This window comes from Myxine glutinosa, chromosome 3, assembly GCF_964187855.1.
Source record: "Myxine glutinosa chromosome 3, kmMyxGlut1.1, whole genome shotgun sequence".
Classification (NCBI taxonomy): Eukaryota; Metazoa; Chordata; class Myxini; order Myxiniformes; family Myxinidae; genus Myxine; species Myxine glutinosa.
In genome coordinates, this window is record NC_136263.1 from 70,212,137 (window position 1) to 70,500,494 (window position 288,358).

Consider the following 288,358-nt stretch of genomic DNA (forward strand, 5'->3'; position numbering starts at 1 on the left):
AAGGCAGTTGCACTTCTCCTGCAACTGCCTCACAATGAAAAGTGTGTCTGTCGTTCCTCTTCCTGGCATGAATCCAAACTGCATTTCGTCGATCTTCACTTTCTTCCTTATCCTCCTCTCCAACACCCTTTCCAATACCTTCATTCCATGCTCCAATAACTTTATCGCTCGGTACGAGCCACACTCCAGAGGGTCACCTTTCCCCTTGTATAGAGGGATGAGGGTACTCAGTTCCCAATCCACTGGAATGCGGCCTTCTTTCACCACCAGATTACAGATCTCTGTCATTCTCTTCACACCCCAACTTCCTGCTGCCTTCAACATATCTCCCACAACTCCAGTCGGCCCTCCCGCTTTTCTACCCTTCATTGCTTTTATTGCTTCCTCAACTTCCTTCTCAGTTATCTTCTCTGCTGGTCCTAAAACTGGGTTACTCTCTATGTTGCTATCCCATTCATTCTCTGTATTCAACAGCATTTCCATATACATTTTCCATCTTCCTTTAATTCCATTTGGGTCGACAACGATTTGTCCCACTTCATCCTTCAAGCAACTCACCCCCATCACATCACACCTCTCTTTCGCTATCTGCTTTGCAATCCTGAATACTGCTTTCTGACCCTCTTCCGAATCCAAGCGTTCTCCGAACATTTTCCTACATGCCTCCTGCGCCTTTGCTATCTCTTTCTTTGCAGCCTTCCTGGCTGCCTTATAACTTTCATGCTCTGCTGTTTCTGCTCCCGTACCCTTCGCCTTCTGCCACTCCTTGAACTTCTTCCTCTTCTCGTCAATCCTCTTTCCAACTTCATCATCCCACCACCATGTTTCCGAGTGCCTCGGTGGTCCTTTTGTCCATCCACATACCTCACCAACGGCTCCCAACAGACGAGCTTTCATTGACATCCAACCACTTTCAAGCTCAACCACATCATCCTCGACCCTACTCAGCCTCTCTTTTAATGCCTCCCCTTACTGTCACCTCTTTCAACCTCCACACCTTCATTCTCGGTTGGTACTTCACCCGCCGAGCTCTCCTCGCACCTTTCACCCTTACGTCGCAGACAACCAAGTGGTGCTGTGAAACAGCCTCCTCCCCCGGGATCACCTTTGTGTCCCGGAGGTGCCCCCTATCTCGCCTACGCACCATCAGGTAGTCAACGGTTGTCGTCAACCCACCTGACGTGTATGTAACAAGCTTATTATCCTCTTTCTGGAACTGAGTATCACAAATCAACAAATCACCTCCATCAGCAAACTCCAAAATCCTTTCACCTTCTCCATTTCTCACACCATATCCGTAACCCCCATGAACTCCGTCAAAACCATCCATACTCCTTCCCACATGTCCATTTAGGTCTCCTCCTACCACAACAACTTCCTCATCTTTCACGTTTTCCATCAGCTTCTCTATCGCACACCAGAACTTGTCCTTCTCTTCATCGCTTCGACCAACCTGCGGAGCATATCCCGAGATGACGTTCACCAAGAGCTTTCCAATCATCATTTTCACCATCATCAACCTATCACTCACTCTAGTCACACTCACCACACTGTCTACAAACTCCTCAGAAAATAGGACACCAACACCATTCACGCCCTCCAGGCCCCCTTGCCACATAAACTTGTATTTCTGTCCCTGCCTACCCTTCACCATTCTCACACCACTTCCCTTCCATCTCTTCTCTTGCACACAACATATGTCAACTCTTCTTCTGACCAATACTTCCACCACTTCTCCTGATCTCCCTGTCATTGTCCCTACATTCCATGTCCCAAACCTCAGAAACCGATCTCCACTTCGGGCTGTACCCTTCCAATATGTAGTTGTAATTGTCATGGTTCTCTTTTTGAGGCAATGTTTTTATGGCCGGATGCCCTTCCTGACGCCAACCTTCTTAGTCGTCTCTTACGACACGCAGGGATATGGTGTACCTATTCTTATCCAGGGTACACACTGGGAAACGTTTAAAACATGGAAATTCGGGGGGGGGGGGGGGGGCGTCAGCATCACGGCTGCTGTTTAAACATATTTAAATAATATTTAAACAAAACCATGAAAAACAATCTGGGAAAAGTCTCTAAGTGAGAATGTGGATTTGAGAAAGCAGGAGCAGAGGTGCAAGAAAAACGAGATATAGGGGGCGGGGCACAAGTTGAGACGAGGAGGAGAGCGAACAAGCACGTGTCCGGGAGGAGAGAAAGAATTAATATAGAATTTTTTTTGTTTGTTTGTTTATTTGTTTGTTCTGTTTTCAAAACGCTGGGCAAAGGGTAAGATGTTCGTGAGAGGTCGGGGGGAGAAAAGAAAATCAAAGAAACAAGCAAATGCTATGAAGGAAAGAACCCACATTCACAAAACACTGACGGGGGGGAGGGAGCCTGGAGAGACCAGGCCGCACGAGGCGCGAACAACAAAAACGACTAATTACACACAAATTTGCAACAACTACAAAACCAAAACCAAATAGAAACACACAATAACACATACACAACAAAATACCCAGCGGAAATTTGACAAAGAAACGAACGGGAAAACACTCAAACTTTGATGCCGTGGAGAGATCGAAGCAAGCCTCGGTCGCTCGAGGGACCGGAAGTCCGGACCGATGTAGCTTCACAATGAATCATAATTTGTCAAAATATGTTCAGTAGAACTGAAGTTATAAGCAAAAATGCTGCCCCTTTCGCCTAAAATTCAACTTCCAGATTACATGGGGGTGGGTTTGTTTACAGAGTGAAAACTATCATTAAGCTACTAGATAGGCAGGGTTATCATACCAAAATATAAACTAGAGACATGTAGGAAGACAAAAATACCAAAATTGTTTGCTGACCTTGGATGGTACCAAAATCTGTATTGGCCCCTGGACTATTAGCCCAATTTGGGCTGAGGGGTCAAAAGGGAAAAACTATTAAGATGGAAGATGGAAAAATACATAAGATAAATAGATGGAAAAAGGGAAAAACTATAGAGATGGAAGATGGAAAAAGATGTAAGATAGAAAAATGGAAAAATTATTGAGATGGAAGATGGAAAAAGACGTAAGATTGAAAAATAGATGGAAAAATGAAAAATAGAACATGCCTAAATATTTCCACCTTCTTGTAGGGTTGGTTGGAGGAAGTATTTGGCCCAAATGTTTCACAACGAGCTGTTTGACTGAAGATGATTTAGACAGGAATTGAGAATTTGTTCATGGTCTTTATTTAAACGCCCACAAACAATTCGTGTTGGAAACTGGTGCTCCGGCCCTGCATCTTCCTGCATACTTCCTATGGACGGCATCTCCATGTTTGTAGCTCTGCCACCATCGGTGGGTGCAGGTTATGTTGTTTCACTCCTGTCTGTCTATTTGTTTGTCTGTGAACAGGATATCTCAGAGAGTTGTGGATGGATTCGGAGAAATTTGGTGGAGAGGTTTGAGTGTGTGACAAGGATGAAATGATGAAATTTTGGTTAAGATTCGGATCTGAGATTTTTAAAAAGTGATTTCTCACCATTGAGTGATAAGTTCCACGCACCTATTGAGTGATAAGTATCTGCTTAAACCAATATGTTGCAGAATTGATTCAAATTTGGTGAATATCCGAATCCCAATACGGGAATTTTTTCAGTTTAGTTATTTTTTAGCCGCGTCGCAGACGCTGCTCATAGACTGCCCTCTGTTGTTGTTCTTGTCCTTCTTCTTCTTCTTGTTCTTGTTGTTCTTGCAGAGAAGACAAAACCTCAAAGCTCCACCCATTCTGGGAACCATAGCTCCACCCATTCTGGGAGAGGCTTCATATAAACAAATATCCACCATTTTATTAACTCGCATAGCTTTGAGGCCTGTTTTGTAGGCCCGTGGTGTCTTGCTCTCTCACACAGTTTTCTTTCAAATCAAATTCGATATATCATTTCATTTTTCACAGTCGCTAACATAGTTTTAGACTCGGTTGAAAAAAAACGGGAAGAAAATCCGATGAAAGTTGCCATTTTTTGAAGGAAATGAATTCTCAAAGGCCTGTAACTTCAAGTCCATTGAGATTTTTTTTTTTTATCGCGGCATGGTCAGTCATACACCGCCCGAAATAACAGATGCGAAAATGCCGAGATATATATATATTTTTTAAATCGCGGCATGGTCAGTCATACACCGCCTGAAATAACAGACGGGAAAATGCCGAGATATATTAAAAATTCGTCCATTTGATGACAATCGTCACGATGAAATATTTCGACGTGGCTTTTGTTTTAATCAAAACTTGTTTAACCATTGAATGATAACAGCCAAAACCGATATACAGCATGATATTTTGGACGAGTTACAACAAAACTAGGTGCATGATTTGCATACGTGACAACAACAATCCAATTCGATTTTGATTCACGTCCGGAATCGGATCCGGCCTATTGGTGGGATACAAAACATAAATTGCTGAACCTTTTAGAGATGTTGGCTCTTCCGAATGCCCATTCTATTCTTTATAATATTGTCGTGCAATTCCCTCAATTAACACTAAAAGAACCACGGAGGCAAAACAAGCTTTAACTCCGAGGCGACTATCAAATGCGGATTTTCTACACGCGTGGAGAAAGAAAGGGAAGGGCAAGCTGAATAGCGCTTACCTGTACGATCCCGCCGGGCAGTCTTCCAACCTGCAAAAAGTAACTCAAACGGGAACGGGTTTAAAATGTCCAGAAAACAACGAAAGGGTTTATTAAAGAAAATATCGGTAACAAGAAAACGCGACGGTGAAACTAAAACTAAATTCCTATGGTGTAGCGCTCCCGCACCAGACTTAAACACAGACAAAGGGATAGATAAAAAGAAGTGGAAAATAATTGTGTTGGCTTTAATTGTGAGGACTTAGATCCGATCACTGGTGGGATCTCGTCAGGGTCTGCGAACGGATCCGGAGATCCATGCGCGCGAACACGCCTTGGCGCGAAGTCCATGCACAGAACCAGGCCTCAAGCACGCAGGCCCGAGAGTTATTTAGCTTTGTGAGGCCTCAAAGCACGGAACTTTTAAACATGAATAAAATCAAAACCTGAGACCCCACAAACACACCACTTTGTATGGCGTATCCCGTAGGGCAAAGCCGTATAGATCAGTGTTTGTCTGTCCGTACGTATGTATGTCCCTCACAAACGTACACCAATCAAGCTGAGGATCTGGTCACATGACAGGGATGGTGTGATGTGATTATGTCTGTGATGTCATTGCAATGTACGATGGCTGACTCCACACACCGCCATTTTGATTGAAATGCCATTCAGGACGTACATACCTGTCATATATCACAATCACCATGCTCTACCTTTACGTTTTTCATTTCGTGGGAAACACAAACAACCCGATTGTTAAAATGACCATCAAAAATCGAACCATCAGCTTTACGGGTCTTCAAATACATACGGAACGGCATATAAATCAAAATGGCGGTGTGTGGAGCATCAGCTGCTGTATGACGTAATGACATCAGACGTAATCACATCACCCTGTCATGTGACCAGATTCTCAGCTCTGATTGGTATACGTTTGAGGGGACATGCATACAAACATGCATACATACATACATACGGACGGACAAACACTGTTCTAGATGGCTTTGCCGGATGGGCTACGCCGTAAAAATTTAATACTTACATTATTTGCTAACTGGTATCCCTACCCAGGTCATACTATCCTTTTCAACTGAAGTATCAAACAAGTCCGGCTACACCGCTGGTAAACTTTTTATCTTGTTTTCTTCTTCTCAGGAAACCACATCAACCACAAACCCTTAAACATATCGCCGGAAAGCCAAGGTCCCGGCCCCAGGAAGAAACGTTTGGGGTCCCGGGAACTCATCGTGGATCAGCGAGCAGGTGCCATCCCGATATTGATCTCGTCTCATAGCCCTGCGTCAACTCGTACAGGAGTTCGATTATCGAGTTGACAGGAAATGTTTTAGTTGAAAATACTTGTACAGGAGTTGGATTCCCGAGAAAAGCTCCTGAGTTGACAGGAAATGTTTTGGTTGAAAATACTACAATGGGAGTTAGGTTGTCGTGAAAACCTCCGGAGTTGACAGGAAAGGTTTTGGTTGAAAGAAAGTTTGACTGGCCTATACAAGTAGTTATTAAGTTGAGAAAGTTCCATCTGGAAATCGTTCTGGTCTACAGCGATGGAACTCGACCACAAACAACAGGTCATGATGATTGGAGTGCAATTATCCGGTACGTTTAGGCACCTAATCCAAACCTGAACCCAAACCCTAACCCAGTTCTTCTCCTAATGGCCCCATACCTGTTTCCTTAATGGAAAACTCCACACAGCGTGTGAGGTTCTCTCTTCAGGTGGAGAAATCTCACAATCTTTCCTTAATTTCAAGGTAGTTCCAATAATTGACTTCATATTGCTGCTACGATAATGAAAACGCCTTACTTTCCTGTCTGTTCTTTTCCAGATAGCTATTTGAGAGTCGCCATGATGCAGGCTGGTGGCCCTCAGATAAATATCTCCTCAATGTCACCTCCTCTTTCCCCTCCCAAATGTCTGGCAATCTTGCCATACTTTCCAGGTCACTCCAATAAAGAACTCAATGGCTGGTGACACAAAACTCCAATCAACGAAACTTCCTACTTTCCGATATGCTCCTCTTTTTCTGCTCTTTTCGAGATATTAATTTGATGGCCGCTTTGATGCAGGCTGGCGGCCTTCAGAGAAATATCTCCTCAGCGTGACCTCCTCTTTCCCCTCCCAAACATCTGACAATAATGCCATACTTTCCATGTGAGGAATAATTTACTCCATATGGCTGACGTTAAACGAAAATTAACAAAACTTCTTACTTTCCTGTCTGTTCTTTTCCAGATAGCTATTTGAGAGTCTCCGTGATGCAGGCTGGTGGCCCTCAGAGAAATATCTCCTCAATGTCACCTATACTTTTCCCTCCTCCTCCAACTTCACCATCCCATATAAAAGCTTAAGGATAAACTTCGATCTTCCTCCCATTTTTATAACAGTTTGTGATAAGAAGGCACAGGAGGACGAAAACGGAGAATCCCGGGACAAAAGATACGGACATAAAAACGGACAGATAAAAAATAAAGTACACTAGCGATTCGATAACTTGAGTCCAGTATCCAACAAGTAAATAAATGAGCAGAAAACATAATCGGGCATTGAATGCTCTGGTTTACATTGAAGCAAGGGAAAACCCTCCATTACATGATGCATGACATGATGATGATGCACAGGTGTGGGTGTGTGTGTGTGTGTGTGTGTGTGTGTGTGTGTGTGTGTGTGTTTCTCTGTGTACCTGTGTCTGTCTGTGTCTGTTTCTCGGTGTGTGTGTTGTGTGTGTGTGTGTGTGTGTGTGTGTGTGTGTGTGTGTGTGTGTGTGTGTGTTATCTCTGTGTGTGTTATCTCTGTGTGTGTTATCTCTGTGTGTGTTATCTCTGTGTGTGTTATCTCTGTGTGTGTTATCTATGTGTGTGTTTTCTCTGTGTGTGTGTTTTCTCTGTGTGTGTGCATGTTTGTGTGTGTGTGTGTTGATCTGTGTTTGTGTTTGTGTTTGTGTGTGTGTGTGTTTCTCTGTGTGTATTGTGTTTGTGTGTGTGTGTGTGTGTGTGTTTGTGTGTGTGTGTGTGTGTGTGTGTTTGTGTGTGTGTGTGTGTGTGTGTGTGTTTTCCTGTGTGTGTTTTTCTGTGTGTGTGTGTGTGTGTGTGTGTGTGTGTGTGTGTGTGTGTGTGTGTGTGTTTTCTCTGTGTGTGTTTTCTCTGTGTGTGTTTTCTCTGTGTGTGTTTTCTCTGTGTGTGTTTTCTCTCTGTGTGTGCATGTTTCTGTGTGTGTGGTTCTGTGTGTGTGTGTGTGTGTGTTTCTTTGTGTAGTGTGTGTGTGTGTGTGTGTGTGTGTGTGTGTGTGTGTGTGTGTGAGAACGTGTTTCTCTGTGTGCCTGTTTGTGTCTGTGTTCGTGTTTCTCTGTGTGCATTTTTAAAATTCGGGATCTTAAGTGGTCTATGGGGAGTTTGCCCCACAAAATAGGTATTTGCTTTATTCTTCGCAACTACGCATGCAATTCTGATGAAACTTGACCACAACTTTCATCACCCGCGTTGTACCAAAGTTTGTTGAAGGCATTAGAAACATTGGGGTCTGAGGAGGATTTCCCCCCCAAAATAGGTATTTTTTTGTTTGCTTGTTTCGTCTTATGATTTCATTGGTCTGATTTTTACATGCTGCCCTGTCTTCTCGCAACCATTGAAATTGGTTTAAAATACCGTGATACTGTTTAAAATACCTTTAGTCAGTGCAGTGTACTGCTTTATTCTTCCAGTTGAGCACCCAGGGGTATTGCCCCTATTTTTTCAAACCTTCTGCAGTTTCACACATGGAAATATCTCCTCAATGTAACCTACACTTTCCCCTACACCACCAACGTCACTGTCCCAAATGAAAGCTTGAGGTTCAACTTCGATTTTCCTCCCATTTTTCTCTTCAAGGTAGAATCGTCTTCTGGAGTCTGTTTTACCGTGCTCTTTCCGCCAGATCTTCAAGTTTGCTGTCAAACACCACCCTCAAATTTAGTTTGGTAAATCTTTTGGGTTCAGTCTTTCAGATTTTTCCGCCCTCTCGTACCTGAGATTTCCCTCCCAGTCATTGTGTTGTAGTTCAGTCGGCCGTCCTCACATTCCTGTCCAGGAGGTCTTCAAGCCAATGAAGCCTTTGTCGCTCCTGTGTGAAGCGGGGCCATCGCCGTGAAATATAAAACACACAGGAAATGGCGCTTTGTGCTGAGGCGCGGCGGTGATGGTCATGGTTAACTTAACCCCCGACCAGACAAAGATCCCCGGGGGGTTAAACAACACTTGGGGACGATCAAAAGAATCTAGAGGAATTGGGAGAAAATGTTTAATGAGTTTTGGTTCTGTGACGGTGTGGAAAGCACGGTGTACCATGGTGCGTTGCACCAGCCACATGTGGCGACGGCATATTCAGCTGAGGGATATCTGCGAAGGGTCCTGTGTCCTGTTTGCTGCGGCACGGCACGAGCAGTGGGCGTAGCAACCGCGGCTGGGTTCTCCATACAGGAACCCCTGCAATCAATTGAGCAAAATAAATTAACATCAAGATTAAATAATCTGGAAGGATTAAATTAACAAAGTAAATTAACTAAAAGCGTATAACAGATGTGAGTAAAACAAGAAGCAAAAGACATAAAATGTCATAGCTCCTGTATTTTTAGTAATTTTTCTGTGCAGAGTTAAAGGCCATCAGTCGGCCGTCTTTGATCAGATTACAAAAGAAAATGTTCTGCCTATGTATACTCTCATGTATTGTCTTTGTGCCAAGTTTGAACAAAATTGGTCCATGCATGTCTGAGAACTGGTTGGGGACACATCTAAGTAACAAAATGGCCACCACTTGGTCATCTTGGATTTGATCTCGAAAGAAAATGACGTGCATATGTAACCCATTATTCATTATCTGTGTGCCAATTTGAACAAGGTTGGTAAATGCATGTCCGAACTAGAACGACACTCTTCGATGTCACGACGTTGACTGATATGCCTCCGCCCACATTATTACATCATTATAATACTTGTACCAAGTTTGCTTTAAATCTATTCAGCTGTTCTAAAGTTATCACATTTTTACCTGACATGACCTCTGACCTTTGACGTCTTGACCCCAAAAATTAATCAGTTTATGTTTACATCATTATACATACCTGTACCATGTTTTAATTTAAATCCCTTCAGCTATTCACAAGTTATCACATTTTTACCTGACATGACCTCTGACCTTTGAACTCAGGACCCCCAAAATCTAATCAGTTAATCTTTATATCATTATACATATCTGTACCGGGTTCTAATTAGATCCATTTACCCGTTCTTAAGTTACAGACCTATTACAGACTTTGACCTTTGACCTCTTCACCCCAAAATGTAATCAGTTAGTTTTTACATCATTATACATACCTGCACCAAGTTTGAATTGGATCACTTCAGCCTTTCTCAAGTTATAGACCTATTACAGACTTTGACTTTAACCTTGACATTTGACCCAAAGTCTGAGGAGTTAACCTTTCATCATTATACATACCTGTACGAAGTTGGAATTAGATCACTTCAGCCATTATCAAGTTATAGACCTATTACGGACTTTGACCTTTGACCTTTGCCCCCAAAATCGAATCAGTTAATCTTTACATCATTATGCCTACCTGTACCAAGTTTGAAATAGATCTCAGGCCGAGGAGAAAGGGGGTGGGACACAGGAACAAGGTGTGGCACGTCAACTCACCATCAGAGGTGGAGCCAGCGAGCCCTTACCAGCCAACCAGGGCTGATGAAATACCATCACGGGCGTGGCTCTATGAAGCGCGCATTGATCTTGAAGCGCGTAATATAAGCGCCAGGGTGAGCCTTTTTAGAGTCGACTTGGGTTGGAGACAGCGCTTGGTGGGGTCTGGCTGAGAGACGAAGCTGCACGGAGCTCTTTGACGAACTGCTTCGGAAAGCCCCTACAGCGTGAAAATATACGTGCAGCTGCTGCCGGGTTTCGCCTAAAGCCCGGAGCGTGGACCGGAGCATGGACTGGAGCCAACCTTGACGCTGTGCATTTGCCCGGACCTTCCTGCCCTGCCAGTCTGCATGGACCTTCTCCTCCTTCCAGCCATTCCTTCCTGCCATTCCCTATTCGTGTGAGTCTGTTTGTTTTGTCTGGGTTTTCTGGGTTTCGAAATCACCAGTCACCAGTCACCAAATCACCAAATCACCAGGAAATCACCAGTGAAGGAGCAGTGCTCCTGCTTGAGACGGACGAAGTGACGGACAAGACACAAACTCGTCCGAGAAGATGTTTAATGTATAATCAACTCGGGAACTCTGAAAACCCGTTTATCCAGAAACGAAAACCCAGAAAACCCGTTACATATAAGACTGTTTAAGGCTGCCCTGTGTCCTGCTTCTTCTTCCTCTTCTGTATATTCTTTGCCTTTAGTTTCCTCTTCATTTCGTGTAAATAATTAATAAATACCTGTTATTCCTTTACTTTGGTTTCTTCTTCCCCCGATCGCTTTTGTCCTGTCTCCAATTGAGCACCTGTGGCACGATTTGGCCAACCGCAATAATCGGGTTAGTCTATTTGCAAACGGCTCGGATCGTGGATTGCTAAACCACTCGGCAACTACCATCACATCCGCGGTTCGAGTAGGGACTCATTTCCCTGCTTTGCGGAGAGATTGGTGAAGGTATTTGGGAAATCCTTGACCAATCACCCAGGCTCATCTCATCCCGCAAAGGAGCGAGATACAATATATGTATATATATATATATATATATATATATATATATATATATATATATATATATATATATATATGTATATACATACATACATACATACATACATAGTTACATACATACATACATACATACATACATACATACATAGTTACATACATACATACATACATACATACATACAGTGAAACCTTGACTTACGAGTGCACCAACTTACGAGTTTTCCGAGATACGAGCCGTCGCTTGGTCGATTTTTTGCTTTGTGATGTGAGCCGAGATCTGAGTTACGAGCGAGCGAGCTTGGATATAAAACACGTAATCGTCGAAAAACATGAGCGAGGTGTGCGTGTTGTCGACTTGGCGAGGCAGTACGATCGTAGTACTTCTTCGATATGTACGATTTTGAAGCAGAAGGAGTCGATAAAGGCTATAACGCCAGCCAAGGGCGTTAAGATTATTTCAAAGCTCCGGACCTCTGTCCATGAAGAGATGGAGAAGTTGTTGTTTGTGTGGTTGACGGAGAAGCAGCTCGCAGGAGATACCGTGACCGAGAGCACCATCTGTGAGAAGGCACGAGACATTTATGGGGATTTGGTGCAGCAGACGGCGGGAACATCAACGGACGAGGCATCGGAAGAGTCATTCAAATTTTAAGAAGAGGACCGGCATTCACTCCGTCGTCAGGCATGGTGAGGCAGCAAGCTTGGATGTGAAGGCAGCTGAAGATTTTATTATAACTTTTGCCAAACTGATAGAAGCCGAAGGATACATCCCCCAGCAAATCTTCAACTCTGACGAGACAGGGCTCTTCTGGAAAAAGATGCCGAGGAGGACGTATATAACGGCAGAGGAGAAGAGCATGCCAGGCCACAACTTGTTCAGAGTGCCGGCGATAGCTCGCCTTCTCTTTGTGGAAGACACGGTGAGATCCTTAACATCCAACAACTAATGGGACGCAAACGGGGCGCCCAGTTTAGCGGTACACACATTGATGAATCACCCTGCCTGTGAAACACCGACATGACAGGTTATAGCTGGGTCGGGATTCAAACCCAGGCTGGACCGTTTAGAGTCAAGTGTGCGTACCTCCAGTCCAGGCCATCCTGCCAACTTGTATGCTGCATACAACATGCATTTTAAGGCAATTTTCCCTGCTAGAGCGGGGGTTAGCCTTGCGGTCCCCATGACAATCTTCTCCATTTTGCCCTATTTTCTGCATCTCCCCTTGTTAACCCCCTTGCCGGCATTTCTTCTTCCACCATCTTTAGCCAAGTCTTTCTCGGTCTTCCCCGTCCTCTACTTCCTTCTACATTAACTTCCATCACTCTTCTCAACCAGTCACTTTCATCCTTCCTCAATACATGACCAAACCATCTCAACCTGTTCCTCTTCACAGCATCAATCACAGGCAATATTCCCATCATCTTTCGCAATTCATCATTTGTCCTCCTCTCTCTCAACGATACTCCGCACATCCATCGAACCATTCGCATTTCCACCCTTTCCAGCCTTCGTTGCTGCTCTACGTTCATTACCCATGTCTCGCTCCCATAAATCATAACACTTCTCACACATGCAGCATACACCTTTCCCTTCAGCTTCAGCGACACTCTCCTCCTCATCAGCACGCCACTCAGTTCCCGAAACTTCTTCCATGCACATCTCACTCGAGCAACCGTTGCCGAGTCTGATCCACCTTCTCCATTCAGCATGTCTCCGAGCTAGCAAAATGTTTTCACACCTTCCAGCTTCACGCCATCTCCAAGATCCAACTCAACATTTCCTCCATCTGCAGCTCCCTCTGCGCACACCTTACATTTGAATGTAGCTGCCACACTGGTTAATGACCCTCTCAGACCACTACATTTTTGATGAACCCACTCAGCGCACATTGTACACTGAATGGAGTTCACTCCGACACCCTTCCTGCACACAGCACACGGCCACTTCCCAGTTCTTTCCACCTCACCACATGCTTTACCACTTGCCATCACCTTTGTCTTTCCGATATTCACCTTCAGACCTTTTGTCTCCATACATTCCTTCCACTTGTTCATCTTTTCCTTCAGTCCATCCATACTTTCCGCAATCAACACCAGATCATCTGCATATAACAACTCCCACGGTAAACCCTCCTTTACGTTCTGAGCCAGCACCTCCATCACAGCTACAAATAGTAGTGGACTTAGTACCGACCCCTGATGCACTCCCACCTTCACCTCAAACTCACCACTGTTCCCGTCCTTTGTCCTTACAGCTGTGCGTGCTCTTTTGTACATTGCCATCACTACTCTGATCAACCATTCCTCCACTCCTAACTTCCTCAATGCCCATGTCAATACTTTGCATGGAACCCTATCGAATGCTTTCTCCAGATCAACAAACCCAAAAAACAACTTCTTCCTCTTATCCATGTACTTCTCCTGCAACTGCCTCACAATGAAAAGTGCATCTGTCGTTCCTCTTCCTGGCATAAATCCAAACTGCATTTCGTCGATGTTCACTTTCTTCCTTATCCTCCTTTCCAACGCCCTTTACAATACCTTCATTCCATGCTCCAATAACTTTATCGCTCGGTACGAGCCACACTCCAGAGGGTCACCTTTCCCCTTGTATAGAGGGACTCAGTTCCCAAACCAGTGGAATGCGGCCTTCTTTCACCACCAGATTACAGATCTCTGTCATTCTCTTCACACCCCAACTTCCTGCTGCCTTCAACATATCTCCCACAACTCCCGTCGGCCCTCCCGCTTTTCCACTCTTCATTGCTTTTATCGCTTGCAACCCTGGTGTTGGGCTAGTGGCTAGGGTGTCAGCTTAGGGTCCTAGGATCCTGGGTTGGGTCCTAGGATCCTGGGTTCGAATCCAGGTCGATCGCTGAATTAACGCCAGGGGGGTTGACTCAGCCTGTCATCCTTCCGAGGTCGGCTAATTGAGGACCAGTTCACTGGTAATTCCCTGTTTGTCGTTAAAGGCGGCAAAAAGGGTTGGCGTCAGGAAGGGCATCCGGCCGTAAAACATTGCTTCAAAAAGGGGACCGAAAAACAACAACAACCACGGTTCCCAAAAAAGGCCAACCCCCGCTTGCGGGGAAAAATGGCCTCTAAAGGTGGTTTTTATTGCTTTTATCGCTTCCTCAACTTCCTTCTCAGTTATCTTCTCTGCCGGTCCTAAAACTGGGTTACTCTCTATGTTGTCATCCCATTCATTCTCTGTATTCAACAGCATTTCCATATATCTTTTCCATCTTCCTTTAATTCCATCTGGGTCGACAACGATTTGTCCCACTTCATCCTTCAAGCAACTCACCCCCATCACATCACACCTCTCTTTCGCTATGTGCTTTGCAATCCTGAATACTGCTTTCTGACCCTCTTCCGAATCCAAGCGTTCTCCGAACATTTTCCTACATGCCTCCTGCGCCTTTGCTACCTCTTTCTTTGCAGCCTTCCTGGCTGCCTTATAACTTTCATGCTCTGCTGTTTCTGCTCCCATACCCTTCGCCTTCTGCCACTCTTTGAACTTCTTCCTCTTCTCGTCAATCCTCTTTCCAACTTCAACATCCCACCACCATGTTTCGGAGTGCCTCGGTGGTCCTTTTGTCCATCCACATACCTCACCAACGGCTCCCAACAGACTAGCTTTCATTGACATCCAACCACTTTCAAGCTCAACCACATTATCCTCTACCCTACTCAGCCTCTCTTTAATGCCTCCCTTACTGTCACCTCTTTCAACCTCCACACCTTCATTCTCGGTTGGTACTTCACCCGCCGAGCTCTCCTCGCACCTTTCACCCTTATGTTGCAGACAACAAGTGGTTCTGTGAAACAGCCTCCTCCCCGGGATCACCTTTGTGTCCCGGAGGTGCCCCCTATCTCGCCTACGCACCATCAGGTAGTCAACGGTTGTCGTCGACCCACCTGACGTGTATGTAACAAGCTTATTGTCCTCTTTCTGGAACTGAGTATTACAAATCAACAAATCAGCTCCATCAGCAAACTCCAAAATCCTTTCACCTTCTCCATTTCTCACACCATATCCGTAAACCCCATGAACTCCTCAAAACCGTCCATACTCCTTCCCACATGTCCATTTAAGTCTCCTCCCACCACAACAACTTCCTCATCTTTCACGTTTTCCATCAGCTTCTCTATCGCACACCAGAACTTGTCCTTCTCTTCATCGGTTCGACCAACCTGCGGAGCATATCCCGAGATGACGTTCACCAAGAGCTTTCCAATCATCATTTTCACCATCATCAACCTATCACTCACTCTAGTCACACTCACCACACTGTCTGCAAACTCCTCAGAAAACAGGACACCAACACCATTCACGCCCTCCGGGCACCCTTGCCACACAAACTTGTATTTCTGTGCCTGCCTACCCTTCACCATTCTCACACCACTTCCCTTCCATCTCGTCTCTTGCACACAACATATGTCCACTTCTCTCTGACCAATACTTCCACCACTTCTCCTGATCTCCCTGTCATTGTCCCTACATTCCATGTCCCAAACCTCAGAAACCGATCTCCACTTCGGGCTGTACCCTGCCCATATGTACTTGTGATTGTCATGGTTCTCTTTTTGAGGCAATGTTTTTATGGCCGGATGCCCTTCCTGACGCCAACCCTCTTAGTCGTCTCTTACGACACGCAGGGATACGGTGTACCTATTCTGACCAGGGTACACACTGGGAAACGTTTAAAACATGTAAATTCTGGGGGGGGGGGGGGGGGCGTCAGCATCACGGCTGCGGTTTAAACATATTCCAACAATATCCAAACAGAACCATGAAAAAAAAAAAAAAAAATCCGGGAAAAGTCTCCAAGCAAGAACGTGGATTTGAGAAGGAAGAAGCAGAGGCGGAAGAAAACGAGATACAGGGGGCGGGCACAAGCCGAGATGAGGAGGAGAGCGAACAAGCACGTGTCCGGGAGGAGAGAAAGAATCAATATATAATTCTTTGTCTCGGGAGGTGAGGTGAGAGGGAGAAAACAAAATAAAAGAAACAAGCAATACAGCGAAGGAAATAACCCAAACCGACAAAACACCGACGGGGGGGAGGGAAGCCCCAAGTTACCAGGCCACGCACGAGGTACGACTCAGAAAACGATTAACTACACACAAGTTTGCACGAACCACAAACCAACACCAACTAGAAACACACAATAACACGTACACAGCAAAATAACCAGTTGAAATTTGACAAAGACAAGAATGGGAAAACACTCAAACTTCGATGCCGTGGAGAGCTCGAAGTACGCCTCACTCGCCCGAGGAACCGGAAGTCTGCTGCATGCTGCATACAGGTGAAATATAAAGCGCGAGATATTTATATATATATATATTTCAAAAAAATTGGTGTGGGTTTTTTGGGGGCTGGAACGGATTAATAGCATTTCAATTCATTTTAATGGGGAAATTTAATTTGAGAAACGAGCAAATTGAGTTACGAGCTCGGTCACAGAACGAATTAAACTCGTAAGTCAAGGTTTCACTGTATATATATATATATATATATATATATATATATATATATATATATATATATATATATATATATATATATATATAGTTGTGGATATGAGAATTGTTTTTTATTATTGTTGTAAAATATCACCCTCCTTCCTCCAGTTGTTGTATAAAGGTCAAAGGTCGTGCTCGTAGTTATTTCATAAACACCCACGTAGCGAATAATAGATTTCCTCCTTGTTGGTAGTTATTTCCTTATTCTGTGTAGTAGGGTAAGGCTGTGTCTTCCATTAATTTAATACTCCATTGCACCAAGTGAAATAAGAGTAGATTCCTTTCACACCCCCCTTTCGTCAATTGCCAACTGCATTGGGAGGTTTGCTGCATTCTGCCACTGGTGTGGGGTTGTGTTTGTTTCACCCCAAACTCCATTAGCCACGAGGTAATCTCGGAGCCAAAGGTGGGAGGAGTCGGCCCAGCACCGGGAACAAGGCGTGGCCTTGCCAACGCCTTCTCTGAGGGCGGGATCGGTGAGCCCTCGCGACCAATCCAGGGCCGAGGCGAGCTCACCGATGGGCGTGTCATGAAGGCCGGCGGCCTGATCACCCCAGGGGCAATATAAGCATGCGCGGAAGCCTTTGTGGGAGAATGCGTAAGAGAGGTGCGGATGCGTCAGAACAGGGGGTTGGTTGAGTTGCGTCAGAGAGTTGCGTGTGTGCGAAGAAGAGAGTCCTGCGAGTTGCGAGAAAGAGAGAGAGAGCCCGTCACGCCAGACCCCCCCCCCCCCCCCTCCACCAGCAGCTTGCCTCCACCAGCAGCTTGGCTCCACCAGGCAGCGTCGACCCGTTACCCCACGCACACCACAGGATCGGTGGCATCGGCGGCCGTCGAGGTCCAGCCCGACGTCCCGTGCGGGATTAAGCTCCAGCCAGCTCCGTGCCTTCCTTTCCCTCCAGCCATCCACCTCCTGCCATTCCTGTCATCAGTCCCCGTGTGAGTCTGTCTTTGTTTGTTCTGTCCCTGGGTTAATTAAGACTGTATAGGTAAGCTAAGGTTCACTGTGTCCGCTTCTTCTTCTTCTGTTTTTTATTTTATTATCTTTCCTACTCCTTGGTTTCTTTCATTGTGTAAATAGTAAATAAATTATATTCGTATTTCCACCCTTTTGTTTTCCTTTTCTTCACATCCGTCGCTGTTGTGATTTCCCCATTGACTACCTGTGGCACGATTTGGCCAACGTTCAGAGAGTCGGGTTAGTCTTGGTAACAGTTCGGGCCGCGGCTGCCATCCGCTCGGCAAATTAACATCCCATCCGCGGTCCTCAACAATATATATTATATATATATATATATATATATATATATATATATATATATATATATATAATATATATATATATATATAATATATATATATATATATATATATATATATATATTAGGGTGGTCCTCAAATGTACACCAAAAAATAAAATTGGACTTTTTTCAGCTGCTTGTTGCTAAAATTGTTCCTTATTGTGAAAAAATGAAATGTGCCAAAGATGGTTTATATACGACTTTATTTACTACTGTCACACATGGGTTGAAAATTACAATGTTTCAGTATCGACACACAAAATTGTTTTTAATAGACTAACACTCAGATGTAATCCCAAATCAGTAAGAATGTATGACAATCATCATAAACACACAGAGTAAGAGTCCTCCAGACCATTGATTCCTCATTAATAAGTTCTGTGGTAAATTATTTCCTCCTTATCTTCTTTGCGTCGGGGAACTGATGGCGATGCCACTCAACAACTTGCAGCAGGTTCTGGCGCTGCTGTTCATCCTTTGTCAAGACTTTATTGTAGTCCTGTATTAATGCTACACCACGTTCTGCAAAGTCGTTGACAGTGGCAATGCCGCGCAAGACTTGCTGTGATGACTGAAATGATGGGTCATCGGCCCACTCACCAGGGTCCTTTTCTAGGAAGTCAGTATTGACTTTGAATGCAGTAAAAATTCGCAGAGGCAGAAGTAACAAAATCTGCAACAGTCTTGGCAGCGATGGCTTCTTTTGCTGTAAGATCCACATGTACCCGTGGTTGAGGATTCTCTTGGCATTCTTCTTTAAGAGCAGCTACTATCATTCGCTTGACATCAAGCTCAACACTATCGTCAAACAGAGCAAGTCCTGCCAGTTCTTCGTTGAGGTACCACAAGTGATTGGAAAGCTTTTTGCTGGTGGCTTTGGCAATCACTGAATCAGGATAGAAAATGAGTGCTTTTAAGAGAGCTAGGTCTCCAGCGGGAGCCCCAATGGCAGATGGAGCACTGAACCAGGCTTTGGTATACACTGCTCCAACAAATGCTGTAAAACGCTTTATGCCAGTGAGTTCCTTTGGGGTCAGTCGAAACTGATCACGGAACAAGTAGATCTTGATTCCATAAATCACACGGGCCATCCATCTTGCCCGATGCATGGCTCCTGGCTGCATGAACCTGAATCCTCTCAGAGGACGCTCACCAAACAGAATACCAGAATACCTGAACCAGAAATACATATACTACTGTGTTCAAAAAGTATCCGACCTTTGTTCATAAAAAATACTCGTATCCAGATACAACAAACTTACACTAATCTCCTTCAAAGTAGTCCCCTTGGGCTGCCACACACTTCTCCCAACGGTTCTGCCACTGTCCGAAGCAGCACTGGAACACCTCTTTTCGGATGGCGCGCAGGTGGTCCGTCGCATTCCGCATGATGTCTTCTCTGGACTGAAATCTGGTCCCTTTCAGGGGCATTTTCAGCTTGGAGAAAAGCCAGAAGTCACACGGAGCCATGTCGGGAGAGTAGGGTGCCTGACGAAGCACAGGTGTGTTGTGTTTGGCCAAGAAACTCTGTATCAAATGTGAAGAATGGGCGCAAACGGCGACGCAAACGGCTGGCAGCCGTTTGCTCCATCACGCAGCTCCATCTTCGTTTCATGCGTTTGCATGACATGCGTTTTGCGTGCATGCGTGTCATGCATGTCATGCATGCATCTTGCGTGCATTTTGCATTTGCACTTGCGCGCATGCATTTTGCGTGTCATGCATGCGTGACATGCGTGACATGCATTCATGCATGCGTTTGCATTCGCGCAGCATATTGGCAGCTCCATCACGATAACGCACCCGCCCATTCTTCAGAATCAATCGATTGCGCTGCAATTACTTTCGGTCTCTGTTTTTCCTGGTCTTTTCACCCCATACTTCCTTGTTTAAAATCTCAACTCAAAAAAAAAACAACCAAAAAAATATTTCCTTCTCTGTTCTTATCCGTTTGTTCGTTCTTATTTGTTCGTTCGTTCTTTAACCACGTTGTTCGTGATCACGTGATCTCGTTGTTAAAAATGTTTAAACTGTCCCCTGAAGAACTGTATTCTGTTGTATATTATAACACCTTTTTCTTCTTCTTCTATAAAAGGATGATTTTGACTTCTCACCAAATCTATTCATTCCAAAAAAAAATTCCATCTCTTACAGTGCCTCTTTCATACATTCCCTAAACTCTCCAGCACTCCACCCATCCTTCAGCGTCCTCAAACGTATTTTTGACTCGGTCTCAAGAAACTCATTTTGCAATAAATGTTCGTTTCCCATTAATCGTACACTTTTCAAAATCCAATCTCACCCCTCCCCTCCAAATCTTCCCCATCACCCCTTCCCTCCAAATGTACCCCCTTGCCCCTCCCCTCCAAATCATCCCCATCACCCATCTCTTTCAAATCTTCCCCCTTGCCCTTCCCTCCAAATCTTCCCCATCACCCATCCCTTTCAAATCTACCCCCCTTGCCCCTTCCCTCCTAAACTCCCCCTACATCCCTCCCCTCCGAGACTCTCCCTCGCTCCTCCCCTCCTCGACTCCCCTCTCATCCCTTCTCCTCAAAGCGTCCTCCCCGCTTCTTCCCCCTCCCAACTTTCACCTTCATCTCCCCCAACCTTCTGCTTCACTCTTCCCCCGCCTCAAATAACACCTCACTGCGCCTCACCCAATCACCATCAAACCTTTTGTCCGCCCCATACTTCCCTTTCTCCAAGCTATTCTGAAATATCTGACACACCTTCAACAGCTCTCCCTACCTCTTCCTCCTCGTCCACAACTTACCCTACCGCTCCCCCCCCCCCCCCTGTTCTGTATCCGATGCTCCCCCTTCCTCTTCTTTAACAGTATGGACCTCAAACATCCGGGGCCTTCGCTCAAACCTGACTGATCTCTCCATACAGGTTGCTTCTGACAAACCAGACGTGATCTGCTTAACAGAAACTTTCCTCCTTCATGATGTCGCTGATTCCTTGGTATCTCTCCCAGGTTACTCCCTCCTCCGGTATGATAGACCTGAGCCTCGTCCTGGAGGTGGGGTTGCTATCTTTATTTAAAAAAACTCTCTTCCTCACTCGCCCTGCACTGCCCTCTCTCCACCTCACCCCCAGGAATACCTTTGGCTACGGCTTCCCCTTCGCTCCCACCTTTTGTTCATATGTGTGTTGTACCGTCCACCAAACAGTGATGACGCCATCTACATCTCGCTGTCTGATAATATGGACCAACTTCTATTTACCCATCCCAACTCTCTCTTCCTCATATGTGGTGATTTCAATTGTCACCATGCCAGTTGGCTGCGTGTGGGTACCTCTCTCACCAGCCATGGCTCTTAAGCAAAGGACTTCTGTGACTCACTGGGACTGACACAATCTGTCAATTTCCCGACCCGGATCTCAGTCAACGGAGCATCTTCTCTTCTGGACTTGGTTCTGACTAACTTCCCTGAAAATGTCTGCTGCTCTTCTTCTGCTCCAATCGGCTCATCTGATCATGTGCTTGTTAAAGTGGACATCTCTCTGACCATTCTCAGAAAGCCTCCTCAGCGTCGACGAGTCTGGCATTTCACTCAGGCCAACTGGCATGGTCTTCAAGCAGCCATCAATCATCTGGACTGGTCTCCCATCTCTAACCCCTCTGACATCAACTCATCCTGGGAATTCTTCCAAAGTAAATTGCTCTCATGCACAGATTTATCCCATCTCGTCTTCAGTTGTCATACCCTTCCTCCCGTCCATGGTACATGGAATCTTGTGGTGAGGCTATTGCCCAGAAACAACTTGCTTTCGTCTCCTGGAAAGCAAATCCAACGGAAGGAAATCTCATTTTCTTTCACAAAGCCCGAAACAAGTGTGTGTCCACCCTCAGGAGAGCCAGGAAACAATATCTCTCCATTCTCAGGACCGAACACTCTTATCTGTCTCCCTCTTCCAAATCCTGGTGGCGTCTGTTCAAATCTGTTTCTGGTGTTTGTTCCCCCTCCATACCCTCCCTCACCTCAAATGGCCACACGGCTTAATCCGCACGTGAACAAGCTGAATGCCTCAACTCTGTGTTTGCCTCTAAATCTTGTGTCCCAAACCCATCCCTCTCTGTACCCACTATACCCAGTTGCACCTAGACTCTGTGTCCTTTCCTCCTGACAAGGTGGAAAAGTTTCTGTCAACCCTCGACTCTGATTCTGCAACTGGACCTGACGGCATCAGCCCATGGGTCCTAAAATCCTGCTCTTCCGCTCTTTCACTTCCTCTCTCTGTTCTCTTCACCCTCTCTTTTGCTCAAGGTCATCTGCCATCTGCTTGGAAATCTGCCAACATCACCGCTTTGCACAAAAAAGGTGCAAAAACAGATCCCAGCAACTACAGACCAATCAGCCTTCTCCCAATTATCAGCAAAGTCATGGAATCCATCATTGCTTCAGATATGAAATCTTTCCTCTTCTCCAATGGCTTGATCTCTGATCATCAATTTGGTTTCAGACCTGGTCACTCTACTCTGGACATGCTGCTTCTGCTTTCTCAACAATGGATGGAGGTCCTCAATGCCAAACAGGAAATTAGAGCTGTCTCCCTTGACATATCACGTGCCTTCGATACGGTCTGGCACCCCGCTCTGCTCACAAACTCTCCTCTTTTGGTATCCATGGAAATCTCCACGCATGGCTGGCGGATTTCCTCTCTCGTCGTAGTCAACGTGTGGCCCTGAATGGGTTTCTCTCATCTCTTCCTGTTCAGCCTGGAGTTCCCCAAGGCAGTGTTCTGGGCCCTGTGCTTTTTCTGGTCTTCATCAATGATCTCTCTGACTCTCTTGAAAATCCTCCCTATCTCTTTGCCGATGACTCTACTCTCTGTCGCTCCATTCTTCATCCCTCAGATCGGCAGTCTGCAGCCTCCTCGCTCTCTGCAGACCTGGACAAAATCGCAGACTGGGCAAACAAGTGGAACATGTCTTTCAATCCTGACAAATCTCACACTCTTACGATGTCTCTCCGAAAAGACCGACTGGACAACCCTCCCATCCACTTTCTGAATAATCCTCTCCAAGAAGTTCTGTCACTCAAGCTTTTGGGTCTCACTATCTGTCATGATCTTTCCTGGGAAAACTACATTTCAAATCTGGCCTCCAAAGCCAGTCGCCGACTGGGCATCGTCCGTCGTGCGAAGTCCTTCTTTGGCACACCTGAGCTCCTCACCACATACAAGGCTTTCATCTGCAGCTCAATGGAATACTGCTCTCCCCTCTGGGCTGGTGCTCCTGCCCCACACCTAGCTCGTCTTCACGCTGTTGAAACCAAAGCCTTCAGAATCATTGGAATCTCCCGCGATGAAGCTAACTCCAGCTGGTTGGATGGCAGCCTTTGGCCTAGCCAATAGTGCTATGTGCATTTGGCCAAGCCAATAGTGCTATGTATGTTTATCATTGGTTTTCATTCAGAATCTGTTTCTTAATTAGACTAATTAGTTCACTTTAACTTTTTTTTCTCAACTAAATCAAATTGTCACTTTCTTAGACCATTATTGGACCTTTATTAGTAAATAAACCTTCACTGTCAACCTGCATTCCTCTCCAGTAAAGCAGATATGTATCATAACAGTAACCGCTGGCGGCCATTTTGAGAAATGGCTGCCATAGCCATCAGGGGCTGAATCTGAGATGGCCCAATATCCAGATATTTTCATAATATGATAGTCTACTAGTGTGCCAAATTTGGTGCTTTCCTCACAAAATGCACAATTGTTATGCTATATTTAGCTTAGCTGCCGGACTATTAGAGTTGCAGTCTGTTCGGGCTGGCTGTGTCAGGCGGGCTGTAGAGTATTATTTTGGGGGGTGACAGCGGTGTTGTGGAGTAGGTAGGAGGTTTTTGTAAGCTTTTAAATAGAATATTTATCCTATGGTCTGTGGTCTGACTGACAAGTTCAAGGGTCTGACACAATTATGGTGTCTGGGAGATGTTTAGGGATCACATGGCTCGGAGATGTGGAGCTTCTTCTTCCTCAAAGAAGGGTATCCAGATTAATAAAGTATAATGATTAAATAATAATGATACCACCCTCTGTCCAGACAAGTATTAATGTGAATCCTCTGTCCAGTGTAAATGTGATGTCATGTGTAATGACGTGTCTGTCTGTCTGTCATGTATAAAAATAATGATTAAACAAAGATGTATTGGAACTGCTGTTTGTAATAATTCACTTAACATTAAGTTTGTATGGAATTATGTTTGTCCTTCTTTTTTTTTTTTCTTTTTTCAATTGGATGTTAAAGCGACCAAGAGGTCATGTGGTTATGACGTCATATTGTGATGTCATCGCAAATCTAATGATAATTGTTCGATGATAAAGGCAACGGAGCAGGTTGAGGTCACCGTGCTGCTCAGTGATTTAACAGCGCTCGTGATTGGTGAAATTTGGAGGGAACATGAGATACAGGCGTGCGAGACAAGTGTGTTTTAACCAGGTGATAAATGCTCACTTGAGGTGGAGATGCAAATTAACCAAGACACAGGTGAGTGTGGTGGAGTGGCTGGACAAAGGTGAGTGGAAAAGGTGGAAATGATTGGTTGGAGGGAATTCTCATATATTGTCATGTTTGTATTTGCATCTGGAGATGTTGCATTGAATTGTTGCATTAAATTAAAATTAAATTAGATTAAAATTAAATTTAAAGCTTGCAGTAAATTAAATATTGGTTTCAGTGTTAAGTGTTGTACTGTTTGAATTCTGCAATAGGGTGCCAGAATTTGACCTCTAGTGACAAATGATTTTGTTGGCAAACTATTTGTTTGCAGTTTGGTTTGTAAGTGAGCTGGCAAAGAGATTGTGCCAGTCTGATGAAGTAGTGTCCTTTGGATGGGAGTTGGAGCCTGGTTGGGTTCGGGGCTTGTGGCTTTTCTCGATTGTCTGTCTGTCTGTGAATGGAAACTCACAGGGTTGGGGCCGGACTTGAGCAGAACGCAGATGGAAATGTGAGTGGCACCTTGTGTCATTGTCAGAATGACAATGTTTATGAATTTGTGAAATAAGGAGGGGTAAGGATGAGTCTGGAAGAAGATCCGTTGGTGTGAGTAGTGGATGGAATTTGACCTTAAAGGGTGGTGGTGGTGCTGATTGCGCCGGGCAGTTGTGTTATGGTGTTGTGGTGTGCAATGTCATTGTGGAGAACACCGAGTGGCGAGTGTGGAAATGTTAATCGGCCAGGATATGGCGGATCTCTGTTTTATGTTGTGGCCTGGTTGTTGGCAATGACGTCATTAGGGCTGTAATTGTGGCATCGCCATTCAATCGGGGAAGGCACTTGGTCTGGTTCCTTTTTTTGGAGGTTTGGAGGCATCGTGGCTCCTGGGTAAATATTCACCACCTGAATGATAACGTGTTGTCTTTATGTGCAAAACTAATGAGGGCTGTCAAGGGTGTCCATTTGCAGATAACTTGGTTCTGATCAGGAGTTTCGGGAGGAGGCACCACCTACAACCAAGGTGGGCTGGTCTACCAGGTGGTCACCAAACAGGTGCTGTCAACCGCACACTGCAGTGAGATATGGAGATAAAACCACCTGATACATGCATCACCTCCACCCACACTGAGTCTTGACGACAGTAATACATATTAGAACTATTTTTGTTTTTTATATTTACCTTCGCAAAAGCGGAAGGTTATGTTTTGATCGCTGTGTATTTATTTGTATGTCTGTGTGTGTGTGTGTATGTTAATCGCATAACTCAAAAAGTATTCAACCGAATTGCATGAAATTTGGTGGGATGATTGGTTATTATACGGGACACATTTGATTAGATTTTGGGAGCAATCGGGTCAAAGGTCAAGGTCAAGGTCACGAAAAGGTCAAAATCGTATTTTTGTTGTTCTGTTCCCTACACTCCCATGCCAAGTACAGAACAGTAGCTGCGGCGAAGGTATGCGCTCTACCGAGTGCCCGTTCTAGTTTTATTTGTTTTATTTGCAATGAAATAAATAAATTTTAAAAAGGGAGGTGATTGGACACAGGATAGGGTTTTTTGGGATAGGGTTTTTTGGACGGGCTTTTTGCTGGGAATGTGGCAAGTGTGTCACAGGGACAGACGATTTGAGTTGGATGTGAGAATTATTTAATTGATTCTTCACCATTGAGTGATGTGGCCAAAATTTCACCAAGTGCCAATCTAGGTCATAGTAGACATTGGGATATTGATATTTCATGATAAAAATAGATTGGGAAAAATATATTGGGATTCATAGTAGATATTGGGCAACTCTGGAAGATGGAAGTGGAGAGACCCAGGATTGGACTTAATTACAATTTTTGGAACAACTCATTTTCCGATTGATGAGAAACGCCATGGATCCCTACACAATGTGAGACAATGTGGGACAGCCAGAGGCTGAAACAGGTGCAGGGAACAGGTGCATGATATGCTAAAAGCAGGACCCGGGAAGAGGCCAGGTGGATTGGAGTGATGTGTGTGGTGGCGATCACCGACTGGTGCCTGCTTAATCGGGCTAGACATTTTGAAATATACAAGATATTTTGCTTTGTGAAATTGTAATTTTGGGGTCCAGATGTAATTTTTATTTTTTTGGTAGTTTTGGTGGTGGGAGCTCGTGTAAAATTGGGGTGTGCTGTGTTGTGCTCAAGGTTTGCAGAATTTACCCTTGATGACAAACTATTTGGCATGTTGGATTATTAGTGTCGAGCTGTGATCAAAACGCTTGGCCTGTGATTGAAATCTCAAACTGTTCAAATGAGATTTTGAACATTGGGGTTAGACATGATCGATGGAGAACTTACATTGATTTAAAAAGTGAATTTCCATAAAATACTTCCATAAAAGGAAGAGAATAAAAGGAAGAAAATAAAATTGAATGCAGACATTGGCAAATTCTGGAAAATTGATGGACACATTTTATCAAAATGACCATATAAGGCTACAATGCTATCTATGGGTAGAAGGTTTACCAGGTAGAGGGTGGTGGTATGCCTTTGGGAGTAAAGTTGGCCAAATTTGTAAGGGATCTTACATGAACTTAGCAGAGCACTCTCTGCTCACGGATTTCTGATACATATAGATTTGGATTTTGTCAGAATGTAATATTATGCTGTAGGTATCGACGGTTCGGCCGGATTTAAGGGATACACCATTGGATATTAAAGGAAGGCGTGTTCCTATCAAATGTAAGACAGTATAAATTACGACCAAAGGCTGACAAGAGCATTGAAGCGGTCATCAAAGCATTGTGTAAGCCAGGGATAATTGGTGAAACAGGGTCAAAGGGATGACCCATTAAAAGCAAACTTTGAAATATACTCAAACCACACCCCCGGCAAGAGGCTTGAGTGAGAAACGAGGAGAACACATATTGGAAGGTAGCAAGAGAGGTGGCAACAATGCAGAACAGGATTCAGTGCTGGTCATGCATGAAATTTAGGTTTAGATTTGGATTCAAGATTCAAGGCCTCTAAATTCAATTTAGATTCAAGGCCTCTAAATTTGGATTTGGGATTGGGAGCGATTTGGGATGGATCGCAGATTGGTTCAAAGGATTGAAGGGGCATGACTGTTAAATGGTTGTTGACTGCACTTGCAGTGGTAATTGGGGTAGTAATTTGGGCAAAATGAGCAGAAATCGGGAGGCTCTTCTGAGGAAAAGAAGATAAAGGCAAGAACACTTGTGGAGCTCTTTACTCATGTGGAAAACTGTGTGGAAGATGGACCTTCCACTTTTTCGGTCTTGCATCAGCTGTATGAAAACCACGTAAGATTGTTGATAAAGGAGACTAACAGAACCTGATTCACGGATAAAGTTCTAGCATACTTCCCACAAGCACAAGAGCAAAGTGATGGCAAAAATAAGCTTCTGGTATTTGAACATGGTGTGCAGCAAATGCTAAAGCAAGCCATGGCATGCGATTATGAAGGTGATGCACGACTGCTGGCTAAGGATGCCAAGATAGTGTGCAAAGATATTGTCAGCTGCAAAGGTTTCCACCTTGATGGCAAATTTCCTTCTGGTTGTCAACAAGGATCATTGCCATCTACCCTCAAGACCCTTGTGTCTCTGCTGTTGAATGGTGCTGACTTGAAAGACCAATATTCCACAGACTCGCAGGCAAACCTCACAGTCTCTCAGGCCATTCTCTCCAACTTCAAGAAATATGTGTCGACTTCTGCCAAGTGTCGGCATTCCCTGGATAGGGAACCACCATTGCCGCTTTACATCGGAATGAAGATTCACACAGAGACTTGGTCTAAAAAGATCATCACACAGCTATATGACTTGGGTCTCAGTGATAGCTATGACAGAGTTCTTCAGCTTGAGAGCCAGCTTACAACTGCTGTCTGTGAGAACTTTGAGGACAAAGGAGCTGTGGTTCCTGCTCAGCTGCGACGTGGACTGTTTACTGTTGGTACACTTGACAAGTTCGATCACAATCCTTCAATTGCAGCTGCTAAGGGGTCATTTAATGGCACAGGCTTCAGTCTGTTTCAGTTTCCCACTTCGCCTAATGTGGGAGAGAAGCAGAATGACATCAGACTGCCTTTGGCTGATACCAAGAAGAATCACAAGTTGCCAGACAGCTTCATCACAGTGCCAGCTGTGGCTTTGAAGACAGCAAAAGTGTCAGTCCCACAACTGTCAAATGCATCAACACCAAAAGACGGACAACGGGTAGGTGCACAATTGAAGGAGAAGGGCTGGCTGGAACATGCTAGACAACAGATGGAGAAAGATGAAGTTGAAAAAGGTGACAATATTACCTGGTCAGCATTCCATGCCTCCATGCAAAATGAATCAGCAGATCAGCACACCACCCTTACACAGCTATTGCCCCTTTTCTATGAGAAGGCAGCTACTGCAGCTATGATCAAGCATGGCATTAATGTGCTGCATTGGGCGACAGAATTTCTCAATCCTGGACATATACCAGTTATAGCCTTTGATGCACCACTCTATGCTCTTGTCAAGTTCACTCAGTGGAACTGGCATGACACACACGGAGAGGATAAGTTCATGGCAATGTTTGGTGGCCTGCACAAAGAGATGGTGATGTGGAAAACGTATGGTGACTACTTGGAGGGATCCGGATGGACCAATGCGCTGACACAAGCTGCCATTGCATCATCAGGTACTGCCGACTCGTTTCTGAAGGCCTCACATCTGAACAGAACAAGGCACACTCACCAGGTGACTGTTTGGCACTGGCAAAACTCCAGGAGGATGCTTTTTTGCACACTGAGGGAACACACAGTGATGAAGCCAAGGAGGCATGGAGGCAGGAAATGGTACAGAAGAGTCCAACATTCCAGTACTGGGATACAGTTCTCAACATTGAACTCCTGGGACTCCTCTTCATCAGATCACATCGAGAGGAGAATTTTCCTCTGTATGTTGAAAGCCTCAAGGCCTTGGTTCCATGGTTCTGCGCTCTACACCACCACAATTATGCACGGTTGATTCAAATACACATCCGAGACTTGGAGAGTCTGCCAGCACCCATTCTCAAAGAGTTTGAAGAGCAGTCACTGGGTCATTCATAAAACCACCAACAGATTATCGACCTTCCCAATCGACCAAGCCCATGAACAAAATAACAAGAAGACGTCATGCGGAGCACGATACTTGCAAAATATGCCCCCCCCCCCCCAAGAAAAAAATTCCATTGATACAGCAAATTTTCCATTTCATCAAGATTTGAATTGTCAATCTTGATCAAAGCTCGGGTCATTAGGAAGAAAATTGACGATTTTTCTGATGAAAATGATGATTTTGGAAGGTTGACCTTGAGTTGACCTTTGACCTTTTGACCTCAAAAATAGTTGGTTTCCCTATTTAGTGACAATGTGCAAATGCTGTTCAATTTCCAAGTCAATCGGATGAAAATTGACGGTTTTTTTCAGATAAAAAGTGATGATTTTGGAAGTTTGACCTTAAGTTGACCTTTGACATTTTGACCTAAAAAATAGTATGTTTCCCAATTTAGTGACTCGATATGCAAATGCTGTTCAATTTTCAAGTCAATCGGTTGAGAATTAACGCCTTTTTAGATGAAAATTGATGATTTTAAAATTTGACCTTAAGTTGACCTTTGACCTTTTGACCTCAAAAATAGTTCATTTCCCAATTTAGTGAATTGATATACAAATGCTATTCAATTTTCAAGTCAATCGGATTTAAAATGGCGATTTTAGAAATTTGACCTCCAGATGACCTTTGACCTCAATCAATAGGCTTCTCAATTGGGACGACTTATACAACTTGGTGAAGTTTCGTGACCGGTTTAGAATTGTGACCTGTAGGCCGGTGACAGACAGACAAACAAACAGACAGACAGACAAACAGACAGACAGACAAACAAGAAGACGTCATGCAGAGCGCGATACTTGCGAAATCCGCCCCCCCCCCCCCAATAATTTTTTCCCCATTGATACAGCAAATTGTCCATTTCATCCAGATTAAAATTGACAATCTTGGTCAAAGCTCGGGTCAATAGGAAGAAAAGTGACGATTTTTCAGATGAAAAATGATGATTTTGGAAGGTTGACCACGAGTTGACCTTTGACCTCAAAAATTGTTGGTTTCCCTATTTAGTGACTCATTGTGCAAATGTTCAATTTTCAGGTCAATCGGTTGAGAATTGACGGCTTTTTGGATGAAAATTGATGGTTTTTAAAATTTGACCTTGAGTTGACCTTTGACCTTTTGACCTCAAAAAGTATGTTTCCCAATTTAGTGACTTGATATACAAATGCTGTTCAATGTTCAAGTCAATCGGTTGAGAATTGACGGCTTTATAGATGAAAATTGATTTTAAAAATGTGACCTTGAGTTGACCTTTGACCTTTTGACCTCAAAAATAGTATGTTTCCGAATTTAGTGACTCGATATGCAAATGCTGTTCAATTTTCAAGTCAATCGGTTGAGAATTGATGGCTTTTTAGATGAAAATTGATGATTTTTAAAATTTGACCGTTGACCTTTTGACCTCAAAAATAGTTAATTTCCCAATTTAGTGACTTGATATACAAATGCTAATCAATTTTCAAGTCAATCGGATTTAAAATGACGATTTTAGAAATTTGACCTCCAGATGACCTTTGACCTCAAAATCAATAAGCTTCTCAATTGGGACGACTTATACAACTTGGTGAAGTTTTGTGACGATCGGTTTGGAATTGTGATCTGTAGGCCGGTGACAAACAGACAAACAAAGACAAACAGACAAACAGACAGAACCACAAACGGAACCGACCAATATACTTGATAAATCTTCGATTTTGCAAGTAATGAAGTGGTCAAGGGTTCTGGGGTGTAGTCGGTCTGACTGAAAATCCTTCCGCCTTCAGGAAATGGATGGTCTCAGGGCCTGAACAAGCAAGGTTTCTGAAGGAGTTTGAAGAGGACTACCCAAAAGATAGACTCAGATTGTGATTATCATCAGGAAGAGGGATTTTCCACACAGAGAAGTTTCAAGGAGCAGGCTGTGAGTCTGGTTCAGGTCATAAATGAGCTGTGAAACCCTTTGCTTGATGACAGTGATGAGTTACTGTCACTAGACACACGGAATGTTTTGGATGAATCTGTGGTGAACATGGTGTGAAAAGTACATAGTCTAGGAAAGGATCAGTATGCCAAATATCGCAAATAAGTTATTATTGATCGCACATCCTCCATTCATGATCCGATTAAGAAGAATGCCCTTCCTCTCTTCAGTTGTCCATGGCCAAAAGCCAAGACCAAACAAGTGGGAAAGATCTCCCTACTCAAGGATGATGTTGTTCTGTTCTCTCACCTGTACATCGTGATGCAGCACAGAGTTAGTGACAAGAGTACATTCTTCAGCCATGAGAACCATCCTTTCCCCCCTTCACTATCTGATGATGGAAAATTGCGCTGAGGAAAGAAATCTGATGAACATTCTGGCCAGACACCCACAATGTTCCTCCTGATTCCATTGACATGAAGCTTCTTGATGGAGCTGCTGTGGTGCACTTGCCCCCCACGACCAACATTGTGACAATTGATGAGTATGCTGATCGGATCATTGTTCTGTACATCATTAAAAAAAACAAGAAAACTCCAAAAGAGTTCATATAGTATGGGACATATAAATCCCGAGCAGCATCAAATAATCCACCAGAGAAAAGCGTGGAAAGGGTGTTCAGAGAAAGGTTGCGGGCAAGAACAAGCTCCCAGGAAACTGGCCCGACTTATTACGTGACCCAGCCAACAAACAGGAACTGTTTGCATTCCTTTCCAAAAAGATTGTCACTGCGCATTGCCCCGAAGAGAAGGAAATCATCATCACATCTGGTGTCACAGCTATTCTTCAAGGAACCGATCGATCCATGGCACCATGTGAGCATGAGGTGCGGACACCAGGCTGCTGATCCACTTAGAGGATGCTCTTCAGAATAGCTGTACCAACTGTCGGGTGTGCACTGTTGACACGGATGTACTGGTGATTCTCATTGGCAAGTTCCATCACCTGATCACCCTGTGCCAAGATGTGAGCATTTGGGTTGCCTTTGGTACGGGCAAGAACTTTACATATCATCACATTGTAGCGACCCATGGGTCCCCCAAGCAAGACCGGCATCAGAATCTCCTTGCTCCAGCCGGTGACGTCACCGGCGGGGATCCCCGGCGCCAGAGTGGCTGGTCACGTGACCGCCAAAGCACGCCGCGCGTGTGGGTATAATGAGCTACACCTGTGGATCACGTGACCACCAAAGCACGCCTCGCTTGAGAGGCGTGGCTTTCGGTTTCGGTTCGGTTTTTGGTTTTGCTTTATAAGGCAGCCCGATAAACGGGCTTTTTAGTGTTCCCGAGTTGGTTTTACGAATAAACATCTTCTCGGACGAGTTTGTGCCTTGCCATCCTTTTATCCGTATTCTGCTGGAGTCCGGACTCCTTTAACATCAATGATATCTACGAAGACCTGGGTAGGGAGAGATCCCTGGCTCTCCCTATCCTTCACAGTTTCACGGGATGCGATACTACATCTGCATTCTTTGGAAGAGACAAGAAGTCAGCATGGGAGGCTTGGAACTGCTATCACGATGTGACAAGTGCCTTTACCTGCATGGCACTTCATCCTTACACAGACGTAGAGGTTGGTGGTCAACATTTCCAGTTGCTGGAACGCTTCACTGTTATCCTGTATGATAAGACCCGTAACCTGCAACATGTGGATGAAGCTAGAAAGGAGCTGTTTTGCCAGAAGGGGAAGACAATGGAGAGACTTCCCCCAACACAGGATGCACAAATGCAGCACACAAAGCGAGCTGCATCGCAGGCAGGAATATGGTGCACCAGTGAGCAGAATGAACAAAATACGCACCTACTCCAGAAGGTTGGGGCTGGACTCTTGATGAGGACAACAATTCATGGGTTCTTGTGTGGAACATGTTACCTGTGGTCTCCAAGGCCGGCAGTGAACTTGTCAAATGTAGCTGCAAGATTCAAAGTGGATGTGGCGCGAGGAGGTGCGCATGCAGAAAGGCACGTTGGAAGTGCAATGAACTCTGCAGTTGTCACTGTGAGAAGTAGGCTGGGAATAAAATGCATGTGCAGTGGTGTGTGATGACAATATATCGTCACATTTTCAGTTGATATAGTTTCAGTCCTTGCAGTATTTTCAGTGACTATGGTACATTAACAGTATTCCGTTTTATTTTTTTTTTCAAGTTTTATGTTCAGTTTCTTTTTGGTGTGAATACAAATATTATTGTCTGTTGCTTTTCTAAACGGTATATTTGTATTCCTTGACACAGGAAATGTATGTTTAGACACCAAGATTGTGATCCTAGGTGGCTTAGAAGCTGAGATATTGGTAGATATAGGTTTTTACATGGTGGTCATCTTGAAAATCAAGATGGCCGCCATAATATATTCGGAGGAAGCGGTTCCTATCAAAAATGGAAAGCTAAGGTAACAGGTAACATGTGGGAAAAAATTGGCACTTTTGACCGGAACGTCCATATCTATCTCAAATCCGGTCCTCAGCTGTCTGACCAGGACAGGTTATATGTATTTTAAGGATTTTGGCCTTCTCCACTGTCCAGTGACTAGATTCCCAAAGACTACCGTAAACTAGTTTTCCCTGCAAGCAGACAGATATCAATGGATAGTTTGGTGCTATGCACTTGTTGAGAATGGAGTCCAGTTATAAAACACACAACAAACTCGTACATTTACAATATCGCATATAATCAACTTAATATTGGTTGTGGAGTTAATGCAAATCTTACCAAGGAGAAAAATTGCTTCTGGATCTTTAATCTGAGGAAGAACTTCATGGAATGCAATGCAAACGCCATTTTGTTCTGCTCCCTCCACAAACTGAGCAACAGCAGGACGTCCATAATCATCAACTGCTATTACACCAACATAGAGCCAAGTGAAATGTTGCACGAGAAATGCCAGTGCTATGGCTTCATTTTTAGCACTTGGGAGAGTGCGTAAAAAGGATGGGAACTGTGATTTATCACTTAAGCATTTGCAAGATGATGCATAGCTTACCTGTATCCATCAAACACAACCAAAGAATGAACTCACGAGCAAAAGGCAGAATCATAACTGTTGACAAAATTGTTGTTTTTACTTCTGAAGCACACTGGTCACCTTTGCACAATGTTTTCTAATTTGTCACCAACCATTGCAGGATAACCTATTCCCCAGAAAGGTTTTTTTTGTGAATAAGAGGATTAAATCTCACTTGGGCTGATCAGCAAATAAACAAAAGTTCTGTCTCTTTGTCTTCTCTCATGTGCAGAACTTGGCTGCTGGTTTGAATCATTGCGATGGAGCATGCCTGTGCAGTGCCTACAGTGTGTCCTGTAGGTTAGGTTATAGCAGCAATTTCTGGATATTGGCCAGTCTAGGTTGAAAGTTACTGTGGGATATTTAGTGTCCACCACATAATGCTAGTGGAAAGGTGCTAAGTTTAATGTCCCCTGTAGGTTGGCACACTTTGTGGTTCAAGGTCCTGTTTGTAAACCACAAATCTGACTACAGTAATCTGGGCAAGGCTCAAAACCCTGACCAAACAGCTCTAAGGTAAGACTGTGAACAAATAGCTCAAAGGTAAAGAAAGACCATTGATTTAGATGAGGAACAAGACTGGGTCAAAAACACTGCCTTGAGGCACTCCTGTCTTGACGGGGAGAGGACATGAGATTACCCCGTTAAGAGTGACACCTCGAATACAAAGGTTGAGGAAGTCAGTGAACCATGAGAGGTGGTAGCCTCAGATGCCACAAGCAGAGAGTTTGGAGATCAAGACATGGTGTCAGACTGGATCAAATGCTAGAGATATGTCCAGAGAGACAAGCCTCATTTCATGTCTGAGATTGAGGGCTTTCATCCATTGTTGGGAGAGTAGAAGCAGCTTGTCTAAGGTATAATGACCGGCTCTGAAACTTAACTGATGATCTGAGATCAGTCCATTGGAGAAATCAAGGATTTGCTGCCAACTGCAATGATGATTTCCATGACTTTTTTTTTTTTTTTTTTTTTTGTATACATAATCGAGGCTCGTGAAAGAGCTAACATTTATCACACAAACAAATCAAACAGACAAACAAACATAGTATATAAAAAGGGGAGCGGTAGCCAAGATGGGGAGAGAAGGGGAAGCACATAAACACAACATTTGAGAGCAGGTACATCGGGAATGTGTTGGAGGGAGAGGGCTTGGGGGGAGGTGGCGTGGGAAGGTTGAAGTATAAACACAAGGACACCAAAGACTTCCAGGAAAGAAGTTGGTATTTCAAAAAAGTGGATTTGGGGTGAAATTATCGGGGGTAGAAAAGATCACGGTTTTGGATGGGGGAAGATAAGAGATGGTGGTGAACAGCTGTTTTAAAGACCTGGAGGGAGGAGTGGGATTGAAGAGAGTGAGGGAGTTTGTTCCAGAGGCGGGAGAAAAGAGGAATGAAGGAGTGAAGGTGAGCAGAGAGTTTTGATTTTGGCAGTTTAACCATAAGAGGGTTGCAGGCAGATCTTGTGCGACCTGTAGGATTATTTGGGGGACAGAACCCAGAGAGAGCTGGAGGAGCAAGGCCGGAGAGGAGTCGGTAGAAGACAGAAAGACCACCAACCTGCCTGTGGTGAGTAAGTGAAAGGCCCTCGGAGGTAGCTTCATCACGGAAGATTCCAATGATTCTGAACGCTTTTGTTTCAACAGCGTGAAGACGAGCGAGGTGTGAGGCAGGAGCACCAGCCCAGAGGGGAGAGCAGTATTCCATTGAGCTGCGGATGAAAGCCTTGTATGTGGTGAGCGGCTCAGGTGTGCCAAGGAAGGACTTCACACGACGGAGGATGCCCAGTCCGCGACTGGCTTTGGAGGCCAGATTTGAAATGTGGTTTTCCCAGGAAAGATCATGGCAGATAGTGAGACCCAAAAGCTTGAGTGACAGAACTTCTTGGAGAGGATTATTCAGAAAGTGGATGGGAGGTTTGTCCAGTCGGTCTTTTCGGAGAGACATCGTAAGAGAGTGAGATTTGTCAGGATTGAAAGACATGTTCCACTTGTTTGACCAGTCTGTGATTTTGTCCAGGTATTCAGAGAGTGAGGAGGCTGCAGACTGCCGATCTGAGGGATGAGGAATGGAGCGGCAGAGAGTGGAGTCATCAGCAAAGAGATAGAGAGGAATTTCAAGAGAGTCGGAGAGATCATTGATGAAGACCAGAAAAAGCACCGGGCCCAGAACACTGCCTTGGGGAACTCCAGCCTGAACAGGAAGAGGAGATGAGAGAAACCCATTCAGGGCCACACGTTGACTACGACTAGAGAGGAAGTCCGCCAGCCATGCGTGGAGATTTCCATGGATACCAAAGGAGGAGAGTTTGGTGAGCAGAGCGGGGTGCCAGACCGTATCGAAGGCACGTGATATGTCAAGGGAGACAGCTCTAATTTCCTGTTTGGCATTGAGGACCTCCATCCATTGTTGAGACAGCAGAAGCAGCATGTCCAGAGTAGAGGTACCTGGTCTGAAACCAAATTGATGCTCAGAGATCAAGCCATTGGAGAAGAGGAAAGATTTCATATCCGAAGCAATGATGGAACTCCATGACTTTGCTGATAATTGGGAGAAGGCTGATTGGTCTGTAGTTGCTAGGATCTCTTCACATTTTTTGTGTAAAGCGGTGATGTTGGCTGATTTCAAAGCAGATGGCAGATGACCTTGAGCAAAAGAGAGGGTGAAGAGAACAGAGAGAGGGAGCGAAAGAGCGGAAGAACAGGATTTTAGGACCCGTGGGCTGATGCCGTCAGGTCCAGTTGCAGAATCAGAGTCGAGGGTTGACAGAAACTTTTCCACCTTGTGAGGAGGAAAGGACAAGGAGTCCAGGAGCAGCTGGGTACGACTGGGTATGGTGGGTACAGAGAGGGATGGGTTTGGGGCACAAGATTTAGAGGCAAACACAGAGTTGAGGCAATCAGCTTTTTCACGTGCAGAGTCGGCTGTGTAGCCGTTTAAGGTAAGGCAGGGGATGGAGGGGGAACAAACACCAGAAACAGATTTGACCAGATGCCACCAGGATTTGGAAGAGGGAGACAGATAAGAGAGTTCGGTCTTGAGAATGGAGAGATATTGTTTCCTGGCTCTCCTGAGGGTGGACACACACTTGTTTCGGGCTTTGTGAAAGGAAATGAGATTTCCTTCCATTGGATTTGCTTTCCAGGAGATGAATGCAAGTTGTTTCTGGGCAACAGCCTCACCACAGGATTTAGTGGGGCAGATATGTGAAAAAGATGTTCATTTCCGGCAGAAAGTGTGAAATTTCGCATACAGGGGTATTTTGGGACGCTGATTTCAAAAATTGGCGGATCCAAGAGATCTAACCAATGGACCGGCCGCCATCTTGAATTCCAATATGGCCGCCAAGACGAAATGTTGAAATTCCCTATCTTGGGTTCTAAATGACCTGTGGCGCTGAAATTTGGTACACAAGGGTATGTTGACATGCTGAGTTCAATAATGCAATAATTTGAAATGTCTGACAAACGGTATGGCCGCCATTTTAAATTCCAATATGGCCACCAAGACAAACATCGATGTTTTCATTGCTTTAATAGCACAGTGTACGGTAATGTCATAATGTTAAATCATTTGAGCATTATTATGATAACTGGAAAATTGTTGCATCTCAAATCTACTGATGGGTTTGTAATTTTGTCGAAGGCAGTAGAAATTTGGGAAATTCAGCGCCCCAAAATACCCCTGTATGTGAAATTTAACACTTTCTGCCGGAACTGAACATTCACATGACATTCCAATAATTTATTTTTTTTATGTTTTTTCTCTTTCAGATCCAATGTCGAAATCAAAGAAAACATCGTCAACAATTCCAATGCCAACAGACTGGAACATTTGCGCTCTTTGCCAGAAACGTTCTGAAAATGAACCACTAAGAGATGCACGTAAGGGCAGCAATCAGTCGTGTCTCGACGTCTACGAGAATCTTGCTCAAAATCTCAAGGCATTGAATGATTTAGGTGCTTTGCCTTGCGGGATAAACATTTCCCGACTAGATGATGGTTGCGGTATTGCAGAAACCCTAGCTGCGCATGCTGCCAAATGGCACAAAAACTGTTATGTGCAGTGCAGCAGCTCTCGTGTGGCCAGGGCTGAATCAAGGGAAAGAAAGCAAAGTTCAGACCTTAAACTTGGTGAAGAAACTTACTCGCCTGTTAAGAAAAGACTCAGAACAAGTTTCAAATCTCCATCCGTTGAACAGAGTACTGCTAGCACATGTTTCTTTTGTGATAGCATTATCAGTAATGAAGAAATAGTCCACAGAGCGGCAACAAAAAATGTAGATTCCAATGTTCGATTGATGGCAACAGAATTGAGGGATACAAAACTCCTGGCTAGATTGTCTGTAGGTGATATGACGGCATCAGATGCTGTTTATCACAAGAAGTGCATGACTGTTCTCCACACTCGATACAGATCATTTGTAAGAAAGAATGAGGAAGCCAGTTCAAGTGAAAATATGCCACCAGAATCAGTAGCTTTGGCCGAATTGATAGCCTATTTGGAAGAAATGAAGTGTACAGATGACAGTTACACTTTCAAGTTAGCCGATCTCACAAAGCTTTATACAGAACGTCTGGCACAACTGGGAGGTGATATCCCAAAGAGGATTAATTCAACTCACCTTAAGGACAAGCTTCTCAGACACCTTCCGCAACTTGAGGCACATAAGAGCAACCATGAAGTGGCACTGTCATTCAAAGAGGACATTGGTGAAGCTTTATTGCATGCTTGTAGACAAAGCTCTGACAACGACGCGGTCATTCTCATGAGAGCTGCCCAGATTGTGCGCAAAGATATTTTGCAAAAGCAATACCAATTCAATGGATCCCTAGTTAACGAATCATATAACAACTCACCACCATCATTGGCAGCGTTGATGGAAATGATTCTTGCTGGTACAAACATACAAAAACAAAACGCAAACAACAAGGGAGGCGTCTCTGTGCAATCCTTAACTCAACTTGTAACATTCAACACTATGAAACGAGGAAGGTTGGAAACTACAGCAGTACGTCACAATTTGAAACGTGAAACATCACTGCCACTTTACCTGGGTCTTCTCATTCATAGCAAAACAAGCAAACGGGATCTCGTTGACGTTCTTTTTCAACATGGTTTGTGTGTTTCCTATGATCGCATACTGGAGGTATCCACAGATGAGGCCAACAGAGTCATAGAAATATACAAACATGACGGCGTTGTGTGTCCAACAAAATTGCGAAGTGGAATATTCACAACAGGCAACCTAGACAACATAGATCACAGCCCATCATCAGCATCAGCACAAAGTTCATTTCATGGAACCGCGTTATCACTGACACAACATGTTTCACATGACAAAAGTGGCAGCATTCGAAATCATGAGAATGTCACTGAGAATGAGAACAAACAGCGCTCCAAAACCATAGCCGCCCTTCCTGCATCTTACAGTGATGTGCCTCCTGAAACATTTCCAACTAATAATCCCATTCCAAGAAAACCAAAAGGTCCATCCACTCCAAGTGTGTCCTCCGGAATACAGGACAAAGAAAGTCAGTGGCTTTCGTTTGTACAAAGTCTGCAGGAGAAGGAAGGTCTTGAGAGTGAAGATAATATCTCCTGGTCAGCATACATGGCAAATCTGCAGGTTGAAGTTCCTCGGCCTCCTGTAATTACAGGACTGCTACCTCTGTTCCGCGAGAGTGCTCACACATTGGCAATGGTGAAGCATGGAATGAATTTAATCAAGCAGGCGACAGAACTAGTAAACCCCGGACAAGTTCCAGTTCTGACCGTTGATCAACCACTCTATGCAATTGCAAAGAAGATTCAATGGACTTGGCCAGGTATATATGGTGAAGACAAGTTTGTTGTGATGATGGGAGGACTTCATGTAGAGATGGCCTTGTTGAAAGCGATCGGCAGCTTCCTGGAGGGGAGTGGCTGGGCAAGTGTAATGACCAGTGCTGGTGTAACAACAGAGGGAAGAGCAGATAGTCTTCACAAAGGTTCGCAAATATCGAGGTCACAATGGGCACACCAAGTCACAGTAGCGGCGTTGTACGCTCTGCAGCGAAAGGCATACGATGACTACCGGAAAACATGTGAAACTGAAGATTTACAATCATTTGATCTTTGGAGCAAGAAGATGGCTACAAAGTACCCCCAGTTTTGCTACTGGAATAAAGTCCTGCAGTTGGAGTGTCTTCTCTTGGCATTCATAAGATCACAACGGGAAGCCAACTACACGCTCTATGTGGAGACTCTCACGGCGATCATTCCGTGGATGTTTGCCATGGACCATTACCATTACGCCAGATGGTTGACAGTGCATGTAACAGACCTTCAGGAACTTTCAAACGATTCCATGGATATCCATCGTGAATTTGTCAAGGGGAACTTTGTCACTCAGAAGTCATCACACAAGTTCTCTGCTATGGCACACGATCAGATACACGAACAGCAGAACACTTATGTGAAAGGTGATGGTGGAGTCATTGGAATTACTGAGAATGAAGGGGCTCTTCGCCGGTGGATGGTAGCTGGTGCAGAAATAGCCAGAATCCTGAATGAGATTGAGGACCAGTTTCAAAGACAGAGGCAAACTGATGTCCGCCACCACGAACAATTGCCTAGTGTCCAGAAATGCTTTGCATCAGATCTCAATAATGCAATCAGTTCCTTTGAAAAACTTGGAAACCCGTTTGCGGAAGACAGTAATGACTTGTATGTGCTTGACACAAAGGTCATCATGCCTGATGAAGTGATAGCCGCAGTGCGATCCATGGAGGACACTGGCAAAACACAATTTGACGGATTTGTGGGGCAGCGAATCAAGGATCCTTCTGACAATTTCTATGATAGCATTTCAAAGAACAATCTGCCACTGTTGAAATCGAAGCCCAAGAAAACACCTGGAAAGTCTGAGGCGAAGATTACACGTATGAAAAGTAATGTGGAGCTCTTCTCACAAATGTACATTTCTTGCCAAACTAGAGATGGTGATCTTAACACATTTTATGAATATGAGTGTCATGGGTGGCCACCTGCATTAGCTGAAGGTATCAATACAATGCGGCCACCAACCGGCAAGGCAGATCTTTTGCCCGGTTTGGAAGCTTTAGCACAACGTCCTCGTGATGCGCCCAAAGGAGAAGTTCGTATTTTCGATGGGGCTGCCTTAGTCCATCATTTGGAGCCTAAGAAGTGCAACAGTGTGATCAGGACATTTGGTGACTATGCACAGAAACAGGTCCTTCTGTACATTGCCCGAAAGTTAAATGAGGGGACTGTGATGCGTGTTGATGTGGTGTGGGACACCTACAGAACGGACAGTCTCAAAGAAGGCACCAGGCTTGGTCGTGGCACTGGCATACCACTCCATGTGACTGAACAGACATCCGTGCCACGAAACTGGAGCAGCTTCCTTCGTGTAGATTCCAACAAAAAGACATTATTCAGTTTCCTTGCTGATTCCCTGCAAACGATGCCTATTCCAGAGGGAAAAACACTTCTTACAACCTTAGAAGAAGAGGTTAAATCAAAGCCCCCTTCTGATGTTTCTCAAATTCAACCATGTACGCATGAAGAGGCTGATTCACGAATGATGCTACATGCTTGGCATGCATATCAGCAGGGGTACAGAAGTATCGTCATTCATGCAACAGACACGGATGTGGTTGTGTTGGCTATCGCAATGGCAAGCATTATGGACGGTTGTGCAATGTGGTTGGCATTTGGACATGGAAACTATTTCAGGCACATTGCTGCTCACACTATTGCGACTCACATTGGCCCTGAACGCTCATGGGGGCTTCTATTCCTGCATACTGTTTCCGGATGCGATACTGTTTCTGCCATATGTGGGATTGGCAAAAAGACTGTGTGGAGCATATGGAATTCCATGCCAAACTTGGGGGAGGTCTTCAATCATCTCTCACATGCACCAGCGGAAGTAACAGATGATGACATGGACAACATAGAGAGGTTCTTCGTTGTTCTGTACAGTAGAACTTCCCCTCTGAAGAAAGTGAACGAAGCACGCAAGCAGCTGTTTGCTCAGGGAAATCGGCAATCGGAAAATATTCCACCGACAAAAGAGGCACTGCGTCAACATGTGAAGAGGGCAGTCTTTCAGGCCGGTCACATCTGGGGACAGTCCCAAATTGCTAACCCAGAGCTGCCTTCACCTGCAGATTGGGGATGGGCTAAAAATGCAGATGATGTCTGGCATCCATTTTGGACAGTAATGCCAGAGGCGTCAAAAGGGTGCCGAGAGCTGATCAAGTGCAAGTGTAAAAAACGGTGTGCTGGAAATTGCAAATGTGCTGCTGCTAATCTACCATGCACAGAACTATGTTTCTGCTCTGGACAATGCTTCCGAGATGAGCAGTAGGAGAAGTAAAACGGATGGAAAAAAGCTTGCAGCATGTTACGGCTGCCAACTGGTACGAAATATACTTTGAAATGAGCTCTTTGACTTGTTATATGATTTGTCAACTAGGGATCCATTGAATTGGTATTGCTTTTGCAAAGAACCCGGGATTTTCAACATTTCGTCTTGGCGGCCATATTGGAATTCAAAATGGCGGCCATACCATTTGTCAGACATTTCAAATTATTGCCTTATTGAACTCAGTATGTCAACATACCCTTGTGTACAAAATTTGAGCACCACAGGTCATTTAGAACCCAAGATAGGGATTATCAACATTTCGTCTTGGCAGCCATATTGGAATTCAAGATGGCGGCCTGTCCATTGGTCAGACCTCTTGGATCCGCCAATTTTTGAACTCCCCATGTCAAAATACCCCTGTATGCAAAATTTCAAACTTTCTGCCGGATGTGAACATCTCGTGCAATTTTTGTTACATATCTGCCCCACTAATTCCGTGTACCATGGACGGGAAGAAGGGTATGACAACTGAAGACGAGATGGGATAAATCTGTGCATGAGAGAGAGCAATTTACTTTGGAATAATTCCCAGGATGAGTTGATGTCAGAGGTGGTCGAGATGGGAGACCAGTCCAGATGATTGATGGCTGCTTGAAGACCGAGCCAGTTGGCCTGAGTGAAATGCCAGACTCGTCGACGCTGAGGAGGCTCCCTGAGAATGGTCAGAGAGATGTCCACTTTAACAAGCACATGATCAGATGAGCCGATTGGAGCAGAAGAAGAGCAGCAGACATTTTCAGGGAAGTTAGTCATAACCAAGTCCAGAAGAGAAGATGCTCTGTTGACTGAGATCCGGGTCGGGAAATTGACAGATTGTGTCAGTCTCAGTGAGTCACAGAAATCCTTTGCTGAGATGCCATGACTGGTGAGAGAGCTATCCACATCCAGCCAACTGGCATTGTGACAATTGAAATCACCACATATGAGGAAGAGGTGGCGAGAGGGCAATGCAGGGCGAGTGAGAAAGAGAGTTTTTGATAAAGATAGCAACCCCACCTCCAGGACGAGGCTCAGGTCTATCATACCAGAGGAGGGAGTAACCCGGGAGAGATACTAAGGAATCAGGTACATCATGAAGGAGGAAAGTTTCTGTAAAGCAGATCACATCTGATTTGTCAGAAGCAACCTGTATGGAGAGATCAGTTAAGTTTGAACGAAGGCCCCGGATGTTTGAGGTCCATACCGTTAATGAAGAGGAAGGGGGAGCATCGGATACAGAACAGGGGGGAGCAGGGGTAGGGTAAGATGTGGAAGAGGAGGAAGAGGTAGGGAGAGCTGTTGAAGGTATGTCAGAGATTTCAGAATAGCTCGGAGAAAGGGAAGGATGGTGCGGACAAAAGGTTTGATGGTGATTGGGTGAGGCACAATGAGGTGTTATTTGAGGAGGTGGAAGAGTGAGGCAGAAGGTTGGGGGAGATGGAGTTGAGAGTTGGAAGGGGGAAGAAGTGGGGAGGATGCTTTGAGGAGGAGGGGTGAGAGGGGGGAAATGGAGAAGAAATTAGGGTGGGGAGATTTGAAGGGGAGGGGCGACGGGGGAGTTTATGAGGGGAGGGGTTAGGGGGGAGTTTAGGAGGGAAGGGACAAGGGGAGGGATTTGAAAGGGATGGGGGACATTTGGAGGGGAGGGGTGAGGGGGAAGTCTAGGAGGGGAGGGGCGAGGGGAGTCTAGGGGGGGGGAGGGGTGTGGGGGGAGTTTAGGAGGGAAGGGGCAAGGGCGGAGATTTGAAAGGGATGGGTGATGGGGAGGATTTGGAAGGGGAGGGGCAAGGGGGAAGATTTGAAAGGGATGGGTGATGGGGACGATTTGGAGGGGAGGGGTGTTGGTGAAGTTTTGGAGGGGAGGGGTGATGGGGAAGATTTGGAGGGGAGGGGTGAGATTGGATTTTGGAAAGTGTACGATTCATGGGAAACGAACATTTATTGCAAAATGAGTTTCTTGTGACCTTCGAGTTAAAAATACGTTTAAGGATGCTGGAGGGGGGGTGGAGTGCAGGTGAGTTTAGGGAATGTATGAAAGTGGCTCTGTAAGAGATGGAATTTTTTGGGGGGATGAATAGATTTGGTGAGCAAGTCGAAAGCAACCTTTTAAAGAAGAGGAAGAAAAAGGTGTTTAAATATACGACAGAATACAGTACTTCAGGGGAAAGTTTAAACATTTTAAAGTTTAATAGTGAAAACTATCTGGGGAAATGGGGGTGAAACACGTGGTCGAAGAACGAACGAACGAATAAGAACAACGAATAAACGAATAAGACCAACGAATAAGAACAGAGAAGGAAATGTTTTTTTGGTTGTTTTTTTTTTTTTTTGAGTTGATATTTTAAACGACCAAGTAGGCTATGGGGTGATAAGACTGGGAAAAACAGAGAATGAAAGTTATTGGAGCACAATCGACAGACCGCCGAGAGAAAAACAAAGCCTCATAGCCTAGTCAAAAAATCTGAAAATGTGCCTTTATAGAATGATTGAGGCATTTTTGAGTAAAAGCAAACAAACCACTTTTTCTGGGGTAGTTTTTCATGCTGAATATGAATCTGTTGTTTGCCAAGCCCAAAAATGCGTAATTAGGTCACTAATCAAGGTCAAAGGTCAATGAGTGCAAAATTCAATTTTTTTGAAAAAATGCTTTATTTTACATCCCCTATCTGTACATTTCAATTATTTTACAATATTTTGTCTAGTAAGGTTGCTAAAGCTTTTCAAAATCTTATTTTTAAAGGAAAACGTGAGGACACATCTATGCTCATTTGCCTTTATCTCTGTAAGGGGCGACAATTAGTTTTTGCGTAATTTGCTTGCAGTTTAACCTCTAAATGCACAATGGGGCAGAGTTTTTATGCTCCTATTGATGGTCTAGAGATAGATTTTATAAAGACAGAATCTAAATGTCACCGGTAAACAACATAGGTCAAAGGTCAATGAGTGCGAAAGTCTTGCAATGACGTAACAGTTACTTGCACTTGAAACCATCCCTTTCACTCAACAGTGAAAGTGGCTTCATCTTTCTGACCCCAATGCATTTGCCATGTTTGTCAAATCATTTCCATTCAGACAGAGCAGGGTGTTCTTCAATAGACCCTTAATGATGAAGAATGAATCTAATAGCCTAGCATAAGCCATCTAGTTCGTACCCTAGGCATCAGGCATTAAACATTTCAGGAGTACAGGTAAGGGTCTTTTTAAGATTGTTAAAAAATGAAATATAAAATCAAATGAAAGTAAAGGAATGCATTCTTCTTTGGTGAGATACATGTACATACAAATGTGTAATGTATGCTTGACATCTCACATCATAGGCAGGCCTACATACATGTACATTTACCTAACAGTAGCAAAAAGACAGGCAGGGCATGGGCATTGACGATGAGTGCCTAATGCATCTACCACTAATGAATTAGTGATATCGGTTAGATGTTTTGTCTTGAAGAAGCTTTACTTTGTGTCTTTGAGAATAAGATTAAAACCCGGGCCAACACTGCCTGCGCTTATTCGATCATTTAAGGGCTGTTGCAGTATATCATACAACGTTGTAGTTTTCATGGTCAGAACATGCGTGCCTGGTGCTTAGTTTGGTTTCTGTTTCTCCCCTCAGGCCAACCATGGAACCTATTGCCAGCCTCAAGCGACAGCGTGAGGATGTGTCGTTTGAACTTTGTATCATTTGTCAGGGAACTAGCCAGGTCAAAGATACGATTTTCAACCAGACAAACCAGGGTATTGCTGCCATCAGAGAGGCGACCGAGCTCCGATGCAAACTTAGACACTATGAATTTCGATCAGCCGTGGACAGGCTTTCGACTCTCTTTGCAGAGCCTCCAGAAAGTCTCCCCAAACTTAAATGGCATAAGCTATGTTACTCTGCATACACACACAAGGGGAAAATAAATGCTAAGCTAGCCAAGGAACAATCGAAAAACGAAAAAGATCCTGAAAGAAAGAGTGTTTTGGCTGAAGCATGTCCGTTTTTACGCAGTAGTACTACTAAGATGAACTGGACATTGTGTATGTTCTGCCAGAACTTTGACAAGAAGCAGAAGACAAGTCGTGTCACAACCTTCAAAATGAGTAATGAAATTACGGAAAAAGCTAAATTTGTACATAACATCTTAGTCCGTACTGCAAATGAGAATGATTTAATCTCAGCTGAGGCATGTTACCATGTTAACTGTCTTAGTAAATTATTTAGGGATGTCAAAAGGGCGGAAACTGAAAGCAAATCAGCAGACATGGCGATATCATGGTTGTGTCAAGAGCTGCGTCACTCTGCTGAGAAAGGGCACGTATTTGAACTATCTGCAGTGTTCGAGAGGTACAAAGAGTTAGCCAGTGAGTGCGACGGCACAATTCCTACATCGTATCTTAGTAGACTGGGGACTTTTAAAGAAACTTTGTCGAATTGCATTGGGGACATTTATGAATTTCTTGTGCTAAGAAATTTGGCGCCTTCAGAGAAACAAACTTTGCTTCTTCCACGACATTTCAGTCACATACCTCTTTCAGAAATGGTGTGCGGTCAGAACAGTGCAGACTATATTCCCATATTTAGACAACAGGATGATCATTTTCTGTCTTTAGTGCACGTTGCTCTGCAACTCCGCAGTGATATCATGTCACATCCTGCATTCGAAGGTTGCGATGTAAGCGAAAAAGCAGAGTTGGCAAGTGTACCACCATCTGTACTCATGTTTGTGAATATCTTGCTTGGAGGCCAAAGTAGTGTCGATGCTGAGTTTGACGAAAGTGAGATGTCTGAAACTGGTTGGGTGAAGAAGACAAGGGTCCTTAGCATTGGACAAGACATGGTCTATGGTGTATGTGGAGACAAGAAGGCACCGCCTAAACACGTTGGAATGGGTATGACGCTGCACCAGTCAACTCGATCAAAGAAATTAGTTGAGCTATTCCATAATGCTGGGCACATAATCAGCTATAACCGGGTTCTTAGGTATGACACTGCCATGGCTGAAAACACTCTGAAAGCGCTTGATCAAGAAACTGGGGCAGTTGTTACCAGCAACCTGGTTTCGGGACGATTTGTGCATTTTTCTGGCGACAATATTGACATCAATGACTCTACCCTAGATGGCAAAAATACATTTCACGCTACTCAGTTAGCTGCCTGGCAGAGGGGGCCATCTGCTGAAAGCGGTCTTGGAGACATCAAACCATCCAATACGTCAACGTTGGATATACCAACAGCAGTTGAAAAGATCCAACAACAGCAGTTTCCGACACCATCAAAGAAGGTCACAGAAGATGCTGAAAAGTTCATTTGCCATATCTACAAGGAACCATCTGAGAACTGTAATCAAGCCCGCATTAAACTGTTCAACAAATGCCATGCAACGGAGACCCTACCTCCATCTAGTGATGCAGCAAAGTTCCACATAGAGCGTGCAAACTACCAAAGTTTCATTTGGAGAGAGGCCAGTAATCCAATGACAGATCTGCCACCGCCGACTGATTGTGGATGGAAACTCGTTGATGACAAGTTGTCACCGGTTCTTACAACTTTACCGTCAATTCCAAAGGGATGCCGAGAACTTACTCAGTGTGGTTGCAAGAAAGGTTGCAGTTCTGATAGTTGCTCTTGTCGGAAGTGGGGGAAACAGTTCTGCACTGAGGCCTGCAAGTGCAATGCCAGTGAAACACCATGTCGAAACAGGCCAAAGTCGGGGGGGGGGGGGGGGGGGCAGAGCTTACACAGTTAAGCTAATTGGCATTCCCCTGGATGGCTCCTCCTTCCAGCCAATCAGTCTGACAGACTGCAATTGATTCAGGATTAATTAAGAATACATGTGATAATGATCAACTGCCTGCACTCCAAACATGTTTGCCATGAAGTTCATTTTGCGCCTTGTGCCATGTAAGTGCAGTTTGCGCCTTGTGACCGTTAGCCTTAATTAAGTGGCTAATTAGTCAAATATTGACATTTAGTGTAGAAAACAATCTTGCTATTATATAGGACTCAGGTAAACCACTTCACTGATGGTATTTAAGGCAACAATTCAAGTGAATTAAAACAGTATGTCAAAAAACGAAAAGTTGCTTCATTACGGACATATTCACAAAAATCTGATTTTTTCCCTTCACAATTCCCTTTACTTTCATAATTGTGAAAAGCTGTAGTAACCTTACCAGACAAAATACTGTAAAATAATTGAAATGTACAGATAGGTGATGTAAAATAAAACATTTTTTCAAAAATTTTGAATTTTGCACTCATTGAACTTTGACCTTGATTAGTGACCTAATTACGCATTTTTGGGCTTGGCAAACAACAGATTCGTATTCAGCACGAAAAACTACCCCAGAAAAAGTGGTTTGCTTGCTTTTACTCAAAAATGCCTCATGAATTCACGTTTCCCAGAAATTTGACTAGACTATCAAGGTAGGACACGGTACAAGGCCTCAAAAGATACTGCACAAATTAACACGATTTTCTATACAGGTATGAAAGATTTACACCGATAATTTTCCTAGGGACCCACTGTCGGTACACACACCATAAAATAAATAGTTTTGACGAAAATACAAATGGGAACAATTACTTAACTTCGATGGCGTGGAGAGCATGGATAGTTTTGTACTTGTACTCGTACTCGTCAAATACTTTTGACGTCGTACTTTTGTACGATTGTCCTCGTCGAATAGTTTTGTACTTGCTTATAATAATTGGAAGCAAGCTAACAGGCTTGTCGTTGAGAGGATCCGTTTTTTCACCATTTGTGCATTTTAGTAATGTTGGCTAAATTTCATGAAGACAGAAACTGCCCCACATATAATGGTCAAGTGAACAGAGCAGAGACAGGATGAGCAAGACTAGCAGAGAAATTTTTTTTAAGAGACATGCACTGAGGCTGTCTGTGACTGTCGCTGAAATTGAGCTGAGTTTTGGCAAAACCCTGTCCACCTTCTCAAGTGGGAAAAGCACAGTATCCAGGGGCAGTTGAGTTTGAGATAGTAGTGTCGGTTTTTGGGAGTAAAGAGTTGGCTACACAGAATTTTGAAGGAAACACATAATTGAGGCATTTGGCTTTCTCACGAGCAGAGTCAGCTGTGGTGCCTTTTTAATTTTGAAGTGTGGGAAGGGATGAAGGGAAAGCATACTCCTGAGACAGATTGCAGACCCTCGCCAGGATGTTTTTAGTAGTTTTTAAGGCTTTTGTGTTAAAACAAATATGGCGGCCGAACCACGTGACTGATGACGCTATCATTTTTTTTTTTCTCCAATTTATCCCGAGATGATGCTCAAGAGATTTCATTTTGATAGGCTGAAGTTTTGTACTTGTCGAATTATGACATCATCATTAACATATGTTGTTCCCCATGTAGTTAGGCAGTTAAGAGGAAGCATCGTTCATTTTTTCAGGAAAGCACCAAATTTGGCACAGATGTAGTATGGACCTATACAATTGTTTTCCTGGGGGGCGCCCAAAAAATCAGAAAATTCAAAAAATCCAAAAAAATGTCCTGGATGCCGTGAAAAAGGGGAGAAAACGGGTATTGATTCGAACTGTAGATTCTGATATTGTGGTCTTGGCAATAGCACACTACTTTACCTACCAGTCACACGGTGTGGAGGAACTCTGGATTGCCATTGGCACTGGTAAAAGCTATCGCCACCTTGCCATCCATAAAATTGCCACCGGCCTTGGCCGCAGGAAGTCCCAGTCTTTGCCATTATTTCATGCTTTCACTGGCTGTGACAGTGTCATTTTTTGCCCAAATTGGGAAAAAGACAGCCTGGAAGGCTTGGGAGGCATACGCATACCCCAGCATCACGCAGACATTTCATGCTCTCGCTTATAGGCCATCTGTGGACGCTATTACTATGGAACTACAGAGCATAGAAAGATATGTTGCCATCCTCTATGACCGGACTACCGAAATAAAGACAGTGAATGACATGCATAGTATAGTATAGAATGCATAGTTCATAGACATGCATAGTTCTATACATGGCATAGTATAGAACACTTGTTCACGAAGAAGGCAAGAACAATTGATCACATTCCCCCAACAGCAGACGCCTTCGAACAACACCTAAAACGTGCATGTTTTCAGGCTGGACACGTATGGAGTCAGGCACTTGTGCCCTACCCAGAACTTCCATCACCAGCTGGTTGGGGCTGGATGAAAACATGGACTTCTTGGACACCAATTTGGACCACAATATCACTGATACAGGAGGCATGTTCAGAGCTTACAAGCTGCCATTGTAAGTCGGCCTGTAAAGGCAACTGTAAATGCTCCAGGGCAAATCTGCCCTGCACATCACTGTGTGACTGCGATGGACAGTGCTTGTCGTACTACGTGTCTGTGCGAGAGCCTCCACCTTTCAAGTGCCCACAATATTTAAAGTTAAAACTGCAACTGTGTGTAACTTTGATTAATTAATACCATTCCATTGTTATCAGAGACCACTAAAACAATGTGTATCACTTGGAATTGAAATTTTACCTAAAATAGTATGAGAGATTCAAGGAAAATGGAAACACCATGGCGGCCATCTTGAAATTAAAGATGATGGATGCCAATCTTTATGCAATTGATCCCATTGGATTCAGAGACCATGAAAACATGGGGTAAGACACTGGAACTGTGGTGTTAACGCTCATAGTATAGAAGTTATTGAGGGAAATAGGTCACAGAGGGCGGTCATGTTGAAATTAAATATGGCGGCCACCAGGGGTTCTGAATTTTTGGGCGCCCCTCAGGAAAACAATTGTATAGGTCCATACTACATCTGTGCCAAATTTGGTGCTTTCCTGAAAAAATGAACGATACGCCCTATTTTTCGGTCTTAACTGCCTAAGTAATGGAGTGTTCTTTATAATGAGCCATGTCTCAATTTTTTTATGCAGAGCTTTCGGAGATATAGAGTTGCAACGTTTTTCGGTTTTTCCAAGATGGTGCCCACACCACGTGCCCTATGACGTCATAATTATCATTTAAAAATTATACAGGAGGAGGTGCACCTCTGGTCAAAATTTACTGTCAATCGGATCAACGGTTCCAGAGAAAATCATATTTATTGTGTGCAGACAAACAGACAGACAAACAAAAAAGAAATATGTCGTGCATAGCATGATACTTGCGAAATCCCTAAATCAAGTTTTTAGCCTATGATGACCTCAAAAATAATTTGTGGTTGAATTACTTGACCAGATATGAAAACTCTCTTCAAATTTCAAGTTAATTGGATGAAAAGTGAGGATTTTAGTCATTCGGCCTATGTTAACCTTTGGCCTATATTGACCTATTTACCTTTTGACCCCAAAAACAGGCTTTTTACTTATGACCAATTGTACTATTTGGTGAGGTTTCGTGAAGACCGGTTGAAAATTGTGACCTGCAGGCGACTGACATACAGAGAATCAGACATAATAATGCACATGACCAACCAATATACTTGAAAAATCTTCGATATTCGCAAGTAACAAGTGGACTCAAATGCAATACCCTCTCCTCTGGCGAGGGTAAGAAGGTGCCACCAGATCTTTGAAGGAGAAAGGTTTGAGAGTTCATCCTTGAGGTTGGCCTTGCGATAATTTGTGAGGCATTTATTATCGGATTTTTCATCAGCTGAGTGTGTGTAAATTGGGTTTAGCAACCCTCAAGTTGTCATTTTAGATACAAAATTTTAAGTTAATTATAATATGTGCTTGTGAATGCATAATTGATAAAAAAAAAGAAGCCACATTTAACCTCTTTCGACCTTTTTTACATTGAAAAATGACCTTCAAAGTCAAAATCAGAGATGGCACCCCATGTCCCATCCAAGTCGAATGGATGCCTGCCTCTATTAACACGAAAAAGGTGTCCTCACGTTTTGTCATGCACTTTTTGAATGTTGGCAGGTCTGCTGTGGACATTGGACAAAACAACACAGAAAATTCAACTTGAACATGGAAGGCAGGCCTCATGCAAATGTTGCAATGGATTTCATCAACTGAAAGTTAATAAGAGTATGTTAACTGTCTTGTTGTGCAATTTGCAGCTGAAGTTTTGAAGGGTCAGCCCAACATTAGAGAAAAGGTGGTGCAAATGCTCTGATCTGACTCTTGAAACATCAGCTGCCCTCTGCTCTCGATGGCCCAGTCATTAACTTCATCTTGTTGGATTGCACATGATAAAATATATTGTCTGACTTGCTTTTAACTCAAACAAAGACAAGTTTGTAAGAAGGCTTGTATCGTATTGTCATACAATTCTTACTTGAGGAATGGAATACAGTCCAAAAAGACGAGCCATCATCACAGCAAGGGGAGAACCAAATGTGCCAACAATAACGTGATGTGTACAATATTTGTTGGGAAGTGAGTCTATTTTCGTGAACTTCAAAGAGGCTTCCACGGTTTTGGGTATATTAAAGCAAGTGTCATATATGGCATAGCCAAGTGTTGTCGTGGGAAGCAAGGAGCTATTTTCATTGATCTCATTCACAGCAAACACCATTCCCATAGCCCATTGAAGGCCACCTGCGTAGAAACTGAAAAATATATTCGTTATTTCAGATAAAGCAAAAATATGTGCATCATAGATCGTCATTCAAATCCCGTGTACTGCAAGCCCTCAACCTTACCCTTTTATCAACAACAACAACAACAACAACAATAACGACAACAGCAGCGTCACGGGATATATATTTCCGGGTTCCCCCATTACACATTATCATTACGATTTTCAAGATGGCTACTGGAGACCTGTGTGATAATTACGGTCGGCCTATTAATTATTATTATGCGTGTTGTATTGTTATGCTTGTTGCATTATTATGCTTGTCAAATGTGATGCGCCAATCTTTGCATCTGTTGTTCAGTTGTTGCTGAGTAAAGCCCAATTGAATGATTTCAACAGTCAGCCCTCTTCGGTGCTCCCTACGGCTTATGACAACATGTAAATATGACATGAAAGACAATCAAAAATATTTGATTGCAAATATATGCAAAAAATTGCAAATATATGCTCGGGGAACAATTAAAAAAGTATGACATTTATAAAATGTGACATGGAGTTACAAAAATTGAGTGCTGGGATGAGACGGTTAGACTCTTAATTACGGTTAGACTGCTGATACCCCTCAGACCTTTGATGACCCTTTAACTCCCCCAAGAACCTTAAGACCACCAACACCCCTGAAGACCCAAAACACCATGAAGACCCAAAATACCCTGAAGAACCAAAACAACCCAAAGACCCAAAATACCCATTAAGGCCCTGAGACTCCAAAAGATCCTGAAGACCCAAATGGCCCCAAAGACCCAAAACACCCAGAGGACCCAAAGCACCCCGAAGATCCAAAACATCCCGAAGACCCAAAATACCCTGAAGACCCCAAAGACCCTGAAGACCCAAAACGACCCTGAAGACCCAAAAAGACCCTGAAGACCCAAAATACCCCAAATACCCAAAACACCCCAAAGACCCAAAAAGACCCTGAAGACCCAAAATACCCCAAATGCCCAAAATACCCTGAAGACCCAAAACACACTGTAGACCCCAAAGACCCATAAATACCGCAAATAACCAAAATACCCCCAAAGACCCTTAAAGACCCAGAGGAACCAAAAGACCTTTATGACCCAAAAGACCCCGAAGTCCCAAAAACACCATGAAGACCCTGAAGACCTAAAACACCCCAAAGACCGAAAAGATTCTTAAAGACTCAGAGGAACCAAAAGACCATTAAGACAAAAAAAAACCCTGAAGACCCAAAAGACTCTGAAGACCCCAAAGACCCAAAACACCCAAAATACCATTAAAGTCCCAGATGACCCAAAAGATCCAGGAGACTCAAATGGCCCCGAAGACCCAAAAGACCATGAAGACCCAAAACACTCCAAAGACCCACAATGCCCATAGACCCAAAAGTCCCGTAGACCCAAAACACCCCGAAGACCCAAAACACCCTGAAGACCAAAAACACCCAAAGACTCAAAACACCACACAGACCCGAATACCTCTGAAGACCCAAAAGCCCCTGAAGACCCCAAAGACCCAAAACACCCCAAATACCTAAAATACCCTTAAAGGCGCAGAGGATCCAAAAGACCCTGAAGAACCAAATGGCCATTAAGACCCAAAACACCATGAAGACCCAAAATACCCTAAAGACCCAAAAGACACCGAAATGGTCAAAGATGTCTATCCCTCTGAAAAGACATGTGGTGAGGCGTGCGGAGCGCGCTGAGTCACGCTTGTGTGCATAAGGTGTCATCTGATCTTGGATTAAATGTCATGAAGATAAACATGACCATTTGCTGACAAGTTTCCATGCTGTTCCAACTGGCCTCACCCCTCATTTATTTCAAGCATGAACCTGGGGTGGCAATCTGACTCTTTAAGAAAGTCTCAATCACACTAAAATACGCAAATTAGTGTCTGTCTTTGTCTGTCTTATCACGATACATTCGGTGTTACTTATCTATCCCATCTCAACCAAATTTGACGAGAGGACTAAGGGTCACACGATGGAGATTGTAGCAACTTCATTTCCCTCACTAAAAAGGGAGCTCACTTACCGCCTTGCGAAAGCCTGTGTTATGGTGTATATCCGTGTTAAGATATAAATTAATGGCGTTTTTCCAAGGCCGCATCTAATAACAAAAGTGACAACAACACCAATGATGATAACATAATATTGTTTTAAAAAACAATATTAACACAAATTATATCCCCTCCAAGGGGTTTTTCCTCATTGGGCAAATGCCGTGTTAACGTGAATAAATAGCTTATTGTGGCGTATCATGGGGAAAGCCAACCAGAAGTACATTTTTTTATAAAAGATAAACACATATGATTACCTTTTTAAACAGTCTCTACTTCTGTTTAACATGAAACAAAGAAATCTGGAGGAATCCTGATGTCCTTGAGGCATTGTATGTTTATCGTGTCCACCACAGATGAACGGACCAGAGTTGAGATCTACTGTAATCTATATACCCCAAAGAGGATAACAACATGACCCTTCCTACGACTCACGCTGGGAGTGGTTATACTGCTGAACTAAATACAAGAAAAATTGGAATCAGCTAATTATTTTTGAGGACCTTTCAAGACCTGCCTCTGAAAGCTGCTTAAAGACTTGCAATGACAAAATTATTGGCAGTCAGAGGATATGATTAATTTTAGAAACCTCTTGAACTCTCCGTCAGTTCAGTAAATATCGCCAGACTTTTTGGGCTTCCTAGTGATGAGGCACGTGAATGTGCCCCCCACCCTCCTGGAAAAATGCGTGAAAAGGGGAGGGGGGGTAGGAATTTCTCTCACACCCCTCTGCTCAGGTATCCCAGCCTGTACTTCATTATCTCTTCTTTTTCTTCATATTTCCAAACCAAATATTCATTAAACAAAAGGTTGCTTTTAAAAGCTTTTAAATACAGTTTAAAATGCTTCAATTTCCATATTTCTCTGCTTTAAACAGTCCATGTGTTATTTTTCTTAATCACAATGTAATCCTCTGCTTTTTCTTCTTCACAAGGATTAATTTAAATTGATATATTTGGGGAAATTATATGCCCAGACCAGGAATCTGGAACGGTGCTCTGGAAAACCATACCAATGCTCTGCCATCTGAACTATCTGAGTGACCCTGACCCCAAGCATGCAAATTTCCCACACATATGATTGCGATTCTCTTTCCGTCAATGCTTCCGGGGCACTTGCTGCCAACCATAGGAGCACCAACGGCCTGAACAGGAGGATCTTTCACCAATGGGGGGACAAATTCATGTCCTCTATTATAAACACCACTGGGGGCTGAGTGAATCAATTCCATTGATGAACAGGATTAAATGAACTCTTCCTCCTATGTGGTGATTTCAATTCTGATGGCAGAGCACTGGTACGGTTTTCCAGAGGAGCTGAGTTCGATTCCTGGTCTGGGCATGCAATTTTTCCACATATATAAATTTAATTATTTAACCCTGTTCATTAATGTAAAAGGATTATTTTCCAAACCTTCCATCAACCCTCCTCTCCTAATTACAGCACCACATTCTTCTGTACATTCAACAAAAAATATTTTCCCCCATCCTATGATTGCTGTCTATATATCCAGATGGCGAATTTGGAGTAGACAAGTTTTGCAGAGGTTGTCTGCTCACGACAATCAAATCCCTATCACATCCTTTGAAGGTGTCAAACTCCTCTGATTCTTCAGTGTCTATCCATGGCTATTGTTCCCTCTGTTGTGATAGGACTGAGTTGCAGTTTTCTCAATGCCCTTGTACTGATCTTACACCTCCCAAAGCCAGGATTACCTTTGGCTGCGACTTGCCCACCGCTCCAACCTCTTGTTATGTGTTTTCCCATCCGCCAAACAGTGATGACTACATGTACATCCATCTATCCATCTATCTATCTATCTGTCTCTCTCTCTCTCTCTCTCTCTCTCTCTCTCTCTGACAACATGTACCAACTTTTAATCACTCATCCAACCTCGTCCTCATATGTGGTGATTTAAATTCTGACTCGGGCTGGCGGGGACTCTGATTGTCCACGACCCAAAATTTGAAATCACATTGGCCTCGTGACTTCAATGGTTGCAGTGCATTCGATAAAAATTGTTGGAGAAAACACTTTCAACGTGAAAAACACCCCTCAAAACCCGGGATTTTGAGGGGGGTAGTTTTTACGTTTAGATCACGACCCTATGTTTGGGGAATCCTGGTCGAGATGTAAACACACCCGTCTGAAAGCTGTCTAGCCTGAATTTGAATCCCTGCCCAACTACAAACCGTCATCTGGTGTTTCACTGGCAGGGTGATTCAAACACTTGCAATATGCCCTTCAATCAAGAGAAATAAAATAATTTCAGTTAGGCAAACTGTGTGTGTGTGTGTGTTTTTTTGTGTTTTTTTATTTATTTATTTTTTTGTATTTTTTTTTTTTTTGTATACTGAATCGAGGCTCGTGAAAAAGGTGTGTGTGTGTGTGTGTGTGTGTGTGTGTGTGTGTGTGTGTGTGTGTGTGTGTGTGTGTGTGTGTGTGTGTGTGTGTGTGTGTGTGTGTGTGTGCACGCGTGCATTTTACTCAGGAACAAAAAGGAAAAGACAGCATTGCTGATTTAGATATCAGTACCCTGCGATTATGGCCGAAACAACGTAGAAAGCAAGAAAATGACCAACTACCAGGACCTCTAAAATGAGGTCAAGAGATCATGGAAGATGAAGAGCATCGAAATTGTACGAGTGATAATTGGAGCAACAGGAATGATAAAGAAGAATCTCACTGATATTTTAAAAACCATCCTGGGGAATATCACCACAAATGAACTACAACTGGAGCAAATCCGGGGTTCGGGGAGGATTCTGTGAAGAGCCCATGGACCAAAACTGAAAAAGATGAACAGCTTGGTCCATGAACCATGACCCCTTACCAAAGGGGAGATGGATGCTTTGGGTCCTGGGAAGACTCGGTTCCACCTCCTGAAACCCGCAAATGGAGATAATAACTAACAACACATGAAGATGGATAATTTGAGACCTGGGTGGGCTCAGCTCCACCTGATACCCGCATATGGAGATTAAAACAAACAAACAACACACACACACACACACGGACATCCAGAGGATTACCCGAAATAAAACTCAGGACTCTTAGACGAGACAAAAAGAGTCACTGAGCTTGGGGGAAGTGCCATCACTTCCGGGGGCACTCGGTACCAGCGTTGTCACAAAAATGGCACCATATTTCTCACTGCATTCAGCTGGACATTTCCTCCCACCCATGGATGCCAACTTATGGGGGTTGTCCTTGCTCTGTCCGTTTAAATGCCGAGTGTCATTCAAGGAAGCTGCACGAACTATTTTTCAAGTCTTTGGTATGACTCGGAGAGGTTTGAACCACCGACTTCCTCGACATGGCACCACCAAGTGTGGTTGACAGAAACACTTAATGTAGTTTTGCTTTTGCACAGTCCTGAAGGGCCAAACGACCTCCTTGTGCATAAAATTTATTTGCAGATTTTCATTGTAACTGGCCCTGGCCTGCATTTGGTAAGATTATCCTCAGAGTTACACCTCCAGAGTCAGTTTTATCAGCAAAAAACAAATGCCACAATTAATCAGCAAATGAAAAAAGAAAACAGTGAGCACAATGGAATCCAAAGTCAACTAACCAACTAAGTTTGGCAAAGTTGGGGCATTGTGAAGATCTGTGTTGATTTTGACAAAATCTAGGCCAAAGGCTAGGCTAGACCAAATCTACGCTCGGCCAAAAGCTTTGACAAAATCCCTCCTAAACCAAGGGTCTGCACAGTTATTTATTACAGCTGACGTCATGGATAATGAACATGATTGCCAATGAGTTGTAATACTTTTAAAGTTAATAACAAATTGATTAATGAGATCCACAAATCATTCACAAATTTAATCAAAAACCTTCACTCCAAGTCCTTGCAGAGATTGATGAATAAACTAATCAATAAATGATGACTAAACTAATTTATTTAATGTTGTGATGAAAATCCAAAGATGTGAAGGACCATTTACTTGCACAACTTAAACATGGTTCATAATAAAGTATTTCAACAAAAAACTTTTTTTTTAAAGTTTGAAGCCTGAAGTGGTGAAATGGAAAATTAAAATAACGGTGATTATTCAGTTTCGAGAATACATAGCTGAACCACCTTCAGAGGCCGTTTTCCCCCGCAGAGCAGGGGTTGTCCTTTTTTGGGCAACGGGGTCCCCTTTTTTGGAGCAATGGTTGACGGCTGATGCCCTTCCTGCCGCCAACCCTGGGTGTTGGGCGAGCGAGATGTCGGTCGGGGGTGTCGGGCGAGCGAGATGTCGGTCGGGAGTGTCGGGCGAGCGAGATGTCGGTCGGGGGTGTCGGGGGTGTCGGGCGAGTGAGATGTCGGTCGGGGGTGTCGGGCGAGCGAGATGTCGGTCGGGAGTGTCGGGCGAGCGAGATGTCGGTCGGGGGTGTCGGTCGGGGGTGTCGGGCGAGCGAGATGTCGGTCAGGGGTGTCGGGCGAGCGAGATGTCGGTCGGGTTTGAGGGACTTTGTGGAGGTGTGTCTGGCGAACAAGCATACACACACACGCGACAAGCACCAGGCGCAGGGGCAATGTATGGCGGCAACCTATAGGCGTTCGGTGTCACCGTGATGCGTTCGTGCGTGCAAGGAAGCGAGGGCAAACGAAGAGAAAAGACGCGCGACCAACGCCGGATGGCAGAGGCTCCGCGGTCCGGTACCGTCGGCCTGCAGACGGTCGGTCGACCCGAGACGGCGAGCTGGGCGTACTCGCTCGTCATTGTCGCTCGTTGTGTGACGAAACATTAGCTCGAAGGATGACTTTCAATAGATCGCAGCGACGAAGCTGCTCTGCTACTTCCGACACCCCGAGCCGTAACCAGGTCGTTTACGAGTCATTCGGCGCATGGCGCCCCACCGTCGTGCTGTGCAAGCGGCAAGCTCGGAGAGGGTCGCGCTGCCCGATTCATAGGGCGACCCTCGAAACCGATGGCCACCGGCTCGAGATAGTCCCTGCCGAAGCCCCATGCGCAACAGTATCGCCGTGCCCAAGGAGGTATTCTGACTTAGAGGCGTTCAGCCATTACCCCTCAGAGGGTAGCTTCGCGCCGCTGGCTGCTCAGCCAGACGCACGCACCAAGTGTCTGAACCCGCGGTTCCTCTCGTACAGCGGGGTTGCTGTCCCGTCGACAATAGCATCAGGAGGGTAAAACTAACCTGTCTCACGACGGTCTAAACCCAGCTCACGTTCCCTTAGTGGGTGAACAATCCAACACTTGGCGAATTCTGTGTTGGAGCAATCCAACAACGGACACTCATCCAAGAGCGTCCACAGGGCTCCGACAGTCTCGCCGCCGCGGCCGGGCGGGGAGAGGAAAAGCGCCTTGGGACGCGTCCCCCCCGCGAGCCCCGGCGTGATTTCCAAATACGAGCTTTTTAACTGCAAGAAGTTAGTCCTTGTTGGTCGGGCGTGTCGGGCGAGCGAGATGTCGGTCGGGGGTGTCGGGCGAGCGAGATGTCGGTCGGGGGTGTCGGGCCGTCGGGGGTGTCGGGTGAGCGAGATGTCGGTCGGGGGTGTCGGTCGGGGGTGTCGGGCGAGCGAGATGTCGGTCGAGGGTGTCGGGCGAGCGAGATGTCGGTCGGGGGTGTCGGGCGAGCGAGATGTCGGTCGGGGGTGTCGGGCGGTCGGGGGTGTCGGGCGAGCGAGATGTTGGTCGGGGGTGTCGGTCGAGGGTGTCGGGCGAGCGAGATGTCGGTCGGGGGTGTCAGGCGAGCGAGATGTCGGTCGGGGGTGTCGGGCCGTCGGGGGTGTCGGGCGAGCGAGATGTCGGTCGGGGGTGTCGGGCGAGCGGGATGTCGGTCGGGGGTGTCGGGCAGTCGGGGGTGTCGGTCGGGGGTGTCGGGCGAGCGAGATGTCGGTCGGGGGTGTCGGTCGGGGGTGTCGGGCGAGCGAGATGTCGGTCGGGGGTGTCGGGCGAGCGAGATGTCGGTCAGGGGTGTCGGGCGGTCGGGGGTGTCGGGCGAGCGAGATGTCGGTCGGGGGTGTTGGTCGCGGGTGTCGGGCGAGCGAGATGTCGGTCGGGGGTGTCGGGCGGTCGGGGGTGTCGGGCGAGCGAGATGTCGGTCGGGGGTGTCAGGCGGTCGGGGGTGTCGGGCAAGCGAGATGTCGGTCGGGGGTGTCGGGCGAGCGAGATGTCGGTCGGGGGTGTCGGGCGAGCAAGATGTCGGTCGGGGGTGTCGGTCGGGGGTGTCGGGCGAGCGAGATGTCGGTCGGGGGTGTCGGGCGGGGGTGTCGGGCGAGCGAGATGTCGGTCGGGGGTGTCGGGCGGTCGGGGGTGTCGGGCGAGCGAGATGTCGGTCGGGTGTGTCGGGCGAGCGAGATGTCGGTCGGGGGTGTCGGGCGAGCGAGATGTCGGTCGGGGGTGTCGGGCGAGCGAGATGTCGGTCGGGGGTGTCGGGCGAGCGAGATGTTGGTTGGGGGTGTCGGGCTGTCGGGGGTGTCGGGCGAGCGAGATGTTGGTCGGGGGTGTCGGTCGAAGGTGTCGGGCGAGCGAGATGTCGGTCGGGGGTGTCGGGCGAGCGAGATGTCGGTCGGGGGTGTCGGGCTGTCGGGGGTGTCGGGCGAGCGAGATGTCGGTCGGGGGTGTCGGGCGAGCGGGATGTCGGTCGGGGGGTGTCGGGCAGTCGGGGGTGTCGGTCGGGGGTGTCGCGCGAGCGAGATGTCGGTCGGGGGTGTCGGTCGGGGGTGTCGGGCGAGCGAGATGTCGGTCGGGGGTGTCGGGCGAGCGAGATGTCGGTCAGGGGTGTCGGGGGTGTCGGGCGAGCGAGATGTCGGTCGGGGGTGTCGGTCGCGGGTGTCGGGCGAGCGAGATGTCGGTCGGGGGTGTCGGGAGGTCAGGGGTGTCGGGCGAGCGAGATGTCGGTCGGGGGTGTCGGGCGAGCGAGATGTCAGTCGGGGGTGTCGGGCGAGCGAGATGTCGGTCGGGGGTGTCGGGCGAGCGAGATGTCGGTCGGGGGTGTCGTTCGGGGGTGTCGGGCGAGCGAGATGTCGGTCGGGGGTGTCGGGCGAGCGAGATGTCGGTCGGGGGTGTCGGGCGGTCGGGGGTGTCGGGCGAGCGAGATGTCGGTCGGGTGTGTCGGGCGAGCGAGATGTCGGTCGGGGGTGTCGGGTGAGCGAGATGTCGGTCGGGGGTGTCGGTCGGGGGTGTCGGGCAAGCGAGATGTCGGTCGGGGGTGTCGTGCGAGCGAGATGTCGGTACGCCTTCGTTCGGTACGCCTTCGTTCCCCACTCCGGTCGGGACGCCTTCGTTCCCCACTCCGGTCGGGACGCCTTCGTTCCCCACTCCGGTCGGGACGCCTTCGTTCCCCACTCCCGTCGGGACGCCTTCGTTCCCCACTCCGGTCGGGACGCCTTCGTTCCCCACTCCGGTCGGGACGCCTTGTTCCCCACTCCGGTAGGGACGCCTTGTTCCCCACTCCGGTAGGGATGCCTTCATTCCCCACTCCGGTCGGGACGCCTTGTTCCCCACTCCGGTCGGGACGCCTTCGTTCCCCACGCCGATCAGGAAGCCGTTCCCGGACAAGGGCCCTTTCACTCACGCGGGGAAAGGGAGGAAGGAGAAGGACGCGCATAAGCGCGGCCTTGGCGCCGTTCGCCCCGGTCAGCTCGCTGGGCGCGTCCCTGGGATGTTCGCGGCACGTGTGCCGGTAGCTCAGGCAGGGAGATCGCTGGAACCTCGGGCCCCGGGAGAGATCGTCCTTGAAAGCGCTTATAAAAGGCAAAACGCAGACTACAAAGAGTTCGTGCTTCTGATCACAGGGCAGAGAGCTCAGAGACAGAGCGTGCTGGGAGCTTAGCATGGAGGAGATCGTTCGGGGGCAGCAAGCAAGAGAGACAGAGGGGGGCCCAGGGCAGGGTCTTATAGCCCCTCCCAGAGTCCCACCAGAATATTCCAAGCTCCTCCCCTGGCTGCCGTTGTTAACCCTTGCCTTCAGCTCCCATTGGCTGCTCGCCGCTTACTGGCCCACTCCCCGTAGCTCCTCCCTTGGGCCTCCCAGACTTGTTCCAGGCCCGAGCACATGGTATTCCAGCCCAAAGAACAACGAAGCCTACACTTACTTGCCTGCTCCAATGCATACTAACACAGGAAAGGAGACTATACTTAACATTGAATAAGACATAACTGAACTAAGCGAGGCCACATGTTGTGGTGCAACTAACGAAGACGGGGGTTCTCTATATTTCTCACAACCGCAACAATATTTTTTTCCCCATGGAGTTCTTTACAACGAGCCATGTCTCAATTTTTTCTATTCAGCACTTTTGGAGATATAGAGGTGATAGGTTTTTCAGTTTTTCCAAGATTGCGGCCGAACCACGTGACTGATGACATCATCATTAACACATTTTATTCCCCATGGAGAGTTCTTTACAATGAGCCATGTCTCAATTTTTTCTGTTCAGCACTTTCAGAGATATAAGTGCAAAGTTTTTCGGTTTTTCCAAGATGGCGGCCGAACCACGGGACTGATGACATCATTAACACATTTTATTCCCCATGGAGAGTTCTTTACAATGAGCCATGTCTCAATTTTTTCTGTTCAGCACTTTCGGAGATATAGAGGTGCAAAGTTTTTCGGTTTTTCCAAGATGGCGGGCGAACCACGTGACCAATGACGTCATCAATTGGGCACAGTCTATTCCAGGGCAGGCCAAATACGTGTGCAAAGTTTGGTGATTCTACGTGCAACGGTGTCGATGTAGTGCTGCAAAAAGGCAAACAGACAGATGAAAAATCGGTCAGAGACCGAGGACTTGCCGGAATGTACTTTTTTATCGCCAATTTTGGAGAAATATTGCGGCCAGACCACGTGATGGATGACGTCATCATTATTTGTTTTCTAAACTAATTTATTCCTTGATGCTCAACAAATTTCATCTTGATCGGATGAAGTTTTGTACTTGTCGAATTATGACGTCATAATGGAGGCACATATGACATCATCATTAACACATTTTATTCCCCACGGAGAGTTCTTTTCAATGAGCCATGTCTCAATTTTTTCTATTCAGCACTTTCGGAGATAAAGTGGTGCAAAGTTTTTCCGTTTTTCCAAGATGGCGGCCGAACCATGTGACCGATGATGTCATCTTTTTTTTTTTTTCTCCACCAGTTTATGCCGACATGGCGCCCAAGAAGTTACATCTTGATTGGATGAAGTTTTGTAATTGTCGAATTATGAGGTCATAATGGAGGCACCAATGACATCATTAACATATTTTATTCCCCATGGAGAGTTCTTTGCAATGAGCCATATTTCAATTATTTCTATTCATCACTTTCGGAGATATAGAAGTGCAAAGTTTTTCGGTTTTTCCAAGATGGCGGCCGAACCATGTGACCGATGATGTCATCTTTTTTTTTTTCTCTCCACCAGTTTATGCCGTCATGTCGCTCAAGAAATTGCATCTTGATTGCTGAAGTTTTGTGCTTGTGGAATTATCAAATTATGACATCATAACGGAGGCCTTGGGCCGACAGAGTTAAAAATTGGGCGGTCTATTCCAGGGCACGACCAATATGTGTGTAAAGTTTGGCGATTCTACGTGCAACGGTGTATACGTAGTGCTGCAAACAGACAGACAAAACAGACAGACCAACAAAAAAAACAAAAACAAAACCCACCGTTTAGAGGCCATTTTTCCCCGCAAAGCGGGGGTTGGCCTTTTCGGGGACCGTGGTAGTTGTTGTTTTTTGGTCCCCTTTTTGAAGCAATGTTTTACGGCCGGATGCCCTTCCTGACGCCAACCCTTTTTGCCGCCTTCAACGACAAACAGGGCATTACCAGTGAACTGGTACTCAATTAGCCGACCTCGGAAGGATGACAGGCTGAGTCAACCCCCCTGGCATTAATTCGGCGATCGACCGAGATTCGAACCCAGGATCCTAGGATCCTAGGATCCTAAGCCGGCACCCTAGCCGCCAGCCCAACACCAGACAAAACAGACAGACCGACAGACAAATAAAAATCGGTCAGAGACCGAGGACTTGCCGGAATGTACTTTTTTATTGGCCATTTAGGACAAATATGGCGGCTGAACCACGTGACCGATGATGTCATCATTAACATATTTTATTCCCCGTGGAGAGTTGTTTACAATGAGCCATGTTTCAACTTTTTCTATTCAGGACTTTTGGAGATGTGGAATTGCAAAGTTTTTCGGTTTTTCCAAGATGGCGGGCGAACCACGTCACAGATGACGTCATCATTAACATATTTTATTCCACATGGAGAGTTCTTTACAATGAGCCATGTCTCAATTTTTTCTATTCAGCACTTTCGGAGATATGGAGGTGCGAGGTTTTTCGGTTTTTCCAAGATGGCGGCCGAACCACGTGACTGATGACATCATCATTAACATATTTCATTCCCCATGGAGAGTTATTTACAATGGGCCATGTCTCAATTTTTTCTATTGAGCACTTTCGGAGATATGGAGGTGCAACGTTTTTCCAAGATGGCGACCGAACCACGTGACTGATGACGTCATCATTTGGGCACAATATATTAGAGGGCAAGACAAATACGTGTGCAAAGTTTGGCGATTCTATGTGCAACGGTGTAGACGTAGTGCTGCAAACAGACAAACAGACAGACAGACAAACAGACAGATGAAAAATCGGTCAGAGACCGAGGACTTGCCGGAATTTACTTTATTATCGGCCATTTAGGACAAATATGGCGGCCAAACCACGTGACTGATGACATCATCAGTAACATATTTTATTCCCCATGGAGAGTTATTTACAATGAGCCATGTCTCAATTTTTTCTATTCAGCACTTCCGGAGATAGGGAGGTGCAAAATTTTTCGGTTTTTCCAAGATGGCGGCCGAACCACGTGACTGATGACGTCATCATTAACATATTTTATTCACCATGGAGAGTTCTTTATAATGAGCCATGTCTCAATTTTTTCTGTTCAGCACTTTCGGAGATATAGTGGTGCAAAGTTTTGCCGTTTTTCCAAGATGGCGGCCGCACCACGTGACCGATGACGTCATCATTAACATGTTTTATTCCCCATGGAGAGTTCTTTACAATGAGCCATGTCTCAATTTTTCCTGTTCAGTACTTTTGGAGATATAGTGGAGCAAAGTTTTGCCGTTTTTCCAAGATGGCGGCCGACCACGTGACATATGACGTCATCATTAACATATTTTATTCGCCATGGAGAGTTCTTTACAATGAGCCATGTCTCAATTTTTTCTGTTCAGTACTTTCGGAGATGTTGAGGTGCAAAGTTTTCGTTTTTTCCAAGATGGCGGCCGAACCACGTGACCGATGACGTCATCATTAACATATTTTATTCCCCATGGAGAGTTCTTTACAATGAGCCATGTCTCAATTTTTTCTGTTCAGCACTTTGAGATATCGAGGTGCAAAGATTTTCGGTTTTTCCAAGATGGCGGCCGAACCACGTGACCGATGACGTCATCATTTGGGCACAGTATATTAGAGGGCAAGACAAATACGTGTGCAAAGTTTGGTGATTCCACGTGCAACGGTGTAGACGTAGTGCTGCAAACAGACAAACAGACAGACAGACAAACAGACAAATGAAAAATCGGTCAGAGACCGAGGACTTGCCGGAATGTACTTTTTTATCGGCCATTTTGGACAAATATGGCGGTCGAAACACGTGAACGATGACGTCATCAATAACATATTTTATTCCCCATGGAGAGTTCTTTACAATGAGCCATGTCTCAATTTTTTCTATTCAGCACTTTTGGAGATATGGTGGTGCAACGTTTTGCCGTTTTTCCAAGATGGCGGCCGAAACACGTGAACGATGACGTCATCATTAACATATTTTATTCCCCATGGAGAGTTCTTTCCAATGAGCCATGTCTCAATTTTTTCTATTCCGCACTTTTGGAGATATGGTGGTGAAACGTTTTGCCTTTTTTCCAAAATGGCGGCCGAAGCACGTGACTGATGACGTCATCATTAACATATTTTATTCCCCATGGAGAGTTCTTTCCAATGAGCCATGTCTCAATTTTTTCTATTCAGCACTTCCGGAGATATGGAGGTGCAACATTTTTCGGTTTTTGCAAGATGGCGGCCGAAACACGTGACCGATGACGTCATCATTAACATATTTTATTCCCCATGGAGAGTTCTTTACAATGAGGCATGTCTCAATTTTTTCAATTCAGCACTTTTGGACACATAGAGGTGCTAAGTTTTTCGGTTTTTCCAAGATGGCGGCCGAACCACGTGACATATGACGTCATCATTAACAAATTTTATTCCCCATGCATAGTTCTTTACAATGAGCCATGTCTCAATTTTTTCTGTTCAGCACTTTTGGAGATATAGTGGTGCAAAGTTTTGCCGTTTTTCCAAGATGGCGGCCGACCACGTGACATATGACATCATCATTAACATATTTTATTCCCCATGGAGAGTTCTTTACAATGAGCCATGTCTCAATATTTTCTGTTCAGCACTTTTGGAGATATAGTGGTGCAAAGTTTTGCCGTTTTTCCAAGATGGCGGCCGACCACGTGACTGATGATGTCATCATTAACATATTTTATTCCCCATGGAGAGTTCTTTACAATGAGCCATGTCTCAATTTTTTCTGTTCAGTACTTTCGGAGATATAGAAGTGCAAAGTTTTTCGGTTTTTCCAAGATGGCGGCCGAACCACGTCACCGATGACGTCATCAATTGGGCACAGTCTATTCCACGGCAAGACCAATATGTGTGCAAAGTTTGGCGATTCTCCGTGCAACGGTGTAGACGCAGTGCTGCAAACAGACAGACAAACAGACAGATGAAAAATCGGTCAGAGACCGAGGACTTGCCGGGATGTACTTTTTTATCGACCATTTAGGACAAATATGGCGGCCGAACCAAGTGACCGATGACGTCATCATTAACATATTTTATTCCCCATGGAGAGTTCTTTACAATGAGCCATGTCTCAATTTTTTCTATTCAGCACTTTCGGAGATATGGAGGTGCTAGGTTTTTCGGTTTTTCCAAGATGGCGGCCGAACCACGTGACCTATGACGTCATCATTAACATATTTTATTCCCCATGTAGAGTTCTTTACAATGAGCCATGTCTCAATTTGTTCTATTCAGCACTTTCAGAGATATGGAGGTGCAAAAATTTTCGGTTTTTCCAAGATGGCGGCCGAACCACGTGACATATGACGTCATCATTAACATATTTTATTCCCCATGGAGTTCTTTACAATGAGCCATGTCTCAATTTTTTCTGTTCAGCACTTTTGGAGATATAGTGATGCAAAGTTTTGCCGTTTTTCCAAGATAGCGGCCGACCACGTGACATATGACATCATCATTAACATTTTATTCCCCATGGAGAGTTCTTTACAATGAGCCATGTCTCAATTTTTTCTATTCAGTACTTTCAGAGATATGGAGGTGCAAAGTTTTGCCGTTTTTCCAAGATGGCGGCCGACCACGTGACTGATGACGTCATCATTAACATATTTTATTCCCCATGGAGAGTTCTTTACCATGTGTCAATTTGCCATGTGTCAATTTTTTCTATTCAGTACTTTCAGAGATATGGAGGTGCAAAGTTTTGCCGTTTTTCCAAAATGGCGGCCGAACCACGTGACTGATGACGTCATCATTAACATATTTGATTCCCCATGGAGAGTTCTTTACAATGAGCCATGTCTCAATTTTTTCTATTCAGCACTTTTGGAGATTTAGAGGTGTTGTTTTTCGGTTTTTCCAAGATGGCGGCCGAACCACGTGACCTATGACGTCATCATTAACATATTTTATTCCCCATGGAGAGTTCTTTACAATGAGCCATGTCTCAATTTTTTCCATTCTGCACTTTTGGAGATATAGTGGTGCAAAGTTTTCCCGTTTTTCCAAGATGGCGGCCGAACCACGTTACCGATGGCATCATCATTAACATATTTTATTCCCCATGGAGTTCTTTACAAAGAGCCATGTCTCAATTTTTTCTATTCAGCACTTTCAGAGAAACGGAGGTGCAAAATTTTTCGGTTTTTCCAAGATGGCGGCCGAACCACGTGACATATGACGTCATCATCAACATATTTTATTCCCCATGGAGAGTTCTTTACAATGAGCAATGTCTCAATTTTTTCTGTTCAGCACTTTTGGAGATATAGTGGTGCAAAGTTTTGCCGTTTTTCCAAGATGGCGGCCGACCACGTGACATATGACGTCATCATCAACATATTTTATTCCCCATGGAGAGTTCTTTACAATGAGCCATGTCTCAATTTTTTCTGTTCAGGACTTTCGGAGATATGGAGGTGCAAAAATTTTCGTTTTTTCCAAGATGGCGGCCGAACCACGTGACCGATGACGTCATCATTAACATATTTTATTCCCCATGGAGAGTTCTTTACAATGAGCCATGTCTCAATTTTTTCTGTTCAGCACTGAGATATCGAGGTGCAAAATTTTTCGGTTTTTCCAAGATGGCGGCCGAACCACGTGACCAATGACGTCATCAATTGGGCACAGTCTATTCCAGGGCAAGACCAATATGTATGCAAAGTTTGGCGATTCTACGTGCAACGGTGTAGACGCAGTGCTGCAAACAGGCAGACAGACAGACAAACAGACAAACAGATGAAAAATCGGTCAGAGACCGAGGACTTGCCGGAATGTACTTTTTTATCGGCCATTTAGGACAAATATGGCGGCCGAACCACGTGACCGATGACGTCAACATTAACATATTTTATTCCCCATGGAGAGTTCTTTACAATGAGCCATACCTCAATTTTTTCTATTCAGGACTTTTGGAGATGTGGAGGTGCAGAGTTTTTCGGTTTTTCCAAGATGGCGGCCGAACCACGTGACTGATGACATCATCATTAACATATTTTATTCCCCATGGAGAGTTCTTTACAATGAGCCATGTCTCAATTTTGTCTATTCAGCACTTTCGGAGATATGGAGGTGCTAAGTTTTTCGTTTTTTCCAAGATGGCGGCCGACCACGTGACTGATGACGTCATCATTAACATATTTTATTCCACATGGAGAGTTCTTTACAATGAGCCATGTCTCAATTTTTTCTGTACAGTACTTTCGGAGATATAGAGGTGCAAAGTTTTTCGGTTTTTCCAAGATGGCGGCCGAACCACGTGACCGATGACGTCATCATTTGGGCACAGTATATTAGAGGGCAAGACAAATACATGTGCAAAGTTTGGTGATTCTACGTGCAACGATGTAGACGTAGTGCTGCAAACAGACAAACAGACAGACAGACAGACAAACAGATGAAAAATCGGTCAGAGACCGAGGACTTGCCGGAATTTACTTTATTATCGGCCATTTAGGACAAATATGGCGGCCGAACCACGTGACTGATGACATCATCAGTAACATATTTTATTCCCCATGGAGAGTTATTTACAATGAGCCATGTCTCAATTTTTTCTATTCAGCACTTCCGGAGATATGGAGGTGCAAAATTTTTCGGTTTTTCCAAGATGGCGGCCGAACCACGTGACTGATGACGTCATCATTAACATTTTATTCACCATGGAGAGTTCTTTATAATGAGCCATGTCTCAATTTTTTCTGTTCAGCACTTTCGGAGATATAGTGGTGCAAGGTTTTGCCGTTTTTCCAAGATGGCGGCCGACCACGTGACCGATGACGTCATCATTAACATATTTATTCCCCATGGAGAGTTCTTTACAATGAGCCATGTCTCAATTTTTTCTGTTCAGCACTTTGAGATATCGAGGTGCAAAAATTTTCGGTTTTTCCAAGATGGCGGCCGAACCACGTGACCGATGACGTCATCATTTGGGCACAGTATATTAGAGGTCAAGACAAATACGTGTGCAAAGTTTGGTGATTCTACGTGCAACGGTGTAGACGTAGTGCTGCAAACAGACAAACAGACAAATGAAAAATCGGTCAGAGACCGAGGACTTGCCGGAATGTACTTTTTTATCGGCCATTTAGGACAAATATGGCGGCCGAACCACGTGACCGATGACGTCATCATTAACATATTTTATTCCCCACGGAGAGTTCTTTACTTTTTATAACATAACATATTTTATTCCCCACGGAGAGTTTATTTTTTCTGTTCAGTACTTTCGGAGATATAGAGGTGCAAAGTTTTTCGGTTTTCCAAGATGGCGGCCCAACCACTTCACCGATGACGTCATCAATTGGGCACAGTCTATTCCAGGGCAAGACCAATATGTGTGCAAAGTTTGGCAATTCTACGTGCAACGGTGTAGACGCAGTGCTGCAAACAGACAGACAAACAGACAGACAGACAGACAGACAGACAGACAAACAAATGAAAAATCGGTCAGAGACCGAGGACTTGCCGGAATGTACTTTTTTATCGGCCATTTAGGACAAATATGGCGGCCGAAACACGTGACCGATGATGTCATCATCAACATATTTTATTCCCCATGGAGAGTTCTTTACAACGAGCCATGTCTCAATTTTTTCTATTCAGCACTTTCAGATATGGAGGTGCAATTTTTTCCCAAGATGGCGGCCGAACCACGTGACATATGACGTCATCATTAACATATTTTATTCCCCATGGAGAGTTCTTTACAATGAGCCATGTCTCAATTTTTTCTGTTCAGCACTTTTGGAGATATAGTGGTGCAAAGTTTTGCCGTTTTTCCAAGATGGCGGCCGACCACGTGACATATGACGTCATCATTAACATATTTTATTCCCCATGGAGTTCTTTACAATGAGCCATGTCTCAATTTTTTCTGTTCAGCACTTTTGGAGATATAGTAGTGCAAAGTTTTGCCGTTTTTCCAAGATGGCGGCCGACCACGTGACATATGACGTCATCATTAACATATTTTATTCCCCATGGAGAGTTCTTTACAATGAGCCATGTCTCAATTTTTTCTGTTCAGTACTTTCGGAGATATAGAGGTGCAAAGTTTTTCGGTTTTTCCAAGATGGCGGCCGAACCACGTGACTGATGACGTCATCATTAACATGTTTTATTCCCCATGGAGAGTTCTTCACAATGAGCCATGTCTCAATTTTTTCTGTTCAGCACTTTGAGATATCGAGGTGCAAATTTTTTCGGTTTTTCCAAGATGGCGGCCGAACCACGTGACCGATGACGTCATCATTTGGGCACAGTATATTAGAGGGCAAGACCAATATGTGTGCCAAGTTTGGCGATTCTACGTGCAACGGTGTAGACGTAGTGCTGCAAACAGACAAACAGACAGACAGACAGACAAACAAACGAACAGATCAACATACTTGCCGGAATCTTTTCCGGCAAGTAACGAACAGATCAACATACTTGCCGGAATCTTTTCCGGCAAGTAACAAACGAACAGATCAACATACTTGCCGGAATCTTTTCCGGCAAGTAACAAACGAACAGATCAACATACTTGCCGGAATCCTTTCCGGCAAGTAATGAAAAATCGGTCAGAGACCGAGGACTTGCCGGAATGTACTTTTTTATCGGCCATTTAGGACAAATATGGCGGCCGAACCACGTGACCGATGACGTCATCATTAACATATTTTATTCCCCATGGAGAGTTCTTTACAATGAGCCATGTCTCAATTTTTTCTATTCAGCACTTTCAGAGAAATGGAGGTGCAAAATTTTTCGGTTTTTCCAAGATGGCGGCCGAACCACATGACATATGGTCATCATTAACATATTTTATTCCCCATGGAGCGTTCTTTACAATGAGCCATGTCTCAATTTTTTCTGTTCAGGACTTTCGGAGATATGGAGGTGCAAAAATTTTCGGTTTTTTCCATGATGGCGGCCGAACCACGTGACTGATGACGTCATCATTAACATATTTTATTCCCCATGGAGAGTTCTTTACAATGAGCCATGTCTCAATTTTTTCTGTTCAGGACTTTCGGAGATATGGAGGTGCAAAAATTTTCGTTTTTTCCAAGATGGCGGCCGAACCACGTGACCGATGACGTCATCATTAACATATTTATTCCCCATGGAGAGTTCTTTACAATGAGCCATGTCTCAATTTTTTCTGTTCAGGACTTTCGGAGATATGGAGGTGCAAAAATTTTCGGTTTTTCCAAAATGGCGGCCGAAGCACGTGACCGATGACGTCATCATTTGGGCGCAGTATATTAGAGGGCAAGACAAATACGTGTGCAAAGCTTGGTGATTCTACGTGCAACGGTGTAGACGTAGTGCTGCAAACAGACAAACAGACAAACAAACGAACAGATCAACATACTTGCCGGAATCTTTTCCGGCAAGTAACAAACGAACAGATCAACATACTTGCCGGAATCTTTTCCGGCAAGTAACAAACGAACAGATCAACATACTTGCTGGAATCTTTTCCGGCAAGTAACAAACAGATCAACATACTTGCCGGAATCTTTTCCGGCAAGTAACAAACCAATCTTTTCCGGCAAGTAACAAACCAACCGATCAACATACTTGCCGATATCTTTTCTGGCAAATAACAAACAGACAGACAGACAGACAAACAGACAAACCAACCAACATTCTTGCCGGAATCATTTCCGGCAAGTAACAAATGAAAATTCGGTCAGAGACCGAGGACTTGACGGAATGTAATTTTTTTTTTAATCGGCCATTTTGGATCAAGTTTTTCGGTTTTTCCAAGATGGCGGCCAAACCACGTGACCGATGACGTCATTATTATTTGTTTTCTAATCTAATTTATTCCTAGATTATGCTCAAGAAATTTCATCTTGATCGGATGAAGTTTTGTACCTGTCAAATTATGACGTCATAATGGCGGCACCTATGACATCATCATTAACATATTTTATTCCCCTTGGAGAATTCTTTACAATGAGCAGTCTCAATCTTTTGTATTCAGCACTTTCGGAGATATGGAGGTGCAAAGTTTTTTGTTTTTTCCAAGATGGCGGCTGAACCACGTGACCCATGACGTCATCATTATTTTTTTTTCTCTACCAGTTTATGTCGACATGGCGCTCAAGAAATTTCATCTTGATCCGATGAAGTTTTGTCCTTGTCGAATTATCGAATTATGACATTATCATGGAGGCCTTGGGCAGAGAGAGTTAAAAATTGGGCAGAGTCTATTCCAGGGCAAGACAAATATGTGTGTAAAGTATGGCGATGCTATGTGCAACGATGTAGACGTAGTACTGCGCACAAACAGACAGACACAGATGAAAAATCAGTCAAAGACGGAGGACTTGACGGAATATATATATTTTTTAATCGGCCATTTTGGATCAAGTTTTTCGGCTTTTTCAAGATGGCGGCCGAACCACGTGACCGATGACGTCATTATTATTTTTTTCCACCAGTTTATGCCGACATGGCGCGCTCAAGAAATTTCATCTTGATCCGATGAAGTTTTGTCCTTGTCGAATTATGACATCATAATGGTGGCACCTAAGACATCTCATTAACATATTTTATTCCAGATGGAGAGTTCTTCACAATGAGCCATGTCTCAATTTTTCCTATTAAATACTTTCGGAGATATAGAGGTGCAAGGTTTTTCAAAGATGGCGGCCGAACCACGTGACCGATGACGTCATAATTATTTGTTTTATGAACTAATTTATTCCTAGATTATGCTCAAGAAATTTCATCTTGATCGGATGAAGTTTTGTAGTTGTCGAATTATGACGTCATAATTGAGGCACCTATGACATCATCATTAGCATATTTTATTCCCCATTGAGAGCTCTTTACAATGAGCCATGTCTCAATTTTTTCTATTCAGCACTTTCGGAGATATAGAGGTGCAAAGTTTTTCGGTTTTTCCAAGATGGCAGCCGAACCACGTGACCGATGACGTCATCATTTATTTTTTTTCTCCACCAGTTTATGCCGACATGGTGCTCAAGAAATTGCATCTTGACTGGATGAAGTTTTGTACTTGTCAAATTATCAAATTATGACATTATAATGGAGGCCTTGGGCCGAGAGTGTTAAAAATTGGGCACATTCCAGGGCAAGGGCAAGACATTCCAGGGCAAGACAAATATGTGTAAAGTTTGGCGATTCTTCGTGCAACGGTGTCGACGTCGTACTGCGAACAAACAGACAGACAGACAAACAGACAGACAGACAAAAAATCGGTCAGAGACCGAGGACGTGCCGGAATGTACTTTTTTTTAATCGGCAATTTTGGACAAATATGGCGGCCGAACCACGTCACCGATGATGTCATCATTATTTGTTTTCTAAACTTATTTATTCCTAGATTAGGCTCAATAAATTTCATCTTGATCGGATGAAGTTTTGTACTTGTCGAATTATGACGTCATGAGGGGGACCCCAATATCCTAACGTCCAGGACGTCTATGACATCATCATTAACATATTTTATTCCCCATGGAGAGTTCTTTACAATGAGCCATGTCTCAATTCTTTCTATTCAGCACTTTCGGAGATATAGAGGTGCAATTTTTTTCGGTTTTTCCAAGATGGTGGCCGAATCACGTGACTGATGACGTCATCATAATTATTTTTTTCTCCACCAGTTTATGCCGACATGGCGCTCAAGAAATTGCATCTTGATAGGATGAAGTTTTGTATTTGTCGAATTTTCGAATTATGACATCATAATGGAGGCCTTGGGCCGAGAGAGTTAAAAATTGGGCACAGTGGCATGCCATGATCTGTCGGTTTGGTGTCGCACACACATCTCCCAACATGTACACGATGACACAGCTGATAAGACTACACACTTCCAGGTCTACATCATCAAGCTTTGCTGGCAGTATTAATTTTTTTTTGGAGTGAAAAAGAGGGGTGCGGTTAATACACCGGAAAATACGGCACCCCATAATGCCAAAGTGAAATTTTTTTTAAAGAATTTTTTTCAAAATAATTGACAGTGAAATACAGAACTACTTAATACACAAGTATTCAAACACCCGAGTCAATACTTTGTAGATGCACCTTCACAGGTGATTAAAGCTTCGAGTCTTCTTCGGTATGTATCGGTTTTGCACATCTGGATTTGGGGACTTTCTCCCATTCTGCTTTGCAGATTTGCGCAAGCTCTGTCAAGTTGGATGAGGAGTATCAGTGAACATCATTCTTAATGTATTCCCACAGATTCTCAATGTGATTAATGTCTGGGCTATGGCTGGGCCACTGAAGGACTTTCACGTTCTTGTTCGCAAGCCATTCCAGTGTTGCTTTGGCAGTATGCCTGGGGTCATTGCCCTGTTGGAACGTAAATCTTCACCGCAGACTAAGGTCTTGTGCACTCTGAAGCAGGTTCTCCTCAAGGATTTTCCTGTATTTGGCTCCATTCATTGTTCCCTCTATCCTTGCAATAGTATGGCAGATAGGTGAAATATTTGGGAAAATTGTGACTGATGATACAAGCAAGAGAGTTGGCACACAGTTAGAGTATGTCCTAAGGAAGATATTTGGCTGTCGGGCCATCACAGATTTGTCCTGTGACAACAATGGCGGCCATCTTTCAAAATGGCCTCCATTGCTTGTCATTTTACATATATTTGGTACATTACTGTGTATAAACTGTTGTTGTGGTCATGCAAGCTTGACATTTGGCACATAATTAAAGACCCCTAACTACAGGGTTATCATATATTTGTCCTGTGACAACAATGTTTTTTAAATGGCCACCATTTATATGGCATATTATGGTATATGGTGTATGGTATATTAATTTGTATAAACTGTTGTTTGAATCATACGAGCATGGTACTTGGTACACAGTTAAATATTCTGACTATTAGAGTCATCACAGATGTGTCCACTAAAAATGGTGCCCAATTTTTAGTACGGCAGATAGGTGAAATATTTGGGAGAATTGTGCCTTTGATGATACAAGCACGAGAGTTGGCACACAGTTCGAGTATGCCCTAAGGAAGATATTTGGCTTTCGGGCCATCACAGATTTGTCCTGTGACAACAATGGCGGCCATTTATCAAAAAAGGACAAATCTACGATGGCCCTTCAGCCAAATATCTTTCGTAGGACATACACTGACTGTGTGCCAAATGTCATGCTTGTATCAAAGGCACAATTCCTGCACCTATTTGCCATATGACAAGTCTCCAGTCCCTGCCACTGAAAAGCATCCTCATAGCACGATGCTGCCACCACCATGCTTCACAGCAGTGATGGTGTTCGATGGGTGATGAGCCTGGCCAAATAGTTAAATATTGGTCTCATCATACAACAGAACAATTTTCCCCATGCTCTGAGTCTTTCACATGCCTTTTTGCAAAATCCAGGCATACTGTCGTGCATTTTTCTCAGGAATGACCTCCGTCTGGCCACTCTCCCACAAAGACTAGATTTGTGAAGTGCTGCAGAGACTGTTGTCCACCCGGCAGGTTCTCCCTTCTTAGCCAAGGAATTCTGTGGTTCTGTCAGAGAGATCAATGGGTTCTTGGTCACCTCTCTAACGAAGGTCCTTCTTGCTGGGTTGCTCAGTTTGATCAGACAACAAGGGACTACCCCGGAAGGGTCTGTGTAGTTCCATATTATTTCCATTTATTTTTCCATGATTTTCCATGATGGAGCTCACTGTGCTCTTGAGAACTTCAAAAACTCGAGAAATTGTTTTATCTCCTTCCCCAGATATATGCCTCCTCAAAATTCTATCTCGGAGTTCTACGGACAGTACCTTGGACTTCATGGTCGCTTTTCAGCTATGACATGCAATGTCAACTGTGGGGCCTTAAATAGAAAGGTGTGTTTATTTTTCAATCATGTGCAATGAATTGATTTGGCCATGGGTGTACCCCAATCAAGTTCTGGAGAATATCAAGGACGATCAAAGGAATTAGATGCACCTGACCTCAATTTGAAGTCATAACAAAGGGGTTGAAGACTTCTTGACATTTCAGCTTTTCATTTTTAATTATTTTGTAAAAGATATAAATTTAGAAATCCACTTTGACATTATGGGGTATTATGTGTAGATCAGTAACAAAAAATATCAATTTAATCCATTTTATAATTCAGGCTGAAACACAACAAAAAGAGAAAAAAGTCAAGTGGTATGAATACCTTCCCAAGGCACTGGATGTGAAACATTCAAGACTCCCTTCACGAAACACACCCTTGGCATCAGCATCTCCTTCACACCACGTTCATGATCATAACACCATAGTAAACAATACTCACTTCAATAATATTACGTCCATCAAAGCAAAGTCCACCAAATAATTCCGTGAATAGGATGCCAAGTGCCCACACATCGACTGGGGGACCTTCGTAGCCGTGCGCTTGTGTGATCTCTGGTGCCGTATCGCCAAATCTGCGCCTGTTGTCGTGAAATTTTTTACCATGTATGAAAGGTTTGGCAGAGGTAAAGTGGCCGACCTTCACGGTCCCCTTATTGCTGAAAAGCACGTAATGTGACTGGAGAATAAACAAAAATCAATATGTTAGAAAACATAAAACCTTTGGTGATAAATTATGTTGAAGGAAAGATGCTAATATAAATGTGATGCGCAGGCAGGACAAAAAGAGAAAACTTTAAAAAACATCCACTACCAATGTCAGTCAGGAGTTTACATGAAATGGAGGAGGTTGAAGCAAGAGTAGCTAGCGAGGAGTACAAACGACAGAGTTGCAGGAAGTGAGACTTGGTTTTGCTAAATGACAGGAATCGAAGGCCACAAGATGTAGAGGTGTGACTGGAAAGATAAAATCGGAGGAGGTGTCGCAATCTAGGTAACGGACAATATTATATCAAAAGAAAAGGGCGATCTTAAGCAGGGAGTTAATGAAGAGTGTTCTGTGTGGATAGAGATAAGTGAAGGAAGAGTATTTAGACACGTCTAATCATGCATTTGGTGTTATGGAAGAGTAAGGTTGAAAGGTTTAGGGAAGAGTCCTGATTGTGGGTGATATTAATTTGCCAGGTATAGATAGACTGGGTTCAGAAACAAAGAAAGGGCAGGCAGAGGAGGAATTTCGTGATCTTGTCCAGGATTGCTTTTTAATGCAGTTTGTTGATAAATCCCATGAGAGCAGAGTGTTAGACCTCTTCTGAGGTAATAATCGGAATATGGTGGAGAAGGTTGAGGAAGAGTTCTCAGAAAAAATAAGGCCTTTGGTGGCATGTAAACGATTTCCACTGAACATAGCCACGAGGTGTGATGTGATGGGGGTGAGTTGCTTGAAGGATGAAGTGGGACAAATTGTTGTGGACATAGATGGAAATAAAGGAAGATGGAACAGACATATGGAAATGCTGTTGAATGCAGAGAATTAATGGGATGGCAACAAAGAGAGTAACCCAGTTTTAGGACCAGCAGAGAAAATAACTGAGAAGGAAGTTGTGGAAGCGAAAAAAGCAATGAAGAGTAGAAAAGCGGGAGGGCCGACGGGAGTTGTGGGAGATATGTTGAAGGCAGCAGGAAGTTTGGGTGTGAAGAGAATGACAGAGATCTGCAATCTGGTGGTGAAAGAAGGCCGCATTCCATTGGATTGGGAACCGAGTACCCTCGTCCCTCTATACAAGGGGAAAGGTGACCCTCTGGACTGTGGCTCGTATCGAGCGATAAAGGTATTGGAGCATGGAATGAAGGTATTGGCAAGGGTGTTGGAGAGAAGGATAAGGAAGAAAGTGAAGATCGACGAAATGCAGTTTGGATTTATGCCAGGAAGAGGAACGACAGACATGCTTTTTATTGTGAGGCAGTTGCAGGAGAAGTGCATGGAGAAGAGGAAGAAGTTGTTTCTTGGGTTTGTTGATCTGGAGAAAGCATTCGATGGGGTTCCACATGAAGTAGTGACATGGGCTTTGAGGAAGTTAGGAGTGGAGGAATGGTTGATCAGAGGGGTGATGGCAATGTACGAAAGAGTGCACACAGCTGTGAGGACGAAGGACAGGAACAGTGGTGAGTTTGAGGTGAAGGTGGGAGTGCATCAAGGATCGGTACTAAGTCCACTACTATTTGTAGTTGTGATGGATGTGCTGGCTTGGAACGTAAAGGAGGGTTTGCCATGGGAGTTGTTGTATGCAGATGATCTGGTGTTGATTGCAGAAAGTATGGATGGACTGAAGGAGAAGACGAACAAGTGGAAGGAACGGATGGAGACAAAAGGTCTGAAGGTGAATATCGGAAAAACAAAGGTGATGGGAAGTGGTAAAGCATGTGAGGTGGAAAGAACTGGGAAGTGGCCGTGTGCTGTGTGCAGGAAGGGTGTCGGAGTGAACTCCATTCAATGTACAATGTGCGCTGAGTGGGTTCATCAAAATGTAGTGGTCTGAGAGGGCCATTAACCAGTGTAGCAGCTACTTTGAAGTGTAAGGTGTGCACAGAAGTTGCTGCAGATGGAGGAAATGTTGAGTTGGATCTTGGAGACTGAGTGAAGCTGGAAGGTGTGAAAACATTTTGCTACCTCGGAGACATGCTGAATGCAGAAGGTGGATCAGACTCGGCAATGGTTGCTTGAGTGAGATGTGCATGGAAGAAGTTTCGGGAACTTAGTGGCGTGCCAACGAGGAGGAGAATGTCGTTGAAGCTGAAGAGAAAGGTGGATGCTGCATGTGTGAGAAGTGTTATGATTTATGTGAGCGAGACATGGGTAATGAACGTAGAGCAGTAACGAAGGCTGGAAAGGGTGGAAATACGAATGGTTCGGTGGATGTGCGGAGTATCATTGAGAGAGAGAGAGAGGAAGACAAATGATGAATTGCGAAAGATGATGGGAATAGAGCCCGTGATGGATGCTGTGAAGAGAAACAGGTTGAGATGGTTTGGTCATGTGTCGAGGAAGAATGAAAGTGACTGGTTGACAAGAGTGATGGAAATGAATGAAGAAGGAAGTAGAGGACAGGGAAGACCGAGAAAGACTTGGCTAAAGATGGTGGAAGAAGAAATGCGGACAAGGGGGTTAACAAGTGGAGATGCAGAAAATAGGGCAAAATGGAGAAGATTGTCATGGGGACCGCAAGGCTAACCCCCGCTATAGCAGGGAAAATGGCCTTAAAATGCCTGTTGTGTTTGTATAGCCACGAAGACCGCCTTTCAGCTATTGAAGACAGACATAGCTAATGCTGTGGTGACCTTGATTGACGAGAGTATTCCTTTTACGATCGAGGCAGATGGCTCGGACTGCGCAATCGCGGCAACTCTTAATCAGGCTGGGAAACCAGTCGCCTTTTTCTCTCATGCACTGTGTGATCGTCAAAGGTGACATTCCACTATAGAATAGGAGGCGTACGCGATCATTGAAGCCATCAGATAGTGGCGCCATTTCCTTCTCGGGAAACATTTCTAATTAATCACAGACCAACAGTCAGTTGTGTTCATGTATGATGGGCATCATACGCAGAGATTAAAAATGAGAAAATCGCTCGCTGGCGTGTGGAATAAGCCGACTTCAGTTTTGACATAATCTACAAACCGGGACAAGATAATCTGGCAGCTGATGCTTTGTCTCGATCTGTCTGCGCAGGAATGACCATCGGCGATTTATGAGACATTCATAATTCGCTCTGTCACCCCGGGGTCACGCGATTTGTTCATTTTGTGCGCAGCAGGAATTTGACTTTTTCTATAGAGGACGTCCGGTGTCTGCAAGGCATGCTCTGTGTGCACCGAGGTCAACCGAGTTTTTACAAGCCGTCTATGGGGACGTTGATTCAGGCCGGCCACCCGTGGAAACGATTGAACATTGATTTAAAAAGCCCGTTGCCAGCCGCTGGGGGGTGCCGATATATTCTTCCTGTGGTCGACGAGTATTCTCGATTTCCGTTTGCTTTTCCATGCACGGACATGTCTTTGGCCACAGTAATTGAATGTTTGCGACAATTGTTCTCACTGTTCGGATATCCCGCGTTTATTCACAGCCATAAAGGTACGGCTTTTCTGTCTCGAGATATTAAACAGTTTCTCCAAGATCGAGGTGTCGCCACGAGCCGTACTACTGCGTACAATCCTCAAGGCAATGGCTTGGTTAAACGTTATAACGGGATTATTTGGAAAGCAGCGTCTTTGAGCTTGAAATTTCGTGGGTTCCCAGCGCAACAGGAGGAACGTGTACTTCCGGACGCCTTGCACGCAATTCGTTCGTTACTGTGTACCGCTACAAACGAAATTCCCCACGAACGAATGTTCCATTTTCAGCGACGTAGTGTGAGTGGGGCGAGCGTTGCCCTCTTGGTTAGCCGGCCCCGGACCGGCTCTTCGGAAACGAGCTGTCCGGCAAAGTAAATACGAGCCGTTGGCAGATCGCGTAGACATTCTGGAGGAGAATCCGGAGTATGCTCATGTGAGGCTTCAAGACGGGCGGGAGACTACTGTGTCTGTTCTGAGAGAATGATGGGAATAGAGAGAATGATGGAATCGTGCCTTGTGGTGAGGGAATCAAAATGTTGGCCTTACCCGCCAAAGCGGATTCAACGCACGGGCTTGACCGAGGATAATGTAATGCTTAATAATGCCAAGATAACCGAGATTCCGTCTGAGTCGGGGAGATCTCAGAAGGAGCCGACTGATGAGGATTCTCGTTGTGAATCTGGGACCCTAAAACTGAGAGAATTTATCGATCTCGCATTGGAAGATTGCGCCAACCGCCAACCTGATTTGGTTGGTCGAGCAATGTTTCTGTTGCGCTGCTCACATTGCTTGATTGCAAGCTGGTATTTTAATGGAGGGTGAATGTAATAAAAATGAAGAAGAGGATTCGAATGGAATTGGCCTTGAGAAGGGAATATAACACGTTGCCGAGAAAGGAGGGGGTTTTGATTTGATATCTGTCAGTTGTGAGCGGATGCTAGAGAAAGGTATGTCGGGGGAATGCATGATTCGCTTGCTTATGAACAATGAAATGCTGGTAGAATCTTTGCTGTAGTTCTGATATTATTACCTTCGCAAAAGCGGAAGGTTATGTTTTGATCGCTGTGTATTTATTTGTATGTGTGTGTGTGTGTATGTTAATCGCATAACTCAAAAAGTATTCAACCGAATTGCATGAAATTTGGTGGGATGATTGGTTATTATAAGGGACACATTTGATTAGATTTTGGGAGCAATCGGGTCAAAGGTCAAGGTCAAGGTCACGAAAAGGTCAAAATCGTATTTTTGTTGTTCTGTTCCCTACACTCCCATGCCAAGTACAGAACAGTAGCTGCGGCGAAGGTATGCGCTCTACCGAGTGCCCGTTCTAGTTCTCTGTTCTGTTTATACAGGGTATAAAACAACAACAACAACAACAACAACAGGCATTTTCAGGCCATTTTCCCTGCAAGAGCAGGGGTTAGCCTTGCGGTCCTCATGACAATCTTCTCCATTTTGCCCTATTTTCTGCATCTCCCCTTGTTAACCCCCTTGCCCGCATTTCTTCTTCGACCATCTTTGGCCAAGTCTTTCTCGGTCTTCCCCGTCCTCTACTTCCTTCTCCATTCATTTCCATTACTCTTCTCAACCAGTCACTTTCATCCTTCCTCAACACATGACCAAACCATCTCAACCTGTTTCTCTTCACAGCATCCATCACAGGCTCTATTCCCATCATCTTTCGCAATTCATCATTTGCCTTCCTCTCTCTCAACGATACTCCACACATCCACCGAACCATTAGCATTTCCACCCTTCGTTGCTGCTCTCCGTTCATGACCCATGTCTCGCTGCCCATAAATCATAACACTTCTCACACATGCACCATACACCTTTCCCTTCAGCTTCAACGACAATCCCCTCCTCGTCAGCACGCCAGTCAGTTCCCGAAACTTCTTCCATGCACATCTCACTCAAGCAACCGTTGCCGAGTCTGATCCACCTTCTCCATTCAGCATGTCTCCGAGGGAGCAAAATGTTTTCACACCTTCCAACTTCACGCCGTCTCCAAGATCCAACTCAACATTTCCTCCATCTGCAGCTCCCTCTGTGCACACCTTGCACTTGAATGTAGCTGCCACACTGGTTAATGACCCTCTCAAACCACTACATTTTTGAAGAACCCACTCAGCACACATTGTACATTGAATGGAATTCACTCCGACACCCTTCCTGCACACAGCACACAGCCACTTCCCAGTTCTTTCCACCTCACCACATGCTTTACCACTTGCCATCACCTTGGTTTTTCCGATATTCACCTTCAGACCTTTTGTATCCATACATTCCTTCCACTTGTTCATCTTCTCCTTCAGTCCATCCATACTTTCTGCAATCAACACCAGATCATATGCATACAACTACTCCCACGGAAAACCCTCCTTTACGTTCCGAGCCAGCACATCCATCACAGCTACAAATAGTAGTCGACTTATTACCGACCCCTGATGCACTCCCACCTTCACCTCAAACTCACCACTGTTCCCGTCCTTTGTCCTTACTGCTGTGCACGCTCTATTGTACATTGCCATCACAACTCTGATCAACCATTCCCACTACTAACTTCCTCAATGCCCATGTCACTACTTCACGTGGAACCCTATCGAACCCTATTGAATGCTTATACAGGGTATGTGTAGATATATTTCAATAAAGCCTCATATCTGGAAACTGAGGTCTCGACTTTATTTCATCACAGTAATGATGACCTGAGCCTCGTCCTGGAGGTGGGGTTGCTATCTTTGTCAAAAACTCTCTTCCTCACTCGCCCTGCACTGCCCTCTCTCCACCTCACCCCCAGGAATACCTCTGGCTATGGCTTCCCCTTCGCTCCCACCTTTTGTTCATATGTGTGTTGTGCCGACCACCAAACAGTGATGACTCCATCTACATTTCGCTGTCTGATAATATGGACCAACTTCTGTTTACTCATCCCAACTCCCTCTTCCTCATATGTGATGATTTCAATTGTCACCATGCCAGTTGGCTGGGTGTGGGTACCTCTCTCACCAGCCATGGCTCCTCAGCAAAGGACTTCTGCGGCTCACTGGGACTGACACAATCTATCAATTTCCCGACCCGGATCTCAGTCAACGGAGCATCTTCTCTTCTGGACTTGGTTGGGACTAACTTCCCTGCAAATGCCTGCTGCTCTTCTTCTGCTCCAATCGGCTCATCTGATCATGTGCTTGTTAATGTGGACATCTCTCTGACCATTCTCAGAGAGCCTCCTCAGCGTCAACAAGTCTGGCATTTCACTCAGGCCAACTCAAGCATCATCTGGACTGGTCTCCCATCTCTTCCGCCTCTGACATCAGCTCATCCTGGGAATTCTTCCAAAATAAATTGCTCTCTCTCATGCACAGATTTATCCCATCTCGCCTTCAGTTGTCATACCCTTCCTCCTGTCCATGGTACACAGAATCTTGTGGTGAGGCTGTTGCCCAGAAACAACTTGCCTTCACCTCCTGGAAAGGAAATCCAACGGAAGGAAATCTCATTTCCTTTCATGAAGCCCGAAACAAGTGTGTGTCCACCCTCAAGAGAGCCGGGAAACAATATCTCTCCATTCTCAAGATCGAACTCTCAAATCTGTCTCCCTCTTCCAAATCCTGGTGGCATCTGGTCAAATCTGTTTCTGGGGTTTGTTCCCCCTCCAGCCCCTCCCTTACCTCAAACGGCCACACAGCTGACTCTGCACGTGAAAAACCTGAATGCCTCAACTCTGTGTTTGCCTCTAAATCTTGTGTCCCAAACCCATCCCTCTCTGTACCCACCGTACCCAGTCGTACCCTGCTGCTCCTGGACTCCGTGTCCTTTCCTCCTGACAAGGTGGAAAATTTTCTGTCAACCCTCGACTCTGATTCTGCAACTGGACCTGACGGCATCAGCCCACGGGTCCTAAAATCCTGTTCTGCCGCTCTTTCACTCTCTCTCTCTGTTCTCTTCACCCTCTCTTCTGCTCAAGGTCATCTGCAATCAGCTTGGAAATCAGCCAACATCACCGCTTTACACAAAAAGGTGCAAAAACAGATCCTTGCAACTACAGACCAATCAGCCTTCTCCCAATTATCGGCAAAGTCATGGAATCCATCATTGCTTCGGACTTGAAATCTTTCCTCTTCACCAATGGCTTGATCTCTGATCATCAATTTGGTTTCAGACCAGGTCACTCTACTCTGGACATGCTGCTTCTGCTGTCTCAACAATGGATGGAGGTCCTCAATGCCAAACAGGAAATTAGAGTTGTCTTCCTTGACATATTCCTTCCTTGACATATTCCTTCCTTGACAGTTAGCCTGGCGTTGGCTTAGCGGCTAGGGTGCCAGCTTAGGATACCTAGGATCCTGGGTTCGAATCCCGGTCGATCACTGAATTAACGCCAGGGGGGTTGACTCAGCCTGTCATGCTTCCGAGGTCGGCTAAATGAGTACCAGTTCACTGGTAATTCCCTGTTTGTCGTAAAAGGCGACAAACAGGGTTGGCAGCAAGAAGGGCATCCGGCCGTAAAACATTGCTTCAAAAAGGGGACCGAAAAACAACAATAACCACGGTGCCCGAAAAAGGCCAACCCCCACTTGCAGGGGAAAATGGCCTCTAAAGGTTGTTTTTTTTTTTTTTCCTTGACATATTACGTGCCTTCGATACGGTCTGGCACCTCGCTCTGCTTACCAAACTCTCCTCCTCTGGTATCCATGGAAACCTCCACGCATCGCTGGCTGACTTCCTCTCTAGTCGTAATAAACGTGTGGCCCTGAATGGGTTTCTCTCAACTCCCCTTCCTGTTCAGGCTGGAGTTCCCCAAGGCAGTGTTCTGGGCCCTGTGCTTTTTCTGGTCTTCATCAATGATCTCTTTGACTCTCTTGAAAATCCTCTCTATCTCTTTGCTCATGACTCCACTCTCTGCCGCTCCATTCCTCATCCCTCAGATCGGCAGGCTGCAGCCTCCTCACTCTCTGCAGGCCTGGACAAAATGACAGACTGGTCAAAGAAGTGGAACATGTCTTTCAATCCTGACAAATCTCACACTCTTACTATGTCTTTCCGAAAAGACCGACTGGACAACCCTCCCATCCACTTTCTGAATAATCCTCTCCAAGAAGTTCTGTCACTCAAGCTTTTGGGTCTATCTGCCATGATCTTTCCTAGGAAAACCACATTTCATATCTGTCCTCCAAAGCCAGTCGCCGACTGGGCATCCTCCGTCGTGCGAAGTCCTTCCTTGGCACACCTGAGCTCCTCACCACATACAAGGCTTTCATCCACAGCTCAATGGAATACTGCTCTCCCCCTCTGGGCTGGTGCTCCTGCCTCACAACGAGCTCGTCTTCACGCTGTTGAAACCAAAGCTTTCAGAATCATTGGAATCTCCCGCGATGAAGCTAACTCCGAGGGCCTTTCACCTACTCACCGCAGGCAGGTTGGTGGCCTTTCTGTCTTCTACCGACTCCTCTCCGGCCTTGCTCCACCAGCTCTCTCTCGGCTCTGTCCCCCAAATATTCCTACAGGTAGCACATAATCTGCCTGCAACCCGCTTATGGTTAAACTGCCAAAATCAAGACTCTCTGCTCACCTTCACTCCTTCATTCCACTTTTCTCCCGCCTCTGGAACAAACTCCCTCACTCTCTTCAAGCCCACTCCTCCCTCCAGGTCTTTAAAACAGCTGTTCACCTCCATTTCTTATCTTCCCCCATCAAAAACCTTGATCTTTTCTTCCCCCGCTAATTTCACCTCAGATCCACTTTTTTGAAATACCAACTTCTTTCCTGGAAGTCCTTGCAGTGTCCTTGTGTTTTATACTTTTCCCATCCCCCTCCGCCCCCTTTCCCACGCCTCCTCCCCTGAAGCCCTCTCCCTCTCACAGATCTACCGATGTCCCTGCTCTCAAATGTTGTGCTTGTGCTTCCCCTTCTCTCCTCACCTTGTCTACCGCTACCCTTATTATATGTTTTGTGTGTGTGATTTTTTTGTGTGATAATTGTTAGCTCTTTCACGAGCCTCGAACCTGTATTCAAAAAATTATATATATATATCGTTTTCATTGTAGTGTTATGCAGAACGTATCACGGTCTGTACTGGTGTAGTTGGTTACCTTTATATGCCTGTGCACAATGTTCCGGGAGTGCAAGTACTCAAAAGCATCAGCCATCTTGGGGGAGATCGGTACACATCATTTACAGATGAAATATTCAAACATGGACACAGATTGTGGTTGTTAAGAGTTTAAAATTTTGAGTGCAATTCTTTCTGTCATATTTCAAACCACGTCATAAACATCACACTGAGGCTGAAACCAACTTCAGCTCACCTGCTTCATGGGAAACAACAACATTCTTTCTGGAAGCTTCCGCAGAAACCGAAGATGGGAAGCAAGTGTACCTGCACACATCAGACAGCAACATACAGCACACATCAGACGGCAACTTAGATTTTCATTTTTGTGAAACGAGTCGAGCAAAAGTTGTTTTGTTTTTCAATGTTTAATTGTTAAAATCAACACAAAATGATGAAGATAAAAAATTGCTAGCAAAATCATAGGTCATGGAAGAGCAAGGTGGTCGAGGGCCACAATTGGACACAAGTAGGGGAAATAAAGAACAGGAAAAAGGGAGGGAGGGGAAGAGAGAGAGGGGGGAAGTAAACACAGGACAATGGAAGTGAAGGGGAGAATGGAAAGAGGATTCATGGGGAAAAAATATTAAGGAAAGGATGGAGGGTGACATGAGATAGTGGTGCAACACCTGCCAGTAGGCCGGTACTCATTTAAGAGTTTAAAAGAGTGAGAGTTGAACCAGGAGGGGATGACTGGAGGAACTTGTGCAGTGAAGGAGAGGGAGACTTATCAGTCTCTTCCAAGACACTCTGTTTTGACCGGCCGTATAAATGAGATGAGCCACCCCATCTGCCATGTGAAGAACGGTGATGTGTTTGAGCCTCATCACGTGATATGATTATAATATGAGACCTTCTTATATAACAGAAACCAAATCAGCTTTTGATGCTGCCATCTCTCCACCAATGTGAGAGGAAGGACAATCACAAACGATTCTCCTGGATCCTGTGGAATATAAAGCTCTCAAGAGGTCTCCATTGGCCAACACAGACACCGTGAAGGCGAGGAGTTTAAGGAATTATTTGGAGTGATGGAATCTGCAGCTCAGTTTGGAAAACAGCTTTGATATGTGATCCACATCGTGGCTGATGGTGAAGCCTATAAAGTAAAGAAACCAAACCACTTCTTGTGTCTGACCAGGAAAAGAGATCAGTTGGTTGTTTGTGACAATCGCGCCAGATTGACAGGGTGAAACTGAGATTTGTCAGAACTGAAAGAGATGGTCCAACAATCAGGACATCATAATTCATGTTTACTAATTACTAACTTATTTAGCTACTCAAGGAAAAGTGGACCTGATCGACACAAACAGTGGATTTTCAGCAAAATGACGACAAACCTCACCTCCTTCCACATACTCCAAAACGAGCACCAGTCGGTGCACGTATTGGTCTTTGTTCGGCATGTCGATCAACTTTACTGAAGGGAAACAAGATAGTGGAGCACAAGTTAATATGGCATAAGAAACCTATCCAAAGTCAAACACCTTTAAATGACATGATGAACATGCACATTTTGTGTGATGACAAGTAGTCAACACGTGACACTCAACATCGTCGTTTCACCAACACCATTATAAACATTTGGGCAGGACAGCACCACTAATAATTTCATTGATTAAATAAGCGTAAAATTAACTGGGAACGGTTGAGACCAGTATACAAATTGTCCAAACGAGGCTGGAACGGCACGGGGTTATCTGGGTAGTGTGTGTACGAATCGCAATTGGTATCGAGTAAACTTAAGTTTTGACAAACAACTGATGAGAATTCTTCCAATAACACGACATTTGGCGAACACACAACTCAGATGCGGTTTGCTGAATACATTTGATTTACAGTGTGTTGGAGTCTCATTTTTGATTACACAAAAACAAATGAAAGTGAAACGCAAAGAGCTGATAAGAGGATTCTGTTTACAGCAGCAGATTCTCTTCTTCTCATCACTTGCTGACCACTTTTGCTCATATCATCCCTGCAAAAAATGTTCTACAGATTCCATGAAAATGTTTCTATAGAAGTCTTATAGACATCCTATAGAGCAGTCCAAAAGAGTTTCTATAGAACTCTAGGACCGTTTCTATAGAACATTCCTAAAGAACATGTTTTCTATAGAATCCTGAAGAGTACTTTCCATACAATCTTAGAGCGGTTTCTATAGAATCCTATAGGATCATTCTTTAGAATCCTATAGACCTGTTTCAATAGAACCCCAAAGAATGGCTTCTATGGAAAGGCACAAAATCATAGAAATTAATTCTATTTTGAATTAATTAATTCTTGTCAAACCTCAAAGACAAATCATGTCTTTCTTGGTATTTGTGGTAAAATTTAGAGGTCCTTGAAGTAAATAGAATTGCATTTCAATCTCATATGTACATTTATCATCGAAAACTAGTTATTCAAGTCTCTCTGAGAAAGGAATTGTGATGATGGTCATTTCATTGCAAGTATCGTCACGCGAATGCCCTCGGTTAATACCGTGGGATCGCGGATAGCCAAACGGGCTTCATCTCCGAGGCGACGATCAATTGTGGATTTGACTAACAAGCACGGGTGGAAGAAGGAAGAGGAAGAAGCGGCGAGCTCTTACCTGACTCAATCTCACCGGCAGCTCCGATCCTGCAGGGAATGAACTCAAACGAACACGGGGGTAAAATGTACAAAAATAAACGATTTATTATGCGGAACCTGAGAACAATGGACGCGACGGAAGAAACTAAATCCTAAATTGGGATCCCGCACACCTCACTTCAACAACAGCACAGGGGAAAGAATTAAATAAAAGAATCGTCGTGTTGTGTTCTGTGGTGCGTCTTATCTGTCTGGATGTGTGATGTCGGTCAGGCTCCGTCCGGCTCCGATGTTGGTGCAAAGCAGGCCTCCGTCTGCCTCGTTCACGCATTGATCGGCCCTGAGCCACCCGCTCGCCGGTCTCTTCTGCTCAGCGGCACGCCTCGCTCGCCCTCTCGTCGGTCGCACGCGAGGTTCCCATTTGCTCGCAGCACCAAGCCTCGCGCGTACGCTCGCACCAGGAGAGGATGATCGTCGGCGCCCCACCGTCTCTCCAACGTCCACCACGCAAAAGTCCAAATGGGAACGAGAAGCAAGGGCAGAAGGGAGGTCCAAATGGGGAGGAAGCCAAAACGAGAAGGGTAAGCGCAAAGGAACAGTCCAACGCAAGAGGGAAAAGGGAAGAGCAGGAAGGAACCAGGAACGAGAGGGCCAAGGGAAGAAAAAGACACAAAATGCCGGTGAGCGAGAGTTTTACTCGCCCTCTTCTGACGTCACTGGCGCTTTTTCTCCAACCAGTGCCTCACTTCTCATCTTCCCAAATCTTCTCACCGCATTGGTGTCTTCTCATTGGCTGAGCACTTCCCGCCCCCCATGTCATGTCATGCCATGCCATCCGTCGGTGGCCAATCAGTCTGCTGCTTCCTTCCACCTTCCTTCCTTCCACCAATCAGTGGCTAGCTTCTTAGCCCCTGGTGTGATCTTCCCATCAACCCTTTTTGACCAATCACGCGTGAAGTGGGCATGACCTCAGCCTGCCTTGCACAATGTGTGTTGCTATGCCAGCTGGTGATGTGGCTGGCTGCGGCCCCATCGGCGGTGCCCCGATCTGGCTCCCTGCCTGTTCTTCCTGTGAGTCTTATTGTGGCGGAGGGGAATTAATTGTGTGCACTAATGGATCTATCTAATGTATATGAGTGCATTGCCAAAAGGGACACTGGGATGCTCACAGAGGGAAGGACACACAATATAATTTTACCCATAATCCCTGTGCTAATTATAGCATGCCCTGCCCCCTCGTAACAGGGACAAAGATACAAGCTTAATCCGACATTCGGGCTACACAGAACTTATTACAGGTAGATTTCCTATCACGACAGTCGAGCACCTACCTATGCAGATGTACCTGGATCTAGATATTCCTCTACCCCTAATTCATAACACAGCCCCCCCTGGAACTGCAGCCCCTGCAAGGTTCACTGCAGGTGCTACCATTCCAGTCTTAACACTTCCTGTCTCACACTTAATTAGCCTATGAAATAAATCAGGAGGGCTGTGGGAAGTGAGCCGGAGCTACCTATCTGTTCTCCTTAACATGCTAATCCCCTTAACAATCATGCAGTCAAATATTTACAATGATTTTCATTGGCCACTCCTATGGTGGGAGGAAACAAATAACAACACGTAAAAACCTAACTTTACCACAAACTTAACCTTAACTTGCAAAAACTCAGAAACTTTCAAAAACTCTAAGAACATTTGTACAAACCCCTTCCTACAGACCACATCCCCCGGTGGATGCCACAAGACGCAACCTTACTTGTGGGGTCATCCCAATGCACCCCTAAATTTCCACGGGCCCTGTCCTGGTGTTACACGTGAGTGACATAGCTCGGTGGATTTCGCCCACATTCATGCAACACAAACCCTTAACCACTCATACACATTCCAAAAATCATTATGAGACTAAATCATTACCAAGCACTTATTCCACCCCCCTGCAGGGCCATGGCATAGATGTCATATTCGTTTGTGCATTCATTTATACGAGGCAGCGGGGAGGTACCGCACAATCAAGATGGTGGGGGCGCTTCAGGCTGTGGTGCCCGCAGTCCCAAAAACAAGTCACTTTACTTACAAATGAATTGCCCCCCCCCCCTTTACCTCTTGGCCCGTGACAGTGAAACAGCCCTTTCCGCCGTTACCCCACCGGTGGGTTCTCTACACACCAGGCTCCGGGGCCTCCTGCTTCAGCGCAGCTACACAGGTCGCCGGGAGTCTGCCACCCCAGGGCACCCAAACAGACCCTCCACCGACGAGCTCCAATTTCCAGATACCACTGGCTGCCAGGGGTAATTGCCGCAGAGGGGGGCCGCAGGCTTCGCTCCCCAGAGCTTGATCTGTACCTGCGGACACACACACCTTCCCCACCAACAAAATCCCCAAAACACATTTCCTCCCCCGCTGCCATTCAATTCTCAACACATTTCCAGAGATGGTTCAAAAGGTGTTACAAGAGTTGCCATGGCCTGCTTCATGTGAAATCCCATTCACATTAAAATCACATTTTCACAAAAAAAAACCCAATAGTCATCACTCATCCATAATCTCCAACCTCACGACCACATAAAAACATATCACATCTACACAAAAACACACGCCACCCACAAGACTGTGTGGCACCCATTCCATCCCCCTCACCGGCCATGCCATCACTCTCACCCGGCCCCAACTCCAAATTACATGTCCCAATTTACATAGCAAGTCCTGAAGCCTCACCTCTACCTTGATGTGCAGGTATTCTGGTTGGTCAGGTCCAAAGTGCCATCCACCCTCAAAATCCCAAAATGTATCCCATTGGGCCTACCAAATTTTGACCAAATTTTACTTTTGTCCCCACTATACTGGCAGGTATGTGGATCCGCATCCAACGGTGAACTGTTCTAAACTACTACATGTGGCTACGACAGCTCCGCATCTCTACCATGCAAGGGTCACCAGGACAAGGTGAGCAGTCAAAACACCAACATGGCCCATGAGTTTCCATAAGGGTGCGACCCACCATCCATCCTTCGGTCCCCCTGTGAGGAACACAGCTGCACTAGCCCCAGCTAGCCAATGTGGTGAGCACCTGCTGCCAACAACACTCACACAACCTCGGCCCTGGGGGAGACGGTCGCAGTGCGTGGCATTCCCCTCACGTCACCTACACCGCCCTCATCCCCCAGTCCACAGAACTGCAGCCCCCAGTGCCCACCCACACTTGACCACACCAAGGTCCAGTCGACAGCCATGCTCCACCAGGAGACCCACCCAGAAGACATGGTCCACACACCTTGGACACTCATAGGACCACGTTGACCCTCAACTACACAACTCCATCCCCATAACCCCAGTCCCAAGTATCGACACAGTCGACCCCACAGCCAGTTGAAGGCTGTGTCTTGCTAATCTATCAATGACATCACAGCCTCCAACATTTTGGTCTAACACCCCTGGATCAATAATGGTGACACTGCTGTCGGTATCCACCATGACATTTCAAAATTCACCCTTAAATTTGCATCTAACCTCAGATTACCATGCCAAACATTTGACACATTTTACTAAACTCACCAAAGAAGGGTGCTTCTCCATACACATACACATCTCCATACACGTCTTCAAGCTGTACTGCTTTGACTTCCAGATAGAATGGAATTGAACGAATGCATTACAAGCTTTGCAGAGTCTTGCCTTGATATCTTTCTTGGCTGCATTGTCTTTGCTGATTAGACTGCCTTGGTATGCAAACTCATCTACAGTCTCTGCCTCGGTATGCAAACTCATTTCCAGTCTCTGCCTCGGTATGTAAACTCATCTGCAGTCTCTGCCTGGGTATGTAAACTAATCTACAGTCTCTGCCCTCGGTATGCAAACTCATCTGCAGTCCCTAGGGCTTCTCAAACTCATCTGCAGTCCCAAGGGCTTCTCAAACTCATCTACAGTAATGGATGCAAGAGGTACTGTTACGTGCTCCTCCCCAAACCCCGGTCACGGTGTACCTCCGAGCCCCGAAAGGCGTCACGGCAGAAAGATGTGCTATTATGTGTGCCAATGACCAATGGTGAAACCACACCAATCAGTTGATACCAAAAACCAAGTATTGTATTAATATCACACAATAATAACAACTTGCACAAGTACAATAAAATCTCAATTGCACAACAAACACCATATAATTCCTATGATGGTACCACCAGTTTCTTAACTCAATAACTCACGGTACTCCACGTGAGCGAAATGTAACACCCCCAAAGTCGCTGTCATGGCACCAGGCCCAAAGTCGATCCACACTCCGGTGATCACAAGAAAACAGGTCGTACTGAGACCTGAACCCAGGACGGCTGACAGTCGACATTGCCGAAGAGCCGCTTGGTGAGGTGTCAGGCCGACGTCGGTCAGGCAAAAGTTCACCCAAAAGGCGACTGGGAATTCACACCTTCAGTTCACCAGACAACGATGCTGATGTGAACGAGCAGCGGCTCCCAAGCGGAGAACCGCGAATTCCCAGGCGAAATCCACGACACACACGCGAACCAGGCTAACGGCAGGCGCGAGATGAAATGGCAGACGGGCCCGTAATGGAGGCATACCCGCTCTCCAAGAATGAATCACTTTCGGAACCAACATCAAAACCCGTCAGGCAGGTTTATCTGCCACAGCGACACTGTCACAGGAATCCCTTTCCCGGGAAAACCAATTTTCGCTCGTGACCAACATTCACCAACGTCCGCTCGACACCTCAAACCAGAACGGCCTTTCTCTTCCCGATGTCACTTGATCCGCTTCGGCCTCCTCATCTTCTTCTTCCCGTTTCTCCCGATCCATTTCGTTTTTCTTTTGAAACACTAATTTTTACTTTTGAAGACAGTTATCTCCATTTCACTCAAACTATAACAATAATAGTATATGAAACTAAAAATGCTTCCAGTGGGTGAAAACCACAAAGATGGAAGTGACGAATCCGTAACACTCCCCACCCTCAAGAAAGAAAGTTTCAACATCGTGAAAATTTTCTTTTCATGCCAAACCCCTCTTTAACAAACAAAAGTAAAACTCACACCCAAATGATCAACTCACGTGAGCAGCAATAGTTAATATACCCCAGAAGAAAGCAACAAAACTTCCAAACAACCTCCAGGAATTTTCAAAGTTAATTCACTCTGGATAAAGCATCAGGAACGACAGTGTCCCTGCCCTTTACATGCTCAATTTCCAAGTTGAACTCCGGTAAAGACAAACTCCATCTCATCAACCTCTGATTTTTATTTTTCATTTTTTGAATGAAGGTTAAGGCGTTGTGATCGGTGAAGACTTTTAACTCTTGATTATCTTGCACCCCGACTACAGGCACGACAGGTGAGACAGGAACCATTTTTTTTACAGGCATCCTCTCATAATATTTATTCAGTCGGTTGACATGACACAGCTGCTGCTTTTTCCGTCGTTCGGGAGTTGTCACCACGTAATCTGTTTCATTAACCCTCCTTTCGATTGTATAGGGACCAAAATACCTCACCTGTAGTGGCTGACCTGGAACAGGAAGCAACACTAACACCCGCTCCTCAGGACTGAAATTTCTTATCTGAGATTTCTTGTCACATCTCACTTTCATTTTATCCTGTGTCACTTTCAAGTTTCCTCTCTCAACTTCACAAGCCTTTGCCAATCTGTGCCTAACCGTTGACACATACTCTACCACTGTTGACTGCGACTCCTCCTGTAGCCACTGTTCTTTCATCAGTTTCAATGGTCCTCGAACTGCGTGTCCAAACACAAGTTCAAAAGGACTGAATCCCAATGACTCCTGAACGGATTCCCTCGTAGCAAACAACAATAAGGGTATTCCCTCATCCCAATCCTCGTCACATTCAAAACAGTACGTTCTGATCATATTCTTCAATGTCTGGTGAAGCCTTTCCAATGCCCCCTTGGCTCTCAGGATGGTAAGTACTTGATCTTACTTGCTCCACTCCCAACAGCTGTACCACTTGCTGAAAAAGCGTTGACATGAAATTGGAACCCTGATCAGATTGAATGACCTTAGGTAGGCCAACCAAAGTGAAAAATTTAATCAAGGCCTTTGCAATAACTGCCGCAGTAATTTTTCTAAGAGGCACTGCTTCTGGGAACCTCGTGGAAGCGCACATGATGGTCAACAAATACTGATGTCCAGCCTTAGTTTTAGGTAAAGGGCCGACACAGTCAATAATGACCCGGCTGAATGGTTCTTCAAAAGCTGAAATCGGTTTTAAAGGCGCTGAAGGGGTTTTCTGATTAGGTTTTCCCACCAGCTGACAAGAATGACAAGATTTACAGAACTCCGCCACATCACGTCGTAATCCTGGCAAGAAAAAATGTGCCAGAATCATTTCATGCGTCTTGTTCACTTCAAGGTGTCCGGCCAAAGGTGTCTCATGTGCCAAACTCAATATCTCCTTCCGGTACGGCGGTGGCACCACCATTTGGTAATGAACTTTCCACTCATCATTTGCTGGCACCTCCGGTCTCCGGCCTCCTGTCTCCATTTTCTCATGAGTATTTCCCCTTTCATGAAGTAACCAACAGGTATCTTCATAGCCACTTCCTCCATAATGGCTTTACCAATCAAATTCCGGAGCTCCGAATCTCTGTGTTGTTCTTCAACAAGTCTCTTTCAGACAAGCACCATTTGTTCAGCCTCGTTCCCAGATGTCTCCGACGGACACTCCATTTTCTCTTTTGGTCCAGATGCCACCTTTTCCTTAGGTTCCTTGATGTCACTCCCTTTCCTATTATCTCTTCCAGACTTTTCCTCCAATATCTCTAAGGAACCCAAATCTACATCACCTTCCTTCTCCTTATCTTCAGAGAACTTCCTACCCAGAGCACGAGTCACAGCACAGGATGGAAAGATACCCGGATTATCCTGCTCTCACTGTGTTGTGTTATTTTCCATACTGGGCTTTTCAAACAACATCGGATTACCAGAACTCGACCCCCGGCCAAATCATTCCCGATAATAAGAGAAATTCCCTCTGCAGGAAGAGTGGCTTGAAACCCCACAGTGACCGGTCCTGACACCAACTCAGACTTTAAATGGATGACATGAAGAGGAGCTTTAACATAGCCAGCAACCCCCTGTAAGAGAACACTAACCTCCGTTGCCGTCTTTTCCGACAATGGCACAATGCGCTCAAGCATCAAAGATTGATGTGCTCCTGTGTCCCTCAATACCCTAACAAGTCTCTGGTTCGTTAAGTCCCCATCAAGTGACACAAACCCCTCGGAAATAAAAGGTTTGTAACCCTCTTGGACAAGGTCATTCTGTGATGCCGTAACTTTGGCACGGGAACCTTCACAAGGCACTGTCCTCCAAAGACGATTTCTCGCATTGGCCAACGCATTCGGAGTTGCACTAGTCCGACTCCGCTCCTGATTTTTCCTTTTCAGGGCGTAACATTGGGACATCAAACGCCCAGGTTTCTTGCAAAAAGCGCACGTAGGTCCGGAGGAAAAACTTGTGGTCTGCATCGGGCCCCCCGGAAGAAAGGTCTGCCTTGCAACTGCAGTCTTCTGATATCTAAAAGTTGCGGTATCAGATTTGTCCCCATAGTCCTCTCTAGGCCGCCTCCATGAAAATTTGTTTTCCGATCCTAATTTACCGTAACTCCCTTGGCTAACTCTAGGCAGGAAGTTAGGTTTGTGGAACCCCATCCGTTGTGTCAAGGCATCGTCATCTGCCACTGTTGCTGCCTCATACAACTCAGGTACCTTTTTTCATCCAGATGCACTTTAATGTCCACGTGGACACACTGTTTGAATTCCTCCACCAAGATCAATTGTCGTAAAAGGTTGAAGTCTTTCCCAATCTCCTTCGAGTCACACCACCTATCAAACATAGTTTCCTTCATTCTGGCAAACTCCACATGGGTCTCACCCTCCCTCTTCCTGGCATTCCTGAATTTTTGTCGGTAAGCTTCAGGTACCAATTCATAGGCTTTGAGAATGGCTTTCTTCACTACCTCATAATCTACACATTGGTCAATCGGTTTAAGCCGAAATAGATATCTTGAGCTTTACCCAACAGAACACTTTGTACTAACATAGTCCAGGACCCCACGGGCCATTTTTGCATTTGAGCCACCTTCTCAAAGTGTAAAAAGAACTTGGCTACCTCCTTTTCATTGAAGGGTGGAACCAGCCTCACATGCCTACCAACATCCCAAGAGTTCTGACTGGTTGTCGAACTAGCCGGCATGGATACGACTTCTCTCCGTTCCCCCAGTAATTCATGCTCCTTGAGTTTAAGTTCCCTCTGATACTCCATGTCCCGTTCCTTTAGCTCCCTTTCGGCTCTCCTTTCCTCTGCTCTTTCCTTTTCTACTTTCCATTCCAACTCTTTTAACCTTTCCTGGCTCTGCAGTTGCATCTCCATTTTCCTGAGCTCCACATTTCCTTTGGTAACCAATCCAAGGCTACCTCTTCCCATGTTCCTTGTCCCACTAGAGATTCTACCGACAATGTCTGAATCTCGGCTTTCTTCATACTAACTCGGACCTCCAAGTTACAATATTTGGCCAATATCATGAGTTCCGATCTTTTTAACGCCTGGAACTGTGCCTCGTTAGGGGACGTCGCAAACTTTTCTACGTCAAACACCATGGTGACTATTAGTTAGCACCTGTTAACCTTCACACAAGAAATTCCAAATTTTCAGGAAAATTTGGGAATGTTAGAAAATGCCAAATTTGGGAATTTTGGGAATGTTAGGGAATTCAATCAAGGACGAGCCGCCAATTTCCGTTACGTGCTCCTCCCCAAACCCCGGTCATGGTGTACCTCCGAGCCCCGAAAGGAGTCACGGCAGAAAGATGTGCTATTATGTGCGCCATTGACCAATGGTGAAACCACACCAATCAGTTGATACCAAAAACCAAGTATTGTATTAATATCACACAATAATAACAACTTGCACAAGTAAAAATAAAATCTCAATTGCACAACAAACACCATATAATTCCTATGATGATACCACCAGTTTCTTAACTCAATAACTCACGGTACTCCACGTGAGCAAAATGTAACACCCCCAAAGTCACTGTCACGGCACAAGGCCCAAAGTCGATCCACACTCCGATGATCACAAGAAAACAGGTCGTACTGAGACCTGAACCCAGGACGGCTGACAGTCGACGCTGCCGAAGTGCCGCTGGGTGAGGTGTCAGGCCGACGTCGGTCAGGCAAAAGTTCACCCAAAGGCGACTGGGAATTCACACCTTCAGTTCACCAGACAACAACGCTGATATGAACGAGCAGCGGCTCCCAAGCGGAGAACCGCGAATTCCCAGGCGAAATCCACGACACACACGCGAACCAGGCTAACGGCTGGCGCGAGGTGAAATGGCTGGCGCAAGGTGAAATGGCGGATGGGCCCGTAATGGAGGCGTACCTGCTCTCCAACAATGATTCACTTTCTGAACCAACATCAAAACCCGTCACACAGGTTTATCTGCCACAGCGACACCGTCACAGGAATCCCTTTCCCGGGAAAACCAATTTTCACTCGTGACCAACGTTCACCAACGTCCGCTCGACACCTCGAAGCAGATCGGCCTTTCTCTTCCCGGTCTCACTTGATCCGCGCTTCAGCCTCTTCTTCTTCTTCTTCCGGTTTCTCCCGATCCATTTCGTTTTTCTTTTGAAACACTAATTTTTACTTTTGAAGACAGTTATCTCCATTTCACTCAAACTATAACAATAATAGTATATGGAACTAAAAATGCTTCCAGTGGGTGAAACCCATAAAGACGGAAGTGACGAATCCGTAACAGTACTGTGTTGATGTTCATCACCTTGGTCTTGGTGGTGTTGATATTAAGACCTGTTCTTCTGGCAAAGCTAGCTAGCCTTTCAGTTTTTCCTTGAAAAGGTGTGTTCCTTGATGACAAAACAGCGAAATCGTCAGCAAAGTCCACATCTTCAAGTTGGGTGTAAAGTGTTCAATGAATGCACTGTACGAGAGCCGTCACCTCCTCTTGTACCATCGGTGATACTTGATAACTATCTGATGGTCTATCTGATGGTCTATCTGATGGTCTATCTGATGGTCTATCTGATGGTCTATCTGAAAAGGTCTATCTGAAAAGGTCTATCTGAAAAGGTCTATCTGATGTGGTGTTCCTCGTGATCCAGTAGAGAGTAATCAGAAAGAGGATAGGTGATATAATACAACCATGGCAAACTCCAGACTCTCCCGGGAACCACGCTGACAAGGAGGTGTTCATGACAACAATACATTCAAAGTGTTCATAGAATTTGCTTCTTCGAGTGACCATCGTCTGTGGAATTCCATAAGATCTCAGTATCTTCCACAGGCTTGCTCTATCAACACGATCAAATTCCTTCTTGAAGTAAATTAAGTTGATATAAAGAGGTGTATTTCATTCTAAGCATTCATATTATTATCTATATATATTCTCCGTAGGTGATTCTGTCTGTGACGAGTCTGTCCGGGGGTGTGGCCTCCTCCGTTGAGGGAGTAGCTCTACCCATTCTGGAAGGAGCTTCAAAAACAAATATCCACCATTTTGTTGACTCGCATAACTTTGAGGCCTCTTTTGTGATGGTCCTCGAATGGTTTGAGGCCAGTGTCTTGCTCTCTGTCACAATTTTATTTCAACTCTAATTCGATATCTCATTTCATTTTTCACAGTCGCTAACATGGTTTTAGACTCGGTTGAAAAAAAACGGGAATAAAATTCGATGAAAGTTTCTGTTTACAGAACAAAATGCATTTTCAAACGCCTGTAACATAAAGGCCATTGAGACTCTCTCATGCCTTTATCTCCACTCTAACTCACCATCTGATTTCATTTTTATCGATGGTTTTAGACTCGGTTTCAGCAATAATTGAGAAAATTCACGCACACATGGGAAATAGCTGAGACACGCAGCACGGTATATCAATTCGCGGCACGGTGGATCGTACACCGCCTAAAATAACAGACAATAAAATGCCAAGATATATAAAAAAATTGCGGTGGACTTTTCCATTTGATGAGTCGTCACAAAAAAGTCAACAGAGGGGCAGAGCTTCGTTCACATATCGCCACAGACGGGAAATTGCCAACAGATATTTATTCATTCAAATTTCATTCATCATTATTATACTGAAGTAAAGGTAATCCTGTTTAAACACCCCATTCATTACATCGATCTTTTTTTTTTTTCACGCAAGTTTTCAAGGCCGAATCGTGTTCACATCAAGAATTAATAAACAAACTCCATTTCACGTGTGCATGGACATGTAATTCACATATGTAAAATAAATAAATAAACACCAGAAATTGCTGAGATATTTTTTCGTTCTTATTTCATAAGTTATGTGCACGTACACTTTTAAAAAGTTTATTTGAAATCTTGTTTATTTGAAAAAGTTTATTTGAAAAAAAAATGTAATTTTGTACGCTGTAACGAAAAGAGTAACTTTGGGATTTCCCGGGACAAAAAGGTGCAAGGTATTGTTCTTATACAGCGCCCATAAGACTTTTTTCTCAGGGACTTTTCCATTTGAGCTGTATTCTTCATATAGTCGAAATGTTTCATTCTTTAGACGTAGTCACAATAAAAAGTTCCAATTAGGTACTCCACATGTGGGGAGAGGGGCGGAGCATCGTTTACGTGTCGCCACTCGCCTTTGTGAATGCCATCTCCAAAATGAATAAAACAATGAGGGAACAGAATGAGACCGCCAATGAACTTAACAGACTTGCACAGGATGCTGAGCAACAAAGACATTGGAAGGTAATGTGTGCTCAGCAGACATATACAAGAGCAGCTGTAATGAATCCAGATGAAGTATCGGATAATATTGTTGAAGATCATCATTGTGGTGCGAGTCCGGTGACGTCACCAAGCGTGTTCTGTTCTGCGAAACATTTCACTAATGAATGAACAGGACAAGGGGGCGGTTTACACTGTGTTGCTCCAAGAGAAAAGTTAAATTACCTCTAATTTTTGCCGTACCTGCTCGATTCGAACAACTGCCGGAGTGAGGGAGGAGAGGGGACTGGGGGAGGGGGGGGGGGGGTACAGGAGACTGGGAGCGGAGGAGACTTGGGGGGGGGGAGGAGACTGGAGGGGGGAGAGGAGACTGAAGGGGAAGGGGGGAGAGTTATATTGTGTCGATTACATCATTTATGCATCTGATAAATTACCAGTAACCATTTTGTGAAACTGAATGTGCAGCAACGAAATGAAGATGTCGGAATGTCACACACGTCCATGCCCGAGGGATTCCCATGGGTGACCCCACTAGTTATTATATTAGTATATTCTATTTCAATCATACTAATCAGGGCCCTTAGGGATATTTTGGGGCCGTTTGGTTCAAATTCTTCCAAAAGCACCAAATTTGGCCCAGATGTTGCCCATGCCATACTCTTTCGATTTTTGACGGGCGCCAAGATGGGCGCCCCCCCCCCCGGGGGCCCCATATTGGCGAAATACTAAATGGCCACCACCCAGATTAGAGGAAAATCAGTTAAATAACCAAAAGGGTTGGAATCATGTATGATACCACTTTTCAGGGGTTTTCGAGGTCGAGGAATCCAATTATGATGTTATTTTGGTGATTCGAGGTCAAGGTCAACCCTCAAGGTAATCTTAAAGGTCATTTTTGAGTCAAACATGTCGGTTTTTGAGTTTTTTGTCAAGATTTACGCGAGGTTCACCATTTTATGTTTCTGGGTTGGGTAATCGAACTCTGACCTTATTTTTGACAATTAGAGGAAATATTTACATGTCTATTTCCTAATTTTCAGGCATATGCAGTTCATCAGTCTAATTACAAAGGTACGGATTTTGATGTTTTATGAACTGTATGCCATATCCTTGTGTTTAATTTTTGTGCGATCATGATCCGGGTTCATGTATACATGATTGTATACATGTCATAAATATGACGTCATAGGTCATGTGACCTGGCGGCCATATTGGATTTTATGAAAACCTTAAAAATGGATCCCTGCCTTCATTTTTCGATCGATTCATTTTGAACTTTGACCACTTATAGTACGCCATGTGATTGGATGCATATCCTAATTATGACGTAATAGGTCAGGTGACATGGCGGGATGGACCGGTATGGTCCCCAGATCATACCGCCCTTGGCGCCCGTCAAAAATCGAAAGAGTATGGCATGGGCAACATCTGCGCCAAATTTGATGCTTTTGGAAGAATTTGAACCAAAATATCCCTAAGGGCCCTGACTATACTTCATTTGAAGTTTGAGTGAAATCCATACTTACTAATGTTTGGGTGATTTAGCGTCTTCATCATCGAAGCTACACGACAGATCTGCAAAAAAAAAAAAAAAAAAAAAAGAGAAAAGGGAAAGAGAAAATTATACAAATTGCTTCTTTAAGCTGGATTAAGGTTAAGTCACCCCATCCCAAAACTAGAGAGGTTCCATGGAACCTGAACTCAAATGGTCTATATCAATATGGTTAGAATATGCACAATAGAACCACAAGCTATATCGTTTAAATGTGCTAAAAATATAAGACAAAAATTGATTTTCAAAATGGCCGTACTGCCGCACCCATTTTTGGGCGTGCAACGCCCAAATGCAATCCCAAACTAGTTTATGTCTTAAAGATGCTGCATCACAAGTTTCATAAAATTCAATCAATATTTGTGACTTTTAGAGCGTAGACGTCGAATTGTTTCCAGATGACAGACAGACAGACGACAGATGGACGATGGACGACGGACACTGGGTGTCGATAAAAACTCAGCTGGACATAGTCCAGTTGAGTTAAAAACACAAGATTGTAAATCACACACAGAGACGCACAGCCTCAGGAGCCAAGAGACAACAATGTATCACAGATAAAGGTTCTACCAGGAGAGTTCAGGGGTAAGTTAAACTGTTGCTCGTTCTACAGTTAAAAACCACTATCTCCATACAAACACAAACTTACTTGTATTGAAAATACCAAAGATCTTGCCTTCTTCAAAGCAACCTGAAAGAGAAGACAAGAGATCATATTCTAACATCTCAGTTACAATGTGGGAAAATGAGTAAAACATACGATATTGGTGTGTGGTGATGTACAATTATTATATCTGTTTATACTGAAGTCAACGTTGGAGATAAATGCAACAAAGGAACTACTTCACATAGATGGTAGATAAAAGGGGAATGGTTAAACCATCACGTCAACACACCACAAGTGAATCTAGTCGAGTGGTAGGAATTGGAAGAAGGACAAAACATTGAGGTACAAGGGATGAGGGAGTAGAAGGGGATGGGGGGCAATGATGGGCAGTAAAGTATTAATTGGGTAAAAAAAGGAAAAGAAAAAACAATGGTAGGAATGAAGAAGCCCCCTCAACTTTGCATCAGGGGGGTTTTCCCATTATTTTTGGTGAGATTTCTGACATACAACCATCACCTCTCACAGATTACACATTATTTGTACATTGTAATCACATACAGTCACGTGAAAAATTAAGTGACCCCATGTAAAGTTTTGACTTTCAACATATTAAAACATACAGCTATTTGATCTTCATTTCAACAATATTGATGGATAGAGGTGATATAATACAACAAATATCATGAAACATTTACATTTTGTAGTCCATTGAATAATTTAAATAAACATCAATGCAAATTTCACATGTGGAAAAAGTAAGTACACCCCTACATTTATCACCACTTCAAACACCTAAAATTAGAATCAGGTGCACCAGCTCAGGTGTAAATGATTAGAACATCGTTAGAGAGGCTCTTGGAGGAACCTGTCTTATTTAAACCTCAGACATTTAGTTTGGTTTGCTCTTTGTTGTTGAGGTGTGTGGCGTCACCATGCATAGATCAAAAGAGCTCTCTGGGGCCTTCAGAAAGAAGGTTATAGATGCCTACGAGTCTGGGAAGGGATTTAAAAAGATCTCCAAACAATTTGAAATCAATCATTTGACTGTCCGGAAGATCATCTACAAGTGGAGAAGATTCCAAACAACTGTCAACTTGTTCAGGCCAGGCCGCCCCAGCAAGTTCAGCCCGAGAGCAGACCGCAAGATGCTGAAAGAAGTCTCTAAAAACCCCAGAATGTCATCACGGGACCTACAGGTAGCTCTTGCCACTGTTGATGTCAAAGTGCACGAGTCTACCATTAGAAAGAGCCTGCACAAATTTGATCTACATGGGAGGTGTGCCAGGTGGAAACCTTTGCTGTCCAGAAAGAACATCAGGGCAAGACTAAAGTTTGCCAATGAACACCTCGGCAAAGACCAGCACTTCGGGAACAATGTGCCCTGGACAGATGAGTCAAAGGTAGAGCTATTTGGCCACAGTACCAGAAGACATGTTTGGCGAAAACCAAAGGCAGCATTTGACCACAATAACCTGACACCAACTGTAAAGCATGGTGGAGCAAATATTATGGTTTGGGGCAGCTTTGCTGCATCAGTGCCTGGGCAGCTCACCATCATAGAATCCACGATGAATTCTTGATTGTACCAGAGGGGGCTTGAGGATAATGTGAGGTCATCTTTCGGAAAGTTGAAGCTCAACCGAAGGTGGACCTTGCAACATGACAATGGCCCGAAACATACCAGTAAATCCATCAAGTAATGGCTGAAAAGAAAGAAATGGAGGGTTCTGGAATGGCCAAGTCAAAGCCCGGATCTATATCCCATCAAGATGTTGTGGGGGGATTTGAAACGAGCTGTGCATGCAAGAAACCCCTCAAACATCGCACAGCTGAAAGAATTCTGCATGGAGTTGTGGGCAAAAATTTTCCCAGTCGATGTCAGAGACTGGTAGACAGTTATAAGAAACGCCTACTTAAGGTTGTTTCTGCCAAAGGGGGCAATATCACCTATTAGAGCCAAGGGTGTACTTACTTTTTCCACATGCAAAATTTGCATTTATGTTTATTTAAATTACACAATGGACTACAAAATGTAAATGTTTCATGATATGTGTTATATTATGTCACCTTTATCTGTCAATATTGTTGAAATGAAGATCAAATAGCTGTATGTTGAAATATGTTGAAAAAGTCAAAACTTTAAATGGGGTGTACTTACTTTTTCACGTGACTGTATATGATGTAATATTCTTCGGGTGATGTGGGGCCAGCAAGTCAAAAGAAAATCATCGTTCATCTCATCAGAAATAGAGAAGATACTGTTACGGTTTTTAGAACCTTCACTTTGTAAATTTTCGGAAATGTTCCCTTATAAATGATCCCCTGTAAATATCCCCATTATTTGGCTTTATTAAAGATCGCACCCGAGTTAGTCCATGTACAACACGTAGAGCACCATAGGACCTCTCTGTAGTTATCTCATTATTATGTGTTTTAGTTAAGGATCTGTTCCCAATAGTTGAATCTGCGTTGCATTAATCAAATAAGATAGGCCCCTTCAATTTCCCCAATCATCTCCCGCTCTTCAAGGTGCAGTCGCAGTAGGGCAGCGTTCGCTGCCCCTTGTCTTGGCTCGTTTGATGGCCCCAAGCCGCCATTGAACATGCGGTCTCAGGCCAAGGAAAAAGGGGGCGGGACACAAGAACAAGGTGTGGCACGTCAACTCACCATCAGAGGTGGAGCCAGCGAGCCCTCACCGGCCAACCGGGGCCGAGGTGAGCCGACCGGTAGGCGCGTCATCGGAGCCGGCGGCTGGATACGAGAACGCCCTAAAAAAGCGGCTACTAGGGGCTGTTTCACCAGAGGAGAGATGAGTGCATCAGCAGATGAGTGAGAGGAGAGATGAGTGCGAAGGTCCGAAGTGCAAGGTACCAGAGGAGAACACGTTGAATCGTAAGGCAGGAGAGTGGGTCTGTTGACAACGACAATATCGCCATATATTCACATTGGCCGACCGCGTGAAACCATACGTGCAGCTGCCGCCGGGTTTCGCCTCAAGCATGGAGCGTGGACCGGAGCGGACCTCGACGCTGTGCATTTGCCAGGACCTTCCTGCCCTGCCATCGGCTTGGACCTTCTCCTCCTTCCAGCCATTCCTTCCTGCCAGTCCCTATTCGTGTGAGTCTGTTTGTTCTGTTTGGGGCGTATGATAATATGACTGTTTTAAGGCTGCCCTGTGTACCTGCTTCTTCCTCTCCTTGTAAATGCCTTTCTTTCGTTTCCTCTTCATTTCGTGTACATAATTAATAAATATTTGTTATTCCTTTACTTTGGTTTCTTCTTCCCCCGATCGCTTTAGTCCCTTCCCAATTGAGTACCTGTGGCGCGATTTGGCCAACCGCTATAATCGGGTTAGTCCATTTGCTAACGGCTCGGATCGTGGATTGCTAAACCGCTTGGCAATTACCATCACATCCGCGGTTCGAGCAGGGACTCATTTCCCTGCTTTGCGGGGAGATTCGTGAAGGTATTTGGGAAATCCTTGACCAATCACCCTGGCCAATCTCATCCTGCAAAGGAGCGGGATAGTTCCAGGACTCGGACGGCCAGCTTAAAAGACGAGGGGATTCAACCCCCCCCCCCCCCTCGGTAAGGGGAGCGGCGTAACCGAGATCTGTAACAATTGGTGTCAGGAGTGGGATTGGACCCGAACCAAATTTAAACCCATCTTAAAAATTTGGTCAAAATTAGGAGCGGCCGAAATTTTGTTTAACATCCAAATTAAATCGTGCCATGGATGATCAAGGCGATCGGGTGCCGGTAGGGGAGAATGAGGAGGTAGAGGCGACCCAGGACCCCAGGGAGGAGATTGGGGAGATTGAGGAGGAGGTTGAAGAAGGTGCTGTAGTGGGGGTTGCAGGCGCACAAGGTGGCGGCGCCTCGCACGAGGTTGCAGGAGCACAAAATGGCGCCTCACACATGGTCACGACGGCAGAGCCCGCGGCACCGATGGACTGGGGCCTATTCATGGTGCAAATGAGGGCCTTCATGGTCAAAACGGAGGATAGCCTGAAAAGAAATGAGGGAATGGAAAACAGAATGAGGGCTGATCGTGAGCGATTGGGAGGCCAAATTGGAGCAATGAGATACGAAGCAAGGGGTACCAGTGACCAAATTGGGAAGTTAGACAGTTAATTTGAGGGATTCGAAAACCAAATTGGGGAATTGAGAAATGATATGGGAAGCCAAATTGGGGGAGTAAGGAAAGAGATGGGAGAAATGAGGGCTGATAGTGAGGGAATGGAAAGTAGAATGGGGGAGCGATTAGAAAGCCAAATTGGGGGGCTAGAAGTCAAATTAGGGGGCGTGGGTAACCAAATTGGGGAAATGAAGGATGGGTTATAACAGGGTTGGAAAATAGAATGGCCACCCAGGAGAACCAAATGGAAGGGGTGAAGAATGGGTTAGAGGGGTTAGAAAACAATATGGAAGGCAAATTAAGGGAAATAGGGGAGCAATCCGCCCGGGAAATTAAACAGATGGGGGATCAAATAGAGGAGGTAAAAAACGGGTTGGAAAGTAAATTGGATGCCCAAAGGAATGATTTGGAGCAGATGAGGGCAGCATGTACCAGAGAGATGGGAGAGATGGGGGAGGATATAAGGTGCGGAGTGGCTGAAGAGGTCGCGCGAGTACACGACAAGGTGAGGAGCGCATGGAGAAAGAGGTGAGGAACAGCACGGCTAGGTTACAGGGGGGCATAGAAGACCTGACGCGAGGAGTAGAGCAGCTGACAGTGGGACAAAAGGAGTTAGGGGAGCAGGTGGAAAAGAACACAGCCGTAATAGGGGGATTGAAAGCAACGCAAAAAGAGATAAAGAAGGAATTAATGGCGACCAAGAAAGAATGTCATACGGTACATGAGGGACTGACGAAGAGGTTAGAGGAGGTGGTAGAGACAATGGAGACGAAAGAACGAGAAGTGAGGAAGCACATTGAGACGACCAAGGTAGCATTTGAGGAAGAAATTGAGGGGGCGCACTGGGAAATAAACGAGGTGAAGCAGAAGTTAGAGGAAGTGGAAGAGGGGGTGTGTGAAATTAAGAAGAGACGGAGGGAGACTAAGAAAGAGATAAAGGAGGAGGTGATGGAATTGGTGCAAGGTCTGTGCTCAAGTCGTGATGCTGTGCTTACTGACCAAATAAAAAATTTACAGGTGACAGTGGGAGAGTGACAGGAGCGAAGGAGAAGAGGCGCCGAGGTGAGTGGAGATATGCTCGGAAATGTATATGGTGTGAGGAGAGATTCAGTGAGCTTGGGTGTTGGTCTAGACCCGGGAGTTCGTGAGAGGCCACTGGTGAGGTGTGCGACTGGTGCAGAGTGCTTGGAAAGAGGATGCGTGCAAGGATGTCCGACCATGGGGAGTGCGAGAGGTATTGGTGAGCAAGGGTGTGCGGGTATGGAGTGGGTAGCGGGTTGCGGAGGTGCGACCCAGGCATCGACACCGACAGGGGTAGTGTTCAGAGGGACGGGGGATGCACGAGAGCCCCCCGGGAATAGTGTACTGTGGGGGCCCGAACGGTTCGGCCCCGCGCTATCCCCGCAAGGAGCGACACACGGGGTCCGGCCTTCGGACACCCACAAGGTCCCACTCGCGCCGTATGACGGCAAGAGTGATCTGACGGCGTACCTGGTGCAGTTTGAATATGTATGTCGAGGCAACGGTTGGAATCCCGACGAAGGTGGAGTACACCTTGTGGGGGCAATGCGCGGCGCGGCGGTGGAGGTGCTGACGGCTTTACCACCGGGTGCTCTCACCTTGCCAACCCTCCGCGCAGCCTTAATTAATCGTTTCGGCATTGAACAGCAAAGCGAGCTTGTTAAAGCTCAGCGAAAACGCAAGCCCCAGGAGACCATCGGGGAACTTGCCCATGACATTCGCCGCGCAGTCGGGATTGCACACGCGGATATGGCGGCAGCCTCCCAGGAAAGCCTGGCGCTGGATCACTTTATCCAGGCTTTTCTGGATCCGGAGCTCCGACAACAGCTCGCCATGTGGCGCCCGCAGACCTTGAGCCAGGCGGCCGACGCTGCAGCCCGTTTGGTAAGCAGCGAGGCCCCTGGCCCGGAGAGGCGAGCGCCATGCAGTGGCGGTGCGTCAGGTAGGGCCCGTGACGGGTGGCGGCCCCCGGAGGGGGCCCTGACCTGGAGAGCATGGTCCGGAGGCTGGTGGACCAGCGTCTGGCGGGACGTGGACTATGGCAGGTGGCTCCGGCGGTGGCACCCGGTAGGCCACGACAAAGTACACCAATTCGGACATTCAGGGGGGGGAATTTGGAATTCCGGAGGCAGGCACCTTACCAGGTGAGGTGCTATAATTCGGACATTCAGGGGGGTGAGGTTCCCCCCCCCCCCCCCCCAGGGCCCGGGAAACTAGAAGGTGCCGAGCATGCAGGGCGGTGTTCGGCAATAGGGGATGGTGGAGAGCCCTCATTGACGCGACAGGTAATTAATTGTGGCCAAATTGGTACAGGTAGCCTCAATTCGGTGCAAAATTGCTGGCGTGGGGGTAGACGCCGTAGTGGACACAGGAGCTAGCGCCACGATCATCAGCCCTGTTTTTTTTTTTTTTTTTTTTTTTTTTTTTTTTTGTATACAAGATCGAGGCTCGTGAAAGAGCGAACATTAATCACACAGAAAGACAAACAGACACACAAAACAAATAACATCGGGAGCGGTAGACAAGATGGGGAGAGAGGGGGAAGGACACAAACACAACATTTGAGAGCAGGGACCGAGAGACATGGAGACATCGAGAGAACTGTGGGAGGGAGAGGGCTTTGGGGGGGAGGCATGGGAAGGGGGGGGGGGTGGGAGAGGTATAAAACATATGGACACTGCCAAGACTTCCAGGAAAGAAGTTGGAATTTCAAACAAGGTGGATCTGGGGTGAATTAGTGGGGGTAGAAAAGATCAAGGTTTTGGATGGGGGAAGATAAGAGATGGTGGTGAACAGCTGTTTTGAAGACCTGGAGGGAGGAGTGTGATTGAAGTGAGTGTGGGAGTTTGTTCCAGAGGCGGGAGAAAAGAGGAATGAAAGAGTGAAGGTGAGCAGAGAGCCGAGATTTCGGCAGTTTAACCATCAGAGGGTGGCTGGCAGATCTTGTGCGACCTGTAGGAATATTTGGGGGACAGAGCACGGAGAGAGCTGGGGGAGCAAGGCCGGAGAGGAGTCGGTAGAAGACAGAAAGACCACCTACCTGCCTGCGGTGAGTGAGTGAAAGGCCCTCAGAGATAGCTTCATCGCGGGAGATTCCAATGATTCTGAAAGCTTTGGATTCAACAGCGTGAAGCCGAGCCAGGTGTGAGGCAGGAGCACCAGCCCATAGGGGAGAACAGTATTCCATTGAGCTGCGGATGAAAGCCTTGTATGTGGTGAGGAGCTCAGGTGTGCCTAGGAAGGACTTCGCACGACGGAGGGTGCCCAGTCGGCGACTGGCTTTGGAGGCCAGCTTGGAAATGTGGTTTTCCCAAGAAATATCATGGCAGATGGTGAGACCCAAAAGCTTGAGCGACAGAACTTCTTGGAGAGGATTGTTGAGAAAGTAGATGGGAGGGTTGTCCAGTCGATCTTTTCGGAGAGACATAGTAAGAGTGTGAGATTTGTCAGGATTGAAAGACATGTTCCACATGTTTGACCAGTCTGTGATTTTGTCCAGGTCTTCAGAGAGTGAGGAGGCTGCAGACTGCCGATCTGAGGGAAGAGGAATGGAGCGGCAGAGAGTGGAGTCATCAGCAAAGAGATACAGAGGATTTTCCAGAGAGTCGGAGAGATCATTGATAAAGACCAGAAAAAGCACAGGGCCCAGCACACTGCCTTGGGGAACTCCAGCCTGTACGGGAAGGGGAGATGAGAGAAATCCATTCAGGGCCACACGTTGACTACGACCAGAGAGGAAGTCCGCAAGCCATGCATGGAGATTTCCATGGATACCATAGGAGGAGAGTTTGGTGAGCAGAGCTGGGTGCCAGACCGTATTGAAGGCACGTGATATGTCAAGGGAGACAGCTCTGATATTTCAACAATATTGATCGATAAAGGTGATATAATATAACAAATATCATGAAACATTGACATTTTGTAGTCCATTGTATAATTTAAATAAACATGAATGCAAATTTCACATGTGGAAAAAGTAAGTACACCCTTGGCTCTAATAGGTGGTATTGCCCCCTTTGGCAGAAACAACCTCAAGTAGGCTGTCTACCAGTCTCTGACATCGACTGGGAGAGATTTTTGCCCACTCCTCCATGCAGAATTCTTTCAGCTGTGCGATGTTTGAGGGGTTTCTTGCATGCACAGCTTGTTTCAAATCCCCCCACAACATCTCGATGGGATTTAAATCCGGGCTTTGACTTGGCCATTCCAGAGCCCTCCATTTCTTTCTTTTCAGCCATTCCTTGGTGGATTTACTGGTATGTTTAGGGTCATTGTCATGTTGCAAGGTCCACCTTCGGTTGAGCTTCAACCTCCCGACAGATGGCCTCACATTATCCTCAAGCACCCTCTGGTACAATGAAGAATTCATAGTGGATTCTATGATGGTGAGCTGCCCAGGCCCTGATGCAGCAAAGCTGCCCCAATCTATAATATTTCCACCACCATGCTTCACAGTTTGTATCAGGTTCTTGTGGTCAAATGCTGTCTTTGGTTTTCGCCAAACATGTCTTCTGGTACTGTGGCCAAATAGCTCTACCTTTGACTCATCTGTCCAGAGCACATTGTTCCAGAAGTGCTGGTCTTTGCCTTGGTGTTCATTGGCAAACTTTAGTCTTGCCCTAATGTTCTTTGTGGAGAGCAAAGGTTTCCTCCTGGCACACCTCCCATGTAGATCAAATTTGTGCAGCCTCTTTCTAATGGTAGACTCGTGCACTTTGACATCAACAGTGGCAAGAGCTACCTGTAGGTCCCGTGATGACATTCTGGGGTTCTTAGAGACTTCTTTCAGCATCTTGCAGTCTGCTCTCGGGCTGAACTTGCTGGGGCGGCCTGGCCTGAACAAGTTGGCAGTTGTTTGGAATCTTCTCCCCTTGTCGATGATCTTCCGGACAGTCGAATGATTGATTTCAAATTGTTTGGAGATCTTTTTAAATTCCTTCCCAGACTTGTAGGCATCTATAACCTTATTTCTGAAGGCCTCAGAGAGCTCTTTTGATCTCGGCACGGTGACGCCGCACACTTCACCAACAGAGAGCAAACCAAACTAAATGTCTGAGGTTTAAATAAGACAGGTTCCTCCAAGATCCTCTCTAACGATGTTCTAATCATTTGCACCTGAGCTGGCACACCTGATTCTAATTTTAGGTATTTGAAGTAGTGATAAATGTAGGGTGTACTTACTTTTTCCACATGCGAAATTTGCATTTATGTTTGCTTTAGATTATACAATGGACTACAAAATGTAAATGTTTCATGATATTTGTTGTATTATATCACCTTTATCTATCAATATTGTTGAAATGAAGATCAAGTAGCTGTATGTTGAAATATGTTGAAAAAGTCAAAACTTTACATGGGGTGTACTTACTTTTTCACGTGAGTGTATGTATGTACCCTCAAATGTATACCAATCAGAGCTGAGGATCTGGACATATGACAGGGTGATGTGATTATGTCTGATGTCATTAAGGCCGTACAGTGGCTGACTCTCCACACTCCGGCATTTTTATTCCAATTTCGTTCAGGCCGAACATATCGTCGAACCTGCCATATATCACAATCGCCATGCTCTGCCTTTACGTTTTTCATTCAGTGTGAAACACAAACACACCGATTGTGAAAATGACCTTCAAATATCGAAAGCATCGGCGCTTCGGCTCTTCCAACAATACGGTACGTATAGGCCTCAGGCTTCATGCCTCACCTTCGGGCCGTTTCGGACAAATTAAGCCCAGGTTTCTTAATACAGTAGTGTATCGTTTCAGTAGTATCGTTTTCGTAATAATAATAATAATAATACAGTAAATATGACCACAACACTTTAATCCCAATGTCGTGTATACAAAGTTAATGGATTGAAGTGGTGTATTATTCACGATTACATGATAAGCGGTGTGCGGTACCAACAACCGCGGAGGAAGTAAGGAATTCGCCCCGGTTTTTTGATAGCATGTTATTAACCCAATCTTGTGGGGTATATAGATTACAGTAGATCTTCCCTCAGTTCTGTAAGTAAAATTTACCTTACGAAAAGTTTTACCGTGATGATCTACTTGCGGTACCTCACGAAAACAAAGAAATTTGGAGGAATCCCGACAAACCTCACAAATGTCGGGATTCCTCCAAATGTATTTGTTTAATGTTGCAAGCAGCATTGGCGACTGTTTAAAAAGCTAATAATGTGTGTTTGTGGTTTATAATATTTTACAAGCCCGGCTGCGCCGCTGTTAGACATTCGGTCTTGTTTTAAGCCATCTGTCCGCCATATTTGCTCTCTCATGAGTTCCCTCCCACACGCTGGATCATAACCAAGGTGAATGCCATTTACCGATGAAATGTGATTCCTCTTCTCTTTTTATCATGATAGTCGTGGTTTTTACAACCGGAAGCAGCACAAGATGGCATTTCATGAATACCACAATGCTTTTTTCAAACCATGGATGGACTAAAATCACGTGAGAAAGAAGAAAAATCAAGTCTGAAGGTGGAATTTTCAAAGGAAATATGCATCGTGAAGCAAGTAATGTACAGTATTTGCATTGACGCAAACGGAACTTTTCTGTGGTGGGAGAAGTAATAGCCGGCGAAGCCGTTGTTGGTGAATGAACGCGTACGTATTATGTTGAAAAGCCAGATTTTGCTGGATCCCTTGAGAATTTCGAAGCTTTGACGCACCAAATCGCTCAATGGAGGCCGCCATTTGCGGATGCGGAGGTATGCACAAAAATTGCGAAAAAGTTCAATCGGAGTTTGTTTCACTCGTCTTTGTTTGATTCACAATATTATGCACCTCTAATTTGTAATTAAAATACTTTAAGACCAACCTCGTTCCCCGGGCCCACACGGGCCCTGGTTATCTTCAACGAAAATCGTCACCAAACACCGGAACCAATGAGATTCGAGCATTTGAAAAAATATTTATAAAACAAAATCGCTCCATGGACGCCGCCATCTTCCGGATGCGGAAGTATGCATAAAAAAATTGCGAAAAAGTTCAATAGGAGTTTGTTTCACCCGTCTTTTTTTGATTCACAATCTTATGCACCTATAATTTGTAATTAAAATACGTTAAGACCAACCTCGTTCCCCAGGCCCTGGTTATCTTCAATGAAAATCTTCACCAAACACCGGAACCAATGAGATTCGAGCATTTGAAAAAATATTTCAAAAAAGCTTATTACCGGTACCGCGTTTCGGAGGCTGAAAACGGCGTCAAATATTCTAAAATTGACGAAGAATTATTTTTTAGAAATCTCGCGGCCGTAGGGGATAGTTTTTCACGGCCGGAAATATCCGAAGTTGAGACGGAATTCACCGAATTATAATCAAGGAGGAAATTTTATAAATTTTAATCTCATCCAGAATGCAAATGGTGTCATTTTGAACTAGGTACGGTACCTACTACAGCTACCTACTACCAACTACCTAACCTACTGATGCCATAGTGATGGGTAAAATAGTGCCAGTGGCAAGAGGCTTTGGCTTCGCCGGCTCATTGCGGCTTTGCAGTCGGGTACGAGTATGGCGGATGTAGCGCTTCCGGTGGCTTCAGGACCTCCAATTAACGTTCGGCATACTATCCCGTTAATATATGGATCAGTGGATTCCGATCCAAGACGTCGAAAGGAAAACAGAGAGGGACAAGGAATTTAAATAATTTAATTGACACGTGATCCGGATCGACGCTGATTGAACTCGTACGCCGCGAGACATGTGGATCTGACCGTTACGTAATTACGTCATTGCGTTATCTGTCCAACAATTCGACGAATATTCACAAAATAATTCCATAATATAAGAGACTAGCAGAAGTACCCGGCATTGCCGGGCGGGGGAGGGGAGGGGGAGGGGAGGGGAGGGGAACGGGGGGAGGGGAGGGGAGGGGAACGGGGGGAGGGGAGGGGAACGGGGGGAGGGGAACGGGGGGAGGGGAGGGGAACGGGGGGAGGGGAACGGGGGGAGGAGGGAAGGGGGGGAGGGGAGGGGAAGGGGGGGGAGGGGAGGGGAAGGGGGGGGGAGGGGAGGGGAAGGGGGGGAGGGGGGGGAGGGGAGGGGAAGGGGGGGAGGGGGGGGAGGGGAGGGGAAGGGGGGGAGGGGAGGGGGAGGGGAGGGGAGGGGGGGAGGGGGGGAGGGGAGGGGAAGGGGGGGAGGGGGGAGGGAGAGGGGAAGGGGGGGAGGGGGGGGAGGGGAGGGAAGGGGGGGAGGGGGGGGAGGGGAAGGGGGGGAGGGGGGGGAGGGGAGGGGAAGGGGGGGAGGGGGGGAGAGGGGAGGGGAAGGGGGGGAGGGGGGGGAGGGGAGGGGAAGGGGGGGAGGGGAGGGGAACGGCGGGGAGAGCGAGCCCCTTGGTAAAGCGAGCGATTTTGTTTTTTCATAGCGCCATAGCGTCATAACGTTCATAGCGTTTCATAGCGTTTCATAGCGTCATATCGTTCATAGCGTTTCATAATTACCCTTGATTTTTTTTTCTTAGCGTCATCGCGTTCATAGCGTCATAGCGATTTTTTTTTTCATAGCGTCATCGCGTTCATAGCGTTTCATAGCGTCATAGCGTTCATAGCGTCATCACGTGATCGCTCTGAGCGAATCAGCGCCCACCTGCTCTGATTCCATTGATTCGTGCGCTGAGGTAAATATGAATAAAAAATATGGATCGTCAAATATTTTGAGTTCGGCCATGTTCGTCCCAGGCTCAATGGCCATGTCTATGCCAAATATCAAGCACGTAAGCCTCTCCGTTTAGGAGTCTATCGGTAACATTACACACACACACACACACACACAACACACACACACACACACACAAACTGTTTTATATATATAGATTTACACAGTCAGAGGACGCGTAATTACTAATACGCATTTATTTACTGAGGTGATTAGTAATTACAAAAATGTTGCACTGGATGGAAAGAATTTGCAAACGTCATGACGTTATTACGTAGCTCAAAATGTAAGACGTGGTTCTGAAAGTCACGAGGAGTAGGTTGTATTATAATCTACGTAGAACCAGGTGGAGCAGGAAAACGTATTTAAAGGATGTAATTTAGCGCCTCATCCAAGGTCGTGCTCGGAGAGGGAACCCGATATTCGTACATGGTGATACTCGTTGTGTTAAAACCACTTGTATGACCATGGATTCTGGTCCTTCGGGGACAGGATGCATGTGTTTTGAATGACCATCACCATGTGCTTCAGCCTTGGGGTTGAAGTGCATGTGTATGCTAATGGGACACTCTTGATAGATGGTGTGCCTTGGCCGTGGGGTCAAGGTGCACGTCCAAGACTGTTCAAATGTTTGGTTTTTTTTACCTTTTTTTATGATAAAAAAGGCAGGCCAAAGCGCTGGCCTCAAAAATCGTACATGGTGTTCCCACATAAACTATTAACGTACATATTGCACAGCACGGACCCGCACGGGACGAAACAGTGCGTACCGGGAACAGACTCCTTATCTCCGAGAGAACGACCGGACTGAGCAGGTTTCCTCCATCGGACGCCGCCCCTCGATCCCGGAGAGTTCGCTCTGTGCTCCATAATGAGCAAATCTTGGTTCTTGCCACGGAGGTATATAATATGGAGAGCCAATGGCCACCTCGCAGCATTAGCCGCCGTGAAGCCACCGGAAATAGTCTGGCGGCCATATTGGGAAGCGATCGTAAGCCTGTCAAAGCAAAGGCGTGGCGCACTGATGATGCAGCTGGAGCGAATTTTAGGACGCCGACTATTTAATAATATAGAATACTAATATTTGAACTGATATTCGGGCTCAGAATCCCGTTCTTTAAGGAAATGGTGTTCATTAAGTTTGAAGTTGGTTCTAGACGCATTTTTCCTGGGGAATCCAATGGTTTAGAGCTTGTTTGAAAAAAAAGTGCCCAAAATTACCGCTCGGTGTTCTTTATCGTTCTTCTCATGACCCAATCACCCACTAGTAGGAATAAGAATCCTGACATGTTACACCCCTGTTTAACTCCTGTCTTCACCTTGAACCATTCTGTTGTTTCACCTTGGTCGACGACCGCTACATTGAAAGTCTTGGTAAAGGGCTTTTACAAGGTTCACTAATTTTCCAGGTATGCTGTATTTCTTCATTATGACCCAGACTTTCTCTGGGCAAGGAGTCGAAAGCTTTCTAGAAATCTATAAAATTGAGGTACATCGTCGTTTGCCATTCTTTGGCTTGTTCTATAATATTCCTCAATATAAAGATCTGATTTGTTGTCATGTTATATGATGTTACTTAATTCAGTCATTATATTGTAACTAAGATGTGTATGTTTCTATTACCGAGATGTTAGAAACCACGCAGATATAATGATAACCAGAGTTTATTCTACACTGACATGGGTCAGCAACACATCAACAGTGAGTCAGTCACATAAATGACATGAAACGCTGTCATGTAGTTAACCCACACAATTCACAGTTAACCCACAAAACACACCCACACCATGTAGAGATGAGGTCGCTCTTATATTTCAGCTTGCTCTGGTGTTGCCTCACTGGTGAGCAAACAGGACCAGTTTGCAATATTTTTTCCTGATGCGCTCTTCCTTCATGTCATCATCGAGTGTTCTCACAACATGATGGAAACGTATCTTGCTGTATGATTGTGATACAGAATGTATTAAAGCAAACACATGGTTGCTGTCTGCCTCACAGTCAAACATGTGCCGATCCAAGGAAGCAAATGTAGACCGACCGACCTCAGAAAGGACAGAAGTGGAAATTGCCACTCTTATCCCACTTTCACGAGGCATTTTGCCATTGCTTACAGCCAGGAGCCTCTTGACACAGCGTTCAGTCGCCTCACAGACACGAACAACACTGTGCGAGGGAACTATGAGGCCACCCCTGTTCTTGGTAACAATCAGGCTGTACATTGGTGTGGTTTGCCATTCTTCGTTGTTACTGGTCAATGCAGAAAGACATTGGCTACACTTCAGAGTCTTCCTCACCATCCTCACCACATAGCCGGCAATATAGCCAACACATGACTCTGTAAAGATGGAAAGTTGCTCAAAATTTGGAATATCCGCATAGTCGTGGTCCTCTTTTGCCGGCGATCTCAACTCCAGGTCGTATCGTCTGGCCACCAACATGTCGTGACTCTCGTCAGGCACAGCCTGCTTTGCAACGCACTTGAAGGAAGCCGCATTCAGGATTCTGGTTGAGTCCTGTGCAGAACAGTTCCCACTTGCAGACTTGATGTCATGTCGCATCAAGAGGCGCTTATATGCGGCAACAAACTGCCGGGCCGTTGGGTTATTCCCACTTCCACATGCAATGCGGACCGCTCCAAAGAAAAGTTCAATGTGGTCTTGGCTCATTTTGTACGTGAGCAGGTATCGCAGGGGAGATGAGGCAGGTTTGACATATGTGAAATACAAAATTTTGACACTCTCTATGCAGATCATGAAACCAATGAAGGGGGTTTTCAAACGCGTATTGGTCATAACTTGACCATTCATGTTTTTGATGTTGGACAAGTAACTGTAGGCAGTATCCAGGAATGGCAGGAAAAGTCCTTCTCGTGATGTCATGAGTGGTGCCTTGTAGTTTCGTGCCAATGGATTGCGAGAATTTAGAATGTCAAACAGTTTGTCCAATGTTTCAATGTATTGGCAGGTAGCCTCACTGCCCTGAAATTCTGATAGTTGCAAAGTGTCCCTGCAAAACCGAATTGCATCTGCCACACTAGTGCTCAATGTCTGAGCAGCTGTGTCCACCTTCATGACATTGCTCTTCCACTCGATGTGTTTCCGGGAGAGCTTATTTCCCAGACGCAAGCCTTCCCTCTTCTGCAGATCAAAGAGTGCCTGGATGTATTTCCACGCGATGACTTTTTTGTTGCCATCCTCCATCATTTTCATGGATCCAAGACAGTTTCTTGCAAGTTTAAGCATGTGACATGCATCGAGTACAACACAAATTTTCTTTTCGGGATTTGCTGGGTGGGGAAATGTTGGTTTCACATTCTGCGGCGTGATGTCGGCACCTAGCTCACGTAACATTGTCAAATGAGCGGACGGTCCATCGCAAGTTAAGGAAACCACCTCTGCACCGATATCATGCAATTTTAGTAGACATTGTGTCACCAAATTCGCCTGTTCCTTCCCCGACAATCCATTTATCATAAAGTATGCTACAGGCACTTTCCAACTGTCATTCAGCTTCCATTCCCCGATTCCGATTCCCCGATCGACGTGGGAGCCCCAGCTCCTTCACTAGCAGACAAGACAGCCGGCTTAACGTTCGCCAGGATGATCAGTCGCCCTGCCCGTGAAATACCAGGATCGGGATTCGTACCAGGACCCTGAACAACTTCCTGCCCTACCTACTGCTACTGCGAAGTGGGAAGGCAATGGCAAACCACCTAGTGCTGTAATTTATACAACCCTCATTTGCAGTTATTGGCATCAGATAGCTAAGGAAAAATAACAACTATTGAACAATAAACTTCCAATTTAGTTGCATGTTCGAGTCCGGTGTATTGTATTACTTGCCCTGATGGATGTGGACGAATGTCACAATCGGCTTCCCAATATGGCCGCCAAGCAACTTCCGCTAGCTTCAGCCGACAGCCGTCATTGGCTCTCCAGTTTATTATATACCTCCGTGGTTCTTGCACACTGTACAGTACCGCACAGTTCAATCACGGAGGTATATAATAAACTGGAGAGCCAATGACGGCTGTCGGCTGAAGCTAGCGGAAGTTGCTTGGCGGCCATATTGGGAAGCCGATTGTGACATTCGTCCACATCCATCAGGGCAAGTAATACAATACACCGGACTCGAACATGCAACTAAATTGGAAGTTTATTGTTCAATAGTTGTTATTTTTCCTTAGCTATCTGATGCCAATAACTGCAAATGAGGGTTGTATAAATTACAGCACTAGGTGGTTTGCCATTGCCTTCCCACTTCGCAGTAGCAGTAGGTAGGGCAGGAAGTTGTTCAGGGTCCTGGTACGAATCCCGATCCTGGTATTTCACGGGCAGGGCGACTGATCATCCTGGCGAACGTTAAGCCGGCTGTCTTGTCTGCTAGTGAAGGAGCTGGGGCTCCCACGTCGATCGGGGAATCGGAATCGGGGAATGGAAGCTGAATGACAGTTGGAAAGTGCCTGTAGCATACTTTATGATAAATGGATTGTCGGGGAAGGAACAGGCGAATTTGGTGACACAATGTCTACTAAAATTGCATGATATCGGTGCAGAGGTGGTTTCCTTAACTTGCGATGGACCGTCCGCTCATTTGACAATGTTACGTGAGCTAGGTGCCGACATCACGCCGCAGAATGTGAAACCAACATTTCCCCACCCAGCAAATCCCGAAAAGAAAATTTGTGTTGTACTCGATGCATGTCACATGCTTAAACTTGCAAGAAACTGTCTTGGATCCATGAAAATGATGGAGGATGGCAACAAAAAAGTCATCGCGTGGAAATACATCCAGGCACTCTTTGATCTGCAGAAGAGGGAAGGCTTGCGTCTGGGAAATAAGCTCTCCCGGAAACACATCGAGTGGAAGAGCAATGTCATGAAGGTGGACACAGCTGCTCAGACATTGAGCACTAGTGTGGCAGATGCAATTCGGTTTTGCAGGGACACTTTGCAACTATCAGAATTTCAGGGCAGTGAGGCTACCTGCCAATACATTGAAACATTGGACAAACTGTTTGACATTCTAAATTCTCGCAATCCATTGGCACGAAACTACAAGGCACCACTCATGACATCACGAGAAGGACTTTTCCTGCCATTCCTGGATACTGCCTACAGTTACTTGTCCAACATCAAAAACATGAATGGTCAAGTTATGACCAATACGCGTTTGAAAACCCCCTTCATTGGTTTCATGATCTGCATAGAGAGTGTCAAAATTTTGTATTTCACATATGTCAAACCTGCCTCATCTCCCCTGCGATACCTGCTCACGTACAAAATGAGCCAAGACCACATTGAACTTTTCTTTGGAGCGGTCCGCATTGCATGTGGAAGTGGGAATAACCCAACGGCCCGGCAGTTTGTTGCCGCATATAAGCGCCTCTTGATGCGACATGACATCAAGTCTGCAAGTGGGAACTGTTCTGCACAGGACTCAACCAGAATCCTGAATGCGGCTTCCTTCAAGTGCGTTGCAAAGCAGGCTGTGCCTGACGAGAGTCACGACATGTTGGTGGCCAGACGATACGACCTGGAGTTGAGATCGCCGGCAAAAGAGGACCACGACTATGCGGATATTCCAAATTTTGAGCAACTTTCCATCTTTACAGAGTCATGTGTTGGCTATATTGCCGGCTATGTGGTGAGGATGGTGAGGAAGACTCTGAAGTGTAGCCAATGTCTTTCTGCATTGACCAGTAACAACGAAGAATGGCAAACCACACCAATGTACAGCCTGATTGTTACCAAGAACAGGGGTGGCCTCATAGTTCCCTCGCACAGTGTTGTTCGTGTCTGTGAGGCGACTGAACGCTGTGTCAAGAGGCTCCTGGCTGTAAGCAATGGCAAAATGCCTCGTGAAAGTGGGATAAGAGTGGCAATTTCCACTTCTGTCCTTTCTGAGGTCGGTCGGTCTACATTTGCTTCCTTGGATCGGCACATGTTTGACTGTGAGGCAGACAGCAACCATGTGTTTGCTTTAATACATTCTGTATCACAATCATACAGCAAGATACGTTTCCATCATGTTGTGAGAACACTCGATGATGACATGAAGGAAGAGCGCATCAGGAAAAAATATTGCAAACTGGTCCTGTTTGCTCACCAGTGAGGCAACACCAGAGCAAGCTGAAATATAAGAGCGACCTCATCTCTACATGGTGTGGGTGTGTTTTGTGGGTTAACTGTGAATTGTGTGGGTTAACTACATGACAGCGTTTCATGTCATTTATGTGACTGACTCACTGTTGATGTGTTGCTGACCCATGTCAGTGTAGAATAAACTCTGGTTATCATTATATCTGCGTGGTTTCTAACATCTCGGTAATAGAAACATACACATCTTAGTTACAATATAATGACTGAATTAAGTAACATCATATAACATGACAACAAATCAGATCTTTATATTGAGGAATATTATAGAACAAGCCAAAGAATGGCAAACGACGATGTACCTCAATTTTATAGATTTCTAGAAAGCTTTCGACTCCTTGCCCAGAGAAAGTCTGGGTCATAATGAAGAAATACAGCATACCTGGAAAATTAGTGAACCTTGTAAAAGCCCTTTACCAAGACTTTCAATGTGCGGTCGTCGACCAAGGTGAAACAACAGAATGGTTCAAGGTGAAGACAGGAGTTAAACAGGGGTGTAACATGTCAGGATTCTTATTCCTACTAGTGGGTGATTGGGTCATGAGAAGAACGATAAAGAACACCGAGCGGTAATTTTGGGCACTTTTTTTTCAAACAAGCTCTAAACCATTGGATTCCCCAGGAAAAATGCGTCTAGAACCAACTTCAAACTTAATGAACACCATTTCCTTAAAGAACGGGATTCTGAGCCCGAATATCAGTTCAAATATTAGTATTCTATATTAATTAAATAGTCGGCGGTCCTAAAATTCGCTCCAGCTGCATCATCAGTGCGCCACGCCTTTGCTTTGACAGGCTTACGATCGGCTTCCCAATATGGCCGCCAGACTATTTCCGGTGGCTTCACGGCGGCTAATGCTGCGAGGTGGCCAATTGGCTCTCCATATTATATACCTCCGTGAGTTCAATGCAGACAAATTACGGGTGCGTGAGTGGTCCACGTACTCAAGCAATCTCTGAATAGTCAATTAATCAATTCCAATCCGCAGATTCGTCACATGTCGAATCGACGAGTTCGATAAAAACATTCCGGGTTTTGTTTAAAAACGAAAAAAATAACGGGAATTCTGGATCAAACCAAGACCCGTTTTGTATTGTAATTTTCAGAAACTATCATTGGTTATCTTACCGAAGAGTAACCATTAAAGATCGTCTTGGAAGCGTTTAACACAATTAAATATGTGTATCTCGTTAATAAGCGGCTTGCAAAGCGGTTGGTGCGGAACGGATGGCTTGGCAAGCTGCTTGCTCAAGGAAAACACCCGAGATATACGTCAACAACTGGGAGAGTAATTGAAGAGCAGAGCGGTACAAAGAGGTGGACAGACTTGGCATGGTCAAAAAAAGGCTCAATGAAGTGGCGAAGAGATTAGCTCAACTGGGATAGCGAGCGATTTATATTAAGTGCTCAAGAACAAGGACACGAAACCAATGGCTTTAAGACAATGGCGAGACAGTCAATCGGATAGGTGTAGGTTCTGCAAGGTAGAAACAGAAAGCACACGTCACCTCTGCTCAGGGTGTGAAAAACCCATGTCAGAACAGCTGTATACACAAAGGCACAACAAAGTATGTCGAGTAATTCATGAGCCTGGTGTTTGCAAAACTGTTAAGGTGGCTCGCTTGAGATGTTAGGTTCCTGAGTTTGAGCCTCTTCCTGCCATTGAAATAACACCAGGTGGGTTGATTCAGCCTGTCAACCTTCTGAGGTTGGCAAAATGAGTACCAGCTTCCTGGTAAAAGGGAGAAATGCATCAGCAGCACAGCTGCGCCTCCAGAAAATGATGCAGCCAAGCAGCCACAGGCAGCATATGAACCACCATGAGTAATCCACTGGCACAGGAGCTCCAAAAACATCAATAATGTGGCGGACACAAAAGCCCACTGGCGTGGTGACACCATTCCGCGCACCAAGTGGGCGGTGGCCACGTCCGAGGGGTAGGCGTGGCCTCATGATATACACCGGGCGCGCAGCCCGGAGCGCGCCAGTGTTACAGTGAGCTCCTGAAATAAAGACGCTTATAAGTTACCGCTTGTCCGCTTCCTCCTTGCTCGCAAGCAGCGCGCGTAACGCCGCGCTTTACTGGTGACCCCCTCGACGTTGGATCTGCCGGAGCGATCCTTCCACACGCGACGCCATTGCCATGGCCAACCTCATCAAACTTCCCGAATTTTGGGAGGCTCAGGCCGAAGTCTGGTTCGTCCAGGCCGAAGCCAAATTTCAGCTTCGGCGCCTCGCCGGCGATGACACGCGCTATTGCCACGTCGTCGCCTCCCTCGGGCCTGGCACGGCCGCTCGAGTTGTGTCCGTCCTTCGCCACCCACCGGACGGCCACAAGTATGAGGCACTCAAGCGGCTACTCCTAGCCACGTTCGGCCTCACGGACGACGCACGGGCCGACCGCCTCCTGGATCTCCCCGAGCTCGGTGACACGCGCCCGTCGGTCCGAATGGACCATATGCTGTCACTGTTGGGCGACGAAGCCCCCGGTTCTCTATTCCGGGCGCTTTTCCGTCACCAACTTCCAGCGCAGGTTCGCCTCGCGTTGGCCGGGACCGGGCTAACGGAACCCCGAGCATTGGCAGCCGAGGCGGACAGGTACTTCGCCGCTTCGGACACGCGGGCAAGAGTCGGCGTGGCCGTCACGGCCCTCGAGGATGATGCTGCTGATGCTGCTGATGCTGCTGATGCTGCTGTTCCACAGCATCAGCTTATACAGCATACGCAGCATGCTGATACGCACCTCGTGACCGCCGCCATGCCCCGCCCACCGCCGCGGCGAAAACCGCCACCGCGGGGAAACCCACCAACTCCACCGGCCTGGTGGAGCCAGCCGCGCTCCTCCAGCTCCACCACCTGGTGCTGGTTCCACGCCAAGTTCGGCCACGAAGCTCGGCAGTGCCATCCGCCATGCTCCTTCAACAGGTCGGAAAACGCCCGGGCCGGCGCTCAATAGTGGCGATGAGCGCCGGCCATTCGAGCAGCCTGCTGTTCATAACGGACACCTTCTCCGGGCGCCATTACCTGTGCGACACGGGAGCGCAGGTGAGTGTCGTTCCCGCCGGCACGTCAGACAAGCACGCCGCGGGTGGGGGCCCCGCGCTGCTTGCCGCGAACGGGACGCCCATCCGTACGTACAGAAAACGCTGCCTCTCTCTGCGGTTCGGAGGGCAGGTTTTCTGATGGACGATCGTCACCGCCGACGTGCCCATGGCACTGCTTGGCGCGGACTTCCTGTGCGCTAATGGGCTCCTGGTCGACGTCAAGCGCAGACGTCTTGTCCAGGCCGAGACGTTCAGCTCGCTCGCTTGTGCGTTGCCCAGCTCAACGAGCGGCTTGCCAAGCGGCTTGCCGAACGGTTCGGTTCCGGCCACGTTGGTCTGTACGCTTCCGGCAGCGGACGCATTCACCCGCCTCCTCGCCGGCTTCCCGGCCCTCACGCGGCCCACCTTCTCGGCGGGGGCCGTCAAGCACGGGGTGGCCCATCACATCCCCACCGTCGGGCCACCGGTCTACGCCCGGGCACGCCGCCTCGAGCCGACGAAGCTGGCGGTGGCAAAAGCGGCGTTCGCTACCCTGGAACGACTCGGCATCGTTCGGCGCTCAGAGAGCGCTTGGGCGTCGCCGCTGCACATCGTGCCGAAGCCCGGCGGGGGATGGCGACCGTGCGGGGACTATCGCCGTCTCAATGACGCCACGACTCCCGACCGCTACCCCGTCCCCCACATTCAGGACTTTTCTGCCCGTTTGGCGGGCAGGTCCTTCTTCTCGAAGGTGGACCTCATACGCGGCTACCATCAGGTCCCCGTCAGGCCGGAGGACGTCCCGAAGACGGCGGTCATCACGCCATTCGGACTCTTCGAGTTCCTGCGCATGCCCTTCGGTCTGAAGAATGCGGCTCAGGCATTCCAGCGACTGATGGACAGCGTCCTGCGCGACTTGGATTTTGTCTACATCTACCTGGACGATATCCTCGTCGCCAGCGCGTCCCGCGAAGAGCACCTACGCCACCTCCACACGCTCTTCGAACGCCTGGGCCAGCATGGCCTGATTGTGAACCCCGCAAAGTGCCGGTTCGGCGCCGCCATAATCGATTTTCTGGGGCACCGTGTCACCAGGCACGGAGCCGTCCCCCTGCCGGCCAAGGTGGAGGCGGTGAAGGGGTTTCCGTGCCCCCGCACGATCAGAGGGCTGCAGGAGTTCCTGGGCATGGTGAACTTTTACCATCGGTTCCTGCCCCGTATCGCCCAGCTCCTGCACCCCTTGCACGAAGCTCTCCGAGGTAAGCCGGGCAAAGGCGACGTTACCTGGACCGAGCAGATGGACACGGCGTTCACGGGCGCGAAGCTCGCCTTGGCTAACGCCACCATGCTCGCGCACCCGGCGCCCGATGCACCGATCGCCCTCACCACCGATGCCTCGGACTACGCGGTGGGCGCGGTGCACGAGCAATGGGTGCGTGGAGCTTGGCAACCGCTGGCGTTCTTTAGCCGGCAGCTTCGCCCGCCCGAACGCCATTACAGTACCTTCGACCGCGAGTTGCTCGGGCTTCACTTGGCGGTCAGGCACTTCCGCCATCTGCTCGAGGGCCGTGCGTTCACTGCCTTCGTCGACCACAAGCCGCTGATCTTCGCGATGGGCAAGGTCACCGAGCCGTGGTCGGCCCGGCAGCAGCGTCACCTCTCGGCCGTGTCCGAGTACAATACGGACATCCAGCACGTCGCAGGGAAGGACAACCCGGTGGCGGATTGCCTTTCCCGGGCCGTCGCCCACGCAGTCCACCTCGGCATCGACTATGCCCGGATGGCAGTGGACCAGGCCGCTGACCCCGACGTCCAGGCCTTGCGGACCGCCGTCACGGGCCTCCGCGTCACTGAGGTGCCGTTCGACGGCGCAGGCGCGGCCCTCTTGTGCGACGTCTCCCTCGGGCGTCCTCGCCCCATCGTGCCCGCGGGCTGGCAGCGCCAGGTGTTTGACGCCATCCACGGCCTGTCCCACCCGGGCGCGAGGGCCTCCCAAAGGCTGATCGCCGACAAGTTCGTCTGGCATGGCCTCCGGAAGGCTGTCCGTGGCTGGGCCAGGACGTGCCTCGCGTGCCAGCGCGCCAAGGTGCACCGGCACACCCAGGCCCCGTTGGCCCCGTTCACGGTGCCGGAACGCCGGTTTGACCACGTCCACGTGGACCTGGTGGGACCTCTGCCCCCCTCGCGGGGTTTCACCTACGTCCTCACCATGGTGGACCGCACCACCCGGTGGCCGGAGGCCGTGCCCTTGGCGTCGACAACGGCGGCCGATGTCGCGCAGGCTTTCATCGCCACCTGGGTCGCCCGGTTCGGCGCCCCCTCAGACATCTCGTCCGACCGCGGCCCCCAGTTCACCTCGGAGCTCTGGGGGGCGGTCGCGCAGGGGCTCGGGGTCCGGCTGCACCGAACCACGGCCTACCACCCCCAGGCTAACGGCCTGTGTGAGCGATTTCACCGCTCATTGAAGGCCGCGCTCCGGGCCACCCTCCGCGACGGCGGCTGGGTCGACAGTCTCCCCTGGGTCCTGCTGGGCCTCCGGACGGTGCCCAAGGAGGACCTGCGTGCATCCGCGGCGGAGTTGGTCTTCGGGCAACCGCTGCGGGTGCCGGGCGAGTTCCTCCCAGACTCCACGTCACCATGGTCCGCGGCACAGCAGCGCTCCGCTCTGCAAGAGACCGCCCAGAGGTTCGCCCCGGTGCCAACGGCATGCCACGGGCACCCACCGACGCACGTCGCCCCGGAGCTTCGCACGGCGGAGTACGTCTTCGTCCACCACGATGCCCACCGGACACCACTGCGGCCCCCGTACGACGGGCCTTTCCGTGTGCTGGAGACCGGGGCGAAGCACTTCACCCTGGACATCGGCGGTACTCCTGACCGCGTTTCGGTAGACCGCCTCAAGCCGGCCCACCTCGACGTGGACCATCCACCGCCAGTGGCCCGACCCCCACGTCGGGGCCGCCCCCCTGCGGGCGGACCCCCGGCACCGCCCAGCCCCGCCGCCACGCCGCCCCCCGGTCCTGCACCCATCCCAGGGGCAGCCAGGGGCATCCCACCTGGCATCCCTGCACCCCGGACGCCGCCGATCGCCAGGGGGCGCTTCGGCCGGGTCATTCGTCTGCCCCGCAAACTGGCCCTCCAGGTGCGCGGGAATTCTGGGGGGGCGCGTGTGGCGGACACAAAAGCCCACTGGCGTGGTGACATCATTCCGCGCACCAAGTGGGCGGTGGCCACGTCCGAGGGGTAGGCGTGGCCTCATGATATACACCGGGCGCGCAGCCCGGAGCGCGCCAGTTACAGTGAGCTCCTGAAATAAAGACGCTTATAAGTTACCGCTTGTCCGCTTCCTCCTTGCTCGCAAGCAGCGCGCGTAACGCCGCGCTTTAATATCCCATTTCCAGAAAACGAATGGAAACGAGGAAGTAACGCTCACGTACGAGGTACGACCTGATGATCCCATCGAGTGTGAACAGAGAAATCAAGCATTGCGACCTGGGGTGTGTTCGGCGATTGCTTTCCAAGCCAGTGATTCCATATCAGCCACTTTGCAAGCCACTCGGCAAACAGCGCAAGCAATTACGAGAGGTGCTTGGATATGTCAACAAAGATGGCCGCCATAGTCGGATTCAGAACGACACTACAACCAATGAAATGTTCAGATGCATACTCCTGTTATGTATACTCATCAATACGGGCCTAAATTAGTAAGGGCCTAAAACTGTCGAAGGAGTTTAAAGGTTTTGGAGGTTTAAAAAGTACGTTACAACAGTCCATAATTATCTGGTTATGGTCAGCATGGCTTTCAATGATTGGTTTGGAAATGTATTACGCATAAAAATCCATTCATGTCTGTCTGTCTGTGGAAAAAGTTACACTACGTATTACGTAAGTACATATGTCTCTTAACTGTTTGTGTGCTGTTGTCCATGATAGTGGCCCGCTTAGTTGTTCATCAATCGTTAATTGTGTATGTTTATGTGTGTGTGTATGTGTGTGTGTGTGTGTGTGTGTGTGTGTGTGTGTGTGTGTGTGTGTGTGTGTGTGTGTGTGTGTGTGTGTGTGTGTGTGTGTGTGTGTGTTATAATATTAAATATATATTTTCCTTATTGGGTGCAGGTTGGGGAGTGTTTTAAGCACCTAACAAATTGATTTCTTCAAAATGCCAACAGGTAGCACATCACCAGGCAACGCCAGGTACTCCTGCTAATAAATGAATAACACCACAATTTCCTTTAACTATGGCATGTGCTTGTTCTGACGAAAATACGGAAACCTCGGTAGTTATAGGTTGATTTGAAAAAACAAAAATTTGAAAGGGGCCTGGATGAAAGGGCCCGAGATAGATTCGGTATTGCCCTTGGGCCCATTCTGGCTCTCGGCGGCCTTGCCCTGCAGCGCCTGGAGATGGCATAGGAAGGGAGCGGTGTACAATAACTTGTCAATAAGTACAGATACATTCAAAGTACACCGCCCCCATGCCAAATAATTAAATATCCGACAGCGCGGCATTGCCGAAGTGCCTTCAGCACTTCAATCGGATTTACTGTTTGGCATTGAGGACCTCCATCCTTTGTTGAGACAGCAGAAGCAGCATGTCCAGAGTAGTGACCTGGTCTGAAAAAGGATTTGATGTCAGAAGCCATGATGGATTCCATGACTTTGCTGATAATTGGGAGCAGGCTGATTGGTCTGTAGTTGCAAGGATCTGTTTTTTGCACCTTTTTGTGTAAAGTGGTAATGTTGTCTGATTTCCAAGCTGATGGCAGATGACCTTGAGCAAAAGAGAGGGTGAAGAGAACACAGAGAGGGTGTGACTGAGCGGCAGACCAGGATTTTAGGACCCATGGGATGATGCCGTCTGGTCCAGTTGCAGAATCAGAGTCGAGGTTTGAAAGAAGCTTCTCCACCTTGTCAGTAGAGAAGGACACAGTGTCCAGGAGCAGCTGGGTACGACTGGGTATAGAGAGAGATGGGTTTGGGACACAAGAATTTGAGGCAAACATAGAGTTGAGGCATTCAGCTTTTTCACGTGCGGTGTCAGCTGTGTAACCATTTGAGGTAAGGGAGGGGGTGGAGGGGGAACAAACACCAGAAACAGATTTGACCAGACGCCACCAGGATTTGGAGGAAGGAGACAGGTTTGAGAGTTCAGTCTTGAGAGTAGAGAGGTAGTTTCCTGCCTCTCCTGAGGGTGGACACACACTTGTTCCGAGCTTGGTGGAAGGAACTGAGATTGCCTTCAGTTGGATTTGCCTTCCAGAAGGCGAAGGCAAGTTGTTTCAGGGCAACTGCCTCACCACAAGATTCAGTGTACCATGGGCAGGAGGAAGGGTATGACAACTGAAGACAACTGAAGTTTGAAATTCCAACTTCTTTCCTGGAAGTCCTGGCAGTGTCCATATGTTTTATACCTCTCCCACCGCCCCCTTCCCACGCCCCCCCCCCCCAAAGCCCTCGCCCTCTCTCAGATCTCTCGATGTCTCCATGTCTCTCGGTCCCTGCTCTCAAATGTTGTGTTTGTGTCCTTCCCCCTCTCTCCCCATCTTGTCTACCGCTCCCTATGTTATATGTTTTTTGTGTCGGTTTGTCTTTCTGTGTGATTAATGTTCGCTCTTTCACGAGCCTCGACCTTGTATACAAAAAAAAAAAAAAAAAAAAAAAAAAAAAAAAAAAAAAGACGAGATGGGATAAATCTGTGCATGAGAGAGAGCAGTTTACTTTGGAAGAATTCCCAGGAAGAATTGATGTCAGAGGCGGTAGAGATGGGAGACCAGTCCAGATGATTGATGGCTGCTTGTAGACCGTGCCAGTCAGCCTGAGTGAAATGCCAGACTCATTGGCACTGAGGAGGCTCTCTGAGAATGGCCAGAGAGATGTCCACTTTAACAAGCACATGATCAGAAGAACCGAATGGAGCAGAAGAAGAGCAGCAGACATTTGCAGGGAAGTTTGTCACAACCAAGTCTGGAAGAGAAATGCTCCATTGACTGAGATCCGGGTCGGGAAATTGTCAGCTGTATACACAGTCCCAATGAGTCGCAGAAGTCCTTTGTTGAGGTGCCATGGCTGGTGGGAGAGGAACCCACACCCAGCCAACTGGCATGATGACAGTTGAAGTCGCCACATATGAGGAAGAGAGAGTTTGGATGAGTGGCTCGAAGTTAGTCCATGTTGTCAGACAGGGATATGTAGATGGAGTCATCACTGTTTGGAGGATGGTACAGCACACATATGAACAAAAGGTGGGAGCGGAGAGGAAGCCATAGCCAGAGGTACTCCTGGGGGTGAGGTGGAGAGAGGGCAGTGCAAGGAGAGTGAGGAAGAGAGTTTTTGATAAAGATAGAAACCCCACCACCAGGACGAGGCTCAGGTCTATCATACCGGATGAGGGAGTAACCAGGAAGAGATATTAAGGAATCAGAGACATCTTGAAGGAGGAAATTTTCTGTTAAGCAGATTACGTCTCGTTTGTCAGAAGCAACCTGTATGGAGATTTTAATGATAATGATGACATCATAGGTCACGTGGTACATGCGCCATTCTGGAAAAACCGAAAAACATTGCACCTGTTTATCTCCAGAACCGCTCCATGGAAAAGATTGAAACATGGTTCATTGTAAAGAACTCCACACAGGGAATAGGTGTTATTAAAGATGACGTCATTGCTGCTGTAGTTATGATGTCATAATTCGACAGAGACAACGCTTTGTCTGATCAGTTTGAAATGTATTGAGCATGATCTATTAGGGCGGGCCATACTTTTTTTTTTTTGGAAATCAATCGAGAGGGGTGTTCATATTACATATTTTGGTGTGTAGAACACAAATCTGAGGTTTTTTAAAAATTCTGATAACCCTAACCTACATCAATTTGCAGTTGATTATTATTAAATTTTTGATTATATTGCTATTCTTCTGGAAAAAAAGAGAAGTTTTTTATTTTGAAGTTCGGGCTTTTATTTTGGTAACTTTCTATTGGGACGGCAGTTGTAGCCATCTTGTTGCTGAAAGCTCGATGTTGAGGAGGTTGGCAATCCTTATCCATCCGTCTTCTCTTCTCTTCTTATGGCATTGCCAGTAAGTACGTTTTTGATAAGGAACCTGAGGAACAAATAGATAATAATTTTAGATGTAAATTACCTTGTTTTATATTATATTTGTTAATTGATTTGTGTACTTACCTATTGCCAGCCTGAGTTACATGTGAAGGAAAATAGTGACCTGTGAAGTGAATATTTTGACGGTTTTCTGTAATACCTGTGTAATACCTTAATATCTGTCTGTAGTGGATACTTACCTGTGTATTATTGTTTTTATTTCAGTGTGAACTACTAAAAATGGCTCAAGTCAGAACAAGGATGAAATCAAGTTCTCATTTAAGTAATCTTGTTGGCACTGGGCAGGAGCTGTTGGTGTCTGAACTGCCAACTGTGAGGGATATCCTGAGGTATGGCATCTACTTGAGGGAGCAAAGTGAAGATGACAGGAGGAACTACCCAGTGGACCAGCTCGTGTCTGACATCTACCCTGGTCTGATTTGTCAGTGGAGCAAAGCTAATGTTCTTTTCAAGCCTCCTGTTATCAATGAAAAGGTGACCATCATGTCCAAGCTCAAGGAGGTCTGGAATCAGGCAGTGAAGTTTTCTCTTGGGAAGGGCAAACTTGATGCCAAAGAGAGGTTCATTGTCAAGTTAGACAAGTTATTTGATATTTTGACTTGCACGTGTCAGATTACCAGTTGTGAGGGGGGAGGCTGTGAGGCCGGTGAGGGCTGTGTGATCCAAGCCCACATTAACTGTTCCTGCAGCAGAGAGAAAATGATTCCTGTGAAAGATCTTGCCTACATTAAGGGACAGAAAGAGAAGGTTGGAAGTAAAGGACCCCACCAAATGGGGAGCCCTGATCTGCCAGAGCACAAGAGACAGGTGAGGACATTGGAAAGGCAGGAAAATAAAAAAGAATGCAGAGAAAAGGAGAAGGAGCAAGGAGGAAAATGCTGCAGCAGCAGAGAAGGCAGCCAGGAAGGATGTTGAGAGATTTTTGTCAGATGGTGATGAGGATCTGGAATTGGAGAGAAGTGGTGCTGAAGATGGGTTTGTCACTGAAGTTGAGCTCTTCCCTGAAACTGACACTGAGCCTGCAGCTTCAGCAAAGGTCCAGAAAAACTATGATGAGATTCCAAACATTGCCCTTGCTAGTGTAAGGTATGGCATAGGGCTGAGGCCAACTGCAGCGATAGCAACTGCAGCTCTGATTGATGCAGGAATCATCACAGAAGACAATACAAGTAAAGTGATTGATAAGAACAAGGTCAATAGAGCACAGGAGAAGTTGATGACAGAGCTGGGGGAAGAGTTTGATGAGAAGTGCAGGGAGTAGGGGGGGATCTCCTGCATCCTCTTTGATGGGTGGATTGACCTGACCAATGTGATGATGGAAGCTGAGGGCAGTGACCAATCTTTTCCTGCAAAGATCAAGGAAGAACACTATACTGTTAGTGAGCCTGGTAGCTACTATCTGTTCCACTTTACCCCAGAGAAAGCAACTGAAGAGGAGTCACATGCGGAGCAGATTGCTAAGGTCCTCTTTGCCTGGCTGAAAGAGAGGGGTTTTGATAAGACCTTGTGGGCCATTGGAGGAGACTCAACAAATGTCAACACTGGTGTGAAAGCTGGAGTAATGCGGAAGCTGGAGCTGCACCTGGGGAGAAAGCTGGTCTGGTTCGTGTGCAACCTGCACACTGGTGAACTTCCCCTGCGCCATCTCATTGTTCACCTTGATGGCCCTATTCTGTCAGACAACACATTTTCCGGGCCAATAGGAAAGCTCCTTGCTTCTGCTACAGACTTGGATATCAATCCAAACTTCACCCGGATCTTTGTTGGCCCTCCACTGATCAAGCTGTCTGACAAGGCCATTGAAGATCTCTCAGCTGATCAACACTATGGCTATAAAATTGTTTGTGCAATCAGGGATGGAGTGCTTCCTGCAAGGCTGGCTCTAGTGGAGATTGGACCAGTAAACCACAGCCGCTGGCTCACCACAGCGAACAGACTTCTCAGGCTCTGGGTGTCAAAGCATGGACTGACAGGAAAGAACCAGAAGAATCTGCAATTCATTGTGGAATTCATCATTGGAGTGTATTATCCATGTTGGTTCAACGTGAAAGTCAAGCACTCCTGGATCGAAGGGCCTAGGCACATCTTGTTTCAGCTGGACTGCCTCAAGTCCCAGAGGAAGGAGGTGCTGGACCTTGTGCTGCCGACTGTGAGAAGATCTGCTTGGTATGCCCACAGTGAAGCCATCCTCCAAACACTGCTGTGCTCTGAGGATCAGGAGAGGACTGAGGGGGTGGAGAGAATCCTGGCCATCAGGGGAGAGGGGGACCCAGACACTCAGCTGGGGGACTCCTCTGTCAGGACCAGAAAGACACCTGACATCAACTGTGATGCTTCCAGCATTGGTAACTTGATCAGCTGGTCGGAAGGTGTGTCAGAGCCACCTCTCACCTGCTCCCTAAGCACCTCGGAGGTGAAGAACTTCATCAACACCCCCATGGAGGTGCTCAACTGGCTTTGCCACACACAAAGCATTGAGAGGGTTGTTAAAATCGTGACTGAGGCTTCTGCAAAGTACTTCTCACAGGAAAAGAGGGATGGAGGCATCAGGGCTCAGGAGACCAGCAGGAGGCTGATGTCCAAGAATGAGTCAAAGCAGGACTTGTGCAACCTGGTAAAGTTCAAGAAGTAAGGAGATTGATCTTTGTAATTGTAACCAGTGATATACATGCAGTTCACCTGTTAATAAATATGTACATTTGATTTGGCTGTGTCAATATGAATGATTTCCCTTATATCTTTTAATATCTTATAAAGGGGTTCGAAAGGGTAAAATTGGCAATTTAGAAATACAAATTGATGTAGGTTAGAGTTATCCTATCCAAAAAATAAACTCACATTTGAATTCCCCATAAAAAAACACATAATATAGACACCCCTCATGTTAGGATTTCCTTCAGATTGATTTTGGCACCTGAGTATGACCCGCCCTAATGATCTATGCAACAATTATATTAGAGATTATAAACTTATGATGTCATCGCTCACGTGGTCTGGCAGCCGTATTGGATTTTTTTAAAACGTTTAAAAACAGAATAGTTGGCTCACACCAAGATGACTGCGCAGGATATAAGTATTCTATAAATACCATCTAGTTTAGCCTGTGGGCAGTATACTTTGAATGTAGCTCTACTTGTTTTCCTTTTTTGTCAGGGCCAAAAACACTTCCCAACACCCACTAAGGAATGGAGTCGGGGATAATTTAACATTACCTTTATCATATCGACAAAGGCTTCAGAACTAAAGAGCGATTTGAAAATTCCAACTTTTCAAAAAAATGTGTTTGCCATCACTCACTGATGAATCTCTGAAAGTTTGATGAAGATCCGTTTGGCCATCTCTGAGAAAAATGGCAACATACACAGAATACCGAGAAGCATCTCTATCGTATAGATTACACCTGGTCTGACTCGTTCTACCCTCTCCCACTACCGGAGTCTCCTTTTGTGAAAGCCCCAGCCTCACTTTGTTCCGCAACCGAAATAATTATAAATGGAAGAAAGCCACCTCTAATCTACCTTGTTGTCCCAGGTCAAAGACCGTTCAAAAAGAACATATTTACTGTGGGACAATAAACAAACAGATTGGAGGATGTGTCATTGCCATAAAGAGGTTACTCCACTCACTTGGACCTACCCTTTCCAAGGTGGAGCAAATGTTTCCAAGAAATGTGGAACTTCCAACAGTGAGGATGGATGGGCACTTTATCGAATAGTCATAGAAAAAGGGAAATGAGGCAGAAAACTGCTGTAAAACATTTTTAGACACCATAATCAAAAAATGAAAAGCAGGTTTTTACAAAACAAAAATGAAGATGTATTTAAACCATTTTCAACCATATTCCACCCAGTATTATATCCTTAGAATATTGATCCCGTTTTGGTGTCGCAGAAATCAGGCACCAGTGATCATTACTATGAGTTGTCAGGTGTCACAAAGTGTCACCCACCAGGAATTTCCACTGTTCAAACCGATTATAGTTGCAAGTGTCAAAGCAAATATGCACTATCCATGTGAAAGTTGTGCAGACGACCTCTACGTGACCACAAATAACACTTTCCACAGTTGGTGACACTGAATCAAATTGTGATGGGTCACCTTGTGTCCACAGTAGAATGCTGTGAGGGGTAATTTTGTGTCCATGGTTGATGCTGTGAGGGGTCACCTTGTGTCCATGGTAGATGTTTGTGTGGTTGAGATTGGATAAGTAACAACCCAAATTATTGCAGACAGACAGAAAGACAGACACCAAATTGCTTATTTTAGTACAATTATATTTGTGGGTCCTTTCTCTTTAGTTTCTTGTTGTCTGACTTCATCAGTTATTTACTTTATTCTGACGTTGGATTGGCATTTGTGGGTTTTTTGTAATTGTAATGATCTTTTTAAGTGAAACTTTACCAGATTTTGAAGATACTTATGACTTTTTTAGTTGCTACTGGAAACATCCGTTTTTGTATATCCCCAATCCATGTGTATCCCCAATACGTTGCAACAGATGATGGTCTCCTCTATGGAACAGCTCACGTCTTTTAAACCCATTCTGTTCATCTAGAGCTTTGTTTGTGATAGTTTTGGAACCAGGCATCACCTCTTCAGGTTTTTGCTTCGGTGTGAAAACCTGTCATATCGTGAGGTTGATATTGTTGCGGTTTTGAGAACCCACACAGGTAACATCATTAAAGGTTAAAGGTTGCACCCCATAGTTAGTCCACGAGCAACATGTAGGTCACCTTAGAACGTTAGTTATTTCTTAGTGGAGAATATGCGTTATTGTTATGTTTTGTTATTTGTTATCAATATGCGTTATGTTTTGCACTCTGTCAAAGCGTCTTTGGGCTTCCTGAAAAGCGCTATATAAAATAAATGCATTATTATTATTATTATTAGTATATGTGAGATAAGGCCATTTCCAATAGTTCCTCTACAGACCAGTTATCATCTGCATTGTGTAAAACAAATAAGAGTAGGCCCCGTTCATTCCGCAGCCCTCCCTCCAACCGACTCCATTGCACACCATCCTGTCTGCACCCCATTGCCCCTCGCGTTGGGCCGGCAGCGTTAGCTGCCAGTTGCTCGCTCAAACCAGCCCAAATGCCACGAGGTAAGGCCAAAAAAGGGGGCGAAGCACAAGGGTGAGGGTGTGGCCACGTCAGGCAGCCATCAAGGGCGGAGCCGGTAAGACCCCAACAACCAATCAGGGCTGAGGTGACATCGCCTGACAGGGTGTGGCTAGAGATTCCGGAGGGTTCGCTGGGCGTGGCAATAAAATCCTTTGTGTGGCCCCCACCTCAGTTATGATGGGAGAGGCGCTTGGGTTGTGAACGAGTTATGAGCCGGGGTCCTCTGTTGAACGAGTGATGAGAAGGGAGAGGCACTTGTCAAGTTCATGAGCTGAGTTATGAGGAGAGGAGTGTCAAAGGACTTTTGTGAGGACTTTTGTGGAAAGGTGCTTTGGTGACATTATTGGGGAAGTGGCGCATTGTACCTAGCGATACCGGGAGCGTGTATAAAGGCGCCGGTACAACTATTACGTACGCAGTATAATCGCCAGCTTACCGATCCCCCCCAGTGTAATTGTCCGATCCGCGCCACCGACATGGGACGATCTCGCCTGCCGTCTACCGTCTACCATTACCAGCTGCTTCGTGGTACGAGTCGGGGACCGGAGCGAGCTGTGGACGCCATCGGTGGACCCTCAACCCGACCATCTACAACCCCGTGTGAGTGAGTCTGAGAGTGAGTCTGAGTGCGAACGGGCCCGTGTCCAGGGATAAGTATAAGACTGTATAAGGCTGCCCTGTGTATCTGCTTCTTCTTCTTCTTCCCTGTACATTGCTGCTTTTCTTCCTCTTCTTTGTACAAAGTGTGTACTTCTCGTCCTTCCCATACAAAGTGTAAATAAATTCCTTGTTCTTCCTGTTTTCCTCTTAATTCGACCGTCTTAGTGATTTCTCCATTGGGTAAACGTGGCACGATTAAGAACCGCTCCAATCGGGTTAGTTCCCGTTAATGGCCCGAATCGCGGCTCGCTATCGCTCGGCGTGTCCACTAACGCCGTGGTCCGGGTGGGGATATTTCCTTGCTTCACGGCCGGTGTTAGTACTTAGGTAATAAGACTAATTCGGTTTACAACCCTATTTAACACCGACCGGAAGGAATGTGATAGCCCCGGATCGCGTCGGCTAGCAAAAAAGGACAAGGGGATTAATTCCCCCTTCCCCCTTGATAAGGGGGAGGCCGACGTTTGAGATCCGCAACAATATCTTCTCTCGTTGTTTGTTATCTCCATATGCGGGTTCCAGGATGTGGGATGAAGTTCTCCCAAAACTCAAAATCTCCAACTCCTTTTTCGGTAAAGGATCATAATTCATGAACCAGATTTTGAAACTTCCTTCTCATAGCTTCCTTCTAAGGGCTCTTTTCAGAATCCTCACTGAACCTCTGACAGCCTCCATTTGTAGCTCGTTTGTCGTGATATTTCCCGTAATGATTTTTAAGTGCTCAGTTAGGGTTTTCCTGATCATCCCTGTTGTTCTGACTATCACTGGTACAATTTCAGCTTTCTTCAATTTCCAAGTCTTCATGATCTCATCTTGGTTTCTGAAGCATTTAGTCCAAAGTCATTGGAAGCTGAAATCTCAATGAACAATACTGTCTTTTCCTTTTTGTGTTTGAGCACGAAGTCCAGATGCAATGCTTTGTTTGCAAAGTCAACACTTGATGGAATCATATTGTCATGCGTGAGCACATGTTAAATTTCAAGGATCAGATTTGGTTTGTGTTTTCATGATTGTTCTGGAACCGGAATGTTGAAATGTTTACAGATGTGCCAGTGGATTACTCTAAAGATGCTGACATGCCTTTCTGAATCTAATATGGATGCTTGAGATTATGAAGGAAAATATCAAAATAAGTGCAGACCATTTTTTCAGCAGAATAGACTAAGTGGCTATAGACCGATCTGACGGAGGGTTCAATGGACGGGCGCCCTCTATAGATGCCACCATAGTTGGGAGGCGTCCGCTTCATTCGGCTTGCTCTCCAGCGTTCAGATTACATGCAGTTACCGGTCTCAATTCGCTTTGCTGAAAGAATATCGATACAAAATATATTTGTTTGTTAGATTTAACGGAGAAGATGGAATCGTGGATGATACGACCGGTCCACCGAGCTATACGACCGGTGAGGAGCCGGTGTGGTGGCCCGCGCAGAGGTGGACTCTGAGGGAAGAATCCATGCGGGGTGGCAGTGATACACCCGCCGTGACCTGGCCGTATGGAAGAGTCGATGAAGCGTTAAGGAGCCGGTGAGGTGGCCCGCGCGAAGGGACGGAGGCCCAGTCGGGTCTGCCAGACGAGTCGCGACCCTAGTGATCAAGGAACTTGGGGCTTGGCAGCGGCCACTCGGGGCCTAGCCGTAGTTGCCAGAGGTGGCCGGCCCAGGCAGAGGTGGACTCTGAGGGAAGAATCCATGCGGGGTGGCTGTGGTACGGCCGCCAAGACCTGGCCGTATGGAGGAGTCGATGAAGGGACGGGCACCTAGTTGGGTCGGTCAGAGGAGTCGTTATCGTAGTGGTCGAGAAACTCGGGGCTAAGGCGGAAGGGGGCTCGGCATGGCATAGCATAGGGTATGCGGTTGCTAACAAAATAGGTTAGGTGCAGGTGGAAGTTGAAACCGGGTACCCCCAGATGCCAGGTGCCTTCAGGGCGGCATGGCCGTGCGCCTTCGGCGCCCGGCGATATCGCCAAGAACGGGTTTGTATCATGTGCCTTCAGGTGCCAGGTGTCCACGACCGCTCCACACGTATAGAGAAACACTTGAGAACGATTATCACGGACACTTTTCATGTACGATCGTGATGATAGTTGTGATGGCGCAGCCAGCTGGAGTTAAGTTTGGATCGGGGCGCCTCCCAGGAATGGCGGACGCAAGAGCGCCACCTATCGGTGAAGGGGGCACGATCATCCTTATCGGATCGGTCTATACCCTAAGAGTAAAGAAGAGGTGAGTTCGGACAGCGTCTTTCGGTCAGAGTGCAGTTCATGCATTGAATTGTCTCCCTAGAAAGGTAGTGGTAGCAGAAAGAGTAGATAGGTTTAAAGTGGAATTATATAGGTACCTATATGCATTGTCGATAGAAGGTTACGTGGATATTGGCAGGACTTAGGGTAGGTGGGGGTAATATGGACCCCTTAAGCCAAAGTCCCCATAGAGGCTATACAAATAGTCAAGGAAAATTTCCAAATAATGGTTTATTTAGACAACCAGACAGACTACATCCCCGTGCAGTTTGGGTTGAATAAAATCAAAGATATATGATTGAGGGGACAAATAAAAAATATGCCATCAGTGTCCATATTCCCCACATTGTTTGGAATATGGACCCCCCACATTGGGGTAATATGGACCGTGGTAATATGGACTCGTGTGCCTCACCCAAAACTGGCTTTCTACCGAGTCTCTTTGTCACCCTCACTGGTGCATCTTTTCCTGCATGACGTCGTAGCGTATTACGTGGAACATGATATTCTCGTGCGACAGTCTTCAGAGGTTGACCTTCTCTGACTGCATCGACTGCCCGCTGCATATCCTCCTCTGCCCACAAACCACGTACACCTTTCTTTTTGTATGTTCGCACCATCTGAAAGCCAAATCACAACACATCTTCTTAGTCTTGTCAGACCACAAAAACACCTTGGACCGAACCGTCAAGTATCGGCTGTTTGTCAACAGCCGATATCATACACTTTCACATACACAGAAAAACACAGCCTTTACTTGCCTCTACCTGCCCCTACAGTGACCAATTCCAAATTTTATTCAAAAGAATTAGGCCTAACAATAAAGGTGAGATTTGTTTATAGTGGAATTACGTTGAAATTGTGTTGATTACGCTTTTTCGGGGCGAGTTAAATCTCCGACAGTGCATAGTCACTGTCGGATTTTTATACAGAATCAAGTGTACATGTTATTGGCTGTTAACAAACAGCCGATACTTGATGGCTACCTGGACCATGCCTAGTTTTGCTTAGTCACATATTTCGGTGTAGAAAAAATTATTTGATTCAAATTTTGACAGTGAACATGCTGTTTTGTGGACATTCTATTAGCTTCGTGTGTGGGGAATATGGACATCGACCACGGGGAATATGGACATGGGTCCATATTAGACACTACCAAAGGGTCCATATTCCCCACAGCATTGGCGTCACTAGGGTTGGTGTCACCCAGTGCGGTAACTCATGGTGTCACCCCCCGCCCCCTATTATTAGTTAGGTTCACTATGTTAACAAATATAATTTCGTTCAAAAATTTGGGAGATTAGCAAACCTGTACATTTTTGGAATCATCAGAGCATGGAGAATCCGAAAATCAATGTTGGCATTTGCACAGACACAGATTTTGGATTTTCAAAATGGCCACCATAAAATACATATTTTGCGCTATCTCGGCTTCTAGTCAACCTAGAAACTTAATTAAATATGCTAATCCTATGTTTTCTGGGTCAAGGAATCCAATAAAGGCCTCAAAATAGTGCTCAGGATGATAGAAAAGCAACAAACAAAGGTAATTGAAAACCATTGTCTTTATATTTGTGATATAACTGTATTACATAATACATGATATTGCAAGTCATTTGAAGTTATAGGTATGGGGTTATAAAGCAAGAAAGCAGCCTTGTTAGTATCAGATTGAACTATAAGTCTTATACACAGGATCTACTAGGTCTATACCATTCAGGAATATGCTATTACAGATTCATCACTGTCCTGAGTGCCATTTTCGCAAAGGTGTCTACGCAAATGTAAACATTAATTTTTGGATTCCTCATGCTCTGAATATTCCTAAAAATGTATAGTTTTGCTAATCTCCAAAATTTTTGAACGAAAAAACATAGTGAACCTGACTACATGGACCTCCTCCCGTACCAGACCATACAGAATCCTTAGTAATGTTTTTTGTACTAATGTTACTCGTAAATCGTAATTCCCGTATATCACTGAATGTGATGGCAATAGTAGTGACATAAACAACTAGCAAAATTAAAATTACACCTTTAAATTACAATATCATACGCACAGCCTAAATGTATTTACATTTTCATAGTTTAATGTGGTTAAAGTGAAAATTCGGTAAGAAAACAATAGAATTCGAAGGGAAAACGTTTAAGAACTACATCAAAATTATGTTGATTTTAACGTTAAACTTTATTGTTACATGAGATACATTAATGGATTGAATGAATGAATGAATGAATGAATGAATGATCGTTTTAGGCCATTTTCCCCGCAAGAGCGAGGGTTAGCCTTGATGGATTAGGTTTGCATAATCAATAACGGCCCAAATAATGTAGAACTTGTAGACAAATGCATATGGAAATATACTCATAAATGAAATAATACCATAAAAATAAGCAGGAACAAATACACAAGCATTTCAGCACTTGGTGAACATCTCGACGAATTCAGAACTTTCCTTTCCTGGCCTTCAAAGCTGCGAACTTGTGAATCACTTCATCGAAATCAATGCCTTTCGCCAACTCACTTTCAATTGATAATATCGCAAGATCGGAAAGCCTCGACACCGCAAAAATTTGGTGTCACCCCCTCTGATAGTGTCACCCGGTGCGGTCCGCACCCCCCGCACCCCCCTAGTGACGCCAGTGCCCACACCATGCCTCTCGATCATGTCAGCATGCCCAGTACATATGGGCTGGGATGGAGTTTTCTACACACAGTGGTGCCGTCGACAGCTCTCACGTGTACTCAGCCAGGGACACCACTCATCAAACAAGCTCGTGACTACATGTACATACACAGTACTGCATGCTTATGAATTGTAAAATTTGAGATGAAAACTTTTGGAAGTTTGCACTTACCGTCATTAAAGAGTTTGAATCAACTGCAGTTGTTCACTTGCTGGTCGGCCATACTTGTTTATCCCGTGATATGGAGACGAGGCTTGATGCAATGCATCATGGGAAATTCAGTGGGGTCCATATTCCCCCGGGGTCCATATTACCCCCACCCACTATATAGGTAGCGTGTGTGTGGATGTGTGATGGTTTATTGAGTAAGTGCAACACAGATATGATGGGCACAGGTATTTGTGTATGGGGACAGATATTTTACATATATTTATATATTTATATATTTTTATGGCTTTTGTGGCGACGAGAGATTGAGACTGGAGCTAAAATGTTGAAACTCACGTCAAAAACGAGATAGTTGCCTTGTCTGTTTGTATACACTCATTATGACCATGGCGGAATAGTTCGCGTATGCAACCAGTCCTATATTTTAAAGATTTTTTTCCCCTTTAGAGTTTAGAGGATATGCATTAGATATTTCGGTGTTTCTCCTTTTTTATGCTATTTTCACGTACGTAAGTTCTTTGGTTCCGAAAGCCGAGTTCCACGTAACTATAGAACAACACTTCCGTTGTTGCCTGTTGTCTCCAAAGCAAAGGCAAAATCCTCTTGTAAGGCATGTTGTTAACCTGTGTGGTGTGGTTATTTTTATTTATGTATTATTTAAACCATAAATTGCCATTTAGTTGAGTAGTTTCGTAAGGTATTATTGGGCGTGCACAAACCCTTCCCCACTCCGCAGGTTTTGCACCAAAGCCAAAGCAAAGGTCTCAACGTATAAAGTGTAATTAAGCATTTCGTTGGACATGGCTGTCACGAACAGTATTCCTCTATTTTGGGGTGTGAAGGGGGAGCTGGGGTCCTCCCCCAGGAAATTTTAAAAAGTTGATCGTCAGAAACGGCATTCCATGTGTTCTTGGAAGTTTCTGCAGTTCCTTGTGTTTTTCCCTGGTCCAACAGTTCAACAGATTGGCGATGATTAATGGTCAGATAGAGCAACTGGTGAAACGACGTGTGTGTGTGTGTGTGTGTGTGTGTGTGTGTGTGTGTGTGTGTGTGTGTGTGTGTGTGTGTGTGTGTGTGTGTGTGTGTGTGTGTGTGTGTGTGTGTGTGTGTGTGAGTCAGTCAGTCAGTCAGTCTGTCTGTCTGTCGGTCATGTTTTTGTGTAGTTCTTCCGAAATGGTTGTTATGATCTCCTAAGTTAATTAAACTAATTAACTACAAATAATCCGGAAGAATTCCCCGTGACGAAGTTTATGTAACGAAAGTATTGTTTTTTTACCGTCGCACTTGGAGTGTTTATGATAAAGCAAAAGTGATTTAAAACCTCTGAGCGTTGGTAAGCTGCCTGAAACGTTCCTTATTCAAAATAATCTGGACACGAGGGTAGTTCCAGGATATTCATAGCTCGTAATTTATCATCGAAAATCCGAAAGGGGGGGGGGGGCGCACCCTCTGCATCCTCCCCCCTCCCCTGGATCCGCCAGTGGTATCCCAGATATGTAGCAGACAGCAACAACTTTGAGAAGGGCAACCATATTAATTGGTCCTTATCATGCGTCATCTCCCCTACCAAGAGAGACTGAGACACCTGATTATGAAGTTTTGAAGTTACAGATGCAGGTGAGGTGACACGATGCAGGTTCTTAAAATCTTACCCGGATCTTAAAAGGACTAGACTGTACCAACCACCCACCACCTCCTCATTCCTGCAATTACCTACTCTACCAGGGGTGATCCCATGAACATGTTCAAGCCCAGGTGTAGGCTACTTCTCAGAAGTAGTTCCTTCAGTCAAAGAGTGATCGAGGATTGGAACGCCCTCCCAACTTTCCTGGTGGAATCCACATCTGTGACAACCTTTTAAAATATCCTGGACATCTCCACCCTGCACTGACTGCCAGCATGTGTTCCTTCATGGTTTAAAACTATTCGGTACCATGCAAAGCAAACCAACCAATATGGTTGTGTAGACCAGGATTCACCACATAATATTATCCTCATATCTCATACGTTGATTAATTTAGTCATTGAATGATGGACTTTTCAAATGTTGAGCAATGTGTGGTCAAAATGTTGTTGTAAAGGAAGTGCTGCAAAGTAATTCGATGGATCCATGGTTTCTGTGTTCATGAAGATGTCCCTCATCATGCCACAGTGATGCAGCTGTTCACCACCATCTCAGATTGTTTCCAATCCAAAACCATGATCTTTACTACCCTCGTTAACTCCAATCCCTCCTCCATCCAAATTTCGAGTTTTCCCACCTGAGAGTTCCCGTCTATATCCATCTTGTCCACCTCATGCATCTCCTGCCCCCAATTCCTCCCCACACCCATTGTTTGTCTGCTTGCCTCTGTCTTGGCCATCAACTCTGCTGTTGTTGTTACCACCTTCTCTCTGCTGTTCCTTTTGTCCTGTTGCGTCCTGTTTCATTCAGTCTACTAGTACTAGATCTTACACGAGCCTCGACTATGTATACTAAAAAAGCTTTCTTGTTTCTATAAAAAGAAATTGAGTTGCAAAAATAGTTGAGTTGCAATTTTTTTTTAAATGCCCCTCGTTTCGTTGTTCTACAGGTTGTGATGGATGAAAATGAAATTGCAAGTACAGTAGTTTGAACAGCCTGCTGTGATACAGGCATTGATAATGCATTCCCTTGTTCGCTGGGGACTTCGTGTACCCCTGGTGCTGATATTGGCTCTCTTGTCCCGTTGGGATGCATTCGTGCCGGCTCGGCAGTTTGGGCAACACCAGGCTGTTTGGGTACCTCTCATCAATGTGATTTTCATTTCAGGTGAGCGGTTAAGCTTTAAGATGCCGTGCTTGAATGGAGATGTGTTTATGTTTATCAGGACACAATCATGAAAATTTTAAGAGATATGTTTTAGAGTTAGAGGATAAAATCCCTGACCCATTAGCACAAAAATGCATTGTTTTGAAGAATAATAAGGCAGAAAATCGTGTTTTAAAATCGGACTACTATTTTATTTTCACTTCTGTTATGCAAATAAGCTATCTTGTCGATTTGCATGACGTCACAGGTGCTTTAGTTTATTCCCTTTAAAATTTGTTTTCTCTGCAACGGTTGGTCCGATTGACACAAAGTTTTCACCATTGGAGTGCCTCCTTTAAAAAAAAATTAATGATAATTATAACGTCATCGGTCATGCTGTCGACATCTCTGGCCAACTTGGCGGGGCCTGACTTGTGGTTTGTGTTTGAGCTTCTTCAGCTCGACCCGACATTCCTTCAAGTCAGTGTAAGCGACTGGCTGACCTCCTTCACCTACTGTGTGTAAGCAGGTAAGATTAGGGCAATCAATGTCACGAACAACTGGGCCGAGTGCAACATCAAGCTGAGCTCAGACTTCCTGTTGGTAGCAAGGTCTGATCAGCACGTCAATAACGTTCTATAAGTTGTTGAGCCCGACCGGGCCCGTGAACCAAACCTGCATTTGAGGAAGCGAGCAGCAGAAGCCACACTGTCACTATTTTGTCATGTTCTAAAGAGCAAATAATGAAAATTTGGCATGTTTCAAAGATAAAATAATAAAAATTTAGAATTTTTTTTTTCGTTAATTGATTACCTGATTACACAATTTGCAAAATAATTTAACTAAATTTCTTCCAATTTCGATTCCACCACATTTTAGAGGCCATTTTTGGAATCGGTGACCCCGAATTACTCTTAGAAAGTGTTCTTACGTTCAAAAAATTCGAAAAATCTCATATTTAGCCAAAGCATCACAATAGTGGGGGTACACAATTTTTACCCCATCCTGGTTGGGGGATTGGAGGGGTTGAAAGGGGTGTCTAAACAAAATCAGAAATCCGAAATATTTTACAGAAATGCTACATATGGCTAGTGTAACAAAACAAAAATATGACTAGATCGAGATGAGAGTATTTTTCAAATACGGGGCGTTTGATGCACCCTACCATTTGCATTTCATCAAAAGTTATTCTAGTGTTCAAGATACCAATGTGCCAAGATTTTAACTGTTCGAATTGTTGAGAAATTTTCCCACAGAACTCAGAAATTGTTTTTTTGCATCCCTGACCTGACCCATGGAAAGATCATGAATGATTGTGTGCTTTGTGGTTGAAAAACTTACTAACAACCAAATTCAACATCAAAACGTATGTTCAATCAAAATATCATGTTGTTTGCGAAGACCACTTCGAGCCATCAGCGTTTGTATTTGATCAACAGGCTCACTACCTGAGAAACAAGCCTCGGAAATTGCTGAAACACGACGCCGCACTGACAACGAGCGAGAGTTACGAGTTGATTTTAAGCCACGCCCATGTGATCCAAGCTCAGAGCTAGTCCTCAAGTAGTTATCTATACACAAAGAATTAAGTTAAGCACCCCCCCCGTTTTTTTACAACCTCGCACATTACAAGTTTGTTGTCGTCAAAACAGTGTAATATACCCATGATATTGCTATATTTTCTGGAGAAGTGATATTATGGTCACATAAAAACATAACAATCATGCCGTTTTCAATATTTTATTCTGAATAATTTAAGGTGAAATTTTTTGGGAATTTTAGGCATATTTTCACCTCAATTTAAGTATGGAGCTATAGGTCCATCACGGACAGTGTGGATGACGTTTATGTTTTCTAACGTACAGTCATTGTTCTGAGAAGACCTCTAGCGATCTTTGCATCAATAACGTGTGTAGGACCCACGTGATCGGATCACTGACTCAACCCTACGTCTCATAGACCCTGTAAGCCGTCGTATGCGTTGCTGTGGCAGGTTGTTCCATTCCCGATGTAATGCACGTTCCAATTCATCCAGATTGGCTATTGGAGGGACCATCTTCGCAATTTGTCGTCCCAACATGTCCCAAACGTGCTCGAGGGGGTTCAACCTGCCACAGCAACGCATACGACGGCTTACAGGGTCTATGAGACGTAGGGTTGAGTCAGTGATCCGATCACGTGGGTCCTACACACGTTATTGACGCAAAGATCGCTAGAGGTCTTCTCAGAACAATGACTGTACGTTAGAAAACATAAACGTCATCCACACTGTCCGTGATGGACCTATAGCTCCATACTTAAATTGAGGTGAAAATATGCCTAAAATTCCCAAAAAATTTCACCTTAAATTATTCAGAATAAAATATTGAAAACGGCATGATTGTTATGTTTTTATGTGACCATAATATCACTTCTCCAGAAAATATAGCAATATCATGGGTATATTACACTGTTTTGACGACAACAAACTTGTAATGTGCGAGGTTGTAAAAAAACGGGGGGGGTGCTTAACTTAATTCTTTGTGTATATATTACTAGAATACTAGCAGAGCCTACCTGTCCCTTCGCTGATGGACCAATTTGTTGTCCTGTTTGCCAAAAAGTGTTATATACAGTCATGTGAAAAAGTAAGTACGCCCCATGTAAAGTTTTGACTTTTTCAACATATTTCAACATACAGCTATTTGATCTTCATTTCAACAATATTGATAGATAAAGGTGATATAATATAACAAATATAATGAAACATTTACATTTTGTAGTCCATTATAAAATTTAAATAAACATAAATGCAAATTTCGCATGTGCAAAAAGTAAGTACACCCCTACATTTATCACTACTTCAAATACCTAAAATTAGAATCAGGTGCACCAGCTCAGGTGCAAATTATTAGAACATCGGTAGAGAGGATCTTGGAGGAACCTGTCTTATTTAAACCTCAGACATTTAGTTTGGTTTGCTCTTTGTTGTTGAAGTGTGCGGCATCACCATGCCTCGATCAAAAGAGCTCTCTGAGGCCTTCTGAAAGAAGGTTATAGATGCCTACGAGTCTGGGGAGGGATTTAAAAAGATCTCCAAACAATTTGAAATCAATCATTCGACTGTCCGGAAGATCATCTACAAGTGGAGAAGATTCCAAACAACTGCCAACTTGTTCAGGCCAGGCCGCCCCAGCAAGTTCAGCCCGAGAGCAGACTGCAAGATGCTGAAAGAAGTCTCGAAGAACCCCAGAATGTTATCACGGGACCTACAGGTAGCTCTTGCCACTGTTGATGTCAAAGTGCACGAGTCTACCATGAGAAAGAGGCTGCACAAATTTGTTCTACATGGGAGGCATGCCTGGAGGAAACCTTTGCTGTCCAGAAAGAACATCAGGGCAAGACTAAAGTTTGCCAATGAACACCTAGGCAAAGACCAGCACTTCTGGAACAATGTGCTCTGGACAGATGAGTCAAAGGTAGAGCTATTTGGCCACAGTACCAGAAGACATGTTTGGCGAAAACCAAAGACAGCATTTGACCACACGAACCTGATACCAACTGTAAAGCATGGTGGTGGAAATACTATGGTTTGGGGCAGCTTTGCTGCATCAGGGCCTGGGCAGCTCACCATCATAGAATCAACTATGAATTCTTCATTGTACCAGAGGGTGATTGAGGATAATGTGAGGCCATCTGTCGGAAAGTTGAAGCTTAACCGAAGGTGGACCTTGCAACATGACAATGACCCTAAACATACCAGTAAATCCACCAAGGAATGGCTGAAAAGAAAGAAATGGAGGGTTCTGGAATGGCCAAGTCAAAGCCCGGATCTAAATCCCATCGAGATATTGTGGGGGGATTTGAAACGAGCTGTGCATGCAAGAAACCCCTCAAATATCGCACAGCTGAAAGAATTCTGCATGGAGGAGTGGGCAAAAATTTCTCCTAGTCGATGTCAGAGACTGGTAGACAGTTAAGAAACGCCTACTTGAGGTTGTTTCTGCCAAAGGGGGCAATACCACCGATTAGAGCCAAGGGTGTACTTACTTTTTCCACATGCGAAATTTGCATTTGTTTATTTTTAATTATACAATGGACTACAAAATGTAAATGTTTCATGATATTTTTTATATTATATCACCTTTATCTATCAATATTGTTGAAATGAAGATCAAATAGCTGTATGTTGAAATATGTTGAAAAAGTCAAAACTTCACATGGGGTATACTTACTTTTTCACGTGACTGTATTGGTTCACTGCGTCTGTATTGAGTCCATACATCACGATACACTCGACCAGCATATGGGAATATTGCATCACAGTTTATGATGTGCCGTTAGGTCTATAGTTGTTGGGTGGCTCATTGGGGCTTCGGTTGTTGTTTGCCCTGAGGGCAGTTTGTGTTCTTGTAAGATAGGCAATCGATTTTGCAAGAGTGAAGCAGAGATACTTCACTGCACAGTCTTCCATATAAATGTTCATGTTCTGCACAAACTGGGCCCCAGCATGCCAACAGCCAACGGATTCTGCTCGTCACTTCGCTGACGGGTTTATTCAAAAGACGGAGACATTGGCATTCCCCAAACACCCCTCTCACCATCCGTTCACCCCCGATCCCACCACCTGTTCATACCCCGTTTGGAGCAAAAGGCTGACAAAGGGCTTAATACTGAAAATGTTAGCTGCACATTGTTTCTCACAGCGGTACACATACTGTTATCTGCATTTTTGGATAAAATACATAGTAAAAGTACCAGCTTGTACATATGCGATATTTGTCTATGTTTCTGAGGCTTTAATTGAATGTGCATATCCATATCCATATGACCGTGTTTTTATTTGTAGGACATGCTTTGGTGTGGATGCTGTTTTTGCTGCCATTGGAGCTGCTCAAGTCCCTATATCTCGATGTTCTACATATTATCACGTTTGGATTTATTTTTCACTTATCTTTGTGAGTAATTCATTCAAAGAGTAGCTTGCCTCATGTGTAGCATTTTTCGACAATTTAATGAAGACAACAAGTTATTTTTGCGTCAGATATATTTTATTTGGAACGATCGTATTTTAATGGGATTGGCCGAGAAACATGTTATCGAGGTTAAATGTTTCACTCCATTTTTCGATTCTTAGATTATTATATTTAATTCTGCTCCTTCTATGTTCTATGTTTTTAAGTGCTGAACCTCAAGCAAGGAAGCAGCATGTACCATTTTAAAAGTCATTTTAAAAGTATGACTCAAACCGGTCCAATCCGGATGGGTGTTTTTTTATGAGACACCATCTCCTCACTGGATGGCCGTTGGCTCCCTTCATCATCATCATCATCTCATCCACCCTTTGTCAGGTGTTGTTTTTTGGTACTGGCAGGGTGTCACATTCACCCTCCCCACTAGCAAAGCCAGTGAGGGGTGTCGGTTTAGTCGCCGACAACCCGTCCATGCAGCAGATAGCACTAGGTTACATGTTACCAGTGGCAGTCCAAAAGGACGGACCTGACCTATAAATGAAAACCTTTATTATCAGAATATGGAGAACACACATTAATAAAATGCCCCAAAAAAAATTGTCGTTTTCATCGTTTAGTTTGAGTTCAAAGCGGATACGGATGTGCTTTGCATTTTGAGATGCTTTCTAGTTTTCAAAGAAATATTTCATTTTTTAGCCGCGTCGCAAGACGCTGGTCATAGAGTGCCCTCTGCTGTTGTTGTTGTTGTTGTTGTTGTTGTTGTTGTTCTTCTTCTTCTTGTTCTTCTTGTTCTTGCAGAGAAGACAAAACCTCAAAGCTCCACCCATTCTGGGAACCATAGCTCCACCCATTGTGGGAGAGGCTTCATATAAACAAATATCCACCATTTTATTAACTCGCATAGCTTTGAGGCCTGTTTTGTAGGCCCGTGGTGTCTTCCTCTCTCACACAGTTTTATTTCAAATCAAATTCGATATATCATTTCATTTTTCACAGTCGCTAACATAGTTTTAGACTCGGTTGAAAAAAAACGGGAAGAAAATCCGATGGAAGTTGCCCTTTATAGAACGAAATGAATTCTCAAAGGCCTGTAACTTCAAGTCCATTGAGATATATATTTTTTAAATCGCGGCATGGTCAGTCATACACCGCCCGAAATAAGAGATGGGAAAATGCCGAGATATATATATTTTGTTTAAATCGCGGCATGGTCAGTCATACACCGCCCGAAATAACAGACGGGAAAATGCCGAGATATATTAAAAATTCGTCCATTTGATGACAATCGTCACGATGAAATATTTAATTTATACGTCGTCACAATAATGTGGAGAGAGGAGCATAGCTTCGTTCACGTGTCGCTACACACGAGAAATTGCCGAGATATATATTTTTTAAATCGCGGCATGGTCAGTCATACACCGCCTGAAATAACAGACGGGAAAATGCCGAGATGTATTAAAAATTCGTCGCCACACACGGGAAATTGCCGAGATATATTTTCACTTTGCACAAAAATAACATCAAGTAATCGAATCAATAGGAATGTCCTGTGCCTATAACATCGACGTTATAGGCACAGCTGCATCTAGGCATTGTGTAACATCGACGCGGCTTTTGTTTTAATTAAAACTTTTTGTACTTGTTATCTCTATACATGCCCAAAACATTTGGGTTTTATGGCTGTTCATCACAGGTGGTCGCTCTTTCAGGTAGTTGTTAAGTAGATATTTGGAAATGAGAGTTGGTCGCTTGTTCTAGAGGTGTCTTATCCACTGTACTCCACTGTACTGTACTGTATTGTATATGATCTATTGTACTTACAATCGTCCAATAAATGCCAAAGTTTTAAATTTTTAATATACAAATATATGTACATGATTAGAAAGTAAGTGTTTTTGTTTTACAATCAGTTTGAAACAAATTTTTACACCTCCGTATTGAAAAAAAACAATATGTTAGTTAGCCTTGGCATTTCTTGGACAATTGAGTCTCCCATTCCTAGAGATTTTTTTTTCAACACCTCAAGTAACGCAGTGTCCACAACAATATGTATTGCCATGTAAACTCAAGTTATCTTGAGGTGACCTTTGAACTTTTAATAGTTACTTGGGTGTGAAAAAGATGCATCAGATGTTTGTATGCTACTAGCTCTTCTTTTCTTTATACCTCTTGTTTTAACGCTGAACACACTGTCTGAGCTCGTGTGAAAGTTGAAAAGCAGAAAAAAATAGCTGGATTTGGCTGGAGGCAGTGGGATCGTGTTGAATGTCGTATTGGACAAAGATAATCGGCCGAATCGGATCAGCCACACGTTTATTTATCAAAGAACATTTTTTAATATGGCCGAGGTGTTACAGGAATTACATACAAAAATACCTTGGTATGCTATTCTTTGCAAAAACTTTTCCTATTTTCGGGAAAAATATAATAGGGTCAGTTGGTTGGGAATTTGCATGCACATTATTATTAGCCATATTCAACAGTGTAATTTGTTTGGGTTGTTGAAAGTGTATTTTTAAATATTTTTACAGACAATCTGTGGAATTGAAAGCTCATGAGGTGTTTACTGACTGGAACGTCGCTCTTTCCTTGCTACTGACCATTTTGCTTGGTAAGACCGAGGATCTTTGACTTGGCAAAATGGCTAACTTGAATGGGTCCTTTGGTGTTATTGCTTCCCTTACTTGCGATTTTCATTTTCCCCCTTCCAGTGCAAAGCCTTTTTCTGATATCACCCACAGCTCGGCTAACGTCAGGTTATGCATTTATTGGCCCTGTCATTCCTACTCTGGCGAGGCTTACTGGTTGCCCAATCTGTTTGCTGCCCATATCCAAGTCCCTGGGGTTAAGCATTATTTTTTCTCAAGCGGCATACCTGCTGCACATCGCCACTCGACGAGTCAAGAGGGAATTTCAGCAACAACTGGGCATAGCCTTCAGAGTACGTATTGCTGCTGTGTTACAAATTTATTTACGTGTCAGTTAGGTGGTGTATTGTACAGTGCGATGTAAATGCTTCAAGTCTATGATTCAATACGGACCAAATTGTTTGTTATATATGACTGTGTAATGCTTGTTGAGATGAAATGTTTATTCGAAAAGTTCGTTTGTGTGAAAGGGTACCAAGTTGAAAAAAAAAATTATGCCTCCGCTGATGAAGTCGCCGGAGGCATTATGTTTTCAGGTTGTCTGTCTGACTGTTAGTCAGACCGTAATGGGTTTTCGTTTCCACAATACCTTAAGATCGGCTGAAGGGATCCAATTCAAAGTTGGTACAAGTCTATTTAATGATGCAAAGATAAACTGATTAGATTATGGGGTCAAGAGGTCAAAGGTGAGAGGTCCCATCAGTAGGGTGGTTCTTAGTTACATAAGGCCAAAAAAAAAATGGAATTGGTTTACTCCTAACCTTTAAAATTTTTTGCTATTGAGGTAAAACTTCTGCCTGTGAAATATTTTTTGAATACATCAAGTTTTAGGGGTTGCACAGCGACTCATGTGTGTGCCCGATAAGCGTTGATTTCGGGAAACCTCTTGCGATGTTCTGTCACAACTTGAAGCAGATACTAGGTTTGCTGTTCATCCCTTGTCAGGAGACAATTGTACTCTTTAATGAGAGCAACTGCATACACCAGAGTACAGCTGGACTGTATTCAATTAACTTAAAAACAGCTTCAAAATGCGCAGTACATAACAAGGTCATAAGTCAAATGTAATGGTCAAAATCACAAGTATAGCAGTGGAGAATAAATAATCAACTCCAAACATTTATGCGAGCCAAATATGTGAAATTACAAACTCCGTGTGCAACCCCTAAATTTAGTCCAAATGGCTTAAGATTTCACCACAAGGGTTTTTTCATACATACAATATACATGAAATATTCATACATATCGTATGTATGAAATATCTGAATTTGACGCACTGCAAGATGGCCACTCCGGAGCTTGGCAGGCAATGCGGACATGCGTGGCGATGACATCATGACGTTCGCTCATTAGGTTGGAGAGCCAAATTACAGATACTAATTAGTTACTCCCAACCGCATCCAGGTCGACTCCATATAGTGAGTGGATACCAGAGATAATGTTACCGTGTGGCAGGCGGTGCTTATCGCTCCCAGTAAGGTGCAGCAGTAGCTGTACGGGACACCTTACTGGCGGTTCCCCACTGATGGTATGAAGTCGCATAATGATTGATATAAAAACCGAAAGGTTTTCAAAGTCACAAGTGTATGGAAGGCTCACTGCGTTGCCCTGATGAAGACCCAACAAGGGCGAAACCAGGTCGGTAACTGTGAGTTTTGCATACACTTGTGACAGTATCTGAATTTAACATCCATAATGACGCACTGCTAGATGGCCCCTCCGGAGCTTGGCAGGCAATGCGGACATGCGTGGCGATGACGTGATAAGGTTCGCTCATTAGGTTGGAGAACCAAATTACAGATACTAATTAGTTAGTATCTGTAATTTCTGTAAGTTAGTACCATCCAGGTCGACTCCATATAGTGAGTGGATACCAGGGATAATGTTACCATGTGGCAGGCGGTGCTTATCGCTCCCAGTAAGGTGCAGCAGTAGTTGTATGGGACACCTTACTGGCGGTTCCCCACTGATGGTATGAAGTCACATAATGACTGGTATATATATACTTGGATTCTACCACACCAGCATGCACCCACACGAGAAAGAGACTTGGGACTCGACCACACCAGCATGCACCCTCCCTGTCCCTGCCCCTCCTCCCCCACCCCACCCAAATGAATATTGACAACCAACATGATAAATCAACACTCGTTCTGTATGTACTTTCAATCCCATTATTTTCCTTACTCATGAACTTAGTTTGAAATGAATGGTTGGTGATTGTGAAAAGCAAAAAGAATAGGTGAACTATTAGTATACAATAATCTAACAAGAAAAGAAAGAAAGGACAGGCATGCATGAAGGATTAGCCAGGGTATAGACCAGAGTGGTAGATAGGGATACATCTGGCATCAGACAAACATTACACTGATAGGAAGACATGGCATAAAAAGGAAGAAACAATTAGAAAAAAAGGAGCTTTTTCAAAATATTTTGGAATATTTCCTACAAACAATCCTTACCATTTCTCCCTTCCCTCCTGACGCAACCCGATCGACGGCGCTGCACTATCTACCGATGGTATGCATCCATTGATGCTGCAAAACGATGCCTGCGCCATCTACCGATGCCTGCACGAACGATGGATCCATTGATAGCTCAGCGCGATCGGTCGATAGCGCACATCTACCGTCATTGTATGCTGTAGCGTAAATATTTCCCTTCACTGGAACGAAGGGGCCGAGCCCGAACCATGAAAAACAGCCCCAGACCATTATTCCTCTTCCACCAAACTTTACAGTTGGCACTATGCATTCGGGTAGGTAGTGTTCTCCTGGCATCCGCCAAACCCAGATTAGTTTGTTGGACTGCCAGATGGTGAAGCGTGATTAATCACTCCAGAGAACACATTTCCACTGCTCCAGAGTCCAATGGTGGTGAGCTTTACATCACTCCAGCCGATGCTTGACATTGCACATGGTGTTCTTAGGCTTGTGTGCGGCTACTCGGCCATGGAAACCCATTTCATGAAGATCCTGACGAACAGTTGTTGTGCTGATGCTGCTTCCAGAGGCAGTTTGGAACTCGGTGGTGAGTGTTGCAACCAAGAACAGACTATATTTACACACTATGTGCTTCAGCACTTGGCGGTCCCGTTCTGTGAGCTTGTGTGGCCTACCACTTTGCGGCTGAGCTGTTGTCCTAGACGTTTCCACTTCACAATAACAGCACTTGCAGTTGACCAGGGCAGCTCTAGCAGGGCAGAAATTTGATGAACTGACTTGTTGGAAAGGTGGCATCCTATGACGGTGCCATGTTGAAAGTCACTGAGTAGTTCAGTACAGCCCATTCTACTGCCAATGTTTGTCAATGGAGATTGTGATTGATTTATATATACCTGTCAGCAATGGGTGTGGCTGCAACAGACGAATCCACTAATTAGAAGGGTTGTCCGCATACTTTTGGTCATGTAGTATATATATATATATATATTGTCGTGCGACTGCGGTTAACACCAGAGATTGCGGATAGGCCTAAACGGTTTTAATTGAGGCGACGGCCAAACACGGATTCGGCTATGAAATGCGGGAGGAAGAAGGAAAATGGAAGGCTGCGGCAAAAGCTTACCTGGATCGCACCGACGGCAACTTCGATCCTGCAAGGAAATTAATTCAAGCGAACAGCCAAGATTTGAATGGGAAGTGAAAATAATACAAGGGTTTATTGAAATAAGAATCGGGACAGAGAAACGCGACGATAATCAAATAATGTAACTAAATTGGGATCCCACACACCGGACTCAGAAACGAACAAAGGAGGATGAATTACGAAAAGAATTGTCTCGTCGTGGTGTGTAAAATGATGTGTGCGGCCTTATCTGTCCCTCGTCTTGTCTTGTCCGCCGTCCAACACGGCTCCGTTCGGCCCCGATGCACCCACGAGGTCCCTCGCTCCAGCACCACAGCAACGAGCACCGCTCCAAGCACAAGCACCGCTCCAAGCACCACGAGGTCCCACAGCAGGAAAAGCACCGCATGTCCAACACAGGCTGGCGGCTCCAAGCGAGGTCGATCTTCACACACGACTGGCCTGCCACGTCCCAGTCAGCTCTCCCGAAGCAAACGTGCAAGGAGCAAGCGAACTCCACTCGGGCTATGACTCAACTCAACTCGGGCTGCGCAAGACGTAGCGCCGGATGTCCAAAAGGGCTAGCTGCGCAAACAAGAGCACAAACCGCAAGAGAGACGCAAGAGGAAGCTGCAAGACAGAAAATGGCATTCGGCACTCCCATAAATAACCTTCCCGTGGTGGTGACGTCAGCCCCGGCGCGCCACCCAATCAGTGCCCTCCACCGACTCGCCGGCTGGAGGTCTGTGCCTACCGCGCTGCCCCGTCACTCGTTCCCTGTTCCGTGGTCATAGCGCGTGGCACTCGCGGTGGCTCGGCCTGTCGGAGGTGTAATTGGCAGCTGCCATCATCCCGGTGCCCCGGCCTGGTTTCCTTGCTTGTTCGTCTTTCAAAGTCATGTCAGGGAATTGAATTATTTAGTGTTGCACTAGGGACCTAACTACATGTCTATGTTGGTGTGCATTGCCATAAGGGACAAAGGTTTAGCTTCCAGGTATGACACACAGGGGCGCTACTCTTTAATCCCTACGCTACTTATCACTCGAACATCCTGGTATGCTCACAGGTATACTCTTAACCGACAAAACGCCTACAAATGCACTTATTACAGGGCAGATTCCTTACCGCGACAGACGAATACCTACCTACACAGATCTATCTGGCTCTACATATCACTACCCTACCGACATAACAATATATACACAGTGCCTATGGAAAGTTTACATCCCCTGTCAAAATTTTCACCTTTTGTTGCCTTTAGCCTGGAATTTAAATGCATTAAACAGACTTTTTCCACCTTCATTTACACATTTTAACCCACAACTTCCAAGTGAAAATCAAATTCTACAAATTTCAGAAAATTTATTAAAAATACAAAACTAGAATATCTTGGTTGGATAAGTGTCCACCACCCACCCCCCCTTATAAAAGCAATTGTAAATTAGCTCAGGGTATAACCAATAAAGTTCAAAATCACACACCAGTTAATTGGCGTCCACCTGTGTTAAATTGTAGTAATTGTGATTATTTCAGAATAAAATCTGCTGTACCTGTAGGTTTCCTCTGCTGGGCAGTGCATTTCCAAGCGAAGACTCAACCATGAGCACCAAGGAGCTTTCAAAAGATTTACGGGATAAAGTTGTGGAAAGGCGCAGATCAGGGGATGGGTATAAAAATATTTCAAAGGCCTTAAATATCCCTTGGAGCAAAGTCAAAACAATCATTAAGAAGTGGAAGGTGTATGGTACCACCAAGACCCTGCCTAGATCAGGCCGTCCCTCCAAACTGGATGACCAAGCAAGGAGGAGACTGATCAGAGAGGCCGCCAAGAGGCAAATGTCAGCTTTGAAAGATCTACAGGACTTAATGGCAAAGACTGGTCACTGTGTGCATGTGATACCAATATCCCAAACACTCCACAAGTTTGGCCTGTATGATAGTCATTACTCAAAACGCAAGAAGGAAGTCATTACGCAAGAAGGAAGTCATTACTCAAAAAACCCCACCTTGCATCCCATTTGAATGAATGAATGAAATGAATGAATGATCGTTTTAAGGCCATTTTCCCCACTAGAGTGGGGGTTAGCCTTGTGGGCCCCATGACAATCATGGTTCCCTTTTTGAGGCAATGTTTTTATGGCCGGATGCCCTTCCTGACGCCAACCCTTAGTCGCCTCTTACGCTGCGCAGGGAAACGGTGTACCTATTCTAAACCGGGGTACACACCGGGATAACGGTGTGTGACTGTTGACATGTGACTGCTGGAGAATAATTATCTCCCAAGACACCGAGCGGTGTCTAAACCGTGTACCTATTCTGAACCTATTCCATTTGAAGTATGCAAAAAAAACACTGGAGATTCTGAAGCCATGTGGCAAGAAGTTTTGTAGTCTAATGAAACGAAGATGGAACGTTTTGGCCTTAATGCAAAACGTTACATTTGGTGCAAACACAACACAGCACAACACCCAAAGAACACCATCCCTACTGTGAAACATGGTGATGACAGCATCCGTCATGTTATGGGGACTTCAGGGACTGGGTCACTTGTAAGGATAGAAGGGAAAATGGATGGAGCAAAATGCAGAAATATCCTTGAGGAAATTGGGAAAGTTGAAATTGGGACAGAAGTTCACCTTTCAGCATGACAATGACCCAAAGCACACAGCCAAAGCTACACTGGAGTGGCTAAGCAACAAACAAGTACAGATGCATTCAAAGTACACTGCCCACATGCCAAATAGATAAATAACATATCCTCCAGCCCGCGGGCTCCAGCCCTCGGCGCCCCATATGTGTGATCGTGCTGGTGTTGAGGCATACTTTTTGTGTCTATTAATTACGTATGTCTATTAATGAATTATGTACTATTGACATATACCTTTCAACCCTTTAGACGGCTGAGAACCCTTCGACCTTTGAGGACCCTTTGAGTCCCCCAATATCCTTAAGTCTCCAAAGACCCCTAAATACTCTTAAGACACAAAAGACCCTGAGGACCCAAAATATGCCGATGACCCAGATGACCCAAAAGACCCAGATCACCCAAAAGTCCCTGAGGAATAAAAATACCCAAATAACCCAAAAGTGCCCGAGGACCCAAAAGACCCTGAAGACCCAAAAGACCTTAGAGTCACCGAGCACCCAAAAGACTGCGAGAACCCAAAAGACACCCCCGAGTACGGCTGGCAGGTATGCTACAAGGCAGTGAGGACCAATTAAAATTTGGTCCAATGGCCCAACGGGCCCACTAGTACATCAAAATTGTGGCAGGTAATGATTCTTTGAATAAATTGGACCCTGGTAGATAAATTGGACCTGGCTTTTTGGACCTCGGTAGCTAACTTCAACACCCCACAGCGCCGTGTTGGACAGAGATCTCGTGGAAAACTTTGTACCTGGAGTCCAACATTTAGTTGTCTTTTCATCTGCAAAATTTCAAGTAGCATCTCAATCATGGAACTAAAACTGAATTCTAGCTGCCTTCCCACCTGCTGCACACGACCTATTTTGCTTGGGAATTCAGAAAGCAGTGGTTAATAAACTGTACAAGTTTAACCAAGCATTGTGCAGTGATTGTTTTTGTTTTTATTCAGAGTTTTAATTTGATTCTATAACATGCAGGTATTACACAACCAAGGGGGGGTTGCTCTGCTCACTATGGTGTGGAATGACCTGGAACTTGCCAACACCTTTTTCCTGCTTTTTCTCACCAATTTCATGCTTTTCCCCACACAACATCAACCAATCAGTGACAGCTGGACTGCTATTCTCATCAACAGGTATTTCGGCATAAAATTCTTCGCCTTGTCCTTGTAGTCATAAGTGGAGTATTGGTATAGGTTTTTGTTGATGAGATTTTTGTACACCTTTTACATAGCAATGTGCCAGATATGATATCATGACTGCTTCAAATGGCTCTAATAATTACCTCTGCCACCAAAGGTGGATGGAGGTTATGTTTTCACCCCTGTCTGTCTGTCTGTCTGTCTGTCTGTGAGTGAGCAGGATATCTTAAAAAGTTGTTTTTTTGTATACTTATTCGAGGCTCGCATAAGAACTAACACATTGAACATATAATAAAGGGCGCGGGAGACAAGAGGGGGAAAGACAGGGAAGTCATCTGCCTTCAGCTTGGAAATCAGCCAACATTACCGCTGTAGACAAAAAATGTGCAAAAACAGATCCTTGCAACTACAGACCAATCAGCCTGCTCCCAATCATCAGCAAAGTCATGGAATCCATCATTGCTTCGGATATCAAATCCTTCCTCTTCTCCAATGGCTTGATCTCTGATCATCAATTTGGATTCAGACCAGGTCACTCTACTCTGGACATGCTGCTTCTGCTGTCTCAACAATGGATGGAGGTCCTCAATGTCAAACAGGAAATTAGAGCTGTCTCCCTTGATGTATCACGTGCCTTCGATACGGTCTGGCACCGCACTCTGCTCACCAAACTCTCCTATGGTATCCATGGAAATCTCCACGCATGGCTTGCGGACTTCCTCTCTGGTCGTAGTCAACGTGTGGCCCTGAATGGATTTCTCTCATCTCCCCTGGCTGTTCAGGCTGGAGATCCCCAAGGCAGTGTTCTGGGCCCTGTGCTTTTTCTGGTCTTCATCAATGATCTCTCCGACTCTCTGAAAAATCCTCTCTCTTTGCTGATGACTCCACTCTCTGCTGCTCCATACCTCATCCCTCAGATCGGCAGTCCACAGCCTCCTCACTCTCTGTGGACCTGGTCAAAATCACAGACTGGTCAAACAAGTGGAACATGTCTTTCAATCCTGACAAATCTCACACTCTCACTATGTCTCTTCGAAAGACCGTCTGGACAACCCTCCCATCTACTTTCTCAACAATCCTCTCCAAGAAGTTCTGTCACTAAATCTCTTGGGTCTCACAATCTGCCATGATATTTCCTGGGAAAAACATTTCCAAGCTGGCCTCCTAAGCCAGTTGCCGACTGGGCATTCTCCGTGGTGCGAAGTCCTTCCTTGGCACACCTGAGCTCCTCACAACATACAAGGCTTTCATGCACAGCTCAATAGAATACTGCTCTCTCCTCTGGGCTGGTGCTCCTGCCTCACACCTCGCTTGGCTTCACGCTGTTGAAACCAAAGCTTTCAGAATCATTGGAATCTCCCGCGATGAAGCCGATTGTGAGGGCCTTTCACTCACTCACCGCAGGCAGGTTGGTGGTCTTTCTGTCTTCTACTGACTCCTCTCTGGTCTAGCTCCCCCAGCCATGTCTGTGCTCTGTCCCCCAAGTACTCCTACAGGTCGCACAAGATCTGCCTGCAACCCTCTTCTGGTGAAACTGCCAAAATCAAGACTCTCTGCTCACCTTCACTCTTTCATTCCTCTTTTCTCTCACCTCTGGAACAAACTCCCTCACTCTCTTCAATCCCACTCATCCCTCCAGGTCTTTGAAACAGCTGTTCACCACCATCTCTTATCTTCCCCCATCCAAAACCTTGATCTTTTCGACCCCTGTTAATTCACCACAGATCCACTTTCCTGAAATACCGACTTCTTTCCTGGAAGTCCTAGCAGTGTCCATGTGTTTTTTTTCCTCAACCCCTTCCCACGCCTCCTCCCCCCAAGCCCTCTACCCCCCCCCCACAGATCTCCCGATGTCCCTGCTCTCAAATGTTGTACTTGTGTGCTTCCCCCTCTCTCCCCATCTTGTCTCCCGCTCCCATCATTGCATGTTTTATGTGTCGGTTTTTTAATTTTTAATTTTTGACATTAATGTTGGCTCTTATATGAGCCTCGATCTTGTATACAAAAAATATACATAAAAAAGTACAACAACAGTAGAGAACAGGGACATCTGGAAATCTGTGGAAGAGAGGGGGCTGGTGCAGGGTATCTGGGAAAAACAAGATGGACACTGCAGGGGCTTTCAGGAAGGAAAACAGGGAAATTGAAGGAGGTGGGTTTGTGGTGGATTAAGGGGGGTAGAAAAGATCAAGGTTTGGATGGGGGAAGATATGAGATGGTGGTGAACACCTGTTTGGAAGACCTGGAGGGAGGAGTGGGATTGAAGAGAGTGAGGGAGTTTGTTCTAGAGGTGGGAGAAAAGAGGAATGAAAGAGTGAAGGTGAGCATAGTCTTGATTTTGGTATAAGTTATAGACGAATTTGGATGAAACTTGTTGGACAGGTTGGGTGTGTCACAAGGACCAATTGCTTCAATTTCGGAGAAGATCCAGATCCGAGTTTAAAAAAGGAGAAATTATGAGTGATTCTTTGCCGTTCAGAGATGTGGTGAAAACGATGTGTACAGTATAGCATGATATCTTGCTATTGTCATTCCCTTAAGAATAATTCTTAATACTATTATCTTTGGATAACTATGATGTCCATACACTGTTTAGGTTCCAATCTGCATACATAATACGTAAATGGCCCCTCGCCACATGTCTCATCTCATTCCCTCCCGCAGTTTGGCACAGGCATGTGATAACCTGTATGCTGTCCTGGGATTGAGTTGGGCCATGGCTCACGTGAAGTTTGCTCTCATCGGGTTTTGTCGAATAATCCTGAATGGTACAAAGGGCCATCGAGACAGGGAACCAGAAAACAGGTGATAAAAATGCCACTTGTTCACCTGCATACATGTGCACAAACTTACTATGTATTCAACTAACGTCATTTTATTAGCTCACTTGTTACGAAGTTCAGGGGAGTTTATGGGATGGCGCGTCGTCCGTCCGTCAGTCCGTCCGTCCGTAAACACTTGAAACTTCTCCGAAACCGCTGAGGGGATTGCGACCAAATTTGGCACAAATTATATTTGTTGTGTTGTGACGAAAGATTGTTCACGGCATTACAATAAATCAGGGTCTAAGGGGGTCTGCCGGGGTCAAAATGGATCCAGGTTTGACCCCCCCCCCCCCCTCCCCAAAAATAAAAATTTGCCTTTTCCTCTGAAACCACTCACACTATTTCGATGAAACTTGACCACAATCTTCACCACCCATGATGTACCGAAGTTTGTTCACGGCATTAAAAAAAATCTGCCCTTTTGGGGTCTATGGGGGGCAGGGGGAGGAGGGGGGGGGGAGGGGGTTGCCCCCCAAAATCGGTGTTTGCTTTCTTCTCAGAAACTACACACGCAATTCCAATGAAACTTAACTACAACCTTCATCATCCGTGATGTACCAACGTTTGTTCACGGCATTTAAAAAATCGGGGTCGAAGGTGGTCGATGGGGGGCGGGGGGGGCTGCCCCCCAAAATAGGTATTTGCTTTTTTCTCAGAACCTACACACACAATTTTGATGAAACTTCACCACAACCTTCATCATCCGTGATGTACCAATGTTTGTTCAAGGCATTGGAAAAATTGGGGTCTGAGGAACTACACGGCGTGGGAGGGGAGGGGGTTCCCCCCCAAAATAGGTATTTTTTGTTTGTTTGTTTGAAGTCTTATGATTATATTAGTATTCTACATGCTGCCCTGTCTTCTAGCAAGCATTTAAATTGGTTTAAAATACCTTCAGTCAGTGTAGCATACTGTTTCTTCTACCAGGTGAGCACCAGGGGTATTGCCCCTATGTTTTATACTTGGACTAAGGCTCGTAATGGAGCTGGCACACACGCATGCGCGCACGTGCACATACACACACACACACACACACACACACACACACACACACACACACACACACACACACACACACACACACACACACACTCACACACGAGACAAACACTTAACTGAGTTGGGGGAAGTGAACTCAACTTAACCACTGAGCTGAACTTAACAACTGAGCTTGGGGAAGTGCCATCACTACTGTCCTATCAGACTTTGATTGTTCTTTTTCACACATGATCACATAGGGTTGCTTAATAGTTGTACACCGCTCCTTTCCTATGCCATCTCCAGGCATTGCAAATCGTCATTGCTGGGCACCGAAGGGGGCTCGGCAGTGACGCACGCTGAAAGAGAGTACTCAGTTTTCACTCTGGTTGTTTGTTTGTTTGTTTTCTTTCTTTCTTTCTTGTTTGTTTGTTTGTTTTCTTTCTTTCTTTCTTGTTTGTTTGTTTGTCTGGGCGATATCTCAGCCATCCTTTGAGCTAGGAAGCTGAAATTTCGGCACAATAGTGAGCAAGTGCTTTGTCAAAAACGGTATTTTTTGTTTTTTGATTAATCAATAAATTGAGGAGTTATTTAATTATTAGCGATTAATTAAGTACTTATTTAATTAATCAAATTTCCTTTCTCTTCTGACCATTAACTCAGGCACCTTTTGAGTTAGGAAGCTGATATTTGGACATGCCAATGACCAGGTGATTTGGCTGCAAAGGATATTTTTGATTTATTAATTAATCAATTAATTATTTAATTATTCGATTAATGACAAAAAAATTTTTTTTTTTTAAGTTACAGATTCTGATGAAATAGTGGTAGTTTATGTGTTCTCTGACCAAATTGATTAATAATTTAATTTTTTTATGATTATTATTTATTTATTTTCATTATTAATCATTTATTTATTTTCTTTCTCATTTGGCCAATATCTCAGGCACCTTTTGAGCTGGGAAGCTAATATTTGGACATGAGTGACCAAGTGATGTGGCTATCAAGGATATTTTTGATTTATTGATTAATCATTTCATCTATTAATTATTTATTGATTAATCGATTAATTACTTATTGAGTAATCAATTAATTATTTAATTTTTTATAAATGACTTATTTAATTAAATTTCTAAAAGATACATCTTCGGATGGAGCACTAGTGGTTTAGTTATGCGATTAGCCAATTGATTATGAAAATATTTTGTGATAATCTTTTATTGATTTTAATTATACAATTAATCAATCAATTAGTGTACACCTCTCCCTCCCAATGCAGCCTCAATGAGCTGCACTGCGGTATTGCCGGGCGCCGGAGGCGCCCCGGCAATGCCGCGCTGTAGGATATTTAATTATTTGGCATGGGGGCGGTGTACTTTGAATGTATCTGTACTTGTTCCATTTCTTTTCATGTTTTTCATTTCAACTACTATAAAGGAAAGCATTTACAAGAAGACAGGAGGAGATGTAACTACTACATAAGAGAGATGTCTGTCTGTGTGTGTGTCTGCTGTCTGTCTGTCGGTCTGTCTGTGTGTCGCCATTTTTCTCAGAGATGGCTGAACGGATCTTCGGGAAACTTTCAGAGGTTCAGCAGTGAGTGACTGTGAGTGTTTTCGGCAAAAAAAAAATTATGAAAAAAAAAACGATCGTTTTTTGGGAGTTAAAAAAAAATAATCGCTTGATAGTGCCTAAGCTTTTTAAAATTAATGACGGTTATATACGAGTACACATTCCCATAAATAAATACAAAACAATCACCAGACATTTGAATACAAATAAATCAAACAATTCCGGAAGTGTACGAAGTTGGTAGTACGGCTTCTTCTTCTTCCTGATCGGCATCATACTTAACTCAGAAACGTGATGAATGCCACATTCACTCACCAGCATATACAGTGGGGAGAACAAGTATTTGATACACTGCCGATGTTGCAGGTTTTCCCACTTACAAAGCACGTAAAGGTCTGTAATTTTTATCATAGGTACACTTCAACTGTGAAAGACGGAATCTAAAACAAAAATCCTGAAAATCACATTGTATGATTTTTAAGTAATTAATTTGCATTTTATTGCATGAAATAAGTATTTGATACATCAGAAAAACAGAACTTAATATTTGGTACAGAAACCATTGTTTGCAATTACAGAGATCAGACGTTTCCTGTAGTTCTTAACCAGGTTTGCACACACTGCAGCAGGGATTTTGGCCCACTCCTCCATACAGATCTTCACCAGATCCTTCAGGTTTCGGGGCTGTCGCTGCGCAACACAGACTTTCAGCTCCCTCCAAAGATTTTCTATTGGGTTCAGGTCTGGAGACTGGCTAGGCCACTCCAGGACCTTGAGATGCTTCTTACGGAGCCACTCCTTAGTTGCCCTGGCTGTGTGTTTCGGGTCGTTGTCATGCTGGAAGACCCAGCCACGCCCCATCTTCAATGCTCTTATTGAGGGCAGGAGATTGTTGGCCAAGATCTCGCGATACATGGCCCCATCCATCCTCCCCTCAATACGGTGCAGTCGTCCTGTCCCCTTTGCAGAAATGCATCCCCAAAGAATGATGTTTCCACCTCCATGCTTCACGGTTGGGATGGTGTTCTTGGGGTTGTACTCATCCTTCTCCGTCCTCCAAACACGGCGAGTGGAGTTTAAACCAAAAAGCTATATTTTGGTCTCATCAGACCACATGACCTTCTCCCATTCCTCCTCTGGATCATCCAGATGGTCATTGGCAAACTTCAGATGGGCCTGGACATGCGCTGGCTTGAGCAGAGGGACCTTGCGTGCGCTGCAGGATTTTAATCCATGACGGCGTAGTGTGTTACTTATGGTTTTCTTTGATACTGTGGTCCCAGCTCTCTTCAGGTCATTGACCAGGTCCTGCCGTGTAGTGCTGGGCTGATCCCTCACCTTTCTCATGATCATTGAGGCTCCACGAGGTGAGATCTTGCATGGAGCCCCAGACCGAGGGAGATTGACTGTCATCCTGAACTTCTTCCATTTTCTAATAATTGCGCCAACAGTTGTTGCCTTCTCACCAAGCTGCTTGCCTATTGTCCTGTAGCCCATCCCAGCCTTGTGCAAGTCTACAAATTTGTCCCTGATGTCCTTAGACAGCTCTCTGGTCTTGCCCATTGTGGAGAGGTTGGAGTCTGATTGAGTGTGGACAGGTCTGGAGACGGCTTTGCGGTCGGTCTTTGCGGTCTTTGTGGTCGGAGACGGTCTGGAGACGTCTTTTATGCAGATAACGAGTTCAAACAGGTGCAGTTAATACAGGTAATGAGTGGAGAATGGGAGGGCTTCTTAAAGAAAAAACTAACAGGTCTGTGAGAGCCGGAATTCTTACTGGTTGGTAGGTGATCAAATACTTATTTCATGCAATAAAATGCAAATTAATTACTTAAAAATCATACAATGTGATTTTCAGGATTTTTGTTTTAGATTCCGTCTTTCACAGTTGAAGTGTACCTATGATAAAAATTACAGACCTTTACGTGCTTTGTAAGTGGGAAAACCTGCAACATCGGCAGTGTATCAAATACTTGTTCTCCCCACTGTATATGAACCCCCTTCCTCTCCTGCCGCCCCCCTCCCCTCCCCTCCCCTCCCCCCCTCACCCCCCCTGCCCCCCCTCCCCTCCACCTCTCTCCCCCTCCCCTGCCATTCCCCCCTCCCTTTTCCCCCTCCCTCCCCTTTCCCCCCTACCCTCCTCCCTCCCTTTCCCCCCCTCCCTCCCTTTCCCCTCGTCCCCCCATCCCTTCCCCTGCCCCCCTCCCCTCCCCAGCACGGCAACGCTGGGTACTTCTGCTAGTATTCCAATAAAACAAACTTTATTTTTGTCAAAATGTTTAAGATGAATAACGAGTACTGTGTTATGCTGAATAAAATATATTCTAGGGTTAGCGGATGTTGTCAAAAGCCTTGCATGGAGGGAGAGGGCATGCACATTTGCACGTCCACATTCACACATCAATCAGTTTTAATTTTGCACTTCCAAGTGGACTTGGGCACAGTTCGACAACATTGTCAATTTAATCATAACATTCTAAGTCTAACTTAATGAATATTGATGTTGTACCTTGAATGTAGATTATGCCAGTTTTGTACCTTGAACGTTACCCGTTCCCATTTCTGAGTGTTTGTTTGTCCGTATTGCATGTGGTTGTATGCGTGATGCAAGGCCTACAGGCCCGACATGTGTCGTGACGACATTGGGTACAGTTCGAGCTGGCTGGTTCAGCTTGTGGCCTTGCTGCAGTGCCTACATGCTTTCAACTTGCTCACCCAACATGCCTGAGGCACAGTTTGACAAACCTGTATCATTTGGCCAAACCTTTTTTTACATATAATTTGATAAAAACCCTTTTATTTCTAAAATGTAACCATTGCAATTTATCCATGTGTTTAAAAAAAAAAACGGGGGGTGGTGAAGGATATTATAATCGGCTGTCTGTCTTTCTGTCTGTCTGTTTGTCTGTCTGTCCAGCACTCTATCTCCTAAACCAGAAGTTCTGAACGGGGGATCCATAGACCCCCAAGGGGTACATGATGCTTCATCATAGGGGTACATGAGATACATTTCAATTTGAGGCAGCACAAAGCTGTGAGAGAGGAGCTCGCAAACAGGAGGCGGACAGACACTTGTATTATTTATATAAAGTTGTAACAATAACATCATTAAATACATTGATTTTCCATGCAATGATGTCAATCTGCACAAAATATGTCTGTGGTCATGGTGGTTGATAGATTACACAAGTATCTCAACCTGTACCGTTATGTTAATCTGAGAACTGTGCAACCTCGTTACGACTCATCAGACATTGTTTTGTCGCATTTTTTGTGATTTTTTTTAAATGAAAAAATATTACGATTCGGAATTTCCATTTTTTTTCATTCCAGGACAGCTACAATGATCAGTTATTCCAATTTTCTTTTTAACATGATGTAATATTAGTATTACCTTAACAGATACACACTTGAATTTGTCTAACTGTTACGCACATGCAATTCATTGCAGCACTTTGGATGATGCTATGTCTTTCCTCCTCTTGGCTGTGCTGTCTGGGTTCATTTCGCTCGAGGCTGGACCACGTGCTGTGCTCCTGGTCATCTCGCTCATTGTTTATTGCACTGAAGCCCTGCATTCGGCCCTCATGGCCACGCAGTATTCTCTACTTTCACTGACAGTCATCAGCAGCAAGTGGGACAATCCATTCTTGCAATCTTTTTTCACAATAACATTGCTGTCAAGTCCTCAATAATTTAGCTGAATTTTTATTACTATTATTATTATTATTATTATTATTATTATTATTATTATTATTATTTTGCAGCCCAAGTATTATAATCAGTATAAATTGTGGATATGCAACTTGTTTATTTTTATTTAATGTGTGAGTATGTGTGTGCCTGTGTGTGCGCATGCGTGTTACCATTCTTTGACCATAAATTACCATTCATTTAATTTATGGTATCCCAAAAATGCACAAATACTCTTGTAAGATGAGGTTCATAATCACAATTGGAGAATGCAGTTGAAAGTATTCTCAGGGAGTATTACGGGAGCGATGAAGCGAATCTATAAATGCTTTAAAAAAAACTACCATGAAAAGGCGAAGTTTTATTCTCGTATTTAAAAATTCTGGATCATTGATAATTCCAAACCTGTAATCGACAGTATCCATAACATTAATAACAAGAGTAAGTCTAAATGTTTATCAACTTATGATTTTTCCACATTACCGGGAGTCCTTGCTTAACGCTCATGATGCGTTCCCACAAAGTCGAGTGTTATGTGAAAAAGTGTAAAACGAATTTATTTTTCCCATAAGAACAATGTTACATAGGAGGTATGCGGTCCTGGCTAAAAAAATTACGACATGATAACATAAATAAATAGCACCGCAAAGCGGGCGTAACCCCTCAGCCCATGCATGGTGGAAACCAATTTCAAGATGGCTGCCGTGGCGGCCATATTGAAAATCGCAGCGTGCCAATTTTCGAAAGGAACCTTCCTCTACTCAACCCAAACACACACTGCAAAAATGAATTTAATCGGACAAGCCATTCTGCTCGAAATTGACGGAAACCAATTTCAATATGGCTGCCGTGGCGGCCATATTGAAAATCGCAGCGCGCCCATTTTCGAAAAGAGCCTTCCTCTACTCAACCCCAACACACACTGCAAAAATGGATTTAATCGGACAAGCCGTTCTGCTCGAAATTGACGGAAACCAAAAGTTGACGGACGCCCGGATGGCTGCCGTGGCGGCCATATTGAAAATTGCAGCGCGTCCATTTTCGAAAGGAACCTTCCTCTACTCAACCCCAACACACACTGCAAAAATGGATTTAATCGGACAAGCTGTTCTCCTTGAAATTTGCGGAAACCAAAAGTTGACGGACGCCCGTGACGACAATACCCCTTAGCCCAATTTGGGCTGAGGGGTGAAAACTAGAACAGCACTCGGTAGAGAGCATAGCTCTGCCTGGTTAGCCATGTCACTCAATGGTGAAGAATCACTTTAAAAATTCTAGTAGCTGGATCCGGATCCGGATCCAGATCTTCATCAAAATTGAATTGATTCTTCCTTGTCACACACACAACCTGTCCAACAAGTTTTGTCCAAGTCCATCCATAACCTTTTGAGATATCCTGCTATGTATCGTTTTTAGCCCTATCTCCCAATGGTGAAGAATCACTTGGAAGATTAAATAATTCTCATATCCGAATCCATATTCAGATCTTCACCAAAATCGAATCGTCCTTGTCAGACACCAAACCGGTCCACCAAGTTTCGTCCAAATCCGTCCATAACTTTTTGAAATATCCTGCTGTGTATCGTTCTTTGGCCCTATCTCCCAATGGTGAAGAATCACTTTAAAAATTCCAGTAGCCGGATCCGAATCCGGATCTTCACCAAAATATAATCATTTTGTCCTTGTCACATACGCTACATCTCTGCCAAATTTCGTCCCAATCTGTCCACAACTGTTTGAGATATTTTGTTCACTTTCTTGCTGACCGTGGTGTAGAGCATATGGAGTGGCCTGCCATGTCCCCGGATATGAATCCGATAGAGAACTTGTGGGCAGAATTAACGCGTGAAATCGACAACTTGGACCAGCAGCCTGCCTCTGTGCATGAATTGCAGCAGGCTATTGTCACTGCATGGCAAGCGATTCCTGTCCAAACCTTGGCAAATCTCGTGAACAGCATGCCTCAACGTGTACGTCCTCTCCTGAATGCTCGTGTGGGTTACACGAAGTACTGAACTGTAATTTTACTGTCCGTAATCCCAGTCGTAATTTAACTTTTGTTTTTGTTAAAAAAAATTTGGCTAATGTGCAAAATAAAGAGATACTTCTGGAAAACGTACAGAAGTTTAACACAGTACTGTCCGTGAATTGAGTTCGATATCAGTTTACATCACTTTCAAGGATCAATTTATTTGCTTCGAAATGTCAAATGTGGTTTTTACTTCTTTTAAAGGTCACATTAACAAAATCAAGAATAATTTCAACATAATTCCAATGAACTTATGGTTCTAAGTCATCTTTAAAAGTAAGTTCACCCCCACAAAAAAAATATTCCATATTAAATGCCAAGTCTTTATATACATGAAAGTCTTTCAAAAAAGAGCACACTGGTCAGTAAAGGAAAATCGATATTCATTTCGTTTTTCAAAAAATAAACTTTTAAAAGGTATTAAATTTCTCTTCACCAACAGTTTATTTTCATTTGGCAACAAGATAATCCTGCAGACAATGGGATGGATACCCACGGATTCAGATTCAGCCCCTTTCTTTGCAAATTTGTTCATGGACATGTACGAGTCTGATAGGGTCCAGAACATGTGCAGGAAAAATCTAACAACTGCTTGAAGGTGTGGAAACATCTTCAGGTTCATTGATGAATTGTTGGCAATTAATGTTTTTTTTGTATTTGATCAGCAACACGATGATATACTGTATATCCAAAATAACTAGGATTTAAAAAGGAAAACCAAACTCCCACTTCAGTTTCTTTTTTTGAATTACAAATCGATATCAATAATAACTAGAACAGCACTCTGTAGAGAGCATACATCTGCCAGGTGAACAGTTTACGTTTTGTATCCCAGAGTAGATCAGAAAATCACAACACAGAATCACATTTAATCAAAATCATCCATCCGCAACTTTTTGAGATATTCTGCTTTTTATTGTTTTTGGCATGATCTCCTAATGGTGAAGAATCACTTTAAAAATTCTAGTACCCGGATCCGAATCCGGATCTTCACTAAACTATAATCATTTCATCCTTGTCACATACGCTACCTCTCGGCCAAATTTCGTCCGAATCCATCTGCAACTTTTTTAGATATCTTGTTCACAAACAAACAAACAGACAGACATACAGGGGTGAAAACATAACCTCCATCCATCCACCTTTGATGGTGGAGGTAATAAATTTTACACCAAATTATTTGATAAACGAGATACTTTTCTATTCCACATTGCAGAAATGCTTTTACTGGACAACAGCATTCCTAAGAAGCTATTCTGTGGTACGGTTGCAGGTGAAACTAGAACGACACTCAGTAGAGAGCATACATTCACCAGGTGAACAATTTATGTTTTGTATCCCAGAGTAGACCAGAAAATCACAATACAGAATCACATTTAATCGAAATCGTCCGTCCATAACTTTTTGAGATATTCTGCTATGTATAGTTTTTGACCCTATCTCCCAATGGTGAAGAATCACTTAAAAAATTATACTAGCCGGATCCGGATCTTCACCAAAATTGAATCGATTTTTCCTTGTCACACACACAACCTGTCCACCAAGTTTCATCCAAATCCATCCACAACTTTTTGAGATATCCTGCTATGTATCGTTTTTGGCCCCATCTCCCAATGGTGAAGGATCACTTAAAAAATTAAATAACTCTCATATCCGAATCCATATTCAGGTCTTCACCAAAATCGAATCGAATTGTCCTTGTCAGACACCCAACCGGTTCACTAAGTTTCGTCCAAATCCGTCCACAACCTTTTGAGGTATCCTGCTATTTATAGTTTTGGCCCGATCTCCCAATGGTGAAGAATCACTTAAAAATTATAGTAGCCGGATCTGAATCCGGATCTTCACCAAAATCTAATCATTTCGTCCTCCTCACATACGCTACAACTCTGCCAAATTTCGTCCGAATCCATCTACAACTTTTTGAGATATCTTGTTCACAAACGGACAAACAGACAGACAGATAGGGGTGAAAACATAACCTCCATCCACCTTTGGTGGTGGAGGTAATAATTATTATGACAGTGGGAGTAACCACATACAGCAGTGAAGTTATCCATCGATTAAAACGGCTTGTCAGACATATACCAACGCAGGAATGAATGAGTGGAGATAAGCAATGATCATGGCTATAGGTACGAGTAGTTTCACCAGAAGGTTTTGATGGTGGAACATGTGTGCCCTGCTGAAACATACGGGGGACAAAGCATGGAAAGAGCAGAAATTTTAAGACCAGAAAGGAGGTAGAAGAAGACAGAGAGACCACCGGCCTGTCTGAGATGGTGAAGTGATAGGCCCATCGACTCAGCTTCAGCGCGGGACATTCCAATAATCTTGAATGCCTTGGTTTCCACGGCGTCAAGTTGGGCAAGATTTCAAGCAAGGGAGCCAACCCAGACGGGAGAGCAGTACTCAATCAAGCTGCAAATGAAGGCCTTATAGTTATAGGTGGATAGGAGTTCAGGTGTGCCAAATTAGGACTATCACAGAGGATGCCCAGTTGGCGGCTGGCTTTGGAGGCCAACCTTGAAATGTGGTTTGGCCAAGAAACGTCATGGCTGATTGTGAGATCCAGGAGTTTGAATGACTTAACATCCACAAGGATTGTTGAGAAAGTAGATAGGAGGGTTTGCCCGACTGTCCTTTTGGAGACGGATAGTGATGGTGAGAGTGTGAGATTTGTCAGGATTGAAAGACATATTCCAAGTGTTTGATCATCTTGTGATTTTGTCAAGGTCTGAAGTGAGGGAAGAGGCTGCAGCCGGCCTGTCTGAAGGATGAAGCATGTCACGGCAGGTAGAAGGTAGAGGGTAGAGGCATCCGCCTTGGAGGATGGATAGGGGACGCCATTTCTCTTTGTAAATGTGTATTGTGTGGCATCATCTCCAGGTGGGGCAGTATTACAAGTCGTCACCGCTCACAGTACAGTAATCCTGTCCCCACATTTTACAGGGTGGTGAGGCGTTTTTTAATTATAAGCGTTAGGCATGTGTTTGCATCATGCACATAACCTGGGTTGTTTTTATTTTATTTTTGTGAGTGATTGAGGCAGCTGTCTGTTGCTTATACACTGCCCAAATAATGGTATGTGTCAGAAGAATGTGTAGCATGCTTGTAACAAGATCGTGCATAGGGTGGGTACTCTGCTAGTACTTTGAAATATATGAACTCGATATACATTTCATTGAGACACCTTGTATCCTACTATATAAAACAAGAGCGAGAATTTCTTTGCCATACATGTCCCATGTGATATTTAAAGTTGGGTCACAAATCTAACCCAGACCAGGCAGCACAAAAGGCAGGTTCATTCAAGGCAGGTTACCATGGATACCTTATACGCACTCCCAAGCTTCGTTTGCTTGTTAATACTCTACCAATTTTTATCCCCATGCCATTTGAAAAAAAATCGGGGATAATGTAATCGGGTCTGTTTGTATGTCCATCCTTCACGCTTCCTGATCGTTTGTATGTTCCTGAACGGTTGGGCCAAAATTTAACCAAATTTGATAGTTATGATCACCACATGGAAAGAAGGTGCAACATAACACTTTTGGGGACGAGGTCAAAAGGTCAAAACCAAAAAAATGCAATTATGGGCACATTTTAAAACATTTTAAATGAAACTTTGCATTTGAAATTAACATTGGGGGATCCCCATTGGGGGTAACAATTTTTTGGATTTGATCCCCGATTCATGCCCAAAGGGGGTGGTGATCTCAGGTCGCATGAGTCAAAGCAGAAAAAAAATTTTAACTCCAAATTTCATATTGGGTCATTCCTGGGGAGGACTTTATGCCATCTTTCAACTTTATTTTAGTTTTGAAGTGTGGGGATTTGTGTTGGCATGCCATCGACTTCACTCTAGTCCCCACTGCGACTCCCCTTCACAATGTAGCTGTATTACACCTGTGCATCTTTGTCTGCCTATTCCCCTCCACCCCTGTGTCATTTAGCTCTTCTATAACCCTTGACTTCTGTGTAGGCGTCTGATGAAACAAACATTTAATCATCTGATGTCAATGGATAGGAATGAAGCCATGGGGTCACTGTGGTCGGCTTAAAATCACAATTGTAGAAAAATTGAAATGATTTGATTGAACTCTAATGATCTTGGATTTTGGTGAATGAAAGTTGACAGTCTCTGAGACCACTGTGTTGTGTCTGGGACAGGGATACTTGGCAACACGCGAAGGCAATAATCCTGACTGTAGTCCTCGGTTTGCTGCCTCACATGCTGCTGTTGGGCATTGTCCAGCCGCAGCATTTCACAAGCTGGTCGCTTGTCCTCATGATTCGAGCTGGTGCTATCACACTGCAGGTGTAAACCTTATGTATAGTGCGATAAATATATAAAAGCATATTCTCCAAACATTAAACCTCCTCGTTGCATCCCATTTTCCTTTCTCTCATTGTCCTTCAATATGAATATTGATTGATTCCACAAGCCAATACCATTACCAATGGCGATGTTCTTTTCTGCCCTTCTTTTGTTCAAGGCTTTTAGTCACATCATTATCTACATCCTTTACATGCAAGAGAAAGCAAGCAAAAGTCGTGCTTTTGATAGGTTGGATGATGTCGTCCATTACTTGCAGGTGAGGAAACCCTACGTGTGGCTAGTAATGTTCTTCACAAAGGGTTTTGGAAGGTGGCCCATTCCATTTGCTAGGATTTCTGGACTATTAAGAAAATTCGTGAAAATTTTTGGTAGATTTATTATTCCCTCCACCACCAAAGGTGGGTGGAGGGAGGTTATGTTTTCACCACTGTCTGACTGTTTGTTTGCAAACAGGATATCGCAAAAAGTTGTGGACATATTTGGATGAAATTTAGTGGAGAGGTTGAGTATGTTACAAGGATGAAATGATTAGATTTTGGTGAAGATCCAGATCCGGATCTGGATGCGAGAATTTTAAAGTGATTCTTCACCATTGAGAGATTGGGGGAAAATGATACACTAAATTGCCAAAAGTATGTGGACACCCAACCATCACACCTGTATATGCTCATCGAACATCTCATTCCAAAATCATGGGCATTAATATGGAGTTGGTCTCCCCTTTGCTGCTATCACAGCCTCCACTCTTCTGGGAAGGCTTTCCACTAGATGTTGGAACATTGCTGTGGGGATTTGCTTCCATTCAGCCACAAGAGCATTAGTGAGGTCGGGCACTGATGGTGGGCGATTGGGCCAAGCTTGCAGTCGGTGTTCCAATTCATCCCAAAGGTGTTCAACGGGGTTGAGGTCGGGGCTCTGTGCAGGCCAGTTAAGTTCTTCAAAACTGATCTCGACAAACCATTTATGTATGGACTTCGCTTTGTGCACAGGGGCATTGTCATGTTGAAACAGGAAAGGGCCTTCCCCAAACTGTTGCCACAATGTTGAAAGCACACAATCGTCTAGAATGCCATTGTATGCTGAAGCGTTAAGATTTCCCTTCACTGGAACTAAGGGGTCTAGCCCGAACCATGAAAAACAGCCCCAGACCATTATTCCTCCTCCACCAAACTTTACAGTTGGCACTATGCATTCGGGCAGGTAGCGTTCTCCTGGCATCCGCCAAACCCAGATTTGTCCGTCGGACTGCCAGATGGTGAGGCGTAATTCATCACTCCGTATAACGCATTTCCACTGCTCCAGAGTCCAATGGTGGCAAGCTTTACACCACTCCAGCTGACGCTTGGCATTGCGCATGGTGATCTTAGACTTGTGTGCGGCTGCTCGGCCATGGAAACCCATTTCATGAAGCTCCCGACGAACAGTTGTTGTGCTGATGTTGCTTCCAGAGGCAGTTTGGAACTCAGTTGTGAGTTTTGCAATCGAGGACAGACGATTATTACGCGCTACGTGCTTCAGCACTCGGCGGTCCCGTTCTGTGAGCTTGTGTGGCCTACCACTTTGCGGCTGAGCTGTTGTTTCTCCAAGCTGCTGAGCTGTTGTTGTTGTTGACGTTTCCACTTCACAATAACAGCACTTACATTTGACCCGGGCAGCTCTAGCAGGGCAGAAATTTGACGAACTAACTTGTTGGAAAGGTGGCATCCTATGATGGTGCCATGTTGAAAGTCACTGAGCTCTTCAGTATGGCCCATTCTACCTCCAATGTTTGTCTATGGAGATTGCATCACTGTGTGCTTGATTATATGTACCTGTCAGCAATGGGTGTGGCTGAAACAGCCAAATTCACTCATTAGAAGTGGTGTCCGAATACTTTTGGCCATGTAGTGTATATTGCATGATATCTCAAAAGGTTGTGGATGGATTGGGACAAAACTTGGTGGACAGTTTGGGTGTGTGACAAGGAACAATTGACTAAATTTGCTGAAGATTCTAATCTGGATCCAGATCAGAGAATTAAATAAATTGATTCTTCACCATTGAGTGAATATGAATGAATGATCGTTTTAAGGCCATTTCTTCCCCGCTAGAGCAGGGGTTGGCCTTGCGGGCTTCAGCAAATTTAGAATCTTCAGCAAATTTAGTCAATTGTTCCTTGTCACCATATGGTGAATATGTCAATATGGTGAAATATGGTCAATATGGTGAAAACCAATATGTAGAATGATGTATCAAAAAGTTATAGACAAAATCAGACGTAACTTGGTGGACAGAGTGGGTGTGTGACGAGGACTAATCAATTCGATTTTGGTGATGATTCGAATACGGATCTGAATACGAGAATTTTTTTGATTTTTAAGTGATTCTTCACCATTGAGCAATAGGGCCAAAAACGATACATGGTATGGTGTTTCGGAGTTGTGGATAACATGACAAAACTTGGTGGATGGGTTGGTTATGCGACAAGAACAAACCAATTGGAATTTAGTTCAGGTCCAAATCCATATCTTGACCTATCAGTGGGATACAAAACGTAAACTGTTCAACCTGGCGGAGGTATGTGCTCGACCGAATGCCGTTCTAGTTGTAATGAAATCACTGGTCATCGAATGCCCACCCTATCCTTTTAAGTCCCATTGAGTTTTCAAGCAATAGTACAAAGTACTATCGAGATGAATGTTCAATATTTATACACCCAATAATCCATGAACTGATTCTTAAGTGAGGTTAATTCTTTGCTATGATGAAGACAACTAGACATGATCCAAATCTTCTCTTTTGATTGTGGCAGTAAAGTAATTGAGTGCAGCATTCGATTCTCTAAAAGTTGATCTCTAAAATAATATTAAAAGGTGTTAAGAAGTCGATTTTGAGGAAGAGGAACGACAGGCGTGCTTTTTATTGTGAGGCAGTTGCAGGAGAAGTATATGGAGAAGAGGAAGAAGTTGTTTCTTGGGTTTGTTGATCTGGAGAAAGCATTCAATAGGGTTCCACGTGAAGTATTGACATGGGCATTGAGGAAGTTAGAAGTGGAGGAATGGTTGATCAGAGTAGTGATGGCAATGTACAAAAGAGCGCGCACAGCTGTAAGGATGAAGGACGGGAACAGTGGTGAGTTTGAGGTGAAGGTGGGAGTGCATCAGGGGTCGGTACTAAGTCCACTACTATTTGTAGCTGTGATGGAGGTGCTGGCTCAGAACGTAAAGGAGGGTTTACCGTGGGAGTTGTTGTATGCAGATGATCTGGTGTTGATTGCAGAAAGTATGGATGGACTGAAGGAGAAGATGAACAAGTGGAAGGAATGTATGGAGACAAAAGGTCTGAAGGTGAATATCGGAAAAACGAAGGTGATGGCAAGTGGTAAAGCATGTGGTGAGGTGGAAAGAACTGGGAAGTGGCTGTGTGCTGTGTGCAGGAAGGGTGTCGGAGTGAATTCCATTCAATGTACAATGTCCGCTGAGTTGGTTTATCAAAAATGTAGTGGCTTGAGAGGGTCATTAATCAGTGTGGCAGCTACATTCAAGTGTAAGGTATGCACAGAGGGAGCTGCAGATGGAGGAAATGTTGAGTTGGATCTTGGAGACGGCGTGAAGCTGGAAGGTGTGAAAACATTTTGTTACCTAGGAGACATGCTGAATGGAGAAGGTGGATCAGACTCGGCAACAGTTGCTCGAGTGAGATGTGCATGGAAGAAGGTTCGGGAACTGAGTGGCGTGCTGACGAGGAGGGGAGTGTCGTTGGAGCTGAAGGGAAAGGTGTATGCTGCATGTGTGAGAAGTGTTGTGATTTATGGGAGCGAGACATGGGTAATGAACGTAGAGCAGCAACGAAGGCTGGAAAGGGTGGAAATGCGAATGGTTCGATGGATGTGTGGAGTATCGTTGAGAGAGAGGAAGACAAATGATGAATTGCGAAAGATGATGGGAATAGAGCCTGTGATTGATGCTGTGAAGAGAAACAGGTTGAGATGGTTTGGTCATGTGTTGAGGAAGGATGAAAGTGACTGGTTGAGAAGAGTGATGGAAATGAATGTAGAAGGAAGTAGAGGACGGGGAAGACCGAGAAAGAATTGGCTAAAGATGGTCGAAGAAGAAATGCGGGCAAGTGGGTTAACAAGGGGAGATGCAGAAAATAGGGCAAAATGGAGAACATTGTCATGGGGACCGCAAGGCTAACCCCCGCTCTTGCAGGGAAAATGGTCTTAAAATGCCTGTTGTTGTTGTTCTTTAAGAAGTCGATTTTGGTATATTTTCAAAAGTGATGTGTCAACTTGTATGCTGAACTCTTTCCAGAAGACTTACAATCCCCACTGGCTTTAATATCCTCAGCTAAGTGGAAGAGCTAAACATGCACTGACGAGCTTTTATGAAAACAAATAACGAATTACATGAGTTGCTTCCCCTGCTGAGGCCTGGCTCTGTAAAGCAGACATTCTCAAGAGACAAATGGTGCAGAATTTCCCTCACTAGAATCAACGCAGCGAGTGGCTTCATTTATCAGTCTTGAGCAGTGTAACAGATAACCAACCCCCTTCTGGCTTTGTAATTACAACCTGTGCCATGGGGGGTTTGAATGCACCTTTAGTGTCCATGCGAAAACCTAATTATTTTTGAGAAGAAAAGAATGGGATCAATTTTCTTTTCTGCAAGAGCAAGGTTAAGTTGACAGTGGAGGTATCAGGGCAACAATTTGGCACAACCGGCAAGGGGATAAATAAAAGGGAAAGAGAGGGGAAGGGCAAGAGGGAGAGGGATAAAGAGAACAAACAATGAAATCAGCAATTAAGCAGGTGTTGGGTTTGGAAGGGTTAATGGGGTAATAAATATCACGGGTCAAGATTGGGGATGGCATGACGTGGTGGTACACCACCTGCTTTGAAGCCCTGGGTTCTATTTTTTTTATTTTCAGGAAATGTGATTTTGAATTTTCTTTTCTTCTTTCCTCTTTATCTGCAAACATCATATGGATATGTTTAGTGTTTTTATTTATTTACTAGTGAATCAGAGTAAACTGACTGTTAAAATTATTTCTTATCCAACCCATCCTTCACTTCAGCTGTATTCACCACCCTCCGCCCTGCCGCTTCCTCCTCTACATGCCAACATTCACGGATTTTGTAGTTGGTATACAGGTGTTCATTTAACACGTTTGGCCATGCATGTTCTAATCATGTAGTTCAATTGTGAAGTCATTGTCAACACAAACGACTCCTATTTAAATTAGCTGTTTTACACACACACTACTCCATTTCAGGTCCACATATAGGTAGTGGACAAAAAAATTTTAAGCACCAATCTAAAGTTGTTTAATAGGGCGTTGTGCCACCACGTGCCGCCAGTACTGCTTGTATTTGCCATGGCATAGAGTCAACCAGTGTCTGAAATTGTGCAGGAGGAATTCAGCAGCATTATTTCACGAGAAAGTTGATCAACTTTGAAGGAGGTATAAAACACTGTCTCAGGTGTCGTTCCAGAATATGTCATAAATGCTCGATTGGGTTCAGATCTGGTGACTGAGAAGGCCATGACATATGTATAACATCAGTGTCATGCTAATCAAACCATTGGACAACCACACATGCTCTGTGGATGGGGTGTTGTCATCCTGCTAGACACCCCTCCTGGTCGGAAAGAAATGCTGTAACATGGGGTGAAAATGATCACTCAGTACCATTAGGTAGCGATTGGCATTGACCTTGCCCTCTAACGGAATGACTGCATCCAAACCATGCCAGGTAAATGCACCCACAGCATTACAGAACCACCAGAGTCCTTCACTGTTGGAACCAACCACTCAGGGTGTAGATTTTCTACAGGTTGGCATCACATGTGCACTCGTCCGTTTGTCCAGAACATGGTGAAGGATGATTGATCTAATCACATCACATTTCTCCACTGCTCGATAGTCCATTCCCTGTGCTCCTTGCACCACTAGACTTGCAAAAGTGCATTGACAGGTGTGGTGAGCCTTTTATGCACTGCAACCCAACTATGGTATCCCACTCTCTGGAGTTCTCAGCAGACCATTTTTGATGGAAGTGGCTGCTGGTGCTCCAGGTTGAAATTTAGTCAATCGTTCTGTAGTTGCTCGCCTGTGTTGCGTTGCGTTGCACTTCAAATTAATGCACAGATAGCATGATCCTGGATTATGCGCTTCCGCCCACTGTTGCCCTTTCCTGATGTCTTTCCCTCAGAGTTCCATGCCGACATCACCTTAGACACCGTTGCTCATGAAAGCATCAGAAGGTTGAGCTGTCTTTGTCACTGAAGCTCCTGCCAAACGCACCCCAACAATCACCCCTCTTTGAAAGTCACTGAGGTGTCCTCTTGCAGCCACGGTGCTGGCCATGATTATATGCAACCAGGCCTGCATAACATATTCCCCTCGGCATACTGGGATGTTATTTGCTTAATTACCTCCGCCACCAAAGGTGGATGGAGGTTATGTTTTCACCTCTGTCTGTCTGTTTGTCCGTTTGTGAACAAGATATCTCAGAAAGTTGTAGATGGATTCGGACAAAATTTGGCAGAGATGTAGCGTATGTGACGAGGACAAAATGATTAGATTTTGGTGAAGATCCGGATTCGGATCTGGCTATGAGATATTTTAAAGTGATTCTTCACCATTGGGAGATAGGGCCAAAAGCGATACATAGCAGGATATCTCAAAAAGTTGTGGACGGATTTGGACAAAACTTGGTGGACCGGTTGGGTGTCTGGCAAGGACGATTCGATTCGATTTTGATGAAGATCTGAATATGGATTTGGATATGAGAATTATTTAATTTTTTAAGTGATTCTTCACCATTGAGTGATAGGGCTAAAACCAACATATAGCAGGATATCTCAAAAAGTTATGGACGGATTTCGATGAAACTTGGTGGAGAGGTTGTGTGTGACAAGGACGAATCGATTCAATTTTGGTGAATATCCGCATCCAGATCTGGTTAGTAGAATTTTTAAAGTGATTCTTCACCATTGGGAGAAAGGGCCAAAAATTATATATAGCAGGATATCTCAAAAAGTTGTGGACGGATGATGTTGATTAAATGTGATTCTGTATTGTGATTTTCTGGTCTACTCTGGGATACAAAACGTAAACTGTTCACCTGGCGGAGGTATGCTCTCTACTGAGTGCCGTTCGAGTTAACACATGGGCAACACCTTTGTGGAAGCCTTTGCTTTCAATATACTTGGTGTCACTCATTTACCCAGGTGTTTCCATTTTTTGGCCACCAGCTGTAGGATCCTTTTGTATGTGGATCAAAATAACTAGTTGCTTTTTGTCTGTTACAGGGTGCTTGCCATGGTGCCACCTTGCTTTCCCGGCTTGCTGTGGTACTTTTAGGGTTCACTGGTTGGAGTTCTGGCTATGTTCCTTTCTTTGTCATCGCCCTGCTGGCATTCTACACATATTTGAATGTTTGGCTGCCGGCACATCATGGATGGTGCAGCATTCGGCGCAGGCAGCATGCAGAGAAACTTATCCGGTCGATGCCCACAATGGAGACATTGCAAGGACAGCGGTCGCTAGAAATCTGTCCTATCTGCTATCAGGTGATGCAAATATAACCCCCACAGGACATTTCAACAATTCCATCATTGTTTTACTCGTTCCCCTTCCCGGAGGGGACTATAGGTTTGCTTGCCATCTGTCTCTGTCTGTCGGTCCGTCCCACTTGTGCTTTTCTGCACTTTTTTCATACCATTTAACATGTTCAACTGAAATTTGGAACATGGCATTATTATGACAATTTACGGAACAAGTTACGTGCTAAAAGACAACATGCTAAAACACTCAGAATAAATTACAGGCCAATTAATTTACACCATCAGTGTGCTAATGCATATAACCCTTATTCACATGTGTTTGTTGTCCATAAACATATGCAACGTTTGCAGGTTTTTAGGACATGTTTTTTTGAGGAATAATTGTCATCTGATACCTGAATGGTAAGTCTGATTTGGATGTACACCACTGGTCAAAAGTTTTAGAACACCTCAATTTTTTCAGTTTTTATTGAAATTTACACAGTTTAATGTCCAGTGAATAACCTGAAATGCTACAAAGTTAAGCAGTAAACTGCTCGAGGTTAAAAAAAAAAGAAGGTTTTGGTTAGCAAAAACGGGAAAATAATGTAAATTGCACAGTTATATTGTAAAAAAAAAAAGGCCTTCTTCAGGGAACAAGTAATGGGTTAACAACTTACAGCTGTTCTGCAGCGATGTAAGTAAATTAAGCCTTGAAAGTTGATGCAAACAATTCCTATAGGTGTCCCAACCTCTGCTGATTACTTGATTACAAACCCCCTGTCTGTATAAAAGCAGTATTGGAACAGACTGTTATTACATCATCTGAAGCATTATTTGGACAACATTGCACTGCAGGAAGTAGTATATTGGAAAGTGGAAACTGGAGGAAACTCTGACAGGAAGAGGTCTGGCAGACCCAAAGCCAGAACAGAATCAGAAGACAAGTTTCTGAGAGTCAACAGCTTGCGTGATAGGTGGCTCACAGGACAACAGCTTCAAGCACAGCTTAACACTGGTCAAAGTAAGCAAGTCTCAGTTTCAACTGTGAAGAGAAGACTTCGAGCTGCAGGTTTGACAGGTCGAGTGGCAGTAAGAAAGCCATTGCTAAGATGGCAAAATAAGAAAAAGAGGCTTTTCTGGGCCATGAAGCACCGCCAGTGGACTACTGAAGACTGGAAGAAGGTCTTATGGACCGATGAATCAAAATTTTAAATCTTTGGTTCATCACACAGGGATTTTGTATGCCGTGGAGTAGGCGAAAGGATGGTTCCTCAGTGTGTGACACCAACTGTCAAACATGGAGGAGGAAGCGTGATGCTCTGGGGCTCTTTTGCTGGATCCAGAGTCGGCGACTTGCACAAAGTGACAGACACCCTGAACCAAAAGGGCAACCACAGCATTTTGCAGTGCCATGCAATACCCTCTGGTATACGCCTAGTTGGTCAGGGGTTCATCCTACAGCAAGATAATGACCCTGAACACACCTCCAGGCTATGTCAAAACAACCTTTGAGGAAAAGAACAAGACGATGGGCTTCAAATCATGGAATGGCCAGCACAGTCTCCAGACTTCAACCCCATCGAGCTGGTTTGGGATGAACTGGACAGAAGGGTGAAAGCAAAGCAACCTACAAGTGCAACACATTTGTGGGAACTTCTGCAACAGTGTTGGGAAGAACTTCCCGAACAATATTTGATTTCCAATGGAGAAAGAATGCCACGAGTGTGTTCGGCGGTTATATCTGCAAAAGGTGGCTACGTTGCTGAATCAAAAATTTAAATTAAATTTTGTTAAACAAAATGATTCTATGATTTCTTTTTTATCTCCAATTGTTTATTTGTTCTATGCTTAATTTCAGAGTACATCGAGACATTAAACTACGTAAATTTCAATAAAAACTGGAAAAATTGAGGTGTTCTAAAACTTTTGACCAGTAGTGTATGTGGTATCAAAATTGCAAAAAATGTCGAGGGGGGCCGCCCAGGACCTTCCCCACTCCCCAGTGGAGTTAGGGTGTATAGAGCAGTTTAATAGGTCCTTCCATGGCATGGTATTCTAATTACAAAATAAATAACAAAAACAATGATAACATTGTAACAAAGCATTTATTAATTAATACTAACAATATTAAAAATAATAACTAGAAATGCCACTTTATAACTGCTGGCAGTGATGCTTTGATACAACCCCACTTTGATACGACCCGCTTTGATTGGACACGTGACACATGACGTCTCTAAAAAAAAATTGGATTCAAAAAATTCACTGCAAAGGGATTTTAAAAACTCAGATTCAAAATAGCTTTTAAAAATGCCTGCTAGACCATACGATCGACGACATTTGGATTATATCAAACCATATTCCGAAACACTCGTTAATCATGTGCGTGAAGTTTCACATCGATCTTGTAAGCTGTTGTGGAGAAGATAAAATTGTAAGGTTTCTTCTTCAAATCATTAAAGCATTTTGGCTGCCAGACCTTGCGAACGATCACGTTGAAATTTTAAACAGGTATTCCCCTTGACAACTCGATGTTATTTGCAAAGTTTGACTCCAATGGCTTAAGCCATTTCAACATTTCTTTTTTTTAAATAACCCAACTTCAAAAAAGGTAATAATTATGGCTGCCAGACCATGCATCCAGCAGGATGCAATTTAAAACATATATTCCCTATAACTGCTAGATCATAATTGGGAGGTTTCACGTCGATCGATGAAGCGGTTCAAGAGAAGGAATTAAAAACAAAATTATCGTTCAAACCTTCATGGCTGCCAGACCATGTGATCTATTACTTAATCCTTTGCAAGATATATTCCGCAATGATAGTAGATCATGTGTGTGGAATTTCACATCAATCTGCCAAAGTGTTCTGGAGAAGAGGATTTTAAAAAGTTTATTCTTCAAAAACGTGTAGCTGCCAAACCATGTGACCTATGACGACCTATGACATCATGGCCAGTATGTGGGGTTGACAAATTTCCTGACATAATATTAATGTCATTCCCTAATTTTAAGGGTGTAGTACTGGTGAACAGGTGATTTTTTTTTTTTTTTTAATTAGCTGAACAGTTTCCTTATAGTCTTATAAACAAGAATCATGCTATTAGAGGTCATAGAAGTACCCCTAATTATTGAAAAATTCAAATTTCAATTCAATTCAATATAATATTTTGCATGAAATTTGTTATAACTTGGGAAATGCATCATTCTTTTGGGCTGAAATTTGGACAGGATATTCAGAATATCACTTCCTTTAAAATGATGAAGGCTTTTGTTTATAGGAGTAGCCATTGTGGATTTATTGAAGGACAACCAAGTTTTATCTGGTAATTGGCATATTTAGCTAATTAGTGAACATTTGACATAATTTCACAAAATCCTCTCATCAGGTAGTAGAGTAACACATGTATAATACATGTACCAAGTTTTGTGTGAAAAGAATGATAGGTGACATAGAAGATATAAGTAGAAATGTGTTCTTTGTTTTTCCTTGTTTTTTATTGATGGTCTAATTTATGCAAATTATATGCATGTAATATGACAAAGAAGCGTTGAAACTGGTCTGAGTTAAAGCCAAGATTAGATCTTTCAAGAAAAACTGAAAATTAGATATTAACTTGACTTTGTTTTTGTGTAAAGGCCTCTCAAAGGTACCTATGTAGTTTTCTCAATTATTTCACCAGTACTACACCCTTAAGGTAATGACCTCATTATAGACATTTTAACATTGTTTACCATAACTCGACAATGATTTGTCCAAGTGGAACAACATTACCCTATCTAGATAGCTCAGAGCAAGGTGCATTTGCACTTAATTTACATCACACCCCTCTGGGTTAAAGATCAAGGTTTTACTACACCCCTATATGTATTAAACCACCATTTAGATTTTTCTGCCAATGAAATTCTTCATTCCCCTGCTATGAAAAAGGACTGTTATTATGAAATTCCAAGGCCTGAAAAAATGAAGCATTTTGCCAATGCGGAATCTCAAAGACTGCCTGGCCTTCCAAGATATTTTTGTATCATAATAGTGTACCTGCACCGAAGTTGTGCACCTATTATTTGATTAGTGTCCTTAAACTACTTTATAGCTCGTCCCCCACTCAGAGGGAGAAGACAGGGTTTTGCAATCGTGTGTGTGGGGAAGGGGAAGAGATATACCACATATACATCTTTTGGGAGGGTGGGGGGGGGGGGTGCTTTGACAGGCCCCTCCATTTTGTGGGAGGGGGGGGGGGGGGGAGGGAAGGAGAACAAATTTACCTGTGCAAAGAGTGCTTTAACCTCAGCATTGCCGAGGAAATTGTAATACCCTCTCCCACCACCACCAGGTATGCCCCTCCTTACCCTCACACTCCTGCGTGAGCCGGTGGATACATACCTATGTTACCCCCCACTCAAAGTTGTATTTGTACCCTGAGTTTGGAATTTATAACTTAAAATATGTGGCAGTGTATAAGTAACAAAGGCAGACAGACAGCCACAGTGAGACAATGGCATTGATGTATTGTGTGTGTGTGTGTGTGTGTGTGTGTGTGTGTGTGTGTGTGTGTGTGTGTGTGTGTGTGTGTGTGTGTGTGTGTGTGTGTGTGTGTGTGTGTGTGTGTGTGTATATATATATATATATATATATATATATATATATATATATATATATATATATATATATATACAGTATATATATATATAAGCAGTACGCATGTTTTTGCTTCCTCTACATAACACGGGTTATTTGTCTTTTCGTGAGCGATTGAGGCAGCGGTGTGTTGCCTATACACCTCCCGAATAAAGGAATGCGTCAGAAGAACGTGTTGCACGCTTGGAATAAGATTGGCTATCGGCAAATCTAAGGCAAATAAGGCTGCCAATAAAAATTTATTATGCTCTGCTCATATGAATGAATGAAATTAAATCTGATGAGATGCCTCCCTGTCCTTCAAGACAAGACAACATGGGAAGGTAAAAGGAGTCAAAGGCAACATGGAGTACACTTTTAAACTCACCAATACTTTTCTAATCTCCTTCATGTAGGGCCACAGTAGGTTGTTGCAGGTGGAGAGATCTGGACCTATTGGAGGCTTTCACAGTGGTTCTCATATTATGTCCAGCATATTCAGCCAAGATAAGCTTTTGACACAGTTCGATAGATTTCTTGCCCACTTTTGAATCCGTTGGCTGGCCGCTCAGACTCAATTGGTGCATGGCCTATAGTGAACTGATTGTTGTCCTGAAATGTAAACTTTTGCCGTTGTTTCTTTTGTTTCCTCTACACAGGAAATTAAATCAGGCGTGAAGACTCAATGTGGCCATTTCTACCACGTTTGCTGCCTTCAGAAGTGGCTAGGCTTGCAGGTTGTGTGTCCAATGTGCCATCGAAATTTGGAGCAAGAAGCTTCTGAACGGTGATGGCAAAATAATATTTTGAAGTCAAATTTCTCGCTTGTTTGGCTGATATGGAAACACGATGGCATTTTTTGTGCACTAGATGTCTCTGATGTTTCTATGGCATTATTTGTATACAAACATAAAGTAAAAACTGTACATAATTTTTAAAACGAGATATTTTATTATTACTATTATTATTTTGAAAGTCTGATGCCAAAAGTGTGGTGACTTCAATTATTTATTTTTGTAAGTCATGTAAATGTTGAATGTACATTTACAACATTTGCCAAAAGCCAAAACAGATGCCAAAAGTGCATTTACAACATGTAAATGTTGAATGATTGAGATTTTGGGGAGGGGTTAGTGAACCATTGCACCACCACTAGTTAAAAAAGAAGAGTTTGTTTGCTTTAACTTTAAAAAAGTTACCAGATTTATATTTGTATGCAAGTTTTGCATAAAAGGCATTTCAATTTGTTAACTATTTGTGACTAAATCTCATGGGATTTGTACAAACTATGAATTGAAGTGGACAACAAGGCAACAAATGCTTTCATGTTATAGATCTGAAATGCTCCCTTTGGTGAGGATTGAAGAAATATTCACTCTGTACACCTCATTAAAAACTATTTCTGTCTGTTTATCCAACATGAATGATGATGTCATTGTTCATCCTGTGAAACATTTGGTACCTACCCTACCATGTATGTAGAAAGCAGACATTAGCTGAGTTCATTTAATTGTTTTGTGTGACTGACGTGTTTTTTTCTGTATAATTATTTACATTTACAAAAATAAATGAATCTGTTTCTAGATTTTTGCTTCCATGTTTCACTGAAACCTTGGCTTCATAAAGCAATCTACACAATAGTCAAAGCTGAGAGGTTGAGAAATCTGGACCATGATGCTGAACCATTCATTCATCAGCTAGCATAAGGCCCCTTCACTGTTGCGTGACCAGGATCCACATGCCACATCGTATATTGCCGAGTGGATGTTTGCCACATACTGTTTGTGGTCCACACTAACAGAACTGGAGAGGCAGCCGGGACAGTTACACACTATAAAGCACAACCTATTCTGGCTCTGTGTAGGCTGACAAAGCAGATCCTGCTCCTCACAGGAGCTCCTCGTAGGAGCAGGAACTGCTTTGTCAGCTTGCACAAAGTGAGGGCTTGTGCTTTTTAACCATTATCAGCTGTTTGGTGTACTCGCTCGGAGGCTGTGTGGCTTTATCGTTAGGAAACGAGCTATTCTGTATCCAAGCCTTTGCTGTAGGTCTGAGTCCAATATTTGCTTGACTGTGCAGATGAAAACTTAATTTATTTTGTTGCAAATTGTGACTTTTTATCAAGTCTAATGCGGTAGAAATGAGTACATTTGGACTCTAATTCAAAACCATGGGACTCTGCTATGAATCACCGTTAAATACAAATGACACCGTTGGCTTTGCGTCTCCCAAATATAAGGATGAGGGTCTCTGAGATGCAGGCTGTAGGCTCATTAAAAACATAAAAAATTATCTGATGGTACAACTAGACAGAGTTTTTGGCACATTGGATTCGCTGAATTCAAATCCAACATCTTAAGATTTATTCCTACTTTTACTATTACCACTACTACTTGTACTACTTTAATGCCCTAAATATGCCAACCTTCTTGTGTGGTTAGCAGGGGAATGTTTTCAGCTCAAGTCCTGCACATCCTCTCTCTGCCCTTTTCATTTTATCATTTGCGCTCGGTCATCTTCCATCTGCTTGGAAATCTTCTAACATCGGTCAAAGTCAGCCGCTGACTCGGCATCATCAAATCCTTCCTTTTCTCCAACAACGCCATCTCAGATCATCAATCTGGTTCCAGACCAGGTCACTCCACCTTGGACATGCTGCTTCTACTCACCCAACAATGGATGGAGGCCCTCAATGTCAAATATGAGATCAGGACCGTTTCTCTGGACATATCTCATGCTTCTGATGCATTCCGGCATTCCACCTTACTCTCCAAACCCTCTGCCTATGGCATCCAAAGCCAACTCCACACATGGCTGAGTAACTTTCTCTACTCTCAGAGCCAAAGTAGGGCTCTAACTGGAATCCTTTCATCTCCTCTTCCTTTCAAGGCTGGAGTACTGCAAGGCAGTGTTCTGGGGCCAGTCCTATTCCTGATCTTCATCAATGATCTCTCTTACTCTCTGGAAAATCCTCTTTATCTATTTTCTGATGACTCCACCCTCTGCCATGACATCCCTCATTCTTCCGACAGGTAGGCTGCAGCTCCTTCCCTCTCTTCACCCCTTGAAAAAAAAATCACAAGCTGGTCAAATACTTGGAACATGTCTTTCAATCCTGACAAATGTCACACTCACTATCTCTTTCCAAAAGAACTGTCTTACACTACCCCCCCCCCCCCTTCCCCCCCTGCATCCACTTTTTTCTGGAGGTTATATTTGTCTAAAAGAGGGGAAAATATAGCTATTTGAAATTCTTTGCGACTCCATGAAGATCTGTATTAAATATACTTCAATGCAGATGTTCATGTTGATTTTAAATATTACTGGAATGGAAAAATAAAGTCACTGACTATATTGCATCAAGAAAATTTAAATGTAAATGCAAAATAACCAATCGGCAGCTTTTCAAAAGCAGCGTGGGAAATGGCACCATAGACAGGAGACAGACACTGTGCTTTACTCTATATGTATGTGTTGCATTGCACTTAAACTTAATGCACAGACAGACAGACAGACACCATGCTTTACTATATATGTATGTGTTGTGTTGCACTTCAAATTGAGATCTCACGAGATCTTGCGGGGGGAGGTCACGGTTTTTAGAAGCTGTCCCGATCTTCACGCACGCTCGAAGTTAAGTAATTGTTCACAATTGTATTTTTGTCGAAACTGTATTTATCTTACGTGTGTGTACCTATAGTGCATCCCTTGGAAGATTATCGGTGTTAATCTTTCGTACCTGTATAGAGTGGTCGAGTATTGCGTGCCGTGATATATTGCGGCCTGGTTCTTTAAGCTTCCTACCTGGAGGCTTTGTTTTCTCTGAGTGGTTGATTGTGGTCCTTCTACTCTCGTTCTCTGTTTTTTCCCAGTCTTTTCACCCCATACTTCCTTGTTTAAAATCTCAACTAAAAAAAAACAAAAAAAACAAAAACATTTCCTTCTTTGTTCTTTAAGTTAGTTCGTTCTTCGACCACGTGTTTCACCCCCATTTCACCCCCATTTTCACGCCATTCCCCAGATCTGTTTTGCCCTGTTCCTTTTGCTGACATATTTTGTCCTGTTCACGTGACTCGTGGTTGTCCCTCTAAGCTCCCTCTCCCCGTTGGTATTTTTGTGAATATTAAATTGTTCTTCACGGTTCTGTTTAAATATGTTTAAACTTTCCCCTGCAGTGTTTTATTCAGTGGTATATTACAACACGCTGTTTTTCTTCCTATTTAAAAGGCTCTTTTCAATTTCCTCTCCAACTCATTCCACTTCCAAAAAAAATTCAATCTCTTATAATTCTAAATCACTACATGCTCCAAAATCACATTCATTCCACCCCTCCTCTATCGTTCTTAAACGGATCGCTAACTTGAAAATCACAATAAACCCAATTTGTTATAAATGTTCGTCTTTCATTAATCATCAACTTTCCAAACTCCCACCTAACCCCTCCCCTTCAAAACTCCCCCCCAACCCCTCCCCTTCAAATCTCCCCCCCTACCATCCCTCTCCAATTCTCCCACCTCCCACCTCTTTCTCAAAGCTGCCTCCTCCCGACTTCATCTCCCTTCTATCTCATACCTCCACCTCCCCCAACCTTCTACTTTCCTCTGCCACTCCTCAAAGAACCCCTCACTGTGCCTCATCCCATCACCATCAAACCTTTTGGCCTCATCCTTCCCTTGTAATTCTTCTGTAATCTCTGACACACTATACTGCTCTCCCTACCTCCCCCTCTCATCCTCCATCTGACCCAACCCCTCCCCTCCCCTCCCCTGTCCTGCACCCGATGCTCCCCCTCTCTCATTAACGATATGGACCTCAAACATCTGGGGCCTTCGCTCAAACCTGATTGATCTCTCCATTCAGGTTGCTTCTGACAATCCAAACTTGATCTTGATCTTTTGTTCATATGTGTTCTGTACCGTCCTCCAAACAGTAACATGGTACACTGAATCTTGTGGTGAGGCAGTTGCCCTGAAACAACTTGCCTTTGCCTCTTGGAAGGCAAATCCAACTGAAGGCAATCTCAGTTCCTTCCACCAAGCTTGGAACAAGTGTGTGTCTACCCTCAGGAGTGCCAGGAAGCACTCTCTCTCCACACTCAAGAATGAACTCTCAAACCTGTCTCCTTCCTCCAAATCCTGGTGGCGTCTGGTCAAATCCGTTTCTGGTGTTTGTTCCCCCTCCATCCCCTCCGTCACCTCAAATGGCTACACAGTTGACACCGCACGTGACAAAGCCGAATGCCTCAACTCTGTGTTTGCCTCAAAATCATGTGTCCCAAACGCATCTCTCTCTGTTCCCACCTTACCCAGTCGAACCCAACTGCTCCTGGACTCTGTGTCCTTCTCTCCTGACAAGGTGGAGAAGATTTTGTCAAACCTCGACTCTGATTCTGCAACTGGACCAGACGGCATCAGCCCACGGGTCCTAAAATCCTGCTCTGCCGCTCTATCTCACCCTCTCTCTGTTATTTTCACCCTCTCTTTTGCTCAAGGTCATCTGCCAGCATCTTGGAAATCAGCAAACATTACCGCTTTACACAAAAAGGTGCAAAAACAGATCCTTGCAACTACAGACCAATCAGCCTGCTCCCAATTATCAGCAAAGTCATGGAATCCATCATTGCTTCGGATATCAAATCCTTCCTCTTCTCCAATGGCTTGATCTCCGATCATCAATTTGGATTCAGACCAGGTCATTGTACTCTGGACATGTTGCTTCTGCTGTCTCAACAATGGTTGGAGGTTCTCAATGCCAAACAGGAAATCAGAGCCGTCTCCCTTGACATATCACGTGCCTTCGATACGTTCTGGCACCCAGCTCTGCTCACCAAACTCTCCTCCTATGGTATCCATGGAAATCTCCACACTTGGCTTGCGGACTTCCTCTCTGGTCGTAGTCAACGTGTGGCCCTGAATGGATTTCTCTCATCGCCCCTCCTGTTCTGGCTGGAGTTCCCCAAGGTAGTGTTCTGGGCCCTGTGCTTTTTCTGGTCTTCATCAACGATCTCTCCGACTCTCTGGAAAATCCTCTCTATCTCTTTGCTGATGACTCCACTCTCTGCCGCTCCATTCCTCATCCCTCAGATCGGCAGCCTGCAGCCTCCTCACTCTCTGCAGACCTGGACAAAATCACAGACTGGTCAAACAAGTGGAACATGTCTTTCAATCCTGACAAATCTCACAATCTTACTATGTCTCTCCGAACAGACTGACTGGAAAACCCTCCCATCTACTTTCTCAACAATCCTCTCCAAGAAGTTCTGTCGCTCAAGCTTTTGGGTCTCACTATCTGCCATGATCTTTCTTGGGAAAACCACATTTCCAAGCTGGCCTCCAAAGCCAGTTGCCGACTAGGCATCCTCCGTCATGCGAAGTCCTTCCTTGGCACACCTGAGCTCCTCACCACATACAAGGCTTTCATCCACAGCTCAATGGAATACTGTTCCCCCCTTTGGGCCGGTGCTCCTGCCTCACACCTAGCTCGGCTTGACGCTGTTGAAACCAAAGCTTTCAGAATCATTGTAATCTCCCGTGATGAAGCTATCTCCGAGGGCCTTTCACTCACTCACCGCAGGCAGGTAGGTGGTCTTTCTGTCTTCTACCGACTCCTCTCCGGCCTTGCTCCCCCAGCTCTCTCTGTGCTTTGTCCCCCAAATATTCCTACAGGTCGCACAAGATCTGCCAGCAACCCTCTGATGGTTAAACTGCCGAAATCTTGGCTCTCTGCTCATCTTCACTATTTCATTCCTCTTTTCTCCTGCCTCTGGAACAAACTCCCCCGCTCCCTTCAATCCCACTCCTCCCTCCAGGTCTTTAAAACAGCTGTTCACCACCATCTCTTATCTTCCCACATCCAAAACCTTGATCTTTTCTACCCCCACTAAATCACCCCAGATACACTTTTTCGAAATTCCAACTTCTTTCCTGGAATTCCTTGCAGTGTCCATATGTTTTATACCTCTCCCACCTCCCCCCAAGCCCTCTCCCTCCCACAGTTCTCTCGATGTCCCTGCTCTCAAATGTTGTGTTTGTGTCCTTCCCCCTTTCTCCCATCTTGTCTACCACTCCCCTTATTTTGTGTTTTATGTGTCGGTTTGACTTTTTGTGTGATTAATGTTAGCTCTTTCACGAGCCTCGATCTTGTATGCAAAATGCACGGCTATCACAATCCTGGATTATAGGATTCCATCCACTGTTGCCCTTTGCTGATGATGTTGTTCTCTCGGAGATGCTCGGAGTTCCTTAGACACCCTTGCTCGTGTGTACATCTGGGGTCTAGCTCTGGGATATCCCACCACCTAACATGTCATGTATTATTACACCATATAAAAACGCCTAATTATAAAAGATCCATCTGTAAGATGGATGCTGTTTTGATTTTGAACAAATCAGACTGCGCGAGTCAAAAGTATAACTCTCGATTATTAGCCGTTTACATAAGTCTGCTCAGTGCTTGACCCTTTTCTCATGCTTCCTTAACTCAACAATCATAATTGAGAAGTAAATAATGGAACACTTGATGAATACCTCGAACCGACACAACATCCAGGGCCTGACGGAATATGTACAAATTTAACCATTTTGAGCAAACAAATTAACATTAAAAGCTTGGGCATCACGTGCTACTCCACGTTGACAGACAGATCAGGTGACTGAATTTATTTTTCTATCAGTTGCTGAAGATTCAAACATGGAGCACAACTGTTAAGCCATTTGGTATTTTAATTGGTTTCGTTCATGGCCCCTCATCGAGAGGGCTACCAGGGGCACTGGAAAAGTTATTGCCACGAGATATAACAGTTCAAGAAACGCTAAATTTTGTGTTTTTCGATCTTTAAGTTAGTTACTCTCGTCTTTAGAGACAAACAACACAGTAGGTGGCGCAATTGTATTGTGAAATTGACCTGAACATTCAATTCGTTGCAGTTGATAGTTGTCGCAGTTTTGCCTTTTTTATCAAACTGACAAACTGAGACAGGATGCACAATTGTACTTGCATACCGACTCATTTACTATGCTGAAATGACGCTTTTTGTATGTGAATGCACATGCATTAATGCATTGATTTACCCGAGGTGGACCCGGCACATGAGTGAGACGATCAGCTTGACGTGAAGTCAGTCGGTCGTGCTGTTTCGTGTTCCTGCGCATAGTCGGCTCTGCGTTTGCGACGATTTGTGGGTGCAATTGAGACCCATTTAGGCAGAAAACTCTCCCCTGTGCCGAGTCCTAATGAGAACAAGTGACCCTTGTATATCGTGGGTGGGTATGAGGTGGTGGGGTTGCGTAAGGAGGTTGGTGTGGAAATGTTCAAGTTATTCTTCACAGTCTGTGGCCCCTACTGATGGATCTGTAATTGACTTGCACTTATGGAACCGTTCAAGCTCTGCACATCAATAAGATGCTACAGACATTGGCTGAAAGTACTAATAGGATGAATGCATGGTGTTACTCTTAAAGCAAGCACTGTTTAAAAATTTGGAACCTGGACATTTATGTCGATAGTAACTTGAATTCCTGTCTCGACCATCACCCTACGATCAAATTCAATTGGTTTTGAATGGACGAGCCTAGGATTATCGTGTTCTACAAATTGAATGAGATCAGCCAATGAGTGAGAAAACAATTCAGAAATATTTTAAGAATTCATCAGTTGTAACGATTGAACCCTGGAAGACTGAATCGAACGGGGACGATGTTGCAGTTAAACAGTCTGCTTTCTTAACATGGAAGGCTAACCTGACCGAGGGCAACTTTCGGTTGTTGTTGTTGTTCTATAGCCCTGCACAGTTCTGCACAGTTCTTGAAACCCTCAATACTAAAACCTCATTTGGACACTGCTCATCCTGCCCAGGCAGCTGACCACGCCGCATTTGAGGTGAAGAGAACTCGGTTTAGGACTGCAGGAGTACTGCCCAATGTTGGGTTCGTATCTGAGAAGAAACCTATGCTGGAAGCTTCTTATCCCGTAGCACTGAGGATAGCAAAGGCAAAGAAACCGCATGATATTGCTGAGAGGTTGATTAAACCTTGTGCCTTGGACATGGTGGAACTTGTATGTGGGAAAAAGGGAAAGCAGAAGATACAAGACATCCCCCTCTCTTAACGACACTATTCATCTCCGCATTGCCGAAATGTCTCAAGATATTCGTCATCAAGTTGTCGACCAGATTACATTGAGTCCAGCAAAAAAATCCATGCAACTTGATGAATCGTGTGATGTTTCCACTTTTGTACAACTTCTTGTATTTGTCTGTTACAAAGACAGACCCAAATTTTTGCACTTGGACCCAAAAGACTCCCAGGAATTTCCCTTCTGTGAGGCTCTCGAAAAGACTAAGAGAAGACAGTTGACAACACGCAGAAAGTAGACGACTTATTGGAAAGGAACAATCTCACATGGGACGTCGGCGGGTCAATTTGTACGGATGGAGCCTCAGCCATGATGTCAGGCTTTACTGCACTTGTAAAACAAAGGGCATCCCATGTGGTATCAACTCATTGTGTGTTCTTCACACACATGCGTTGGTTGCAAAATCCCTTCCTGAGAATCTGCAACTGGTTTTGCAGAAAGTTACTGAGGTTGTTAATTTCATTCGTGCCCGAGCATTGAATCACTGCTTATTCAAAGCTTTCTGTGATGAGATTGGCTCTGAACACTCCATTATCATGCTTCACACTGAACTCACGTGCCTTTCTCATGGACTTGTTCTCAACCGCGTGTTCTTAACTTGTTCTCACTTTAAATAGACCCAATGAACTGTTTCCAATAACTTTTGAGCGAAGACCCCAAAGACCTTTAAACCCAAAATACCCCAAAGATCCTTAAATACCTCGAAGATCCAAAAGACCCCGAGGACCCAAAAGACTCAACGGACTCGAAATATCCCAAAGACCCCAAGAACCCAAAATACCCCGAGGACACAAAATACCCTGAGGACCCAAAAGACCCCAAGGATTGAAAAGACCCAAAAGACCCGAGGACCCAAAAGACCCCGAGGACCCAAAGGACTCAAAAGATCCCAAAGACCCCGAGAACCCAAAAGACCCCGAGGACCCAAAAGACCCTAAGGACCCCAAGGATTGAAAAGAACCGAGGACCCAAAATAACCTGAGGATTCCGAAGACCCAGCGGACCCAAAAGACCCCGAGGACTCTTCATATATATATATTAAATATTTAAAATCAAATTCAGAATTCTGAATTTTATAAAGAGGACGTCATGGGTCACATGCCCGATGAAATCAGGGTTGTATCAAAGCAGGGCAGATAGGATTCCGGTCATAACTGCCCGCAGTTATAAAGTGGCCCGGTGTAGGTGGAGCGTCATTTGAGCTGTTCAACCAATTTTTCGTCATTTGGTGCAAAGAGTTTTAAATCATCCATGTAAAGTAGATGCGTCACCTTTTTTGTCTCTTTGGGTGTTCTCTTATTTAATGTCAGGTGTATCCATGTACTTGCCCATTAATGAGGTTACTCAGTGGGTCCAGGGCCAGGAAAAACAGGAGGGGTGAAAGGCCGTCTCCCTGGAAGATTTCTCGACGTATCAGCCAATGATACTCATGGTATTTCAATCTTTCCTTCCAAATGCTGTAATATCAATGTGGTATTCCAGAGCTCCATTGCTTTCTCAATCAGTTTGATTATTTGGGGATCGATTTTGTATATTTGCATGTATTTTTTCATCCACGAATGGGGAACACTGTCGAAAGCTTTCTCATAGTCTATCCAGGTGGTGGACAATTTTGTTCTTCGCATTTTGCAATTTTTCAAGTATGGTGTCTTGTTGGACTGCTCTGGTGTGTGTGTGTGTGTGTGTGTGTGTGTGTGTGTGTGTGTGTGTGTGTGTGTGTGTGTGTGTGTGTGTGTGTGTGTGTGTGTGTGTGTGTGTGTACAAACAGAACGTTGTCCTGTTGAATGATATTTGTTAACATAGTCGATGTAGTCTGTAAATTCCATGGAAAGTTTTGAGCAGGGAAGCAGTGTTTGAGTTTGTTAAATTTGAATACATTCTCAGGTTTGTGTGAGCTCAAAAGGTTTTTGATCCAAATGCGTTCTCGCACTTACTCGATCGGTAGAGATCCGATGAAAGACTCCTTGGGGGAAGAGTGCAAGAGGCAGTCACACCATCGGCTGCCTTGCGCTGGATCTTGATTCCGTTGTCGTTCGCGTGCATAATCAGGTGCTCAAGGTGCACCAAACTGCGGGTGTTGGAAAACCATGTTCGGAAATAGACGTGTTAATGTGAAGACTTGTCCAGTAACACGATTTAATTGGATTCGGTTTTCGCTTTTTTCAACCATCAGCGATGTGCTGATGGTTTTAGTTTTAAACACTTGCATTGATGCAATATGCTTGATTTTGATTTGTTTAATGACCAATAAGCTTGTAGAACGTTCGCCAAGTGGCTTAATCACTCAAGCGAGCACTCTTACCAAACGGTTGATAAGGAACGGCCGGCTTGGCGAGCGACAGCAAGCTCATTGGTAATGGGACACACACCTGGTGCACGTTATACTCCGGTGAGAGATTGTGTTGTTAATTATATCATTAGGTCCACCAGACCACCACCAAAGGTAGACGCAGGTTATGTTTTCATCCCTGTCAATTTCGGTGTTTGTCTATCTGTTTGTCTGTCTGTTTGTCCATCTATCTGTTTGTCCATCTCTATGTTTGTCTGTCTGTTTGTCCATCTATCTGTTTGTCTGTCTGTTTGTCCATCTATCTGTTTGTCTGTTTGTCTGTCTGTCTGTTTGTCCATCTATCTGTTCGTCTGTCTGTTTGTCCATCTGTCTGTTTGTCTGTCTGTCCATCTCTTTGTCTGTCTATCTGTCTGTCTGTTTGCCTGTCTGTCCATCTGTCTGTCTATCTGTCTGTCTGTTTGACTTTCTGTCCATCTGTCTGTCTGTCTATCTGTCTGTCTATATGTTTGTCCATCTATCTGTCTGTCTATCTATCTATCTGTCTGTCTATCTATCTGTCTATCTGTCTATCTGTTTGCCTTTCTGTCCTGTCTGTCTATCTGTCTGTCTATATGTTTGTCCATCTATCTGTCTGTCTATCTATCTATCTGTCTGTCTATCTATCTGTCTATCTGTTTGCCTTTCTGTCCTGTCTGTCCATCTGTCTGTCCATCTGTCTATATGTTTGTCCATCTATCTGTCTGTCTATATGTTTGTCCATCTATCTGTCTGTATCTGTTTGTCTGTCCATCTGTCTGTCTATCTTTGTCTGTCTGTATATCTGTCTGTCTATCTATCTGATTGTCTGTCTATTGGTTTGAAGTTTTTATTTTGAAATTTCAAGTGATTCGGCCTCTTCACCATTGAGTGACAGCCGACAGGGCCAACCAAAAGCGATATATTGCATATGATATTTCATAAGGTTGTGGACGATTTGTGACAAAACTTGCTGCATGAGTTGGGTAAGCGACAAGAACAGGCAGATTAGATTGTGGTTTAGGTCCGAATCCAGATGCGACTATCAGAGGGATACAAAACAAACTGTTGAACCTGGTGAAGGTGTGCTCGCTACCGAATACCGGTGTAGTTGTTGTTTTTGCTCCATGCCCCTATAGACTCTGGAGGGAGGCCTACGACCAGTTGTGAAGCCTTGAACGGCGGAACAATTTAAAATGTAGCCATGCACCGGCACACAATGGCCTACTCTTTTCGAAAAGTACCCGAGCGCTTTGGTTCCCACGTGCAAGTGCTAACAAAATGGACAGCCGGCTTGTGTCCCTTAGAAAGATGTTGTACTCATTGCTGTAACCCCCTCTTCTTCCTCCCCTCCCTCCCCCGCCCCTTCCCCCCCCCCGCCCCTTCCCCCCTCTCTCCTCCCCCCGCCCCTTCCCCCCTCTCTTCCCCCTTCCCCCCTCTCTTCCCCCTTCCCCCCTCTTCCCCCTTCCCCCCCTCTCTCCCCCCAAACCCCCCGCCCCTTCCTCCACTTCTGTCCCCCCCCCCACCCCCGACTGTAACACACCGGAATGACAGTTTCAGTCGCACCTGGATTGGACCCCAGACTATACAAAAGAGAAAGATGAGTGTACTACCTCTGTGCTATCCTGTCAGCCTATTGTGCTATGTATGATTGAATCTGCTCCTCCTAGAAGGTGCACACACACCTGCCTATTGTAAACACCAATTGTCTGTTTTTATTGAAAGCCATTGTTCATGCATGCCAGGGGAATTGGTACGAAGTGAGCACTCTTAAAGATGAAGTTGAATTAAACTTGGGGGTGAAGCTGTTGAAATGACTTAGATTGTGGTTACAGAAGCACTCACTTGGCATCACTCAGCCAATCCTTATGGCGAATAGACTGTGACAGCTTTGTGAACGAATTGTGCATCGCTCACACACACAAACAACATGATGTACTTGGTAGATGGCGACGCCTGCCTTCGTCATGTGTTTAGTCTTGCCAATATACATATATGCAAACATGTTGAATAGATAGAAGATCTATTCCACATTTGTTTAAAGGTTTATGTTATAAAATACCACACGTACAATGCAAATACCACTTTCATATAACTCAATCACTGACAGTCAGGCTGTGGACTTACGGATCACCATAAAATTCCTCATTTTTACTACTACGACTACTACTTACTACTACTACTACTTACTACTACTACTACTACTACTACTACTACTACTACTACTACTACCAATACTACCACTACTACCACTACCACCACTACCACCACTACCACCACTACCACCACTACTACCACCACCACCACCACTACTACAACATCATGGAGTGTTCAATCATGGAGGGATGTTCGGTGATGGAGGGATGTTCGGTGGTGGACGGATGATTGGTCGTGGACGGATGATCGGTCGTGGACGGATGATCGGTCATGGACGGTTGATCGGTAGTGGACGGATGATGGGTAATGGCCGGATGATTGGTCGTGGACGGATGATCGGTCGTGGACGGATGATCGGTCGTGGATGGATGATCGGTCGTGGACGGATGATCGGTCGTGGACGGATGATCGGTCGTGGACGGATGATCGGTAGTGGACGGATGATCGGTAGTGGACGGATGATCGGTAGTGGACGGATGATCGGTAATGGACGGATGATCGGTAATGGACGGATGATCGGTAATGGACGGGTGATCGGTAATGGACGGATGATCGGTAATGGACGGATGATCGGTAATGGACGGATGATCGGTCGTGAACGGCTGATCGGTAGTGGATGGGTGATCGGTCGTGGACTGGTGATCGGTCGTGGACTGGTGATCGGTCGTGAACGGATGATCGGTCGTGGACGGATGATCGGTAATGGACGGATGATCGGTAGTGGACGGATGATCGGCCATGGAGGGATGTTCGGTGATGGACGGATGACCGGTAATGGATGGATGGATGGATGATCGGTTGTGGAGGGATGATCGGTTGTGGATGGATGATCGGTAATGGACGGATGATCGGTCGTGGACGGATGATCGGTCGTGGACGGATGATCGGTAATGGACGGATGATCGATAATGGACGGATGATCGGTAAGGGATGGATGATCGGTAATGGACGGATGATCGGTAATGGACGGATGATCGGTAAAGGATGGATGATCGGTAAGGGACGGATGATCGGTAATGGACGGATGATCGGTAATGGACGGATGATCGGTAATGGACGGATGATCGGCCGTGGATGGATGATCGGTAATGGATGGATGATCAGTCGTGGACGGATTATCAGTGATGGAGGGATGTTCGGTGATGGAGGGATGTTCGGTGATGGAGGGATGTTCGGTGATGGACAGATGATCGGTAATGGACGGATGATCGGTAATGGATGGATGGATGATCGGTTGTGGAGGGATGATCGGTTGTGGATGGATGATCGGTCGTGGATGGATGATCGGTCGTGGATGGATGATCGGTCGTGGATGGATGATCGGTCGTGGATGGATGATCGGTCGTGGATGGATGATCGATCGTGGATGGATGATCGGTCGTGGACGGATGATCGGTCGTGGACGGATGATCGGTCATGGACGGATGATCGGTGATGGACGGATGATCGGTGATGGACGGATGATCGGTAATGGACGGATGATCGGTAATGGACCGATGATCGGTCGTGGACGGATGATCGGTACTGGACGGATGATCGGTAGTGGACGGATGATCGGTCGTGGACGGATGATCGGTGATGGACGGATGATCGGTGATGGACGGATGATCGGTGATGGACGGATGATCGGTGATGGACGGATGATCGGTAATGGACGGATGATCGGTAATGGATGGATGATCGGTCGTGAACGGATGATCGGTCATGGACGCATGATCGGTAATGGACGAATGATCGGTAATGGACGGATGATCGGTAATGGATGGATGGATGATCGGTTGTGGAGGGATGATCGGTTGTGGATGGATGATCGGTCGTGGATGGATGATCGGTCGTGGATGGATGATCGGTCGTGGATGGATGATCGGTCGTGGATGGATGATCGGTCGTGGATGGATGATCGATCGTGGATGGATGATCGGTCGTGGACGGATGATCGGTCGTGGACGGATGATCGGTGATGGACGGATGATCGGTGATGGACGGATGATCGGTAATGGACGGATGATCGGTAATGGACCGATGATCGGTCGTGGACGGATGATCGGTACTGGATGGATGATCGGTAGTGGACGGATGATCAGTCGTGGACAGATGATCGGTGATGGACGGATGATCGGTGATGGACGGATGATCGGTGATGGACGGATGATCGGTGATGGACGGATGATCGGTAATGAACGGATGATCGGTAATGGACGGATGATCGGTCGTGAACGGATGATCGGTCATGGACGCATGATCGGTAATGGACGAATGATCGGTAATGGACGGATGATCGGTGATGGACGGATGATCGGTGATGGACGGATGATCGGTGATGGACGGATGATCGGTGATGGACGGATGATCGGTAATGAACGGATGATCGGTAATGGACGGATGATCGGTCGTGAACGGATGATCGGTCATGGACGCATGATCGGTAATGGACGAATGATCGGTAATGGATGGATGATCGGTAATGGATGGATGATCGGTCGTGAATGGATGATCGGTAATGGATGGATGATCGGTCGTGGATGGATGATCGGTCGTGGACGGATGATCGGTCGTGAATGGATGATCGGTAATGGATGGATGGATGATCGGTAATGGATGGATGTTCGGTCATGGACGGATGATCAGTCGTGAATGGATTATCGGTAATGGATGGATGATCGGTCGTGGATAGATGATCGGTAATGGATGGATGATCGGTCATGAATGGATGATCGGTAATGGATAGATGATCGGTCATGGACGGATGATCGGTAATGGATGGATGATCGGTCATGGACGGATGATCGGTGATGGAGGGATGTTCGGTAATGGACGGATGATCGTTAATGGACGGATGATCGGTAATGGATGGATGGATGATCGGTCATGGATGGATAATCAATCATGGATGGATGATCGGTCGTGGATGGATAATCGGTCGTGGATGGACGGTCGGTCGTGGATGGATAATCGATCGTGGATGGATGATCGGTCATGGACGGATGATCGGTCATGGACGGATGATCGGTCATGGACGGATGATCGGTGATGGACGGATGATCGGTGATGGACGGATGATCGGCAATGGATGGATGATCGGTCATGGATGGATAATCAGTCATGGATGGATGATCGGTCATGGATGGATTAATCGGTCGTGGATGGATGATCGGTCGTGGATGGATGATCGGTCATGGACGGATGATCGGTGATGGACGGATGATCGGTCGTGGATGGATGATCGGTGATGGATGGATGTTCGGTTATGGAGGGATGTTCGGTGGTGGACGGATGATCGGTAGTGGACGGATGATCAGTCGTGGACGGATGATCGGTCGTGGACGGATGATCGGTCGTGGATGGATGATCGGTCGTGGACGGATGATCGGTAGTGGACGGATGATCGGTCATGGACGGATGATCGGTCATGGACGGATGATCGGTAATGGACGGATGATCGGTCGTGGACGGATGATCGGTAATGGACGGATGATCGGTAATGGACGGATGATCGGTAATGGACTGATGATCGGTAATGGACGGATGATCGGTAATGGACGGATGATCGGTCGTGAATGGGTGATCGGTAATGGATGGATGATCGGTCGTGGACGGATGATCGGTCGTGAATGGATGATCGGTCGTGAATGGATGATCGGTAATGGATGGATGATCGGTAATGGATGGATGATCGGTCGTGGACGGATGATCGGTCGTGGATGGATGATCGGTAATGGATGGATGATCGGTCGTGGATAGATGATCGGTAATGGATGGATGATCGGTGATGGACGGATGATCGGTGATGGACGGATGTTCGGTCGTGGACGGATGATCGGCAATGGATGGATGATCGGTCATGGATGGATAATCAGTCATGGATGGATGATCGGTCGTGGATGGATTAATCGGTCGTGGATGGATGATCGGTCGTGGATGGATGATGGGTCGTGGACGGATGATCGGTGATGGACGGATGATCGGTCGTGGATGGATGTTCGGTGGTGGACGGATGATCGGTCGTGGAGGGATGATCGGTAGTGGACGGATGATCGGTCGTGGACGGATGATCGGTAGTGGACGGATGATCGGTCATGGACGGATGATCGGTCATGGACGGATGATCGGTAATGGACGGATGATCGGTCGTGGACGGATGATCGGTAATGGACGGATGATCGGTAATGGACGGATGATCGGTAATGGACGGATGATCGGTAATGGACGGATGATCGGTAATGGACGGATGATCGGTCGTGAATGGGTGATCGGTAATGGATGGATGATCGGTCGTGGACGGATGATCGGTCGTGGACGGATGATCGGTCGTGAATGGATGATCGGTAATGGATGGATGATCGGTAATGGATGGATGATCGGTCATGGACGGATGATCGGTCGTGGATGGATGATCGGTAATGGATGGATGATCGGTCGTGGATAGATGATCGGTAATGGATGGATGATCGATAATGGATGGATGTTCGGTCATGGACGGATGATCGGTTATGGACGGATGATCGGTCGTGGACGGATGATCGGTGATGGAGGGGTGGTCGGTAATGGACGGATGATTGGTAATGGATGGATGGATGACAGGTCATGGATGGATAATCAGTAATGGATGGACGATCGGTCGTGGATGGATAATCGGTCGTGGATGGATAAATCCGTCATGGACGGATGATCGGTGATGGACAGATGATCGGTCGTGGACGGATGATCGGTGATGGACGGATGATCGGTGGTGGACGGATGATCGGTGGTGGACGGATGATCGGTGGTGGACGGATGATCGGTGATGGACGGATGATCGGTGATGGACGGATGATCGGTAATGGACGGATGATCGGTCGTGAACGGATGATCGGTCGTGAACGGATGATCGGTCATGGATGCATGATCGGTAATGGATGAATGATCGGTAATGGATGGATGATCGGTAATGGATGGATGATCGGTCGTGAATGGATGATCGGTAATGGATGGATGATAGGTCGTGGATGGATGATCGGTCGTGGACGGATGATCGGTCGTGAATGGATGATCGGTAATGGATGGATGATCGGTCGTGGACGGATGATCAGTCGTGCATGGATGATCGGTAATGGATGGATGATCGGTCGTGAATGGATGATCGGTAATGGATGGATGATCGGTCATGGACGGATGATCGGTAATGGACGGATGATCGGTCGTGGACGGATGATCGGTGATGGAGGGATGTTCGGTAATGGACGGATGATCGTTAATGGATGGATGATCAGTAATGAATGGATGGATGATCGGTCATGGATGGATAATCAATCATGGATGGATGATCGGTCGTGGATGGATAATCGGTCGTGGATGGATGATCGGTCGTGGATGGATGATCGGTCGTGGATGGATGATCGGTCGTGGATGGATGATCGGTCGTGGATGGATTATCGGTCGTGGATGGATTATCGGTCGTGGATGGATGATCGGTCATGGACGGATGATCGGTCATGGACGGATGATCGGTCATGGACGGATGATCGGTCATGGACGGATGATCGGTGATGGACGGATGATCGGTGATGGACGGATGATCGGTGATGGACGGATGATCGGTGATGGACGGATGATCGGTCGTGAACGGATGATCGGTGATGGACGGATGATCAGTCATGGACGGATGTTCGGTGATGGACAGATGTTCGGTCGTGGATTCGGTCGTGGATGATCGGTTGTGGACGGATGATCGGTCGTGAATGGATGATCGGTAATGGATTGATGATCGGTCGTGAATGCATGATCGGTAATGGATGGATGAACGGTCGTGAATGGATGATCGGTAATGGACGGATGATCGGTAATGGATGGATGATCGGTCGTGGACGGATGATCGGTCGTGGACGGATGATCGGTCGTGAATGGATGATCGGTAATGGACGGATGATCGGTAATGGATGGATGATCGGTCGTGGACGGATGATCGGTCGTGGATGGATGATCGGTAATGGATGGATAATCGGTCGTGGATAGATGATCGGTAATGGATGGATGATCGGTCGTGAATGGATGATCGATAATGGATGGATGTTCGGTCATGGACGGATGATCGGTTATGGACGGATGATCGGTCGTGGACGGATGATCGGTGATGGAGGGATGTTCGGTAATGGACGGATGATCGGTAGTGGATGGATGGATGATCGGTCATGGATGGATGATCGGTCGTGGATGGATAATCGGTCGTGGATGGATAAATCGGTCGGGGATGGATGATCGGTCGTGGATCGATTAATCGGTCGTGGATGGATGATCGGTCATGGATGGATGATCGGTCGTGGACGGATGATCGGTGATGGAGGGATGTTCGGTAATGGATGGATGATCGGTAGTGGATGGATGGATGATCGGTCATGGATGGATGATCGGTCGTGGATGGATAATCGGTCGTGGATGGATAAATCGGTCGTGGATGGATGATCGGTCGTGGATCGATTAATCGGTCGTGGATGGATGATCGGTCATGGATGGATGATCGGTCGTGGAGGGATGATCGGTCATGGACGGATGATCAGTCATGGATGGATGATCGGTCATGGACGGATGATCGGTCATGGACGGATGATCGGTGATGGACGGATGATCGGTGATGGACGGATGATCGGTCGTGGACGGATGATCGGTGATGGACGGATGATCGGTCGTGGACGGATGATCGGTCGTGGACGGATGATCGGTCGTGGACGGATGTTTGGTAATGCATGGATGATCGGTCGTGGATGGATGATCGGTCGTGGACGGATGATCGGTCGTGGACGGATGATCGGTAATGGACGGATGATCGGTAATGGACGGATGATCGGTAAGGGACGGATGATCGGTAATGGACGGATGATTGGTCGTGGACGGATGATCGGTCGTGGACGGATGATCGGTAATGGACGGATGATCGGTAATGGACGGATGATCGGTAAGGGACGGATGATCGGTAATGGACGGATGATCGGTAATGGACGGATGATCGGTAATGGACGGATGATCGGTAATGGACGGATGATCGGCCGTGGATGGATGATCAGTAATGGACGGATGATCAGTCGTGGACGGATTATCAGTGATGGAGGGATGTTCGGTGATGGAGGGATGTTCGGTGATGGAGGGATGTTCGGTGATGGAGGGATGTTCGGTGATGGGGGGATGTTCGGTGATGGAGGGATGTTCGGTGATGGAGGGATGTTCGGTGATGGACAGATGATCGGTAATGGACGGATGATCGGTAATGGATGGATGGATGATCGGTTGTGGAGGGATGATCGGTTGTGGATGGATGATCGGTCGTGGATGGATGATCGGTCGTGGATGGATGATCGGTCGTGGATGGATGATCGGTCGTGGATGGATGATCGGTCGTGGATGGATGATCGGTCGTGGATGGATGATCGATCGTGGATGGATGATCGGTCGTGGACGGATGATCGGTCGTGGACGGATGATCGGTCATGGACGGATGATCGGTAATGGACGGATGATCGGCCGTGGACGGATGATCGGTAATGGATGGATGATCAGTCGTGGACGGATTATCAGTGATGGATGCATGATCGGTAATGGATGAATGATCGGTAATGGATGGATGATCGGTAATGGATGGATGATCGGTCATGAATGGATGATCGGTCATGGATGGATGATCGGTCGTCGATGGATGATCGGTCGTGGACGGATGATCGGTCGTGAATGGATGATCGGTAATGGATGGATGATCGGTCGTGGATAGATGATCGGTAATGGATGGATGATCGGTCGTGAATGGATGATCGGTAATGGATGGATGATCGGTAATGGATGGATGATCGGTCATGGACGGATGATCGGTAATGGATGGATGATCGGTCATGGACGGATGATCGGTGATGGAGGGATGTTCGGTAATGGACGGATGATGGTTAATGGATGGATGATCGGTAATGGATGGATGGATGATCGGTCATGGATGGATAATCAATCATGGATGGATGATCGGTCGTGGATAGATAATCGGTCGTGGATGGATGGTCGGTCGTGGATGGATGATCGATCGTGGATGGATGATCGGTCGTGGACGGATGATCGGTCATGGACGGATGATCGGTCATGGACGGATGATCGGTGATGGACGGATGATCGGTGATGGACGGATGATCGGTGATGGACGGATGATCGGTGATGGACGGATGATCGGTGATGGACGGATGATCGGTCGTGGACGGATGATCGGTCATGGACGGATGTTCGGTGATGGACGGATGTTCGGTCGTGGATGGATGATCGGCAATGGATGGATGATCGGTCATGGATGGATAATCGGTCGTGGATGGATGATCGGTCGTGGATGGATTAATCGGTCGTGGATGGATGATCGGTCGTGGATGGATGATCGGTCATGGATGGATGATCGGTGATGGACGGATGATCGGTCGTGGATGGATGATCGGTGATGGATGGATGTTCGGTGATGGAGGGATGTTCGGTGGTGGACGGATGATCGGTAGTGGCCGGATGATCGGTCGTGGACGGATGATCGGTCGTGGACGGATGATCGGTCGTGGACGGATGATCGGTCGTGGACGGATGATCGGTAGTGGACGGATGATCGGTCATGGACGGATGATCGGTCATGGACGGATGATCGGTAATGGACGGATGATCGGTCGTGGACGGATGATCGGTAATGGACGGATGATCGGTAATGGACGGATGATCGGTAATGGACGGATGATCGGTCATGGACGGATGATCGGTAGTGGACGGATGATCGGTCATGGACGGATGATCGGTCATGGACAGATGATCGGTAATGGACGGATGATCGGTCGTGGACGGATGATCGGTAATGGACGGATGATCGGTAATGGACGGATGATCGGTAATGGATGGATGATCGGTAATGGACGGATGATCGGTAATGGACGGATGATCGGTCGTGAATGGGTGATCGGTAATGGATGGATGATCGGTCGTGGACGGATGATCGGTCGTGGACGGATGATCGGTCATGAATGGATGATCGGTAATGGATGGATGATCGGTAATGGATGGATGATCGGTCATGGACGGATGATCGGTCGTGGATGGATGATCGGTAATGGATGGATGATCGGTCGTGGATAGATGATCGGTAATGGATGGATGATCGATAATGGATGGATGTTCGGTCATGGACGGATGATCGGTTATGGACGGATGATCGGTCGTGGACGGATGATCGGTGATGGAGGGGTGGTCGGTAATGAACGGATGATCGGTAATGGATGGATGGATGATAGGTCATGGATGGATAATCAGTAATGGATGGACGATCGGTCGTGGATGGATAATCGGTCGTGGATGGATAAATCCGTCATGGACGGATGATCGGTGATGGACAGATGATCGGTCGTGGACGGATGATCGGTGATGGATGGATGATCGGTGGTGGACGGATGATCGGTGGTGGACGGATGATCGGTGGTGGACGGATGATCGGTGATGGACGGATGATCGGTGATGGACGGATGATCGGTAATGGACGGATGATCGGTCGTGAACGGATGATCGGTCGTGAATGGATGATCGGTCATGGATGCGTGATCGTTAATGGATGAATGATCGGTAATGGATGGATGATCGGTAATGGATGGATGATCGGTCGTGAATGGATGATCGGTAATGGATGGATGATCGGTCGTGGATGGATGATCGGTCGTGGACGGATGATCGGTCGTGAATGGATGATCGGTAATGGATGGATGATCGGTCGTGGACGGATGATCGGTCATGGACGGATGATCGGTCGTGGACGGATGATCGGTGATGGAGGGATGTTCGGTAATGGACGGATGATCGTTAATGGATGGATGATCAGTAATGAATGGATGGATGATCGGTCATGGATGGATAATCAATCATGGATGGATGATCAGTCGTGGATGGATAATCGGTCGTGGATGGATGATCGGTCGTGGATGGATGATCGGTCGTGGATGGATGATCGGTCGTGGATGGATTATCGGTCGTGGATGGATGATCGGTCATGGACGGATGATCGGTCATGGACGGATGATCGGTCATGGACGGATGATCGGTCATGGACGGATGATCGGTCATGGACGGATGATCGGTCATGGACGGATGATCGGTGATGGACGGATGATCGGTGATGGGCGGATGATCGGTCGTGAACGGATGATCGGTGATGGACGGATGATCAGTCATGGACGGATGTACGGTGATGGACGGATGTTCGGTCGTGGATTCGGTCGTGGATGATCGGTTGTGGACGGATGATCGGTCGTGAATGGATGATCGGTAATGGATTGATGATCGGTCGTGAATGGATGATCGGTAATGGATGGATGATCGGTCGTGAATGGATGATCAGTAATGGACGGATGATCGGTAATGGATGGATGATCGGTCGTGGACGGATGATCGGTCGTGGACGGATGATCGGTCGTGAATGGATGATCGGTAATGGACGGATGATCGGTAATGGATGGATGATCGGTCGTGGACGGATGATCGGTCGTGGATGGATGATCGGTAATGGATGGATAATCGGTCATGGATGGATAATCGGTAATGGATGGATGATCGGTCGTGAATGGATGATCGATAATGGATGGATGTTCGGTCATGGACGGATGATCGGTTATGGACGGATGATCGGTCGTGGACGGATGATCGGTGATGGAGGGATGTTCGGTAATGGACGGATGATCGGTAGTGGATGGATGGATGATCGGTCATGGATGGATGATCGGTCGTGGATGGATAATCGGTCGTGGATGGATAAATCGGACGTGGATGGATAATCGGTCGTGGATCGATTAATCGGTCGTGGATGGATGATCGGTCATGGATGGATGATCGGTCGTGGAGGGATGATCGGTCATGGACGGATGATCCGTCATGGACGGATGATCGGTGATGGACGGATGATCGGTGATGGACAGATGATCGGTCGTGGACGGATGATCGGTGATGGACGGATGATCGGTCGTGGACGGATGATCGGTCGTGGACGGATGATCGGTCGTGGACGGATGTTTCGTAATGCATGGATGATCGGTCGTGGATGGATGATCGGTCGTGGACGGATGATCGGTCGTAGACGGATGATCTGTAATGGACGGATGATCGGTAATGGACGGATGATCGGTAAGGGACGGATGATTGGTCGTGGACGGATGATCGGTCGTGGACGGATGATCGGTAATGGACGGATGATCGGTAATGGACGGATGATCGGTAAGGGACGGATGATCGGTAATGGACGGATGATCGGTAATGGACGGATGATCGGTAATGGACGGATGATCGGCCGTGGACGGATGATCGGTAATGGATGGATGATCAGTCGTGGACGGATTATCAGTGATGGAGGGATGTTCGGTGATGGAGGGATGTTCGGTGATGGAGGGATGTTCGGTGATGGAGGGATGGATGATCGGTTGTGGAGGGATGATCGGTTGTGGATGGATGATCGGTCGTGGATGGATGATCGGTCGTGGATGGATGATCGGTTGTGGATGGATGATCGGTCGTGGATGGATGATCGGTCGTGGATGGATGATCGATCGTGGATGGATGATCGGTCGTGGACGGATGATCGGTCGTGGACGGATGATCGGTCATGGACGGATGATCGGTAATGGACGGATGATCGGCCGTGGACGGATGATCGGTAATGGATGGATGATCAGTCGTGGACGGATTATCAGTGATGGATGCATGATCGGTAATGGATGAATGATCGGTAATGGATGGATGATCGGTAATGGATGGATGATCGGTCGTGAATGGATGATCGGTAATGGATGGATGATCGGTCATGGATGGATAATTGGTCATGGATGGATGATCGGTCGTGGATGGATTAATCGGTCGTGGATGGATGATCGGTCGTGGATGGATGATCGGTCATGGACGGATGATCGGTGATGGACGGATGATCGGTCGTGGATGGATGATCGGTGATGGATGGATGTTCGGTGATGGAGGGATGTTCGGTGGTGGACGGATGATCGGTAGTGGACGGATGATCGGTCGTGGACGGATGATCGGTCGTGGACGGATGATCGGTCGTGGACGGATGATCGGTCGTGGACGGATGATCGGTAGTGGACGGATGATCGGTCATGGACGGATGATCGGTCATGGACGGATGATCGGTAATGGACGGATGATCGGTCGTGGACGGATGATCGGTAATGGACGGATGATCGGTAATGGACGGATGATCGGTAATGGACGGATGATCGGTCATGGACGGATGATCGGTCATGAACGGGTGATCGGTCGTGGACTGGTGATCGGTAATGGATGGATGATCGGTCGTGGACGGATGATCGGTCGTGGACGGATGATCGGTCGTGAACGGATGATCGGTAATGGATGGATGATCGGTAATGGATGGATGATCGGTCGTGGATGGATGATCGGTCGTGGATAGATGATCGGTAATGGATGGATGATCGATAATGGATGGATGTTCGGTCATGGATGGATGATCGGTTATGGACGGATGATCGGTCGTGGACGGATGATCGGTGATGGAGGGATGTTCGGTAATGGATGGATGGATGATAGGTCATGGATGGATAATCAGTCATGGATGGACGATCGGTCGTGGATGGACAATCGGTCGTGGATGGATAAATCGGTCAAGGACGGATGATCGGTAATGGACGGATGATCGGCCGTGGACGGATGATCGGTAATGGATGGATGATCAGTCGTGGACGGATTATCAGTGATGGATGCATGATCGGTAATGGATGAATGATCGGTAATGGATGGATGATCGGTAATGGATGGATGACCGGTCATCGATGGATAATCGGTCGTGGACGGATGATCGTTCGTGAATGGATGATCGGTAATGGATGGATGATCGGTCGTGGATAGATGATCGGTAATGGATGGATGATCGGTCGTGAATAGATGATCGGTAATGGATGGATGATCGGTAATGGATGGATGATCGGTCATGGACGGATGATCGGTAATGGCTGGATGATCGGTCGTGGACGGATGATCGGTGATGGAGGGATGTTCGGTAATGGACGGATGATCGTTAATGGATGGATGATCGGTAATGGATGGATGGATGATCGGTCATGGATGGATAATCAATCATGGATGGATGATCGGTCGTGGATAGATAATCGGTCGTGGATGGATGGTCGGTCGTGGATGGATGATCGATCGTGGATGGATGATCGGTCATGGACGGATGATCGGTCATGGACGGATGATCGGTCATGGACGGATGATCGGTGATGGACGGATGATCGGTGATGGACGGATGATCGGTGATGGACGGATGATCGGTGATGGACGGATGATCGGTCGTGGACGGATGATCGGTCATGGACGGATGTTCGGTGATGGACGGATGTTCGGTCGTGGATGGATGATCGGCAATGGATGGATGATCGGTCATGGATGGATAATCGGTCATGGATGGATGATCGGTCGTGGATGGATTAATCGGTCGTGGATGGATGATCGGTCGTGGATGGATGATCGGTCATGGACGGATGATCGGTGATGGACGGATGATCGGTCGTGGATGGATGATCGGTGATGGATGGATGTTCGGTGATGGAGGGATGTTCGGTGGTGGACGGATGATCGGTAGTGGACGGATGATCGGTCGTGGACGGATGATCGGTCGTGGACGGATGATCGGTCGTGGACGGATGATCGGTCGTGGACGGATGATCGGTAATGGACGGATGATCGGTCATGGACGGATGATCGGTCATGGACGGATGATCGGTAATGGACGGATGATCGGTCGTGGACGGATGATCGGTAATGGACGGATGATCGGTAATGGACGGATGATCGTTAATGGACGGATGATCGGTAATGGACGGATGATCGGTCATGGACGGCTGATCGGTAGTGGACGGATGATCGGTAATGGACGGATGATCGGTAATGGAAGGATGATCGGTAATGGACGGATGATCGGTAATGGACGGATGATCGGTCGTGAATGTGTGATCGGTAATGGACGGATGATCGGTCGTGGACGGATGATCGGTCGTGGACGGATGATCGGTCGAGAATGGATGATCGGTAATGGATGGATGATCGGTAATGGATGGATGATCGGTCATGGACGGATGATCGGTCGTGGATGGATGATCGGTAATGGATGGATGATCGGTCGTGGATAGATGATCGGTAATGGATGGATGATCGATAATGGATGGATGTTCGGTCATGGACGGATGATCGGTTATGGATGGATGATCGGTCGTGGACGGATGATCGGTGATGGAGGGGTGGTCGCTAATGGACGGATGATCGGTAATGGATGGATGGATGATAGGTCATGGATGGATAATCAGTAATGGATGGACGATCGGTCGTGGATGGATAAATCCGTCATGGACGGATGATCGGTGATGGACAGATGATCGGTCGTGGACGGATGATCGGTGATGGATGGATGATCGGTGGTGGACGGATGATCGGTGGTGGACGGATGATCGGTGGTGGACGGATGATCGGTGATGGACGGATGATCGGTGATGGACGGATGATCGGTAATGGACGGATGATCGGTCGTGAACGGATGATCGGTCGTGAACGGATGATCGGTCATGGATGCATGATCGGTAATGGATGAATGATCGGTAATGGATGGATGATCGGTAATGGATGGATGATCGGTCATGAATGGATGATCGGTAATGGATGGATGATCGTTCGTGGATGGATGATCGGTCGTGGACGGATGATCGGTCGTGAATGGATGATCGGTAATGGATGGATGATCGGTCGTGGACGGATGATCAGTCGTGCATGGATGATCGGTAATGGATGGATGATCGGTCGTGAATGGATGATCGGTAATGGATGGATGATCGGTCATGGACGGATGATCGGTAATGGACGGATGATCGGTAATGGACGGATGATCGGTCATGGACGGATGATCGGTGATGGACAGATGATCGGTCGTGGACGGATGATCGTTGATGGACGGATGATCGGTCGTGGACGGATGATCGGTCGTGGACGGATGATCGGTCGTGGACGGATGTTTGGTAATGCATGGATGATCGGTCGTGGACGGATGATCGGTCGTGGACGGATGATCGGTAATGGACGGATGATCGGTAATGGACGAATGATCGGTAAGGGACGGATGATCGGTAATGGACGGATGTTTGGTCGTGGACGGATGATCGGTCGTGGACGGATGATCGGTAATGGACGGATGATCGGTAATGGACGGATGATCGTTAAGGGACGGATGATCGGTAATGGACGGATGATCGGTAATGGACGGATGATCGGTAATGGACGGATGATCGGCCGTGGACGGATGATCGGTAATGGATGGATGATCAGTCGTGGACGGATTATCAGTGATGGAGGGATGTTCGGTGATGAAGGGATGTTCGGTGATGGAGGGATGTTCGGTGATGGAGGGATGTTCGGTGATGGAGGGATGTTCGGTGATGGACGGATGATTGGTAATGGACGGATGATCGGTAATGGATGGATGGATGATCGGTTGTGGAGGGATGATCGGTTGTGGATGGATGATCGGTCGTGGATGGATGATCGGTCGTGGATGGATGATCGGTCGTGGATGGATGATCGGTCGTGGATGGATGATCGGTCGTGGATGGATGATCGGTCGTGGATGGATGATCGATCGTGGATGGATGATCGGTCGTGGACGGATGATCGGTCGTGGACGGATGATCGGTCATGGACGGATGATCGGTCATGGACGGATGATCGGTGATGGACGGATGATCGGTGATGGACGGATGATCGGTGATGGACGGATGATCGGTAATGAACGGATGATCGGTAATGGACGGATGATCGTTCGTGAATGGATGATCGGTAATGGATGGATGATCGGTCGTGGATAGATGATCGGTAATGGATGGATGATCGGTCGTGAATAGATGATCGGTAATGGATGGATGATCGGTAATGGATGGATGATCGGTCATGGACGGATGATCGGTAATGGCTGGATGATCGGTCGTGGACGGATGATCGGTGATGGAGGGATGTTCGGTAATGGACGGATGATCGTTAATGGATGGATGATCGGTAATGGATGGATGGATGATCGGTCATGGATGGATAATCAATCATGGATGGATGATCGGTCGTGGATAGATAATCGGTCGTGGATGGATGGTCGGTCGTGGATGGATGATCGATCGTGGATGGATGATCGGTCATGGACGGATGATCGGTCATGGACGGATGATCGGTCATGGACGGATGATCGGTGATGGACGGATGATCGGTGATGGACGGATGATCGGTGATGGACGGATGATCGGTGATGGACGGATGATCGGTCGTGGACGGATGATCGGTCATGGACGGATGTTCGGTGATGGACGGATGTTCGGTCGTGGATGGATGATCGGCAATGGATGGATGATCGGTCATGGATGGATAATCGGTCATGGATGGATGATCGGTCGTGGATGGATTAATCGGTCGTGGATGGATGATCGGTCGTGGATGGATGATCGGTCATGGACGGATGATCGGTGATGGACGGATGATCGGTCGTGGATGGATGATCGGTGATGGATGGATGTTCGGTGATGGAGGGATGTTCGGTGGTGGACGGATGATCGGTAGTGGACGGATGATCGGTCGTGGACGGATGATCGGTCGTGGACGGATGATCGGTCGTGGACGGATGATCGGTCGTGGACGGATGATCGGTAATGGACGGATGATCGGTCATGGACGGATGATCGGTCATGGACGGATGATCGGTAATGGACGGATGATCGGTCGTGGACGGATGATCGGTAATGGACGGATGATCGGTAATGGACGGATGATCGTTAATGGACGGATGATCGGTAATGGACGGATGATCGGTCATGGACGGCTGATCGGTAGTGGACGGATGATCGGTAATGGACGGATGATCGGTAATGGAAGGATGATCGGTAATGGACGGATGATCGGTAATGGACGGATGATCGGTCGTGAATGTGTGATCGGTAATGGACGGATGATCGGTCGTGGATGGATGATCGGTCGTGGACGGATGATCGGTCGAGAATGGATGATCGGTAATGGATGGATGATCGGTAATGGATGGATGATCGGTCATGGACGGATGATCGGTCGTGGATGGATGATCGGTAATGGATGGATGATCGGTCGTGGATAGATGATCGGTAATGGATGGATGATCGATAATGGATGGATGTTCGGTCATGGACGGATGATCGGTTATGAATGGATGATCGGTCGTGGACGGATGATCGGTGATGGAGGGGTGGTCGCTAATGGACGGATGATCGGTAATGGATGGATGGATGATAGGTCATGGATGGATAATCAGTAATGGATGGACGATCGGTCGTGGATGGATAAATCCGTCATGGACGGATGATCGGTGATGGACAGATGATCGGTCGTGGACGGATGATCGGTGATGGATGGATGATCGGTGGTGGACGGATGATCGGTGGTGGACGGATGATCGGTGGTGGACGGATGATCGGTGATGGACGGATGATCGGTGATGGACGGATGATCGGTAATGGACGGATGATCGGTCGTGAACGGATGATCGGTCGTGAACGGATGATCGGTCATGGATGCATGATCGGTAATGGATGAATGATCGGTAATGGATGGATGATCGGTAATGGATGGATGATCGGTCATGAATGGATGATCGGTAATGGATGGATGATCGTTCGTGGATGGATGATCGGTCGTGGACGGATGATCGGTCGTGAATGGATGATCGGTAATGGATGGATGATCGGTCGTGGACGGATGATCAGTCGTGCATGGATGATCGGTAATGGATGGATGATCGGTCGTGAATGGATGATCGGTAATGGATGGATGATCGGTCATGGACGGATGATCGGTAATGGACGGATGATCGGTAATGGACGGATGATCGGTCATGGACGGATGATCGGTGATGGACAGATGATCGGTCGTGGACGGATGATCGTTGATGGACGGATGATCGGTCGTGGACGGATGATCGGTCGTGGACGGATGATCGGTCGTGGACGGATGTTTGGTAATGCATGGATGATCGGTCGTGGACGGATGATCGGTCGTGGACGGATGATCGGTAATGGACGGATGATCGGTAATGGACGAATGATCGGTAAGGGACGGATGATCGGTAATGGACGGATGTTTGGTCGTGGACGGATGATCGGTCGTGGACGGATGATCGGTAATGGACGGATGATCGGTAATGGACGGATGATCGTTAAGGGACGGATGATCGGTAATGGACGGATGATCGGTAATGGACGGATGATCGGTAATGGACGGATGATCGGCCGTGGACGGATGATCGGTAATGGATGGATGATCAGTCGTGGACGGATTATCAGTGATGGAGGGATGTTCGGTGATGAAGGGATGTTCGGTGATGGAGGGATGTTCGGTGATGGAGGGATGTTCGGTGATGGAGGGATGTTCGGTGATGGACGGATGATCGGTAATGGACGGATGATCGGTAATGGATGGATGGATGATCGGTTGTGGAGGGATGATCGGTTGTGGATGGATGATCGGTCGTGGATGGATGATCGGTCGTGGATGGATGATCGGTCGTGGATGGATGATCGGTCGTGGATGGATGATCGGTCGTGGATGGATGATCGGTCGTGGATGGATGATCGATCGTGGATGGATGATCGGTCGTGGACGGATGATCGGTCGTGGACGGATGATCGGTCATGGACGGATGATCGGTAATGGACGGATGATCGGCCGTGGACGGATGATCGGTAATGGATGGATGATCAGTCGTGGACGGATTATCAGTGATGGATGCATGATCGGTAATGGATGAATGATCGGTAATGGATGGATGATCGGTAATGGATGGATGATCGGTCGTGAATGGATGATCGGTAATGGATTAATGATCGGTCGTCGATGGATGATCGGTCGTGGACGGATGATCGGTCGTGAATGGATGATCGGTAATGGATGGATGATCGGTCGTGGATAGATGATCGGTAATGGATGGATGATCGGTCGTGAATGGATGATCGGTAATGGATGGATGATCGGTCATGGACGGATGATCGGTAATGGATGGATGATCGGTCGTGGACGGATGATCGGTGATGGAGAGATGTTCGGTAATGGACGGATGATCGTTAATGGATGGATGATCGGTAATGGATGGATGGATGATCGGTCATGGATGGATAATCAATCATGGATGGATGATCGGTCGTGGATAGATAATCGGTCGTGGATGGATGGTCGGTCATGGATGGATGATCGATCGTGGACGGATGATCGGTCATGGACGGATGATCGGTGATGGACGGATGATCGGTGATGGACGGATGATCGGTGATGGACGCATGATCGGTGATGGACGGATGATCGGTGATGGACGGATGATCGGTCATGGACGGATGATCGGTCATGGACGGATGTTCGGTGATGGACGGATGTTCGGTCGTGGATGGATGATCGGCAATGGATGGATGATCGGCCATGGATGGATAATCGGTCATGGATGGATGATCGGTCGTGGATGGATTAATCGGTCGTGGATGGATGATCGGTCGTGGATGGATGATCGGTCGTGGATGGATGATCGGTCATGGACGGATGATCGGTGATGGACGGATGATCGGTCGTGGATGGATGATCGGTAATGGACGGATGATCGGTAATGGACGGATGATCGGTCATGGACGGATGATCGGTCGTGAATGGGTGATCGGTCGTTGACTGGTGATCGGTAATGGATGGATGATCGGTCGTGGACGGATGATCGGTCGTGGATGGATGATCGGTCGTGAATGGATGATCGGTAATGGATGGATGATCAGTAATGGATGGATGATCAGTCGTGGATGGATGATCAGTCGTGGATAGATGATCGGTAATGGATGGATGATCGATAATGGATGGATGTTCGGTCATGGACGGATAATCGGTTATGGACGGATGATCGGTCGTGGACGGATGATCGGTGATGGAGGGATGTTCGGTAATGGATGGATGGATGATAGGTCATGGATGGATAATCAGTCATGGATGGACGATCGGTCGTGGATGGATAATCGGTCGTGGATGGATAAATCGGTCAAGGACGGATGATCGGTGATGGACAGATGATCGGTCGTGGACGGATGATCGGTGATGGACGGATGATCGGTGGTGGACGGATGATCGGTGGTGGACGGATGATCGGTGGTGGACGGATGATCGGTGATGGACGGATGATCGGTGATGGACAGATGATCGGTAATGGACGGATGATCGGTCGTGAACGGATGATCGGTCGTGAACGGATGATCGGTCATGGATGCATGATCGGTAATGGATGAATGATCGGTAATGGATGGATGATCGGTAATGGATGGATGATCGGTCGTGAATGGATGATCGGTAATGGATGGATGATCGGTAATGGATGGATGATCGGTCGTGAATGGATGATCGGTAATGGATGGATGATCGGTCGTCGATGTATGATCGGTCGTGGACGGATGATCGGTGGTGAATGGATGATCGGTAATGGATGGATGATCGGTCGTGGATAGATGATCGGTAATGGATGGATGATCGGTCGTGAATGGATGATCGGTAATGGATGGATGATCGGTCATGGACGGATGATCGGTAATGGATGGATGATCGGTCGTGGACGGATGATCGGTGATGGAGAGATGTTCGGTAATGGACGGATGATCGTTAATGGATGGATGATCGGTAATGGATGGATGGATGATCGGTCATGGATGGATAATCAATCATGGATGGATGATCGGTCGTGGATAGATAATCGGTCGTGGATGGATGGTCGGTCATGGATGGATGATCGATCGTGGACGGATGATCGGTCATGGACGGATGATCGGTGATGGACGGATGATCGGTGATGGACGGATGATCGGTGATGGACGGATGATCGGTGATGGACGGATGATCGGTGATGGACGGATGATCGGTGATGGACGGATGATCGGTCGTGGACGGATGATCGGTCATGGACGGATGTTCGGTGATGGACGGATGTTCGGTCGTGGATGGATGATCGGCAATGGATGGATGATCGGTCATGGATGGATAATCGGTCGTGGATGGATGATCGGTCGTGGATGGATTAATCGGTCGTGGATGGATGATCGGTCGTGGATGGATGATCGGTCATGGACGGATGATCGGTGATGGACGGATGATCGGTCGTGGATGGATGATCGGTGATGGATGGATGTTCAGTGATGGAGGGATGTTCGGTAATGGACGGATGATCGGTCGTGGACGGATGATCGGTAATGGACGGATGATCGGTAATGGACGGATGATCGGTCATTGACGGATGATCGGTCGTGAATGGGTGATCGGTCGTGGACTGGTGATCGGTAATGGATGGATGATCGGTCGTGGACGGATGATCGGTCGTGGATGGATGATCGGTCGTGAATGGATGATCGGTAATGGATGGATGATCAGTAATGGATGGATGATCAGTCGTGGATGGATGATCGGTCGTGGATAGATGATCGGTAATGGATGGATGATCGATAATGGATGGATGTTCGGTCATGGACGGATGATCGGTTATGGACGGATGATCGGTCGTGGACGGATGATCGGTGATGGAGGGATGTTCGGTAATGGATGGATGGATGATAGGTCATGGATGGATAATCAGTCATGGATGGACGATCGGTCGTGGATGGATAATCGGTCGTGGATGGATAAATCGGTCAAGGACGGATGATCGGTGATGGACAGATGATCGGTCGTGGACGGATGATCGGTGATGGACGGATGATCGGTGGTGGACGGATGATCGGTGGTGGACGGATGATCGGTGGTGGACGGATGATCGGTGATGGATGGATGATCGGTGATGGACAGATGATCGGTAATGGACGGATGATCGGTCGTGAACGGATGATCGGTCGTGAACGGATGATCGGTCATGGATGCATGATCGGTAATGGATGAATGATCGGTAATGGATGAATGATCGGTAATGGATGGATGATCGGTCGTGAATGGATGATCGGTAATGGATGGATGATCGGTCGTGGATGGATGATCGGTCGTGGACGGATGATCGGTCGTGAATGGATGATCGGTAATGGACGGATGATCGGTCGTGGACAGATGATCAGTCGTGCATGGATGATCGGTCGTGAATGGATGATCGGTAATGGATGGATGATCGGTCATGGACGGATGATCGTTAATGGACGGATGATCGGTCGTGGACGGATGATCGGTGATGGAGGGATGTTCGGTAATGGACGGATGATCGTTAATGGATGGATGATCGGTAATGGATGGATGGATGATCGGTCATGGATGGATAATCAATCATGGATGGATGATCGGTCATGGATGGATAATCGGTCGTGGATGGATGATCGGTCGTGGATGGATGATCGGTCGTGGATGGATGATCGGTCGTGGATGGATGATCGGTCGTGGATGGATTATCGGTCGTGGATGGATGATCGGTCATGGACGGATGATCGGTCATGGACGGATGATCGGTGATGGACGGATGATCGGTGATGGACGGATGATCGGTGATGGACGGATGATCGGTGATGGACGGATGATCGGTGATGGACGGATGATCGGTCGTGAACGGATGATCGGTGATGGACGGATGATCAGTCATGGACGGATGTTCGGTGATGGACGGATGTTCGGTCGTGGATTCGGTCGTGGATGATCGGTTGTGGACGGATGATCGGTCGTGAATGGATGATCGGTAATGGATTGATGATCGGTCGTGAATGGATGATCGGTAATGGATGGATGATCAGTCGTGAATGGATGATCGGCAATGGATGGATGATCGGTTGTGGACGGATGATCGGTCGTGGACGGATGATCGGTCGTGATTGGATGATCGGTAATGGACGGATGATCGGTAATGGACGGATGATCGGTAATGGATGGATGATCGGTCGTGGACGGATGATCGGTCGTGGATGGATGATCGGTAATGGATGGATAATCGGTCGTGGATAGATGATCGGTAATGGATGGATGATCGGTCGTGAATGGATGATCGATAATGGATGGATGTTCGGTCATGGACGGATGATCGGTTATGGACGGATGATCGGTCGTGGACGGATGATCGGTGATGGAGGGATGTTCGGTAATGGACGGATGATCGGTAGTGGATGGATGGATGATCGGTCATGGATGGATGATCGGTCGTGGATGGATAATCAGTCGTGGATGGATAAATCGGTCATGGATGGATGATCGGTCGTGGATCGATTAATCGGTCGTGGATGGATGATCGGTCATGGATGGATGATCGGTCGTGGAGGGATGATCGGTCATGGACGGATGATCAGTCATGGATGGATGATCGGTCATGGATGGATGATCGGTCATGGACGGATGATCGGTCATGGACGGATGATCGGTGGTGGACGGATGATCGGTGGTGGACGGATGATCGGTCGTGGACGGATGATCGGTGGTGGACGGATGATCGGTCGTGGACGGATGATCGGTCGTGGACGGATGATCGGTCGTGGACGGATGATCGGTCGTGGACGGATGATCGGTCGTGGCCGGATGTTTGGTAATGCATGGATGATCGGTCGTGGATGGATGATCGGTCGTGGAGGGATGATCGGTCATGGACGGATGATCGGTCATGGACGGATGATCGGTCGTGGACGGATGATCGGTCGTGGACGGATGATCGGTGATGGACGGATGATCGGTCGTGGACGGATGATCGGTCGTGGACGGATGATCGGTCGTGGACGGATGTTTGGTAATGGATGGATGATCGGTGATGGATGGATGATCGGTGATGGATGGATGATCGGTAATGGATGGATGATCGGTGGTGGATGGATGATCGGTGATGGATGGATGATCGGTAATGGATGGATGATCGGTAATGGATGGATGATCGGTAATGGATTGATGATCGGTAATGGATGGATGATCGGTAATGGATGGATGATCGGTAATGGATGGATGATCGGTAATGGATGGATGATCGGTAATGGATGCATGATCGGTAATGGATGGTTGATCGGTCATGGATGGATGATCGGTAATGGATGGATGATTGGTAATGGATGGATGATCGGTAATGGATGGTTGATCGGTGATGGACGGATGATCGGTGATGGACGGATGATCGGTGATGGACAGATGATCGGTCGTGGACGGATGATCGGTGATGGACGGATGATCGGTCGTGGACGGATGATCGGTCGTGGACGGATGATCGGTCGTGGACGGATGTTTGGTAATGCATGGATGATCGGTCGTGGATGGATGATCGGTCGTGGACGGATGATCGGTCGTGGACGGATGATCGGTAATGGACGGATGATCGGTAATGGACGGATGATCGGTAAGGGACGGATGATCGGTAATGGACGGATGATTGGTCGTGGACGGATGATCGGTCGTGGACGGATGATCGGTAATGGACGGATGATCGGTAATGGACGGATGATCGGTAAGGGACGGATGATCGGTAATGGACGGATGATCGGTAATGGACGGATGATCGGTAATGGACGGATGATCGGCCGTGGACGGATGATCAGTAATGGACGGATGATCAGTCGTGGACGGATTATCAGTGATGGAGGGATGTTCGGTGATGGAGGGATGTTCGGTGATGGAGGGATGTTCGGTGATGGAGGGATGTTCGGTGATGGAGGGATGTTCGGTGATGGAGGGATGTTCGGTGATGGACGGATGATCGGTAATGGACGGATGATCGGTAATGGATGGATGGATGATCGGTTGTGGAGCGATGATCGGTTGTGGATGGATGATCGGTCATGGATGGATGATCGGTCGTGGATGGATGATCCGTCGTGGATGGATGATCGGTCGTGGATGGATGATCGGTCGTGGATGGATGATCGGTCGTGGATGGATGATCGATCGTGGATGGATGATCGGTCGTGGACGGATGATCGGTCGTGGACGGATGATCGGTCATGGACGGATGATCGGTAATGGACGGATGATCGGCCGTGGACGGATGATCGGTAATGGATGGATGATCAGTCGTGGACGGATTATCAGTGATGGATGCATGATCGGTAATGGATGAATGATCGGTAATGGATGGATGATCGGTAATGGATGGATGATCGGTCATGAATGGATGATCGGTAATGGATGGATGATCGGTCATCGATGGATGATCGGTCGTGGACGGATGATCGGTCGTGAATGGATGATCGGTAATGGATGGATGATCGGTCGTGGATAGATGATCGGTAATGGATGGATGATCGGTCGTGAATAGATGATCGGTAATGGATGGATGATCGGTAATGGATGGATGATCGGTCATGGACGGATGATCGGTAATGGATGGATGATCGGTCGTGGACGGATGATCGGTGATGGAGGGATGTTCGGTAATGGACGGATGATCGTTAATGGATGGATGATCGGTAATGGATGGATGGATGATCGGTCATGGATGGATAATCAATCATGGATGGATGATCGGTCGTGGATAGATAATCGGTCGTGGATGGATGGTCGGTCGTGGATGGATGATCGATCGTGGATGGATGATCGGTCATGGACGGATGATCGGTCATGGACGGATGATCGGTCATGGACGGATGATCGGTGATGGACGGATGATCGGTGATGGACGGATGATCGGTGATGGACGGATGATCGGTGATGGACGGATGATCGGTGATGGACGGATGATCGGTCGTGGACGGATGATCGGTCATGGACGGATGTTCGGTGATGGACGGATGTTCGGTCGTGGATGGATGATCGGCAATGGATGGATGATCGGTCATGGATGGATAATCGGTCATGGATGGATGATCGGTCGTGGATGGATTAATCGGTCGTGGATGGATGATCGGTCGTGGATGGATGATCGGTCATGGACGGATGATCGGTGATGGACGGATGATCGGTCGTGGATGGATGATCGGTGATGGATGGATGTTCGGTGATGGAGGGATGTTCGGTGGTGGATGGATGATCGGTAGTGGACGGATGATCGGTAGTGGACGGATGATCGGTCGTGGACGGATGATCGGTCGTGGACGGATGATCGGTCGTGGACGGATGATCGGTAATGGACGGATGATCGGTCATGGACGGATGATCGGTCATGGACGGATGATCGGTAATGGACGGATGATCGGTCGTGGACAGATGATCGGTAATGGACGGATGATCGGTAATGGACGGATGATCGGTAATGGACGGATGATCGGTCATGGACGGATGATCGGTAGTGGACGAATGATCGGTCATGGACGGATGATCGGTCATGGACGGATGATCGGTCATGGACGGATGATCGGTAATGGACGGATGATCGGTCGTGGACGGATGATCGGTAATGGACGGATGATCGGTAATGGACGGATGATCGGTAATGGAAGGATGATCGGTAATGGACGGATGATCGGTAATGGACGGATGATCGGTCGTGAATGGGTGATCGGTAATGGATGGATGATCGGTCGTGGACGGATGATCGGTCGTGGACGGATGATCGGTCGTGAATGGATGATCGGTAATGGATGGATGATCGGTCGTGGATAGATGATCGGTAATGGATGGATGATCGGTCGTGAATAGATGATCGGTAATGGATGGATGATCGGTAATGGATGGATGATCGGTCATGGACGGATGATCGGTAATGGATGGATGATCGGTCGTGGACGGATGATCGGTGATGGAGGGATGTTCGGTAATGGACGGATAATCGTTAATGGATGGATGATCGGTAATGGATGGATGGATGATCGGTCATGGATGGATAATCAATCATGGATGGATGATCGGTCGTGGATAGATAATCGGTCGTGGATGGATGGTCGGTCGTGGATGGATGATCGATCGTGGATGGATGATCGGTCATGGACGGATGATCGGTCATGGACGGATGATCGGTCATGGACGGATGATCGGTGATGGACGGATGATCGGTCATGGACGGATGATCGGTGATGGACGGATGATCGGTGATGGACGGATGATCGGTGATGGACGGATGATCGGTCGTGGACGGATGATCGGTCATGGACGGATGTTCGGTGATGGACGGATGTTCGGTCGTGGATGGATGATCGGCAATGGATGGATGATCGGTCATGGATGGATAATCGGTCGTGGATGGATGATCGGTCGTGGATGGATTAATCGGTCGTGGATGGATGATCGGTCGTGGATGGATGATCGGTCATGGACGGATGATCGGTGATGGACGGATGATCGGTCGTGGATGGATGATCGGTGATGGATGGATGTTCGGTGATGGAGGGATGTTCGGTGGTGGACGGATGATCGGTAGTGGACGGATGATCGGTCGTGGACGGATGATCGGTCGTGGACGGATGATCGGTCGTGGACGGATGATCGGTCGTGGACGGATGATCGGTCGTGGACGGATGATCGGTCGTGGACGGATGATCGGTCATGGACGGATGATCGGTAATGGACGGATGATCGGTCGTGGACGGATGATCGGTGATGGAGGGATGTTCGGTAATGGATGGATGGATGATAGGTCATGGATGGATAATCAGTCATGGATGGACGATCGGTCGTGGATGGATAATCGGTCGTGGATGGATAAATCGGTCAAGGACGGATGATCGGTGATGGACAGATGATCGGTCGTGGACGGATGATCGGTGATGGACGGATGATCGGTGGTGGACGGATGATCGGTGGTGGACGGATGATCGGTGGTGGACGGATGATCGGTGATGGACGGATGATCGGTGATGGACAGATGATCGGTAATGGACGGATGATCGGTCGTGAACGGATGATCGGTCGTGAACGGATGATCGGTCATGGATGCATGATCGGTAATGGATGAATGATCGGTAATGGATGGATGATCGGTAATGGATGGATGATCGGTCGTGAATGGATGATCGGTAATGGATGGATGATCGGTAATGGATGGATGATTGGTCGTGAATGGATGATCGGTAATGGATGGATGATCGGTCGTGAATAGATGATCGGTAATGGATGGATGATCGGTAATGGATGGATGATCGGTCATGGACGGATGATCGGTAATGGATGGATGATCGGTCGTGGACGGATGATCGGTGATGGAGGGATGTTCGGTAATGGACGGATAATCGTTAATGGATGGATGATCGGTAATGGATGGATGGATGATCGGTCATGGATGGATAATCAATCATGGATGGATGATCGGTCGTGGATAGATAATCGGTCGTGGATGGATGGTCGGTCGTGGATGGATGATCGATCGTGGATGGATGATCGGTCATGGACGGATGATCGGTCATGGACGGATGATCGGTCATGGACGGATGATCGGTGATGGACGGATGATCGGTCATGGACGGATGATCGGTGATGGACGGATGATCGGTGATGGACGGATGATCGGTGATGGACGGATGATCGGTCGTGGACGGATGATCGGTCATGGACGGATGTTCGGTGATGGACGGATGTTCGGTCGTGGATGGATGATCGGCAATGGATGGATGATCGGTCATGGATGGATAATCGGTCGTGGATGGATGATCGGTCGTGGATGGATTAATCGGTCGTGGATGGATGATCGGTCGTGGATGGATGATCGGTCATGGACGGATGATCGGTGATGGACGGATGATCGGTCGTGGATGGATGATCGGTGATGGATGGATGTTCGGTGATGGAGGGATGTTCGGTGGTGGACGGATGATCGGTAGTGGACGGATGATCGGTCGTGGACGGATGATCGGTCGTGGACGGATGATCGGTCGTGGACGGATGATCGGTCGTGGACGGATGATCGGTCGTGGACGGATGATCGGTCGTGGACGGATGATCGGTCATGGACGGATGATCGGTAACGGACGGATGATCGGTCGTGGACGGATGATCGGTGATGGAGGGATGTTCGGTAATGGATGGATGGATGATAGGTCATGGATGGATAATCAGTCATGGATGGACGATCGGTCGTGGATGGATAATCGGTCGTGGATGGATAAATCGGTCAAGGACGGATGATCGGTGATGGACAGATGATCGGTCGTGGACGGATGATCGGTGATGGACGGATGATCGGTGGTGGACGGATGATCGGTGGTGGACGGATGATCGGTGGTGGACGGATGATCGGTGATGGACGGATGATCGGTGATGGACAGATGATCGGTAATGGACGGATGATCGGTCGTGAACGGATGATCGGTCGTGAACGGATGATCGGTCATGGATGCATGATCGGTAATGGATGAATGATCGGTAATGGATGGATGATCGGTAATGGATGGATGATCGGTCGTGAATGGATGATCGGTAATGGATGGATGATCGGTAATGGATGGATGATTGGTCGTGAATGGATGATCGGTAATGGATGGATGATCGGTCGTCGATGTATGATCGGTCGTGGACGGATGATCGGTGGTGAATGGATGATCGGTAATGGATGGATGATCGGTCGTGGATAGATGATCGGTAATGGATGGATGATCGGTCGTGAATGGATGATCGGTAATGGATGGATGATCGGTCATGGACGGATGATCGGTAATGGATGGATGATCGGTCGTGGACGGATGATCGGTGATGGAGAGATGTTCGGTAATGGACGGATGATCGTTAATGGATGGATGATCGGTAATGGATGGATGGATGATCGGTCATGGATGGATAATCAATCATGGATGGATGATCGGTCGTGGATAGATAATCGGTCATGGATGGATGGTCGGTCATGGATGGATGATCGATCGTGGACGGATGATCGGTCATGGACGGATGATCGGTGATGGACGGATGATCGGTGATGGACGGATGATCGGTGATGGACGGATGATCGGTGATGGACGGATGATCGGTGATGGACGGATGATCGGTGATGGACGGATGATCGGTCGTGGACGGATGATCGGTCATGGACGGATGTTCGGTGATGGACGGATGTTCGGTCGTGGATGGATGATCGGCAATGGATGGATGATCGGTCATGGATGGATAATCGGTCATGGATGGATGATCGGTCGTGGATGGATTAATCGGTCGTGGATGGATGATCGGTCGTGGATGGATGATCGGTCATGGACGGATGATCGGTGATGGACGGATGATCGGTCGTGGATGGATGATCGGTGATGGATGGATGTTCAGTGATGGAGGGATGTTCGGTAATGGACGGATGATCGGTCGTGGACGGATGATCGGTAATGGACGGATGATCGGTCATTGACGGATGATCGGTCGTGAATGGGTGATCGGTTGTGGACTGGTGATCGGTAATGGATGGATGATCGGTCGTGGACGGATGATCGGTCGTGGATGGATGATCGGTCGTGAATGGATGATCGGTAATGGATGGATGATCAGTAATGGATGGATGATCAGTCGTGGATGGATGATCGGTCGTGGATAGATGATCGGTAATGGATATATGATCGATAATGGATGGATGTTCGGTCATGGACGGATGATCGGTTATGGACGGATGATCGGTCGTGGACGGATGATCGGTGATGGAGGGATGTTCGGTAATGGATGGATGGATGATAGGTCATGGATGGATAATCAGTCATGGATGGACGATCGGTCGTGGATGGATAATCGGTCGTGGATGGATAAATCGGTCAAGGACGGATGATCGGTGATGGACAGATGATCGGTCGTGGACGGATGATCGGTGATGGACGGATGATCGGTGGTGGACGGATGATCGGTGGTGGACGGATGATCGGTGGTGGATGGATGATCGGTGATGGACGGATGATCGGTGATGGACAGATGATCGGTAATGGACGGATGATCGGTCGTGAACGGATGATCGGTGATGGAGGGATGTTCGGTAATGGATGGATGCATGATCGGTAATGGATGAATGATCGGTAATGGATGGATGATCGGTAATGGATGGATGATCGGTCGTGAATGGATGATCGGTAATGGATGGATGATCGGTCGTGGATGGATGATCGGTCGTGGACGGATGATCGGTCGTGAATGGATGATCGGTAATGGACGGATGATCGGTCGTGGACAGATGATCAGTCGTGCATGGATGATCGGTCGTGAATGGATGATCGGTAATGGATGGATGATCGGTCATGGACGGATGATCATTAATGGACGGATGATCGGTCGTGGACGGATGATCGGTGATGGAGGGATGTTCGGTAATGGACGGATGATCGTTAATGGATGGATGATCGGTAATGGATGGATGGATGATCGGTCATGGATGGATAATCAATCATGGATGGATGATCGGTCATGGATGGATAATCGGTCGTGGATGGATGATCGGTCGTGGATGGATGATCGGTCGTGGATGGATGATCGGTCGTGGATGGATGATCGGTCGTGGATGGATTATCGGTCGTGGATGGATGATCGGTCATGGACGGATGATCGGTCATGGACGGATGATCGGTGATGGACGGATGATCGGTGATGGACGGATGATCGGTGATGGACGGATGATCGGTGATGGACGGATGATCGGTGATGGACGGATGATCGGTCGTGAACGGATGATCGGTGATGGACGGATGATCAGTCATGGACGGATGTTCGGTGATGGACGGATGTTCGGTCGTGGATTCGGTCGTGGATGATCGGTTGTGGACGGATGATCGGTCGTGAATGGATAATCGGTAATGGATTGATGATCGGTCGTGAATGGATGATCGGTAATGGATGGATGATCAGTCGTGAATGGATGATCGGTAATGGATGGATGATCGGTTGTGGACGGATGATCGGTCGTGGACGGATGATCGGTCGTGATTGGATGATCGGTAATGGACGGATGATCGGTAATGGACGGATGATCGGTAATGGATGGATGATCGGTCGTGGACGGATGATCGGTCGTGGATGGATGATCGGTAATGGATGGATAATCGGTCGTGGATAGATGATCGGTAATGGATGGATGATCGGTCGTGAATGGATGATCGATAATGGATGGATGTTCGGTCATGGACGGATGATCGGTTATGGACGGATGATCGGTCGTGGACGGATGATCGGTGATGGAGGGATGTTCGGTAATGGACGGATGATCGGTAGTGGATGGATGGATGATCGGTCATGGATGGATGATCGGTCGTGGATGGATAATCAGTCGTGGATGGATAAATCGGTCATGGATGGATGATCGGTCGTGGATCGATTAATCGGTCGTGGATGGATGATCGGTCATGGATGGATGATCGGTCGTGGAGGGATGATCGGTCATGGACGGATGATCAGTCATGGATGGATGATCGGTCATGGATGGATGATCGGTCATGGACGGATGATCGGTCATGGACGGATGATCGGTGGTGCACGGATGATCGGTGGTGGACGGATGATCGGTCGTGGACGGATGATCGGTGGTGGACGGATGATCGGTCGTGGACGGATGATCGGTCGTGGACGGATGATCGGTCGTGGACGGATGATCGGTCGTGGACGGATGATCGGTCGTGGACGGATGTTTGGTAATGCATGGATGATCGGTCGTGGATGGATGATCGGTCGTGGAGGGATGATCGGTCATGGACGGATGATCGGTCGTGGACGGATGATCGGTCGTGGACGGATGATCGGTCATGGACGGATGATCGGTGATGGACGGATGATCGGTCGTGGACGGATGATCGGTCGTGGACGGATGATCGGTCGTGGACGGATGTTTGGTAATGGATGGATGATCGGTGATGGATGGATGATCGGTGATGGATGGATGATCGGTAATGGATGGATGATCGGTGGTGGATGGATGATCGGTGATGGATGGATGATCGGTAATGGATGGATGATCGGTAATGGATGGATGATCGGTAATGGATGGATGATCGGTAATGGATGGATGATCGGTAATGGATGGATGATCGGTAATGGATGGATGATCGGTAATGGATGGATGATCGGTAATGGATGCATGATCGGTAATGGATGGTTGATCGGTCATGGATGGTTGATCGGTCATGGATGGATGATCGGTAATGGATGGATGATTGGTAATGGATGGATGATCGGTAATGGATGGTTGATCAGTGATGGACGGATGATCGGTGATGGACGGATGATCGGTGATGGACAGATGATCGGTCGTGGACGGATGATCGGTGATGGACGGATGATCGTTCGTGGACGGATGATCGGTCGTGGATGGATGATCGGTCGTGGACGGATGTTTGGTAATGCATGGATGATCGGTCGTGGATGGATGATCGGTCGTGGACGGATGATCGGTCGTGGACGGATGATCGGTAATGGACGGATGATCGGTAATGGACGGATGATCGGTAAGGGACGGATGATCGGTAATGGACGGATGATTGGTCGTGGACGGATGATCGGTCGTGGACGGATGATCGGTAATGGACGGATGATCGGTAATGGACGGATGATCGGTAAGGGACGGATGATCGGTAATGGATGGATGATCGGTAATGGACGGATGATCGGTAATGGACGGATGATCGGCCGTGGACGGATGATCAGTAATGGACGGATGATCAGTCGTGGACGGATTATCAGTGATGGAGGGATGTTCGGTGATGGAGGGATGTTCGGTGATGGAGGGATGTTCGGTGATAGAGGGATGTTCGGTGATGGAGGGATGTTCGGTGATGGAGGGATGTTCGGTGATGGACGGATGATCGGTAATGGACGGATGATCGGTAATGGATGGATGGATGATCGGTTGTGGAGCGAAGATCGGTTGTGGATGGATGATCGGTCATGGATGGATGATCGGTCGTGGATGGATGATCCGTCGTGGATGGATGATCGGTCGTGGATGGATGATCGGTCGTGGATGGATGATCGGTCGTGGATGGATGATCGATCGTGGATGGATGATCGGTAATGGACGGATGATCGGCCGTGGACGGATGATCGGTAATGGATGGATGATCAGTCGTGGACGGATTATCAGTGATGGATGCATGATCGGTAATGGATGAATGATCGGTAATGGATGGATGATCGGTAATGGATGGATGATCGGTCATGAATGGATGATCGGTAATGGATGGATGATCGGTCATCGATGGATGATTGGTCGTGGACGGATGATCGGTCGTGAATGGATGATCGGTAATGGATGGATGATCGGTCGTGGATAGATGATCGGTAATGGATGGATGATCGGTCGTGAATAGATGATCGGTAATGGATGGATGATCGGTAATGGATGGATGATCGGTCATGGACGGATGATCGGTAATGGATGGATGATCGGTCGTGGACGGATGATCGGTGATGGAGGGATGTTCGGTAATGGACGGATGATCGTTAATGGATGGATGATCGGTAATGGATGGATGGATGATCGGTCATGGATGGATAATCAATCATGGATGGATGATCGGTCGTGGATAGATAATCGGTCGTGGATGGATGGTCGGTCGTGGATGGATGATCGATCGTGGATGGATGATCGGTCATGGACGGATGATCGGTCATGGACGGATGATCGGTCATGGACGGATGATCGGTGATGGACGGATGATCGGTGATGGACGGATGATCGGTGATGGATGGATGATCGGTGATGGTCGGATGATCGGTGATGGACGGATGATCGGTCGTGGACGGATGATCGGTCATGGACGGATGTTCGGTGATGGACGGATGTTCGGTCGTGGATGGATGATCGGCAATGGATGGATGATCGGTCATGGATGGATAATCGGTCATGGATGGATGATCGGTCGTGGATGGATTAATCGGTCGTGGATGGATGATCGGTCGTGGATGGATGATCGGTCATGGACGGATGATCGGTGATGGACGGATGATCGGTCGTGGATGGATGATCGGTGATGGATGGATGTTCGGTGATGGAGGGATGTTCGGTGGTGGATGGATGATCGGTAGTGGACGGATGATCGGTAGTGGACGGATGATCGGTCGTGGACGGATGATCGGTCGTGGACGGATGATCGGTCGTGGACGGATGATCGGTAATGGACGGATGATCGGTCATGGACGGATGATCGGTCATGGACGGATGATCGGTAATGGACGGATGATCGGTCGTGGACGGATGATCGGTAATGGACGGATGATCGGTAATGGACGGATGATCGGTAATGGACGGATGATCGGTCATGGACGGATGATCGGTAGTGGACGGATGATCGGTCATGGACGGATGATCGGTCATGGACGGATGATCGGTCATGGACGGATGATCGGTAATGGACGGATGATCGGTCGTGGACGGATGATCGGTAATGGACGGATGATCGGTAATGGACGGATGATCGGTAATGGAAGGATGATCGGTAATGGACGGATGATCGGTAATGGACGGATGATCGGTCGTGAATGGGTGATCGGTAATGGATGGATGATCGGTCGTGGACGGATGATCGGTCGTGGACGGATGATCGGTCGTGAATGGATGATCGGTAATGGATGGATGATCGGTCGTGGATAGATGATCGGTAATGGATGGATGATCGGTCGTGAATAGATGATCGGTAATGGATGGATGATCGGTAATGGATGGATGATCGGTCATGGACGGATGATCGGTAATGGATGGATGATCGGTCGTGGACGGATGATCGGTGATGGAGGGATGTTCGGTAATGGACGGATAATCGTTAATGGTTGGATGATCGGTAATGGATGGATGGATGATCGGTCATGGATGGATAATCGATCATGGATGGATGATCGGTCGTGGATAGATAATCGGTCGTGGATGGATGGTCGGTCGTGGATGGATGATCGATCGTGGATGGATGATCGGTCATGGACGGATGATCGGTCATGGACGGATGATCGGTCATGGACGGATGATCGGTGATGGACGGATGATCGGTGATGGACGGATGATCGGTGATGGACGGATGATCGGTGATGGACGGATGATCGGTGATGGACGGATGATCGGTCGTGGACGGATGATCGGTCATGGACGGATGTTCGGTGATGGACGGATGTTCGGTCGTGGATGGATGATCGGCAATGGATGGATGATCGGTCATGGATGGATAATCGGTCGTGGATGGATGATCGGTCGTGGATGGATTAATCGGTCGTGGATGGATGATCGGTCGTGGATGGATGATCGGTCATGGACGGATGATCGGTGATGGACGGATGATCGGTGATGGACGGATGATCGGTCGTGGATGGATGGATGTTCGGTGATGGAGGGATGTTCGGTGGTGGACGGATGATCGGTAGTGGACGGATGATCGGTCGTGGACGGATGATCGGTCGTGGACGGATGATCGGTCGTGGACGGATGATCGGTCGTGGACGGATGATCGGTCGTGGACGGATGATCGGTCGTGGATGGATGATCGGTCATGGACGGATGATCGGTAATGGACGGATGATCGGTCGTGGACGGATGATCGGTAATGGACGGATGATCGGTAATGGACGGATGATCGGTAATGGACGGATGATCGGTCATGGACGGATGATCGGTAGTGGACGGATGATCGGTCATGGACGGATGATCGGTCATGGACGGATGATCGGTAATGGACGGATGATCGGTCGTGGGCGGATGATCGGTAATGGACGGATGATCAGTAATGGACGGATGATCGGTAATGGAAGGATGATCGGTAATGGACGGATGATCGGTAATGGACGGATGATCGGTCGTGAATGGGTGATCGGTAATGGATGGATGATCGGTCGTGGACGGATGATCGGTCGTGGACGGATGATCGGTCGTGAATGGATGATCGGTAATGGATGGATGATCGGTAATGGATGGATGATCGGTCATGGACGGATGATCGGTCGTGGATGGATGATCGGTAATGGATGGATGATCGGTCATGGATAGATGATCGGTAATGGATGGATGATCGATAATGGATGGATGTTCGGTCATGGACGGATGATCGGTCGTGGACGGATGATCGGTGATGGAGGGGTGGTCGGTAATGGACGGATGATCGGTAATGGATGGATGGATGATAGGTCATGGATGGATAATCAATAATGGATGGACGATCGGTCATGGATGGATAATCGGTCGTGGATGGATAAATCCGTAATGGACGGATGATCGGTGATGGACAGATGATCGGTCGTGGCCGGATGATCGGTGATGGATGGATGATCGGTGGTGGACGGATGATCGGTGGTGGACGGATGATCGGTGGTGGACGGATGATCGGTGATGGACGGATGATCGGTGATGGACGGATGATCGGTAATGGACGGATGATCGGTCGTGAACGGATGATCGGTCGTGAACGGATGATCGGTCATGGATGCATGATCGGTAATGGATGAATGATCGGTAATGGATTGATGATCGGTAATGGATGGATGATCGGTCGTGAATGGATGATCGGTAATGGATGGATGATCGGTCGTGGATGGATGATCGGTCGTGGACGGATGATCGGTCGTGAATGGATGATCGGTAATGGATGGATGATCGGTCGTGGACGGATGATCAGTCGTGCATGGATGATCGGTAATGGATGGATGATCGGTCGTGAATGGATGATCGGTAATGGATGGATGATCGGTCATGGACGGATGATCGGTAATGGACGGATGATCGGTCGTGGACGGATGATCGGTGATGGAGGGATGTTCGGTAATGGACGGATGATCGTTAATGGATGGATGATCAGTAATGAATGGATGGATGATCGGTCATGGATGGATAATCAATCATGGATGGATGATCGGTCGTGGATGGATAATCGGTCGTGGATGGATGATCGGTCGTGGATGGATGATCGGTCGTGGATGGATGATCGGTCGTGGATGGATGATCGGTCGTGGATGGATTATCGGTCGTGGATGGATTATCGGTCGTGGAAGGATGATCGGTCATGGACGGATGATCGGTCATGGACGGATGATCGGTCATGGACGGATGATCGGTCATGGACGGATGATCGGTGATGGACGGATGATCGGTGATGGACGGATGATCGGTGATGGACGGATGATCGGTGATGGACGGATGATCGGTCGTGAACGGATGATCGGTGATGGACGGATGATCAGTCATGGACGGATGTTCGGTGATGGACGGATGTTCGGTCGTGGTTTCGGTCGTGGATGATCGGTTGTGGACGGATGATCGGTCGTGAATGGATGATCGGTAATGGATTGATGATCGGTCGTGAATGGAAGATCGGTAATGGATGGATGATCGGTCGTGAATGGATGATCGGTAATGGACGGATGATCGGTAATGGATGGATGATCAGTCGTGGATGGATGATCGGTCGTGGACGGATGATCGGTCGTGAATGGATGATCGGTAATGGACAGATGATCGGTAATGGATGGATGATCGGTCGTGGACGGATGATCGGTCGTGGATGGATGATCGGTAATGGATGGATAATCGGTCATGGATGGATAATCGGTAATGGATGGATGATCGGTCGTGAATGGATGATCGGTAATGGATGGATGTTCGGTCATGGACGGATGATCGGTTATGGACGGATGATCGGTCGTGGACGGATGATCGGTGATGGAGGGATGTTCGGTAATGGACGGATGATCGGTAGTGGATGGATGATCGGTGATGGACAGATGATCGGTCGTGGACGGATGATCGGTGATGGACGGATGATCGGTCGTGGACGGATGATCGGTCGTGGACGGATGATCGGTCGTGGACGGATGTTTGGTAATGCATGGATGATCGGTCGTGGATGGATGATCGGTCGTGGACGGATGATCGGTCGTGGACGGATGATCGGTAATGGACGGATGATCGGTAATGGACGGATGATCGGTAAGGGACGGATGATCGGTAATGGACGGATGATTGGTCGTGGACGGATGATCGGTCGTGGACGGATGATCGGTAATGGACGGATGATCGGTAATGGACGGATGATCGGTAAGGGACGGATGATCGGTAATGGACGGATGATCGGTAATGGACGGATGATCGGTAATGGACGGATGATCGGCCGTGGACGGATGATCAGTAATGGACGGATGATCAGTCGAGGACGGATTATCAGTGATGGAGGGATGTTCGGTGATGGAGGGATGTTCGGTGATGGAGGGATGTTCGGTGATGGAGGGATGTTCGGTGATGGAGGGATGTTCGGTGATGGACGGATGATCGGTAATGGACGGATGATCGGTAATGGATGGATGGATGATCGGTTGTGGAGGGATGATCGGTTGTGGATGGATGATCGGTCATGGATGGATGATCGGCCGTGGACGGATGATCGGTAATGGATGGATGATCAGTCGTGGACGGATTATCAGTGATGGATGCATGATCGGTAATGGATGAATGATCGGTAATGGATGGATGATCGGTAATGGATGGATGATCGGTCATGAATGGATGATCGGTAATGGATGGATGATCGGTCATCGATGGATGATCGGTCGTGGACGGATGATCGGTCGTGAATGGATGATCGGTAATGGATGGATGATCGGTCGTGGATAGATGATCGGTAATGGATGGATGATCGGTCGTGAATAGATGATCGGTAATGGATGGATGATCGGTAATGGATGGATGATCGGTCATGGACGGATGATCGGTAATGGATGGATGATCGGTCGTGGACGGATGATCGGTGATGGAGGGATGTTCGGTAATGGACGGATGATCGTTAATGGATGGATGATCGGTAATGGATGGATGGATGATCGGTCATGGATGGATAATCAATCATGGATGGATGATCGGTCGTGGATAGATAATCGGTCGTGGATGGATGGTCGGTCGTGGATGGATGATCGATCGTGGATGGATGATCGGTCATGGACGGATGATCGGTCATGGACGGATGATCGGTCATGGACGGATGATCGGTGATGGACGGATGATCGGTGATGGACGGATGATCGGTGATGGACGGATGATTGGTGATGGACGGATGATCGGTGATGGACGGATGATCGGTCGTGGACGGATGATCGGTCATGGACGGATGTTCGGTGATGGACGGATGTTCGGTCGTGGATGGATGATCGGCAATGGATGGATGATCGGTCATGGATGGATAATCGGTCATGGATGGATGATCGGTCGTGGATGGATTAATCGGTCGTGGATGGATGATCGGTCGTGGATGGATGATCGGTCATGGACGGATGATCGGTGATGGACGGATGATCGGTCGTGGATGGATGATCGGTGATGGATGGATGTTCGGTGATGGAGGGATGTTCGGTGGTGGATGGATGATCGGTAGTGGACGGATGATCGGTAGTGGACGGATGATCGGTCGTGGACGGATGATCGGTCGTGGACGGATGATCGGTCGTGGACGGATGATCGGTAATGGACGGATGATTGGTCATGGACGGATGATCGGTCATGGACGGATGATCGGTAATGGACGGATGATCGGTCGTGGACGGATGATCGGTAATGGACGGATGATCGGTAATGGACGGATGATCGGTAATGGACGGATGATCGGTCATGGACGGATGATCGGTAGTGGACGGATGATCGGTCATGGACGGATGATCGGTCATGGACGGATGATCGGTCATGGACGGATGATCGGTAATGGACGGATGATCGGTCGTGGACGGATGATCGGTAATGGACGGATGATCGGTAATGGACGGATGATCGGTAATGGAAGGATGATCGGTAATGGACGGATGATCGGTAATGGACGGATGATCGGTCGTGAATGGGTGATCGGTAATGGATGGATGATCGGTCGTGGACGGATGATCGGTCGTGGACGGATGATCGGTCGTGAATGGATGATCGGTAATGGATGGATGATCGGTCGTGGATAGATGATCGGTAATGGATGGATGATCGGTCGTGAATAGATGATCGGTAATGGATGGATGATCGGTAATGGATGGATGATCGGTCATGGACGGATGATCGGTAATGGATGGATGATCGGTCGTGGACGGATGATCGGTGATGGAGGGATGTTCGGTAATGGACGGATAATCGTTAATGGATGGATGATCGGTAATGGATGGATGGATGATCGGTCATGGATGGATAATCGATCATGGATGGATGATCGGTCGTGGATAGATAATCGGTCGTGGATGGATGGTCGGTCGTGGATGGATGATCGATCGTGGATGGATGATCGGTCATGGACGGATGATCGGTCATGGACGGATGATCGGTCATGGACGGATGATCGGTGATGGACGGATGATCGGTGATGGACGGATGATCGGTGATGGACGGATGATCGGTGATGGACGGATGATCGGTGATGGACGGATGATCGGTCGTGGACGGATGATCGGTCATGGACGGATGTTCGGTGATGGACGGATGTTCGGTCGTGGATGGATGATCGGCAATGGATGGATGATCGGTCATGGATGGATAATCGGTCGTGGATGGATGATCGGTCGTGGATGGATTAATCGGTCGTGGATGGATGATCGGTCGTGGATGGATGATCGGTCATGGACGGATGATCGGTGATGGACGGATGATCGGTCGTGGATGGATGATCGGTGATGGATGGATGTTCGGTGATGGAGGGATGTTCGGTGGTGGACGGATGATCGGTAGTGGACGGATGATCGGTCGTGGACGGATGATCGGTCGTGGACGGATGATCGGTCGTGGACGGATGATCGGTCGTGGACGGATGATCGGTCGTGGACGGATGATCGGTCGTGGATGGATGATCGGTCGTGAATGGATGATCGGTAATGGATGGATGATCGGTCGTGGATGGATGATCGGTCGTGGACGGATGATCGGTCGTGAATGGATGATCGGTAATGGACGGATGATCGGTCGTGGACAGATGATCAGTCGTGCATGGATGATCGGTCGTGAATGGATGATCGGTAATGGATGGATGATCGGTCATGGACGGATGATCGTTAATGGACGGATGATCGGTCGTGGACGGATGATCGGTGATGGAGGGATGTTCGGTAATGGACGGATGATCGTTAATGGATGGATGATCGGTAATGGATGGATGGATGATCGGTCATGGATGGATAATCAATCATGGATGGATGATCGGTCATGGATGGATAATCGGTCGTGGATGGATGATCGGTCGTGGATGGATGATCGGTCGTGGATGGATGATCGGTCGTGGATGGATGATCGGTCGTGGATGGATTATCGGTCGTGGATGGATGATCGGTCATGGACGGATGATCGGTCATGGACGGATGATCGGTGATGGACGGATGATCGGTGATGTACGGATGATCGGTGATGGACGGATGATCGGTGATGGACGGATGATCGGTGATGGACGGATGATCGGTCGTGAACGGATGATCGGTGATGGACGGATGATCAGTCATGGACGGATGTTCGGTGATGGACGGATGTTCGGTCGTGGATTCGGTCGTGGATGATCGGTTGTGGACGGATGATCGGTCGTGAATGGATAATCGGTAATGGATTGATGATCGGTCGTGAATGGATGATCTGTAATGGATGGATGATCAGTCGTGAATGGATGATCGGTAATGGATGGATGATCGGTTGTGGACGGATGATCGGTCGTGGACGGATGATCGGTCGTGATTGGATGATCGGTAATGGACGGATGATCGGTAATGGACGGATGATCGGTAATGGATGGATGATCGGTCGTGGACGGATGATCGGTCGTGGATGGATGATCGGTAATGGATGGATAATCGGTCGTGGATAGATGATCGGTAATGGATGGATGATCGGTCGTGAATGGATGATCGATAATGGATGGATGTTCGGTCATGGACGGATGATCGGTTATGGACGGATGATCGGTCGTGGACGGATGATCGGTGATGGAGGGATGTTCGGTAATGGACGGATGATCGGTAGTGGATGGATGGATGATCGGTCATGGATGGATGATCGGTCGTGGATGGATAATCAGTCGTGGATGGATAAATCGGTCATGGATGGATGATCGGTCGTGGATCGATTAATCGGTCGTGGATGGATGATCGGTCATGGATGGATGATCGGTCGTGGAGGGATGATCGGTCATGGACGGATGATCAGTCATGGATGGATGATCGGTCATGGATGGATGATCGGTCATGGACGGATGATCGGTCATGGACGGATGATCGGTGGTGGACGGATGATCGGTGGTGGACGGATGATCGGTCGTGGACGGATGATCGGTGGTGGACGGATGATCGGTCGTGGACGGATGATCGGTCGTGGACGGATGATCGGTCGTGGACGGATGATCGGTCGTGGACGGATGATCGGTCGTGGACGGATGTTTGGTAATGCATGGATGATCGGTCGTGGATGGATGATCGGTCGTGGAGGGATGATCGGTCATGGACGGATGATCGGTCATGGACGGATGATCGGTCGTGGACGGATGATCGGTCGTGGACGGATGATCGGTGATGGACGGATGATCGGTCGTGGACGGATGATCGGTCGTGGACGGATGATCGGTCGTGGACGGATGTTTGGTAATGGATGGATGATCGGTGATGGATGGATGATCGGTGATGGATGGATGATCGGTAATGGATGGATGATCGGTGGTGGATGGATGATCGGTGATGGATGGATGATCGGTAATGGATGGATGATCGGTAATGGATGGATGATCGGTAATGGATGGATGATCGGTAATGGATGGATGATCGGTAATGGATGGATGATCGGTAATGGATGGATGATCGGTAATGGATGGATGATCGGTAATGGATGCATGATCGGTAATGGATGGTTGATCGGTCATGGATGGATGATCGGTAATGGATGGATGATCGGTAATGGATGGATGATCGGTAATGGATGGTTGATCAGTGATGGACGGATGATCGGTGATGGACGGATGATCGGTGATGGACAGATGATCGGTCGTGGACGGATGATCGGTGATGGACGGATGATCGGTCGTGGACGGATGATCGGTCGTGGACGGATGATCGGTCGTGGACGGATGTTTGGTAATGCATGGATGATCGGTCGTGGATGGATGATCGGTCGTGGACGGATGATCGGTCGTGGACGGATGATCGGTAATGGACGGATGATCGGTAATGGACGGATGATCGGTAATGGACGGATGATCGGTAATGGACGGATGATCGGTAATGGACGGATGATCGGTAATGGACGGATGATTGGTCGTGGACGGATGATCGGTCGTGGACCGATGATCGGTAATGGACGGATGATCGGTAATGGACGGATGATCGGTAAGGGACGGATGATCGGTAATGGACGGATGATCGGTAATGGACGGATGATCGGTAATGGACGGATGATCGGCCGTGGACGGATGATCAGTAATGGACGGATGATCAGTCGTGGACGGATTATCAGTGATGGAGGGATGTTCGGTGATGGAGGGATGTTCGGTGATGGAGGGATATTCGGTGATAGAGGGATGTTCGGTGATGGAGGGATGTTCGGTGATGGAGGGATGTTCGGTGATGGACGGATGATCGGTAATGGACGGATGATCGGTAATGGATGGATGGATGATCGGTTGTGGAGCGATGATCGGTTGTGGATGGATGATCGGTCATGGATGGATGATCGGTCGTGGATGGATGATCCGTCGTGGATGGATGATCGGTCGTGGATGGATGATCGGTCGTGGATGGATGATCGGTCGTGGATGGATGATCGATCGTGGATGGATGATCGGTAATGGACGGATGATCGGCCGTGGACGGATGATCGGTAATGGATGGATGATCAGTCGTGGACGGATTATCAGTGATGGATGCATGATCGGTAATGGATGAATGATCGGTAATGGATGGATGATCGGTAATGGATGGATGATCGGTCATGAATGGATGATCGGTAATGGATGGATGATCGGTCATCGATGGATGATCGGTCGTGGACAGATGATCGGTCGTGAATGGATGATCGGTAATGGATGGATGATCGGTCGTGGATAGATGATCGGTAATGGATGGATGATCGGTCGTGAATAGATGATCGGTAATGGATGGATGATCGGTAATGGATGGATGATCGATCATGGACGGATGATCGGTAATGGATGGATGATCGGTCGTGGACGGATGATCGGTGATGGAGGGATGTTCGGTAATGGACGGATGATCGTTAATGGATGGATGATCGGTAATGGATGGATGGATGATCGGTCATGGATGGATAATCAATCATGGATGGATGATCGGTCGTGGATAGATAATCGGTCGTGGATGGATGGTCGGTCGTGGATGGATGATCGATCGTGGATGGATGATCGGTCATGGACGGATGATCGGTCATGGACGGATGATCGGTCATGGACGGATGATCGGTGATGGACGGATGATCGGTGATGGACGGATGATCGGTGATGGACGGATGATCGGTGATGGACGGATGATCGGTGATGGACGGATGATCGGTCGTGGACGGATGATCGGTCATGGACGGATGTTCGGTGATGGACGGATGTTCGGTCGTGGATGGATGATCGGCAATGGATGGATGATCGGTCATGGATGGATAATCGGTCATGGATGGATGATCGGTCGTGGATGGATTAATCGGTCGTGGATGGATGATCGGTCGTGGATGGATGATCGGTCATGGACGGATGATCGGTGATGGACGGATGATCGGTCGTGGATGGATGATCGGTGATGGATGGATGTTCGGTGATGGAGGGATGTTCGGTGGTGGATGGATGATCGGTAGTGGACGGATGATCGGTAGTGGACGGATGATCGGTCGTGGACGGATGATCGGTCGTGGACGGATGATCGGTCGTGGACGGATGATCGGTAATGGACGGATGATCGGTCATGGACGGATGATCGGTCATGGACGGATGATCGGTAATGGACGGATGATCGGTCGTGGACGGATGATCGGTAATGGACGGATGATCGGTAATGGACGGATGATCGGTAATGGACGGATGATCGGTCATGGACGGATGATCGGTAGTGGACGGATGATCGGTCATGGACGGATGATCGGTCATGGACGGATGATCGGTCATGGACGGATGATCGGTAATGGACGGATGATCGGTCGTGGACGGATGATCGGTAATGGACGGATGATCGGTAATGGACGGATGATCGGTAATGGAAGGATGATCGGTAATGGACGGATGATCGGTAATGGACGGATGATCGGTCGTGAATGGGTGATCGGTAATGGATGGATGATCGGTCGTGGACGGATGATCGGTCGTGGACGGATGATCGGTCGTGAATGGATGATCGGTAATGGATGGATGATCGGTCGTGGATAGATGATCGGTAATGGATGGATGATCGGTCGTGAATAGATGATCGGTAATGGATGGATGATCGGTAATGGATGGATGATCGGTCATGGACGGATGATCGGTAATGGATGGATGATCGGTCGTGGATGGATGATCGGTGATGGAGGGATGTTCGGTAATGGACGGATAATCGTTAATGGATGGATGATCGGTAATGGATGGATGGATGATCGGTCATGGATGGATAATCGATTATGGATGGATGATCGGTCGTGGATAGATAATCGGTCGTGGATGGATGGTCGGTCGTGGATGGATGATCGATCGTGGATGGATGATCGGTCATGGACGGATGATCGGTCATGGACGGATGATCGGTCATGGACGGATGATCGGTGATGGACGGATGATCGGTGATGGACGGATGATCGGTGATGGACGGATGATCGGTGATGGACGGATGATCGGTGATGGGATGGATGGATGATCGGTGGTGGACGGATGATCGGTGGTGGACGGATGATCGGTGGTGGACGGATGATCGGTGATGGACGGATGATCGGTGATGGACGGATGATCGGTAATGGACGGATGATCGGTCGTGAATGGATGATCGGTCGTGAACGGATGATCGGTCATGGATGCATGATCGGTAATGGATGAATGATCGGTAATGGATTGATGATCGGTAATGGATGGATGATCGGTCGTGAATGGATGATCGGTAATGGATGGATGATCGGTCGTGGATGGATGATCGGTCGTGGACGGATGATCGGTCGTGAATGGATGATCGGTAATGGATGGATGATCGGTCGTGGACGGATGATCAGTCGTGCATGGATGATCGGTAATGGATGGATGATCGGTCGTGAATGGATGATCGGTAATGGATGGATGATCGGTCATGGAAGGATGATCGGTAATGGACGGATGATCGGTCGTGGACGGATGATCGGTGATGGAGGGATGTTCGGTAATGGACGGATGATCGTTAATGGATGGATGATCAGTAATGAATGGATGGATGATCGGTCATGGATGGATAATCAATCATGGATGGATGATCGGTCGTGGATGGATAAATCGGTCGTGGATGGATGATCGGTCGTGGATGGATGATCGGTCGTGGATGGATGATCGGTCGTGGATGGATGATCGGTCGTGGATGGATTATCGGTCGTGGATGGATTATCGGTCGTGGATGGATGATCGGTCATGGACGGATGATCGGTCATGGACGGATGATCGGTCATGGACGGATGATCGGTCATGGACGGATGATCGGTGATGGACGGATGATCGGTGATGGACGGATGATCGGTGATGGACGGATGATCGGTGATGGACGGATGATCGGTCGTGAACGGATGATCGGTGATGGACGGATGATCAGTCATGGACGGATGTTCGGTGATGGACGGATGTTCGGTCGTGGATTCGGTCGTGGATGATCGGTTGTGGACGGATGATCGGTCGTGAATGGATGATCGGTAATGGATTGATGATCGGTCGTGAATGGAAGATCGGTAATGGATGGATGATCGGTCGTGAATGGATGATCGGTAATGGACGGATGATCGGTAATGGATGGATGATCGGTCGTGGACGGATGATCGGTCGTGGACGGATGATCGGTCGTGAATGGATGATCGGTAATGGACAGATGATCGGTAATGGATGGATGATCGGTCGTGGACGGATGATCGGTCGTGGATGGATGATCGGTAATGGATGGATAATCGGTCATGGATGGATAATCGGTAATGGATGGATGATCGGTCGTGAATGGATGATCGGTAATGGATGGATGTTCGGTCATGGACGGATGATCGGTTATGGACGGATGATCGGTCGTGGACGGATGATCGGTGATGGAGGGATGTTCGGTAATGGACGGATGATCGGTAGTGGATGGATGATCGGTGATGGACAGATGATCGGTCGTGGACGGATGATCGGTGATGGACGGATGATCGGTCGTGGACGGATGATCGGTCGTGGACGGATGATCGGTCGTGGACGGATGTTTGGTAATGCATGGATGATCGGTCGTGGATGGATGATCGGTCGTGGACGGATGATCGGTCGTGGACGGATGATCGGTAATGGACGGATGATCGGTAATGGACGGATGATCGGTAAGGGACGGATGATCGGTAATGGACGGATGATTGGTCGTGGACGGATGATCGGTCGTGGACGGATGATCGGTGATGGACGGATGATCGGTAATGGACGGATGATCGGTAAGGGACGGATGATCGGTAATGGACGGATGATCGGTAATGGACGGATGATCGGTAATGGACGGATGATCGGCCGTGGACGGATGATCAGTAATGGACGGATGATCAGTCGTGGACGGATTATCAGTGATGGAGGGATGTTCGGTGATGGAGGGATGTTCGGTGATGGAGGGATGTTCGGTGATGGAGGGATGTTCGGTGATGGAGGGATGTTCGGTGATGGACGGATGATCGGTAATGGACGGATGATCGGTAATGGATGGATGGATGATCGGTTGTGGAGGGATGATCGGTTGTGGATGGATGATCGGTCATGGATGGATGATCGGTCGTGGATGGATGATCGGTCGTGGATGGATGATCGGTCGTGGATGGATGATCGGTCGTGGATGGATGATCGGTCGTGGATGGATGATCGATCGTGGATGGATGATCGGTCGTGGACGGATGATCGGTCGTGGACGGATGATCGGTCATGGACGGATGATCGGTAATGGACGGATGATCGGCCGTGGACGGATGATCGGTAATGGATGGATGATCAGTCGTGGACGGATTATCAGTGATGGATGCATGATCGGTAATGGATGAATGATCGGTAATGGATGGATGATCGGTAATGGATGGATGATCGGTCATGAATGGATGATCGGTAATGGATGGATGATCGGTCATCGATGGATGATCGGTCGTGGACGGATGATCGGTCGTGAATGGATGATCGGTAATGGATGGATGATCGGTCGTGGATAGATGATCGGTAATGGATGGATGATCGGTCGTGAATAGATGATCGGTAATGGATGGATGATCGGTAATGGATGGATGATCGGTCATGGACGGATGATCGGTAATGGATGGATGATCGGTCGTGGACGGATGATCGGTGATGGAGGGATGTTCGGTAATGGACGGATGATCGTTAATGGATGGATGATCTGTAATGGATGGATGGATGATCGGTCATGGATGGATAATCAATCATGGATGGATGATCGGTCGTGGATAGATAATCGGTCGTGGATGGATGGTCGGTCGTGGATGGATGATCGATCGTGGATGGATGATCGGTCATGGACGGATGATCGGTCATGGACGGATGATCGGTCATGGACGGATGATCGGTGATGGACGGATGATCGGTGATGGACGGATGATCGGTGATGGACGGATGATCGGTGATGGACGGATGATCGGTGATGGACGGATGATCGGTCGTGGACGGATGATCGGTCATGGACGGATGTTCGGTGATGGACGGATGTTCGGTCGTGGATGGATGATCGGCAATGGATGGATGATCGGTCATGGATGGATAATCGGTCATGGATGGATGATCGGTCGTGGATGGATTAATCGGTCGTGGATGGATGATCGGTCGTGGATGGATGATCGGTCGTGGATGGATGATCGGTGATGGATGGATGTTCGGTGATGGAGGGATGTTCGGTGGTGGACGGATGATCGGTAGTGGACGGATGATCGGTCGTGGACGGATGATCGGTCGTGGACGGATGATCGGTCGTGGACGGATGATCGGTCGTGGACGGATGATCGGTAATGGACGGATGATCGGTCATGGACGGATGATCGGTCATGGACGGATGATCGGTAATGGACGGATGATCGGTCGTGGACGGATGATCGGTAATGGACGGATGATCGGTAATGGATGGATGATCGGTAATGGACGGATGATCGGTCATGGACGGATGATCGGTAGTGGACGGATGATCGGTCATGGACGGATGATCGGTCATGGACGGATGATCGGTAATGGACGGATGATCGGTCGTGGACGGATGATCGGTAATGGACGGATGATCGGTAATGGACGGATGATCGGTAATGGAAGGATGATCGGTAATGGAAGGATGATCGGTAATGGACGGATGATCGGTAATGGACGGATGATCGGTCGTGAATGGGTGATCGGTAATGGATGGATGATCGGTCGTGGACGGATGATCGGTCGTGGACGGATGATCGGTCGTGAATGGATGATCGGTAATGGATGGATGATCGGTAATGGATGGATGATCGGTCATGGACGGATGATCGGTCATGGATGGATGATCGGTAATGGATGGATGATCGGTCGTGGATAGATGATCGGTAATGGATGGATGATCGATAATGGATGGATGTTCGGTCATGGACGGATGATCGGTTATGGACGGATGATCGGTCGTGGACGGATGATCGGTGATGGAGGGGTGGTCGGTAATGGACGGATGATCGGTAATGGATGGATGGATGATAGGTCATGGATGGATAATCAGTAATGGATGGACGATCGGTCATGGATGGATAATCGGTCGTGGATGGATAAATCCGTCATGGACGGATGATCGGTGATGGACAGATGATCGGTCATGGACGGATGATCGGTGATGGATGGATGATCGGTGGTGGACGGATGATCGGTGGTTGACGGATGATCGGTGGTGGACGGATGATCGGTGATGGACGGATGATCGGTGATGGACGGATGATCGGTAATGGACGGATGATCGGTCGTGAACGGATGATCGGTCGTGAACGGATGATCGGTCATGGATGCATGATCGGTAATGGATGAATGATCGGTCGTGAATGGATGATCGGTAATGGATGGATGATCGGTCGTGAATGGATGATCGGTAATGGATGGATGATCGGTCGTGGATGGATGATCGGTCGTGGACGGATGATCGGTAATGGACGGATGATCGGTAATGGACGGATGATCGGTAAGGGACGGATGATCGGTAATGGACGGATGATCGGTAATGGACGGATGATCGGTAATGGACGGATGATCGGCCGTGGACGGATGATCAGTAATGGACGGATGATCAGTCGTGGACGGATTATCAGTGATGGAGGGATGTTCGGTGATGGAGGGATGTTCGGTGATGGAGGGATGTTCGGTGATGGAGGGATGTTCGGTGATGGAGGGATGTTCGGTGATGGACGGATGATCGGTAATGGACGGATGATCGGTAATGGATGGATGGATGATCGGTTGTGGAGGGATGATCGGTTGTGGATGGATGATCGGTCATGGATGGATGATCGGTCGTGGATGGATGATCGGTCGTGGATGGATGATCGGTCGTGGATGGATGATCGGTCGTGGATGGATGATCGGTCGTGGATGGATGATCGATCGTGGATGGATGATCGGTCGTGGACGGATGATCGGTCGTGGACGGATGATCGGTCATGGACGGATGATCGGTAATGGACGGATGATCGGCCGTGGACGGATGATCGGTAATGGATGGATGATCAGTCGTGGACGGATTATCAGTGATGGATGCATGATCGGTAATGGATGAATGATCGGTAATGGATGGATGATCGGTAATGGATGGATGATCGGTCATGAATGGATGATCGGTAATGGATGGATGATCGGTCATCGATGGATGATCGGTCGTGGACGGATGATCGGTCGTGAATGGATGATCGGTAATGGATGGATGATCGGTCGTGGATAGATGATCGGTAATGGATGGATGATCGGTCGTGAATAGATGATCGGTAATGGATGGATGATCGGTAATGGATGGATGATCGGTCATGGACGGATGATCGGTAATGGATGGATGATCGGTCGTGGACGGATGATCGGTGATGGAGGGATGTTCGGTAATGGACGGATGATCGTTAATGGATGGATGATCGGTAATGGATGGATGGATGATCGGTCATGGATGGATAATCAATCATGGATGGATGATCGGTCGTGGATAGATAATCGGTCGTGGATGGATGGTCGGTCGTGGATGGATGATCGATCGTGGATGGATGATCGGTCATGGACGGATGATCGGTCATGGACGGATGATCGGTCATGGACGGATGATCGGTGATGGACGGATGATCGGTGATGGACGGATGATCGGTGATGGACGGATGATCGGTGATGGACGGATGATCGGTGATGGACGGATGATCGGTCGTGGACGGATGATCGGTCATGGACGGATGTTCGGTGATGGACGGATGTTCGGTCGTGGATGGATGATCGGCAATGGATGGATGATCGGTCATGGATGGATAATCGGTCATGGATGGATGATCGGTCGTGGATGGATTAATCGGTCGTGGATGGATGATCGGTCGTGGATGGATGATCGGTCATGGACGGATGATCGGTGATGGACGGATGATCGGTCGTGGATGGATGATCGGTGATGGATGGATGTTCGGTGATGGAGGGATGTTCGGTGGTGGACGGATGATCGGTAGTGGACGGATGATCGGTCGTGGACGGATGATCGGTCGTGGACGGATGATCGGTCGTGGACGGATGATCGGTCGTGGACGGATGATCGGTAATGGACGGATGATCGGTCATGGACGGATGATCGGTCATGGACGGATGATCGGTAATGGACGGATGATCGGTCGTGGACGGATGATCGGTAATGGACGGATGATCGGTAATGGACGGATGATCGGTAATGGACGGATGATCGGTCATGGACGGATGATCGGTAGTGGACGGATGATCGGTCATGGACGGATGATCGGTCATGGACGGATGATCGGTAATGGACGGATGATCGGTCGTGGACGGATGATCGGTAATGGACGGATGATCGGTAATGGACGGATGATCGGTAATGGAAGGATGATCGGTAATGGAAGGATGATCGGTAATGGACGGATGATCGGTAATGGACGGATGATCGGTCGTGAATGGGTGATCGGTAATGGATGGATGATCGGTCGTGGACGGATGATCGGTCGTGGACGGATGATCGGTCGTGAATGGATGATCGGTAATGGATGGATGATCGGTAATGGATGGATGATCGGTCATGGACGGATGATCGGTCGTGGATGGATGATCGGTAATGGATGGATGATCGGTCGTGGATAGATGATCGGTAATGGATGGATGATCGATAATATGGATGGATGTTCGGTCATGGACGGATGATCGGTTATGGACGGATGATCGGTCGTGGACGGATGATCGGTGATGGAGGGGTGGTCGGTAATGGACGGATGATCGGTAATGGATGGATGGATGATAGGTCATGGATGGATAATCAGTAATGGATGGACGATCGGTCATGGATGGATAAATCGGTCGTGGATGGATAAATCCGTCATGGACGGATGATCGGTGATGGACAGATGATCGGTCGTGGACGGATGATCGGTGATGGATGGATGATCGGTGGTGGACGGATGATCGGTGGTGGACGGATGATCGGTGGTGGACGGATGATCGGTGATGGACGGATGATCGGTGATGGACGGATGATCGGTAATGGACGGATGATCGGTCGTGAACGGATGATCGGTCGTGAACGGATGATCGGTCATGGATGCATGATCGGTAATGGATGAATGATCGGTCGTGAATGGATGATCGGTAATGGATGGATGATCGGTCGTGAATGGATGATCGGTAATGGATGGATGATCGGTCGTGGATGGATGATCGGTCGTGGACGGATGATCGGTCGTGAATGGATGATCGGTAATGGATGGATGATCGGTCGTGGACGGATGATCAGTCGTGCATGGATGATCGGTAATGGATGGATGATCGGTCGTGAATGGATGATCGGTAATGGATGGATGATCGGTCATGGACGGATGATCGGTAATGGACGGATGATCGGTCGTGGACGGATGATCGGTGATGGAGGGATGTTCGGTAATGGACGGATGATCGTTAATGGATGGATGATCAGTAATGAATGGATGGATGATCGGTCATGGATGGATAATCAATCATGGATGGATGATCGGTCGTGGATGGATAATCGGTCGTGGATGGATGATCGGTCGTGGATGGATGATCGGTCGTGGATGGATGATCGGTAATGGATGGATGATCGGTCGTGAATGGATGATCGGTAATGGATGGATGATCGGTCGTGGATGGATGATCGGTCGTGGACGGATGATCGGTCGTGAATGGATGATCGGTAATGGATGGATGATCGGTCGTGGACGGATGATCAGTCGTGCATGGATGATCGGTAATGGATGGATGATCGGTCGTGAATGGATGATCGGTAATGGATGGATGATCGGTCATGGACGGATGATCGGTAATGGACGGATGATCGGTCGTGGACGGATGATCGGTGATGGAGGGATGTTCGGTAATGGACGGATGATCGTTAATGGATGGATGATCAGTAATGAATGGATGGATGATCGGTCATGGATGGATAATCAATCATGGATGGATGATCGGTCGTGGATGGATAATCGGTCGTGGATGGATGATCGGTCGTGGATGGATGATCGGTCGTGGATGGATGATCGGTCGTGGATGGATGATCGGTCGTGGATGGAATATCGGTCGTGGATGGATTTATCGGTCGTGGATGGATGATCGGTCATGGACGGATGATCGGTCATGGACGGATGATCGGTCATGGACGGATGATCGGTGATGGACGGATGATCGGTGATGGACGGATGATCGGTGATGGACGGATGATCGGTGATGGACGGATGATCGGTCGTGAACGGATGATCGGTGATGGACGGATGATCAGTCATGGACGGATGTTCGGTGATGGACGGATGTTCTGTCGTGGATTCGGTCGTGGATGATCGGTTGTGGACGGATGATCGGTCGTGAATGGATGATCGGTAATGGATTGATGATCGGTCGTGAATGGAAGATCGGTAATGGATGGATGATCGGTCGTGAATGGATGATCGGTAATGGACGGATGATCGGTAATGGATGGATGATCGGTCCTGGACGGATGATCGGTCGTGGACGGATGATCGGTCGTGAATGGATGATCGGTAATGGACAGATGATCGGTAATGGATGGATGATCGGTCGTGGACGGATGATCGGTCGTGGATGGATGATCGGTAATGGATGGATAATCGGTCATGGATGGATAATCGGTAATGGATGGATGATCGGTCGTGAATGGATGATCGGTAATGGATGGATGTTCGGTCATGGACGGATGATCGGTTATGGACGGATGATCGGTCGTGGATGGATGATCGGTGATGGAGGGATGTTCGGTAATGGACGGATGATCGGTAGTGGATGGATGGATGATCGGTTATGGATGGATGATCGGTCATGGATGGATAGTCGGTCGTGTATGGATAAATCGGTCGTGGATGGATGATCGGTCGTGGATCGATTAATCGGTCGTGGATGGATGATCGGTCATGGATGGATGATCGGTCGTGGAGGGATGATCGGTCATGGACGGATGATCGGTCATGGACGGATGATCGGTGATGGACGGATGATCGGTGATGGACAGATGATCGGTCGTGGACGGATGATCGGTGATGGACGGATGATCGGTCGTGGACGGATGATCGGTCGTGGACGGATGATCGGTCGTGGACGGATGTTTGGTAATGCATGGATGATCGGTCGTGGACGGATGATCGGTCGTGGACGGATGATCGGTAATGGACGGATGATCGGTAATGGATGGATGATCGGTAAGGGACGGATGATCGGTAATGGACGGATGATTGGTCGTGGACGGATGATCGGTCGTGGACGGATGATCGGTAATGGACGGATGATCGGTAATGGACGGATGATCGGTAAGGGACGGATGATCGGTAATGGACGGATGATCGGTAATGGACGGATGATCGGTAATGGACGGATGATCGGCCGTGGACGGATGATCGGTAATGGATGGATGATCAGTCGTGGACGGATTATCAGTGATGGAGGGATGTTCGGTGATGAAGGGATGTTCGGTGATGGAGGGATGTTCGGTGATGGAGGGATGTTCGGTGATGGAGGGATGTTCGGTGATGGACGGATGATCGGTAATGGACGGATGATCGGTAATGGATGGATGGATGATCGGTTGTGGAGGGATGATCGGTGGTGGATGGATGATCGGTCGTGGATGGATGATCGGTCGTGGATGGATGATCGGTCGTGGATGGATGATCGGTCGTGGATGGATGATCGGTCGTGGATGGATGATCGGTCGTGGATGGATGATCGGTCGTGGATGGATGATCGATCGTGGATGGATGATCGGTCGTGGACGGATGATCGGTCGTGGACGGATGATCGGTCATGGACGGATGATCGGTAATGGATGGATGATCGGCCGTGGACGGATGATCGGTAATGGATGGATGATCAGTCGTGGACGGATTATCAGTGATGGATGCATGATCGGTAATGGATGAATGATCGGTAATGGATGGATGATCGGTAATGGATGGATGATCGGTCGTGAATGGATGATCGGTAATGGATGGATGATCGGTCGTCGATGGATGATCGGTCGTGGACGCATGATCGGTCGTGAATGGATGATCGGTAATGGATGGATGATCGGTCGTGGATAGATGATCGGTAATGGATGGATGATCGGTCGTGAATGGATGATCGGTAATGGATGGATGATCGGTCATGGACGGATGATCGGTAATGGATGGATGATCGGTCGTGGACGGATGATCGGTGATGGAGAGATGTTCGGTAATGGACGGATGATCGTTAATGGATGGATGATCGGTAATGGATGGATGGATGATCGGTCATGGATGGATAATCAATCATGGATGGATGATCGGTCGTGGATAGATAATCGGTCGTGGATGGATGGTCGGTCATGGATGGATGATCGATCGTGGACGGATGATCGGTCATGGACGGATGATCGGTGATGGACGGATGATCGGTGATGGACGGATGATCGGTGATGGACGGATGATCGGTGATGGACGGATGATCGGTGATGGACGGATGATCGGTGATGGACGGATGATCGGTGATGGACGGATGATCGGTCGTGGACGGATGATCGGTCATGGACGGATGTTCGGTGATGGACGGATGTTCGGTCGTGGATGGATGATCGGCAATGGATGGATGATCGGTCATGGATGGATAATCGGTCGTGGATGGATGATCGGTCGTGCATGGATTAATCGGTCGTGGATGGATGATCGGTCGTGGATGGATGATCGGTCATGGACGGATGATCGGTGATGGACGGATGATCGGTCGTGGATGGATGATCGGTGATGGATGGATGTTCAGTGATGGAGGGATGTTCGGTGGTGGACGGATGATCGGTAGTGGACGGATGATCGGTCGTGGACGGATGATCGGTCGTGGACGGATGATCGGTCGTGGACGGATGATCGGTCGTGGACGGATGATCGGTAGTGGAAGGATGATCGGTCATGGACGGATGATCGGTCATGGACGGATGATCGGTAATGGACGGATGATCGGTCGTGGACGGATGATCGGTAATGGACGGATGATCGGTAATGGACGGATGATCGGTAATGGACGGATGATCGGTCATGGACGGATGATCGGTCGTGAATGGGTGATCGGTCGTGGACTGGTGATCGGTAATGGATGGATGATCGGTCGTGGACGGATGATCGGTCGTGGACGGATGATCGGTCGTGAATGGATGATCGGTAATGGATGGATGATCAGTAATGGATGGATGATCAGTCGTGGATGGATGATCGGTCGTGGATAGATGATCGGTAATGGATGGATGATCGATAATGGATGGATGTTCGGTCATGGACGGATGATCGGTTATGGACGGATGATCGGTCGTGGACGGATGATCGGTGATGGAGGGATGTTCGGTAATGGATGGATGGATGATAGGTCATGGATGGATAATCAGTCATGGATGGACGATCGGTCGTGGATGGATAATCGGTCGTGGATGGATAAATCGGTCAAGGACGGATGATCGGTGATGGACAGATGATCGGTGGTGGACGGATGATCGGTGATGGACGGATGATCGGTGGTGGACGGATGATCGGTGGTGGACGGATGATCGGTGGTGGACGGATGATCGGTGATGGACGGATGATCGGTGATGGACAGATGATCGGTAATGGACGGATGATCGGTCGTGAACGGATGATCGGTCGTGAACGGATGATCGGTCATGGATGCATGATCGGTAATGGATGAATGATCGGTAATGGATGGATGATCGGTAATGGATGGATGATCGGTCGTGAATGGATGATCGGTAATGGATGGATGATCGGTCGTGGATGGATGATCGGTCGTGGACGGATGATCGGTCGTGAATGGATGATCGGTAATGGACGGATGATCGGTCGTGGACGGATGATCAGTCGTGCATGGATGATCGGTCGTGAATGGATGATCGGTAATGGATGGATGATCGGTCATGGACGGATGATCGTTAATGGACGGATGATCGGTCGTGGACGGATGATCGGTGATGGAGGGATGTTCGGTAATGGACGGATGATCGTTAATGGATGGATGATCGGTAATGGATGGATGGATGATCGGTCATGGATGGATAATCAATCATGGATGGATGATCGGTCATGGATGGATAATCGGTCGTGGATGGATGATCGGTCGTGGATGGATGATCGGTCGTGGATGGATGATCGGTCGTGGATGGATGATCGGTCGTGGATGGATTATCGGTCGTGGATGGATGATCGGTCATGGACGGATGATCGGTCATGGACGGATGATCGGTGATGGACGGATGATCGGTGATGGACGGATGATCGGTGATGGACGGATGATCGGTGATGGACGGATGATCGGTCGTGAACGGATGATCGGTGATGGACGGATGATCAGTCATGGACGGATGTTCGGTGATGGACGGATGTTCGGTCGTGGATTCGGTCGTGGATGATCGGTTGTGGACGGATGATCGGTCGTGAATGGATGATCGGTAATGGATTGATGATCGGTCGTGAATGGATGATCGGTAATGGATGGATGATCAGTCGTGAATGGATGATCGGTAATGGATGGATGATCGGTTGTGGATGGATGATCGGTCGTGGACGGATGATCGGTCGTGATTGGATGATCGGTAATGGACGGATGATCGGTAATGGACGGATGATCGGTAATGGATGGATGATCGGTCGTGGACGGATGATCGGTCGTGGATGGATGATCGGTAATGGATGGATAATCGGTCGTGGATAGATGATTGGTAATGGATGGATGATCGGTCGTGAATGGATGATCGATAATGGATGGATGTTCGGTCGTGGATAGATAATCGGTCGTGGATGGATGGTCGGTCGTGGATGGATGATCGATCGTGGATGGATGATCGGTCATGGACGGATGATCGGTCATGGACGGATGATCGGTCATGGACGGATGATCGGTGATGGACGGATGATCGGTGATGGACGGATGATCGGTGATGGACGGATGATCGGTGATGGACGGATGATCGGTGATGGACGGATGATCGGTCGTGGACGGATGATCGGTCATGGACGGATGTTCGGTGATGGACGGATGTTCGGTCGTGGATGGATGATCGGCAATGGATGGATGATCGGTCATGGATGGATAATCGGTCATGGATGGATGATCGGTCATGGACGGATGATCGGTGATGGACGGATGATCGGTCGTGGATGGATGATCGGTGATGGATGGATGTTCGGTGATGGAGGGATGTTCGGTGGTGGACGGATGATCGGTAGTGGACGGATGATCGGTCGTGGACGGATGATCGGTCGTGGACGGATGATCGGTCGTGGACGGATGATCGGTCGTGGACGGATGATCGGTAATGGACGGATGATCGGTCATGGACGGATGATCGGTCATGGACGGATGATCGGTAATGGACGGATGATCGGTCGTGGACGGATGATCGGTAATGGACGGATGATCGGTAATGGACGGATGATCGGTAATGGACGGATGATCGGTCATGGACGGATGATCGGTAGTGGACGGATGATCGGTCATGGACGGATGATCGGTCATGGACGGATGATCGGTAATGGACGGATGATCGGTCGTGGACGGATGATCGGTAATGGACGGATGATCGGTAATGGACGGATGATCGGTAATGGAAGGATGATCGGTAATGGAAGGATGATCGGTAATGGACGGATGATCGGTAATGGACGGATGATCGGTCGTGAATGGGTGATCGGTAATGGATGGATGATCGGTCGTGGACGGATGATCGGTCGTGGACGGATGATCGGTCGTGAATGGATGATCGGTAATGGATGGATGATCGGTAATGGATGGATGATCGGTCATGGACGGATGATCGGTCGTGGATGGATGATCGGTAATGGATGGATGATCGGTCGTGGATAGATGATCGGTAATGGATGGATGATCGATAATATGGATGGATGTTCGGTCATGGACGGATGATCGGTTATGGACGGATGATCGGTCGTGGACGGATGATCGGTGATGGAGGGGTGGTCGGTAATGGACGGATGATCGGTAATGGATGGATGGATGATAGGTCATGGATGGATAATCAGTAATGGATGGACGATCGGTCATGGATGGATAAATCGGTCGTGGATGGATAAATCCGTCATGGACGGATGATCGGTGATGGACAGATGATCGGTCGTGGACGGATGATCGGTGATGGATGGATGATCGGTGGTGGACGGATGATCGGTGGTGGACGGATGATCGGTGGTGGACGGATGATCGGTGATGGACGGATGATCGGTGATGGACGGATGATCGGTAATGGACGGATGATCGGTCGTGAACGGATGATCGGTCGTGAACGGATGATCGGTCATGGATGCATGATCGGTAATGGATGAATGATCGGTCGTGAATGGATGATCGGTAATGGATGGATGATCGGTCGTGAATGGATGATCGGTAATGGATGGATGATCGGTCGTGGATGGATGATCGGTCGTGGACGGATGATCGGTCGTGAATGGATGATCGGTAATGGATGGATGATCGGTCGTGGACGGATGATCAGTCGTGCATGGATGATCGGTAATGGATGGATGATCGGTCGTGAATGGATGATCGGTAATGGATGGATGATCGGTCATGGACGGATGATCGGTAATGGACGGATGATCGGTCGTGGACGGATGATCGGTGATGGAGGGATGTTCGGTAATGGACGGATGATCGTTAATGGATGGATGATCAGTAATGAATGGATGGATGATCGGTCATGGATGGATAATCAATCATGGATGGATGATCGGTCGTGGATGGATAATCGGTCGTGGATGGATGATCGGTCGTGGATGGATGATCGGTCGTGGATGGATGATCGGTAATGGATGGATGATCGGTCGTGAATGGATGATCGGTAATGGATGGATGATCGGTCGTGGATGGATGATCGGTCGTGGACGGATGATCGGTCGTGAATGGATGATCGGTAATGGATGGATGATCGGTCGTGGACGGATGATCAGTCGTGCATGGATGATCGGTAATGGATGGATGATCGGTCGTGAATGGATGATCGGTAATGGATGGATGATCGGTCATGGACGGATGATCGGTAATGGACGGATGATCGGTCGTGGACGGATGATCGGTGATGGAGGGATGTTCGGTAATGGACGGATGATCGTTAATGGATGGATGATCAGTAATGAATGGATGGATGATCGGTCATGGATGGATAATCAATCATGGATGGATGATCGGTCGTGGATGGATAATCGGTCGTGGATGGATGATCGGTCGTGGATGGATGATCGGTCGTGGATGGATGATCGGTCGTGGATGGATGATCGGTCGTGGATGGAATATCGGTCGTGGATGGATTTATCGGTCGTGGATGGATGATCGGTCATGGACGGATGATCGGTCATGGACGGATGATCGGTCATGGACGGATGATCGGTGATGGACGGATGATCGGTGATGGACGGATGATCGGTGATGGACGGATGATCGGTGATGGACGGATGATCGGTCGTGAATGGATGATCGGTGATGGACGGATGATCAGTCATGGACGGATGTTCGGTGATGGACGGATGTTCTGTCGTGGATTCGGTCGTGGATGATCGGTTGTGGACGGATGATCGGTCGTGAATGGATGATCGGTAATGGATTGATGATCGGTCGTGAATGGAAGATCGGTAATGGATGGATGATCGGTCGTGAATGGATGATCGGTAATGGACGGATGATCGGTAATGGATGGATGATCGGTCCTGGACGGATGATCGGTCGTGGACGGATGATCGGTCGTGAATGGATGATCGGTAATGGACAGATGATCGGTAATGGATGGATGATCGGTCGTGGACGGATGATCGGTCGTGGATGGATGATCGGTAATGGATGGATAATCGGTCATGGATGGATAATCGGTAATGGATGGATGATCGGTCGTGAATGGATGATCGGTAATGGATGGATGTTCGGTCATGGACGGATGATCGGTTATGGACGGATGATCGGTCGTGGATGGATGATCGGTGATGGAGGGATGTTCGGTAATGGACGGATGATCGGTAGTGGATGGATGGATGATCGGTTATGGATGGATGATCGGTCATGGATGGATAGTCGGTCGTGTATGGATAAATCGGTCGTGGATGGATGATCGGTCGTGGATCGATTAATCGGTCGTGGATGGATGATCGGTCATGGATGGATGATCGGTCGTGGAGGGATGATCGGTCATGGACGGATGATCGGTCATGGACGGATGATCGGTGATGGACGGATGATCGGTGATGGACAGATGATCGGTCGTGGACGGATGATCGGTGATGGACGGATGATCGGTCGTGGACGGATGATCGGTCGTGGACGGATGATCGGTCGTGGACGGATGTTTGGTAATGCATGGATGATCGGTCGTGGACGGATGATCGGTCGTGGACGGATGATCGGTAATGGACGGATGATCGGTAATGGATGGATGATCGGTAAGGGACGGATGATCGGTAATGGACGGATGATTGGTCGTGGACGGATGATCGGTCGTGGACGGATGATCGGTAATGGACGGATGATCGGTAATGGACGGATGATCGGTAAGGGACGGATGATCGGTAATGGACGGATGATCGGTAATGGACGGATGATCGGTAATGGACGGATGATCGGCCGTGGACGGATGATCGGTAATGGATGGATGATCAGTCGTGGACGGATTATCAGTGATGGAGGGATGTTCGGTGATGAAGGGATGTTCGGTGATGGAGGGATGTTCGGTGATGGAGGGATGTTCGGTGATGGAGGGATGTTCGGTGATGGACGGATGATCGGTAATGGACGGATGATCGGTAATGGATGGATGGATGATCGGTTGTGGAGGGATGATCGGTGGTGGATGGATGATCGGTCGTGGATGGATGATCGGTCGTGGATGGATGATCGGTCGTGGATGGATGATCGGTCGTGGATGGATGATCGGTCGTGGATGGATGATCGGTCGTGGATGGATGATCGATCGTGGATGGATGATCGGTCGTGGACGGATGATCGGTCGTGGACGGATGATCGGTCATGGACGGATGATCGGTAATGGACGGATGATCGGCCGTGGACGGATGATCGGTAATGGATGGATGATCAGTCGTGGACGGATTATCAGTGATGGATGCATGATCGGTAATGGATGAATGATCGGTAATGGATGGATGATCGGTAATGGATGGATGATCGGTCGTGAATGGATGATCGGTAATGGATGGATGATCGGTCGTCGATGGATGATCGGTCGTGGACGGATGATCGGTCGTGAATGGATGATCGATAATGGATGGATGATCGGTCGTGGATAGATGATCGGTAATGGATGGATGATCGGTCGTGAATGGATGATCGGTAATGGATGGATGATCGGTCATGGACGGATGATCGGTAATGGATGGATGATCGGTCGTGGACGGATGATCGGTGATGGAGAGATGTTCGGTAATGGACGGATGATCGTTAATGGATGGATGATCGGTAATGGATGGATGGATGATCGGTCATGGATGGATAATCAATCATGGATGGATGATCGGTCGTGGATAGATAATCGGTCGTGGATGGATGGTCGGTCATGGATGGATGATCGATCGTGGACGGATGATCGGTCATGGACGGATGATCGGTGATGGACGGATGATCGGTGATGGACGGATGATCGGTGATGGACGGATGATCGGTGATGGACGGATGATCGGTGATGGACGGATGATCGGTGATGGACGGATGATCGGTGATGGACGGATGATCGGTCGTGGACGGATGATCGGTCATGGACGGATGTTCGGTGATGGACGGATGTTCGGTCGTGGATGGATGATCGGCAATGGATGGATGATCGGTCATGGATGGATAATCGGTCGTGGATGGATGATCGGTCGTGCATGGATTAATCGGTCGTGGATGGATGATCGGTCGTGGATGGATGATCGGTCATGGACGGATGATCGGTGATGGACGGATGATCGGTCGTGGATGGATGATCGGTGATGGATGGATGTTCAGTGATGGAGGGATGTTCGGTGGTGGACGGATGATCGGTAGTGGACGGATGATCGGTCGTGGACGGATGATCGGTCGTGGACGGATGATCGGTCGTGGACGGATGATCGGTCGTGGACGGATGATCGGTAGTGGAAGGATGATCGGTCATGGACGGATGATCGGTCATGGACGGATGATCGGTAATGGACGGATGATCGGTCGTGGACGGATGATCGGTAATGGACGGATGATCGGTAATGGACGGATGATCGGTAATGGACGGATGATCGGTCATGGACGGATGATCGGTCGTGAATGGGTGATCGGTCGTGGACTGGTGATCGGTAATGGATGGATGATCGGTCGTGGACGGATGATCGGTCGTGGACGGATGATCGGTCGTGAATGGATGATCGGTAATGGATGGATGATCAGTAATGGATGGATGATCAGTCGTGGATGGATGATCGGTCGTGGATAGATGATCGGTAATGGATGGATGATCGATAATGGATGGATGTTCGGTCATGGACGGATGATCGGTTATGGACGGATGATCGGTCGTGGACGGATGATCGGTGATGGAGGGATGTTCGGTAATGGATGGATGGATGATAGGTCATGGATGGATAATCAGTCATGGATGGACGATCGGTCGTGGATGGATAATCGGTCGTGGATGGATAAATCGGTCAAGGACGGATGATCGGTGATGGACAGATGATCGGTGGTGGACGGATGATCGGTGATGGACGGATGATCGGTGGTGGACGGATGATCGGTGGTGGACGGATGATCGGTGGTGGACGGATGATCGGTGATGGACGGATGATCGGTGATGGACAGATGATCGGTAATGGACGGATGATCGGTCGTGAACGGATGATCGGTCGTGAACGGATGATCGGTCATGGATGCATGATCGGTAATGGATGAATGATCGGTAATGGATGGATGATCGGTAATGGATGGATGATCGGTCGTGAATGGATGATCGGTAATGGATGGATGATCGGTCGTGGATGGATGATCGGTCGTGGACGGATGATCGGTCGTGAATGGATGATCGGTAATGGACGGATGATCGGTCGTGGACGGATGATCAGTCGTGCATGGATGATCGGTCGTGAATGGATGATCGGTAATGGATGGATGATCGGTCATGGACGGATGATCGTTAATGGACGGATGATCGGTCGTGGACGGATGATCGGTGATGGAGGGATGTTCGGTAATGGACGGATGATCGTTAATGGATGGATGATCGGTAATGGATGGATGGATGATCGGTCATGGATGGATAATCAATCATGGATGGATGATCGGTCATGGATGGATAATCGGTCGTGGATGGATGATCGGTCGTGGATGGATGATCGGTCGTGGATGGATGATCGGTCGTGGATGGATGATCGGTCGTGGATGGATTATCGGTCGTGGATGGATGATCGGTCATGGACGGATGATCGGTCATGGACGGATGATCGGTGATGGACGGATGATCGGTGATGGACGGATGATCGGTGATGGACGGATGATCGGTGATGGACGGATGATCGGTCGTGAACGGATGATCGGTGATGGACGGATGATCAGTCATGGACGGATGTTCGGTGATGGACGGATGTTCGGTCGTGGATTCGGTCGTGGATGATCGGTTGTGGACGGATGATCGGTCGTGAATGGATGATCGGTAATGGATTGATGATCGGTCGTGAATGGATGATCGGTAATGGATGGATGATCAGTCGTGAATGGATGATCGGTAATGGATGGATGATCGGTTGTGGATGGATGATCGGTCGTGGACGGATGATCGGTCGTGATTGGATGATCGGTAATGGACGGATGATCGGTAATGGACGGATGATCGGTAATGGATGGATGATCGGTCGTGGACGGATGATCGGTCGTGGATGGATGATCGGTAATGGATGGATAATCGGTCGTGGATAGATGATTGGTAATGGATGGATGATCGGTCGTGAATGGATGATCGATAATGGATGGATGTTCGGTCATGGACGGATGATCGGTTATGGACGGATGATCGGTCGTGGACGGATGATCGGTGATGGAGGGATGTTCGGTAATGGACGGATGATCGGTAGTGGATGGATGGATGATCGGTCATGGATGGATGATCGGTCGTGGATGGATAATCAGTCGTGGATGGATGAATCGGTCATGGATGGATGATCGGTCGTGGATCGATTAATCGGTCGTGGATGGATGATCGGTCATGGATGGATGATCGGTCGTGGAGGGATGATCGGTCATGGACGGATGATCAGTCATGGATGGATGATCGATCATGGATGGATGATCGGTCATGGACGGATGATCGGTCATGGACGGATGATCGGTGGTGGACGGATGATCGGTGGTGGACGGATGATCGGTCGTGGACGGATGATCGGTCGTGGACGGATGATCGGTCGTGGACGGATGATCGGTCGTGGACGGATGTTTGGTAATGGATGGATGATCGGTGATGGATGGATGATCGGTGATGGATGGATGATCGGTAATGGATGGATGATCGGTGGTGGATGGATGATCGGTGATGGATGGATGATCGGTAATGGATGGATGATCGGTAATGGATGGATGATCGGTAATGGATGGATGATCGGTAATGGATGGATGATCGGTAATGGATGGATGATCGGTAATAGATGGATGATCGGTAATGGATGGATGATCGGTAATGGATGCATGATCGGTAATGGATGGTTGATCGGTCATGGATGGATGATCGGTAATGGATGGATGATTGGTAATGGATGGATGATCGGTAATGGATGGTTGATCAGTGATGGACGGATGATCGGTCGGTCGGACAGAGCTTATTTTAATGTCCCCATCTCCAACCTTTTCCGAGGGGCGGGGTTCAAAAATGAATGTAACCCAATTATAATTATTTTATATATTTTTTATAAGTAATCCAAGGCAATGAAGGATCTGTACAAAACCCACCAGCTGGTCAAATGTGTCATTAAACATCAGTGCACTTTTACAGGGAATTGCAAGGCTTGTCCATTAATGGACAATGGAGAAAAATATATACGTTTCATGGGATTTTAACCCAGGTTCCATTCATCATGACCAAGTCCTGAGTTCAGATGGGAATACAAACAGGCCAAACCGAGCTGAAGAAAGAGCAGAAAATGGAGTTAATGGAAAACAGAAACAAAGTTTAAGATTACTGATGATTGATGTGCCAAGGTCTCTCCTTCATCACATCCAGTACCTTGTGTTATTTTATTTCAGCCTAACCATCTCTTCCACCACATAATAAATTCATAAAATTGAAAGGAAGAAATAACAAGCAGCTTGTCCTTACCTGTTTGTTGTCATTGGAAGTTTGATGGATCATGCCGATGGGCTGTGGGTTGGAGATGTGACACATGCGTGATGGGCCAAAAAGCAAAACACAATTTGTGCATTCATTGTTTAATCTGAAGTCAAGTGGGAAGTATCTTTGTGTTGGCATATGAGTGTGCAGTACTTCCAATCTGAAACCCTGACTCGTGATGGGAAGAAGCCAGGTTCAAATCCCATACGCCCGACGTGTTTGTTCAATGTCTACCGACGTCCTTGCAATTCGTCATTCAAAGTACATTAATGTCTAAGGTGTGTGTACAAGTTCCTCCATGAACGATTTGGTCTTTGGATCAATGTAAACAATGTAAAAATCACTCTATCATAATCACAGCAGCTACCTTCAACTCTTGAGTGAACATCGTACTCGTACAGGGCGCTGTGATGGGATCGCAGGGGCAATGCGGGTTGTTTGTGTTGATAACCTGATGATTGGAGTAGTCGTTGAATCGGTCTTGTTTAAATATTTATGGCAATGGTATGGCAAAATATTTATGGCAATATACACACACACACACACACACACACACACACACACACACACACACACACACACACACACACACACACATACACACATACACACATACACACATACACACATACATACATACATACATACATATATATATATATATATATATATATATATATATATATATAAAAATATATATATATATATATATATACACACACATATACACACACGCAGTAGAAAACCGCAGGAAGCAGCAAAAAGCAAGCCACGTGCTCATGTGTACGCCAGGGATGCAATTAGGCAGGATATTGGGCAGCTGAGTGTATTAATGTTGCATCAAAGAGCCATGTGTAAGCAGGTCGGTCGGGCCAGGCCACAGGTGATCGATTTCTCGAGGTGCAATGCTTGTATTGACTGTCTGAACCTCCTTCCTGCTTCGGATAGGATTTGGGAGCTGTGCGCTGCATAATTAGCACAACATTATACCCAATTCTGCGCAACTACTTGAAAAGTTTATCTTCGGTAAAAAAAAGGCTGATTGTGGACGATGGGATGGGTATCAATATTGTCTGCTGCTGGTTGTATCATTTCTGGGTGCTGCACTCTGCGGATGCTGTTACACTTGTTGGTTAAGGCAGAGGGGATAGTCGGCTTAACTGTCATCCGGTGGACGGCGTAGTATATATATATATATATATATATATATATATATATATATATATATATATATATATATATATATATATATATATATATATATATATATATATATATATATGTATATATATATATATATGTATATATATATATATATGTATATATATATATATGTATATATATATATATATGTATATATATATATATATATGTATATATGTATATATATATATATATATATATATATATATATATATATATATATATATATATATATATATATACACACACACACACACATATTGTTACGGATCTCAGAGACGGCACTCCCCTTAGCAAGGGGGGGTTAATCCCCTTGGCCTGTTAAGCTGGCCGTCTCTAGTCCTGGTACTTATAACGCTCCTTTGCGGGGTGAGATTGGTCAGGGTTATTGGTCAAGGTGTTCTCCCAAATACCTTTACCAATCCCTCCGCAAGGCAGAGAGACAAGTACCGCTCGAATCACGGACAAGATGGTATTTGCCGAGCGGTTTAGCAATCCGCGATTCGAGCCGTTAGCAATTGACTAACCCGATTCTGCGCGTTGGCCGAATCGTGCCACAGGTACTCAATGGGAAGAAGGGACGAAAGCGATCGGGGGAGAATGAAACCAAAAGGGTAAGAAATAACAGACATTTATTAATTATGTGCAAAACCAAAACCAAAGAAGAAACAAAAGTAATATACAGAAGAAGAAGAAGAAGATACACAGGGCAGCCTTAAGCAGTCTTATATTATACCCCAGGACAAACACACAGACGTACGCAAAAGGGGAATAGCAGGCAGGAATGACTGGAAGAGGGAGAAGGTCCAGGTGGGACAGCAGGGCTGGAAGGTTCGGACAGAGGCACAGCATTGAAGTCCGCTCCAGGTCCACGCTCCGGGCTGGAAGTGAACAGCCAGCGGCAGCTTCTGGTCTCGTATCTCACACGGTCGGACAATGCGGATGAAGCACGGGATTGTCGCCGTCAAACGGACCCACTCTCCTCCTTACAATGCTCCGTATCCTCATCGGGTACCTCACTCATCTGCCGGATCACGTCTTCTCCCTCAACTGCTCATGAACCTTCCTACTCAACTCCTCATGAACCTTCTCACTCAACTCCTCATGAACCTTCTCACTCAACTGTTCAAACAGTCCATCGCAGCCGCTTTTATTGTCCATGTAGAAACCAAGGCGCCGGCTCTGATGACATGCCTACCGGTTGGCTCACCTCGGCGCTGGTTGGTCAGTAAGGGCTTGCTGACTCCACCTCTGCTGACGAGTCGACGTGCCACACCTTGTTCTTGTGGCTCCGCCCCCTTCTTCCTCGGCTTAACCGCATGGCTTATGGCGGCGAACGCTGCTGGCAAACGAAGTACCACAATTTGGAGAGGGAGAGCGCAAAATGGACGGAATGGGGCCTATCTTATTTGATTAATGCAACGCAGATTCAACTATTGGGAACAGATCCTTAACTGAAACACATCATAATGAAATAACTATGGAGAGGTCCTATCGTTCACTACGTGTTGTACATGGACTAACTAGGGTGCGATCTTTAACAAAGCCAATTGATGGGGATATTTACAGGGGGTCATTTATAAGGGAAACATTTACTAAAATTTACTAGTGAAGGTTCTAAAAATCGTAACACAGCACCTGTTTTTCCTCTTGGGCCGTCCCGGCCCGAAATAACTTTACTTAATGTGACACTCAGGTGTAGTAGCCCTCTACTATTAACCTTACCCTTGAGTGCGACAGTTTTAAAACAACTACGTATGTCCCGCCTGCTACGTTGCATCCTACCTAACAGACTCACGCCCACAGAATAACCGAATTGCGGAATTATTTGCAAACTACACATATACGGTGGGGAGCATTATTTACAAAACACTAATTGGTATTTATACTGCAAACCCAGGACCTGTCATTTTGGGAGACAAAAAGAATCTTTTGAAAAGAGGAAGAAGCATGCACTGCACTGCACCGATACACCATACTCAAATGCCCCTGGGATGCACAATTGATATTGCAGTGCACCCCCGAGCACAAGAGCATTACAAAGCACCAATCAGCACCAATAAGCACCAAAGCACCATCCAGTGCTCGTTTCACACATTTCAATAAAAAAACCACAAACTGTTGACCTTGTTGTCAGCTCCTGCTTCCCCTGCTCTGCTGGTCCGATGTTACTTGCTGTTGTCTTGTTCTTTGCTTGCGGCCTATTTGAAATAATAAAAAGGCACACAACGCGTCCATTTTTATTTCGGGACAACAGGGGCCAACTATGGGTGGTCCACCTGTATGGCAAAGGGGGCCACCTCTCCATGGTCTGCAAGCAAGCTTTGGCCATCATGGCCGGTCCCAGCAGAGGGGCCAGGCCCCAACACGTGGGGTCCATAAGTGTGTGGTGCTTGGCCACAAAAACGTGTGGTCCATAAAGTGGTGCTAGGCCGCAGGTCGTGCAGTCCATAAGGTGGTGTACCGGTCCAGGCAGGCTGTGCAGCGGCGGCGCGGGCACACAAGTGCGGCTACCTGCGCACTCCCCCCCGGACCCAAAAGAAACAAGCCGTGAGTGGGGAAGGAAGGACAAAGCAAGCATCGGGGCAAGGTCACAAGGGTACACATTAATTCAAGGTAATGCAGAGGTGAGGTGCGCATGGGAGCGAGCGGAGAAAGCTCGTCCCTACCGTACGTCACCCCCCCTGTCACCTACCCTACCCTTGGCCTTACCCCGTATTTACAAAACTCAACACATTTACAAATTCCGTCTCTGCTGTCTCGTCTTCCCCATATCTCCCCCCTATACCAAATTCGTCAACAATCCCAGTAATCCAAATTTGCCATCAAGCCCAATTTCTCATCAATTCCTCATAAGGAGGAAGAGATGGAACAACAAGCACAATGTCACCCCCACGTCATGATGCGTCTCACCATTCCAAACATTTACACCAACCGGTGGTGTGGAGTCTTGTCACCTTGGCGAGTGGATGTATATGGTGCGAAGAGAATTCAATCCTAACGATACCTCTAAATGACTTTAACACTTTTACTCTACCCGGGGTCTTTCCCTGCCAAGCCATTGGCCACTTTACTCTATGCGGTTCTAAAAACCAATTCCCACTGACCAGTCTGTGGTGCTCATCAATTTTGGGTCTCACTCCCCTGATTCTTCACCCTGTGCCTTCGCACAATTTCCGGGCTGGGTCGTGTGGCGCTCCTAGCAGGTCCGCCACTAGTTGCCTCCGAGTTTACCTGCTCCTTACCCTAATCGACCTGGGGAAGGCCCTCTGGCTCCCTTACTCCACTCGGTGCCCTCTCTGGCACTGGGCTACCCGGGTCCGTCCTCCGGATCCTCGGGCCCCATTCATAACTACACAACTCTACTGGCTCCCAGAGCCTACCTGCGGCCTCACCTGGCCGACAGACTAACAGTGGCAGAGTGCCCATTCAATTACACTCACTAACAGGCCACACGCCCAGCCATTTCACTCCACTAATGCACCCATTCAAACACCATTCTAGCACATGCACCACAGATGCCAATATCCACCACAATTTACCTATACCCTCTACCTACTCTTAAACTACCCTCCCTGGGTATTCGTGAAAGGGGTACATCTTCCCCATCCACTCGCTTTGCACCAACCACTCCACTCCACGTATTCCACATTACTCACTCCACACCATCCATTCCATACTCCATACCATCTATTCCATACTCCATTCAGACCATTCACTCCATACTCCATGTATTCCATGCTCCATTCACACGTGCTTCACCTGCACACCTGGTGGCATGTGCACCCGTCTTTCCTCCCAGGCTCATTCATTCAATGCAATACACAATCACAATTACTCAATCATACACTGCATCATCTAAGCTGACTACTCCCTTCTGAAACTCGCGCCCCCAGTCTTCCCTTATACTAGGCGCTCCCACGTCATTAACATCCATCTAACCTATTCTACGTCCCCTCTACAGGTACATGTCGCTACTTAACTCTACAGTTACCTATGGTCATTTTCTAAATCCCATCATTTTATCCTAACCCTCCCAGGCTAGTTTGCACACCCAAAACCCCATAAACTACTGCTCATGTGCCCGGGGTGGATGGGAGGGATGGCAGAGTTGCCATCCCTCCACATCGGGCGTCTCCCATTATCAATTTTGCCCATCCAATTTTCCCAATCAAATTTGCCAATCATTTTACCCATCAAATTTTCCAATCATTACTGCCAATCATTTTTACTGCTACCCCTAATCGTCCATTATTCTGAGCCTCGGTGCATCATTACATTTTCAAAGCGCGGCTTTGCAAAGCCGAGCAATGAATGCGGGTGACTCGTCTACTGCGGTTGGGTCCGTCCGGCACTCGATGCAGGGGAGGAGGTTTCATCGGGCCGAGATTCCGAGGTCCACCTCGGCGCGGAGCCTTTCGGTCTCCTGCCCGATGGCCCAATCTTGCCCGGCCGGAACGCCGCAACCACAAGGGGGCGCCGTTCCGACCCTTCCTACCTTCCCTCGAACCGGGTCGCCCGCTCTGCTTAGCAAAGCGCGGACGCGACCGTGCAGGGCGGGGCCCGGCCCGGATCATGCGCGGCGCTCCGAAGAGGAGCGACGCGACACCAATCCCCTCTGGCTCCCGCAATACACAAAGCCCGGCACGGACCGAGGGCTCGCGTCGGCTAAACGTCGGCTAAACGTCAGTCTAACCGCTGCTCCGTTTTACGTCGATGCTCCCCGTACATGCTCACACCCACACGCGACTCTTCCCATACTCACACATCCAGGTGTCTCCATACACTTTGTTATTGCAATTTCTCTTACACACCACCCAGGTACACTCATTCTACTCACAGACTTCGTTACACACCTGACCACCGCACACCTTGGCACACACTCGTTGTTCGCACACTTCATCAACACACCTCCTCACGCCCACTCCTCAGTCACATCCTCTGTGACAACCATGGGAGTGCACTCTTTTGCACACCCAATTACACGCTTCACCACCAACTCAGGTGTGCATTCCCGCACACGCTCAACCATGCCAGGTGTGCATTCTTTCTCACTTGCCACAACCAACTCGCACTCCGTGTCACTCTCACCACCACACTCTGTCATGCATTCACTCCCACTCTCGACAGCACACTCACTCCTCGGCGCACACTTTTTCCTCACACACCCCTCCGTTCCACACCTTTCTTCCCCTGTTATGTCCTCCGTAACACTCACTACAGGTGTGCAGTAGTGACTCTTCTGCACACCCAATCATCACCGCACACTCTCGCGCCAACTCTTGCGCACACTCTCTGGTTACATCCTCTGTAACACTCCCCATCACGCGCTCCGATGTGCCCTCCCGCACACGCGCCACAACCAACTCAGGTGTGCCTCCTCGCACACTCTCTCCATCCATCTCACTCTCCGTGCCACTCTCATCACACATACACTCAGGACCAGTCGCCCACCTCACCCTTGGCCTTTCACGAACGCCCGGGTTTAGACCAACACCCAAGCTCGCTGAATCTCCCCTCACACCATATACATTTCCGAGCATATCGCTACTCACCTCGGTGCCTCTTCTCCTTCGCTCCTCCTCCGCCACCTGCAAACTCTTTATTTGGTCAGTAAGCACATCATCACGCTGTGAGCACAGACCTTGCACCAATTCCATCACCTCCTCCCTTATCTCCTTCTTAGTCTCCCTCCGTCTCTTCTTAATTTCACTTACCCCCTCTTCCACTTCCTCTAATTTTTGTTTCACCTCGTTTATTTCCCGGTGCGCCCCTTCAATTTCTCCCTCTAAGGTCACCTTGGTCGTTTCTATGTGCGTTCTGACTTCCCGTTCCTTCGTCTCCATTGTCTCTACCACCTCCTCTAACCTCTTCATCAGTCCCTCATGTACCGTCTGACATTCCTTCTTTGTCGCAATTAGTTCTTTCTTTATCTCTTTTTGCGTCGCTTTCAACCCCCTATTACCGCTGTGTTCTTTTCCACCTGCTCCCCTAACTCCTTTTGTCCCACTGTCAGCTGCTCTACTCTTCGCGTCAGGTCTTCTACCCCCCCCTGTAACCAAGCCGTGCTGTTCCTCACCTCTTTCTCCATGCGCGCTCCTCACCCCACCTTACCTCGTCGCATACTCCCACGACCTCTTCGCTCACTCCGCGCCTTATATCCTCCCCCATCTCTCCTATTTCCTTGGTGGATGCCGCCCTCATCTGTTCCAGCTCCCCCTTGTGGGTGTCCAATTTGGTTTCTAGCCCGATTTTTACCTCCTCTATCTGATTCCCCATCTGTTTAATTTCCCGGGCGGATTGCTCCCCTATTTCCCTCAATTTGCCTTCCATATTGTTTTCTAACCCCTCTAACCCATTCTTCACCCTTTTCATCTGGTTCTCCTGGGTGGCCATTCTATTTTCCAACCCCGTTAACCCATCCATTTCCCCAATTTGATTGCCCACGTCCTCTAATTGGCCCCCTAATTTGCCTTCAAGCTCCCCTATTTGGCTTCCCATGTCGTTTCTTAATTCCCCGATTTGGCTTCCCATGTCATTTCTCAATTCCCTGATTTGGCTTCCCATGTCATTTCTCAATTCCCCGATTTGGCTTCCCATGTCCTTTCTCAATTCCCCGATTTGGCTTCCCAATTGTTCACTGGTCTTGACCATAAGGGCCTCCATTTGTATCATGAAGAGGTTCAAATCCACCGGTGCTGTGGGCGCGGCTGCCGCGACCATGTGCGCGGCGCCATTTTGTGCCCCACTAACCTCGTGCGAGGCGCCGCCATCTTGTGCGCCTGCAACCCCCTCTACCGCATCCTCATTGCTCTCCTCCTCCCTCTCTCCCAATTCCTCCTTGGGGTCCTGGGTTGCCTCTAACCCCTCTTCTACCTCCCCTACCGGCACCCGATCGCCTTGACGATTGTTGGAGAATTGTTGTAGCTGAGAGACTCACAGGACTCCAATGACCGGACACAGGTTTACAAAAGGTCTGGTTTATTAACTGGTTATTCACTTCATTCCATTTACCAAATAATACCGCATAATATAATGGATCAGGTTAACTCTTTTCGCATGGTCCTTCTCGTTCGGCTGATGTTCCTCTGCCACTCCCGTTGGTCAGAGCTTCTGGTAGCAGCTTCTGTCGACTCCACGTTTGCTCTCGTTTATATGGACAAACTGGACTTAATCCCCTCTCCGCTAATGCCCCGAGGTCATGCATGTACCAAGTCCTGGTATCAGCTCGCTCCCCTCCTGTTGTGAGTTCCGTTTACCAAACGATAGGGGGGTGCTTCAGCCAGGGGCTGTGACCAGGTGGACAAGAGATTATCATGTTCGGGCGCATTCCTGACTCATTTACAAACTCGTCTTTCACAGAGTTTGCATGTAAAATGTATCTGCTTTGTTACCAGGTTAATTAATAAGTTACCAGTGCCAATTAATAAGTTACACTGAGTTACACTTCCACAATTCCCTCATCTTTTTGTTTTTTGTTTATATTAACCATTAATCTAAACATCAATATAAGTAAACAATCAATCACTACAAGTAAACATCATTACAAGTATAAGTAAATAATCAATCACTACAAGTAAACATCATTACAAGTATAAGTAAATAATCAATCACTTTGGTAATCAAATTCCCTTGGGCATACACCGTCATCCTGCAAGAATCACAAAACATTTCGTTGGTCATTTACTCCTTCCATATCGTTCAATCTATTGCATTTGCATCACAAATATATTTTCAAAACAACACTTCACCATCACCAAGATACAACAATTTCACTTCATTTTCAAGTTTTATAAAGCATCTGCACCATCTGGCAAAAAACGTTTGCCTCCACACAAATGTTGACTTTGTTTGAAAGGAAGGGCTGATCACTTGTGTTTGAATCCTGGTATGAAACATTTTCTCCTAATGTCTTCATAGCTCCTGCACTACTTTGTGTAGGATTTCGCTGTTGTGGTGACATTTCGGAGTCATAGACTGACCCTGCTCTCCTTGTAGCATTCTTGCCACTTTTTGCTGTAAACCATAGTAATTCCTGAACACGGCCTTCACCCAGTTGTAGTCGACTTGCCTCCTCCCTCATTGTGAGTGGGCAGCAAGTATTGGTGTGACGTTGATTGGCCAGCAAGATGTGGAACAGGGATGCCGGATGCATCCACACTGATGTTGGGACCATGGTGTTCAGGTCATTCATGGTCCTTACCAGGAGCAACCAGCAGAATCGTGCACAGCTGTTGTGACAAGGGCACAGCCGTTTTTTGCAGCTCCATGCTGGTTCCCCGGACGTTGGTGAAGTAATAACATATGTCCCCGCATTTCACAGAGGTTGCAGGTAAAATGTCGTTGTCCTGCAACTTCTGATGTGGTGAATGTTCGAAGCCTTCGAACAAGAGTAAGTGATCGCCTTTCTTTCATATGTTGCAGTGTGATCCAGGCAAATGGTCACATAAATTTCCTTGGTGAAGGTAAGCATTCATCTCCAAGTTACACGGGAGAATGTCTTCATCATTCTTTGAGAAAGAGGGTGTATGCCACGATTAACTTCATTTTTTAGCCACAAATTTTCTTTCTCGAACTTCTTCCCAATTCCGTTAGCAATCCCTCCAAAATGTGATCTCGTCTTATCCTTATGCTCAGTCACATCTGAATCTGCTTTCCGCACACACTGGATCAGATAGGGTACATCTTACCATGAAATCAGCATAATCATGTATATCTTCCGACAGTTTCACATTCAACAATTTGTTGTTTTTCCTTAACACAAAAGTTATATTCATTTATATGCGTCACACAAATAATATTCAATCAGGTATGTATTTTATTACTAAACTAAGAATAGCATTGTATATGATTACAATCACAAACGGGAATACCTAATTCCCAACAACAATTTTTCCAAACCAACAAATTAAACATAATGTATTATTACCATAATTCCTCTCCACTTTTTCTTTTCCCTTTTTTTCCTAACAGTGTGTCACTCGTGGTGATATGAGTTCACTGATATTGTAATTGACACAACTCATAACATTGTCGTTATGCCATTATCTTAATTCTACTGTTTCATTTGCAACATCACTTGATTTAATCTTTTAATCTCAGTATTTATTCATATCATCATAACAATCTTTCTATTTTAGGTCCATATTTGTTTATATTCTTATCAACCTCCTACGGTTTATCAATTTGTTCCAAAACACTGCAACCAAAGGTTTTAACCAAAGCTCTACCAAACTATTTCCAATTTGAACTCAAAATGCTAATTAAACAACAATTCAAAGAATTAACTTCAATGGGTCAACAAACTCATTTTATAAACAGATCTAATTTTCCCATCCAATAATTTTCCTTGCCAAATGTCATATTGCAACACTTTAATAAACCTTCGAAAAATGTCTCCCAAATCAATAAATTCCCTTTTTACTTCCCAAATACTCATCTGTAAATTACATATTCAATTACAGTTTTTCCCTATTTGTTCGGCCTAAATGGCCACTGAAGTGGCTGCCAACATGCAGTACCGTTTTATCTACCAAGCAAGTATTCGTCCACATAAGATCTCTACCAAAATGTTGTTTGTAAAAACAAATCTGGGATTTCTGATTACATGGATGCACACTCTCAGGACATTTCAGGCTGCTTGTTAACAATCCGCTATGATTAATTAATTCCTTTACCCACAATCAAATAATTAGTACAAATTGAGGATATTATCCCTATCACATTCATTTATAGATTCATTATGTTGGATCTAAATTTTCTCCCACTGCTGCAAGGAAGAACAATAGCTCTAATAAGTCTTTGTAATATCTCACTTCATTTACCCAGCATCGAAGAATTTATTTACTATCCATTCCCATCTGTTAACCAGTGACTTTGTTTGAACTCCAAAACTTAATTTGATGAATCCCATGTGTATGGTACCACTTATTGAAACCCCTACTTTTGTAGAAAATATCCAAGTAAGTGTTTTTTTTTTTTTTTTACACCCCCTTAACTGTTGCTCAGCCATTTCTATGCACCCAGTGAGTACTACTGACACCAGTATGCCAATATAGGTGTGCGAGATTAACAAATATGTTGCAGGTACACGTAACAGCGCGTTCTGAGTATAAATAACGTAACAGCGCGTTCATGGCTGCCCCTTGGTTTAAGATGCACAATGCATTCCGTTTTAAAACTTTAAAAAAAGTTTATATATATCTATCTATAATTCCAGTAATCTCTGTCTGTCTGTCTGTACGTCTGTACGTTTGTCTGTGACCGCTGTTTCTCGACAACCACGGGTCCGATATACTTTTAACTTGCCAGGTATATTGCTGGGGACCCGAGGATGTGCCTTTTCAAGGTTTCATATTAATCGGACAATTACTTACCGAGCTATGTCCAAAAAACGATTCAACCAATCAGAGAGCAGCGAACGATCGCGTGTGCCGAACGTGGCGGGCACACTCTGCCTCGGATGGCACATTTGAGAGCGTATTCATTTATTTCACGTTTGCAAACTATGTTGGCGTTAAACTATGTTTTACAACTAATAAAAACGAATTTGCGATTCATTCGCTTTCCTGCGCGTTTGTGCACGCGATGGCGATTTCTTTACCAAACTCCGGAAGCCGTTCGCTTTGGACCAAACCATTGCATGTAAATAGAGGGGGGGGATTGTCACCACTCGCAAGCCGTTCGCTTTGGACCAAACCATTTCATGTAAATAGAGGGGGGGGGATATAATTTTAGATATAGATATAGTACGGGCATGCCCTAGTATATATAAATCCATGAGCAGAGTATTCTGGGAAGTCAGTGTAAGACCTCTCCCAAATTTGGATAATTTTGTACTCCCTCATTTCTTTTTATGAAGCTCATATCCATAAATAGCTGTTATTCTCATATAAATTCTATCAAAAATGGAATCCCCAAGTTACTCACAATTTTACTATTTAATTAATGGCTGCTCATAACCCAGCACATCATATCTTTATATTCCATCTCCCTTGACAAAAGAGATAATGTTCATAATCAAATTTTATTTCTATTTTATTTTACGGATTCTCTGCATATTCAATCCCATCCACATAAAACTATCCATTTCCAGACAGGCACACTGTCGGTGTCAACAATCTTGTAAGATTGATACACAAAACAATAAAAAAACACTAACATTGACACACAAAAAATACACACACATGCATTATGCGTATTTGTTTGCGTTGGAACTATTATTTACAGATCAAGATGGGTGTCAATTTTATTTCAATTTCATAAAATTTGTCCTTCAATTTTTTAGAAATGCTAATACACAAATGGACCAAAAAGTTTATTCTTAGAAAACCCCTATGATGTCACATTGAAATTACCCTTTCAGTTCCCACAATAATTTATCCAAATTTGACTACACACCCATTTACATGTCAGTCGACCACTGACTTATCAATCATGCGGAACACTAGTCCGAAATTCTCACCTGATCATCATGTGACCCTTGTCACTTAGTTTCAAAAATTTGCAAAGCAATTGTTCCAACTTTGTAAATTTAAAATTGTGTGCCCAACATAAAAGATCCAATTTCGGCATGTGATCAATTAATTACTAATTTGCTTACAAGCAAAAGAAAAAATGAATAATTCTTGCTCCGAAAACTTTTCAGACCCAAGAATCATCGACAGTTATTCATGTTTGTCCAGTAATCTAATTTGTTGAGGCCAATCGTCATTTGGGATTTGTCGCAATGAAGGCCTAATCATTGTCTGAGGTATCGGTCAGCACTGGTACCCTTGATCTTAGTTTACCCTATGAACTTGTCTTCCTTTTGGTATACGGACATCCTCTTTTCCAATGTCCCATCCGTCCACACTTGAAACACCGGTTTCTGTCGTTGCCTGGTCTGCGCACCTGTGCACTTGTATTGCTGGGCTGCATCTCTACATCCCTGAGTTGCCACTGCAATCTCTCGTTATCTCCCGAAACACGAAAAAATTCTCTGTATCGTCCTTTTTGGGGAGACAACTGGAAATCAGATGGGACAACTGTCCCTTTCATTCCTAATTTCGAGGGCAGTTGTGCATTTGTCTCCTCCACTGTATCCTGTATCCTTTTTATTTTAAGTTCTAGATCCGTTATCCGTTCTTGCTGTTCCCGTTGTCTGGATTCACCATCCCAAAGATGGAATGCAAGCCAGTCTACCGTTAGATTCTGTCTCTTCCTGGCTTTCAATCTTTGTTCCAATCTTTCCAGTCGACTTCGCTCAAATGTACCATCTCTTGAAAACTCCTCATCATGTCCCTTTGTCCACAAATACCAATTCTCGACCTGCCTTATAGCTTCGGCACCATAACGGTCGTACATATGATGTGTAGAAGTACCTTTTTGTGGAATTTCTGGTTGTCCCTGTGTATTCTTGCAGGCTCCATTTCCCATTCTGCCTTTTATCAAAGTAGCGTTGGATGTGTTGTAGCTTGTTCCAGGTTCCTCTAAAGCTTCACTCGTACCTCCAGGAAGGATCTCTCCACCTGTTCACACGGTGATTTCCAGAGAATCTCCCTCAGCTGTGGCTTTTGCACAATCCAATCTCACAGATCAGTATTTGCAGATGAGCCGGAGGGTCAGTATGAAATGGGTGAATCCTCAGGTGTCCGCTCTGTTGACGGGGAAATCACACAATGGTAACCGCACATATATATCTGTATATAAACTCACCACCTTGCTCAATTTTCCCAGGTTGTCTCCACATTGATAATATCTCGCAAAGATATCAAAGCTTCTTTCTTGAGACCGCATTTTCATCAATCAAACAATCAATATATTCAATTCAATTTATTCAGTTCAATTTATTCAGTTAAATTTATTCAATTAAATTCAATCAATTAGATTCAATCAATCAACAATTCAATCAATTATTCAATTTCAATTAATTCATCAATATTCATCAATAAATCAAATTAATCATTTTGGATGTCTCCTTGCATAAGCCCTTTCCCCAATGATGTCAGGACAGGTCCATCCATTGACTGAGATCGAATTTCATCGGTCGTCACCTCGGGTTCGTACCTCATGTCAATTGATGAATCACCGTCCTGTCCTAGGGTCATATCTGACATATTTCCCCATTTTGCCTGGTCTCCACAAATTTTCTTTGCAACCACTAAAGGCAACTCATCCTTCATTCGTGAGACAGCCAAAATGGATGGCAGATATTAAAGTTCATTGGGAAAAATATCTCATCATTTTTTCTTTTAATAGTATCCAAAATCTCTTGGCAATATAAATTTCGTAAAACTCCTGAAATAAGACTGTAAAATTCCTTCAATCATGCTAAATTTTGAAACTCCATCGCTTGTACCACCCAATTTATCCCATAGGGCTTGAAAGTTCTTTCCCAAGTTCATGCAATCATTCTGCATTTGAACCCTATGATATCATTCATAATAATCATCATGATTTTATAGTCATGGTCCTATCATAATCATCTATTTAAAACGAACATTTCCTTTATCACCACAGCTATGTGGTATAATCAACAATAGAATAAAACTGTACATAGCAACAGGCTACCTCATGGCCACTTAGTATACCTATTGACAATAAGTCATAACAATATCGAATAATCATTGAACAATTCAAAAATCGCTTTCACTGCTCCAGCCGCAGCATTCGTCATTTTGTCTGCTCGTCCGCATGACCAAAACGAAATAAAGGGAGCTCAACCATTACACAGCGCTTTTAATGGCGCATGCCATAGGACCTCAACGCAATTTCGACTCGGCCAGAAAACGAGCAAATTTGCAGGATGTTAACTGGAATTAGTCGTGAAAATATATCAAAAATACACAAAAATACACACCCACAAAAATAAACAACAAAACCCAAACAAAACCTAAGGTCGACCATCTTACACAGTAAATTACATCATTTCAGCATCGTATTGATTGCTGACATATTCCAGGGTTTATACACACCTTAAAAGATGTATGCGTGGTGTTGCCCCCTCCCACTTTTAATTCCTCATTAAATTCCTCATTAAATTCCTTATTAAATTACTCATTAAATTACTCATTAAATTACTTATTAAATTGCTCATTAAGTTACTTATTAAATTGCTCATTAAGTTACTCATTAAATTACTCATTAAGTTACTCATTAAATTACTCATTAAATTACTCATTAACTTACTCATTAACTTAACTTACATAGTTTCAGCATTGTATTGATTGCTGAAATATTCCAGGGTTTATACACACCTTAAAAGAGGTATGCGTGGTGTTGCCCCCTCCCACGTTTATTCCAGGGTTTATACACACCTTAAAAGAGGTATGCGTGGTGTTGCCCCCTCCCACTTTTAATTACTCATTACATCGTTTCCATTTAAAAAAACATCGCTTCTACTGCTCCAGCCGCAGCATTTGTCACTTTGTTTGCTCATCCGCATGACCAAAACGAAATAAAGGGAGCTCAACCATTACACAGCGCTTTTAATGGCGCATGCCATAGAAGCTCAACGCAATTTCGACTCGGCCAGCAAACGAGCAAATTTTGCAGGATGTTAACTGGAATTAGTCGTGAAAATATATCAAAATACACAAAAATACACACCCACACAAATAAACAACATTTATTCCGTTCAACAGAACAAACATTTCCTCTATCATGACATGCATGTCTTCAAAATTATATGACGAAGAGAAAAGTAAAATTAATTAAAAACTGCGGGCAGTGATGATCCGGGGACCATACCGCTCCATCCTGATTGGACGAGTGCATGCTAGAGTCGTTAACAACGACAGTCCAGATCCGATTGTTCAAAATTTCAACTCAATCGATCGAAAAATGAACGCAGGGATGCATTTTAAAGGTGCAGTGGCACTAACTGAGTTGCCACGAATATGGCCACGAAATTGCCAATATGGCCAATATGACAAAATATTTTCCTTAATCAATTGGCTCAGAGCATAACCAATCTGTAAGTATTTCATCCGAAGATGTATCTCTGAGGACTTTTAATTAAATAAGTCATTTATAAATCAACGAGTTAATTTATTAAATGATTAATCAATAAATCAATATTTTCCTTGACAGCCACATCACTTGGTCAGTGTCATGTCCAAATATCAGCTTCCTTACTCAAAAGGTGCCTGAGTTAATGTAATGTAATTACTGTAATAAGATTACTGCAATTACTGTAATGATTACTGTAATTACTGTAATTACCGGAACTGTAATTACTGTAATTACCTCAGGTAATTACTGTAATGTAATTACTGTAAT

The 288,358-nt window shown here is 46.4% G+C and overlaps 2 protein-coding genes across 7 annotated transcripts; one reads left to right on the plus strand and one right to left on the minus strand.

Annotated features, from left to right (window-relative positions):
• Window positions 1-8,868: 8,868 nt before the first annotated feature.
• Window positions 8,869-145,113, minus strand: LOC137423447 (serine/threonine-protein kinase MARK2). 5 transcript variants are annotated; one of them, XM_068110629.2, is made up of 9 exons: window positions 145,024-145,107; window positions 142,581-142,785; window positions 137,778-137,843; window positions 105,062-105,103; window positions 89,887-89,961; window positions 88,738-88,808; window positions 88,522-88,578; window positions 78,759-78,995; window positions 8,869-9,067 (listed from the first exon to the last, which is right to left on the minus strand). In XM_068110629.2, exons 1-9 carry the CDS (start codon window positions 145,027-145,029, stop codon window positions 8,966-8,968), a joined length of 861 nt encoding a protein of 286 aa, XP_067966730.1. In that variant the 5' UTR covers window positions 145,030-145,107; the 3' UTR covers window positions 8,869-8,965. The 5 variants fall into 5 exon arrangements, with proteins under 5 accessions (XP_067966730.1, XP_067966735.1, XP_067966731.1 ...); XM_068110634.2 differs by lacking the exons at window positions 137,778-137,843; window positions 142,581-142,785 and adding an exon at window positions 104,387-104,435 and having other exon boundaries at window positions 145,024-145,113; XM_068110630.2 differs by lacking the exon at window positions 137,778-137,843.
• A 427-nt stretch (window positions 145,114-145,540) lies between these two features.
• On the plus strand, window positions 145,541-191,918 carry LOC137423448 (RING finger protein 145). Of its 2 annotated transcripts, none has more exons than XM_068110636.2 (12): window positions 145,541-145,625; window positions 147,594-147,811; window positions 152,619-152,727; window positions 155,277-155,356; window positions 155,457-155,686; window positions 162,585-162,742; window positions 165,413-165,553; window positions 171,572-171,754; window positions 178,016-178,163; window positions 178,342-178,440; window positions 185,480-185,740; window positions 190,995-191,918. In XM_068110636.2, the coding sequence occupies exons 2-12, from the start codon at window positions 147,664-147,666 to the stop codon at window positions 191,124-191,126; spliced, it is 1,689 nt and encodes a 562-aa protein (XP_067966737.1). In that variant the 5' UTR covers window positions 145,541-145,625; window positions 147,594-147,663; the 3' UTR covers window positions 191,127-191,918. The 2 variants fall into 2 exon arrangements, with proteins under 2 accessions (XP_067966737.1, XP_067966739.1); XM_068110638.2 differs by having other exon boundaries at window positions 145,548-145,625; window positions 155,487-155,686.
• Window positions 191,919-288,358: the final 96,440 nt, after the last annotated feature.

Bases quoted from the DNA above. Each gene is read 5' to 3' on its own strand.
- LOC137423447 (XM_068110629.2), bottom strand. The intron at 89,962-105,061 runs GTAAGTTTGTGT...GTTTCCCTTCAG, and splicing joins CTTTGGTATTTTCAATACAA to TAAAGTTGATCGACATGCCG. The intron at 78,996-88,521 runs GTAACCAACTAC...TTTATTCTCCAG, and splicing joins TTGTGCACAGGCATATAAAG to TCACATTACGTGCTTTTCAG.
- LOC137423448 (XM_068110636.2), top strand. From the start codon at position 147,664: ATGCATTCCCTTGTTCGCTGGGGACTTCGTGTACCCCTGGTGCTGATA. The intron at 147,812-152,618 runs GTGAGCGGTTAA...TTTTATTTGTAG, and splicing joins CAATGTGATTTTCATTTCAG to GACATGCTTTGGTGTGGATG. The intron at 162,743-165,412 runs GTATTTCGGCAT...TCCCTCCCGCAG, and splicing joins ACTGCTATTCTCATCAACAG to TTTGGCACAGGCATGTGATA.